The sequence below is a fragment of the Peromyscus leucopus genome, chromosome 14 (genome assembly GCF_004664715.2).
Source record: "Peromyscus leucopus breed LL Stock chromosome 14, UCI_PerLeu_2.1, whole genome shotgun sequence".
Taxonomy (NCBI): Eukaryota; Metazoa; Chordata; class Mammalia; order Rodentia; family Cricetidae; genus Peromyscus; species Peromyscus leucopus.
Genome location: NC_051075.1, coordinates 43196580 through 43476193, shown reverse-complemented (window position 1 = coordinate 43476193; position 279614 = coordinate 43196580). Strand labels below are relative to the sequence as shown.

Sequence of the window (279614 nt, the reverse complement as noted above, 5' to 3'; positions counted from 1 at the left end):
CTAAAGCATTTTCTTTTTCAAAAATTGGTGAATTCTGTTGTTTTTAGAAATGAATGACACTGAAGAATTTTTTTTTTCCGAGACAGGGTTTCTCTGTGTAGCTTTGCTTCTTTCCTGGAACTCAACTATGTAGTCCAGGTTGGCCTGGAACTCACAGAGATCCGCCTGGCTCTGCTTCCCGAGTGCTGGGATTAAAGGCATGTGCCAGCACCACCCAGCCTCGCTGAAGAAAATTTTAAGAGTCACGCTTTTCCTTAAATTTCTGATTCATTATGTTTTTGAGGCAGAGTCTCGTGTAGCCCAGGGTAGCCTTGCACTGCTCCTCTGTCTCTACTTCCCACGTACCGGAACCACAGGCTAGGCCACCACACCCGACTGCTCTACATTACTAAGCTTCCTGAAACTGGACAGATCTTAGGAGGAAACACGTCTTCCTTGGGAAAAACACACAGAGGGAAACTTCGAAGAACAATAAAAGATTTCCAAAAATGCTTAAGGAAGGAAACAATAATCTCATAGCTCCGGGTGAGTTAGTTCATGCTCGTCAGCCCGACTGTGCCTCCTCCAGACACAGAATTCTGTCTCCAGCGGCAACAAGGTGCGAGCGAGGGAGGGAACAGCACCCCTTGTCCTGGCTCTGCGAGCTGACCGTCCGTCCTAGGCAGAGCTTCATGGTTCTGTGGCTTACAGCTCCCAACAGCTGAAAGGACCACAGCTGTCTCTTTGCCATCTCAGTCTTGGTGCGTTCTGCATTTGTTTAGAAATCCTGTCCCTGGTTACAACAAGGGACAGACACGACAGGGAATCTTTTTGTCTCCTCAGGTGCCTCTTCAGTTTTCTTTAAGCAAACGGTTTTAAGTTGTTTCATTTATTTAAAATTTTTTAAAGATTTATTTATATTTATTATGCATACAGTGTTCTGCCTGCGTGTTTGCCTGCAGGTCAGAAAAGGGCACCAGATCTCATTATAGATGGTTGTGAGCCACCATGTGGTTGCTGGGAATTGAACTCAGGACCTTTGGAAGAACAGCCAGTGCTCTTCACCGCTGAGCCATCTCTCCAGCCCTTAAGTTGTTTTATAGCTTTGACATCTTGTCTTATTATTTATTTGTTTATTTTGAGACAGGGTCTCTGAGCCCTGGCTATCTTGGAACTCACTAGGTAGACCAGGCTGGCCTGAACTCACAGAGGTCACTCTGCCTCTGCCTCTCTTCTGTCTCTCCCTCCCGAGTGCTGGGATTAAAGGCGTGTGCCGCCACCACTCAGGCATCATTTGTCTTTTATAAAAATGGGTATTGGTGGTTTGTCTGTGCATCTGTGTGTGCCTAGTGCCTGAGGAGGTCAGAAGAAAGTGAGACCCCCCCTACTGGAGTTACAGGTGGCTGTGAGCTGCTAGGAGGGTGCAGGGGATTAAGTTCTGGTCTCCTGAAAAAGCAGCAAGGGCTCTTAAGTACTGAGTCATCTTTCCAACTAAAATGTATTCATTACTTCTCCAATTTAGCATAGTCCCTAGATGACTGTGATCCCCCTTGCCTGTAATCCCAGCAACCAGGAAGTGGAGTCAGGGGAATCAGGAACTTAAATTCTTGACCACATGACAGGTGGGAAGGCCAACCTGGGCTATAAAAATACCCCATCTCAAAAAGCAAAAAATAGGGCTGTGTACAAGGTCAGTGGGAGACCACCTGCCTAGCATGCATGAGGCCCTGGGGTTCAACCCCAATATTTCAAAAAATGAACCAAAAATAAACAATTCATTATCTTTCCTCAGATGTCATCTCCATGGGGGAAAAAAGATACTTGTTTATCTTTTTCTGCCATTGCTGGGATACAGCATTCAATAGATATTCTGTGGATTGTCTATGGATTGATTATGCAATTCTTAGACAAGCTTCAGTAAGTGTGTGTGTGTGTGTTAATGAGGAACATTTGTAGCATTCTGCATGTTCTCAAAGATTTGATAAAAGTTTAAAATTGCTTTTTAGCATTTTATTTTTTCTTTGTTTTGTTTTTTTGAGACAGGGTTTCTCTGGGTAGCCCTGGCTGTCCTGGAACTCTCTCTGTAGCCCAGACTGGCCTCGAACTCAGAGATTCTTCTGCCTCTGCCTCCTGAGTTCTGGGATTAAAGGCGTGCACCACGAGGCCTGGCTAAAAATAGAGCGTTTACATGTAATATATTTCCCTAAAAATTATTTTCACCTTCTTGAGACGCTGTGCAATTATAGAGTGATGGAGTATTTTAGGGCTATTTGGGATCTTAGAACAGCTTGTAAGACCTCCTTTAGAGTATTAGTAGATAACCATGTGCAATATCCTGTTTGTTTATCCCTAGAGATATGATCTCCTTGTTGCCCAGACTGGCTGGGAACTCACTATTTAGCCCAAGCTGATCTTGAACTCCATTCTGCCTCTGTCTTCCAAGTGCTGGGATCACAGGCAAGGTATGCACATTGCACTGGCCCTGGCTTAGAATATTAATTTTAAAAAGTACTCCATCGCCGGGCGGTGGTGGCTCATGCCTTTAATCCCAGCACTCGGGAGGCAGAGGCAGGCGGATCTCTGTGAGTTCGAGGCCAGGCTGGTCTACAAAGCGAGTTCCAGGAAAGGCGCAAAGCTACACAGAGAAACCCTGTCTCGAGAAAAAAAAAAAAAACTCCATCAAGCCATTTTAACTCTTGGATGAAATTACACTAATTTGAAGGCAATGAAAACTATTGTTTGATAGACATTTAAATATTTATTTTCTGCTTTTTAAAAAAATCTGTAATAAAGGAAAATATACATTTTGAGTATTATTTACCAATTTTTTCATATTAGTTGTGGATTTGGGTGACATACCATGGCTGCTGTAACTGCAATTACTTTAAAGAGGAGCCCCAAGGAGTAAGAGGAAGCTCTGATAGCCACCACCTTCGAAACTCCTAGAAGGTTAGATAGCAGCTCAGCGACACACCCATGAACCTACCCAGAGAGGGTGAGGAATTCCATCAAGGGCTAAGGACCTTTGCAGACCAGCTACAAAGGTCCCGGTTCTGTGAAGAAGGCTCCCTCTGGGATTTGCTGGCATGCCCTGGGAAGGAAGTTCAAGTTTATTTCTTATGCTGCTGCACTTACAAGACCATGGGACTTCCTCCATGCATTGAAATAGAAACCGGCCACACATCTGGCTCATCTGACTCCTGGAGACGTGAAGGTTCTGGTTGGGATGGATGTTTGCTGCCTGAAGCAAAAATACCATGAGTTTTGCCTGTATGTATGAAATGTCCGCAGCACACAAGTGGTTTTCTTTCTTTGAAAAATTACTTGCACTTTATTTATTGGAGTGGGAAGGTGGGCATGTCAAAGGGTAACTTGAGGAAATCAGTTCTCTCTCTTCGACAAGGAGGTCCTGGAGATAGTTGAACTATGGTGTTCTGCCTGTCAGCAAGCACCTCTACGCACTGAAACATCTCACTGGTCCTGTTGTTTTAACATTTCTAAGAAGACTCTTAGCTTCATGAGGTTTTCTATTACTTAGAAAAGACTTGATGGCCACATTGTCATGTGTTGATCTAAGTAACTGACAAAAAGTAACTGTTGAGGACCTGCAAATACAGACATTGCACACAGTGCCACACAGACATCTGGAACTCCACTTCAGGGGGTCTGATGCCAAATTAATGACTCTCTAGGCACTAGGGACTCATGTGGTGCATGTACATAGACATGCAGGCATCATTTACATGTATAAAAAATAAAAACATTTGAAAAGAACGGGGTATGGTGGCGCATGTCTTTAATCACAGCATTCTGGAGACAGAAGGAGGCAAATATCTGAGTTTGAGGCCAGCCTGGTCTACAGAGCAAGTTCCAGGACAGCCAGGGCTACCCAGAGAAACCCTGTCTCAAAAAAAGAAAAGAACATTCAACAATATAATTAAATCATATATAGAAATTGATTGGGGCTGGAGAAGCACATATTGCCCTTCTAGGACCTGGGTTCAGTCCCCAGCACCCACATGGTAGTAACCACCTCGGGCACCAGACATTTTTGTGGTAAAGATATACATGTGTAGGCAAAACACTCAAACAATAAGATAAATCTAAACAATAAAAAGATCCATGATATCTGGGTGATGATGGTGTATGCTTTTAATCCCAGCACTGGGGAGGCAGAAGCAGATGGATCAGCCTGGTCTACAGAATTAGTTCCAGGACAGCCAGAGATACACAGAGAAACCCTGTCTCAAAAAAAAAAACAAATAAACATCCTTAAAATATAATCTGGATGTTCCTGAAACAGTCTTTAGAAAGATTTCCTTTAATATCCAAATAGTGACTTAATATCCCTACCCCTTAAAGAACACCCAAAACCAAAAACCAGCAAACAAAAACAGCCACGGATTAACATCTCAGGTGAGCAAAACTAAAGGGCTTTTGTGTTGTTTTTAACTAAATTGTTCTATTTACCAATAAAGATTCAGGAGTTAGATGTTGGGGTGAAAACCTACTAGATCAGAGAAGCCAAAAAGCAGCCAGCTGATCTTCCTTTTTGCCTGGAGACCCAGGAAGAGAGCTTCTCTCCACACCGCCCCAAATCAAAAAGACCTCAGATCTCTACGTCCCTCCCTTCTCCTTCCTGTCAGCTAGTTGTTGGCTCTGACCCCCACTCAAGGTTGATTTTATTAACACAGTCCAGTCTCAGAGAGCAATCAAATATCCTACAATACTTTTGTTTCCACATCTTTTTATTTAATGCTAATCGGCAACATGGTAACTTCTTGTTATGTAAAGAATTATATAGGGGATGGAGAGATGGCTCAGAGGTTAAGAGTACGGACTGCTCTTCCATAAGACCCAGGTTCAATTCCCAGCACCACATGGCAGCTCACAACTGTCTGTAACTTCAGTTTCAGGTGGTCCAACACCCTCACACAGATATATATGCAGGCAAAACACCAATGCACATAAATAAAAATAATTTCAAAATTATGTGCATTGTTATAATACATGTCTCAAAACTATATAAAAGGGTAAAATCCTAATGACATTTCCATCTTGTATCTGTCAGAGAACTTTTACATACTATTGATGATATTGTATAATGGGTTCGAGGCCAGCCTGGTCTACAGAGGGAGTTCCAGAACAGCCAGGACTACACAGAGAAACCCTGTCTCAGAAAATCAAAACCAAAACATTTATGACAGAGTAAAGTCAGTTTCCATTCCAACCCTTTGTGACGAATCACTTTTGCCATCTCTGCTGGGAAGAAGCAAGGTTTCTCTCCCTCCCTCCTTTCCTCGGGATTGACATTTGACAGGACCACATCATGAGAAAGCTCAGCGTTTCATGTCTGCTTGGGGTTAGGCCAGGCAAGATAAAGATGATGAATAATCAGTTTCTCAAGAGATAAAAGGAGGAACCCTGGGAGGATTCATCTTATCAACTTGACTCTGTTCAGGAGCATCAACGAAACACTCCTCTGGATGTGTCTGAGAATATTTCGAGAAATATTTAACTAACAAAGGAAGACCTGCCCTAAATATGGGTAGAGCCATCCCATGGGTTGAGGTCCTGGGAAGAATGAAAAAGAGACGGTCAGCTGAGCACCACTATTCACTCTTCTGCTTCCTGACTGTGTTCAACAAGACACCTTACACACTTACTGAGGTGCCCCCCCCACGCTCTCACTGAGGTGCCCCCCCACGCTCTCACTGAGGTGCCCCCCCACGCTCTCACTGAGGTGCCCCCCCACGCTCTCCCTGAGGTGCCCCCCCACGTTTTCACTGAGGTACCCCCCCCACGCTCTCCCTGAGGTGCCCCCCCATGCTCTCACTGAGGTGCCCCCCCATGCTCTCACTGAGGTGCCCTGCCCACCATGATGAACCATACCCTCAAGCTGCGAGTTCACTTAAACCCTGTCTTCTTTAAGTTGGTTTTCTTTTTCATGTATTTTGTCCTAGCAATGAAATAAGTAATTCAGGAGACTGGTACCCACAAGTGGGTCTGTGGTCGTGAGGTCCCTCTGACTGTGTAAGCCACAGGCTTTTCAAACGCGTCCACTGACCTGTTAGATAGAAAGGCCCTAGAATGCAGTCAGCAGGGCTTACCAGGGAATTCTGGGAGGAGTCTGGAAGACCAGAGTGCCAAGAGAAATGTGAGAATGGAGTGGACCCAAAACTTTCAGTCTCAAAGCCATCAAGGACTCTATCAAGGACCAGGCTAGATGGCATGTCCACTGGGACAACAGGAAATGTGGCCCAACTCATGAAAATGCAAATTTATTTTTACAGAATCCTTAAAATTCTGAGTATCTGTTGTGTGTGTGTGTGTGTGTGTGTGTGTGTGTGTGTGTGTGTGTGTGTGTGTGTGTTTGGGGTATGTGCATGTGTGCCATGGTGTGCACCTGGAGGTCAGAAGACAATAAGGAAACTGGTTCTCTTCTACCATGTGAGTCCAGAGGATTGAACCCAGATAGTCAGGTTTGCTGGCAAACACTTTATTCATCTCATCAACTATCAAAAATGTATGTTTAGGGCTGGAGAGATGGCTCAGAGGTTAAGAGCACTGACTGCTCTTCCAGAGGTCCTGAGTTCAATTCCCAGCAACCACATGGTGGCTCACAACCATCTGTAATGAGATCTGGCGCCCTCTTCTGGCCTGCAGTCATACATGCTGTATACATAATAAATAAATCTTTTTTTTAAAAAAGTGTACATATAAAAAATGTATGTTTAGGCCGGGCGGTGGTGGCGCACACCTTTAATCCCAGCACTCGGGAGGCAGAGGCAGGCGGATCTCTGTGAGTTCAAGGCCAGCCTGGTCTACCAAGTGAGTTCCAGGAAAGGCGCAAAGCTACACAGAGAAGCCCTGTCTCGAAAAACAAAACAAAACAAAAAATATGTGTTTAATGAATTACATTTCTTCTAAATCAAATTGAACAAACATGGAGCTGGAGAGATGACTCAGTGGCTAGGAGCACTAGCTGCTTTTCAGGAGGACTCAGGTTTGGGTCCCAGTACCCACATGGTGGCTCACAACTCCAGTTCCAGGATGTCTGCTGCCTTCTTCTGATCTCCTGGGGCACCTGGCACACATGTGGTCCACATCCATCCATACAGGCAAAACACTCAACCACGGAAAATAAAAATAAGTGTGAGAGCTGAAGTTACCTGCTAAGTTTTATTTACTGTGCCTTAGAGATCCATTGAGGCAGATAAGGCCCACACACCAGATGAACAGGCTAAACCTCAAGTAAAAAAAAAAAAAAGCTGTGACATTTGCAGTAGCACCTTGACTCAAAGGAGTCTGAAACTGGACCCCCAAGTGACAAATGCCGATGTAAGACCCAGGGCCAAATCAAAAAACACAATAACCATAGAAGCTAAGCCTGTCAAGCAGCCCACACATAGATACCTCAGCCCTTTGTTTAATAAACAAGCTTGCTTGCAACTCCCAGAGTCTGTGTCGTTGACTCCGGGTCTTCTCATCCCCTCCCCCTGGGGTACCCGGGTTGGTAGAGCCAGAACAGCAACAATCCATGAAACAAAATGCCTCTGATCTGCACGCCCCTTGCGCAAGGACAGACAGTTCCTGAAATGCTGGAGGCCATTGTTTATGGGAGGTGACAAGCCACATGTTTTCACACCCCTAAACAAGTTTGTTTGGCTCCTCCGATGGGCTTGATCACATGTGGGCAGGAGGTTCACAGGCAGCAAATACATTGGGATGGACGCTTGCCCATGATCGGACCTGATAGGAAGGACTTAAGCTGCAAACAGTGCCATTTCCCAGGAACGTGGGTACAGGCGTGGCCAGAGCCCATCCACTTAGTATTTAATTAAAGCTTGCTTCAAATTTCGCTTTCAACTGTGGTAGTGGTCTTATTCTGGACTGGTGGGATTAACATAAGTAAATCTAGCTGTGGTGGTTTGAAAGAAAATGACCCCCAAAGGGAGGGGCACTGTTAGGAGGTGTGGCCTAGTTGGAGTGGGTGTGGTCTTGTTGGAGGAAGTGTGTCACTGTCGGGGTGGGCTTTGAAATCTCATGTGCCGAGGGCCGTGGGAGTATACAGCAGGTGACAACTGGTGTTTGACAAGTTGACCCAGATAACTCTCTGATGGGGAGCCCTACCTGGCAAGGCTGTGGGGTCACTGGCTGTGGAAACTGGTTGTATCTCTGGGCACACATTTAGCTGTGGATTTCTGTTTAAGCTGTATAATTCTGATGAACAGAAATATTACCAGAATATTCTTCTTTACTGACACAGGAAAGTAACAGTATTCTCGGTCTCAAAGACAGCCTTTTACACATTTTGCAAAGACCTTAGAACTAGTCCAAAACTGACTAAGCTGCCCCTACAGAATATTGCAAAGACTACTTCCCAGGTGTTGTTTATTGCTAAATCCAGGCCAGGCTGTTTACATCAAGACACAGTCCTTGCAGTAGCTCCCTTTCTGCACGTACCCTGACTGTACCCTGACCGCTCAAGGTTCAGCCAATTGTTTAATGTCTGGGACCCCTCACCAACTTAGAGTTGCCGCTTTGCAGCAAACTCCATAGCATAGGCTTGGGGGCTCCGAATCTGCAGGAGTTAGCCACGTTCGCCCGCTTTCCCTGTGCAGATGGCTGCTGGATCTTTCGCTTCAGTTCTCTCCTGGTGGGTTCCGGCTTTCTCTGAGGCCCCTCAGGCTGCTGCCACACCGTCATCTGAATTGTCATTGTCAACAGATTTGGTGAGTCAATTGGAATTTCTTTTTTATTTTTTTATTTATTTTTTTTTTTGAGACAGGGTTTCTCTGTGTAGCTTTGCGCCTTTCCTGGATCTCGCTCTGTAGCCCAGGCTGGCCTCGAACTCACAGAGATCCGCCTGCCTCTGCCTCCCGAGTGCTGGGATTAAAGGCGTGAGCCAACACTGCCTGGCTGATTGGGATTTCTTAAAGGGAGGAATTAGTTCAAAGAAAGTTTTTTTCCCCACATTAAAAAAAATGGGAACTATTTTTATAATGAAAGGCATTTGGTCTCTGTTTAACTATACATTAAATGTTCTGAAAATGGAACAATTAAATGAGAGGATAATTAATGTGAATGGGATAGATGTAATGTCAATTATAAATATTATTTGTTTGATCATTTTTGTTTGATCATTTAAAAAGTTGGTTAATATTAGTGCCAAGATAAAAGTTTTAGAAGAACCTGTTAAAACAGATCATAGAGATATTCAGACCCAGACAGAAGGTTTTAAAGGAGAACCAACACTAATTAGTAAACTAAAATGATAAAATTGCACCTCTGTCACGCTATTGAGTTTAAGACTCCAGCAAAATCTCATCTGCTCAAGGGCCCTGCAGAGCTGAGGGCCATTGGTCCAGGTCTGAAATAAGTCAATAACAGGAGGGTGGCTTGTTAATTATTAACTCCCAGGTCAAATGCTAAGGGCCTAAAGTATTCTTCCCAGCTTGGAAATTAACCTTTGCTGTCAGATGTCCAGCTTTTCCTGCTCAAAGAGCCCAGGCAATGCAGCGGCCCCTTCCCATTTGAAGTACTGTCTAGTGTGTTCCGGGAATGTCCGTGGGACGTTCACCAGCATCTCTGCCTTTCCCCACACTCCCATTAAATAAATATTTCTCAAACAGGTGTTCAATAGAAACTCTTCTGATAGAGGCTGGCATGTCTTAAAAAGTTTCCATCCAAGCCAGGCAATGGTGGCACACTCCTTAGATCCCAGCACTCAGGAGATGAATCTCTGTGAGTTTGAGGCCAGCCTGGTCTACAGAGTGAGTTCCAGGACAGATAGGACTACACAGAGAAATCCTGTCTTGAAAAACAAAACAACAAAAACAAAAGTCCGTTCTATTTCTGTAGACGGTATTTCTAGACTGAGAATGTCAGTCTTGAGAAGAGTGTTCTGGACGTAGTAAAAAGTACATTTGCAGTTTGAAAAGTCAGTGATGTGTGTACATTGAAAAGAATAGTAGTTATTTTCCCCAAAGAACAAGCTTCTGGAAGCCAAGTGTCATGGCATAGTCTTACAATCACAGCACTTGAGGTGCTTGAGGCAGGAGGCTTGCCATAAGTCTGAGGTAATATGAGTTATAGCCTGAGTTCCAGGCTACCCTGAGGCTAGAGAGCAAGCTCTGTTTCAGTACACAACATCGGAGTAGAGGGAAAACCTCTTTCCCCATTCACCATCAACACTGGTAGGATAGCATTAAACGTCTCATTTTTTTTTTCCATTCTGAATAAAAATGCCTCAGGCTAAAAATGATGTTACTGCCAAAATGTTTGTCTTTTATGTGCTCTGTATGTCTATGTTTACATTAATTTTAAAAGTGTGTGTGTGTGTGTGTGTGTGTGTGTGTGTGTGTGTGTGTGTGTGTGCAGGTATGCATGTGTGCATGTGGAGACCAGGGATCAATGCTGGGTCTTTCTCACCACTCTGCACTTTATTTTTTGAGACAGGGTCTCTCACTGAACCTGGTACTCAACAATTGGCTAGGCTGTCTGGCTATTGAACTTCAGGGATTCACCTGCCTCTGCTGTGGGATGGTCTGTATGTCAAATTACTCTGATTGGTCAATAAATAAGACACTGATTGGCTAGTGGCTAGGCAGGAAGTATAGGCAGGACTAACAGAGAGGAGAAAAGAAAGAACAGGAAGGTGGAAGGAGTCACTGCCAGCCACCGCCAGGACAAGCAGCATGTGAAGATGCTGGTAAGCCACGAGCCACGTGGCAAGGTATAGATTTATGGAAATGGATTAATTTAAGCTATAAGAACAGTTAGCAAGAAGCCTGCCACGGCCATACAGTTTGTAAGCAATATAAGTCTCTGTGTTTACTTGGTTGGGTCTGAGCGGCTGTGGGACTGGCGGGTGACAGAGATTTGTCCTGACTGTGGGCAAAGCAGGAAAACTCTAGCTACATGCCTCTGTCTGAGAGTCCGAGGATTACAGATATGCACTATCACACCTAGTTTTTATGTGGGTGCTAAGGATCCCAACTCAGCCCTGGCTGTCCTGGAACATTGCTATGTAGACCAGGCTGACCTTGAACTCATGGAGATCCACCTGCCTCTGCCTTCCAAGTGCTGGTATTTATATAAAGTAGGGGTGTCAGCACCAGCTGTATAGAATGAGGACATGACTGCTCCAAGGTACAGCTGAGGGGAAGGTCTTTATTGTAGATATGAGGGAGAGAACAGCCAGAGGCATCTGGAAGAGTCCAGAGCAGGGAGAGAAAGTAGTAGACTGAACACAGCCAGTAGACTGAACCAGGCCACGAGAGGAGAGGAGGGGGAGGGTGACAGAGGAGGAGAAGAGAGAGAGAGAGCATGAAGGAGATGAGAGCCAAGAGCGGAGGACCAAGAGAGCGAAGAGGGCGCATGGCCGAAATGACAGGCTTATATAGGAATGAGAAGCTGGGGGAAGGGAAGCCCACCGGCTGGAGAAGTTTAGGGGGCAGGGTGTGAGGAGCCAGGATGCCAGCATGGACTCCATAACAGGTACTTGAAGTACTGAGAGAGCCTGGAGCCCCCCCCCCCCACGTGCTCTTTGGTATGTTAATAAGCGCCACAGTTAACCATTCCTCCTGAGTTCCTGTTGGCCCTGATGGGACCAAAGGCATGCACCAAGGCTCATGTTAGTTTCTAACTGAGTTTTGTTTTAATTATAGGGAAAGTATTGAGCTTTGGGCATTAAAATTATAAATAGCTGCCTTTATGATTTTAATCTAGTCTGTGTATTTTTCCATTTACCAATGAGATGGGCTGTCTATCTTGCCTGGCCCAGGGGCACGTGCTTATAATCCTAGCACTTGGAACGTGGAAACAGAAAGACCACAAATTTTGGAGCCAGCCTGGGCTACATAGCAAGAGCTTATCCACAACAACAACAAAATAAAACAAAGCCAGTTTAGTACACGAGCTTGTTGATGTAACCAACCGTCTTATTAAATAAGAAACACAGAAACAATGTAAAAGAGAAAGCCGAGAGGTCAGAGCTCAGAGCTAAAATCTCACCCTTCCTCCTGCTGTCCCAGCTTCGCAAAAGAGACCTACTTCCTGTCGGTTCATTTTTTTTATAGTATGTTGTTCTGCCTTCTCATTGGTTGCAAACCCAAACACATGACTGCCTCGTCACTGTCTGAATGTACAGCCCCCTAGGTCTTAAAGGCATATGTCTCCAATGCTGGCTATATCCCTGAACACACAGAGATCTATGGGATTAAAGGCGTGTGCCACCACCGCCACACTCTTGCTATGGCTCTAATAGCTCTGACCCCTGGACAACTTTATTTATTAACATACAATCAAAATAATATTTCAGTACAATTAGATTACCACCACACGAGCTCATGTCTGTAATCCCAGCACTCCGGAAGCCTCTGCAGGGCGTTTGCTTACATTTAAACCCACAGTGATTACTAGGCTAGGTAGCAAAGCCTGGTCTCAAAAAAATAAAGGCAAACAGGGCCAGGTGTGATGGTGTATGCCTTTAATCCCAGCACCGGGAAGGCTGAGGAAGACACATCTCTGTGAGTTCTAGGTTAGCCTGGTCCACACAGATTTCCAGGCCAGCCAGAGCTATGTAGTGAGACTCTCTTTGGACAAACACAAAAGGCAAACAAACAACAAAACCTCCACAACACAACAAAACAGTCATGTCTATCAAAGCATTCATCTTTCTGGAATTATCTTTTCTTTTTCTTTTTTCTTTTTTAAGCAGGTAAACTATTTGTTAGCTCATACACAAAATATCATCACAACTGTATACAAACTAAATAAATAAATCTTTAAAAACAAAAACATGTCAAATGCAAAGCTGCTTGAAGATCTGGTTTTATTTTGTTTTAATTAATTCATTCTGTAATTTTTTACGTGCATGTAGGTCAGAGGGCAACTAGCAGGACTTAGCTCTCTCTTTCTACCATGGGGGTAACCAGGGATTGAACTCAAGTCATCAGCCTTGGAAGCAAACGTGTTTTCCTCCTGAGCTAATGTTAACCCTGAGATTCACAAGAGAAAAATCAGCTCCACCATCTTGAGCCAAATTTTAAGCAAGCGTTAATTAAACACTGAGCAGGATGGACTTTTTGGTCAGGACCACTCCCTGGAGTCCCCAGCTGCGTAGAGACAAGACTGCCTTGTTGGGTTGTAGGGGCTGTTCAAGGACAAACCCTTAAAAACAAACAGCCCTGTATTTTCCCATGTGTCTCCGCTGTTATTTTCCAAGAACTACAACTCCCAGCATCCCAGGAAGTTTCTTGGTCCCTGGGCAGGTGGGGCTTACAGATTAGCTTTTGGGTCTTATATATCTCCCTGGTCCTGAAGGTCTGGCTTTATATTTAATTCAATTTTTGATTTCCATGTCCACCACAGATGAAAAACCTGCTTCCGAAAGTCGCAGAAGCTAGGCATAGCAGTACTCCAAGCATTTGGGAAGCAGAGGCAGAAGTCACAAGTTGGAGTTGAGACTGTGTTGTATTTTTTTTTAAGATTTATTTATTGATTTTTTTGTTTTGTTTTGTTTTTTGTTTTTTTGAGACAGGGTTTCTCTGTGTAGCTTTGTGCCTTTTCCTGGAACTCACTTGGTAGCCCAGGCTGGCCTCGAACTCACAGAGATCCACCTGGCTCTGCCTCCCGAGTGCTGGGATTAAAGGCATGTGCCACCACTGCCCGGCTGTATTTTATGTATACACTAGAAAAAAGAATCTGATCTCATTACAGATGGTTGTGAACCACCATGTGGTTGCTGGGAATTGAACTCAGGACCTCTGGAAGAGCAGTCAAGTGCTTTTAACCACTGAGCCATCCCTCCAGCCCCTGTGTTGTATTTTGAGACCCTGGCTTAGACTAAAGTGTTTATTTATTTATAGGGCTGGAAAGATGACTCCATGGTTTAGAGCACTGGCTGCTCTTTCAAAGGACACAGGTTCAATTCCCAGCACCCACATGGAAGCTCACAATCCTCTCTAGCTCCAGTTCCAGGAGACCTAATACTCTTGTCTGACCTTTGAAGGCACCAAGCATCAATGTGATGCACATTCATACATGCAGGCAAAAAGCTCACATAAAAAAATTAATCTAATAATAAAAAAATTCAATATAAGTCTTCATTTGGAAAAATTTCCAGGAGTTTCAACAATTTTGGTTCTAAATGTCAGTGCACTTAAATTTGTAATGGGGACATATCACTTACAGCAATAAAATCAAAGAACTATGGAATTATTTCAGTTGCACTTAGTTTGGATAAGCAATTATCTTCCATTAATTGTTGAAAGATCACCATTACCTCAAAGGAACAGTTCCTATTTTTTTTCTTTTTTCTTTTCTTTCCAACTCCCACCTGGGTATATTTGGTGGTCCTTGTGCCTCCAATTCTATGGCTGATGGTAGTCTTGTAATAGTCAGATGGCAGACGTGATGGCCACCAGGCTGGCCTCAAACTCACAGAGATCCACCTGCATCTGCCTCCCAAGTGCTGGGATTAAAGGTGTGCACCACCACTACCACCACCACCACCACCACCACCACCACCACGCCTCTTGGCTTTTTTGTTTGTTTGTTTGCTTTGGTTTTGGTTTTGGTTATTGTTTTGAGACAGGGTTTCTCTGTGTAGCTTTAGAGACTTTCCTGGAACTCACTCTGTAGCCTAAGCTGGCCTCACACTCACTGAGTGCTGGGATTAAAGGTGTGCACCACCACTGCCCATCTTCTTTTTTTTGTTTTTTGTTTTTTTATTAAGAGCTTTCCTATTCATTTTTCATACCAACCACAGATTCTCCGGTCCTCCCTCCTCCCTCTCCCACAACCTTCCCCCCAGCCCACCCTCCATTCCCACCTCCTCCAAGGCAAGGTCTCCCATGGGGAGTCAGCAGAGCCTGGTATATTCAGCTGAGGCAGGTCCAAGCCCCTCCTCTCTTTACCAAGGCTGATAAAGTGTGCCACCATAGGCACTAGGCTCCAAAAAGCCGGCTCATGCACTAGGGACAGGTCCCGATCCCACTGCCTGGAGGCCCCCTAAACAGTTCAAGCTAAACAACTGTCTTGCCTATCCAGAGGGCCTAGTCCAGTACCATGGACTCAGCTACTGGTCCACAGTTCATGTGTCTCCATTAGTTTGGCTGGTGGTCTCTGTACTTTTTCCAGTCATGATCGCTTGCTCATAGAATTCCTCCTCTCTCTCATCAACTGGACTCCTGGAGCTCTGCCTGGGACCCGGCCGTGGATCTCTGCATCTGCTTCCATCAGTCACTGGATGAGGGCTCTGTGATGACAGGGTATTCAGCCATCCGATCACCAGAATATACCAGCTCAGGCAGTCATCTTTGTGGATTCCTGGGAACCTCCCTAGCACTCTGCTTCTCCCTATTCCTATGGTGTCTTCTTTTATCATGGTTCTCTCCTTGCTCTCCCACTCTGTTCCCATTTCAGCTTGAACCTCCCACTCCCTTAAGCTCCTAAGCCCCTAAGGTTTTTTTTTTGTTGTTTGTTTGTTTCCAAATCCAAATACTATCAATCAATACTGCATACTACTGAGAACCACTTGTTAGGTCTGGAACACTCAGTGCTAACTAAAGTATGAAGCACCTTTTATAAAAGGAAATTGCGTAATGTATCCACATTGGCAGATTCTTAAGCATATTAATACAATATGCCAGTAACCTCTCTGTTTCATGCAAACACTTTAGTATGACTTTAATATCACATTTTAAAAAAATACTGCAAAATAGCCGGCTGAGGGGTGGCTCAGGCCTGCAATCCCAGGCCTTGGGAGGCAAAGGCAGGCAGATCTCTGTGAGGCCAGTCTGGTTCGCATGGTGAGTTATAGGCCATTCCAGGCTACATAGTGAGACCCTGCTTCAACAAAAAACAAAACAACAAAGTACTACAAAATGACTCTGCCAAATTTTTTTTTTTTTTTTTTTTTTTTTTTTTTTTTTTTTTTTGGTTTTGGTTTTGGTTTTTTTGAGACAGGGTTTCTCTGTGTAGCTTTACGCCTTTCCTGGAGCTCACTTGGTAGCCCAGGCTGGCCTCGAACTCACAGAGGTCTGCCTGCCTCTGCCTCCCAAATGCTAGGATTAAAGGTGTGTGCTATTACCACCCAGCTGTATATTCCTTCTTTTCATGGTTTCACCATCACCGTCAAACACATTAAAGCTTTACCATATTTCACCCTCAACCTAATGAAATAATCCACTTGAGAAAAATACAACTGTGTTGATGAAGCTAATTAAGAGTATAAGAATCCTGGGGCAGGAGGCGGAAAGATGTCTCAGTGGTTTTTTTTTTTTTGTTTTGTTTTGTTTTGTTTTGTTTTTCGAGACAGGGTTTTTTTGTGTAGTTTTGGAGCCTTTCCTGGAACTTGCTCTGTAGACCAGGCTGGCCTCAAACTCACAGAGATCCACCTGCCTCTGCCTCCCGGGAGCTGGGATTAAAGGCTTGTGCCACCACCACCCGGCTTGTCTCAGTGTTTTAAGCACTGACTGCTCTTCCAGAGGACCCAGGTTCAATCCCCAGCACCCACATGGCAGCTCACAACCATCTGTAACTCCAGTTCCAGGGGACTCAACACCCTCTTCTGATCTCTGTACTCACCAGGCATACACATGGTGCACACACACATATATATATATATATATATGTATATATATATATATATATATATATATATATATGCAGGCAAAACACTTAAACACATAAAATTTTTAAAAAGAGTATAATAGTCCTTTAATTTTAATTTTGGCTGACAACCAAGACTGTTAATGTCTCAGAGTCTGGGTGTCCAAGCTCAAGGGTACAGTGTTTTTAAAGGCAAAACCCACAAAAATCATAATTACATCAATGTTTCTTGAGCGTCAGAGTAAGCTTGCAACATTTGTTTAGACAGAACCCAGTAGTTATTTCAGATACAATATGACAATTTTGATTTGTATCCTTCTCAGCTCTCTCGGTTTATGTTTAGTTTGTGTAAACATTAATTATTTTTGATTACTACATCTAGACCATGGTCAGGGGCCTGGAAATCTCACATGTGTTGCCAAGGCCTTGGCAGGGTATGGAGGCTGGTGTGTGTGTGTGTGTGTGTGTGTGTGTGTGTTGGGGATGGGGAGCTCTAAGAAGGCACGAATTGGAGTGAGGACAGGACAGTACTGCCTTAGTCTCTTCACTAACTCTGCATTCAGCGGCCTGGATCCATGCTTTCCCCCCTGGGACTCCCCTACCCCTGCCCATCAGTGCCTCACCATACTCTACTTGGATTCTGCAGGAGCTCTTAGGCCACCTGTGCCTGCTTCCTCCCTGACTCCAGCATTTTCTTAACAGTCACCGATGTTTTACAAAGGCGAGAGAGAGAGAGAGAGAGAGAGAGAGAGAGAGAGAGAGAGAGAGAGAGAACTCCCTTAACTCTCCTCCTTCAGCAGACTTTTGGTTATAAAACAAAGCATGAGCCGGGCGGTGGTGGCGCACGCCTTTAATCCCAGCATTTGGGAGGCAGAGCCGGGGAGATCTATGTGAGTTTGAGGCCAGCCTGGGCTACAGAGTGAGATCCAGGACAGGCACCAAAACTGCACAGAGAAACCCTGTCTCAAAAAACAAAAAGAAAAACAAACAAACAGAAAAACAAAGCAGGGGCTGCAGATGTAGCTTAATTGGAAGCCCTGGGTTCAATCCCCAGCCTCGCAAAAAAGCACCTGCAGCTCCAGCTTGAGGGGATCTGAGCCCACTTCTTGTCTTTTGTAGAGACTCCACCCCCCCCCACATACACAAAAACAAAAATGTTTTGTTTTAATTTTTAAAAATTATTTTTCTTTTGTGTGTATTGGTGCTTTGCCTGCATACATAGCTGTGCACCATGTGTGTGCAGTACCCACAAAGGCCAAAAGAGGGCATCATGTTCCTTGGAACAGGAGTTACAAATGGTTGTGAGCCTCCATGTAGGTGATGGGATTGAACTTGGGTCCTCTGTAAGAGTAGCCAGTGCTCTTAACTACTGAGCCATCTTTCCAGCCTTGAAAATAAAATCTGAAGAAGAGGAAGAGAAGAAGGAGGTGGGGGGAGGGGGGAGAAAACCACACATCCAGTTCCTAGGTCTTAAAGACTAGAATTTTAGGTAAGTAACATGGAAGGTTGTGAATCCATTCAGCAGCAGCCAGATAGTTTTCTTTAGGTAAGTAACATGGAAGGTTGTGAATCCATTCAGCAGCAGCCAGATAGTTTTCTGTTGTTTAATTTTGAAAGGCTGGGAATCAGATCAAGGCCTGGCACATTCTGGGTAAGAGCCCCATCACTGAGCTGTAGCCCCAGTGAAAGGCTCTTGCAGGCCCAAGCATGGCAAACTTTGAGGACAGGTTTTTGTAGATGTAACCAACCGTCTTATTAAATAAGAAACACAGAAACAATGTAAAAGAGAAAGCCGAGAGATCAGAGCTCAGAGCTAAAATCTCACCCTTCCACCTGCGGTGTCCCAGCTTCCCGAAAGAGAGATATTTCCTGTGTGTAAGTCGATTTTCCAGTCATTCTGCCTCCTCATTGGTTGTAAACCCAAACACATGACTGCCTCGTCACTGTCTGAATGTACAGCCCCCTAGGTCTTAAAGGCATATGTCTCCAATGCTAGCTGTATCCCTGAACACACAGATATCTATGGGATTAAAGGCGTGTGCCACCACCACCACCACCACCACCACCACCACCACCACCACCACCACCACCACACTCTGTCTATGGCTCCAATAGCTCTGACCCCCGGACAACTTTATTTATTAACATACAATCAAAATCACATTTCAGTACAATTAGAATACCACCACAGGTTTTTGTCCTTTTCTCCCTTTCCCTGCCCTTCTAAAAGCCTCTAGATTACATTACCAAAGCGAGCCCCCAAGGTCTAGTCTATCATTTGGCCACTGAGTCATTGCTGAGACAAAACACCAAGGTTCAATAATCAAAATTCATATTTTGGCTACCACGTTCAGTCAGGATTTACCAGCTCACTCTAACGCAGACTCCCCCTTTTCCCCTTAAAAACCCACTTGTGAAAAAATGCCTGCTGCTGCTTACTGTCTGATTTGGCAGCGCCTCCCACCCCCACCCCTACACACACACACACACACACACACACACACACACACACACACACACGCCCCTCTGGGGGTAATAAATCTCCTCTTTGCTGAGAATTTGGTGTCTGGATGTGTCCTATACTAGCTGGGGGGGGGGCAAACTCCCTTACACCCAATACCCTCCTCCTTTCTTTCTTTTCATAGAAAATGTACTTCACACCCACGATTCAATGGCATTGGTTAAAAAGGAAAATCTCCCTTCTATCCCCAATTGTCCGTCAGCCAGGTTCCCTGTCAGGAAACAGGTAACCACGGCGCCAGCTTCTTATCGCCCCTTCCAGAAACACTCTAGTTATACCAGCTAGCATGTGGCATACGACAAATGCTTTACATTTGTCTTCTTTCGATTACCAGTAGACATTTGCTTATATGCACACAAAGCACACATTCCTAACCATGCTCCCTGTTGTGCATAAAGCATAATTGTCTGATCTTTCCTCTTTCATCATGGCAAATAACGCTACCTGTTCATTTTGCACATTGTTTGAGTTTTTATAAGCACACAATGATAGTGCTTTGTAAGTTATTAGAAACAGTTATTGAACGGAGCGATGGTGGCGCACCACCTTTAATCCCAGCACTCAAGAGGCAGAGGCAGGCGGATCTCTGTGAGTTTGAGGCCAGCCTGGTCTACAGAGTGAGTTCTGGGACGGCCAGGGTTACACAGAGAAACTCTGTCTCAAAAAAAAAAAAAAAAATAGAGTTTCTATTTGTGTTTCCTTTTTACATGTAAAAAGAGGAAGTTAATTTTCACAAATAGTATACAGATTGATGCCTACCTCTATCTTCACTAGTCTGAAGGCCAGATGATTATGCAAGTTGGGGACATCCAGGGACAAGAATGTGAGTCTGAGCCGGGCGTTGGTGGCGCATGCCTTTAATCCCAGCACTTGGGAGGCAGAGCCAGGCGGATCTTTGTGAGTTCGAGGCCAGCCTGGGCTACCAAGTGAGCTCTAGGAAAGGCGCAAAGCTACACAGAGAAACCCTGTCTTGAAAAACCAAAAAAAAAAAAAAAAAAAAAAAAAAAAAGAATGTGAGTCTGGGTGTTTCTCTTTGTCAGGCTATGGGCACACTGCACGGTGGTTAAATAAAAGATTTACCAATTACACTGTCTAACTTTAACCAACCTAAACCAATGTTAGCACCCTGCCTAGACCTCACTTCATGGTCATTGCCCAACTCTTCACAGACTGTGACCCTTGACTTGCCGTCAGCCCATGCCCGTCTTCCTCCACTTGGGTGAACTGACCTTGAAGGTTGGGAGCTACTCAACTGGAAGGTTTATGTCCCACTACTTCTCTACTTCCTTGGCAGCTGATAGGTTGATGACTGAATGACTGTAGATTGCAAAAGGGTTGCCTCGAGGCAAGATAAACTCCCCAGTCCTAACCAGGCCCAGAGCTTCTTCTGGGGTCAAAGTTAGCATAGACCTATGTGGTGGTTTGAATAGGAATGCACTCCATAGGCTCATATATTTAAATGCATGGTCATCAGGGAGTGGCACTACTTGATAGGGATTAGGAGGTGTGGCCTTGTTGGAGGAGGTGTGTCACTGGGGTGGGCTTTGGAGTTTCAGAAACCTAAGCCAGTCCCAGTTGCTCTCTGTCTCTCTTCCTGCTGCCTGCAGATCTGGACATAGAACTCTCTGCTACTGTGTCTGCCTGAACGCCGCCATGGCTCCCTGCCATGAGGATGATGGACTAAAAGTCAGCCCCAATTAAATGCTTTTCTTTATAAGTGTTGACATGGTCATGGTGTCTCTTCACAGCAATAGAACTGTCACGAAGACAGCCTGACTGACCTTGCATTTTTGCCTAGTCTTTGCTCCATTCTATTGTGTTCTCTCTCTCTCTCTCTCTCTCTCTCTCTCTCTCTCTCTCTCTCTCTCTGGTTTCTCTGAGAGGTTTTCTCTGTGTAGCTCTGACTGTCTTAACACTCACTCTGTAGACCAGGTTGGCCTCAAACTCAGAGATCTGCCTGTCTCTGCTTCCTGAGTACTGGGATTAAAGATGTGTACCACCACCACTCAGCTTGTTTCCTCTCTCTTAAAGGTCTCAGCTGGGATCACTCTCAAGAACTCCCATAAGAACCCCTGTGTTGGCCTCTGCTTCCAGGGAACTGGGCTTAAACAATAAACATGAGATGTCAAGGTCGTCATGTATGTACAGAAGATGACTGAGATCACTGACACCGGACAAAGCAGAGAACTCACTCTTTCCCCCATTCTAGTGCATTCTCTTCTTAGCTAGAGTGTGTGACAGATGAGGTAGTTTAGTAAGCTCTAGAAAGAAGACAGCAAAAGGAATTGAAGCCTCAAAGAAGGCTAACTGGAGCTGGTCTTAGTGACTACAGCACTTTGACATACAAGCTAAAGATAATATAAAAAAAATCACATTTTAGCAAAGTGTTGGAGAACTATGCATCAGTATGCATATGCAACTGGGTAACATTTCACTAAATTAAATATTTACAGAGCTGATACTTTCATTTCTTGTTATTCATTATCATGGTTAATAATGAATGGACAAGGAAATCAACTAAATAGAAAACACCTGTAATCCTTAGAGAAGAACTTTGTGGTTTAAAAAGCTGTGCTGATGTAGAATTTTAGCAAAGAGACAAAAAGAACAAGGCATTGTGGGATGCATGCTTGTAATCTCAGCTCTCAAGTTCACTGTCAGTATGTTCTACATAGTCAGTTCTAGTCCAGTCAGGCCTTCAACTCATAGAGATCCACCTGCTGCTGCCTCCTGAGTGCTGGGATTAAAGGTGTGTGCCACTTCACCCTGACTGAAACATAATTGTAAATGCAGCCCATTATATGCAAATTCCTGGCCATAAGAGATGCAGTACTTTAAAACCAAGATTGGGGTTCCATGCTAGCCTGGGCTACATGGTGAGTTTAAGGCTAGCCTGTGCCACAAGGCAAGAGTCTGTCTAGAAGAAAAAAGAAAAGTAATAGTTTACATTCTGTTTGTAGACTGGTTTCTCTTCCTTGTTTTTTAATCTTCAGTTTCCTGCTTCCCAGCAGAGTATTTCTTGTACATAGGAATTAAGCTCAGGGCTGGGTGTGTGTGTGTGCACTTTTGCACGGGAAGAACCTTGTAGGCTGCAGGCAATGGGTTCCACTCCTAGCAACAAATCAAACAAACAAAAAGAGAAGGCCAGCCATGGTGGCACAAGCTCAGAATCCCAGCAGTCAGAAGGCAGAAGAAGCATGATTTTGAGTTCAAAGCTAGCTAGGGCTACCTAGGGAGAGACTGCAGAACCAAACCCAGTCCCGGCCATTTCCTGTTACACGGTGATTTATCTCCAGGACTATATTCAGCAATTCTAAGACTCAGCAAAGCTCTGAAATCCTTCCTTTTCCTTATCTCTGCTGGACAAAGGAGAACATGGGATTTGCTTATCTCTGTCCAGAGCATTTTCCCATGGGCTGAGAGGAAAGGGTATGAGGTAGCGCATTTATACTAGCATTAGGGTGGAACCCAGGATCTTAGCACACGGAAATGCTCTGTCACAGAGCTATCCCCGGCATTATGATTTGCTTTGAAAGAAGTTGTTCTCTTTTCCTTGCAGCTTTTTCATCTAAACAGTAGTCAGTGAGTTTTTCAACGTGGAAGAGCATTTCTTGAAAAAAAAAATCATTACATGCTGTGAGTTTACAGGAGAAATGATTACCAAAGGTAGTACATTTTGTAGCACACATCAGTAATTACCATTTATTAATTTTAAATATTTAGATGTAAGTATGGGGAATTCGAAATCATTAGATAAATGTTCGTGATTGAAACAGACGTCTGTTTAGTGGTTCCTTTATCTTCTCTCACACCTAGGATTGGCTTTCACTTCAGGAGCTGGACGCTGCTTATCTGTAATCACTTGTGATCCTCTGATTACAAATTTATGCAAGTTGTCATCTTGTCTCTTTCGTCATCAGAAGAGTCACTCTTCAGTACACTTTTTAAAATGAGGGCAAACACAGCCTGGCCACGCAGTGTTGAGATTATTGTTATTGCTCCTGTATTAAGCTCTTGGCAATCAGAATCTGATCCAGGTTTATGAAGCTCAGCACATCTCAGGATGCCCTGTGATCTGGCAAACAGATAGGGCTTAGAAAATTGCATTCAATAGCCACTTTACATACTACTCCAGAACATAAAATAAGAGTGAAATAATATGTGACTCCCAAAAGAATCCTGGTAGCCTATGCCTGTAATCCCAGAATTTGGGAGGAAGAGAGGTAGGAGGGTCAGAAACTCGAGGGCAGCCTAGGCTACATCAAGATCCGTTCTCAAATAAAACAAACAAAAATACCAACAACATCAGTAACAACCCCCCCAAAAATACAGCTAAACAAACAAACAAAATCCTCTAAAATAAAAAATAATAATAATAAAAAAAGAGGAGCCGGAGGGATCTGTCACAGTTTAAGGGCACTAGCTGCTCTTCCAGAGGTCAATTCTCAGTACTCCCATGGTGGCTCACAACTGTCTATGGTGGGACCTGATGCCCTCTTCTCATATGCAGATCTACAAGAAGGCAAAGCACCCGTATACATACAATGCATACATAAATTAATCTTTAAGCCAGGCGTGGTGGCCCATGCCTTTAATCCCTGTACTCGGGAGGCAGAGGCAAGTGGATCTCTGAGTTTGAGGCCAGCCTGGACTATAGAGGGAATTATACACCCAGGACTATACAGAGAATAGCCTGTCTTGTAAAAACTAACTAAATAGTGGACAATGAAAAACTAACTAAATAACTAAATAGTGGACAATGAGTAGGGATATCATTGGTAATTTATGCTGGAACAAAATGTATCTGAAATCTTGAAACTATAGGGCTGGAGAGATAGCAGAGGTTAAGAGTACTTGCTATTCTTATAGAGGACTCAGATTTAGTTTCTTAGTGCCCACATGGCAGCCCACGACCATGTATAACTCATTCTAGCCTCCTCAAGGCACCAGGAATGCATGTGATGCACATATGTATATGCAGATACTCACATATACACATAAAACAAAACTAATTTTAAATAAATCTTGATTCATGTGGTGGTTTAAATAGGAATGGCCCCCACAGACTTATGTGTTTCAATGCTAGGTCCATAGGGAGTGGCACTATTAGGAGGTGTGGCCTTGTTGGAGTAGGTGTGGCCTTGTTGGAGGAAGTATGTAGCTGTTCAGGCGGGCTTTGAGGTCTCCTATATACTCAAGCCACTCCCACTGTGATAGTCTCTCCCTGCTGCCTACAGATCAAGATGTAGGAATCTCATCTCCTTTTCCAGCACCATGTCTGCCTGCACAGCACCGTGTCCCTCCATGATGATAGCGGACCAAAACTCTGAAACCGTAAACCGCCCATTGAATGTTTTCCTTTTTAAGAATTGCCTGGGTGGTGCATGCCTTTACTCCCAGCACTTGGGAGGCAGAGGCAGGCGGATCTCTGTGAGTTCGAGGCCAGCCTGGTCTACAGAGTGAGATCCAGGACAGTCTCCAAAACTACACAGAGAAACCCTGTCTCAAAAAACCAAAAAAAAAAAAAAAAAAAAAAAAAAAAAAAAAAAGACTTGCCATGGTCGTGGTGTTTCTTCACAACAATAGACACCCTAGGGCAAGCCAGTTGTGGTGTGTACCTTTAATCTCAGCACTGGGAAGGTAGAGGCAGGCATAGTTCTGTGACTTCTAGGCCAGCAGCAGGGTTAGATAGTGAGACACTATCTTACAAAAAAGAAACAAAACAAAACACCTTCCAAGGAAACAGAGGCGGGGAGGGATTTAAGCATGCACCACCCCGCCCAGCACATTCACCCTTCCTCAATTCCACTTCTCAGTCTTCCCAGGCAGCCCCAGTGCTAACACTGAACTTCTCTGCTTTCTTTGGGGCTAACCCCAGCAGATAAACCCTGCAAACAGGAGCTGGTTTTTGACACCCTACCTGTGAGTCTGAGTCAGCCCTACACTAGGAATAAAGGTTGGAATTCGCTCTTACAACCCTGAATGTCTCCTTTGCACTGGTTATCTTATTTACATAGCTATTTAATATTAATAAAATTCCTATATGAGAGATCCAGTCACCTGACTAGTCATTTGAGGTTTAGAGAGATTACTCCTAATGCCATTCTGATTAAGGGTCCTTATTTAAAAGAAAAAACCTGCCTAGTGTGAGTTAACTTTTACAAATTAGAATAAATTACATTTATTTAGTGTGTGGGTGTATGCACACGCATGCGATGGCACGTATGTGGACAACTTTCAGGAGTTCATTCTCTTTTTGTGCCATGGAGTTCCAGATGCTGAACTCAGGGTTGCCACATTTGGCCCACTGAGCCATCTCACTGACCCTGATTTTTTGTTTCCTTTTCTTCCCGGTACTGGAAATTGAACCGTGTGAACATTGGGTAAGGGTTCCACCACCAAGTCACAATCTCAGCTCCTTACATGTATGATGTAAGTCTCTACCATTTAGAGGTAGAGAGTATATGTAGCAAGGTATACGCGGTGACTCACGCCTTATAATCCCAGCACTCAGGAGGCGGAGATCGGAAGGCTGCCATGAGTATGAGACGAGGTCAGCCTGGGTTATAGAGCAAGATCCTTTCTCAAAAGATAAACACTTGAGATTTGTTTGTAAATGATATGATAGGAAACATGGGAATGTAGGTTGAGATATAAATAAGATAGGCTGTGAATTAAAGTTGTGTTAGGATTTAAAATAAAACTATGGGTTTTGTTTTGTTTTGTTTTTGAGACCTGGTGTCGCTATGTATCTCTGGCTAGTCTGGAACTATGTATGTCAGGCTGGCCTGGAACTCGTTAATGTAGCCCAGGCTGGCACTGAACTATTAGGGATCCTCCTGCCTTTGCCTCTTGGGTGCTAGACTTACAAGAATTAGACATCACATTTGGTTCTAACTCTTCTTTATTCAGACAGGGTCTCAGGTAGCCTAGGCTGACCTCAGGCTCCCTATGTAGTGGAAGATATCTTCTCCCTTCAACTTTTTTTTTTTTTTTTTTTTTTTTTTTTTGCGACAGAGTCTCACTGTGTATCTCTGGTTGGCCTGGAGCTCACATTTAGACAAGGCTGGCCTTGAACTCCCAATAATCCATCTCCTCTGGCCCCTAGTGCTGAGATTAAAGGCCTGTAATACTGTACTGGGAAAAGAGGATGATGTTGAATTCCTGGTTCTTTACTTCTTAAGTGCTGAGGTTAAGTATGCAGTCATGACCAGCTCTGATTCTTTTTCTAAAAATTATATTGTGTATGGGGGTGGTCATGCGTGCACCACAGTATGCAATTGGAAGTCAGCACACAACTTTTGGGAGTAAAGTCTCTCCTTCCATGGTGGGTTCTGGGGATTGAACTCTCCTTATCAGACTTGTGTGCCAAAGTTTTTATCTTCTGAGCCATCTCTCTGGTCCTGGTTGATTCTCTCTTTCTCTCTCTCTGTCAAGATGTGTGTGTGTGTGTGTGTGTGTGTGTGTGTGTGTGTGTGTGTGTGTGTGCGTGCGCGCGCGCGGGAACAACAGATAACAAAGAGGAGCTGGAGGAAGTTGTGAGGTACCTAACGTGAGTGCTGGAAACTGAAGTTCCATTTTCAAGAGCAGGAAGCAATCTCAACTGCTGAGCCATCTTCCCAACCCCGATTCTTAAACAGATCAGGCAGAAGAAACACTAGTATACCAAATGCTTTGTTATTCCTCCCTCCCTCCCTCCCTCTCTCCCTCTTTGGCTTTTTGAGACAAGTTTTCTCTGTTTGCCTTGGCTGTTTTGGAACTCACTCTGTAAACCAGGCTGGCCTCGAACTCACAGAGATCCGCCTGCCTCTGCCTCCCAAGTGCTGGGATTAAAGGCGTGCGCCGCCGCCGCCGCCGCCGCCGCCGCCGCCGCCGCGCCCTCTTTTTTCTCTTAATTCAACTCATTGTATCTATTTTCCTGCTTGTTCATTCTTTAACTTTCCAGTAAAGGAAAAGGAAATGAAACTTAAACCAGCTAATTCAGGTTTTTTGTTTGTTTGTTTGTTTTTAATATTCAAGACAGCCTCACTATGCTGAGTGCTGGCAATTCAGAACAGCTGTATGAAAAGGTTTTCTGGGAAGATGTAGGTGGCGGTCTTGATGGGCACAATTGTCACTTGCAGGATTAGCCTTACCTCTTTGCCATTTGTATAAACGGATGGGGTAAAGTTTGCCTTAAAGCTGATGGAGGTTGAGTACCACCCAACAAAGCAAATACCCAACTTTAATATATTTTATTATTTCATATATGTAAACAATGTATCTTGATCATATACATCTCAACTTCCTCCTTAAAGGTCTCACAGGTATTAATCCTGAAATTCACCAGAGAAAAATCAGTTCCACCATTTTGGCCAAATTAAAGCAAATTTTTATTAAAATAGTAAATACTGACCAAGATGGAATTTGGTCAGGACCACCATCTGGAAACTTTCTTGAGTGGCCTTAAGACACATATTGGCAGGGCATAGATGGACAAAACCCATAGGCCACCATACTTCCCCATGAGGTGAGGCTTTCTTGTTATTTCCCAAGAACTACAACTCCCAGAACCCCAGCATGTTTCCGGGTCCTTGGGAAGGTGGAGTCTACACGTTAACTTTAGGTCTAATACTGGTAGCTCCCAATTCCCGGCTTCTTATCTTGAAAAGAACCTTGTCACCGTGACTAGTGTACAGCAAGCCGGCACCTGACATGCTCCCTCAACCTAAGCTCTAGTTCCAAGGTCAGTCCTATGGACGTTTCCAGGAGCTCCACCCCACAACCCTGAGACAAAATGTGAAACATGGGTCTGTGAAATGAGTTCCAAGACCAGCTCTTCCTTAGGACAACCAGTGCCAGCCTGCCCACCGTCCTCAGTCACTAATCCGGAGTCTGCACGTCACTGGCCAGACAGCTGTGATGTCATTAAATCTCAAACAACTGGGATTTAGGAAAATATTCTTATTTATGCGTACAGGCGTCCGTCGAGGCCAGAAGGGGACATCAACTCCCCTGGGGCTGGGGCTACCTGTGAGTTGCACGACATGGGCACTGAGAAATGAACTTGGGTGGGTGAGCAGTACGTGCTCTGCACTTAGGAGTCATCTCTTCATATACAATTTAGGCTAATTAATATATTTCCTTGTTTTCATATAGTTATTTTAATAATACCACATACAAACATTTTGTGCCTATATATGAAGGTATATATATATACATACATACATATATATATATATATATATATATATATATATTTAATGGCAAAGAGATTGTTTTGTTTTTGAGACAGGATCTCATGTAGCCCAGGCTACCCTCAAATTCATTGTGTTGACCTTAAACTCCTGATGCTCTTGGTTCTACCTCCAGAGAGTTGAAATCATGGGTACCAACACACCCACCTATTTTTTTGCGGGGGAGGGTTCAAAGACAGGGTTTCTCTGTGTAGTTTTGGTGCCTGTCCTGGATCTCGCTCTGTAGTCTAGGCTGGCCTCGAATTCACAGAGATCCGCCCGGTTCTGCCTCCCAAGTGCTGGGATTAAAGTCATGCACCACCACTGCCTGGCACACCCACCTATTTTTATTTTAAACAGCAGTTGTCTTTCATGCCCTAATCCACTGAACTCCAGTTTTTTGTTTCTGTTTTTGTTTTTTTAGTTTATGTGTATGAGAGTGTTTTCGCTGCACTGATAACTGTTACCCTCTGAGATCAGAGAATGTTGGATCCTTTGGAACTGAAGTTATAGACGGTTGTAAGCTGCCATGCAGGCACTGAGAACCTAACCCTCCTCCTCTGGAAGAGCAACAAGTGCTCTTACCTGCCTCGCCATCTCTCCAGCCCCCTCTAGTGCTTTTATAAAAACCACACATTTGACAATTAGCATTAGCCAGGCTTGGAGGCCTACTTACATCATGCCAGCACTTGGGAAGCAAAAGGAAGATTACTACAAATTCCAGGACAGTCTGGTCTATATAGTGGGTTCCGAAACAGCCAGGGCTATTCAATGAGGCCACATCTCAAAAAACAAAAGCAAAATTTTATCATTTACTGTAGTACAGGCACCTTGTATTACATATACATTGAAGTTTATCCTATCATATCATTAATATTTTAGAATTACATTTATTTCGGACCAGAGAGATGACTCAGTGGTTAAGAACCCTTGTTACTCTACCAGAAAATCGGAGTTTGGTTCTCTGCATCCATACTGAGAGGCTTACAACCACTTACAACTTCAGTTTCTGGGGATTTGATTCTCTCTACTGGCCTCTTCAGGCCCACACATGTGGGTACACACTCACACATGTATACATAAATACAAATGCCCTGCTGTGACTTCCCTCAGTGATGGACTGTCCTTTCCTGACTTCCCTTGGTGATGGACTGTTACCTGGAAGTGTAAGATGAAATAAACTCCTTCCTCCCCAAGTTTCTTCTGGTCATGGTCATTATCACAGTAAGAGAAACCTAACTAAGACACATATTCAATAAAAGAATTAAAACTTGTGAAAAAATCTACATAAGGAGTTTTCAGTATTCATAAATTGGTCTTTACAATTGCTAGGCACAAAAACATTCCTAAAAGGGTTCGCAGATATTCATGAGTCATTAAAGGCAGGGAAACTGCCCTAAACTGTATTTTAAAAGGCTAAAATTGGTATTCAAAATTTCATCTTTAATTATACACATATATATGCTCCTTCTGACACTGGTCTCGCTTGACTTTCTATTTTTAAATATTTTACTTTATTTGGTGTTTTATTTCAATTGTTACTTTAAGACACGGTCTCACTCTGTCTCTGCAACAACTGAGACTCAACAGAAGACAAAAGGCTTTTGAAAGAAAAGTCTAGGCCTGGCTCTTCCAGATATCACCAAACCCTTCCACCTATATATGGATGCAGCCCAGGGAATTGCAAAGAGAGGTCCTCACTCCATCCCTGTGGGCCCTTGTATTCAGGCTGAAACTGCTTTTCCTGGTGAAGGAGGCTGATAAACTGACTTTGGGGCAGGAACTGTTCCTCACTCCACATTCAGTTGAGGCCCTGTGAGGCTTTGAATGAAAATGGCCCCATAGGCCCATACATAGGGAGAGGCACTATTAGAAGGTGTAGCCTTGTTGGAGTAGGTGTGGCCTTGTTGGAGGAAGTGTGTCACTGGGTGGGCTTTGACGTTTCGGATGTCAAACCAGGCCCAGTGTCACTCTCTGTTCCTGCTGCCTGAAGATCTGGATGTAGAACTCTTAGCTCCTTCTCCAGCAATGTCTGCCTGCATGCTGCCATGCTTCCCGCCATGATGATGGATTAAACCTCTGAACTGTAAGCCAGCACCAATTAAATGTTTTCCTTTATAAGAGTTGCTGTGATCATGGTGTCTGTTCACAGTAATAAAAACCCTAAGTGCCTATGAGGCACCTCAGAAAGATGGATGTCAGGTACCCAGGTAACCCATTACCAAACATTGCTCCTGGACCAGCTCCCGCATCTGGTTCTGTATAACATCAACCCTTAACTCTAGTCTCTTACCAGAGGATGACCCTGCAGAATCTCTCTCTGCACAACTGCCTTGAAATAATGTGCCTGATTCAATCTGTCAGGCCTGACCTGATCAATGCCCTACTGCAGGAGGCAGACAAGGTTATGCATACTGATGGGAGCAGTTTTATCCAGAATGAAATTAGGTATGCTGGAGCTGTAGTGATAATCCAAGATAAGACTATTTGAGTTCAATCACTTAACTGAAGGACCCACAGCGCAACAAGCTCCTGGCACTAACTCAGGTGCTCCCTGGGGGAAAAACAAGGTCGTCACTATAGGCACTGATAGCCAGTATGCTTTTTGCAAGGTCCACATACATAGGGCCCTGTACTGAGAAAGAGGGCTCCTTACCTCCATCAGTAAGGACATAAAAAGCAAAGAGGAGATCCTAACACTGTTGGAAGCCCTCTGACTATCCCCCCAACATGGCCAGTAGACACCAAAAGGGAAATTCCCCCAAAACACAGGGTAACAGGGTTGTGGACTTGGCCACCCAGGAGGCAGCCTTAGAACCCCTCCAGATTTGGTGATAGCGCCTGAACCTAACCAGCTTCAGTGCTCAGACCATACATGGGAGACTGACTGGGCAAGTGAGAGAGTACCAAACAAGATTGAAAAGGTTTGGTGGATATTGCCAGGCAAGGCCTGTACTTCCAATAGTTCTTGGAAATAGCTGGAAGATAGCCACTCCCCTAAGGGATACCTAAACTCCTGAGCTCCTTAGGCCCAGATACTGCATCCCCTGGCTGGAGTCTTGTCAAGGACACTGCTTCCAGGTCTGTCATCTGTGGACAGGTCAACCCCAAAGGAGAGGGAAGAGTCCCGGGTGGGGTCCAGGTCCAGGAACAAACCCAGAGAGAACTGGGAACTGGAGTTTACTGAAATCGAACCTACTGCTGTTGGGTACAACTACCTCCTGGTGTTTGAAGACATCTTCTTGGGATGAGTAGAGTCCTACCCCAACCAGGATGGAGACTGCCTCAATAATCACCAAGAAGCTTCTCCAGGAGTTAGTCCCTATGCTTAGATTGCCCATATCCCTGGGCAATGGCCTGGCCTTTGTAGCCCAAATATCCCCCAAATCTTGGAAAAGCATTAAACATTAATTAAATAGGCCACAAAGCTCAGGACACGTAAAAAGATTAAAACAATAGAACTTTAAAAAATATGGCCTTGATAATGGCAAAAAAATTGGGCCAACCTTCTACCTTTTGCTCTGAGGGCCAGATGCACCTTAGATCAAGTTCATGAGACAGAAATTACTAACCATCCTCTTCCCAAGTCTTTACAGGCCCTGCAACAGACCCAGAGGGCTGGCTAATAATTAGACAGCTAGAGAGGCTGTGCCCTTCCCCATGTCTGAGCAGGCCCACAAGTTCCAGCCTGGTGACCTTCTATGGGTAAAGAGAATCTGGACCAGAACAGAATTGAAGGCTACCTCACCAATCTACCATATCTAGCTGAAGGAGAGTAATTACAGAAAGTAATGAGAGATGGTTCATCATCAGGTCCTCCAAACGGCTGTCCCAGTGTCCTTTTTTGTCCCTGTGGGAAAGGGCCCAAACCTCCTTAAGACAGGGTCTTGAGTATAAGAATTTAAAAAGACCAGAACCAGGGGGATCTTAGTCTATCCACTGAGACCCAACTTACCTTCCAGGTAGATTTCTGTAAAATATTACATCCAGAGGGGAATGGCTCACTCACTGCTGGGGAGAAGCATGCCCCTGGGGCTGTGGGTCCACCAGTAAAGAGAAGGGGCTCCAATCTATCCAGTACTATGCCTGCCCAGTTGACGGCCCTCCCCAGGCAACTGTGCTTGGTATGATGGCAAAACTGAGTCCTCCTGGGGTTACGCTGCTCCCTTCATCATCTTAAAAAGGAAACCATCACCCCCTGTCTCTGATATAGTCATAAAGAATAGGGCCTGGCAAAAGCCAAAACTTATTATTGGCAAACCAGTAAACCCTAGGAAGTCAGGTTATGAGCCCCTTAAGGTGGCAAGCCCCCAAACTCCAATTTCCCTAGGAATTTATTTGGTAACCTCAAAATTAAAGGTCCAGGAGGCAGCAGACGCCAGTCCCTCAGTGTTTGGGATGTGAGAAGAGTTTATCAGTTTCTTAACCATTCTCAACCGGACAAAGGTCTGGACTCCCCCAGGCCCCACATTACGTTGGAATTGAAACCAATCAAACAATAAACTCTACTTCCAACCCTAGTGGTTGTAAATTCACCCAGGGAGAACTCCAGGGGAGGGTCCTTATTTAATGACACCAAGATACTCCCTAGATAGTTAGTTCCCCCCTGCAGGTTCCTGTAGACATGCACAGCAGGTTGATTGCAGGAATGGCACTTGAATGTATTTCCAGGCCCCAGAGACTACCTGACTTGCTTTCACTAATGGTTTAACCAAGCACATGTTTTCTGAATTGTTTACACTGGAGGAGAACCCACATCTTGGCGTCCTCATGCCTGTTATGCCACAGGTGTTCATCAATAAGGAAAAAGAGAGCAGAGTCCACCTAAATCTAGATTCTAAGCTTCCCCGTGCACAAGGATGTGAGCCCATTTCCCTATTGGGAGGGACAGATGTCATGGGCTCCATTACCGTTGGAACATCGACCCTGTATCAAAATAAATTAAAAACAAAACGACAACGAAGCAATGCGTGGATGAGACAAGACCGGACCATCACGAACTATATAAAACCCACAGTCTGAGCCGGGCGGTGGTGGCGCACGCCTTTAGTCCCAGCACTCGGGAGGCAGAGGCAGGCGGATCTCTGTGAGTTCGAGGCCAGCCTGGTCTACAGAGCGAGTCCCAGGAAAGGCGCAAAACTGCCCAGAGAAACCCTGTCTCGAAAAACCAAAAAAACAACAACAAAAAAACAAAACCCCACAGTCTGGAGCCGAGGCAAAACTACCTCTAGATTTAGTAACTGTTTTATCCCGGACAAAGGGAGCGCTCCTGTCACCTTCAGCGTGACTGAAAGCCCGGTACATTCAAATCGGCCTGTACCGGAGGCTTTGTGATCACGCGGTTACTTCCGGTCTACCAAATCCTGCCTCACCCCCAGGAGAAGTCCCCTAGTCTTGCGTAACAACTTCCCGCTCCAGTCTGAGGAAGCGAAGGAAGTGCTGGAAGCACCAGCCTCATCTTAAAGAAACCGGCAAAGCCACCTGCCCACGAAAAGGCGGAACCCACGCTGTTCTCGTCGTTTATTGGCCACACATCCAGGAAGCAGGGAGGCAGGGACTTCCGTTAACCTGACCTAGGGGGCGGCGTTATGTGGCGCGTCCCCCGTCGGCCGAGCCACGCATGCGCAGGCTTCCTGCCCTCGTCCAATCGGCAGGTAGCAAGCGGAGCCGCTCTGCTCCCGTTGCTTTGGCGCCCGCGGTTGTGGACCGCCTCCTGGCTCTGGACCAATCCGCTTCAGCTTCCTCTATGATTTTAACCAATCAGAGGCGGAGGGCGGAGATCCGGCCGGCCGTGGGCAGAGCGTGGTTTTTCTCCAGCTCCAGTGTGGGGTTTGCTGCCGAGGTACCTTGTGCTGGGCCGGGCGGGGTGACAATCCCGGAGGGGCAGCTCTCTCTCTCTCTCGAGCGGCGACCGCCGTCGTCGTGCGGGATGCGCGTGGAAAGTTCTGGGTGGGGGAGCGCCGAGGGGAGCGGGTGGTGCGGGAGGACGGAGCACGTGCGTGCACGGGAAGCCGGGTGGGTCTCTGAGTGAGTGTCAGGCTGTGTGGCCCACGCCACTGAACGCTTGTTTCCTCTGCGTCAGTTTTCGGTGAAGGGTGGGTAGCCTCGGCTCGCTCGTGCCTGCCCTTCCTCGCAGTCATTCCACATCCACCTCCTCCTGGCTCGGGTCTTTTTCCTTGTCAGAAAGCAGACTTTTTCACTTAGGACGCGAAGCCAAGCAATACACTGTATGCTGGGATGCCAGCTGCTACGCCAAGTGACTTCCGTGTGTCGTGTCACCAAGTCCACACACCTCTGCAGAGCTAGGTGCTGGCCTGGTGTGGTGCACAGCAGTGATCCCAGCACCGACTGGGACGCAAGAGGATCCCCGAGCTGCAGGCCAGCCAAGGCTTCGCTTCCTAGGGAGACTTTGCCACACACACACACACACACACACACACACACACACACACACACACACACCAAAAAACCCCAAGAGGTAGGTGCTGTCAGCGTCCTCATTTTCATTAAAAAAAATTTTTTTTTTAGATATTAACTGTCTCTACTAGGTTAACTCTTAATAACTTAAACTTTCATGAATATAAAATTTAAGGATGGTACAACTAACAAAACACTGCTGTTCGCCCCCCCCCCCAGCTGAGGACCGAACCCAGAGCGCTCTACCACTGAGTTAAACCCCCAGCCCCTGTTTTCTTTCTTACCTTGAAATTATTTAGAAAACCAAAACAATGTACCTGGAAGCCAGTTAATTGATTATTGCTATTCACATAATAAGATGAGCTGGTAGAAAGGCATCGGCTAAGGTCCTGGCTCCTAACTTCACGTGTGTGAACCCCAGCGTCTTCAATTGCACGATTAATATCAATACCAAATTGCTTCTTAGTGTTGTGATAATCCAATGGGGAAAAAAATGGACTTAAAGTATATGTTACTGGTATCATCTCTACCGGTTTCTGCTTGTTTAACGCGTGTGCACAGGATAGAACTGTAACAACCTGCAACCTAGGAACAGTGTAAGTGTGAGATACCTGTGTGGACCACTTACTGGCCTATCGGGTTCAGGACAGTATTTATTACCCAAAAAATAAACTGAGAAGTGTCTGGTTTGTATTTTTACCTTAGATTTTATATAACATAAGGCAAAAATACGTCAGCCCACATTACTTTCTGAGTTTTCTTTTACTTCTCATCAGTGCAGTTTTGGAGTTCTGTCATTTAGTCTTTGTTTAATCTAAGTCATGCCTATGTTTTCTGTGACTTTTTTTTTCTTCGAGTTTCTCTGTGTAGTTTTGGTGCCTGTTCTGGATCTCGCTCTGTAAACCAGGCTGGCCTCGAACTCACAGAAATCCGCCTGCCTCTGCCTCCCGAGTGATGCCCGGCTGGTGTAGCTTTTTGAGACAGGTTTTCTCCGTGTAGCTATGGCAGTCCTGGAACTTGCTTTGTAGCCCAGGTCGCCCTCAAACTCAGAGAACTTGATGTTCTCTCAAATGCTGGAATTATAGGCCTTCACCACCAACCCAAGCTGCAACTTCTATTTATTACAAATGGAACTGAAGGCATTGCTTTTGTTGTTGTTTGAGACAGGGTCTTAAACTGTGTAGTTTTGGCTGGCCTGGAACTTTGTAGACCAGGCTAGCCTGAACTCAGAGCTCCACCTATCTCTGCCTTCCGAGTGCTGAGATTAAAGGCCAGTGCCATCACATAAAGCTTAGACATTGCTTTTTTGCTTTCCCACAATAATGCTAAAGAAAATTTAAAAAATAATTAAATAAGCAAGCAAAATACAAATCCTATATTTTCAGTGGTCTCTTTAAAAACAAAAACAGCCGGGTGGTGGTGGCGCATGCCTTTACTCCCAGCACTTGGGAGGCAGAGGCAAGTGGATCTCTGTGAGTTGGAGGCCAGCCTGGTCTACTGAGTGAGATCCAGGAAAGGCGCAAAGCTACACAGAGAAACCCTGTCTCGGGAAACACACACACACACACACACACACACACACACACACACACACACAAAAAAAAAAAAAAAAAACCCAAAGGGAAAAAACCCTCAGAATCTCATGGTACTCAGTCTAGCCTAGAGCTCACTGTATAGTTGAGGATGACGTTGAATTTAGGATCCTCCTACCTCCCTAACTCTGGAGTGTTGGCATTGCAGGTGTCTACCCTGATAACATATTACATATTACATGGTCCTGCGGATTAAACCCAGGGCTTTGTGCATTGCTAAGCACACTGTACCAACTGAGGCATGGCCTCAGCTGAGGTGATTTCTGTGTAGTTACTGACCTGATAATAAAAAATGAGAATATGTGTATTTCTGAAATGGGACCATTTCATGCTAGTTTAGGTTAATATCTTAGAGTGGATGATATACAAGTCACTACTAAGTTTTCTTTCTTAAGGTATTTTATTAAATTTATGGGGGGGGGGGGAGCGCATGATACTGCAGCTGTGGAAGCCAGAGAACAACTTGGGAATTGGCTCTCTGCTTCTGCCATGTAGGTTCAGGGGATCAAATTTAAGTCGTTAGATGAGTAATCTCTCTGGTACTCTTGGTTTTGGAGACATTCTCACACTATACCTCAGGCTGTCCTGAATTCACTGTTTATCTTAGGCTGGCCTCACATTTAATCCTCCTTCCTCATAAACCTCCATAGCTGACTACTGCTAAACTTTTGCGAGGGCTTATTAGTTTCATAGGGCTGCTGTAACCATTTACCACAAGCTCAGTGACTTCAGACAGCAACTGGGCAGTGGTGGTGCACACTTTTAATCCCAGCATTCAGGAGGCAGAGGCAGGCAGATCTCTGTAAGTTCAAAGCCAGCCTGGTCTACACAGTGAGTTCCAGGACAGCCAGGACTACACAGAGAAACCCTGTCTTGTCTCAAAAACAAACAAACAAACAAAAGACTGCATGAAGGGCTGGAGAGATGGCTCAGTGATTAAGAATGCTTTCTGCATTGGGTATGGTGGTGCATTCCTTTAATCCCAGCACTCTGGAAGGAGAGGCACCGATAGAGGCCAGCCTCATCTACATAGTGAGTTCCAGGACAGCCAAAGCTACAAACAAAGACCCTGTCTCAAAAAACAACACAAACAAACAAAACACAAAACAAAACAACAAACTGAAAAACTTCCTGCTCTTGTAGAGGACCCAGGTTTGGTTCCCAGCACCCACACAGGGCAGTCGCAAGATCTTCCATTTCAGCTCCTGCAAATCTGAAGCTGTTTCTGGCCTCTTCAGGCACTAGCACACAGGCCTGCATAGACATGTGTGCATAGGTCAAAATAAGCAGCACACATGTCTTAGCTTTTAGCTTGGTCTAAAATTGTTTACTGGGCTAATGTCAAGGTATCAAAAGCCTCTTGGACGTTTCAGAGGAAGATGTGTTTTTCTAGCCTTTTCCAGCTCCTAGTGACTGTCTATATCTGTTAGCCTGTGGCTCTTTTGTCCTTTTAAAGACAGTTTCACACTATAGCCCTGGCTGGCCTTGAATGTGTGGTAACTTTCCTGCATTATGCTTACAGGTGTGGAATTATATGTATGGACTATCCTGCCAGGCTCAGTTTTAGTTCCTTCTGACAGTCATCTCTGGTGGCTGTTTTCCATCGTCATCTCCCTCTGTAACCAAGTCTCCACCCGCTCCCTCTTCTGAGGAAACTTGTGAGATGTACGGCTTTCCCAGATAGCCAGAAATTATTCGCTCCATCTCAGGATGCTTAGATATGTGAAGCCCTTTTGTCCTCATGAGGAATGCTGATGGGTTCTAGGAGGTAGGTGGGATTTAAGTTTCTTTGGGAGCCATTAGTGAGCCCTCCACAAAGGCTCCGATGGGTGAAACACTGACGGAACTGAACTTGCAGTAGCGACTTGAAGAGAAAAGGTTTGTCAGGTAACTGGTAAGTTAGACTTCCAAACAGCTGTGAGAGAACCGAACAACTCTTCAGCAGCAAAGGTAACTGAATAATCATTCCTCTGCTATAAAACTAGAATTAATCATTTAGAAAAGTGTCATTGGATTCCAACCTACCTTAAGACTTCATGGGGCTGGAGAGATGGCTTAGCAGTTAAGAGCACTGGCTGCTCTTCCAGAGGACCCAGGTTCAATTCTCAGCAACCACATGGCAGCTCACGCCTGTCTGTAACTCCAGTTCCAGGGGATCCAACACCTTCACACAGATACACATGCAGGCAAAACAACTATGCACATAAAATAAAATAATTTTTTAAAAAGGAATTAATGTGACTTGCCTTCAGTTCATGATGACTCTGATGCCATTTGAATTATTTATTTATGAGATCATAACATTACTGTTGTTGGGAAAGACTGCGATTCATTCCGTGGCTTCTTTCCCAGTTTACTGCAATCATAGTTTTGTGTATCTCCCCTGCTTTAAATAGCGTGATCGTAGGTGATGGGAATTTAGGATAAGGAAACCAGCCACTCAGACAACCAGATTTGGGAGTGGTAGTGCATAGCACAGGGGAGGCAGGATTTTGAGAGTAGGAGGAAAACTGGAAGCCCCAGAGTTCAAGGCCTAGTATCAGCTACACAGTTTGAGGGCAGCCTGAGCACACGAGATCCTGTGTCAAAACAACGACAAAACCCAACCACTTCAGACCTCTGGGTCCTATTTACTCCTTACAATATACAGTAGGCTTTATGGAGAACTGGACTGATGGGGTTCTCTCTGGTCTCTCAGCAAAAAACACAGCAGCTCTGATGACCAGAGTTTCTCCCCATCTTCACAGAAAGACGATATCTCTTGCTAGAATTCATAGTTTTTGAGAGACGTGGGTCTGCTTTGCTAAGTACTAGTACAGATACACTGGAATACGTGTATGAAAAGCCAGCTCCAGAGAGGCATTCGTTACATAGAAACTTCATAAAGATTTGTGTTTGTTTGCTTTGATTAGGAGGGAAAGGACCAGGAGGAGTGCACGTGAGGGAAGTTTCTTGTGGGTCAGGCCTGGAAGTGCCCTCCATAATTTTCCTTCACATTCCATTGGCTAGAAGTCTTGGGCTTGGCTACATCTAACTTACCTGGTTGTCTGCCTAGCTGTTGATCTCTTGTGCAGGCAGTCAGCTAAGACACAGGCTCATCTGGCCAGCTACTTAGAACTTGCCCTCAAAGAGTCCCCAGTTTCCTAATCCTTTAAATTCTCCACTGTGCTGGTCTTTAATGCCAGCAGAGTAGGTAGTTCTGTGGGCACAAGGCCAACCTGATCTCGGCTAGCCAGGGTTCCATAGGGCCCTGTCTCAAAACCAAAACCAAAATGGATAAATTCTCCATTGGTATTTGGATGTCTTTAGACAACACTATTGTGCAGACCTCCACCCCCACCCCCACGCCCCCACCCCCGGGCTGATGTTAGACCCATGTTACTGTTAGATCCACAGCCAAAAGCGGCTCTCCTTTGCTCTGATGAAGTCTGGGCTTACAGACAGAAACCGCCATGCACATTTTTCTGTTTCCTGGCTGAGTAGTGTATGAAGTGAAGACATGACCTCTTCAAGGTAGTAGACTATACACAGGACCAGTAGACTGAATGAGGCCTGGGGAGGGGGAGCAGGGATGCCAGAGAGGGAGAGAATAGAGAGCAAAGAGAACCAAAAGCAGAGGACCAAGAAGGCTAAGGGGAAAGAGAAAGGTGGCCCAAAGGCAGGGTTATATAGGAATCAGAAGCTGGGGTAAGGGTGGGGATAGGGGATGGGGTGAGAAGAGCCTGAGAGGAGCCTGGACGCCAGCATGCACTTTGGTGTGCTGTATACTCAGTTAGCCCTTTGTCCCGGGTTTCTTTTGGACCTGATCAGAGTCTCTTCAATGTTTCCCATTAACTTTATTCAGTGTTATTAACTGTTAATGCGACATAATAAACAGCTAGAAGAGAGAATGTTTTACCACTGAGTTGTATTCTTAACCCTTCCTATTAAACTATTTATTTATTTTTGACATAGTGTCTCATGCAGGCATGCCTCATCAAGGCTGGCTGGATTGTGATTGTGTACCTGTCCCTTGTCTCCTCCGTGCCCCCACCCCCCAAGATCTTCCTGCCTCTGACTCTCAAGTGATAGAACTAAAGGTATGGGCCACCACTGTCCAGTCCTTTTCTCTTTTTTTTGGTTTGGTTTTTCAAGACAGGGTTTCTCTCTCCGTGTAGCCCTAGCTGTCCTAGAACTCATTCTGTAGACCATGCCTGCCTTAAACTCAGAGATCCATAAACTCAGAGATCCACCTGCCTCTACCTCCCAATAAAGGTATGCGCCACCACTGCCCCAGCTTTTCTTTTCTTTCTTTCTTTCCTTCTTTACTAAAGATTTATTTATTTATTATGTATACAGTGTTCTGTCTGCATGTATGCCTGCAGGCCAGAAGAGGGCACTAGATCTCATTACAGGTGATTGTGAGCCACCATGTGGTTGCTGGGAAATTGAACTCAGGACCTTTGGAAGAACAGCCAGTGCTCTTAACCGCTGAGCCATCTCTCCAGCCCCCCAGCTTCTCTTTTCTTTCTCTGACTTTAAACCCACTTCCTAGCCAAGGATGACCTGCTGGGTTTGCAGGCATCCATCACCACGCCAGGTTTCCGTGGTGTTGGTAATGGACCTAAGGCTTTGTACATGCTAGGCAAGCACTCTACAAGCAGCTGTACCCTCAAGCTCCTATTTCCTCTCTCCTTGAAACATGGTCTTACTTTGTAGCCCAGGTTAGCCTTGAACTCACTCTCCTTCTGCCTCAGCCTCCGGAGTGTTGGAATCACAGACATGTGACCAGTCCCTGAAGTGAAGCGAGGAAGTAGTGGGACCATAGGTCAGGAAGGCTCTTCTGAGCAGGTCCGTGTTCATCCAGGAGCCTTTCCTTTTTCCTCTCTGGCTAGAACACTGCGGTCATCCTTGGTGTAGGGATAGTTACGAACCTTGTATTCCTTCAAGTTACGTATCTCAGCAGTTGACATGCTGCCTGTTAAGTGATGCGCAGAACTGAAGAATAGGGGAGGGCTGCTACATATTCTGGATGTTTTCTGAAAGTCACCCTGGGTGTTCCATCTTTCTGTAAGTTTGAAAAAGTTAATTAACAGTTAACATTTTAATTTTTCAGGATTTAAAATGTTAGGCAAAGGGAAGGAGGGAAAAGACACTTGTCTTCAAGGACTATTAAGTGTAAGTGGGTGCATATTGAAATAAATAATGGCTATAATCTCTATTTATTTGATTATTCATTTATTTGACAAACTTTCTGTAGTCCAGGTTGGCTTTTAACTTGTTACCTTCTGCCTCAGCTCTCTTTTTTTTTCAAACATATACACACACAGAGGCACAAACATGCGTGCTCTTGCTCTTTCTCGATTGCTCTCTCTTGCTGCTAACGATTGAATCGAAGGTCTTATGCGTGCTAGATGATCCCACTCCCACATCACTACATCCCCAGCCCTACTGTTTGTCCTTTTAGATGTGCTGGTGATGGATCGCGGGGACTCACACATGCCTGAGGAAGTGATTTTCCACAGGGCTACATCTCCAGCTCCTTGCTGTTTGAAGAAAAAAAAAAATTCTGGCTGGATGTGGTGGTGCATAGTCTCAGGACTCCAGAGGCCAAGGCAAGCTAATCTGTGTGTTCAAGGCCAGCCTGGTCTACATGGTGAGTTCCAGGACAGCCAAGGCAGAACACAGAATTTTCGTGAAACTGCTTGGGTTACTCCTGTATCTTCACTGCCTGGCAACCTTGGTCTGTTTATTTTTAACTGCTCTGTTTATGCTTCAGTTTCCTCAGCTGTGAAACTGAAAAGCAATAAGCACCTCTTAGGATGTTGTGAATATTTGAAGGGCTTAACTATGCTTGACAAACACTGTTAATTGAATAAAATTCCTCCCCCTTGACTGTATTTGACGTTGTTAATTATTAATGTGATAAAAGATAGATGGCTGATCTATTTATTTTTACATTTTATTTTGTGTGTCGGGACAAAGTAAGGGAATTAATTTGCTTCTACCATACAAGTTCTAGGGATCAAAGGTTACCAGGCTTAGTGCCAAGCACTTTTACCTACTGAACTGTTTCTCCTGCCCGCTAATTTTAATTATATCTCAAAACTGACGATGTGTTTGCTTATTTTGTTTTGTTTATTGAGATGGGGTCTTTCTACATAGCCCTGCCTGTCCTGGAACTTTCTATGTAGACCAGGTTGGCCTTGAACTTAGAGGTCTGCTTGGTTCTGTGTAAGCATTGCAGCTTGGATGGAAAGGTATCCTGGCAGTCAGGAGCCAAGAAATACCACCAAGTCTCTGTATGTGTAGCAGCTTCCATCTCTGCTCCAGGGAAAGGTTCTCCAATGCAAGTGTAACAACTCTGTTCTGTTAGGGGAGAGTTTCTCCTGAGAAGTTGTTATAGCTCTGCTCCTCTAGGGGAAAGCTTTCCTAGCGGAAGTGATACAGTTGGAAGTTGTTACAGCTCTGCTCCTCTAGGGGAAAGCTTTCCTAGCGGAAGTGATACAGTTGGAAGTTGTTACAGCTCTGCTCCTCTAGGGGAAAGCTTTCCTAGCGGAAGTGATACAGTTGGAAGTTGTTACAGCTCTGCTCCTCTGGGGAAAGCTTTCCTAGCGGAAGTGATACAGTTGGAAAGTGTTGCAGTTCTGCTCTGGCTCTGCTGAAAGTTGTTACAGTTGAGCTTGGCTCCATGGAAAATATCACATGGCACAAACAAACCTCACTCATGAGATTTGTCAGGAAGGAAGAATCAGGAGGGTGGCTGTTTCTAGGGTGAGAAGCAGCAGCAAAGCGAGCAAGGTACAGAGATTTTATATTGGGGGGGCGGGGCAGTGCTTTCCAAGGTGCCTTGGGATTGGTGGATTTTTGTAACCTGATTCTGGGACAAGATCAGGGATTGGTGGGATTTCAAGCCCTGGTCCTGGACGTGTACTATCTTGTTCAGCTTCCCCTTACCTTTTAAGCTTTACATCACTTAGTTATATGTAATACCCAGATGTGGTAGTGCACACCTGTAATCCAAGAACTTGAGTGAAAGTTTGAGGCAGCCCATATGATCCTGTCTCAAATGACAACATAACCAAAAGAAAAAGTAAAAGTAATGCAATTAAATCTCTACCAATCCACAGAAATAGCTTAATGATTATAGGAATTTATTGTGTGTGTGGGGGTTAACTCACGATACAGGAAATAGGGATTGTAGCAGAATCCTGGGAAGGCGAGGCACACAAAAGAACTGGTAAATAACATAAGTGGGAATTAAAAAAAAAACAAAAACAAAAACAAAAAAAACAGGGTCCAGGGAAGATCTGAGATTTGCTGATAGTCACCTTCCCTTAAAAGTAAGCCATGGTAGTTCTGTACAGATGTTTTCCCTCATGGCCAGCTCCTGTTATCTGTGATACTGCCGATCCAGCTCATATGGAAGGCTCTGGATGGCGCCTCCATTTCCTATTGTGTTGGCTTGTTTTTGTGAGCACGTACTAATTATACTTACTGATACATGGCTTTCATCATGACATTGTCATGAATGTAGCTATGCCATGTTTAACTTCTCCCATTGCCCTCTGTTGTCCCACTCCTGTAGACTCCCTTCCTCACAACGAGTTCCACCTGCATTTTTCAAGACCATGTAAAACCGAATGAGTTCAATGAATTGCTGGCATGAGCCTGGGTGAGGGTTATTTATAGGGGCATGAGGCCCTGTTGATTACACCATGTAAGTAAATGTCTCTTCCTCATCCATGTTGTTACTTCTCGGCTGCTGTCAATCTCTTTATCTTGGTTCTGATTCTCTTAGAACCCTTCTTCTTCTCCTTGGACCTTTAGTCCTGCATTATTCAGACCTAAGGTTGTTAGCATGCATAACGTCAATCTGTTTTCAAGTAAGGAAGAAAGAAAATAAATGTTGAAGCTAATTTTTTTTCATGTTTTTCCCTACCTGTGATGCTTCTAGCCTTAATGTAGCACTGAGTTATTTTTGAAGGTATTCTAAACTTTCTCTTTAAGATTATAAAGTACTTTTGAGTCTTAATTAAGAACTAAGAAAGGAATTTGAGACTAACACAGTCCTCTGAGCCATTCTCAAATAATGCAACTCATGAGTCATTGGGCTATTTTTATCTTAAATGATTAATGTGTAGGTTTGTATTTTACATAAAAATATAATGTTATAAAGTACTGCATTCTGGAAATTTAAGATCATCCTATCTTTTTTGTGAAGTAAAAGTAGCATGTTGAATACTTGCTGAGTTTCTCAAAGTAGCTAGAGAGTAGATTAGTGTTTATTGAATGCTCTCTGCAGATAGAGAACTATGTAATATTGAAATCTGACCAATTCCTTGGCTTCTTCAGTTCTGTCTTTCTGGAGTGTGCTGGCCAGTTTATGTCAACTTGACACAAGCTAGAGTCATTGGAGAGGAAAGATCCTCAACTGAGAAAATGCTCCCATAAGATCAGGCTGTAAGCAAGCCTGTAGGGCATTTTCTTAATCAGTGATTGATGGGGTAGGGTCCAGCACATTGTGGGTCTGGACTGTATAAGAAAGCAGGCTGAGCAAGTCATGAGGAGCAAGCCAGTAAGCAGCACTCCTCCATGGCGTCTGCATCAACTGCTAGGTTCCTGCCCTGTTTGAGTTCCTGTCCTGACTTCCTTTGCTGATGAACAGTGATACAGAAGTGTAAGCTGAATAAGCCCTTTCCTCTCTAAATGTGGTCATGGTGTTTCACCACATCAATAGTAAACCAAACTAAGACATGGAGTTTTATGAGAATGAAGGAGGTTGGCATGAACTGACAGTCTCAAAGCTGTGATTGTGGATGGTTCATCAATATGTTACTTTTTAGTTTATTTCTTATGTAGACCTGCTTTCTTAAAAAAAAAAATAAGTAGGTAGGGGAGTTGATTGTGTCTTCTGAGGCTTTAGGTTAGTTTTGTGTTTAACCTGCCATTGTTACATATATGAGAATAAGTCTTACCTTTGTCTTCTTGTTCTCCACTGAGTATATTTTGTGTCTGTATTTGCCTACTCTCACAGGAAGCAGGGTTGCAAGCCACAGATTGATAGAATGATTGGCACACACCTCTGATCCCTGTGTTTAGGAGGCAGGGGCAGGGGCAGGAGGATTGCTGTGAGTTCAAGACTTGGCAGGAACACAGAGTGCCAGACTAGCCAGGGCTACATAGTGAGACCCCGTCTCATAAAGATAGAAAATGTTTTCTATCCTTATAAAGTTTATACTCTTTAGTAGGCAGAAGCAATGTAAAATACAGATAATTAACACATCAATTTACTTAGCATATTGCTACATGAATACCACAAGATATTGATATTTAGAGGAAGTTGAAATTCATTTTGTATTGGATTAATAAGAATTTTATGTAACCAATAGAAATTGAAGTCAATCTTGAGGCATAGATAGGAGCTAGGTGACTAAAAGGAGCTAGGTGACTAAAAGGATGTGGGCTTATTTATTTATTTATTGTTTTTTTGAGACAAGGTTTCTCTGTCTAACAATCCTGGCTTTCCTGGAACTTGCTTTGTAGACCAGGCTGGCCTCAAATTTACAGGGCTCTGCCTGCCTCTGCCTCCCGAGTGCTGGGATTAAAGGTGTGCACCACCACCGCCTGGCCAGGATGGAAGCAGTTTGTGGAACAGAGTCTCTTCTCTTCAGCAGTCTTTATTGCTTTTATAACCCTAGGGAGGGATGTGCCTTGTGAATCTGGTAAGTTTCAGGGATTTCCTGAGACTTGTGAGTTGAATATTTCCTGAGTCTTAAGTAGTATCTCTCCTGACTTCCAGGCCAGCCTGGCTATAATGTTTTAAAACTCACCCCTTCCAAAATAAAGAGAAAGGTTTATGAACTATGTATATGTTTATTTTCTAGTCAGTGCCATGCTGAATTTCAGCACATTTCATAGCAGAAAATTAGTTTCTAAGAACAAAACAATTTCAGAATTTCTCCACTGGGTTGGGGTGTGGTTATGCACACCCACCATACTAACACTTGTAAGGTGAAGCTGGAGAATTAAGTTCAAGGTCAGACTAGGCTACATAAAATCCTGTCTCAAAAAAAAAGTGTGTGTTTCTTCTGTGTGAAGTAAGAATTCCTTATTTTGTATTTGTAATCTTGCTTTCTATGTCCAGGACCAGTCTCGGTGCTAAATTAAGTGTTTCCTGGCCTCTGTGTTAGGAGCAAGGTTGCTGCAGAGAAGTGATAGGAAGAAAGGCTGATAATGGAAAGGTAAATACTGAAGGGACACCAAGGGCTGTTATCACAGTAGGGCTCATTACCTAGTTTATTCTCATCTTTTCCTTTATCAGAGGTGATTTGATTTTGAGTCTAGATAAGTAAGATTTGAAGTTAAGAGAAACAAATCATAGGAAAGCCCATTTTGGATATATTTGAAAGTTTGGTAGTATGTACAAGAAGGTGTAGGGGTTTGAGCAGACTCTAGAGTAAAGGGATTGGAATTTGAAGAGAGATTCCAGTTGAGGTGAAAGTCCACATGCTCACATGGTGGAAATAATTTATCTTGTCAGGGAGAGAGAAACGTCTGAGAAAAATTCAGTTCCATTTCAGTTGTCAGAGTTGGCTTCAGAACCGCCTGTTACTGTGAAAATGCTGTTTGGAGACTAGAGCTCCGTCCCGAGTCAGCCTGCATTCTCTGCATTCTCTGCTGTAGGACCCGGAGACTAGAGCTCCGTCCCGAGTCAGCCTGCATTCTCTGCTGTAGGATCCACTGCTAGATGGCAGTAGTAACCAGCGCCACAGGCAAGGAAGGCAGGTTTGAAGTGATGGGGCCAGTGTGAGGCAGTGAAGTAGCAATCAGCAGGTCATTTTTTTTTTACTCATTTTTATCCTTCACATCAGATCTATAAAGTAAGTAAAGTGTTCTTTCTCTTAATAAAGGGTGTTTACAGGGTGATTCAAGAATTACACCTCTGTTGCTTCTCTGTTAAGCTTTTACTGTGTTCAGAAGAGAGGAAATGAGTTTAGAACTTACAAGATTCTGATCTTATGATATTGAACAAATGTCTAATGCCTTATTGCATACATATTAGAAAAGACTAGATATATTTAAAGTTTTACCAGTGTTTGTTTTTTTTTAACTTTTCCCAACTCCTATATTTATGACCTAAAGACTGCTCTTCTACAGACACTGTCCCACTGAAATGATCTAAACCTGCCTCCTTGCTCAGCTGTGTATGATAACTGCACCTTCTTGTTCAATCTGTATTTCGTAACCCCACCTCCTTGGTCGGCCATATGCTGTACCCCACCTCCCCCGTTCAACTCTATATAATGACATGTTGAACTTTGGGGGGTGCTGTGGCTTCTCCATCCAGGAGCCCAGACCGTCCGATCACAGCTTTCCTGTTTCTCTGTATGTGTGTCTGTCCTTTCTTCATTCCAGGGTTCCAGGACTCACACTGTGCAAGGATGTGCAGGTTAGTGTTTGCAGGCTTGGCCAACCCAGTCTGAAAACAGAAGGGTGAGGTGCTGTGTGAGCAGGGAGTACAGTTGCACTCTTTGCCCCAAGAAAAGTAATCAACATGCAAACTTAAGTCACATGTAAACAAGGATCTATTTGTTTCCTGAGTCAATCATTTGGGCATTTTTCTGTCCTTAGTCTGAAGTTCCTTGGGCAAGATGGTCCATGAATTGATTGTGATTTTTCTGTCAGTCCAGACTTGTGCCGACACATGTGAGTAGTCACTTAGGGCTGCACAACACTGAATACAGCCCACCGATGGCTCCTACCCACAACATTTACCAGTGTTTTTAAAATATTTATTATTACTATTATCATTATATAATGTTTATTTATTTATTCATTTATTCATTTATTTATTTATTTATTGAGACAAGTTTTCTCTGTGTTGCCCTGGCTGTCCTGGAACTTGCTCTGTAGACCAGGCTGGCCTCGAACTCAGAGATCTACCTGCCTCTGCCTCCCTAGTGCTGGCATTAAAGGCTTGTACCACCACCGCCCAGCTATTTTTATTATTTTTAATTATATGTAGGTGTGTGCTCACATGAGTATAGATGCCCATGGAGGCCAGAGGCATCTGATTCCCTGGAGCTGAAGTTACAGACACTTGTGAGCTATGTTATACGGTTTCTGGGAACCAGACTCAGGTTCTCCAGAAGAGCAGCAAGTGCTCTTAACCACTGAGCCATCTCTCCAGCCCCACCACTTGCGGTTTTGATTTACATTTCAACATACTCTTAGGATATTCTCCTAGCTTGGAGTGTTAAATAGTGAGCCTATCTATAAATGCAAAAGAAGGCATCACTAGCAGTCAGTTTGGAAAGGTCTTAGGATTCTGCCTGGTCTGAAGGACTGTGCTTACTGTGCCTGTTTGCCTTAGATTTGATCATCCCTAGTGTCCAGAAGTCTTGTCTCACCTCATCTTAGTCTCTGGTTAACAGTGGACATCTATCATCAGCATAGACACATGTCTGCTTGGTTACTTAGGTAACATTTTAGAGTAACATTGACACTGAATGCACCTGGAAAGTATCTCATTGTGTTTGCAGGCTATGCTGACTAGTTTTGTGTCAACTTAAACTAGAGTCATCAGGAAGACGGAACCTTAATTGAGAAATGTTCCCACCAGATTGGCCTGTGGTGCATTTCCTTCATCGATGATTGATGTGGAAGGGCCCAGATCTTTGTGTGGTCAGAGGGCATGGGATCCCCTGAGATTGGAGTTACAGCTGGTTTTGAGTCACCCTGTGGGTGCTGGGAATTGAACCCGGGTCCTCTGGAAGAGCAGCCAGTGCTCTCAACTGCTGAACCAGCAGTTGTGTACAATCTTGTTTTATGTGTATGCGTGTACGCTGCATGTGTTAAAGTGTACTGTTTGTGTGCAGTGCCCGCAGGGGCCCCAGAAGAGGGCCCAGGACCCCCTGGAAGCGGAGTTACTGACAGATGTGAGCCACTGTGTGGTGCAGGGAAATGAACCCAGGTCTTCTGTAAGAAAAGGAAGTGCTCTTAGCCATCTCTCCAGCCCTTATACTTTATCATGGACTTTATCATGGTACTGTGTTTCCCAACCATTAGCCTGCATCTCTTTTCTTAAATATGTTTTCTGGTTTATAAGTGTGGGAATTTAGAATTTGATTCTGTAATGTTCTTGCTTGAGACTGTGTCCAATAATGTATTTATTCAGCAGTTTTGGATGTTAGATAAAAATAAAGATAATACTTATTTCTTGTAATCAGTTAAATTTTTTTCTTTCTTGTACAGTTTTATTTCTTATTAGTCAGAAGAGCCTCGTCTGCCATTACACACTGGGAGGTCAGAGGAAGCATGGAGCCTGTTCCCTCCCACGTTTGTGTGGATCCCTGAGATGGAGCTTAGGGTGCTGGGCTGATGTGGCTGGGGCCTTTCTTCTCTGAGCCATCTTATAGCCCCCCACCCCAACCTCTGCCTTTGAGATAGGGTCTCAGTCAGCCTAGGCTGCCCTTGCACTTACTGTGGAGCTGACAATGACCTTGAACTTCTTTTTCCTTTCTCTTTTTTCACTTGGTTACCTTTACTCTGTACTGCCCATCCTGCTTCCTCAAAGTCTAATCGGCGACTCCACCTTCTTATCTCTCTCTGCCCAGAATTCCCCCTGTCTCTATTGACTAACTATTGGCTGTTCAGCTTTTTATTACACCAATCACAGCAATGCATCTTCACAGTGTACAAATATCCCATATCACCAAGTTGGAGAGATGGCTCAGTGGTTAAGAGCACTGACTGCTCTTCCAGAGGATCTGGGTTCAGTTCCCAGCATCCACATGGCAGCCAACAACTGTCTGTAACTCCAAGATCTGACACCCTCATACAGACATACATGTAGACAAAACACCAGTACATGAAAGAAAAATAAATTATAAAAAGGATAATTAAAAAAAAAAAGAAACAGAGACACACCCAGGGATCCCGTAAAAACACCAAACTGGAAGTCATATATATGATAGACTTGATACAGATCCATGGAGGCATGCTGCTCCAGGCTCTGAGTTCATATGAGCTTAGATCATGATGATTTAGAAGGCTTGCTGTGGGATGGTCTGTATGTCAAATTGCTCTGATTAGTCAATAAATAAAACACTGATTGGCCAGTGGCCAGGCAGGAAGTAGGTGGGACAAGGAGAGAGGAGAATTCTGGGAAGCGGAAGGCTGAGGCAAAGAGACACTGCCAGCTGCCACCATGACCAGCAGCATGTGAAGGCGCCGGTAAGCCACCAGCCACGTGGCAAGGTATAGATTTATGGAAATGGATTAATTTAAGCTATAAGAACAGTTAGCAAGAAGCCTGCCACGGCCATACAGTTTGTAAGCAATATAAGTCTCTGTGTTTACTTGGTTGGGTCTGAGCGGCTGTGGGACTGGCGGGTGACAAAGATTTGTCCTAACTGTGGGCAAGGCAGGAAAACTCTAGCTACAAAGGCTTTGTGTTTTCTTGGTGTCATCTCTCCCCTCCGGCTCTTACACTTTTCTCTCTTCTTCCCTGGGGTTCCCTGAGCCCCAAAGGGAGGGATTTGATGGAGACATCCCCCTTTAGGGCTGAGTGTTCCAAGGTCTCGTTCTCTGTGTAATGTCTAACTGTGTCTCCGTCTTTGCTCCCATCTGCCACAGGAGAAAGTTCTCTGATGGTGGCTGAGCAAGGCACTGAGTATATAGGAGGTCATTAGGAATCATTTTACTGCTACTTTTTTTTTTTAAGACCAGTAGTGTTTGCTTTTACCCTAGGTCCCTAGATGATCTAGTCTCAGGTTTTTGGTCGTCCAAACAGTTCCATCTCATGGAGTGGGCCTAGAGTCAAATCAGGTGTGATGGCTGTTCTTGTCAACTTGTATATCTGGAGTGAACTACAATCCAGACATGGAGAACATACCTGTGAGAGATTTTCTGCTTCGTTTGAAGTGGGTGAACTCACTTCTAGTCCAGACCTTTGAGGCAGGAAGACACACCTTTGACCTGGGCCACATGGGCTATAACTCTGGTGCCCATGAGTTCAAGGATATTCCCCACTTTTTCTTCTATCAGGTTTGGTATATCTGGTTTTATGTTGAGGTCTTTGATCCTTTTGGAATTGAGTTTGTGCAAGATGATAAGTATGGATATATTTGGATTCTTCTTTTTTCTTTTTTGAGACAAAGTTTCTCTGTGTAATAGCCCTGGCTGTCTTGGAACTAGCTCTGTAGACCAGGCTGGCCTTGAACTCACGGAGATTCGCCTGCCTCTGCCTCCTGAGTGCGGGAATGAAAGGCATGCACCACCACTGCCCAGCTGGGTTCTTCTATTTGCAGCCATCCAGTTTGACCTACACCATTGTTAAAGATGCTATCTTTTTTCTGGCTTATTTGTCAAGAACCAGGTGTCTATAGGTATGTGAATTTATGTCTGGGTCTTCAGTTGGATTCTCTTGATCAACATGCCTGTTTTTGTGCCAATACCACCACCCCCACCACCACCCCTTTTTTTTTTTTTTTTTTTAGTTTTCAAGACAGGGTTTTTCTGTGTAGTTTTGGAGCCTGTCTTGGAACTCGGTTTGTAGACCAGGCTGGCCTCGAATTCACAGAGATTCTCCTGCCTCTGTCTCCCGAGTGCTGGGATCAAAGGCGTGCACCACCACTGCCCGTCACCATCCTATTTTTATTGGTATCACTCTATAATACAACTTGAAATTGGGCATGGTGATACCTCGTACAATTCTTTTATTATTCAGGATTGTTTTAGCTGTCCTGGTTTTTGTGTTTCTAGATGAATATGAAAGTTGTCCTTTCAAGATCTGTGAAGAACTGTGGTGGAATGTTGATGGGGATTGCATTGTGTCTGTAGATTGCTTTTGGGAGGATTGCCATTTTTACTTGTGCTCCTTGAACATGGGAGGTCTTTCCCTCTTCTGATGTTTTCTTCAACTTCTTTCTTCAGTGTCTTAAAGCTTTTATCATACAAGTCTTTTACTTGGCTAGAGTTACCCCAAGATATTTTATAGTATATGAGGCTAATATAAAAGTGTTTCCCTCCTTTCTTATCTGTTTGTCCCTTGTGTATAGAGGGGCCACTGGGTTTTCTGACTTAATTTTCTTTTTTTTTTTTCAAGATTTATTTATTATGTATACAGCATGTATGACTGCAGGCCAGAAGAGGGCACCAGATCTCACTACAGATGGTTGTGAGCCACCATGTGGTTGCTGGGAATTGAACTCAGGACCTCTGGAAGAACAATCAGTACTCTTAACCTCTGAGCCATCTCTCCAGCCCCGTGAGTTAATTTTCTAGCCAGCTGCTTTGCTATAGGAATTTTTAGGGTCACAATTGTATCATCTGTAAATAAAGATACTTTAACTTCTTCCTCTCTTTAAAATTCTTCCAATTTGTATCCCCTTGATCTCCTTCAGTTGTCTTATTGCTCTAGCTAAAACTTCAATACTGTATTGAATAGGTATGGAAAGAGTGGACAGCCTTGTATGGATCCCCATTTTCATGGTATTGCTTTGAGTTTCTCTCATTTAAGTTGATGTTAAAGCTATAGGCTCACTGTAAACTGCCTTTATTATGTTGATGTATGTCCCTTATATCCCTAATCTCATTAGGACCTTTATCATGAAGGGGTGTTGGGTTTTGTAAAAGGCCTATTCTACATTTTATGAGATGATTATGTGGTGTTTGTCTTTCAGTTTGTTTATATGGTAGCTTACATTTATTGATTTATATGTGTTGACTCATCCCTACATCTCTGGGATGTAGCCTACTTGATCATGGTAGATGATCTTTTTGATGTGTTCTTGGATTAGGTTTGCAAGTATTTTATTGAGAATTTTTGCATCTATGTTCATTAGGGAAATGGGTCTGTAATTCTCTTCCTTTGTTGTTGTTTTCCTTATCTAGTTTGGGTATCAGGATAACTGGGTAGTGTAAAATGAATTTGGTCAATGTTCCTTCTGTTTCTATTTTGTGTAATAGTTTGAGGATCATTGCCATTAACTCTTTTTTAAAAGTTTGGTAGAGTTCTGTGCTGAAACCATCTGGCTCTGAACTTTTTTGGGAGTTGGGAGACTTGATTACTGCTTCTATTTCACTAAGATTATAAGTCTGTTTAAACTGCCTGTCTGATCTTGATTTAACTTTGGTAAGTGGCATGTATTGAAAAAATTATCCATTTCTTTTAGATTATCCAATTAGGTGGAATACAGGTTTTTGAGTATGTCCTTAAGATTCTCTGGATTTCCTTGGTATCTGTTACCTCCCCGACTCCCCCCACCCCCCATCCTGCCCTACCCCTCCCTACCCACCCCCATCCCACCCCTGTGCCCCTTTTTCATTTCTAATTTTGTTTTTTGGATATTCTCTCTCTGCCTTTAGTTAATTTACATAAGGATTTGTCTGTCTTACTGATTTTCCCAAAGAACCAACTCTTTGTTTCATTGATTCCTTGTATTTTTATTTGCTTATTTCTATTTTATTGATTTCAGCCATGAGTTTATTACTTGCTGTCTATTCCTTTTGGGTAATTTCTTCTTTTTTGTTCTAGATCTTTCAAGTGTGTTGTTAAGTTACTAGTATAAGATCTCTCCAATTTTGTTTTGTTTTGCTTTGTTTTTCAAGACAGGGTTTCTCCCTATAGCCCTAGCTTTACTGGATCTCACTCTGTAGACCAGACTGGTCACAGAGATCTGCCTGCCTCTGCCTCCTGAGTGCTGGGATAAAAAGCATGCGCCACCTCCCGGCTCCCAATTTTTTATGTAGGCACTTAGTGCTGTGAACTTGCCTCTTAATACCACCTTCATTGTGTCCCATAAGTTTGGGTATGTTGGGTATTTATTTTCATTCAGTTCTAGAAAGTCTGCAATTTCTTTACTTCTGTCTTGACCCATTTTTCATTCAGTAGATTGGTTCAGTTTCCATGAGTTTACAAACTTTCTGTTGTATTGATATCCGGCTTTAATCCATGGTGGTCATATAGGACGTAGGGTATTACTTCAATTTTCTTGTATCTCTTGAGATTTACTTTGTGTCCAAGTATATGGTCAATTTTGGAGTTCCATAAGGTGCTGAGAAGAGGTATATTCTTTTGTGTTTGGGCAAAATGTTCTGTAGATATCTGTTAGATCCATTTGGTTTATAATGTCAGCTCCAGCATTTCTCTGTTTAGTTTTGTCTGGATGACTTATCTATTGGTGAGAGTGTGATAATGAAGCCTCCCACTATTGGTGTGTGAGAGGCAATACATGATTTAAACTATAGTAGTGTTTCTTTTACAAACTTGGATGCTTTTGTGTTTGGTGCATAGATACTAAGAATTACCATGTCTTCTTGGTGGGTTTTTCCTTTGAGTACATAATATCCTTCCCTGTCTCTTCTGACTAGTTTCAGTATGAAGTCCATTTTATCAGATATTAAAATGGCTACATAAGCTTGTTTCTTAGTTCCATTTGCTTAGAATATCTTTTGCCAACCTTTTACTCTGAGGTGATATCTATCCTTAAGGTATGTTTCTTGGATACAGCAGAAGGATGGATCCTGTTTTCTCATCCATTCTGTTCATCTGTGTCTTTTTTATAGGAAAATTGAGACCACTGATGTTGAGAGATATCAATTGAGAGATAACCGTGATTCCTGTTGTTTTCTTGTTGTGAGGTGTGTGTGTTTCTCCTTGACTTTCTGGTCTTAAAGGATTATTTATTACTTGTGTTTTCTTGGGCATGGTTAACCTCTTTAGGTTGGAGTTTTCCTCCTAGCATGTTCTGTAGGGCTCAATTTGTGGATAGGTACTGCTTAAATTTGGTTTTATCATGAAATGTCCTATTTTTCTCTATCTATTGTGATAGAAAGTTTTGTAAGTAGCCTGGGCTGGCATCTGTGTACTCTTAGAGTTTGTAGAATATCTTTCCAGGCCCTTCTGGTTCTTAATGTCTCCACTAAGAAGTCAGGTGTTACTCTAATAGGTCTGCCTATATATCTTACTTGGTCTTTTCCCCTTGCAGCTTTTAATCATCATCATCTCCTCCTCCTCCTCCTCCTCCTCCTCCTTCGACTTCATCACGTTTAATTGTTTCAATCATTACGTGCTAAGGGGACTTTTTTTTTTTTTTTTTTTTTGGTCCAGTCCATTTGCTGTTTGGTGGTGTGTATGCTTCTTATAACTTGATATGCCTTTTTGTTAGGTTAGGGAAATTTTCTTCTATGATTTTGCTGAAATAGTTTCTGTGCATTTGATCTGCATTTCTTCTCCTTCCTCCATTCCTATTATTCTTAGATTTAGTGTTTTCATAGTATCCCAGATATCCTGGGTGTTTTGTGCCTGGATTTTTTTTAGATTTAACATTTTCTTTGACCGAGGTATCCATTTCTTCTATCATGTCTTCAATGCCTGAGAGTTTTTCTCTCCCATCTTTAGTATTCTGTTAGTAAGGCTTTGCCTCTGATTCCTGTTTGAGTTCCTACATCTTCACTCCCAGATTTCTCTTAGTTTGAGTTTTCTTTATTGACTCTCCTTCCTCTTTCAGGTCTTGGACTGTTTTATTCGTTTCCTTCCTCTGTTCGTGTTTTCACAGATTTCTTTATTCATATTCATCTATCACATTCATTAAGGCTGTTTTGAGGTCTTTTTCATCTTCTTCTTCAGCCATGTTGCAGTGCTCAGGGCCTGCCGTTGCAGGGTTGCTGGGCTCTAGTGGAGGCATATTGTCCTGTCTGTTGTTGATTGCATTCTTACACTAGCATCTAGGTGTCTGGGTTTGGGAACATAGTAATTCTAGGTGCTGATATCTGGTCTTGTCTTTCTTTGCGTGGGTGTTTTGTTCCTTGGTTTCTGTTGTCTTCTCTGGTTCTTAGGAGAATATGATAGCTGTGTGTTGCCTAGTAAGAAATTCTTTTGGGATCCTGATAGGTGTGGCCATTGGAGGTTCCAGGTAAAATGTGGGTTTTTTTTTTTTTTTTTTGAGACAGGGTTTCTCTGTGTAGTTTTGGAGCCTGTCCTGGATCTCTCTCTGTAGACCAGGCTGGCCTTAAACTCACAGAGATCCACCTGCTTCTGCCTCCCCTGAGTGCTGGGATTAAAGGTGTGCGCCACCAACTGCCAGGCAGTAAAATGTGTTTTTAGGTGTGGTGATTTGAATTAAAATGGCTTCCATAGACTCATAGGGAGTGGCATTATTGGAGGTGTAGGCTGTTGGATGAAGAGTGTCACAGGGGGTGGGCTTTGAGGTTTCAGAAGCTCAAACTAGGCCCAGTGTCATTCCCTTTCTGCTGCCTGCTGATCTGGATGTACAACTCTCAGCTACTTCTCTAGCACTATGTCTGCCTACATGCCATCCTGCTTCCTGCTGTGACAATAATGGACTACACCTCTGAACCTGTAAACCAGCTTCAGTTAAATGTTTTCCTATATGAGTTGCTATGGTCATGGCTTCTATTCACAGCAATAAAACCCTACCTACCTAAGACACTAGGTATTGGGAACTTACACTTGTGTAGTCAGGAGTTTTTCTGTGTCCCGCCTGGCCCTGCAGTCCCACAGCTGCTTATAAGATAATCACTCAGAGGCTTATATTAATTACAAACTGTATGTCTAATGGCTTAAGTCTCTTGCTAGCTAGCTCTATCATCTTAAATTAACCTATTTCTATTAACCTATGTTTTGCCACATGGCTGTGGCATTAACAGTCTGCTGGCATGCGGCAGGCTGGCGTCTCACTAGACTCTGCCTTTCTCTTTCCTGTCTCTCTCCTTGGATTTCCCATCTGCCTCTAAGCCGCCTTGCCATAGGCCAAAGCAGCATATTTATTAACCAATGGGAACAACATATATTCACAGCGTACAGAAAGACATCCCCCAGCACACTTGGGAATGGGAATGGGCTGAGGTAGAGGCACTAAGGAAGTCCATAGGAAAGAGGAAATCAGGGTGCTCTACTACTCCCCTGAGAATGGGGGCAGTGAGTGAGGAGAGTCCTTAGCAGGTGGGCCTTACAGAGCTGGTGATGAGACTGTGGGATTCAACTTGGAGGAATGGAGGGAGAGGTGAAGATATGCTTAGTTGGCTGGATTGGTTGATGTTGAACTTCTGAGTGCTGGGATTACAGGCATCCTACGCAATGCTCTATTTTATGTGGTATAAAAACGAGGACATGTGGTCTGCCCTTGGAACCACTTCTCCAACCCTCTCCTTTTCCTCTTTCTTTCTCTCTTTCGTTCTTTCTTCCTTTCTTTTTGTCTTTCTTTCTTACTCTTTTTCTCTTTCTTTCTTTCTGTCTCTCTCTTTCTTTCTTTCTTTTTTTCATTTTCTTCTTTTTAAAGACAGGGTCTCATATAGCCCTGCTAGCCTCAGACTTGATGTATAATCAAGGCTGGTGGCGTGGTTTCAATGAGAATGATCCATATAGGTTCATATATTATAATGCTTGGTTCACAGTTGGAACTGTTTTGGAAGGATTAGGAGGTATGGCCTTGTTGGAGAGGTGTGTCACTTGGGGTGAGCCTTGAGTTTCAAAAGCCCATGCCATTGCCAGTTAGCTTTCTTTCTGCTTAATACATGTGGATCGAGCTCTTACCTACTGCTCTAGTGCCATGCCTTCCTTCCTGCTCCCCACCATGATGACAATGGATTCACCTGTTGCAAGAATTTTAAATTGTCTTATAATAAAAACCTGGAGCCAGATATTGGTGTAAATGCTGAAAGATTAGAGAGACAAAGGAACAAGCCACTAGAGAAACTTCTCACTACTACCAAATCCTTAGGCTGAATGGAAGGCGAGAGCCTATTTCCATGAATCCTCTGACTGAAAGCCTCTGAGTCCTCCGCTGAAAAGCTCTAGTTCCTGTCTCCTCACGCCTTATATACTTTCCTCCGCCCAGCCATTTCACTTCCTTCCTAGTGCTGGGATTAATGGCCTGTGTAGCAAAGGTATGAGATCTCAAGTGCTGGGATTAAAGGCGTGTGACTTCCAAGTAAAGGTGTGTGCCACCACTGCCTGGCTCTGTTTCTCTACTAGACTGACTCAATCTCATGTAGCCCAGGGTGGCTTTGAACTCAGAGATCCAGATGGATCTCTGCTTCTTGAGTTCTAGGATTAAAGGAGTGTGCCACCACTGAGACTACCTGGCCTCTATTTTTAATCTAGTGGCTGGCTCTGTCCTCTGACCCTCAGGCAAGCTTTATTTCACATATAATATCACAATATATCAATACTATATCATCTCACTCACCCTCTGAACCGGAAGCCTCCCGCCCCCATAAACTCTTTCTTCTAAGAATTGTGTTGGTCATGGTGTCTTATGACAGCAGTATAACAACTAAGACCATTATCCTTGAACTCTGCTCCTCCCGCCTTTATGCTAAATGCTGGGATTAGAGGACTGATCTGTCGCATAAGACTTCGTTTCTCTTTAAAAGTACATTCTGGACACAGTGTGTAGAATAGCAGAGCATTTACCCTGGGGAATGAACACTTTTAAGTACTCTGTCAGGCTGTGAAGTCGAATCAGGTTTGGGCTCTGTTGTTGCTATAGTTACCTTAGTCTACTATAGACTTTAGATTCTTCGAGCTTCCGGTTATTTCATCTTGTATGTTACATGGCCATAGTTTTTCTCATTGGCCATGCCCATTCTGAGTTCCAACAGGTACTGCCTGCCTTAGCCAAGTAGGCTTCTCTAGTACTCTTCCTTCTGTGATACAGGCCTTGTTCTTTCCTCATGGAGACTCGTGGAACAGGGAATCATTCTTCTCTGGGATTTCTTTTGGGTGGTGAAGTTATCATTTTTTTTTCATATGAAATTTTTATTTTCACATTTAATGGTTAATTATTCGACTAAAAATTTCTAAAGGGTTGCAGAGATGGCTCAGTGGTTTAGAGCTTATGTTGTTTTTCCAGGGGACTTCATTTCATAGCACCCACATCAGGTGGATCACATCTTCCTGTAATTCCAACTTCAGGGTGTCCAACTCCCTTTTCTGGCCTCTGTGGGCATATGCACTCAAGTGTGGATACCCACTCATGGGCACATACACAAAACTTCTTTGTGGTGATATTGTGTTCCTCAAAATATTGTGCACCCTAATAAACTTATCTGGGGTCAGAGAACAGAACAGCCACTAGATATAGAGGCCAGAAAGTGGTGGCACACACGCCTTTAATCCTATCACTTGGGAGGCAGAGATCCGTCTGGATCTCTGTGAGTTTAAAGCCACACTGGAAACAGCCAGGCATGGTGACTCATGCCTTTAATCCCAGGAAGTGATGGCAGAAAGCAGAAAGGTATATAAGGCATGAGGACCAGGAACTAGAGCTGGTTAAGCTTTTAGGCTTTTGAGCAGCAGTTCAGCTGAGATCTATTTGGATGAGGACTCAGAAGCTTCTAGTCTGAGGAAACAGGATCAGAATTGGCAAGGTGAGGAAGCTGTGGCTTGTTCTGCTTCTCTGATCTTTCAGCGTTCACCCCACTACCTGGCTCTGGGTTTGTTTTTATTAATAAGAACTTTTAAGATTCGTGCTACACTTTTTTTTTTTTTGAGATAAGGTCTGACTATTTAGCTCTGACTGTCCTGGAACTTTGTGTAGACCAGGCTGGCCTTGAACTCACAGAGATCTGCCTGCCTCTGCTTCCCTAGTGCTGGGATTAAAGGTGTGCATGTAAAACTTTTTTTAATCTTTTTTTTTTTTTTTTTTTTTTTTTTTTTGGTTTTTCAAGACAGGGTTTCTCTGTCTGGTCTTGGTGCCTGTCCTGGATCTCACTCTGTAGACCAGGCTGGCCTCGAAATCACATAGATCCGCCTGCTTCTGCCTCCTGAGTGCTGGGATTAAAGGCACGTGCCACCGCCGCCGCCCGACTATCTTTGATGTTTTTAAAAACCTTTTTTTTTTTTTTTTTTTTTTGGTTTTTCAAGACAGTGTTTCTCTGTGTAGCTTTGTGCCTTTTCCTGGAACTCACTTGGTAGCCCAGGCTGGCCTCGAACTCACAGAGATCCGCCTGGCTCTGCCTCCTGAGTGCTGGGATTAAAGGCGTGCGCCACCACTGCCCGGCTATTTGTTATATGTATCATGTAGCTAACTTTTTAAATAACATTAATATGTTAACATCTTTTTGTGATGAAATAGTTCTTAGTTTTCATTCCTTTTTTTCTTGCTCTTCACCTCCAGCCCTTTGTAGTTATTAAAGATGGCATTTGCGCCAGGCAGTGGTGGCATATGCCTTTAATCTCAGCACTCAGGAGGCAGAGCCAGGTGGATTTCTGTGAGTTCAAGGCCAGCCTGGTCTACAGATTGAGATCCAGGACAGGCACCAAAACTACACAGAGAAACCCTGTCTCAAAAAAAAAAAAACAAAAACAAAAACAAAACAAACAAACAAACAAAAAGATGGCATTTGCTTAATTTTTAAAGCATCTTTTGAGAATTAGGAGTAGTAGACATGTAGTACTTCTAACTAACTGTTCTAAATTAAGACAGCTTTTGACTAGGTAGCTTGGTTTCTCTTTGTTTGGTTACCCAGCTGGTTGTTCTGGAAAGGAAAAGTAGTTCATTGGAAGAAGCTGGGCATTTGTCAACTTCCTGTAAAGGGTGACTTTTGCAGGGAAGAATTACTTGAGAAACTGGACATCTTGGGATGTTATTGGGAAATTTTTTGAAATTTAGATTTATTTTATTTTATGTATGTGAGTGTTTGCCTGCTTGCATTTATGTGTATCATGTGAATGCCTAGAGTTTGCAGGAGTGAGAAAGCATGGGATCCTCGAAAGCTAGAATTATGGATGATTTTTGAGCCACTGCAGGTACTGGGAACCGAACCCAGGTCCTCTGCAAGAGCGACAAGTGGTCTTAACCTCTGACATCTCCCCTGCCCCATTGTGTCTGTTTCTTATTTCTTTTCTTTTTGGTTTTTTGAAACAGGGTTCTCTGTGTACCTCTGGCTGTCCTGGAGCTCACTATGTAGACCAGGCTGGCAGAATTCAGGGATCTGCCTGCCTCTGCCTCCTGAGTGTTGGGATTAAAGGTGTGGGCCACCATGCCTGCCTGTGTTTGATTCTTTTAAAGGTTATTTGAATGTTATAGCTGTAACCCAAAAGATAATCTTGCTTGTATGAGAAAGTATTTGTTATTTTCCTAGTTTAGCCTCCTTTCCCTTGGATGAGAAAAATCCTGCACCTTAAAAACTGCTTTTTGCAGGGTATGGTGGTACACGCCTTTAATCCCAGCACTTGGGAGACAGAGCCAGGCGGATCTCTGTGAGTTCGAGGCCAGCCTGGTCTACAGAACGAGATCCAGGACAGGCACCAAAGTTACACAGAGAAACCTGTCTCAGAAAAAAAAAAAAAAAAAAAGGAAAGAAAGAAAGGAAGAAAGAGAAAAGAAAAAAAAACCCAAAAGACCCTGTTTCAAAAACTAAAAAAAAATTAGTATGTTTAATGCATGGGATCCATAGGTTACTATAACCAGTATCTTGAGCATTTTCTTTCTTTTTTTAAAATATATTTTAATGTTTTATTTCTATTTTTTAAATGTGTGGCAGAGGTGTGAGTGTGCGCGTGCGTGCGTGCGTGCGTGCGTGCGTGCGTGCGTGTGCGTGCGTGCGTGTGTGTGTGTGTGTGTGTGTGTGTGTGTGTGTGCTGGGAAATGAACTCAGTTCCTTTGGAAGAGAGTTCAAGCTCTTAACCACTGAGCCATCTCTCCACCCCTAGTGTCTTGAACATTTATGTGAATAAAAATAGCATATTCAGTTTCACTAAGCTAGATTAATTTACAAAGGCATTACGTCTCAGTCATTAATGAATGTGAAATTTAAAACTATATTGGAATTGTAGCAGATGTCAATTTAGCATACTTTCCACTAAATATTCAGCACTTCTTCCCAGTTGAAACCAAATGGTTCCTTGGTAATTGTTTTAAAGCCAGTTCCTTGTTCATTTAAAGCATACACACAGATTTCGCTGAATTGTTGGCATATTTTCCGGGAAGGGTTCTAAAGTTGAGCTAAGGTATGCTTTTTATCCTGAGCTAGGCATCCTACAAGACATACTGCTCATGTGTGTGAGTGGTCATTCCCATTCCGCCTCCCACTGATTCTGAAAGCTCCCACCCTGGTTCCTAAGTTGTACGTGCGTACCTGTGTGTTTAGCCTCAGAGAAGCTGCCATGAGGTGTGTGGGGTATGTATTAAGCTTCTCCGATGTCCGATACAGAGCGACTGTGAGATTTTCCAGGGTTGCCACTGACCTTGGTGCAAGTCCATGCCATTAGGCATTAGAAGCTACTGTTCCCAAATGCTCTGCTAGTGTTTCCTCTTTAAAAAATCAATAAGGTGCATGCTTGTATAGAGGCAGCGTAGGACACCTGATTTTAAAATGCTCACAGCAACAGTGTTGTGTAGGAGTTAAGAGCATGGGCTCAGGAACACAAAGGTTTAAATTCAGAAAACAGCTCTGCCATATATTGACCACGCTTTTCTCATTGGTAGAACGGACATAATCATACTCAGGATTGTTATGTTTAAGCTAGGCATGGTAGTGTTCTCCTAAAACCCTGTAATCTTGGGAACATCAGGAGGATCAAAAAGTCAACATTATTCTTGACTACATAGTTCGTTTGAAGCCAACCTGGGCTACATAAGATCCTGTCTCAAAAAAAGTAGAATTCAGGGCTAGCGTAATGGCTCGTTGGATAAAGCACTTGCTACACAGAGGTATGAGGGCAGTTCAGAGTCCCAGGACCCACATAAAAGCCAGCGGGACATGGCATGGTTCCTGTGATTCCAGCCCTTAGAAAAAGCTGGCTTCCTAGACTAGCAAAGTGCATAATTCTGGGTTCAACTGAGAGCCCTTGCCTCAACGAGTAAGGTAGAGAGTAATTGAGGAAGACTCCTGAACCCGACCTCAGGCTTCTGCACACAACATACACATGCTTGTGTACCTACACGCACATATGCATGCCAGACACACACACATACACTCACACACCTGTACACACTGCAAACCTCCTCCTGGGTACTTGAGGTACATATGTGCTTATGCATGTATCAGATAGGATGCACGAGCATGAACAGAAGTAACTTCATTGTGTGCTGATGGTGTAGTTCTGCTGGTAGCAGTGCATGATCGGCTTGGAGTGGCCCACACCCATGTTTCTCAGCATTAGAGACTTAAAGGCAGGAGCATCAGAATTTCAAGGGCATCCTTGCAAGTTTGAGACCAGCCTAACTGTAGATGTAACTAACCGTCTTATTAAATAAGAAGCACAGAAACAATGTAAAAGAGAAAGCCGAGAGGTCAGAGCTCAGAGCTAAAATCTCACCCTTCTGCCTGCGGTGTCCCAGCTTCCCAAAAGAGACCTATTTCCTGTCTGTTCGTCTATTTATAGTATGTTGTTCTGCCTTCTCATTGGTTGTAAACCCAAACACATGACTGCCTCGTCACTGTCTGTATGTACAGGCCCCCAAGTCTTAAAGGCATATGTCTCCAATGCTGGCTGTATCCCTGAACACACAGAGATCTATGGGATTAAAGGCGTGTGCCACCACCGCCACACTCTGTCTATGGCTCTAATAGCTCTGACCCCCGGACAACTTTATTTATTAACATACAATCAAAATCACATTTCAGTACAATTAGATTACCACCACACCTAACATAAACAATTTTTTTTCATTAAAGTGGGATAGTATGTTATACACTTTTTCTTTTATTTATTATTGTTGTTGTTGTTGGTGGTGGTGGTGGTTTTTCGAGACAAGGTTTCTCTGTGTAGCCCTAACTATCCTGAAACTCGCTCTGTAGAATAGGTTAGCCTTGAACTCACAGAGGTCTGCCTGCCTCTGCCTCCTGTGTGCTGGAATTAAAGATGTGCACCACTTCCCCACTACTGTTACATACTTTTTCTAAGGAACATTATAGTAAAGAGAAATGTATTTAGTTTAAGTTGGATTCAGTAAATCAGAGAGAGGGAGGAAATGAGGATGAATGGACTCTGGTTAGGTGTTAAGAATTTGCTTCCATTGTTTTTTGTTTGTTTGTTTGTTTGTTTTTTTAAAGGGGGGTAGTGGAAGTTTTTTGTCTTTGTTTTTTTTTTTTTTTTTTTTTTTTTTTTAAAGATTTATTTATTTATTATGTATACAGCATGTTTGCCTGCAGGCCAGAAGAGGGCGCCAGATCTCATTACAGATGGTTGTGAGCCACCATGTGGTTGCTGGGAATTGAACTCAGGACCTCTGGAAGAGCAGTCAGTGCTCTTAACCTCTGAGCCATCTCTCCAGCCCTCTTTTTTTTTTTTTTTTTAATGTATTTATTTATTATGTGTACAATGTTCTGCCTGCATGTATTCCTGCAAGCCTGAGGAGGGAACCAGATCTTAGATGGTTGTGAGCCAACAGGTGGTTGCTGGGAATTGAACTCAGGACCTCTGGAAGAGCAGCCAATACTCTCAACCTCTGATCCATCTCTCCAGCCCCCATTGGCTGTTTAAGGCGGGGTCTCATGTGTATCCTGAGCTGATCTGGAACTTGTGATAGCCTTGCTTTAGCTTCTGGAGTGTGGAGGTTCACAGGCGGGGTCTCATGTGTATCCCGAGCTGATCAGGAGCTTGTGATAGCCTTGCTTTAGCTTCTGGAGTGTGGGGGTTCACAGGCAGGGTCTCACTGTGTATCCCGAGCTGATCAGGAACTTGTGATAGCCTTGCTTTAGCTTCTGGAGTGTGGGGGTTCACAGGCATGTGCCAGCACCACCAGTTTGGCTATTTAGTGTTAGGAGGGTTTTAAATTTTATTTTTATTTTGTTTTGAGACATGCTCTCTTGTTACCTAGGCTGGCCTAAAACTCGATATGTGTCTAAGGCTAACCTTAAGTTTTGGATCCTCCTACCTCTACTCTTGAATGCTGGAGAGTCATAGATGTGAGCACCACATCAGGTGTATATGATGTTAGGGATTTAAGGTCTTCGAGGTGGGCAAGCATTACACCAACCAAGCTACATCCTTAAACCCAAGCTTGTAGTTTTTGAAATTTTGAGTTTCACTCTTTAAAAATGGATGTCTGTCTGTATGTGTGGGCAGGCATGTTTATGAGGGTGCATGTGTGTGCATTTTACACTTGAAGGCTAGAGGAAGATAGCTTCAGGTGTCCTCCTCAGAGACACCAACCACCTGCTTTGAGACAGGGTCCTTGATTGGCCTGGAGCTTACTGATTCGGCTAGCCTGGCTGCTTGGCCTGTGAGCCCCAGGGATCTTTCTAGTTTTGCTTTTCCAGCATGGGGATGATAAGCCTGTGCTCCCATGCCTGGCGTTTCTTCAGCCTCACGTCTAAATTACTTTAAATAATGCATAGTATTGAAAGTTGGAATGCAGCCGGGTGGTGGTGGCAGCCCTCACCCTTGAGTTTAGCACTTGGGAGGCAGAGGCAGGCAGATCTCTATGAGTTTGAGACCAGCCTGGTCTACAGAGTGAGTTCCAGGACAGCCAGGGCTATACAGAGAAACCGTCTCTAAATAAATAAACAAACAAACAAACAAATAAATAAATAAATAAAAGTTGTAATGATTATAGTTTGGAGAGCAGGCTTTTTGTTGTTTGGTTTTTTTGTTTTTTGTTTTTTTTATTTTTTTTTTAACCACTGTATATATATAAAGATGTTCAAATGATGAACTGGTAACAATTCAGTGTAGACTTACGCTTTCTCTGGGGCTGTGTTGAGAAGACACAGCCTCCTTTCATCTCTGGCTCTGCCATTTTGTCCTGAAGTCCCCTGTGACCAACCAGCAGGTAGACAAAGAGAAGGTGGAGAAGTCTTCTCTCTTAACCCTTCACCATCTGACCCAGATGTGCCATGCATCTCTCCCATTGGCAGAATCTCAGCTGAGATCCTAGTAAATGCCCCTGTGCCATGTCCCACTCTGCTAAGTCCCCAGTCATTCCTTTCAGTGGACTGCTTCTCATTTCTTACCCTTTGCCTGAGGACCTTAAAGAAACAGCAACCTTTGCAGCCCTGACCGGAGCTGAGCTTGAGTGTTTATGTCTGAGTTTTCTGAGGCTCCCTACCCACTCCTCAGCTCACTTCTTCAGGCCTGAGAATTAGGGAGAGTTGTTGAGATTTTGTTTGGGCATTGGGAAGGAGGATTCTTTTGTGCTGTTCGCTTATTGTGGCAGAGAGGGTTCGAAACTAAAAGAGTTGTTTTGTAAACCTATTGCTTTTGTTGTAACACACTGGCAGGTTTTTATTGAGCTAAAAATACTTCCCTGCATTATTTACATTAAACTCCAACTTGACAGTTTCTGAAAGTATTCGTAAGAAACTGGTAATGTTTACTGCCTCCTGGGAAAAGAAAGAGGCTTGAAGATATAAATATTCCAAAACAATAGATGTGGAGTCTTGAATTTTGAACCATGTTGACAATATCAGATAGTCAAAAGTATGTATGTATTGTTGGAATATTCAGAAAACTTAACAGATGGAATTCTATGTAAAGTTTTAAAAATATATCATTTCAGTAGCTTGTTTTTGTTTTTTGTTTTTTTTTTCTTTAGTACCAGGGAGCTATTATTCCTGAGCATATTTATAAAGAGTTTTCTAAAACTCTTCCCTGTCTTCTTTTCCTCTTTTATTTTAAACAATTAAAAAGAGAAGTAGGAATTGAGAGAATAAAAGACCAGAGTTCCTCCATTCCATATCAGTTAAATTTGACTTTTAAAAACTATGCTCCTGATTTTTTTTCTTTTCTGAATTTCTCTTTTTAAAACTGTCTTACACACGTAAGTCTTGGATTATTATCTCTAAACATTAGTAGTCTCAATACTGGGAAGACTGTGGCAGCCGATCTCAAGTGTGAGGCCAGCCTAGGCTCCATAGCAAGTTCCAGGCCAGTCTAGGCTATACAGCCAGAATCTGTCTCAAAGCCCCCAAATCATCATCAGCATCATAATGTTAATTGATCAATTAGCTAATTAATGAGTATTAATTCAAGTTGCTTCTGTGTATGTTGATAAAAATTCTGAGGCAGCTAGCTTAAATAACGAGGAAATGTTGAGTATTTATGTCTGGTAAAGTTGCTCTTATCATTTGGCTTTGCTTCATGTTGGCGGTATTGTTCCATATGTAGACCTCTTGTAGTCAGGCAAGAACGCTTGTACAGACTGGTTCAGAGGTTTCTGAGCCAGTTAGTCCAAAAAGGAGGGGATTGCTGTTACTGCATTAGGGTAATCAGGGTTGGGCCCTGGAGCTAAAGTCAAGGCCAGAAACTGTATTGATGCTGCATGGAGGGTGGGGAGGAGGAATTTGAGGAGTTATCATTCTGTCCATTCTCAAATAAAATATGTGCAGTTGATTCCTCCATTTCTAATAACTTTGAGTACTATGATTGTGCAGGGTAAAAGGTCCAGAGGAAGTGGGGAAGGCACTCTTTTTACTCTTCTATACTTTATATAGATCCTACTGCAAAACAAGTTTTTAATTAATTTATTTACTGATATAGCATCTTATATAGACCGGATTGGCTTCAGACTTTTTAGGTGGCCAGTGATGATTTTGAACCCTTTCTGAATTTCCTGTCTCCACTTCCCAAGTACTAGGATTTTAGGTGTGACCATACTTACATTTTTAAAAAAAAAAATTTGAAAGAGAAAAACTGGGACTAGGGGTGTAGCTCAGTTGGTGGAGCGCTTGCCTGGCTTTTATGAAACCCTGGGTTTGATCCAGCGCCACATGAAGCTGGGTGTGGTGATGCAGGCCTGGAATCCCAGCGCTGGGACATAGAGGCAGTGAGATCAGAGACTTACGTCATCCAGACTGAGTTGGTGACCTGAGTTGGTGACCGGCCTGGGATGCATGAGACCCTGTCTCAAAAAAATAAAAGCAGAACGCAAGAAAAAAACAAAAATTAAAGGGCTGTTGCTATAGTAACCATTCTTGCCTTGGTTAAAGGACAGTTACTATAGTAACCATTCTTGCCTTGGAACATGTTTTTTTTTCTACCACCCTGCTTCCTTCCTTTCTCCTCTGTCATTATGGAGAATTAAGTCACTGTTTCTTTTAAAAGCCTAATGTGGGGCTGGGAAGATTGCTCAGCAGTTGAAGTACTTGCTGCTCTTCCAGAGGACCTGGGTTCAGTTCCCAGCACCCACATGGTGGCTTACAACCAGATTAAACTCCAGTTCCAGGGAATCTAGTGCCCACTTCTGGTCTCTGAGGGCACTGCACACACGTGTAACACTTAAAATACATGTAGGCAAAACATTCTCAAACATAAAAATAAAATCTTTTAAAAGAATAAAAGCCTAATGTGGACCGAGTAGTGGTGGTGCATGCCTTTAATCCCAGCACTTGGGAGGCAGAGGCACAAGGATCTCTGTGAGTCCGAGGCCATCCTGGTCTACAGAGTGAGTTCTGGGATGGCCAGGGCTACACAGAGAAACCCTGTCTTGAAGATCCAAAAAAAAAGGGGGGGGGGAGCCTACTGCAAATATTCTTTTATGTATATATAAATAATGTGTATTTTAGCAGATAGCAGCTATGAACTTCCCAGGCAGTGAGTTTCATTAAGTGAGGTCTCGTGTAGCTCACATTTACTGTATAGTCAAGGATGTCCTTAACCTCCTGTTCGTCTTGATTTCCTGATTCCACCTCCCAAGTGTTAGGATTACAGGACTGTGCCACCATATCTTGGAGGTGTTGCCAATTTGTTTCACACAGAAGTGATTTGCAGAAGATGCCATATACCACCCTTTGGAGTTGGTAGAGTTTGTTGGTGGTGTTTTAAGTTTTATTATGCAGCTCTGGTTGGCCTAGAACTCAGCCAGTGTGGTGGGCTGGAGAGATGGCTCAGTGGTGAAAAATACCGGCTGCTCTTCCAGAAGTCTTGAGTTCAATTCCCAGCAACCACATGGTGGCTCACAACCTTCTATAATGGGATATGATGCCCTCTTCTGGCCTGCAGATATACATGCATATACAGCACTCTACATAAAATAAATAGATCTAAAAGAAATTATTAGAAGGCAATTTGGCAACATGTCAATTTAGCAGCAGGTTCCCTCTCTTTGGAAGGAGTCTGGTGGAAGATCCACCTCAACTCCCCTCCCCATCTCTTTCCTTAAACCCGCCCCTTCAAAGCCCACCAAACACAGCTCCTCCCCCAGAGACCACTCCCACAGGGTATAGAAGTGGCATCCCGGAAAACAGACACGTGGTTCTTCCATTCTCGCGCCGGAAGTGCTTTACCCATTTAACCTGGGCTTTTCCAATTTGGTCTGATTTGGTTTGTTGCAACAGGGAGAGGCCTTCAGGAGGCCTAGAACATATCACCTCCTAGGACCTAGAACTCCCCAGCCATGGGATTTTTCCCAAGTTTAAAATATTATGAATGAATTCCCTCCTGTAGATCAAGCTTACTTCATTCTGTTCTGACATAAGAATGCTGTGACAAGCATTGCTAGGTTTCTACAGTTTCTTTTACTTTCTAATTTTTAAAATTATTTATTTTACTTTTTATGTGAATGAGTATTATTATTTTGCCCGTATGTCTCTATGTGTACATGTGCATGCCGGGAGTCAGTGGGGGCTAGAGAGAGTGTTGACTTCTCAGAGCTATAGTTACAGACAGTTAGGAGTCACCATGTGGGTGCTGAGAATCAAATGTGGGTTCTATGGCAAAGCAGCTAGTGTGCTTAACCAGTGAGCTATCTCTCCAGCCCTTCTACTGTTTCTTGATCAGAACGAAGTGAATTATGGGTCAAGATGAGCTCGTAATTGCCTGTCTCCATTCCCAGAACACTTAGGCCTGAATTTAAATTGATTTTGGCTGCCTGTTGCATCCTGTAGCTCATGGACAAAGCAACTTCCTTTGGGTGAAGAAAAATTGTGTGTTTTCAAAATTGCCTTTATTTATTTAAGCATATGTCTCTGTGTGTGTCGGTCTGTATGTACACACATGGCACAGAATGTGTGTAGCTATCAGAGGACAGCTTGGGGCGTTTGTTTTATACTTCCATGTGTAGGTCCTGGAAATTGAACTCTGGTCTTCAGTTTGGTGGCAGGAGCCCTGACCGGCTGAGCCATCTCACTGGCCCAGAAGAAATGTTTTTAGCCAATCAGACTGTCACAATGTTCAGTTCAGTACTTTCCCCACTCCCTCACCCCCACCCCCACCCTCACCCCCATCTCTTCTAGTCCTCCTGGGTGTCCTGAAATCCCCTCCCTTAGCATTGCTGTTTTCTTTTTTCCCTTGCTCTCTCTGCCTCCTAGATCTGCTACGTTCTTCACATGAAAGTTGAAACAGTTGCCCATTGACTCTTCCCATGACTTCTTTTTTTTGGGGGGGGCGTCACTGGGGATCAGGCCCAGACCCTTGTGCAAGTCTTCTACCCCTGAGCTGTGTCTAAATCTCAATGATTGGTGCCGCTGAGCGCCTGCCTCCTGCCAAGTTTTATGCAGCGGTGGGGATGGAACCCAGGGCTTTGTGTCTGTAGACAAACACCTTCCCAACTGAGGTGTGTGTGTGTGTGTGTGTGTGTGTGTGTGTGTGTGTGTGTGTGTGAGAGAGAGAGAGAGAGAGAGAGAGAGAGAGAGAGACAGACAGACAGACAGACAGACAGACAGACAGAGGTGGTGTATTAGTATGGGCATGCATATACTGTGGTGTGTGCATGGAGGTAAGAGGACAATTTATAGGAGTTGGTTTTCCTTTTCCCATGAGTTCCAAGAATGAAACTCCTGTTCCTAGGCTTGTTCAACAAATGACTTTACTTGCCAAGCTTTCACACTGACCCATTACTGACCGTTTTTTTTTTTTAATTGATAAAGAAAAAAATAAAGTTTTGTTTATTCTTTTGTTTTTAATAATGTTGAATGAATAGAGCAAATTTCTGAGGGTATGTATGCAAAAATGTGATGGCATTTTTACAAATTCTTATAGGAGTAAAGTTTTAGTTCTGATTTTTCATTTATTTATTCTTTTTTCTTTTTTTTTAAAAAAGATTTATTTATTTATTATGTATACAGTGTTCTGTCTGCATATACACCTGCATGTCAGAAGAGGGCACCAGATCTCATTACAGATGGTTGTGAGCCACCATGTGGGTGCTGGGAATTGAACTCATGACCTCTGGAAGAACAGCCAGTGCTCTTAACCTCTGAGCCATCTCTCCAGCCCTATTTATTTATTTTTAATTGGAGGACTGACACGATGGCTCAGTTGGTAAATGGCTTGCCACCAGGCCTGACAATCTTAAGTTCAGTCCCCAGGACCTCCATGGTGGAAGGAGAGAACAGCTGTCTGTGACTTCGGCAGATGAGCTCCGCTACTGCTCCATACACACGAAGAGATAAATAAATGTAATTCATATACCAAGCAAACACGGAAGATGTTAGCATCTGTTAAATCTGGGTGCTCTGTTTTTTCCTACACCTCTTTGCACATTTAAATTGAATAATACAGGCACCGGCTGGGCTGACACACACAGGAGGCAGAGGTGAGCAGATCTCAGTGAGTTCGAGGCCAGCCTGGTTTACATAGCAAGTTCCAGGACAGCCAGGGCTACATAGAAACAGCCTGTCTCTGGAACCCCAAGGAAGAGGAGGCAGAAGGAGTTATGGGAGCCAGAGGAGATGGAGGACGCCAGGAGAACAACCTGGTGTCTACATCAACTGAGCAGCAGCGCTCCTATGAACTCAGGGAGACTGAAGCAGGAAGCACAGGGCCCGCAAGAGTCCATACCAGGTCGTCTGTGTACATGTTATAGCTTTCACTTTGTATTTTTATGGCACTCAAGTGTGTGTACAAGTAGGTCTCAGATTCTTGTATCTCTTCTTGTGGGTCTTTTCCTTCTGTTGGTTTGCCTTGTCCAGCTTCAGTGGGATGGTTTTTGTTTTATCTCGTTATGTTTTGTTATCTCTTGGAAGCCTGTTCTTTCCTAGCGAGAGACAGAAAGGGAGTGGATCAGGATGGGAGGGGAGGTGGGGAGGAACTGGGAGGAGTAGAGGAAGGGGAAACCGTAACCAGGATATAGTGTATGAGAAAGGAACCTATTTTTTAATAAAAGGGAAAAAATTGGTAATAATAAACGAAAATTAAAAATAGAATAGTGTTAAAAATATTGATAAACTTAACATTACGGAAGCTATATTATTGCAGCTATAAGTGATTTTATCATGAAGCTAAGAATGGTCAGAAGGGTCCACATTATTCTAATGAATATCAGTCAAGCCCAAAAGCATTTGTCTACCATTTCATTTCTCCTACTCCATCTAAGATTGTGTCATTAGTAATTATATTATTATCACTTTAAATCAGTTCATTTTGGAAACAGTATTGAGAACGCAATGGGTATAGTTGTCTCTCGGTAGAGAAGGCAGTGTAGTCAAGGATTCCCTCCAGATGCCAACACCCAGAGGGGGTTTCTGTTCCCCTTCCTTTTGGATGGAAACGTTACATAAGTCATTGTTAAATCGTCATAGCAATAATGACAAGAAGGTCTACAATAATTAGTATAAAGTAAAGTTTCCTAATAAAGAAGTGTCTCGAAAATAAATCAATACATAAAAATAAAATTGACCAATATAGGTGATGTGTTAGGGAGCCATGGGGGCTTCTTTGGAAGGCTGATGGGAAGGATCTCTGGGGGGATGACTTACATCTACTTACATCTACTATGACCTGAATAGAAAGGAGTGACTTATGTGGAAAATGTGGGGAAATATTCCAGCTGAAAAGGTAATGGCTTTGATAGTTCTGAGGTAGGGACAAGTATGACATTCACTAAAGCAACATAAAAAATGCATCTTAAGCATAAAAATGTGAGAGCTACCTGCAGTGATAGCTACCTGTTATCCTAGCCCTTAGGACTCAGAGGCAGGAGGATCATCAAAAGTTTTAGGCCAGCCAGGGCTGTATGGTGAGACCCCCGTCTCCAAAATGAAAAAGAAGATGTCAATTTGTAAACCAGGCTACAATATTCGTTGGTGAAAAATACCATGGGAAGACTTCAGAGAGCTGGATATGGTAGACTATGCCTATAATGCTTGGAAGGCAGAGGCAAGAACAGAAGTTCAAGGCCAGCCTCCACTACATCATAAATTTGAAGTCATCCTAGGCTACATGAGAGCCCTGTCTTGAAAACAGAAAAGAAAAGTAAATGAAAGCAAAAAGTATGCACATTTTCTGGCTTGAAGTTGTTCTACATGCAGCCTACTGTAGGGAAGTCATCCAGATTAGTGGTTAAGAGCATGTTTTCTGAGCCAGACAGTGGTGGCACATGCCTTTAATCCTAGTGCTTGGGAGGCAGAGTCAGGTGATCTCTGTGAGTTTGAGGGCAGACTGGTCTACAGAGTTAGTTCTAGGACAGCCAAGGCTACACAAAGAAACCCTGTCTTGGGGAAAGGAGAAAAAAAAAAAAGCATATTTTCTGAAGCCAGATTGTTTAGGTTCGAATCCCAGTTCTAACATTTAGGAGCTGCTATTCTCTGAAGGCCCTTCAGGATTCTCCACCACAAACATATATTTTATTAGTTTCCCACAGTGCTGCAACAAGTGACTGGACTCTGGGGAGCTTGAAGCAGTACAAGTACGCTGTTTTATAATTTCAAATGTCAGAGGTCTGGGCTAAAATTAGGGTATAGGCGGGGTGCATATCCACTGGGAAGCTCTGGAGAGAAGTGCTTCCTTGCTTTCCCCAGTTTCTTGAGCTTACCTGCATTCCTTGGCATATGTCCCCCTCTTTTAAAAAATTTCTATTTATGTGTATGTATATGTTCATGTATTTGCATATACCATTTATGTGTGTCTGCCAAGGCCAGAATGTGTGGGATCCATTGGAGCTGGAGTTTCAGGTGGTTGTGAGCTGCCCTGAGTGAGCACTGGTAACCAAACTCAGTTCTCTGGAAAAGCAGTGTCTTAGGTAGGGTTCTATTGCCGTGGTAAAACACCATGACCAAAAGCAACTTGGAGAGAACAGGGTTCATTTCATCTTACAGCCTGTAATCCACTGACCAGAGACACGTGCCATGAACCTGGAGGCAGGAGCTGATGCAGAGGCCATGGAGGAGTGCTGCTTCCTGGCTTGCGCCTCATGGCTTCCTCATTCTTACTGTATCCAGAAGCATCTGCCCAGAGGTGGCAGGGCAGTGGATGGGTGGGAGGCTTCCCCATTAATCATTAATGAAGAAAATGCCCTACAGACTTGCCTATCGGCCAATCAGATGGAAACATTTTCTCAAGATTTTTGTTCTTGATAACTAACTTGTGACAAGTTGACAACAAACTATCCGGGATAAGCCGCAAGTCTTCCTAAACTGCTGAGCCATGTCCCCAGTCCCAGCGTGTCCCTTTCTTCGAAAGCCAGCAATATGGCATCTCCCCACTTCCCCAGTGCTTCCCCCACCTGCTTCTGCTTTTAAAGACACTTGTGATTATTCTGGCTTGACTCAGATAATCCAGGATAATCTTCCTATTTTAAGGTCAGTTTTAAATTAGGTTGATTAGCAAGCAGCCTTCATTCCATTCTGCAACCTCAGGTTCCCTTTGTCATGTAAGCTAACCTGTTCTCAGGTCCCGGGATTAAGTCCTGACCATTTCGTGGGGATTGTTTTTTGCCTAGACATCTCTATTTAAATTTAAAGCAGCATGTGGCAGCTGGGGACAGGAGATGATGCCAAGCCTGGCTGATGTGAGCTGGGTCAGTGATTGTGTTTGAACGCAAAGGGACCACTGAGGATAAGTGCCTATGCTTTCTAATTTCCTCATTAGCACAAAACATTATGGTAAATTCTGTAGTAAGAGAGATGGGGTAAAAGTCAACTGTGTTTCGGTTACATCAGGGAAGGGAACGGGTTAAAATATTAGAGAAGATTTATTTCAGTTATTCCATTCCAAAATGTTATAGGACCATTTATTAGTGTTTCAGACAGGCAAGTTGACAGATCTGCAGGAGCTGCCCAGGAGGAGATGGGGGCAGAGGGGGGGGAGAGGGGGAGAGGGGGGGGAGAGAGAGAGAGAGAGAGAGAGAGAGAGAGAGAGAGAGAGAGAGAGAGAGAGAGAGAGAGAGAGAGTGCCATGGCTTTTGGAGCATGGCAAACAGCAGGCAGAAGTGGCTGTGGAGATAGGAACATCGGAGAAAGAGAGAAAAAGCCCAGGGAAGCGTGCCCAGGCACTAGCTAGCATCTGCAAGAAAAGGACCAAGTGCAGAGGTGCCTTTCTGAGGGACTCAGGAAAGCGTGCAGGTCCCAGGACGACATAATGGCAGCTCGGCAGGCATCTGCCCCAAGTGTTCGTGCCTCAGTTGCGCTTTCATCGAAGCTTTGAGTGTAGTTTTGACTTTTCTGTCTTTATTACAGAGCTGTATACCCGCGGATGTTGCTGCTGGCATGGAGAGGATCGAGGAACAATTTGCTAATCTCCATATTGTTCGGCGTTCCTCCGAACCGGAAGAGCCCACTTACCTGCTTGGTATAGACACATCGAAGGCTGTCCACGCGGAACAAAGGAGCTTGGTTGCTGTTCTGTGTTCCAGTGGGTCCATAAGAATATATGATAAAGAGACACTAAATGTACTACGAGAATTTAGTGGTGCTCCCGGACTTCTCAATGGAGTCAGGTTTGGGAATTCCTGTGACAATGTCTATTCCGCAAGTACAGATGGCACTGTGAAATGCTGGGATGCTCGGTTAGCTAGTGAAAAGCCCGTGCAGTTGTTCAAAGGTTACCCTTCCAATATTTTTATCAGTTTTGATGTCAGCTGCAACGATCATGTCATTTGTGCTGGTACAGAAAAAGTTGACGATGACGCATTGTTGGTATTCTGGGATGCAAGGACCACATCTCAGGATTCGTCTACTAGAGACCCCCTTGGTGCCTATTCAGAGACACACAGTGACGATATCACTCAAGTACGGTTCCATCCCAGCAATCCCAACATGGTCGTCTCTGGTTCAACCGATGGCCTGGTAAATGTGTTTGATATCAGCGTTGATAATGAAGAGGATGCCTTGGTTGCGACCTGTAACTCCACTTCATCAGTGAGCTGTATTGGTTGGTCTGGAAGGGATTATAAACAGATTTACTGCATGACACACGATGAAGGATTTTGTTGGTGGGATCTGAACCATTTGGATACAGATGAGCCAATTACATGTTTGAACATCCAGGATGTGAGAGAAATAACCGATGGAAAGGAAGGTCATTTGGACTACCTGATTGGTGGCCTGTATCATGAAAAGATGGACAGGTTGTTTGTTATGGGAGGAACCAACACAGGAAGGATTCACTTAATGAGCTGCACTGTGTCAGGCCTGAGCTGTGTGACCAGCCTTCAGGGGGGACATGCAGCCACTGTTCGCTCTTTCTGTTGGGACGTTTCCGAGGACTCTCTGCTGACGGGAGGAGAAGACGCACAGTTGCTGCTCTGGAAGCCTGGAGCGATGGAGAAGACCTTCACAAAGAAGGACACCTTGAAAATCGCTTCCTCCGTGCAGCAGCGAGTTCGCGTCCACAGCAGCAGCTCTTACAAGAGAAGGAAACAGCAGTAACGTCGCCGTGCTGGGTATTTGCAGGCTCTTCCAGTTTCAGATCATGTTTGCTACCTGTAGCCCATGTTTTTAAAGCTTATCTGTGAAAACCGCAATTAGCAAACAGTCCCGGACAAATATTGAGAATGATTTAGCGTGTGTCCCGACATACTCTATAATGTGTTTAAAGCCTCCGGTTGAGTATAAGAATCTTGCTGGGGAAATTACAAGCCAAGTTTTGAAACCCATGTGTTGAGTTAGTCAATGTTGGGTTTGAAGAAACCTTCCTGAAACGGACTCTTAGATAGGTCGGTGGGGAGACTCTGAAACGGCTGCCTTGGGCTATGTCTTTTAAGCTCAAACCTTTGACATTTGAAATTATCTTCATTGTTCATCCAACATCAGACTGTTGAGTAACTTGAGGAGCTTGTGCTTGCTCACGGCACCTACGCCATCAATCAGAGTATCGACTAAGCATTCTAGTGAGTCCGAACAGAATTTTATTTTTTTAGGAATGAAGGATAGTACTTTCCTAAAATGAGAGAAATATATTTAGTAAATACTTGCATTTGTACTTTAGTACACTCTATTTACACGTGGGTAACTGATACCCAGGTGCTTTGCTGATGAAAAATTATCTCACTAGATTCATATTGAGACTTAGATTAAGACAGAGAAATGAAAATATAATAGCAGGGCTATTCCGTTTCAAATTTCCTTTCAATATATGATTAAACTTTCTTATTTCACTCATAATTTTAAACTTGAAGCTTTGTTTACTGCCAGTGTGTGTGTGTGTGTGTGTGTGCGTGCGTGCGTGCGTGCGTGCGTGCGTGTGTGTGTGTGTGTGTGTGTGTGTGTGTGTGTGGTGTGTATCAGAGGACAACTTAAGAGTCAGTTTTCTCCTTCTGCCATGTGGGTCCCAGGGATCGAACCCAAGTCCTTAGGCTTCACAGCAGGTACCCTTCCCTACTGAGCCGCCTTGGGGCAGGGTAGCATTTACTGCTAATTTTGTCATTCTTCTCTTCAAAAATATTTTTGTGATGTGCCTTAATAAAAGAAGTTAATACTTATTTGGGGGTGGGGTAGGGGTTGAAAATATGTTTCTCTGTGTAGCCCTGTCTGTCCTGGAACTCTCTTTCTGTAGACCAGGCTGACCTTGAACTCAGATATCCCCCTACCTCTGCCTCCCAAGTGTCGGAATTAATGGCATGTGCCAGTCCCACCCAGCAGAAGTCAATACTCATAAAGTTTAGGGATATTGTCTTACACTTAAAGGTAATAATATCTTTTTTCTAGATTTTAGAAATATGGTTCTGAAAAATGTTTTTTTAGAACCTTTTATAATTCTTTTTTAAAGGTTTATTATGTTTTAAAATGTGTACGTGTGCATGACACATGTGTGCAAGTGTCTGTAGAGGCCAGAAGAAGCAAAGTATGACAGTAGCCAGCGTAGACACACTCACCAGCAGGAGTCAAGAGCAGTAACCAGAGTTGCTTCTTCTTGGGTCCTCTTTGTGCTGGGGTCACCTCCCATCTCAGGTGCCACTCAATGTGGGGAAGATCTTCTCTCCTCTTTTCATCCTTCCCTGAAATGACCTCACAGACCTGCCCAGAGGTGTGTCTCAGCTGATTCCAGATCCCGTAAGGTGATAACAGTGATCATCACAGCCTCCGCTGTTCATTCTTTACAGTGAAGAGGGGGTGGCCCCTCTCTGTAGGGTAGCACACTGGAACTTCTCTCTTAAGTATAACTTACTATCTATCCAGCCACCTTAACCAGATCTTCCCCTCCATTTTAAGTATGTAAATTATATCTCACAGTTGTTGGGAAAAAAAAAGATACTAAATATCTTAGTTACTATTCTATTGCTGTGAAGGAACACCATGACCAGGACTACTTATAAAAGAAAACATTTAATTTGGGCTTGGCTTACAGTTTCAGAGAGTGAGTCCATGACCGTCGTGGCAAGCAGAGTGGCAGCAGACAGGCAGGCATGGTGCTGGAGCAGTCGCTGAGAGCTTACATCTTATCCACAAGCCTGAGGCAGAGAGAGAGAGAGAGATACTGGGCCTAGCATGGACTTTTAAAACCTCAAAGCCCATCCCTAGTAACTGTCTCCTCCAACAAGGCCGGACCGTCTAATCCTTCCTAAAAGAGTTTCACCAACTAGGGACCAATTATTCAAATATATGAGCCTATAGGGCCATTTTCATGCAGACCACCACACCAGGGAAGGCAGAATTGATGTATAAATCCTGATAACTGGTGAGATGGAATTTAAGACTACATGATTTCAAAACTAGGTAAACATTGGAAAGGGATCTACAATTAAAATACTAGATAGCCCAGCCCAATGAATTTTTGTATTAAAAGCATGGCCCAGGCTGGGCAGTGGTGGCACACGCCTTTGATTCTGGCACTAGGGAGGCAGAGGCAGGTAGATCTCTGAGTTCAAGGCTAGCCTGGTGTACAGAGTGAGTTCTAGGATAGTCAGAGCTACACAGAGAAACCCTGTCTTGAAAAAACAAAAACAATAACCATGACCCAATATATTTATCTCAAGAATGTCAGGATAACTTACCAGTAGAAAGTCAATGGCAATGATGGACATGAAAGAGAGAATCAAAGTGCTCTTAATTAATACAGAAAAATCCTCATGACCCTTAACATGTTTTCCAATTTCACATTTATTTATTAAAAAGAAATGTAAACATCACATAAGGAACTGAATACTGAATGGGTAAAGTACAAAACCAGAGTGTATGCTCTGTTTCTGTCCTCAAACAGAAATCCAGTCTTTTGCAATACCGTGGATGGAACTGAAGGGCAGCATGTTGAGTGAGATAAGTATTAGAAACGCGTCACATGGGCTTGTGAGGACTCTAAACACATTTGTCTCTGAAGCCTGCCTTCCTTTTCCCCAGACAGGGTCTCAGTATATAACCCTGACTAGCTCAGAACTCACTGTGTCAGTCAGTGGTTCTCAACCTGTGGGTCACAACCCCTCTGGGGGGTGTCAAAAGAACCTTTCACAAAGACACCTAAGACCGTTGGAAAGCACAGATATTTACATTATGATTCATTACTAGCAAAATTACAGTTACGAAGTAGCAATGAAATCATTTTATGGTTGGGGGGTCACCACACCGTGAGGAACTGTATTAAAGGGTCACCTCGTTAGGAAGGTTGAGAACCACGGCACTATGTATGTAAATGAGGCTAGTCTCAAACTTGCCTCTGCCTTCTGATTGTGTGATTACAGGTGTGTGCCATGGCACCTCGTTTCTTTTTCATTTTCTTTTATCTTGTTTGGAGGTACTGAGTTTATTGAATTTGTAAATTAATGTGGTTCTGGGAATATGAATGGTGGCTTTGCCAGTGAATTAGTCAATTGCATAATAAAAAGACAGAACACAGCATTGATGGTGACAGTAGTGGATTCTGTGGAAGATTTGCCAAATGGACAGCAAAAACTGCAGATTCTCTGTTTACTTTTTAGAAGTATTTTTATTATTTTATGTGTACGGGTGTACACATGTATGCCTGTGTACCATGTGCACAGCTGGTACCTAAGGAGGCCAGAAGAGGGGATCACATTCCCCTGGAACTGGAGTCACAGACAGTGGTGAGCCACCATGTGGGGGTGGGAATTGAACCTGGGTCCTCTAGAAGAACAATCGGAGCTCTTAACCACTGAGCCATCTCTCCAGCCCTCCTGCTTGCTTTTCCAGGAGTTGCACTTTGTATTTTCTATTTGTCTGAACTAAAACTTATGTTTAAGAAATTAAACCCAAGCCCGGTGGTGGTGGCGCACACCTTTAATCCCAGCACCTGGGCGGCAGAGGCAGGCAGATCTCTGTTGAATTTGAGGCCAGCCTGGTCTGAGTTCCTGGACAGCCAGGGCTGTTACACAGAGAAAGAATTAACTTTGTAGGAGTGGGGAGGAGAGAAGAGGGTCCTAAGTACTTACCTGGCAGTGCTGCGAGGCTCCCCAGAGTTCTTCAGATAGTCCCAGGAAGCAAGCACCATGTTATTTGCAAGTAAGGGAACTAGATCCAGGAAAGGTCAAATTGATTTTTATTTTAGGGACAGGGTGTCATGTAGCTCAGGCTAGCCCAGAGCTCAATATTTTAGCAAAGGAGGACCTTGAACTCTTGATCCTCTAGCCTCCATTTCCAATGTTGGCTAATTACAATGATAAGTGAATTACAGGCATTCACCACCATTCCCAGTCTTGAGGGTTGCTGGGAATTGAACCCAGGGCTTCAAACATGCTAAATAAACACTGAATCAACTGAGCCAGAGCCCAAAAAAGTTTTTGTATATGTATGTGTATTTATTTATGTGCATGCATGCATGTATGTATGTATGTATAGGAGCTTAAGGTGCATATTGGGTGTCATGAGACAGGGTCTCTCACTGACCCTGGAGCTTACCGATTCAGCTAGACGGGCTGGCCAGCAAGCTCCAGTACACCTGTCTCCACCTCCCTGGTGCTCGGGTTACAGATGTATGCACCATACCCAGCTCTTAACCACTGAGTTATCTCTCCTCTTGATGAAGCCCAACTTACCTGGTTGGCCTTACACAGGCTATGGAAATTCTGCTACTGGGCTACCTTGCTGGCCTCCTTCTTTCTTTTTTAATACTTTTGATGTTAAATTGTGACTATTTTGATGAAGAACATCTGATGATAGCACTTTGATATATTGTAAAATGACTCTGTCATCTTCTATATCCCCAAATCACTTACATAGGATCACCAAGAATAAATACTTCTTACAACTAGTTCCTTAAAATAAAATATATCTGTTGTCTCAAAACCTGTAATATCTTGTTGCCATCTGTCCAATCACTCGTCGGCTAACCACAGCTTACTATGAGAATAAATTACATAGCTAGAAGAGATTTTGAATGTTCTCACCACAAAGAATGATAAATGTTTGAGGTGATGAATATGCTAATTACTCTGGTTTGATCATTAGGCAATGTATACACATATGGCAGGATCACACTGTCCCACATACATATGTATAATTACATGCCAGTTTAAAAAGTTAGAGAGGGGACCAGAAAAATGGCTGAGTGGGTAACGACACACTTGTCATCCCGCATGGTGACCTGAGTTGGACCCCTGGAATCCACGTAATAGAAATAGAGGACCAACTCCCCCAAGTTGCCCACACACATATACACAAAAATAAATAAATAAAGGTAATAAAGTTGGCGAGACGAGGAGATACTTTAATGGGCAAAGTGGTTGCTATGGGGAAATGAGGGTCTGGGTTTGGTTTCACAGCCCCTATGCAAAAGCTGCCTGTGGCTGTATACATCTGCTATCCCGGCACTGGCTAACAGCAGAGTTCTTGTTACCTGTTATCCAGAGGCAAGAGAATTCTTGGGGCTTACTGGCCAGCCAAGCCAAATCTATGACTTCAGGGTTTGGTGAGAGACCCTGCGTATTTGCTACTGTTTCTGTGATACAATACTATGACCACACAATTGGTAGAGAAAGGATGTGGTGATATTTTAACTGTGCTGAAGTGTGATTTTATTGGTATGTTAATAAATAAAGTTTGCCTGGAGGTCAGAGGTCAGTGAGCCATAAACAGAAGTCAGGCAGTGGTAGCCCATGTCCTTAAACCAATCACATGGCAAGCAGAGTCTCTGTGTGGTCAAGGACACGGCCAAGCTGGTGACACACACCTTTAATCCCAGTACCAACCATAGAGACCTGGAGGTCTATATAGACAGGCAGTGATGAGGAAGTCATGTGGCTGGGCTTAGAGCCAATGAGAAGGCAGAACGGGAAGGCAATAAAAGCTCAGTTTAGACAGGAAGAAGCTCTCTCTGGGGAAGCAGTGGCGACAAGGTAGTAAGATACGGCTCTTCACTAGTTCTCTGATCTCTTCGGCTATTACCTCTGTATTTGGCTCTGTGTTTCTTATTTCATAAGACTGTTTAGAAATTGGTCTACAAAAGGAGTTTGTTTGGGCTTACAGTTCCAGAAGGAGAGTTCGTACTGGCTGAAGAGGCATGGCAACAGGTAATCACAACAGGAAATCAAGAGATTACATCATCAGCCACAAACAGAGTAGAGAGAGTGAGCTGGAAGTGGGACAAGGTTATAAACTCCCAAAGTTCCCGTGCCCATAATGTGCGTCCTCCAACAAAGCTGCACCTCCTAAGAGGTTCTGTGGTTCAGATCGTAGATAGTCTTTTAGGAAAAAAAAAAACAAAAAAAAAAAAAACAAAAAACAAAAACAAAAAAAAAAACCAGAGCCAGATATCAGGGTGAAACCTGAAAGATCAGAGAAGCAGAACAGCCAGCCAGTTCTTACCTCTACAAAATCCTCAGCCTAAAGAGAGAGTGAGTTCCTGTTTCATCATGTTTTATATACCTTTCTCTGCCCTGCCATATTACTTCCTGGAATTAAAGGCATGTGTGCTTCCCAAGCAAAGGCATGAGATCTCAAGTGCTGGGATTAAAGGTGTGTGCCACCACTGCCTGGCTGTTTCTCTCCTAGACTAAATGAATCTCATGTAGCCCAGTGTGGCCTTTAACTCACAGAGATCCAGAAGGATCTCTGCCTCCTGGGTGATATGATTAAAGGTGTATGCCATCATTGCCTGACCTCTATGTCTAATCTAGTGGCTGGCTCTGTCCTCTGATCCCTAGGCAAGTTTATTAGGGTACACAATGTATCACCACAGGTTCTGTAACATCCACCAACTGGGGACCAAGAGTTCAAATACTTTACCTTATGGGAGACATTTCTCATTCAGACCACCACTCCCTCTCTCAAAATATAAGGTGGAAAGTGATGAGGAAGGCATCTGATCCCTTGCCTCCAGATAACATGCACACAGATACGCACTTACATTCACACATGCATCACACATGTACCAAGGTAAGTTAGAACACCTGGGGTGAGTTTGTTATGAGATTAATAGAGTCAGAGAGAGAGGTAGTGTGACTGTGCCTAGGGCACAATTACCTTCCAGTGTACCTGATGATGCCTTGATGCAATGTACCATTAAGACCTGGAAGGGCATGGCCAAGAGTTCAAGGCAGATACCTGTCTTGGGGACAGGTAGCTACAAGTTTCTCCTGTTCCTATTTGAGCTAATTCGTACCCTCCTTCCCCACCACTGGGTTTCAAGAAATACCTTTTTTTTTTTTTCATTTTACATTAAAAAAAAAATGCTTCCTTATTGGTCCAGTAGCAACTCCCATGTGACCGACTGTTTGGCTTATCTGGCTGCTACATACATACAGCAGGTGCCAGGAAGAGATTTACTGTACCAAATCATGATGCAGTTGTCTTTTGCTCCCAGATTGTCGCTTCAAGATCATGCTCACAGAGGCTTGTCTTTCTTCCCATCTTGCTGCTCTTGCTTTGCAGCTGAAGAACGGGGAAGAGGAGGAATGGAAAGATGGGCTGTTTCTCACCTGCAGCCAGTAGCACTTTCTACTTCCTGCTGTCTCCAGACTCAACACAGGATCCCTCAAATGCTGAGTCATTGCAGTTTACCCTCAGTAATACACGGGCAATGCACTTGATACTTGTGATCTGATCTCTTGATTTGCTTTCTTGATCTATTTCTCTTCCTTCCTCCTCCTCCTCCTCCTCCTCCTCCTTCTCTCTCTCTCTCTCTCTCTCTCTCTCTCTCTCTCTCTCTCTCTCTCTCTCTCTCTCTCTCTCCCCTATTCTTGTATGACACCTTAAAAATAAGCCAAAAGATAAAATGTCCTGAGCACACCATGAAAAGAACGTGGCCACTCTTTGCATTAGTTTTGTTATCTAAAGGGTGGGGGGAGCTGGGCATGGGGGTGAAGAACACCTTTAATCCCAGTACTCAGGAGGAAGAGGCAGGCAGTTCTCTATGGGTTTAAGTCCAGTGATCTACATAGTGAGTTCCAGAACAGTGAGACCCTGTCTCAAAAAAAAAAAAAAAAAAAAGACAGTGGGGCTGAAGAGACGGCCAGTTGTTAGACTGTTCTTCTAGAGGACCCAAGCTCTGTTTCTAGCATCTACATCATGCAGCTCACAAATGCTCTAACTCCAGCTCCAAGAGATCTGATGCCCTCTTCTAGATTCTGAGGACACCTATACCTACTTGCACAAACACACATATACACAATATATATATATTTTTAATCTTTAAAAATATGGATACAGGTGACACACGCCTTTAATCCTAGCACTTGGGAAGCAGAGGCAGACAGATCTCTGTTTTATCCTGGCTAGTCCCTGATCTTGTCCATGCTTTCTGTCCATATATTTCTGTCTGGGTCTCACTACCGGATATCAGATCACTCTTATTTATTTATTTATTTATTTATTTATTTATTTATTTATTTTTGCGGGGGTTCTTTGAGAGAGGGTTTCACTATGTAGTGTTGGCTGTCCTGGAACTCGCTCTGTAGACCAGACTGTCCTCGAACTCACAGAGATCTGCCTGGCTCTGCCTCCTGAGTGCTGGGATTAAAGGTGAGCATCACCACCGCCCGGCTTTGGATGACTCTTTTATATTTAACAACAGCAATTACAACAAAGCACAGGGTGATGTCACAGGGGAGGCTGTGACAGGAGCATTGTGAGTCTGAGTTCCAGAGCAACCTGGGCCACATGGTGAGACCTTGTCACAAACAAAATCCAACCCCTCCCTCAACCAACAGACAACCCAGAGTGTGGTGATATTTTATCTGTGCACCCCAATTAAGCTTGTCTGAGAGATCAGAAGACAAAGCCAGCCAATATAGTAAACACAGAGGTCAGGCAATGGTAGCACACGCCTTTAATCCTAGCATTCCAGAGGCAGAGATCTATCCAGATCTCTGTGAGTTCAAGGCCACACTGGGAACAGAGCCAGGCGTGGTGGCACATGCCTTTAATCCGAGCAACAACCATAGAGGTCTGGAGGTCTGTACAGACAGACAGGAAGTGACAGAGCTGGCCAGAAAGAGGAAGAGATGTAGCTGGGTGGAGAGAGGAAGTAAGATGGCAGGGACAGAAAGGCATATAGGCATGGGTATACAGCCTCTTTGGAGGCTGAGGAATCGGTAAGGTGAAGTTGGCTGTGGCTTGTCCTATTCCTTTGATCTCTCGGTTTTAACCCCAATATCTGGCTCCGTGTTTTTTGTTTTGTTTGGTTTGGTTTTTTGAAACAGGGTTTCTCTGTATAGTTTTGGTGCCTGTCCTGGATCTCGCTCTGTAGACCAGGCTAGCCTTCATGTTTTTTATTATAAGACTGTTTAGCAATTCATCTTACACCAGAGTTCTCTTTCAATGACCCTAAAAATATTGTGACTTAAAGATTCTGCTCCTGACCTTGGAGCTATTACAGTGTTCCATTTGCCAATACTACAAACTGTCCCTTCTTATGTGAGGGTTCTGGCACGCCTTAGGCTAGGTGCATCCCTGCTCCCTTCTCCCAGTCTGCTCAGTTGATGTGGATGTTGGTGTATGTCCCCCAGAGGCTCATGTGTAGAAGCTTGTTCCTCAATATGGTGATGTAAAGAAGCAGCTGCTCTAGTTTGGGCTGTAGTGTTCTCCCAGAAGCCCATGCACTTAAAGGCCTGGTCCTCGGCTTGATGCTATTGGAAGGTGACAGACTGTACAAGGTGAGGTCTTGTGGGTGTTTTTAAAGCATTGGGGCAGTGCTTGAAAGGGGCTGTGGGATGCTAGTCTCTATCTCTCTTTCCTTCTCAACCACCATGAAGTAAATAGCTTGTTCTACCACCAAATATTCCCCCAAACAGGAGGGCCGCCTTGACCGTGGACTGAAACCTCTGAAACTGTGAGGCAAGATGCCCTTTTTCTCTTTCTCACCAGTTGTTTTAGACATTCATGACACTCATAGAGAGCTAGCACTGTGGTGGAAACTTCAAGAAGTGGACCATAAGTGGGCACAATCTCAGCACTTGGGAGGCTGAGGCAGGGGGATGCTAGTTCAAGGCCAGCCTGGGCTACGTAGTGAATTCCAGGGTAGTTGGGCTGTGGAGTGAGAGCCTGCTTCAGAAGCAGAGAAAAAGGAGTGGAGCTTGGAAGAAGGTCGTTAAACAATGGGGCAACTCTCTAAGGGGTTAATGTGTTCCCTTTGAACTCTGGTTAGTGTTAGGATTCTGCCACTCCTCCAGCTGTATGACAGCACACGCGAAGTTCAGTAGCTAAGCAAGGGGTCTTATGTCATCAATGTGACGCGTGATGACACAATCTGTGCATGCGTGGCATAGCTCCATAAGCCCACATGCACACGTGCAGGGAAATCCTTAAAAAGCCAGTCACAGGGGCTGGAGAGATGGCTCAGAGGTTAAGAGTACCAACTGCTCTTCCAGAGGTCCTGAGTTCAATTCCCAACACCCACATGGTGGCTCACAACCATCTGTAATGAGATCTGGTGCCCTCTTCTGTATACATAATAAATAAATAAATCAAAAAAAAAAGCCGGTCACAGACTCCTCCCTTCTCTTCTGCTCCCCCCCCCATCTCTCTCTCCCTGCACGTGTCTTTCACAGGCCTGGTCACTCTCTTCTGTCTCCCCCCCCCCATGCTAATAAAGCTCTGATACTGGGTTTTGTCATGCCTTGTGACATTTCTCGCACGGTAACAGCGCCTCTTATTATTTAAAACCAACATTTAGTTACCTTGAGAGAGGGTTGATATAAAAGCCTGAGCCTGGCTTCTGACCCTCTTCGGCTTCCTGTGTCTCTGTGAGATCTCGTCTACTCCTGCTCCTGCTTTTGTGATCCTGTCTACCACAGGATCCGATCTAGGGGCCACACTGAAGGTCCTACCCGATGTGGGCCTTTCCGTCTCCTAAACTGAACTCTAAAGTGCCCAGCCTGGGTCATTTTGTGACAGCATCAGGAAATGAACTAATGCAAATACCTCTTGGGTAGGAACTTTGGTAAGTGGTGTTAGGGAAAGGTTTGGTGTCCGACCCTCAGTGTGTGAGGTGAGACCAGCCTTCAGGTAATAGTGAGAAACACACAGTGCAGAAGACGGAAAGGGATGAGGAAATGGTTCATTCTTTTTCAGGCACAGGTAAGGAGACTAGGACACTTGGACTGCATTTTAAAAGAAAAACTAGTTTCCTCGACAGAAAGAGAAGAGAAGGGTAACTGTGGTGGTTTGAAGGGAAATGGCCACCAAAGGGAGTGTGTGGCTTTGTTGGAGTAGGTGTGGCCTTGTTAGAGGAAGTGTGTCTCTGTCGAGGCTGGCTTTGAGGGCTCACATATGCTCAAGCCACGCCCAGGGAGACAGACCACTTCCTGTTGCCTGCAGGATGTAGCACTCTCAGCTCCTTCAGCACCACATCTGCCTGCATGCTGCCCTGTCCCATCGTGATGATGATAATGGACTGAACCTCTGAACTGTAAGCTGCCACCCCGATGGAATGTTTTCCTTTCTAAGAATGGCTGTGGTCATGGTGTCTCTTCACAGCAACAGAAACCCTAACGGAGACAGTGACAGGAAATAAAATCGACAGAAGGGACAACATGTGCAAAGCCCAGAGGCATAAAGTATGTGGTTAATTTTAGTTCTGATCCTTGGACTCAGGCCTTCCTAAGTTTCTCTGCAAATACATTCATAAAGCATGTCTTAGGGTGAGTTACCTCCACGAATGGCTCATCTCATCTCTTGTGTCTTCAGTTTTTAACTGTTTGAATTTTGAGGACAATGCCTTTCTAAGCTGTTTCCTCAATTCCATACTGTTGGGTGATTGCTGAAATTGTTTATATGATTACTCCTGGAAATCGCTCTTAAAAAAAATTTGCCAGCACACAGGAGGCAGAGGCAGGCAGATCTCTGTGAGTTCATGGCCAGCCTGGTCTACAGAGTGGGTTCCAGGACAGCTTCCCAGAGAAACCATGTCTTGAAAAACAAACAAAATTACATTCATTCATTTACATGTGTCCATGCACATGTGAACATGTGCCACAGTGCCTGTGTCGAGGTCAGAGGACAACTTGTGGAAATTGTTTCTCTCCTTCTACCAAGAGTGTCCTAGGGATGAACCTCAGGTTGTCAGGCTTGATGACAAGCCTTTGCTGCCCCTCCCTCCACGGTGCGCTTGGGTGCCTGTTCCCAGGGCCCTACTGACTCATTCTGCAGCCCTGTCTGCTCTGGAGCCCTCCTTCCCTTTGTCTTAGCCCCTAGCCTAGGGCCAATGCTGTCGAAATCCCACCTGAGCCTGTTGGCTGGGTCTCCCTTATTGATTAAATCAGACTATAAGTAGGAGGCTGAATTCTGTGCCTACATTTCTCTAGAAGAGAAGCCTTGCAACTTGGTCCAGGAACTGGATGAAATCCTTATGTGTTTAACCCCAGACTCTTCCTGAGACCCGTGTTAGGGTTCTCTAGAGGAACAGAACTAATAGGGTAAATATATATGAAAAAATTTCCTAAACCAGCTTTAAAACTGTAACAACAGCAGAGTCAAACCTGAGGGCTGAGAAGCGGGGTTACATGGTCCTTAGTGAATGACTCAACAGTAGTTCCCAGGATGGCTATTTCTCTCTGGAGGGATTAGAAGAAGCAACCTAGGAATGGGAAGTAGATGGCTCCTGTGGTGACCAGGACTCTTCCTCAGGCTCAGAAGTAGGAGGTAGTAGTTTGAAGTGATTAACCTGTTCTGTTTTGTTTGAGGTCCCAGGGATCAAACCAAGGGCCTTGAACATGCTGTAGAGGCTTTCCATCTGAGCTAAATTTCCAACTCTCCATGAAGTGCTTATGAGCATGGACATGGGGACTGTAGCTAGAGTTTTCTCCAGTCCTGCCTGGCCCACAGTCAGGACAAATCTCTCTCACCCACCAGTCCTGCAGCCGCTCAGACCCAACCAAGTAAACACACAGACACTTGTATTGCTTACAAACTGTATGGCTGTGGCAGGCTTCTTGTTATCTAGTTCTTCTATCTTAAATTAACCCATTTCTATTAGTCTATACTTTGCCATGTGGCTCGTGGCTTACCGGTACCTTACATCTCGCTTGTCATGGCAGCCGCTGCCAGCGTCTCTCTGCCTCAGCCTTCCACTTCCCAGGATTCTCTTCTCTGCTTGTCCTGCCTATACTTCCTGCCTGGCTACTGGCCAATCAGCATTTTATTTATACAAAGCGATATCCACAGCAGGGAACTGAAGATACAGATCAGTGGTAAATGGTTTGCTTAGCATGTGCAAGGCCCTAGGTTAGACCCCAGGACCGTGGTGAGAGAGTGAGTGAGAGCCTTAGTTAGGTTTCTATTCCTGTGATAAAACACCATAACCATGAGCAACTTGGAGCTGGGAATGATGGTGCACGATTTTTAATCCCAGCCCTTGGGAGGCAGAACCAGGTAAGTTCAAGGCCAGCCTGGTCTATATAGCAAGCTCCAGGACAGCCAGGACTGCAGAGAGACCCTGTCTCAAAAAACAGCAATAACAAAAGGCAACTTGGGAAGGAAAGGGCTTGCATATCCTGAGTCATAGTCGGTTGAGGGAAAGCCAGGCTGGGAACTCCAGGCAGGAACTAAAGCAGAGGCTGTGGAGGAACCCTGTTTTCTGACTCACTTTCCATGACTTCCTCAGCTTGATCTCTTATATAATGCAGGAACGCCTATCCAGGGGATGGCTCACCCACAGCAGGCTGAGCTCCCTCACATCAGACATTAATGTTAATCTGATGGAGGCATTGTCTCAGGTCCCCTCTTCCCAAATGACCCAGCTTGTGTCAGGTTGGCACTAAAACTAAACAGGACAGAAAGAGAGAGTAAGAAAGAGAAAGTGAGAGACAGAGGAGAAAAAGAAAAAATGAATGGAAGGAAGGGAGGGAGGGAGGGAGGAAGAAAAAAGGAAGAGCTGTGGATTTGAATGCCAGATTGCTTGGGACTTCATTTTTTTTTTTAATGTATCATTATTGCGTATGGTCTAAATGGAGGTATCAGCTGGGTGTCGTGGTGCACACTAATCCCAGCACTCTGGAGGCAGAGACAGTGTCAGCTGCCACCAGCACTGCCACCACCATCATCATGACACAGTTTGACAGGTAGTGACTGCCAGAGAAAATCGTGCCCAGGGCTGTTGGACAGCATCCCACCACTGTGCCCACATGATGCTTTCCAGTGTCAACAACCTCTGAGTTCATTATCTGGCATGAGTTCATCTTCAAAACCCCCCAGGCCGCTTCGCTGTATCACCTGTGCCTCATGAGGTACATTAACCTAGTGTATGTGTATGGGTGGTTTGTCTGTGTACCGCATGCTTGCCTGGTGCCGAAGGAAGCCTGAAGAGGGCATCAGATCCTGTGGAACTAAAGTTACAGGTGGTTGTGAGCCACCAGGTAGTTGCTGGGAACTGAGTGAGAAAAAAATTTCACATAAACTACTAAGAAAACTAACTTCGTCTTTTTTCTTTTGGGGGAGAGGTCATGGCAAACCTATTAAAATAATTTCCCTTTTTAAAAAGATAGATTTTTTTTTTACTTACAAGAACACGTGTCTCACTGTGTGTATGACATGAATGTGGGGGTGGCCGAGGAAGCTAGAAGGCGGCATTGGGTGTTCTAGAGTTCCAGACAGTTGTGAGGTGCCTGGTGTGAGTTTCGGGAATAAACTGGGGTCTTCTAGAAGAGCAGCAAGTACTCTTAACTGCTGAGCCATCGCTCCAGCCCTTTGATTCTCTTTGATTTAGTTTTTTCATTTGAATAGAAGTTCATTTACAGGTCACTGTGAGGTGGAGGCCACCCTGAGCTCTCCAGTAAGAATCTCTCATTCATAGACAGACAGACAGGCAGGCAGACAGACAGACAGACAGATAGATAGATAGATAGGTAGACAGACAGACAGACAGACAGAGATATTTACACTGTGAAATCAGGACAACAAACAGTGGGACCTCTTATATATTGCTTTATAGACTACTGAAGTTAGAATAAAAAGACAAGTTTGGGGTTGAGTTTGTAGCTCAGCTGGCAGAGTACAATTTAATTCTTAAAATAAGCGAGAGTTTTCACTGTGGAAATAGCTCTGTCAGTAAAGTGCTTGGCTCACAAGTATGTAGTCCTGAGTTTGAATTTCTAGCATCTATATAAAAAACCAGTTGTGGCATGTGTCTGTAATCTCAGTTCTGGGGCAGGGGATGGGAGTTGGGCAGATCCTGGAGCTCACTTGGCCAGTCTAGCCAAATAGTAAGCCCCTGCTTCAGTGAGAGTCCACATCAAAAACTGGAGTGCAGAGCAACTGAGAGAGACATCCAACATGAACTGCCCTCTGCATGTGTGTGCACACATGTGGATATGTAGACATACCACATAGAGTATAATTTCCCAGAGGATGTTGTTCCAGGGCCTACACCCTTTATAAACCAAATGTGGTTTTTTTTTATTCAGTTTAAATTTAATTTTTCAGATTTATTTTATTTTATATGTTTGCATGTTTTGACTGCATGTATATCTGTACACCATGTCCCTGGTGCCTCAAGAGGCCATCAAGAGGGTATTGGATCCCCTGGAACTGGAGTTACAGATGGTTGTGAGCTGTTATGTGGGCACTAGGAATTAAACTTGGGTCCTTGGCAAGATTAGTCAGTGCTTTTAACGCCTGAGCCATCTTCCCAGCCCCCAAATTTAATTTTTATTGATGCAGTTTAATCCTATTTCCTCCACGTTATGTCTTAAAATTGTTCATCAAGTCCAGAGCTGTAGGGACAATAGAAGACCTAGCTTTCTCTAACCACACTGGGTGTGTGGAATCCTATCTCTCTCCATATCCCCATCCCTCCAGAAGGCTCCAGCTGGCCTGCATGTACCAGCCTGGTTAGGAAGGACTCTTCTACTTGGTGTGATGACGGCTTTGCTTCCATTGCCATCCCCGAGGGTCCACACTGCTAGAGCTGGAGAGAAGGGAAATGCTGTCCAGCCTTTGTAGCCATCTCTCTCGGCTTTTCTTTCCCAGGACATACTCCAATCAACCCGGCAGGACTTTATCATTTAAATTCTCTGTGTTCCCAGGCTTTAATGTTCCTCTTGGTTGGTATGATGACATCACAACCCCAGAGCTTTAGTCTGAATGTGTCTTAGGCATGGTGTCATCATTTTGACAACACTCAGGCCATTGAATACCATCTGTGTTACTTCCTGCTTGCTGGAACAAGAAGAACTACAGCCGTCCAAACTACACTCAGCAACACGGTCTTATGCTCATGCACACAGCTATTTATCGGGTGCCTGTTACATGCTGGCCACCGTATCATTCACTGGGGCACGGGTCCTTCTATCCCGTGGCTAGTGCTCCCGTGACCCTGCTATCAGGAGAAAGGGTTGTTAAATGTGAAGAACAGCTTGTTAACCGAGACTGGGAGGAAATGGAAGCGTCTGCAGCTGCCAACAGTGTAATTGATGCATCTTAAGTAAGAAGTTTAAACATATTTTAATGGTTAGATATGAGCATGACTGCTGTTTTCAATTTAATTAGAGGGAAGGCAACATGCAGCCTGTAAACGTATTGCGAGAGAGTCCATGGGGATGGGGCTATTTGTTTAAAAGTGAACATAATTTCTCCAGAAGCTAAAAATAGAATCACCATATGACTCTAACAATCCCACTTCTGAGCATTTATCCAAAAGATTTGAAAGCAAGATCTTAAGGAGATCGCTTACACACACCCATGTTTATGGTAGGATTATTTCTAAGTGCTAAGAGAAGGGCATGACCTGGTTGTCCAAAGACAGATAAATGGAGAAACCAAATGGGATATATACATATAAACATACATTACTCAGCCTCAAAAAAAAAAAAAAAAAAAAAAAAAAAGAAGAGGAAATTGAGGCACACAGGTAGTCTAGCTACTTGAGAGGCTGAAGCAGAGGAATTGCTTGGATCCTGGAGTTGAGTCTTGGCACTGTAGTGAGATCCTGTATCCAAAACAAAATAGACACACACAGAGAGGCAGTCCTGTCTTCTGGTATAATATGGACAAAACATGAAGCATACTGCATGAAAACAGCTGCTTACACGAAGACGATATTGTCTGGTTCCACTCAGAGTCAACGTCATGGGAACAGAATAGAGCGTTGGTTTTCAGGGTGGGGCTGGGGGCAGGTCCAGGACGTTATACTTAGGTTTGTAAGATGAAGATGATCTGTTTCACAATGTGCTTGACATGGTAATCAATATTAACTTAAAAGTGGTCAAGGGTCCTACACTTAGGAGGTAGAAGCAGGAAGGTCAGAAGTTTAAGACCAACAGCAGCTATGCAGCAAGGTGGAGGTCAGTTTGGGAGCTGTTTAAAAGGAAAAGGTTAGCTGGGCAGGATGGAGCACGCCTTTAATCTCAGCACTCGAGGCCGAGGCAGGCGGATCTCTGTGAGTTCGAGGCCAGCCTGGTCTACAGAGCAAGTTCCAGGACAGCCGAGAAACCCTTGTCTAGAAAAGAAGAAGAAGAAGAAGAAGAAGAAGAAGAAGAAGAAGAAGAAGAAGAAGAAGAAGAGAAGGAGGAGAAGGAGGAGAAGGAGAAGAAGGAGAAGGAGAAGGAGAAGGAGAAGGAGAGAAATGAAAAAGGTTAAGGTGGTCAATTTTATATGCATTTTAAAATCTTTATTTACAATTCTGGGGCCTGAACCCAGGGCTTTGTGCATGCTAGGCAAGTGCTCTATCACTGAGTCATGTTCATAGCTCTGTGTATTTTTTTTCTACTGTGACTAAAAATAAAAATAAAAATGTGAGATTATGTTATAGGGCTGAGGACATGGCTCAACTGGTAGAGTACTTGCCTAGCATCCACAAAGCCCTGGGTTTGACCCCCGGATGGATAAACTGGTCATGGTGGTGCACACCTGTAGTCGCAGGGCTCAAAAGGGGAAGATCGGTAAGGTCATCTTTGGCTACATAGTATAGAGAATAACATCAGCCTTGCATACATTAGACCTGTCTCAAAACAATAAAGATAAACATGGAAGCAGATGTGCTTCTTCTAGAAAGAGTGGTGAGTGGGGTCAAGCTGCCAGTCTGCCACTCAATTTCTAGCTGCATGATCTGCGATTAACCTCTAAGCCTTTTGTCCTTACTGGTAGCATAGAGATCATTCCATCTATTGTGGAGTTGTCCAGAGGTTACGTGAAGAGATGTGTGTAAGTCTGGAGACAATCGAGATTGCGTTCTCCCATTTCCACACTTTGCTGCTGTGTGTCTGGCTGCACTGTGCTCTTTTTTTATTTTATTTTAAATTGTATTCATTTACTCATTAATTAATGTGCATGAATAAGTATTTTGCCTACCTATATGTCTGTGCACTGTGTGCGTGCCTGGTACCTGTGGAGGCCAGAAGTAGGCATTGGACCCCCTGGAGCTGGAATTACAAATGGTTGTGAGACTCCATGTGGGTGCTGGGAATAGAAGCCAGGTGCTCTGTAAGAGTAGTGGGTGTTCTAACCCCTGCGCCATCTCTCCAGCCCCTGCGCCGTCTCTCCAGCCCCTACGCCGTCTCTCCAGCCCCTACGCCGTCTCTCCAGCCCCTGCACTGGGCTCTTAAGCTGTTGAGACAGAAGCACGGGTTCCTTGTTCATATGGCGCCCCGCTTTCTCCACGTGAGGGTACAGATATTGTGAGTGGCAAGCCTCGCGTGGCACTGCTCCTCCTCCTAACTCTTGCCTTTCTGATTCTCTCTACGTCACCACTACTCACCCCTCTTTCCTTGTTTAATTAAACTCAAGCAGACAGAGAATCTGCAAGACGGAAGACAGCCGGGTGAGAGAAGAGAACAGCAATGCAAGACGGAGTGTGCTGGTTGGGTTTTTGTTTTGTTGTTTCAACTCGACACAAACCTTGAGGGAAGAGGAACCTCTGTTGAGAAGCAGCCTCCCTCAGATCGGCCTGTAGATGTGTCTGTGGGGCATCCTCTTGGTTAATGGTGGATATGGTAAGGGCCAGCCCACTGTGGGCAAAGCCATCCCCTAGGCTGCGTAGGGAAGCAGGCTGAGCAAGCCATGGAAAGCAAGCCAGTGAGCAGCATCCCTCCACAGCCTATGCTTCAGCTCCTGTCTCCAGGTTCCTGCTTCGAGTTCCTGCTCTGCCTTCCCTTCTAGACGGACCATACACTGTAAGATGAAATAAACCCTTTTATCTTCAAGTTGCTTTTGGTTATGGTATTTTATCATAGCAATAGAAACCCTAACTAGGGCAGAGCCATAACTCCTGATGAGGACCTTGGAGCAGCTATGACCTTAGCCAGCCTCTGGAAGAAGAAAATGGTTTGAATCATCATCATCATCATCATGATAAAAAGCAGGGAGTGGTGGGGAGGAAGGCTTCAGAGTTTTGGCAGGATGGAACATCATTTATGAACAAACGTTTCTATGGGGGAAAAATCAATAAAGAAAGCTTAGGGTCCAAGGAAGAGGATACTGGCCCATTTTGCATGGTGATCCTGAAGTATGACGTAGGGTGGACATCAACAGGAGGCCGTGGCTATGGAATGTCGTACAGTAAGAAGTTCAGAATATGAGTACATTAGTTTAAATGGACATTTAAACCCAAAATCATCTGTGGGCCTAAGGCAATTACAGTCAAGTCCCAGTGGATGACGGAGATGAACCATAAAATGACACTGAAATTCAGCTAGATGAATCATCAGGTGAGAGTGAAAGATTGAAAAGTGCAATGAAGGACTCACATTGCCAACCAATGGCAGCGTGACACTGGCTATTTATAACATATTTTCGGTCCTTAGCACACAATGTGTTCCAAAATTAGCGTAATGCACATTAGAATTTAATGAAAAAAATTAGAAAATTATGTCTACTTTCCGTGTGAGGAAACTTGTTTTTTCCTTTTCTTTCTTTCTTTTCTTTTTTTTAGAGCAATAGAATTCCCTGTATCAGGGCTGGAGAGGAGGCTCAGTGGTTAAGAACAAGTACTGCTCTTGCAGAGGACCCATGTTCTGTCCCCAGCACCCACATCTGGTGGCTCCCAATGACATGTAACCACAGTTACAGGGGACCTGCCATCCTCTCCTGGCCTCCATGGTCACCTGCATGCAGGTGATACGCAGAAACTCATGCAGGCACATACAGTTACATAAATAAAAATAAATAAATCCTTAAAAAAGAATCTCAGTAGCCGGTCAGTGGCAGCACACGTCATCATAATCCATAATCCTAGCGCTTGGGAGGCAGAGGCAAGTGAATCTCTGTGAGTTCAAGGCCAGCATGGTCTACAGAGTAAGTTCCAGGACAGTCAGGGCTACACAGAGAAATCCTGTCTGGAAAAAACAAACAACAAAAAAAAAAAAAGGAAGAAAGAAAGAAGGAAGGAAGAAAGAAAGAAAGGAAGGAAGGAAGGAAGGAAGGAAGGAAGGAAAGAAAGAAAGAAAGAAAGAAAGAAAGAAAGAAAGAAAGAAAGAAAGAAAGAAAGAGGAAGAAGTATCATCGATGGGATTATGAATTGGTGTCATCACTTAAGAAAGCAACTTGCCTGCTTCTTCTTTAGAAACACACTCTAGGGGAAGTTCCGGACACAAGACATGAGTCCAGGCATGCTGAGAGAGCCGCTGGAAGCTTAGTCTGCAGGAAATACCCATGCCAATGCAGCAAGAGGTAAGTGAACTGCAGAACCTGCTCAAACTGGATACGAAGTAGCTGTACGAGGGAGGACCTAGTGTTGGTGTTAGTATGGTTACATTAAAAGCACACAGTCTTGAGGACTTGAGAGACCATGTAGATGTTGAGCACTTGCTGTTCTTACAGTTTCCAGCACACACATGGCAGCTCACAATGTAACTCCAGTTCCATAGGATCCGATGCCCTAAAACAAAACAGACAAATGCAAACAATATTGACTGAAAACCATACTTCAGAAGTTTATGTAAAAGCTCCACGTTGTGTATTTAGCAAAATTGTGATCCCATGGGAATTAAAAAAGAACCAGATCCAGATTTTGGAATCTGTGGCAAAGGGAATATGATCGAAAGTTACACTGGGAGCGTCATCTACGTTTGCCACACTTCATTTCGAGGGCTGTGTGGTGAGTACATGGCTTTTGTTATTGTGGCTCTCTGTAAGTCTAAGGTGTTTTGTAAAAAAAAAAAAATATGAAAGTAATAACTCTTATAAAAATTAAAACAGTATTTAAATATATAACCTAATTTTGCCACTGACATCTCCAACCTGTGCCCAAAGCTATTCTCCAGTAGTAGTTCCTTGTAAATCCACCCAGAGCCCTTTCTATGTATTTACAGGGATTGCATTTCTTCCTAGCATCTAGATTTATTTTATAACACACACACTAATACAAATAAGAGACCACGTTACCCATTATTCTGAGTTGCCTTTTTCCACTTTATATCATTGACATTTCTCCATATGACAGATAGTGCCCTTATTCTTAATGGCTGCACTACCTCCCACAGTATGGCTGAACTATAATTTAACTATCCTTCAACTAATACATACTTAAATTGTTTCCATTTGTCATTAAAATTCTACAATGAACGTCCCTGGTGAACCTTAAAAGTATTTTTGTATGAAAGATTTCCAAGGGGATGAATTTTAAAGGAAAGACTTTCTGAAAATTTATATTTCAAAATGAAAAAAGTCCCAAAGGAAATATAGTATATTCTTCTGTGTGAAATTAATATATAAAATTCATGTACATAAATCACAACTGCACTAAAAATATAATCAGAAAAATAAGCAAAAAGCACCAATAGTTTGCAGAAAAAGAACTATAAAAGACTAATTAATACATAGAAGTTATCTTGATTATTCTACCTGTGTAATTAAAACAAGTTACAAGTAATTTCAGATTTTTGATCCATAACTTTAGACAGGATGAGAGAGTGGGTTATGAGACTGGTAATATGTCAGAGCCTTATCAATAACTTAAAACATAACTTAGGAGCCGGGCAGTGGTGGCGCATGCCTTTAATCCCAGCACTTGGGAGGCAGAGCCAGGTGGATCTCTGTGAGTTCGAGGCCAGCCTGGGCTATAGAGTGAGTTCCAGGAAAGGCGCAAAGCTACAGAGAGAAACCCTGTCTTGAAAAACAAACAAACAAACAAACAAACAAACAAACCATAACTTAGGCCATAAATTCTACTATAAATTTAATTTGAGGAAATAAAGATGCTGTAGACAACAACTAGGTACACATCAGGGCTGTTGGCTTTTCTTTTCCCCCTACAACACACTTGGGGATACCAGAAAGCCCCCCAACATTCCCTTTGTACAATACAACTCCAGTACCGACTGAATCAAGTGTGGGTGCCTGAAGATTCCAGCCTTAGGTTCTGGCTGTTCTTTTCACTGGAGACATTGCAGAACCTAGAGTTTGATGTGCCACGTTGTGTAATAGAGTCCCGCCAGAGAAGAATGAAGTCCAGTCACACCAAGGGATGCAGGAAAAGGCCGGAGGGCTTGCACAGCCTGCTGCCAATCCTTGCTTGGTCATATCTCTCATAACCTGTCCTCTTCTGCTTACACCGGCTCAAGCGAGTCTTGGCTGTGGTGAGAAATACCAAAGCCCACCAAGTAGCTTCATCTCCCTGAACATGGGATGTGAGGAAAGAAGGTTCATTGGTAGCACTCACGGTCAACTTGGAGGAAGAGGAGGAGAAGGGAGGATTTAATCCTGGGGAACGATTAGTAAACCGGAAATGAATGTTCCATGTGGCCCATTTTACATAGTTCCTAGCACACAGTAGAGTCCTTCGTGCTCACTTCAGCAACACATACATCCTCTGAAATTGAGAGAGAATAACATGGCCCCAAGCAAGGAGGCTGACACTAATATGTGAAGCACTCTAGTTTTCTAAGAAAGGCAAATCCTGAATGTTTTTTTTTCCTCATATGTGAAATCTGGATTTTTTTTTTTATAATTTTTTAAAATTTTATTTTATTTTACAATACCATTCAGTTCTACATATCAGCCACGGGTTCCCCTATTCTCCCCCCTCCCACCCCCTCCCTTTACCCCCAGCCTACTCTCCATTCCCACCTCTTCCAGGACAAGTCCTCCCCCGAGGACTGCGATCAACCTGGTAGACTCAGTCCAGGCAGGTCCAGTCCCTTCCTCCCAGACTGAGCCAAGTGTCCCTGCATAAACTCCAGGTTTCAAACAGCCAACTCATGCAATGAGCACAGGACTTGGTCCCACTGCCTAGTTGCCTCCCAAACTGATCAAGCCAATCAACTGTCTCACCTATTCAGAGGGCCTGATCCAGCTGGGGGCCGCTCAGCCTTTGGTTCATAGTTCATGTGTTTCCATTCATTTGGCTATTTTTTTTTTTCAATAATTGAGTAAAACCGAAATTTATTATAAGCCACAGTTGTCCTAGGGACCTCCATGCTATATGTATAGCCTCTATGGTTGTATGGGTTGTGGTCTGAGTGTTCTTTATTTTATATCTAGAATCCACTTATGAGTGAGTACATACCATGACTGTCTTTCTGGGTTTGGGTCACCTCACTCAGGATGATTTTTTCTAGTTCCATCCATTTGCCTGCAAATGAAATCTGGATTTTAAAAATGATGATGACATAGATATGTGAAAATGACATGGTGAGGGGCTGGAGAGATGGCTCAGCGGTTAAGAGCACTAACTGGTCTTTCAGAGGAGCAGGGTTCAGTGCCCAGCACCCATATAGCAGCTCACAGCTGTCTGTGACTTCAGTTCCAGAGGACCCAACACCCATGGCAAAACACCAAGGCATACAAAAGAAAAAGAAAAGAAAATGGCCTGATGAAATGTAGGCATTGCCCAAGAGCAGGGGCATGAGCCTAAGCATTTGGAACGAATACACGATGGATGACTGAATAAAATAATGAAAATTTAGTGCAGAAAGTTCTCTTGATTAAGTATGTGGGGGGCTTGCTAAAAAATGTCCTGATCATCTCAGGATGGCGGTGACTCCTGAGGGTGACCATTGACCATCGCTTGCCTGTGAAGCCAGTGGGTTTTTAGCTAATTATTACTTTTTTTTCCTTCAGGATCAAGATAACTGGCATTTTATGTTTCCAATGAGTCTCTTCCAATGTTTGGTTTTCTTTTTTAAATTATTTTGTGTGTATGTGTGTGCGTGTGTGCGCGTTTGTGTGCGCGCGCGCGTGCGTGCGTGCGTGCGCGCACTCGCTCATGCACGCACGTACATGGGAGCATGTGTGGCGGTCAGAACCTGCAGAGGTCAGTTCTCCCCTTCCGCTGTGGATCCCGGATCTTGAAATCAGATCTCTGGCCTTTTACTGCAAGCCCTTCAACACTGAGCCATCTCTCCAGCTCCCAGTGCTTGTATTTAGAAATACTTTTTTAAATAAATGCTTTGTTCTTTTTGACAGCGGGTTTGCTAACTGGGTCAGCAACCTTTCAAATCTGAGAACACATACTTTCTTCGCTTAGAAATACCATCAAAAAGAGCGTTTTCAAATACCGTGACTACAGCTTCTCTCTTTCTTTTCCAAGCTCTTTAAACCCTACTTCTCCAGAAAGTCTTCTGTTCATTAGAAGGAGATTGACTGGATCCGTGCTGTGATCTTACCCCACCAGCCAAGAGTCCTTCTCACCGAAGACAGACGGGCACTCTTTGTGTTTTTAGAAATAGGAATAGCAAGAGGAAGTAGCTGCAAGAGCATCATGGTTTCTGGTTTTGTTTGTTTGTTGTTGTTTTTCAGGTTTTTTTTTTTTTTTGAGACAGGGTATTTCTATGTAATCTTGACTGTCCTGGAACTCACTCTGTAGACCAGGCTGGCCTCGAACTCACAGAGATCTGCCTGCCTCTGCCTCCTTAGTGCTGAGATTAGAGGTGTGCACCACCACTGCCCGGTACATCATGGTTTCTATATGTTCTACCCAGCACCATGTACAGAGCAGACTGTGTAGAGTCTTGGGACGGGGAGGCAACAACACGGGAATTCTAGTGTTTCTCTCCTACCCATGCACTAAGTGGATGTGGGGCCTTGGAAATGAAGATTGTTTTCTGTCTCTTGGTTTCTGCATCTGTAGGGCAGGACACCCGTGCTTCCACAGATGGGTTATTTTGAGGATTAGACGACACATTACATACACACTGTAAATTGTCTGCTGAGGTCACTAGCTCATAGTGCTCAAAGAATATGAGGGAGTTCATGTGGATGTTGGTAGGGGGTGGGACCCATCGTTTCTGCTTTCTTTCTGTTACGGTTCTCATACGGGATTTAACCTCTATGTCTTAGTAGTCTTCCTCCATAAGATGAAGAAAACAGTGTTAGCCTTCTCTTCATTTACTTGCGTGTGTCGTCTGCAAATAGCCAGAGGCTACTTGATACAGTGTGAGGAGGTTTGGCCATTGGAAGAGCTGAGTTCCTATTATGATTCTTTCGGTTAATAGCTGTCTGGCATTGGGAATTTTAAATGACATTTAAATTTTAAATGATAAAATGTCAAAGGATGTACCAATGTAGTTCATTGAGTGGCACCTAAGAAGGTACAGTAAAGTAGCTATGTGTGGTCGAAGTTATTATTACTGGGATCATACACAATTATATGTGTGAGCCAGGCATAGTGGCACACACATTTAATTCCAGCACTTGGGACGCAGAGACAGGCAGACCTCTGTGAGTTTAAGGCCAGCCTAGTCTACATATTGATACATAGTGAGACCCTGTCTTGAAAAACAAAAACAAAATTACATGCATTGTTTTTATAGGTTTATTTTATGAAAATACTTTTATTTTATGTGTACGAATTATGTGTATGCATGCGTGTCTGTCACTACTTGTGAGCTTGGTATCCACAGAGGCCAAAAGAAGGCACTGAATCCCCTGGAAACTAGAGAGAGGTGGTTGTGAGTCACCATGTGGGTACCAGGAATCAAACCTGGGTCTTCTGCAAGACCAGCAAGTACTCTTAATTGCTGAGTCAATTCTACAGCCCCAAGTCCATAATTTTTAAGATATCTGCTTTGAGCCTCAACTTGAAAAAATTAATTATGTGAGTAAATTAGGCTTGATAAATTATACTAGAAAAGAATTCCTGGCAGGGTTACTTTAACTGATTCCTTCATGTATAAGATCAGATTTCATCTAAATATTTCACTTATTTCAATGTGTAGAAAACCTACCATTAAGGATTAAAAGTAAAAAGAGGCTATGGTGGTTAACAGCCTCTCTTGTGTCACTAGTCTGAATTTTTTTAAAAAAAGATTTATTTATTATGTATACAATGCTCTGTCTGCATGTATGCCTGTGGACCAGAAGAGGGCGCCAGACCTCATTACAGATGGTTGTGAACTACCATGTGGTTGCTGGGAATTGAACTCAGGACCTCTGGAAGAGCAGTCAGTGCTCTTAACCGCTGAGTCATCTCTCCAACCCTAGTCTTTGGGGAGTAATGAAGAGAAATTTAACTCTAAAGTGACTTAAGTAAACGAGGGAATTTACTGGCCTGCATCCCTGAGACGGGCTTCAGGCATTACTGGATCTAGCAGTTCTAAGGTTGGAGCATGTTTGTAAGCTTCTTCCAAATGCTTGGCTTCTTGCAAGCTAGCTGTAAGGTAGGTCCAACTTAAGTCACTTCTATGGTTTATGATTCCAACAGTTAAAAAGCAAATGTTGAAGAAGGAGTAATTGACCTCTGAGTCATGTACCCATTTCCCCAGAGAGAATGAACAAGGAAGCAGTATGGTCAACAATTCTTCCATGATCACATGAAGTGAGGGAGGGTGTGGTCCTCCTAAGAATACAAAGGTCAGGGAGGGAAGCAGATACCCGTCATAGTAAGGTTGGCTAGACTGTCACTAAAGGTCAGGCTACACCTAGAAACCAGGACCTTGGTTCTTTTTCCAAGACATAGTCTCTCTGTGTAGTTCAGTGTTGTTGTGTGACTGTTTCCTTTCAGTTGAAGGTTCCCTTCTGGAGGGAAGAGAAATGTTTCTCAGCCTCAGAAAGTAAAATACATGGTTAAAGCCTAGAAAGGAAACCAAGCTCACTGGGCTCAGGAAACTCCTGGAAGTTAGGAGACTCACGAGGCCCCTCCCCAAGGTTATAGTTGATAGACAGTTGGTGGAAAGAGCAGAGCTTCCGGTTGTCTGTGCTGTCTGAAGATACTGCAGGTAGCTCCAATGATGCTGTTGTGTGTTGTCTCCCAAGCTGGGGTGGGGTGTGTTGGTGATACAGCTGCTTTTAAGTCAACCAAGTTCTTATGACAACCCCTCACCTGTTACTCTAAGTAACCCCAATAAACTCACTGCTTTGCTAGGCTAGACTTGGGTGGAACACAATTTAAATCTACATTTAATTTAACTTAATATCTTAAAAATGTCCCAGGTTTGTTGAAAATACTACAGGACAGATGGAAACATCTCTACTTCCTGTTTTGAAACTCATCTCAACTGTAGGCTGAGTGACCTGAGGGACTGCCAGAGTCCCCGGGACTACCTCAGTGATCTGATCCAGGGGAGACCTCAGGAACACAATGATCCCTTCTTTCTCTTCTCCTGCAACTGGATAAAGAGACCTTTATCTGCAGGACCTCTCTGGATCTGCTTCATTAGATGGGTGACAGCATGTTGGCTTTTTGCAGAGTTTCTTTCTGTAGATAATGGTGATCCCCTTGCACACACGCTTGATGGTGCAGAAGTTCTTACCCAGGTGCCTGTAGTACTTTTCAGTGGTGACCTGGGTCTCCTTCTTTACAGTCTTTGTGTGAATGTGGCCCATGATGTCAGGTCCCAGAAAAAGAACGGATTAATTTCTTTCTAAAAATGCTTTTATTAGCAGATATTAATTATACATGATGGATTTTATTATGACAACTTAATATATGTACATATTCCTATTCACATTCATCCCCACCCTCACCCTTCTATTCTCCTCCCATTCCTGCTGTACCTCCTTTCTTTCCTCAACTAGACCCTCCCCTAACTTCATGTTTTGCTTTTCTTCTTCTTCTGGCGACCTAGTGAGTTTCATTAGCATTGTTTTCAGGAGCATGGTCACCTTACCAGAGACTATACCACTAAAGAAAGTGCCTCTCTCATCCTCCACCAACCATTAACTGTGTATATATAACTGTGTATATAAGGAGTGTTGGGGCCCCAGGCACCCCTCCTAATCCACGATGGTGCAAACATCTGAAAGAGTGTAAATGGACAAATACAGATACTACATGGTTAACCACTTGACATGGCTTTATGACTCAGTGAAAGGTGTAAATGGGAGACACAAGGGTCCTGATGCTAGCATGACATTATTTGAGATAGGCCCCGATATGTAGTAGAGGATGGTTTTTTAAAATATAATCTTGCTGGGTGGTGGTGGCAGCGCACACTTTTAATCCCAGCACTTGGCGGGCAGAGGCAGGTAGATCTCTGTGAGTTTGAGGCCAGCCTGGGCTACAGAGTGAGTTCCAGGAAAGGTGAAAAGCTACATAGAGAAACCCCGTCTCCAAAAAACCAATATATGTGTGTGTGTGTACACATATATGTACATATATGTGTATACATATATGTATAATCTTTTGATTGTTCCTTTGAGAATTTTGTACATGCACACAATGCACTGCGATCATACTCACTCTCACTGTCTCATGGCTCCTCTAGATCCGCTTTCCACCATCCACCCTTTTACCCCATTTTCATGTCTCCTTTTTAATTTTGCTTATTTATTTTTTGGTTGGTTTTTCAAGACAGGGTTTCTCTGTGTAATAGCCCTAGCTGTCCTGGAACTTGCTCTGTAGACCAGGTTGGCCTCGAACTCACAGAGATCTGCCTGCTTCTGCCTCCTGAGTGCTGGGGTTAATGGCGTGCGCCGCCGCCGCCGCCACCAGCACCCGGCTTGATTTTGTTTATAACGCCGCCGTAAGTATGACTTGTGCTGCTCATATTCTCATGGGTGTGAGGCTGACCAATGAAGTGTGGTTGACCGACCAGGGGCTACATCCTTGAAGAGAATTGACTCTCCCTCCTCATGGGGTCATTTCTTTGGCCTGCCCTGGTACCCCACTTGGGGGTGAATTTGTTTCACCTCTCCCTGGAAAAAGTCACACAGGATCTCAGGCTGGATTCAGACTCACACTCTGTAACACGAGCTGGTCTGTACTTACCATTCCCCCACCTAGAGCCTCGCAACAGCTGGAATTAGGGGCCACCATGCCCAGCCCCCTAGTACAGTTCTACAAGTTACAGTAAGGAAGAGAAATAGGTGAGCTTAGAGCAAAAATAGTTTGAACCTCCTAGAAATGAAGACAGAGACCAATTGATCTTTTTTTAAACTTTCAGAAATATATGGATATTGTAAGACGCAACCCTGCTGTTGCTAATGAATGCTCCCACACACATTCTATCACTTAGCATGGAAGTGCATGTCTTTCCTTTCCCAGCTCTTTATCTTTTTCCTGTCACAGGAGGTATGCCGGAATAAAATTAGGAAGGTCAGTGGGGGGAAACTTAAAAGTTTCCAGATGGGTAAAGAGTCTTAAAAAGGGAAAGGATGATTGCGGTAATCATTAGTTATTGAACAGTTACCATGCCAGGCACTGTAGTAAATACAGAACCTCATTTAAGTCTTAAGACTAAGCCCTGAGTTAAGACTGAGTCTGCTTATATATCTGTGAGGAAACCAAGGCTGGGGCGGAGCTGGATGACCTCTGACCCCAGAGTCTACAGTCTCATTATGCTTATAATTAGGTATAGCTCCGAAATCATTTAATTGTGCAAACTGACAATTTCACAAGTGGATACATTATTTTGTGGTTTACTCTCTGTCAAATAAAGTATACTTGAAGCCTGCTTTTCTTTTGTTTTCTCGTGTGTGTGTGTGTGTGTGTGTGTGTGTGTGTGTGTGTAAACATCGGGTCTTTTCTGGCATTTCCACTTAACGATTAGAGACAAGGTGTCACACTGGATCCTGCACTCACCAGTTGGCTAGACTAGCTGGCCAGTGAGGTCTGAGAATCCACCCATCTGCCCTTCCTGTGCTAGGGTTGTGGACGCACATGACCACAAACAGATTTTCCTTTTCTTTTTTTTTTTAATGTAGGTGTAGAGGATCTGAACTCAGGCCTTATGCTTTCAGGGCAGGCACTTTATGGACTGACTCATGTCCCCAGCTCTTCCCCTCCCCTTCTTCCCCATTAGAGATAAAGCCCCTCTCTCCCTTCCTGGATCCGTCCCAGAACTCAGAATAAGACAATGCAAAGGTCCTCCGGCAGTCACTTCTATCAGTTTAGATTACAGCTCAGGCTGCTAAGTAGAGAACTAGGACACCTAACCATTTAAATCTTAAGCCATAATTAGCCACCCTAGCCACATAGAAAGCTGTAAAAGAGCTACAACCTTTGAAGTACATCTGAAAATGTAACTGCAGTATTAAAATGATGACTCAAGGAAATGGCATTGCCGAGGGTGTTTCCCAGTGGATAAAGGCAGCCCAAAGAAATATGACATCAGTTCCTTAGGCACAGTAGCGATGTCGTCCTAAGAAAGGAGTCGGTACCACAGCTTTCCCAGGCTTCTTGCCTCAGGCCGTAACCAGCTTCATGTACTCCTCTCCCTCCCATCCCCCCAAAATTAGTTTCTCTCTGAAGATGTCTAACAGATAACCAGTTCTATGATGCTGTCCTTCATCTTAGCACTTCTGTAGTTCACTAGTTAGCTACAACTTGATACCCTGTGTCTTCTAATCACATGGTCAAGCTGCCAACAGCTTCCTGATAAGCTCAGCTTTGAGATCTGGATAGTGAATGCTTCTATGTGGTAAAACTGAATTGAATTTTGTCAACTTGATAATGGAGGGACAACATTATCAAATGTTTTTTTCCCTATCTAGAATAGCAGTATCAAAATTCCTTTGTTCATGCGCTCCCATCAGCATATTTTTGGGAGCACATGTTCTAAATACATCTATATTTGTTCATAAAATAGGCACACATTAGCTTCATTATCTTATGAATCAGTCATACCACTTGTACATGGGATATAGTTCACTGTTGGTGGTGGTGAATATAAATGTACATTTAAAATTGTTTTGACACTTTTGCTATTTAAGTTAAAATACAGTTGGACTTACTAGATTTGTCATTTCAGCTCTGAAGGAGGGCTGTCAAAGATTTTATAATGGCAGTCTCAGTTCTAGTATTTGCTTGTTTTGTGCTTTGTGAGACTCTTGCAAGGCCATTTGTCTGCTTTGTGGGTTTAGTTTAATTAGACCTAGATAATATAATCATAGAACCCAGCAAGCACAGGATGTCACAACAGGTAGAAGAGACCCTTTCTGCTATCCTCTGGGGATGCACACTTCCTGCCTTTCCCGGAGGATATCTATGCTGTTCTAGGCCCATGGGTCATTCATTCTGTATATAAAATATTGAGCCTAATGGCTTTTAAATTTAAGCATAGACGCATTCATTATTTTTTCTTCTGCATTGCTAGTGGATTGCCTTGCACTATCCTTGGAGTACACCCCACTTCCCCTGGGATCTCCTTATGAAATTGTTGGTCCAGAGAATAAAACCTCATATAAGCAAGGATGTTTCCACATTAAAAAGACCTGCTCAATTCAGTTGCTCAGCTATTTTATAGAAAATGAAATGACTTTGAAATGAATTGTCTTTATAGACATCCATAATTTGCAAGCAAAATCCTCACTCTACAAAATGTGAAATGTTCTAAGCAACAGCTGTGAGCCTTTCAAACGTGCACTACTTTTTAACGGTTCAACTGTTGCCAAGGGAAATTGAGCTGGCTTCAAAATCTTTCTTCGTTTCAATTTTGCATTTACCAATCAGACATTGAGGAAACAGGCTCTGCTTGGCTAGGATATTAAACATTTCTAAAGACTGAGGTATGGGAGTATAAGTTACTTGAAGGCAGGAACTAGACAGGCATTCTATATAAGTATGCAGCCTACGGTAATGAACTTTTATTAGAGCAAAAATAGACACTCAGCCAGTCAGCAGCTAGTTGTCTGGAGTCAATAGGGGGAGCCTGCTTTCATTTAAGCCATCTTTCCGTGTTTCCCATTTCAGTTCAGGGCAGTAACAGTCTCTTTCATAGCACAGAATTCTATCCAAGTGGATAGAAATTTGCAACAAATGACACAAACAAGAAACACGAATGGATTGTTATCACTTGTGCATATGATATATACATATACATATATATACACACACACACACACACACACACACACACATATGTGTGTGTGTTCCCTAACTGTACAGAACACATGACAAGATACTGAGAGGGAAAGTAGGCTACGGAATGAAGCATTCTAGTTTGAAAGAGAATATATATATATATTATATATATATAATATATATATTATATATATATAAATTGTAGTAATATGTGTATATGAAATAATAAAAATATTAAAAGTACAACAAAAAATGGTAGTGGTTAGTTCGGGTTGATGGATTGTGAGTATTATTATTTCTTCTGTATGTCCCCCTCTCAGTTTTCCAAATTTTGAGCCACTGGTAGTCTGATGCTTGTCGTTAGTTATTAAAGATTTTTTTTTTCTTTTCCACAACGAATGTATGCAGCCTGCATTCAAACTGACTGACAGTCTAAGAATATTCTCTGGAAATGTACCATTTGGCCTAGGGCTCTCCAACGATGCAAAAACCACACATGTTAAGTATTTTAGTACTCGTTCTAGATAGAGGTAAGTCATCTCTATTAAACTCCAGACTCCCAACTGTCAATTAAAATGTCAAGTCGGGGGCTGGGGATTTCGGAGCCCAGAAACAAGCGACTGCGGCTGATCTGAATGCGAGGCTGCAGGCTGGTGACAGCGTTCCCCATCTGCAGGAGCTCCCGGAGCGCTGGCCTCCACCGGGATCCGCAGGAGCATTAGGAGCTGATCAGCAGAACTGACTTTTTTGGGGGGGGGGGGTGTTTAAGAGACCAGGTGAGAGTCCAACCCGTGGCCAGGCCTCCCACCGGTTGAGCGGAGGCCACGGAGGGTATTTCGGCCGCGACGACCCGGAGTGGTACAGGGAAGCGCGGGGGTCCGGGCTGAACCGTGAGGCACCGGGGCTGCCGCACTGTGGCTCTCGGAATCCCCAGTGAAGACGCTTCGCCGTCCGCAAGGGTCGCGCCGTGCGGAAGCTCCAGCTCCGGACGCGCCCGCCGCGCTCCTCTCGGGCCCAGCGGACGCCGCAGTTTCCCCCACTTCAGACGCCCTGGCGGAAGCGGCGGCCGCGCCGCCCGAGCTCGCGGCTGCATCCGGGGCCCCCGGCGCCTCGCCCAATCAAGGGCCTCGTCTCTTCACACCCCTCCCGTTTCCCCGCCCCTCCCCGCGCCGCCAATCCCCGGTCAGATCTCAGCCGAACGTGCTGGCCGGGGAGTGAAGGCGCCCGCGGACCAATGAAGTCTCGCTTCCCGTTTGAAGTCTCCAGTGGGCGGGCGCCGGAGGCGGGCTCTGCCAGCCAGGAGGTTCGGTTGCGCGTGTGCCATGGACTCAGCCGCCCGGTGATATTGACAATAGGAGAGAGAAAGGGGCATTGACGGGGACCCTGCGCGGGTAGCGAACGGCGGCTCTGGCAGCGGCGGCTCCGGCGGCTCCAGCTCCTCCTCCCGACTCCCGTGCTCGCTGCCGCTGCAGATCCAGGCTTCCTCCCTCCTCCCCCCTCCCCGCGTCGCCGCCGCCGCCGCCGCCGCCGCCGGGTCCGGTGCAACGAGCAGAGGCGCCGCCCGCCGGGAATGTGAACGAAGAGCCACCGGCCGAGCCGCAACCGGGTCGGTACCGATTTGATGGGACGGGCCCGCGGGGGAGGCTCGTGAGGCCGCCGCTGCCACTGCCGGAGCGCTGAGGTTTGGGGCCAGCCGAGAGGCCTAGAAGCACCGCCGCCACCGCGGAACCGGAGGGACGTCGCCCCGGACTGCTGTAGCCCGGGGCTCTCCGCCGCTGCCCGGACCTCCCCCTGTGCGTCCCGGGCCGCCGCCCGCCCCCGCCGCGGCCCCTAGCCTGTCGCCCGCCCAGCGCAGCCACAGATCATCTTCGATTCTTCCCCAGGAGCTTCAAGGTAACTTCAGCTCCCGGTCCCGCGGCTTGTCTCCCGGCGAACCTGCCGAGCGGCGGGTTCGGGAAGGCCAGGCCCGGGCGGCCGAGGGGTGCGGCGGGGTGGGGTGCGCGGGAGCAAGCGCCCGGCCCACTTGTCTGATCTACCTGCAGAGGCTTTGGAGGCCACCACCTCTCTTCCACTCTGCCTTCCCTGCCCCTTTCCCTCCGGCTTTTGAGGCGTTTCTCTTCCCCCCCTCCCCTTTTATCCACTGGCGGGGGCGGGGGAGCAGCGAGGAAGATTCTGTGGCCGCGCAGCTTCTCCCGGGCTTGGGGTTTATGTGAACATACCTACAGACAAACAGGCCACTTCCCTGATCTCTTCCTTCCCGTTGGAAAAGCCCCGGTTGCTTGCCTGCTGTTTGGAGAATGCTAAAGCTCCCAGCGCTGTGGTCCAGGTGAAACCTGTTTCCCTGGGCTTCGTAGGGACCCCGCTGTTATCAGTTCTGCAATGCTTTAGAGTTGAGGAGATCCTTGACATTCAGAGCTGAGCGCATACGAGGCAAATGATTAAAAAGAAAGCTACCTATAGATCATCGTTAGAGATAGGGGAAGAGAGAGACCAACTGAGTGATGGAGGAAGGTTTGCAGAAATCTTGTGTTCCCAGGGCTAGAATGAAATCTAAATAGTCACATACAGATCGCAATACACGTCCCTACATTTACAACCTGCCAGTTTGATGTGGAACTTCTTGCTGATGCGATGACTAGGTTTAAAGTCATCTGACATTTTTGACGATATTTATAATCTACATTTCTGTGTTTATCTGTCACATATTTAAGGCTAAATTATAGTTAAAAAAACCCCAAAAACAAAACAAAACGACATAACTTTTTAATGAAAGAACCAAGAAGTCTTCAAAAGTCCAAACTGAACCTCAACATTGTTCACTCCTTTCCCCCAAGCTTACGTTTTTTCAGGTAGTCCAGATGACTGCTTAGCCTTAGAAATGGGGGAGGCAACTATCTTACTCTGTGGAAGTAGAAAAAGCACTTGTCTAAGGTGCTGGTGTGCCAGTCGAGTGACTGCGTTTGAGCACTTCATTGTATGCATTCTGGCTATCCGGCTGCCATTAATCTTGCATGGAGCCTCGGTGCCACCTGGATGATGACATCTGTTTAGTTTGGCGAATGAGGCTGAGCTTAATGCTTGGGACTTTTAGCATCTATCCTTTTGAATAATTTCAAGAGATTAAAAAAAAAATTGCAGAAAGCTGTTCTGTCGATTCCATCGGTTTGATGGAAGTGAACAGTATTTGAACTCAGACCCAGCTTCATCTTGGAAGGCTGTGAAGTTCTGTTTGCAGTTCAACTTGGTGTTAGGTTTTATCATAGTTTTGTTTATTTAACCTGAATAACTTAAGATAGCTTCATTTAAAAAGACTGCTTTGAAATAATTCTCATTATGCCTTTTGTGTGTTCTCGTTCAAGTAATCTAGCCTGTCCTCATTTGCAGTGTGGTAGCTCATAATAGCAATTGCAGCACATTGCACCAAAAGTCCTGTTTAGAAAGTGTCAGTAATTGTACATTTTACCTTGCCATCAGATAGATACCGATGTAGTTTTGTTTGTTTGTTGTTGTTTTGAGACAGAATCTCCTCTCACTGTGTGTCCCAGGATGGTCTCAAGTTTGCAATGTGTAGCCTAGGCTGGCCTTGAACTCATAACCTTTCCTGCCTTAACCTCTTTGACTGTTGGCATTACTGGCTACCACACCTGGCCTCATTTGTGTAGATTCTTGAAGTGCAGAAAGGGTTTTAGCCCATTCATAGTATTAAATATGTTGGGAAAATGTTTCTATGGACGTTTTCCAGCTTCAGGATAGCTCCAAAATCGCTTTAGCGATTTTCAAGATGGGAAGAGCTATGCAATTAAAATGGGCAGACAGTATAGACACTTGAAGTCCAGGCAAGCTTCTTTTTAATGATTCTAATGGAACAGTGATTGGTACACTAGAGCTCTGATTTTATTTAAAGGTTGGTGGTCATGTTACTTTTTATATTTTTTCCCCCTGATAAGACTTTTCTTAATTGATTTTTTTGGTATGTATTCCCATTTTCATGAATATTGTATATGAGAATTTGAGAATGTGTACAACATGAATACTTTCACCTTGGAACCATGTTCATGTCACCTCTTTCTCTTCAGTAGGGATATGTCCTCAGCACCAACTACTCCTCCATCAGTGGATAAAGTAGACGGATTTTCTCGGAAGTCCGTCAGAAAAGCCAGACAGAAGAGGTCGCAAAGCTCCTCACAGTTTAGATCTCAAGGCAAGCCCATTGAGCTCACACCTCTGCCGCTGCTGAAAGGTAAGCCCCGTGAACAGGTGGTACCTCCTTCCTTTCCTATTGACCAGTGTCTGCGTAGTATTTCATATCTGTTAACTTCATGCGTTGTAGCTTGGAGGGTTGAGAGGTTTCAGACCCAGAAGTTCCCGGTATGTGACCAAGTCTACCTGTTTTCCTTTTTAAAGGGCTCATCCAAAGAGACTTATCATCCTATTGGTGAATTTCTCCAGTTGATAAGCTGGAAAGCTAAATGGCAGAAATGTCTGTTTCTTTCTTTTCCCTAAACATTTGTGTGTGTGTGTGTGAATGTGTGTGTGTACTTGCACATTATGTACATGTGGAGGTCAGAGGACAGTTTGTGGGAGTTGGTTCTCTCCTCCAACCGTGTGGGTTTCAGGGATTGAACTCAAGTGGTCCCATTTGGCAGCAAGCAACCTTTATCTCCTGAACTGTCTCATTGGCCCTGTCTGTGTTTTTAAATTCTTGATTTGCTTATTGACATGTATTAATTGCACTGTCTTTGTTGGAAAGTAGACCCCAGTAAAATAGATAGTACTACTAATTTGCATTAAAAGAAGTGGAGTTTGAAAATATGGAATTTTAAAGATCAAGAAAGTAGAGCTTATCACTAATAACATGCATTTGCATTTTCACATAGTACAAATATAAATATTTGGTGATCATACTTGCATGATATTTTAATTTTCACAGTATATTAAGAGCAAGGAATTTCAGTTCTTGGAGACAGGATTTTATGTAGCCAAGGCTGGCCTTGAACTCTTGAAACTGCCTTTGAGCTGCTGATCTTTCTGCCTCTCCTCCCCACGTGCTGGGATAGAGGTGTGTACTACTAGGCCTGTTGTATGTACAGTAGTATATATGAGAGGAAGGTTTTGATCTGAGCTCTGAGGTTTTTTCTTTCTGAATTACACCTTTCATTTTTTTTTTTTTGTTTTAATGTGTGATCACTCTGTCCATTTTAATTTTCATCTGTTTGCTTCATGTTTGTGAATAGGAGTTATTTGAAATGTATCAGATCAATAGCTGGTATATGTAGGAACATTAGAAGCTTTGAAGATGAAATTTTGTCTGAGTATTTAAGGATGAAGAAGAAAGGGATATGACTTTAATAGCTCAGAGGAAATCAGATAACCTGGTTTATTAGTTTATTAATGCACATTCCCTTCCTCCCTCTCCCCCTCCCCTCCCTCCTCTTCTTTTCTGTCCTTTTTTTCCCTGGTTTTTGAGACAGAGTCTTGTTATGTAGTCCTGGCTGGCCTGGAACTTGGTCATGATTTTCTTGTCTCTCCCTTGAGTGCTGGGATTACAGATGTGTGCCATCACACCTGGCCAAAATGCATACTTATTTTTGTAGCAGTGTGTAGGTAGAGTCAGAAGGTATGGTTCTCAAGTTTAGCTGAGGGTATTTCAGGTGTCTGATTTTTCTATGGGAATGCTTACTTTCTCTCTCTCTCTCTCTCTCTCTCTCTCCCTCTCTCTCTCTCTCTCTCTCTGTCTCTTTTGAGACAGGGTTTCTTTGTAGCCCTGGCTGTCCTGGAATGTACTCTGTAGACTAGGCTGGCCTTGAACTCACAGAGATCCCCCTACCTCTGCCTCCCTAGTGCTGGGATCAAAGGTATGTACCTCTATGCCTGTTGGGAACACTTTTTCTTAAAGTGGTGGTAATTCATAAATAAGATCCCAGTGTTTGTACTTGAATCGGTAGAAACTATCTGAATGCTGATTTCTGGAAAGATGATACATGGGGTTAGGGAGGGTGTTAGTGGTAGGACACTTGCATAGCATTCCTGAGACTTTGAGTTTGAGCCACAGCACCGAAGAAAGGAAAAAAGGATGCTCTACCTGCCAAGTAGTGAAGATGAGCTCCAGGAAGTTTTGAGGGCGAGAACACTTTTTTTGGAGACCGGGTCTGACTCTGTAGCTGACCTGAAACTCAGAGAGGTTGTCTACCTCTGCCTCCTGAATATTTGCCTCCATGCCTGGCTAGAAGATTTTTGACTTAAGATATTGTTAGTAAAAATGTGCCTAGATTGTATGATGTTATAAGAAAAACATGAAGGAAAATTCTAGGGAGTAAATAGAAAGGTCAGGAGACATACTAGATTCATCACTCATTTAATCTGACGTAGACATGCATGGGAAAGCTATTGACTTCTCTATCAGGGGAAGAACTTTATTTCCAGCAGCCCAGATTACTTGTTTTATTATGTTCAGAAGAAATTCAATAGCTGAATCACCACATTTATTCCTTAAGACTCATGCAGTCACTTAAATGAACTGAGCATTCATGGAAGAGGTGTAAAGAGGCACGCATGAGAAAAATTTCAACATTTTCTCTCATTCTCCTCCCTCCCCTTTCGAGCGTGCACAGTTAAAATAGATGTAGATGCTTTATTAACTGCTCGGGATTAAAAGTGGGATTAAAAGCCCAGCTCTGAACCATCTTTAAAGCTTCAATTCAGTGGCAGGAAGTGTGTTCCCATTGTTTTGTGTCTATCACAACCATCCACCTCCCATCTTTTCATGTCCTCTTTGCCCTGTTTTCCCGTCAGCCCCCAGCAACTTCTGTTCCCCTTCATGCCTTTGTGAGGGTCACTGTTTTGAGTCATGTAATATTTGCCCTTTTGTGACTCGTTTGTTTCACTTAGTGTGATGTTTGTAAGATTTATCCAGGTTGTAGCATGTCTCAGTATTTTACTCTGAGCAATATTTCAGTATATATGTAGATATAGCACATATTATTTACTATTCATTCTGTCATTTTGGCTGTTGTGAATGATGCAAGCATGAGTGTTCAGGTATCTGTTGAGAGACCCTGCTTTCCTTTCTTTTGGGCACATACCCAGAAATAGAATTGCTGGCTTATATGTTTTAAGTTTTGAGGCCTTGCTATGTAGAAGCTGTCCATTAGCAGTGTGCAGGAGTCCTGATTTCTCCATACCTCACCAGTGCTTATCTCCCCCTACAAGGCTCTGAAGTTGCTTATTGGAGTTATGATGTCCATTTACCTTTTGTTTATGGATGTCAAACATCTCTTTATGAGATTATTGGATAAATACATGATTTTTTTTCCCATGCTGGAGATTGAACCCAGGGTCCTGTACATCCTAGGCAGGTGCTCTGACATTGAGCCACATTTTACTCAGCTCCCTCTTCTAAAATTTTCAAGTTATGCCTGGTAGCATGAAATGTTTCCTAAGAGTAGGTTTTGTACATTTGCGTAGTGTATCAGTAGAGGAGAATCAGATGGCATCTAGATCAGAGACTACTCACTAACCCAGCTGCAGACAGACCGACAGTGATTCTTAAACATGACGTGGGGTCATGGGCTCGCAAGGGTTCCATCCTTGGCTTCTGCGTCTCTGGAGAATAGCAGAGAGACGTAGAGTCAGGTCCAGAATGGAGCAATGTGTGTTCTTGGTTCCATAGTGACAGTGACACTTGTCCTCCTTCCAGTGGGTTGGCTGATTGTTTTTGCCTTCTATTCTCACCAGCTTTTTGGAAGTAATTTACAGTCTAGAAAGAACATACAGGAAGAATTTCCTTTCTAGGATTTAAAAAAAACCAACAACATTATTTTAAGAAAACCCAGAATAAACCCAGATGAACTGTCCATAAATGCTAAAGGATAGATATGGACTTAATTTTCTATAGCATTTCCCTGACTAAGAAGGCTTGTGTGAATACAATATGCACTGTGATCAGATTTTGTGAATTTCTTTTTTGTTTTTAAGATGTAGTTTGATTGTATGTTTTGGTGTTTTGCCTGAATGAATGTGTGCACCACCTGGGAGGCTGACTACTTGGAAAACTGTAACAGAAAATGAAGAGAAAGTTTCTGTTCTGCCTCTTCTGTGGTAGCTGATCTTCTGAAACTTGTGTTCTTGGTGTTATTTCTTTGTAGAAAACAACATGTGGTCTTGTGCACATGTATACAGTGGCCCACCTTTTCCTCAGCTATGTCTAATGAAATGATACGCTGACCTTTACAAATACACATATTTGAATTTTCTCTATTCTTATCTCAAAGTGTTTTTTGGAGTTACCTAAAACTTTTGAACCATAAGGACCCATCTTATTGGTAAGGAAACGTCTGGGGAAGTTTAGTGCCTATGTATGTATGTATGTATGTATGTGTGTGTATGTATGTATTTATCTATCTATCTCTAATAAAGTCAAGATTTGTGTCGATTTGAACCACACCACTAGCAGCACATGCCTGTAACAGCAGCACTTAGGAGGCCGAGGCAGAACTGTGAGTTTAAGGGCCACTGGCCTTCACAGTGGGACCGTCCTTCCAACCAAGTAGAAAACAGTGAAGCCTCCTCCCACAGTCGCTGTGATGCTCTTTGGACCTGCAGCAGTCCAGGGAGCAGGCTCGCCAGTTACCCTGGTTAGGTGAACTCAGAGCTTAGTCAAGTAAGACGCAGAGGTAGTGCCTGCTTCGTGCCTGTTTCCTCTCCCTGTCCTATTCACGTCCTTATTTCCTTATTTCTTCCTCAAGTCTTCTTAGACGATTTCCAAGTTTAGAGCTGAGTGAGATAGTTTTGAAAACCTCTACCTCTCTGAAGATGGGATGATAACGAGACCGGTGTCATTATTTCTGGCTCCACAGTTGTTTTTAGGGTCTTTGGTAGATACTTCAGACATTTTAAAAATTGTGGTGACTGGAGGCACCATTCAGCTGAAACGAATTCTTTGTCTCTTTGTGGTAAAATTCTTCCTAATGAGAGCACTTTGTAAGTTTTGTGGTACTGGGAGTGAACCCAGGGCCTTACCAGGCAAGTGCTGTGTCACTGAGCTGTCTTCCAGCTTCTGAAAATACCCTTTCCCCTTTTCTTTGTGTGTATGGGTGTTTGGCCTGAATTTATGTACCGTGTGTGCAATGTACCGTGTGTGCATTGACCATAGAAGCTGGAAGAGGGCATCAGATCCTCTTGGACTGGAGTTATAGTTGGTTGTGAGCTACTGTGTGGGTGTGGAGAATAAAACCCGGGTCCTCTGGAAGAGCAGTTCTCTTAAGTGCTGAGCCATCTCTCCAGCCCCCTAAAAACACTTTATTTCTGTGCATGAGTACGTACAAGTGTGTGTTTGTCTGTGAGCGTGCGTGCATGGGTTAGGTCACTCTCCACTTTCTATATTGTGGTAGTGTCTTTCACTGGAGCCCAGTGCCCCTGCTTTGGCTGGCCTGGCTAACCAGCTTTCCTCAGGAATCCCCATCTCTTCTTCCTGAGGCCTGGGATTGCAGGTGGGCCACATGCTCGCCTGCCTTCTCTGTGGGTGCTGGAGTTCTGGCCAGTGGCTTATTCACTGAGCCATCTCTCCAGCCCCTAAAACCACTGAAACTTCAGTCCCAAAGATGAAGCTTCGATTTTTTTTTTTTATTTTTAGAGTGACAGTTTATAAGAACTTCAAAATTTCCATTTAGATGTGGTTTTGTGCCTTTCTAATGACTGGATTCTTTTATCTTCTAGCTCTACCTTGTGGAGTGTAGAGTAGGATGTGCAGTATAATTACAGGTTTGCTGAGGTTTGCCTTCGATGTGCTTGTGCAAAGACAGTTTTTCATAGGGCTGGCAGCCACTGTTGGAGTGTGGGCAGTGCGCTTGCGCCATGGGCACAGTGCTGTGCAGGCGAAGGCCGCGCTGGCCCGTGGGGGTTGGAGCTGGTCCACTGGTCGTGTCGTCCTGGACAAGGGACTTCCTTGCGAGCCCCCTCTCCTGGTTTATAATGTGAGGATTGCCGTGCCAGTGAATGCCACCTGTTATCTCTGAGTGGGAGTTTCAGAAAGCAGTGTGTAAGCCATAGGCCAGTGCTAAAATGCTTTCTTTGCGAAAACTTGAAATTGAGTTTCTCATAATGATGAAACAAGAGCATAGTTTTGCAATTTTAAACCTTTTTCAACCCCCAGATTCCATTTGTGAATGTTTTGAAATTTACTGGACCAGCTATCGTGGACGTCTTTGGACTTTTCACCTGTTACCAGCATCTTGCCATATTGTTGAGAGCAAGCCTTTTAAAAAAGATTTTGTTTGATGTGCTCCTGCTAGTGCATGTGTGTGTGAGCATGTGTGTGCTAAGGAGTGTGTCTGGAGGTCAGGACAGTTTGTGGCAGTTGGTGTCCTTCTTCCACCACAGGGTTCCACAGATTGAACTCTGGTCAGATGCCTTTGCCTGCTGAGCTATCCTGCCTGTCCCTCTTATCTGTTTTTAAATGGAAGAATTTCATAATACTTTCAGGTTCTCAAACAGATGTCTGTTATAAAACAAACTGAGAATCATTGATGTTTGTACCATCGGTTGTGATATGTGTTCTTTAGGTAGCTACATTTGTGTGTGTGTGTGTGTGTGTGTCTATGTGTGTGTGTGTGTTTGGGGCTTAAAAATAGCTATGACTTCTGCTTTGAGCTAAAAGAGTATGTATACATTAGACACACTAAAGTTGCTCTGTGTCACTGGAGGGAGCATGGTAGTATTTTTTTTTTTTAGGGAAGGAATGATAAAGATTTTGCTTAAAATCAGGTACCAAACTGTATTGTTTTCAAGTTGAAAAATTCTATCAGTTTATTTGCTTTTAGGTAAGACTATTTTTCTCGTCTTATTTTTTTAGGTTTATATTTAGTTATATGCATGTGTGTCTCTGTGAGTGTGTGTGCACAAGTGTCAGAGACCAGAAGAGGGTGTTAGACTCTCTGGAGCTGGAGTTTGAGACAGTTAGGAGCTACTCAGTGTGAGTACTGGGACCTGAATGTGTGTCCTCTATAAGAGCAAAAAGCACTCTTAACCACTGTCTCTCTGGCTCTGGGAGCACTTAGGGGGGAAATATATATAAATTATTTACTTCTATGGCATAGAGAATTATCATACAGAGAAGTAAAAAATAAGTGTTCATAATAACTTATGGCTTAAAAGTAGAGTATTAGTTTGCATTCGTACTCATCTCTATGGTGTCTGATAAGCACAGGTTGAATATTCCGTCTTTCAGGTTTTGGATTTTGGAATGTTTGTATCTACAGTTATCCCTTGAAGAACACAGTGATTAGAGGTATTGCTTCCTGCCTCCCTGTGCAGCTGAAAAATCTGAGTAAAACATTCCAAGGTTAGTTTTTGGAAAAGTCTAGTTGTAAACTTTCTACTGTAAATTAAAAATGAACTTCTTAGCCAGGCGTGGTGGCACATACCTTTAATCCTAGTACTTTGCAGGCAAAGGTGGGCAGATCTATGAGTTTGAGGCCAGCCTGGTCTGCAGAGAGAGAGTTTCAGGCCATCCTGGTCTACACAGAGAAACCCTGACATGGAAAAGAATCCAAAGGACTGGAGACATTCTAGGATATTCAACACTCATGTACACACGCACGCACGCACAAGTGAAACACTCATACACATAAAATAAATCTAAAAAAAACCCAAAAACTTAAGATCTCAGCGTGGTTAGATAGGAAACAATTTAAAACCTTTGAAAGTGCATTGAGGAAAAACAGATTTCAAAAAAGTTACTATCGAGAAGAAACATGTTTAGATAAAAATAATCAAACCTTATAGTTTAGCAGATAGCTCTTGTCTAATCAGCCTCCACAAGGCAAGCATGGATGCATTAAGCTCTATGCTTTTGTTCATTTCTTGTTACTGGAATTTCATGTTAGTTTTTCTTGCTGGATGACCAGATGGTCGAGATGGTGATCCAACATTTCTTCAGCCTTGCCCTTCTCAGCCTCCCAGGTGGACACGTTCTCAGCTGGTGTACTGTCTCTTTGCCATTGGTAGTTAACGTTGTCCGAGCGTCTGCGTTGGTATTGGAAATGGTGATGTATGGTTGCTGAGGTGCTGCTGACTCGGTCTCATCTTGATCTCCTTGTCTTCTTCATTGTCGCCTCCTCCAGGCTGTCTTTGTCAGGACGCCCCTGCAGAATTGCAGACTGTAGTTCCTGTGCATAGCCCGACACTCTGGTCTGCCGTGTTCTCCTGCAGCCCGATTGTCAGCATCCTCCATCAATCTCTCTGCACAGGAGGGGGGGAGCCTGTGGTAGAGGCCCATGGAGGGGGGGGTGTCTCTGCAGTAGTAAGGTGGGACTCTCCTCTCTTGGGAAGGGCTTGGCCTTTGGGAGAGTTTCCTCATTCTTCACTCCCACTTTCTAGTAGTTCTTCTGGAACCCTCTGCATGCATAGATTCTTTAGTGAGACCTACTGGCTTGAGCTCGAAGTGTACCCGGGCCTGTAAGATTGGCATCGTGGATGTCCTCCTCTCCCTCAGCCACATGAAACTTGTACACCTCTGCTATTTTCTAGAGTTAGTCTTCTAGACTGGAAGTCTGATATACACCTATCAGAAGTCAAAAAGTAAGCCTTACCTTCATTCTGTTGATGAATGCTACATATCCTTTAAAGAACAAACTTTCTGACCCTGCTAGCAGGTGCTACCAGCATGAGGCCCCCAAGTCACAGCTCCCTGTGCTCTTCTCTGTATCGTGCTCCTTGTGAGCTTTGCCGTGAGCTGGGGCTGCGAGCTGCTAGGTTTTGGTCCTGTTGCGGACCGTTGGAGCGCTGGTGCATGGCCGGCCCTGACAAGTGCCTGTGGTAAGGCCGTGCAGGGCTCTCGGTCTGCTCTTGCTGCCGCGGGAACACTTAGGAGTCCTCCAGTTGATTAGCGCTCATGTTTATGTGTTGTATGGTCCTGTACTGTAGTGAAAAGACAGGAGAAGCATAGGAGACGGTAGTTTAACTACGTGTTGTAATTAGCTGGAAAGATGGACTCCTTACTGGAGATGTCACACAGCTATAAGCAGATACTGTCAGCTCTTGAGTTCACAGCAGGAGCAGTAGGGGGTGGGTATGAAATTATAGTAATGTACTATGGACTGGGGCTAATTTTATGTAGTTAGGATTTAATAATGGTCTCTCTCACTCTCTCTCTCTCTCTCTCTCTCTCTCTCTCTCTCTCTCTCTCTCTCTCTCAATTACTGGCTCTTACCATTCCAACTCCAACTCTTTTTTTTTTTTTTTTTTTTTTTTTTAATCCTGGTTGGCCTCGAACTTGTGATGGATCCTCTTCAGCTTCTTCACTGTTGGGATTATGGGCATGCACTACTACATCTGATTTAAATACTGTATCTTTTAAAAAAATTTTTTTTTTTTTTTTGTTTTAGACAGGGTTTCTTTGTGTAGCCTTGGCTGTCCTGGAACTCACTCTGTAGACCAGGCTAGCCTGGAACTCACAGAGATCTGCCTGCCTCTATCTCCTGAGTGATGGGATTAAAGTTGTGCACCACTTAAATCCTTAAATCTTTAAAATATTTAAAGGCTTAAATACTGTATTTTTATGTGCCCTTACGTTTATCTAGTTGTGAGTGACATGATGTACAATCTGTGCTTTCTAAATTTTGATAAATGTTGACATTTTATAAGGTTTAGGTATATATTTTATGGTGGTAGGTGATAAAGTAGATGATGCTGTATTATGTATTTTACGTGCTCATAACATTTTTCCTTAAGTCTTGGTATTCCTAGGCTGAGTTTTTTTTTTATTTTGAAAAAACTTTAAAATTTCTCCCCATACCTTAAAAAGATTTCACATATAAAGTGGACATGTGTAGCTTAAATCTGGATTCTTCAAGGGTTAACTATACGTGAACTATCTTGGAGATGAGACCTAAGTCTAAACATGAATTTCTGTTCTTTCATTAATAACTTATAAACATGGGACATGAGTAATCTCAGATAGTACTTAGCGAGCACATGTGTTTTGACTGCAACCCGAATGTTGAATAAGGTCAGATGGAATTTCCCATTGGTGACATTGTGTTTGTGCTCTCCACTTTGTAGATTGGGTAGCGGTTTGAATTTAGAGTGGTAGGTTATGGTGACTCGGTCTCAGTTCTTCGCTGGAGTCTCACAGGTTTCCATCTAGTTGGGACCTTGTGCACTGTGCACAGTTCTAAGAACTCCCTGAAATCACAGAGTTCCCTTGAGGAGACCTTTATTTTGAATGAAAGGATCTGTTGCTTTTACCACTTCTCCCAGACTCAGCCCTTCAGTTCTTGCCCCTCTCACTAGACACATGCCTTGGTTTAGACTGTAAGTGTTATTGGTTGAGTATTGTGTTAGTTGATGGGCATGTTTATGTGTAAAACATTTTAAGCTATAAAAAGAATTATTGCATGGTTCTTTCTAGGATGTAACCAAGACAGGTCATATACTGAAGTACCCAGTGAATGTGAGCTGGTTCCTTTAGATGTAGAAATTTTTTCCTTGACTGCTTCTCATTCTTCAAGTTTTAGCTCAAATGAGACCTCTTTGAAGTATCTGTCCTTAGACCCCTCCCCTCCACCCCCGCTGTTTTTTGTAGAGACAGGTTCTCCCATAGTTCAGGTTGGCTTCAAGCTTCCTGTGTAGTTTAAGATGACCTTGAATTCCTTATCCACACTCTTAAATGCTGGGGTTGTATGGTTTTTGACGTCTCCTGTAGTTCTGGCTGACCTTGGATTTCTGTTGATCCTGCAGCCTCATCCTGAGTGGTGGGCTGGCTTCTGTGAGCCACCGTGTCCACCCTCCTGTTATTTCTATGATCTGAAAATTGATCTTCGTTAATTTGTTTGTGGTCTGTCTGCTTTCCTGGATAAGATAATTTTTGGTAGAGAAACCCTGTTTCTCGTCTATCAGTGGCTGTTAGAGACTTATACATAGTTGACATTCAGTAAATATTTCTTAGTAATTGTGAACATTTTTATGATGTGTAGATTGATATTTGCCCGATTGTTAAAGTGATGCTTGTTTTTTCTTCCTAAATAGTGAAATAAGAAAACCAAGCTAGTTTTAATAAAGCTAAATTTAATACAAATTTTATTCTTGATACCAATTTATGAACCTATTTGAGACCTTTTAAATATTTAAAAAATATTTATTTTACTTTATGTATATAAGTGTTTTGCCTACATATATGTATGTGCACCATGTGTTTGGTGGCTGTGGAGGTCAGAAGAGGATGTCCCATCCTCTAGAACTGGAGTTAGAGACGATTGCAAGCTGCCATTTGGGTACCTGAGTCCTCTAAAAGAGTTCTTAACTGCTGAGTTATCTCTTCTGCCTTGCAACATTATTATTATTATTATTATTATTATTATTATTATTATTAACATTATTATTATTATTATTTTCTGTTTGTTTCGTGAGACAGGGTTAAAGGTGTGTGCCACTTTGGCCAAACCTTTTTATTTTTAAAAGATCAAATTTGAGTGCTCCCGTAACGCTCTGAGCGTGACTGTGCTGTAGTGATCTAAATGATTCAGGGGGAAGAGAGCAGCAGTGTCTCCTGGAGAAAGGAGGGACATATATCTCATGTGTGGCAGACGCAGAGTGCCTTTTCTGATTCGTCCCTTTGTGCTGCAGAAGAGCAAATGTAAGGAGAGAGAAAGACTTTCTCTCTCTGCTGGTCTCCGGGACCAGCCACAGGCTCGTCAGACCACAGACTTCCTTTACATGGCTTGAGAACAGCATATCTGAGCGCTGTGATGGCCTGCCATAACATTTACATTTTCTATTGATGTCAGTTAATACTAGTGATTAAATTTTGTAGTGCTTGTAAAAGATCAGTAATAGTTTTGTATTTTCAGAAAAGGGCTAGGATGGTTCTTTGGTTTGCAAAGATATCACTTCTATTTTATAGTTAATTTTTTTCTTTCAGAACTATGAAATCTTATTTTCATGTTACAGTAGACCTAAGCATATGTAGTGGGAAAAGAATCTTTGTTGAAAAAATAATAATTTGTGAGCTTTCCTTCAGTCAGTAGGAGCCTCCCTCAGGTAAGAATGTAGGTGTGAGTGTCATATGCACTTGAATTCTGGGTCTACTCCTTGCTGGTATTTGACTTTTCTACCTTGTTTTCCTCTTTGAAATTGGGAGAGTGTTAGGATCTACTTGATAGAGTCAGATTAAATGCCTGGAAGTATTTGGTTCAGTGCTGGGCACACTGTAGGAATTGCAGAATGTTAATGGTTATAATTATTAGAAAAACTGCACAATGGGAAATGTTTGTTAGTGTTTTTCAGTTGACATTTATTCCTTTAATATGTCACATGAATTCTTTCCATTTAAGGAAGGGAAAGTGGAGCATGTTGAGTTGTGAGAATTAGGAGAACAGAATGGAGAACTGGTTCTTATGGAAGAATTTCCACATTGTTATTAACACAACTTCAGATAGACTTCTTGTTTTGGATAAGCACCTAGAGTGGGTTATAGAGTTACCTTCAAGGGGAGTTGCATTAGTGAACAGGTAGAAGGCAAACTTATCATTGGGTGAATGAATTTTAGTAGTTGTCTACCAGGGCAGACTCAGAGTTTAACTTAACCTTGGTAATTGCTTACTTTAATCAGTAACTATAACTTGAGAATATAACTTTGTATTTGGGCTGTCAGGCAGATCCATAGACATGCAAGTATACAGGCACTGGCCTTTAGGAAGGGATGCTTGGAGAATAGAACACCTGGACATTTAACAGCACTTCAGCCTCGCGCCTCCTGTCCCTGGCCCATCTTCCAGCACACTAGGCTGGGGCACAGCTTTGTTTAGACGGAACCTTTGCTTTGAATTTTAAGCCATGGTAGTTTTGTAGCATTTTGCTTTGAGTCGGAAGAAGGCAGGAGGAGTCGAATGAGAAAATATCTTAAAAATTTGCTTTATTGAGCTTTTTGTGGTTAAAACAAGGTTTGATGAGACTTTTCTCAATATAAGCAGTGTCACGTATCCCAAGTGGCTCTTAGTTGGGAAGGGTTTTTTATTGATGTTGTAGAAGGTCCTGGATCCTTTCAAAATTCCAATGGTTTTTGGCTCTCTATGGATGTTTTTCTGGGCAAAGTTTAGAGCTTTTATCAGATTCTCAAAGGGGTTCTCCAAAGGCTAGGAGCTGCTCCTGCGCTCTGTGTGTGTGTGTGTGTGTGTGTGTGTGTGTGTGTGTGCGCACACATAATTTCCCCAATGAGGAAAGTTTGTCATTTAGTCCATCTCTGTACAGGGCTGTCTCATGACTAGAGGTTTCATCTTTTGTCTGTTGTTCCTGAGTTTTAATTTCTTATAACACCAAGCAGAATTATAGAAGGTGTTATTACTATCATTATTATCATCATCATCATTATTAATTGTTTCTAGAAGGTGTTTGAAAGTAGAAAGCACCGAGCGACTATTCTGTGGTTATTTGGAGGTTTTTTTTTTTTTTTAGACAGGGATTCTCTGTGTAGCTTTGGAGCCTATTCTGGAACTCACTTTATAGCCCAGGCTGACCTCGAACTCACAGAGATCCTCCTGCCTCTGCCTCCCAAGTGCTGGGATTAAAGGTGTGCATCACCATGTCTGGTTTCCACTTGGAGATTTTTTGATGAGTATCATTAAAAAAGTTAAGCTGGATGAAAGCAATACAATTGAATGTGCCTGTAAATGGGTAATTTTGCTCCTCGGACTAACTGTGAATCTAGAAGTTGGGCAAGTAAACTCAGATTGTCCTTCCTGGTAAAGAAATAGTGAAGAAGACAAATAAAATGTGCTGCTTCTGCTATGTGCCTGGCAGCGTACCGTGGCTCTCATTTCAGAGCAGAGTGTGTTTGCTGGTAAGCAGGGCCAGCAACTTGCTGCTTTGAGAGAGCGGGAGAGAGACAGGGTTGGAGGCCAGGCTCCTTGGCTCCACTGTCATCTCTATGATAGCCATTAACAGATGAAGCCAGGTGAGCCCTGGGCTGACCTGACATGTCCCTTGTGCTGGGTCGCGATGGCTTACCGAGTGAGCCATCTATACTGACTTTGAGAATCCTGAAAGTTCAGAGGAGATGACAGCGGGCAGGAAGAGCAGAGCGGGCCGAGGTGAGCGACTGGTCAGCAGTAACACCTTAGGGTGACGGGGAGTGGCCCAGGTCAAGAATCTGGGGTTGGAAGGAGGCCAGGTAGGAAGCCCGGGTGAATTACTGTTTCAGAGAAGGCATGACAGTCACAGAGGAAGACTTGGCACACTAGGAGGGTGTGCCCCGCCACTCCCTTTCTTCCTGTGGGGAGGAGTTGGGTTTAAGTCTAGGTGGTAAGTCCTAGTCTTCTGAACTAAGAATTGGAACTTACAATTCAGTTCTGGTAAAACAGGACTCATTCTTTTCAGGGCAAATGTGAGGAGTAAGTAAGTGTGGTAAGTCCCCAGTGTGTACCAGTTGCTTAATGAACATTCCTTCTCTCTTTCTGCTGGCCATTGGTATTTCTTGGAGTTGGCTTGATGGTTCTGGATCTTGTTGGAGAATCTGCAGTGTCAGGGAAGAGATCTGGCAAAAGTTCATTCATTGTGTGCGCATCATGAAAGATCTACTTCACAGTGCTGTCAGGCTTAACTGATCCAGGGTTACTTGTACCTGGAATACTGTTCAAAGGAAAACATGAACCCTTAGAAAGAACATGGGAAAGATTGGGATTGGGCATCCTTTTAGGAAAAGCACTGTCTGTTAAATAAGGAAATACAATCTTTGGTCCTAGGCCCATTGCCCTAGGAGGCATGCCTGGCATATTGTTGAGCTTCTCTCTAGATCCTAAGAGGCAGGACAGTGGTGGGTTCAGGCTCCTGAGAGGTTGTCTGGTAGCTCTGGACAGATTACAGCTGTTGCCTGCCTTACACAGAATAGATGTACAGTACTTTCGAGTGAGTGGTTTGAAGTCAAGAATAGTAAGAACAGAAAAGAAGAATATTGTGAGGGCAACGAAACTAGTTTTAACTAGTTTAAAAGTTTTCCTCATGCTATTGTTTCATGACGTGTGCATCAAAAAGACTGATACTTACCCTGATTTGTGAACAAAGTCAAAAGGGGTTGCAAACAGATTGATACGGGGACTTTGGAGGAGTTTCAGGGGTTCCCTTTCATGCTGTCTTTGTCCATCTGCATGCTTTGCCCCTTCATTCTCAGCTACAACTGATAGAACTAGCTAGTGGTTTGCTTGTTTTTGGTATTTTTTTTTTTAATTTTTGAGATTATAATATACTTATACATTTCTCCCTTCTCTTTCCTCCCTCCAAGTCCTCCCATACACCCCTCCCTGCTGTCCTTCAAGTTCATGGCCTCCTTTTTTCACTAGTTACATTTGCATTCATCTGTGTATATGGATGGGTAGACATAGATGTTCTGAAATATAACCTGCTCAGTCCATATAATGTTACTTGTATGTGTGTGTTCAGGGCTGACCATTTGGCACTGGACAACCCCAGCTCTTCGCTGGGGAGGATCACCTCTCCTATTTCCAGCTTTCCTTAGTTGCCTACAGTTCTTTGTGTAGGGTTGGGACCTCCTGGGTTAGTTAGTGCTTTTAAAAAAAAAAGCATTTTGTTTTTGCTTACTCCAGGGCACAGTGGCACATTCTTATAAGTAATCCTAACACCTGGGAGGTTGAGGCAGAAGGATCAGGAGTTCAAGGCCAGCTTTTGCTGCACAGTGAACTCTAGTTCATCCTAAACTACATAAGACTCTTCAAAAATGAAAACTAAGGGGCTGGAGAGATGGCTCAGGGGTTAAGCTCACTTGCTGTTCTTGGAGAGGATCTAAATTTGGTTCCCAGCACCCACGTTGAATTTCTCACAACCACTTGTAACACCAGCTTTAAGGGATCTGATGTCCTTTTCTGGCCTCTGCAGGAAACCCCAATACATGTAAATAAAAGAAAAAAAAATCTTAAAAACATTGACCTTGATATATCCTGCCAACATGAAAATTTGAAAATCAGAATACTAAATACAGCTGCTCCTGTCCTTTCAATTAATCACCATTTTTTATTATTTACTGTGTGTGTGTGTGGTTTGTGTCACACCGTGTATGTGGAGGTCAGAGGACAGTTTTGTGGAGCTGGCCCTCACCCTCCACTTCGGCATTGGCTTGAACTCGGTTTCTTAGTCTGGCAAGCGCCTTTCCTGCCGCGCTGTCTCATTGGCCCTTCTGTTTGTTTCTTGAGACAGGGTTTACATCCTAACCTGTCTCAGTGCTGGGATGGCGGACCATTGTGTCCTACGGTTTTTAGTGTTCACTTCCCAGCTCTGGGACTGTGCTGTCTACTTCTGTCAGCCTGACACAGACTAGAGTCATCTGGGAAGAGGGAGCCCTGACTGAGAAAAGGCCTCCATCAGTTGGCCTGTAGGCAGGCCTGTGACACGTTTTCTTGACTAATGATTGATGTGTGAGGGCCCAGCCCACTGTGGGCAGGGCCACATCTGGGCAGGCGGTCCTGGGCTGAATAAGAAAGCAGGTTGAGCAAGCCTTGAAGGGCAAACCAGCATGTTCTGCCGCCGCCACTGTGGCCTCTGCTTCAGTTCTTGCCTCCCACTTCCAGCCCTGAGCTGCTGCCCTGACTTCCCTCTGATGAACTGGAACCTGGACGCCAAGTAAACCCTCTCTTCCACAAGTTGCCTTTGGTCATGGTGTGCCATCACAGCAATAGAAAACAAACCAGGATAGGGACCAATCTTTAGGTTGCCAATAACTGTCTATCACTGCGCTTTTTGTGTGGTGCTGTGATGGAACCAGTGTCCTACACATGCTGGGTAAGCACCCTGCGCTGGAGCTTTATTACTGAACTGTCTCTGGCATCATCCTGTTCTCAGAGGCATTAAAAACTCACACTAACAAACCCATACAAATGCACTGCTGTTTGTAATGATGACTACACATCATTTAGAAATAATGTGTAATAGTGTCTTCTGGACACAACACAGCCGTAGTACTTACAGGCTCACTGCAGGTGTTATCTGCAGAAGACTTGCACAAGATTGGGCCTGTCAACATTCCATTAAACATGGGGGAGGGGCACATTTGGGGCCCCACCCCTCCCTGATGGATTATGGGCTGTTATTTAATGGTTGCTGGGAGAGAGGTAGCATTTTTCTTCAGTGGTGAAGCCACTGATAAAGTTGCCTGTGCTCCAGTAAATAATGCCCCACCCATGTTCATTCAAGTAACCAAAATTAAACTCAGCAAGTGGTTCTCACCCCCCCACAAAAGACCTCAAAGTGGGAATGGGCTTGTTAGGAAGAAAAAAGGTGTCTTTACATTTTTTTGTCTTTGTTTGTGCATACATACATATGTGTGTTTGCATGCAGGTGTGTGCTTGCTGTGTATTGATGTGGAGGTCAGAAGACAACCTTGGGTGTTGGCCCTTGCTTTTCATCTTGAGTCAGAATCTTTTGTTCACTGCTGTGTATACTAGGGTCTTGTGAACTTCTGGAGATCTTGGCTCCCCTCCCATCTCACATATGAGCACTGGAATTACAGATCCAAGTGCCTGTGTCTGGTGTTCTGTGTTTTCTTGGGATCTGAACCCAGATCCTCAACCTTTCACAGCTGGGTTTTTTTTTTTGTTTGAGATGGGCATCTCTGTAGCCCTGGCCATCCTGGTGTAGACCACTCTAGTCTCTACTCATAGAGATCTGTCTCCCAAGTACTGAGATCAAAGGTGTGCACCCCATACCTGGCCCACACAGCAGGCTTTGTAACCACTGATCTGTCTTTCCAGCCCAGAAAAAAGGTTTCAATGAGAGAGGGGGACAACAAGACAGGGTAATGGAGATGCAAATGACCAGTTTATTACATACATGAGTTGAATTGTAAAGACTTAAAAAAAGAAAAAAAAATGTGTAGTTTGTTTTAAACTTAGAAAAGAAATAATGTGTAGTTTGTTTTTAAAAATCTTAAAGACACCTTAATTAAAAGCAAAATAAGATGAAATTTTAAAACACAATAGTCGGCCGGGCGTGGTGGTGCACGCCTTTAATCCCAGCACTCGGGAGGCAGAGCCAGGTGGATCTCTGTGAGTTCGAGGCCAGCCTGGTCTACAGAGCGAGATCCAGGAAAGGCGCAAACCTACACAGAGAAACCCTGTCTTGAAAAACCAAAACCAAAACCAAAAACAAACAAACAAAAAAAACCAAAAAAAAAAAAAAAAAAAAAAAACAACCAACCAACCAAATAAACAAACAAAAAAACAAACCAAAAAGCCACAGTAGCCTCAACTTGGGGGGCCGTCTGTATGTTTCCTGTTGTATAGATCCCTGCTGTAGCACTCGCTTGCTGAGGAAATACCGCTCAGAGTTAGTTCTCTAAGACTTTGTATAGAGCTGTGCTGTATTGTAGGTAGATTATGATTGGGTGTTGTTAGAGATAGTTCAAATAAACTGGAGTTTATTTGAAGTTTTCTGGTTTAGTGGAGGATTCTGGCAATGAGAGACTTCCCCCGCGCTTTCTGTGTTGCGTGTGCACACGCATGCCAGGGCTTACATGTGGAAGTCAGGTGACAACTTGTCGGAGCAGATTATCTCTCTCTTCCCACCATGTGTTTCCTGGGGTTTGGGTGGTCAGCCTGGGCAGCGCGTGCCTTTCCCCGCTGAGCCATTTTGCTAGCCCTATAGACTTTTGTCTCAGGAATGCTAGACTATACTTAAACTCTTGAATTAAGTGAAGCTTCCATGACACAAACTTAAAAGGTTTTTCATAATAACATTGCTTGTCATGTTGCCACGAAAGGCATCTGTATGGCCCCACTGACTTGATTCTTCCAAGGACTTTAACGTCTCATTGAAATATTTTAGTGGACTCTGGAATTCACCTCATTTGTTCAAAAATGTTTATTGAGTCCTGTGATGGACCAGGCATTTTCCTGGAAATGTAGTGGTAAGCAAAATAGTGTGGGTCTCTATTCTTCTAAGTAGTCAGCAGTTATCAGTTCATATAGAATTCTGACAGTGATGAGTTTTGTTGGAAAATTCAGGAGCTTCTTGGAGGAAGTAATGTTTATGCTGGGATCCAAAGATGGAGGAGGTAGATTGATGAGATTCTTTTTCTTGGAGACACGGTCTGGTAACTTACTGTGACGTTGAAGCTGGCCTTGAACTCCTGATCCTCTTGCCTCCACTCCCAATTGCTGGATATAGTCATATGTTACCACCCCTGGCTGAGATTTGTCTTCTAAAAAAGGCCCCTAGGACCAGAAATCACATTGGATGAGGTTATTGAAGTTGTCAGGAGCCCAATCATCTAGACTGCGGAGTTTGTTCTTATCCCTAAGGTAGTTGTATGCCCACAAAATACATAACTCACCTGTAGACCCCCCTCGGTAGACAGGAAGAATAGTGTTTTCCCTTCAATTTTGTGTGGTTTTGTGTGATGTGATGTGATGTGTGTGTGTGCATGTGCATGTGGTTGGTTGATGGAATGTTCAATAGCATGATAAAATATTTCTTTGAGATAGCCTTATTGTTAGGGTTGAAATTTATTAACGTTTATTTTCTCTTTCTTTTTTAAAATGGTACAAGGGGTCAAACCTGTTGACTTGTGCATGATTAGGCAATTGCTCTACCTCTGAGCTACATCCTTAGCCTAGAGTTGGGATTTAAAAAGTTGTCATGATAACATGTATTTGTCGTCATTTTTCCCGAGACAGGGTTTCTCTGTGTAGCTTTGCGCCTTTCCTGGAACTCGCTCTGTAGACCAGACTGGCCTCGAACTCACAGAGATCCACCTATTTCTTTGAAAACAAATCAGTTAATGGTTATTTGCTTTTTAAATATTGCAAGTTTCAGTCTGAAAATATAAACAAATCATGTCTTTCTAAAATTAAGTGCAATCTATAGTTTTTAATTTGATGTTGTGTTAATGCTGCCAGATGTTAGCTACCAAGTCATTATACTACCTGCTCTTAGATTCCATGCGGTTGTTTTTGTTTCTGAGAAGGGGTCTTTCGCTGGGCTGCTTTCAGCTTCCTAAGTGCTGAAACCGTAGGCAAGAGCCACCATACTGGCCTCAGTGCTTAGTTCACTGTCTGATGAGCCACTTCTTACAATAATGAGGGACAGACACAGTAATTAATTCATTTTGAAAGTAAAGGTTTTAGAGGATTAGAACTAGACTTATTTTTTTTTTAAAGAACTAGATTACTGTTAGAATGTGTCTTAGTTAGGGTTTCTATTGCTGCAATAAAACACCATGACCAAAAAGCAAGTTGAGGAGGAGGAGGACAGGAACTCAAACAGGGCAGGAACCTGGAGGCAGGAGCTGATGCAGAGGCCATGGAGGCGTGCTGCTTACTGGCTTGCTCCTCATGACTTGCTCAGCCTGCTTTCTCATAGAACCCAGGACCACCAGCCCAAGGATAGCACCACCCACAATGGGCTGGGCCCTCCCACATCAGTCACTAATAAAGAAAACACCTTACAGGCTTGCTTACAGCCCAGTGTTATGGAAGCATTTTCTCAGTTGAGGTTTCCTCTTCTCAGATGTCTCTAGCTGTGTCAAGCTGACATAAAACTGACCAGCACAGAGTCCATAGAAGTTCACTCAGTGAGACCTCAAGCAGCAGCAAACATTTGTGCTCTTAAGATTATTGTGCAGTTTAGAAATAATTGAGGAGGTTTCAGATATGACAGAGTGAAAAAAGTGAACTTAATTCATCTCCTTGTCACTAATTTAAACTCTTCCTATCATAGCTGGGTGTTGTGGCACAGACCTTTAATCCCAGTGCTTGGGAAGTGGAGGCAGACATGTCTCTGAATTCTGGGCTAACCTGGTCTACATAGAGTTGCAGGCCAGCTAAGGATATATAGTGAAACCCTGTCTCATCCCTCTCACAAAGTTTTTGTTTTGTTTTGTTTTCTGTTGTAACAAAAATTGTCCAGACTTTTCTGTATACGTAGTCTGTGTGTGAGTGCTGTCCTGCTGGAATTGGAACTGGATTTTTGACATTTCACTCGAGGTAAAGACACCATCTGAAATCATTTCGGGCTCTGATCTTTGGAAGATCTTAACCAGGTAAATAAAAGGACCACAGCATTGGAGCTTTTGACAGTCAAATCCTGAATGGTTGTAGGTTTCAGAATGATTTTAGTCGTTTTTATGGGTAGTCAGATTGTGTACCTATGATTGCGAATTGATATTAAGCTAATCTCTAAAAGTTTATTTACTTTATATGTCAGACACAGAGCTGACAGGAGTGACATGGTTGCACGTATGCCACGGCGTGCGTATGGACGTGAAAGGACAGCCTTGAAGCAGGGTCTCTCACGTTGCTGCTGATGGGATTCGCTCCTGAGTATCCCAAGCTAGCAGGCCTCTGAGGCCACTCCTCTGCCTCTGCCTTCCATCTCCCTGTAGGAGTGCTGAGATGACAGATGGACTCGACCACATCTGTCCTTTTATGTTGTTTCCAGGGATTGAATTTCGGCTGTCAGATTTTCAGAGCAAGTTTTACCTTACTGAGCTGTCTTCCTGAATTTGGATGGTGTATTTTTTCAGAGTTTTAAATAATGGTTATTCTTGTTCATTTGTGTTAATGTAATGCACTCGCTCCCTCCCACTCACGTTCTCCAAAGTTGTTTATATGCTCTTTTTTTCAGAAGGTAATTTCTCCATGAGAAAGTATTTGATACTCCTTTCTGTCTGTAAATGTGAGGAAATGTGATTTGTCTCTTTCTTGGTAGGCTAGTCGTGAAGTTTTGTCTGACTCATTTGGAGAACGTGAGTAATTAATAACATCCCCCAAAAGTATGGTCAGTTGTGAGGGTTGTTGTGCATTAGTATAGCTCACACTAAAGAATACTTGTAAATGTTATATATAAATACTATACTTACATATAATAAATGCTATAGATAATATTAGCTGTCTGTTTTTTGGTTACCATTTATTTATAGATGCTATTTATTACCTGATCTTATGACTTGGGTCTCAGTTGGATTTTTGTGAATAATATCTTTTTGTGTGCTGTGTTTAGAAATGTGGGTGTTTGTTTTTTACAGTCTATTTAGTCTTATTGACTACATCAAGTAAAATGATAAATCACTATGTAACATTTGCTTAGTGAACTTTACAAAGCAGTTAAAAAGAATTTTTGGGTAACATTTGGAGGCTGTCAAAATTAGTACATTACTGAAGCTAAAGACTAGTCTAGCCAAGCGTGAGCTCGCTGTGTTATGACAGATGTTAAAGCATTGTGTTCACCTGTCTTCTCCAGCTGCTGTGGCAAGTTGGAGTGGGTGGAGACTAGGGAATTGGATGTGTGTCATGACACTGGTTATCATCATTGTGAAATGGCAGGGGGCACTGTTGGTGGTTGCCAATTATAGTTCAGTAGCTAGTGGGTGCTACCTGGACAGACAGGAAATAGCTATTAATCCTAACACTTTATGTTAAGTGGGAACATTGAAGCATCTTTTAAAAAAATCAAAGTTTTTAAGAGTTGTGCAAAAGTATCTTTGCAGCAGGTGGCCTAGAATATGTATTTTATGTGTTAACTTTTTCATCATCTGTGATTTTTTACTTAGAGCTATTTTTATGAGAAATTAGGATTTGAGCACGTGGTAATTTTGATTAGTGTTAAACCTGCATTTAGTCAAAAACACTTAGCTGTTTTTTCTTTCTTCCCTCTGAGAAGTTACGGTTATTACAGTGTCCACTTGTAATGAGAATTATAAAATATAGCCAGGCGGTGGTGGCGCACGCCTTTAATCCCAGCACTCGGGAGGCAGAGCCAGGCAGATCTCTGCGAGTTCGAGGCCAGCCTGGGCTACCAAGTGAGTTCCAGGAAAGGCGCAAAGCTACACAGAGAAACCCTGTCTCGAAAAAACAAAAAAACAAAAAAACAAAACAAAACAAAAAAAACCAAAAAATAAAATATACTTGTCCTTGACCTGCCTTCAGTTCCTGTTTGTCTTGTCCTTTCTCTTTGGACAGATGACCTCAGAGCCTGTTTGCCCATCTGTGAAGGGGTGAGAACATCTGCTTTGCAGGGCTCACGGAAGAAGGGGTGTGTGTGTGTGTGTGTGTGTGTGTGTGTGTGTGTGTGTGTGTGTGTGTGGAGTGCCACCAGCAGTACTAACAGCTGGCAGGTGCTTGGCAACGGACAGCTGTGAAGTTCTGTCCTGAAGGTCAGGGTCCAAGGCCACTCTTGCCAGTGTAGTTCTGGCATCTGGGAAAGTTCCCTGCTCAGTTCTTGTTGAGGAGGAAAGCAGTTCGTTCCTCATGTGTGTGAGTCAGTGCTGATTCTTCCTCCACTACCTCTCGGTACGCCTTCATTTTCTTGTACTGCTTTCCCAGGGCCTGCTCTAGGTGTGCTGTTATCTCGAGTGTCCCTGTAAAGACGGAGTTAGGGTTGCCGTTTGCTCTCGCTAGCCCGAGAGGTGGTGTTTTGGCAGAGCGCATTCTGAAAGTTCCCTGGTTCTCAAAGGTTGCCAAGCACTGTGCAAAGTCCTGGGTGGAAGTTTCCTTTTCTGATTTTGTTTTCCATCTCTTTAGCTGTGTCTGAGGCTGACAATGCCTGGGATGGGGGAGCTGCAGGATGAGTATGTACTGAATGAATGAATGTGGCAATGTGCATATATCAAGATTTGTGGGGTCTTTTTTGGCTAACATTTATTGGATTGTCCTGAGGAGCAGGTACAGTATCCAAGGCTTAAGTAATATTATTGCAACCTTGGCAATAAAACCAACTCCATTTCCTGTCACATGTGTGGCTTAAGCTGGACAGAGATTGGCTGTTCCACAAGAATTGCTGCTAGGACTAACCTGGAACCTTTCGTCTCCTTTCCTGGAAATGTGCTACAGGAGTTTGAGGATGGGACATAGAGCTGGAGAGCATGGGCTTCATGTGGTCTCTTGGGTTGCCATGGGGGCATGAATGAGTGGAAGAGGACCCAGAGAGAGAGAGAGAGAGAGTGGTGTTCTGTCCCCTTCTCTCTTTCCCTTTTTTGAGACAAGGTCTCTCTGTGTAGCTCTGGCTGTCCTGGAACGCATGGGTAGATCAGGCTAGCTTAGAACTCGCAGAGATCTCCCTGCTTCTGTTTTTTGCTAGGATTAAAGGTGAGTGCCATCATGAAGCCTGGCTTCCCTTCTATTCTGGCTCCTTACTTGCCCCATGAAAGATGAGATGCTGAAAGTTTCCATTCTGGTCTTGTCTAGGTTCCCCCCTCCCCCCCTACAACTTTTTTTTTCTTTATTCAGATAGGTAACTAGTCTCTTTACTTTTTGTTTGATATTTGTTCATTTTTTTAGATTTAATTTTTTATGTGTGTTTGTCTGAACGCCTGTATATGCACACATGTGCATCTGGGGTCCCCAGAGGTCAGGAGAAGGTGTTGGACTTCCTGGAATTAGAGTTGCAGATGGTTGTGAGCCAGCAGCATGTGGGTCCTGGGAATTGAACCCAGGTCCTCTGCAAGAGCAGCAAGTGCTTTTAATCCCAGCTCAGAACAATTTAAAAGCTGCTTTTTAGATTTAAGCAGGTGCAGTTAAAAAGGGAAAGTCTGAGTTTGCAGTTATAGGAATCCTCCCCTTTCTCTGTCTCCTGCCTCCTGCTACTCTAGTCGTTACACTTACTCTATACAGGAATCGTTTTAAGTGATCTACGCCTTCATTTTAAGAAGTAGAAGGATTTGATAGGTTTTCTTTTTTTTTTTTTTTTTTTTTTGGTTTGCTTAAATTTCTTTTTCTTTGAGATATGTTTATTTTTCATTTTATGTGTATGGGTGTTTTGTTTTCATGTATGTCTGGTGCAAAATGTGCATGCAGTGCCTGAAGAGAAGTGTCATAAGAGAGTGTCAGATCCCCCTGGAACTGGCGTTATAGACAGTTGTGAGGTGTTGGTGTTGGGAATTGAGCCCAAGTCCGCTGGAAGAACAGTTATTGCTTTTAACCACTTTTAACCACTGAGCCACTCACTCCCTGTTTTTGAGAGCGGTTTTTGCTCCATTCCAGACTAGCTTGGAATTCACCACTCTGTAGGCCAGGTTGGTCTTGAACTTGCCCAATACCGCCTCACCCTTCTGTGTGTAACCACCAAGTATAGGTGTAAGCTGCCACAGCCAGCTGGTTTTCTATATTTCTGGGCAACGGAGACACATTTATTTGGTTATATTTTTTTTTAAAGATTGTACAGCATTTTGGGAGATCATCTTTTACTATAGAATTCATTTTCAAAGTTATTCATTTTTCTCGACATAGTTTCATAAGTCTGTCTATCCTCGTCCTCTGTACCTGGAGGTGATGGGTGTGTGTAAGTGAATGGACCCTCAAGGGCCTGTCTTTGGTGAGTGCATTTTAGAAACAATAGTCAGAATCTGTCTCCAGGAGTTTTCTTTCCTCCTGGACACTCACAGGTCAGATGTGCACCAGTCTCCGAATGGGGAGTACTCATTTAATCATCCAAACAGTTCCCCTTTCAGTTCCTAAAAAGGTAGTTCCCCCCAAGTCATTAAAAAGTTAGCTTTCCTTTTTTGTCTCTTCTTTGTTTTTAGAGAGAGAGAGGGGTCTTTCACAGCTGTTGGCTTCTCTTTGGTGATAGGGCATGAGCGGTTTTTGAAACTAAACCATTCTAAGACCGTTTTAAACTCAGTATAATGCCATTAGATGTTGGAAGATGGGGAGGGATGGCAGCGCTCATGGGGTTGGGATTGTGGCTGTTCTGGTTAGCAGGGGATGTGGTGCTTGGGGCAGAGCAGGCCTGGAAAGAGCCTTGATAAGTGATGAGATGCAGTCTATGTAAATGATTGCCAGACAGCTTTATGTGGAAGGAGGACTCTGCTTGGTTCATAATGACAGCTTGGAAGAGTTAATATAGGCTTTGTTCTGTGTGCTGGAGCGCAAACCCAGTCCTTGCCTAGCCTTCGGTGCTGAGCACCTTTCCAGCCCCCAGACAACAAATTAATAAACACACACACACACACACACACACACACACACACACACACACACACACGAGAGAGAGAGAGAGAGAGAGAGAGAGAGAGAGAGACACGAATGAACACTGGTGGAAGTTGTGGCATCTGACAACTTTGGAAAGAAAGCTGGTCTAGAAGGAGACTGAAGGAAAATGTTAACAGTTCACTTTGGGGAGTGGGAGCAGGAGTTTTCACTTTCTACCTTGACACTACAATAGTAATTAAAATGTAGTGTAGTAATGTACCTTAGGTCTGACTGCTTTCTTTCCAGTAGGGATGCAAATGGTATCCATGAGCACTGATGGGACACTGGTGGTCAATACTAAGTCTTTGTACAGTCACTTTCGTTGTGAGATATAATATAGCATTTCAGTACAGCTAAATGCTTACTCTCTATTGTTGAGGTGTGTGTGTGTGTGTATTTACACCTATTTTTCTGTCCTCCACACAGCTGTATTATTATTATTGTTATTATTATTAATTTTGAGATAGGATCTCACTGGAACTCACTCTGTAGACCAGGCTGACCTTGAACTCCGACTGCTGGGATTACAGACGTGTGCCACCATGCCTGTCTGAGAGGCATTTTTGGTCTTTACTAGGAAGGCAGAGTACTTAGTTCTTTTCAGAAAAGGTGTGTGGCGCGTTGAAAAACCAACTTTTCTGGTGTGAAAATCTTGATTGCCATTGCTTCTTGCGAGTCTTCAGTTAATGACTTGACTTCCTAAAGTCCTCATCTCCACTACACTTGAGGGAGCAGAGCTGTCATTTCTGTGTTCTGCTCTCTCGCCCCTCTCATTGCTACATCAACACCATTCCCATCCCATGCCAGCTTCTGGGCTCCTGCCACTTGGTGTCTGTCTGGTGCCTAGTTGTTTGCATTTAGGTTGGGGCATGTCGAGCTTTTGGGTGGTCTTTGCTGCTTAACACACCCCTCAACACTTGGCTTGAAATGACAGCTCTTCCTTTCCCTCACCATCATGGGCTCGGCAGATGGGGCTGGGCCCAGCTGAGGGGTGTTCTGGTTCCCTCTGGACTTCCTCATGCAGCCTCAGTCAGCTGGCACTTGAGGGACTCGCCCACGTATCTGGTGGGTGGCTGATGGTTGGTCAGCCGTGACTGCAGGCATTCCTGGCTCCGAGAGTCACCTTGTCCGGTTGCTGAGCCAGGTCTTTTCCACTTGGTAGACTATGCAGTGAGGTGGCTGTACACACGGTGAAACACTTTGTAGTTTTTTGTATGCATCATGCTTGGCATTGTCTTTGGGCCAAAGCAAGTTACCAGGGCTGTGGAAAGTCAAGGGTAGAAAAGGACTCCTTTGTGTAGGGAACTCTGTCCTGCAGTGGCATGAATCCAAGCAGGGAACGAAACTGGCCTCTTCTGCATCCATGAAGGAATGCTGCTGGGCTCAGTCCGTGCAGATAACCACAGCTGCTTCGAGTTCACGAGTTCAACAGCCATGTCATGTCCAGAAGACAGTGTGGAGCAGTATTTTAATTTGATAACTTTTCTTCATATTTATCTTTAGATCTGGGCATGTAATCGTTCTCTGCCTCTAGCTGATGTAAGTGCGTGGCTATGCATCTGTTGTGTGTTTTGGAGAGGGTGGCTCGTGGGGCAGATGCTCTTAAGTCAGACTTGCCTTCTTGCACTTATGAAATTCTAACAAGCTCCTAAGTCACTTTTACTCGTCTGTGTGCCAACTTGCCTAGGTCACACTGGCCAAGACTTCTGCTGGCTTTTCGCTAACATAGGCATACAGCGCTGCTTCCAAGTGTAATCTGTCTCAACTGGCTTTCCTATAGATTCCTGCCTGTTAGCTTTCAAGTCTGAATTCAAGTTCTCAGGTCATTACCATTTGTTTGCCAGAGTCTCATTTGGAACAAGAGAGGATGGGAATGAGCAGGAAGAAAGGCATCTTGGTCTTGTGAAATATCTGAATCATAGAATATTAAAATAAAGGCTTTTTTTTTTTTTTTTTTGAGACAGGGTCATGCTGTGTATCCCAGGCTGGCCTTGAACTCACTATGTAGTCAGGCTAGCCTTGAAATCAAAGCAATCCTCTTGCCTCCTTCCCCCAGATGTTGAGATTATAGGCATATCACTATGTCTAGCCACTTTTTTTTTTTTGGTGTATGTATAGTGTATGCGTGTGTACTCACCGGTAGCCAGAGGTTGATGCAGGCTGTCTTCCTTAATTGCTTTTCCATAATTTTTGAAGCAGGATTCGCCACTGAAACTAGAACTCCCTGACTAGCCTGGCTGGCTAGTAGGCCCCTTGGATGTCTCTCTTCTTTAGCTGTGGGGAAATGTATATGAATTTTAAAGTTAAATATTTGATAAAACTAGAACATAATGAGCTACGTAAGCCACAGTTCACATGGGATGATGTAAAGATTGTAGGCAGTGTCTGTGTAAGTCAGTACAAGAGTTGTTTGCCTCAGAATTGGAAGGCTAACCTACGAAGAATCAGAGGAATTTATTCTTCAAACCTTAGATTCAGAAACATTGCTGATTTTTATATTACATTCCTCTAATTTGTATGTGCAAATGTGAAGGTGCGTATTAAATTGTTCTTGATTAGAGCCATGTTCAAGTCTAAAGTGTAACTTTCAGAGAAGAGCTGAAACATGGAGTTTTGCTGCCCTGACTTGCTTCCTTCCATCTTGCCATTCTGCTAGCCCTTTCTGTGGAGGGCTCCTGTCCAGAGGGGAGTTCGTGGGTGCCCACTCTGTTGTGCTCCCCAAGGCTGACTGGGTTTGAAAGCTGAAAAGAAAAGCAGGAGGGGGTTGAAAACACTTGCTGATAAGGACCTCAGGGGCCGGCAGACTTCGAGACTCCTTATTCCTGGGAGAGTACTAAGACCCAGTGCGCTTTGGAGGGCAGACAAGCGAGGTTGTCATCTGGTTTTGCTGTTGTGATTTAGTGCTCTTGGAGAAGTTAGTTAGCCCTTCTTGGTGTCTGGGAGTGGAAAGGGGAGGTTGAGGAGGCTTCTAACAGCTGTAGAGTGGTGAGAATTGAGTGAGGGGCGTTGGGGAGAGGTCTGGACGGAAGAAGGGCGCACGGCAGACACAGGGTCTAGCACCACAGTGGTGGCAGCACACTATATAGGAAGGGCCCAGGCATGACCACAGGCTGGACCAAAGCTCCGAGATCCACATCTGCTGATGGGTTTAGTAGCTTCCACATAGAAGAGCAGCAGGCTGGAGAGACAAGCCTCTGGACTCGGATGTCCAAGGTTAAGCAAGCAGCTTTCAGGACCGAGGCAGGCAGGATGCTGCTGCTGCTGCTGCACAGGGATCACAGGGACAGGGTTGACCATCAGAAATTCATGTGCAGTTCGGGGTTGAAGCTCGTGGGCAGACGCATCCAGCGTGGCTGATGAGCCGGGGTTGGGATCTTGGGACCTATGTGTTGAAGTTCTAGGCCGGGACCTAGCGTCTTTGGCACTTACTGGTTGTAGCCCTGATGCACCTGAGTCTGCAGTGGGTCTCCTTGTCAGTGGCCATATGGCGAGGTCTGGTGGCCTGGTGAAACAGGAAAGGCCGAAGGCCCATCAGAGCTCTTGGACGTGTGAACATCTTGCCATGTGGTCAGCTTCTGTCTGGAAGGTGCCATGGGCTCCGGATAGTCCACAGCTGCTTACACTTGACGCTCTTTCCACAGCTCGCGGTGTTTGGTCGCAGGGTGCATGTGAAGGCAGCTGTGGAGGAGCTGACCCTCACTGGCAGCTTCACTGAGTCTCCTTGCCATAGTCATGTACCCCAGGCTGGGGAGATGGATGGCCTGTGTGCACTTGGTGACATGGTGGAAGCCAGCAGAAGTCGTAAGGACTTGTCATCGTCCTTCTCGAGCGTGGTGAGGTGGGAGAAAGGTGGAGCGAGAAGAAAGGGCTGCCATCCAGGTGCTGTCCGGGAAAAGCTCTCTGGCCAGGTGTCCTTGTCCTGTCAGTACTCTGGGGTTTCTGAAGTTCAGGCCGTTGGTGGTGTGAAGACCCCACTGTCCACAGGCACATAGTAGATGCAGGGTAGCCAGGGTTTAGAGGAGGCAGGTTTTCTTGAGACTTAGGAAAGTGATGACTTCATGTGGGCTTCAGTGGGCAGCAGAGCTCAGTCTTAGGATTAACTCTTTTGAGCCCTAGAACAGAGGTTCTCACCCTTCCTAATGCTGGGACCCTTTAATACAGTTCCTCGGGTTGTGATGACCCCAGCCGTTATTTTCATTGCTACATCATGACTGTCATTTTGCTACTGTTATGATTTTTAATGCAAATACCTGTGCTTTCTGATGGTCTTAGGTGATTCTCATGAAAAGGTTGTTCATCCCCAAAGGGGTTGTGACCCACAGGTTGAGAAACACTTCTTTAGAAACATGGAATACTTGTAGTGCTTGAGAGTGCCAGTGTGAGTGGTGCCAGGCAGAGGCAAGAAGCTTCCCAGCATTCACGAGACTGTAGGTGATAGGCGTGTCGGAGGGTATCTGGAGTGGCATAGCAGGGCTTTGGCGTATCCAGTGACCCCGAATGTTGTGTGGGAAGTGGGCAAAGAGGGAGAAGCATGCACCTGCTGTATCACCTACCTCTGTTGCTGTGGTCAAGCACCATGACCGCTGACGGGAGACTTTGTTTTGGCTTGTGGTTCCAGAGGGAGAGTCGGTAATGGCGGGGAGGCATGGCAGCAGAGTGGAAAGTGGGGCAGGGCTATAAACTCAAGCTCACGCCCAGGGATGCCACTTCTGCAAGTCTCCACCTCTTAAAGCTTCCATAACCTCCCCAAGCAGCACCACCAACGGGGGACCAAGCGTTCAGATACTCGAGGCCGTGGGGGACATTTTCCGTTCTAACCACCACACTTGGTAACAGAGGATGCTAAGGGGAAGAGAAGCCTGGTGTGTGTGAGGGGTGGAGGTGAGAAGGGGAGTAGACAGTGCTTGCAGGCTTGGGCCAGGCGGTCATGGTGGACCCCGAGGACAACCGGGAGCTACTCAAGCTAGGCCTCTGCTCTGTGCTAGAGAGTGGAAACATGGAGTTGTCCACGCTAAGTCCCCACCCAGATGGACGCTTTCCGACTGAGCCCCTCCAGGGCCCCTGTGCACAAGGGAATTGTACACACTACAGTAATCCTGCTGTGTCTTTGAAGACAAAAGTATTTTTATTTAGAAAACCCAGAGACTTTTGACGTTTCTGATTCTTTTGGAGTTCTGATCTGCTCCCTTCCCAGTTTTGGTATATTTGCATATGCATAATGAGATGCTTGAGGGTGGGGCTCGACTCTACACAGGAAACTCACTTCTCTTATACACACACCTAACATGCACAAAAGATGATTTCATAGAATATTTTTGGGTCCTTGCTTTTGATTAGGACAAACCTGCCATAGGATTGAACAGAATCCAGTACTTAATGAACAGGGTCACCTTGGCAGGCAGAGACTTTGACTTGTGTTGTCCAGTGTGGTGGCACATGCTGGCAAGGCTACCATTCAGGAGGCTGAATACATAGTGCTACAGTGAAGCCTGGTCCACAAAAACCCTTAGAGTTTCTCGTAGATTCTCAACCTGTAGCTTCTTTTTATTTTAAGGCCTGGGTGTGTTCAGTAAAGCGGATTGTCCCAGCAGGAGGTGCTTTGGTTTGTCCTCTCCTTCTGAAAGGATAACTGCTAATTGAGGGAGTCATGCCAGGATAGAATGTATGGAGGGGAAGCTGGGGGCGCCTCGCTTCTTTGTAATGCATTTGGGGGGTTCTCAAAGCCTGTGGTAGCCCTGCAGTGCCCTTTGCTTGCTTGTCTGTGCTGCTGAGATGTTTCCTCCCCAGTCTGCAGTGAGTGACAGGAAACAGGAAGTGATCCTGAATGTTGACCAGTCCTGTTCTGCTGTGAGCAGTGTGCTTCCTTCCGGCCACTCCCTCTGCTCCTTTCCCATCCCCTAGCATTCACTGTCTAAAATACTCAAGCTTTTGTGTGCAGTGGTGTGCATGCGCGTGTGTGTGCCTGTGTATGTGTGCCAGTGGACAACTTGTGGGGGGTTGGTTCTCTTCTTTCACGAGGCTTGGTGCAAGCACCTTTACCTGCTGAGCCATCCTGCAGGCCCCCAGCCTCTTTTTTTTTTTTTTTTTTTTTTTTTTTTTTTTTTTTTTTTTTTTACTGTGTTTTATTTTGGCACTCTCGTTTAGTTATAGCTTTAATAGCATACAGTTTTTCCATTTGAAGTATATTGTGCTCTGTTGAGAGTATTCAGGGCTGTACAGCCATCCCAACTACCCAGTTGAAAGCATTTTCATCTCCTAAATTTCTATAGCCTTATTTGCTGTCTCTATCACTGCCACTCCCAAATGTAGCCACCACTGATTTACTCTCTGTAAATTTGCCTGTTTTGCATGTGAAATAAGTTTAATAATGGAAAATGTGATTCTTTATGATTGACTACTTCACTTAGCACCGTAAATTCAAGGTTTCTCCAATTTTCATTCCTTTTTATGGTTGAGTAATATTCCATTGTAGCACATTTTCTTTAGTAACAGTTGATGGACATTTGGTTTGTTTCTACTTTTTGGCTATTATGAGGAATTCTGTTAGGAACATTTATATTCAAGCTTTTTTTGCACATAGTTTCAATTTTGGAGAATAAATAATAGGAATGGAATTCCTGGGTAACTGCTTAACTTTTTGAGGAACTGCTAGGCAGTTTTCCAGAGTGGCTGTACCAGGCGACATTACCACTAGGAACGTAAGATTCCATCTCGACATCTTTGCTAACAGCTTTCTAGCCATTGCGTTGGGATAACTGACACTTGAGGATGCAGAGCATCTTCTCATGTGTTTCTTGGTTACCTGTGTCACCTGGGTATCTTGAAGAAATGTCTGTTCAGATCTTCTGTGTTTGTGAGTTTATTCTGTAAGTTTATTATTGAGGGGTCAGGATTTCTTTTGTTTGGCTACAGGTCCTAATCAGAATAGATTTTTGTACATATTTTCTTCCATTTAGCAGGCCATTTTTTAAATGGCTTTTTATTTTTTTACTTTTTATTTTGCTGACTATATTTTTCTCACTATTTTTGCATTTCTAATGCAGAATGCTGGCTAAGAATATGAATATCTAATATCATGGTTAGTGGGCATTTATTAATTTTTGACAGTTTCATATATTTTTTTTTTTTGGTTTTTCAAGACAGGGTTTCTCTGTGTAGCTTTGCGCCTTTCCTGGAACTCACTTGGTAGCCTAGGCTGGCCTCGAACTCACAGAGATCCACCTGGCTCTGCCTCCCGAGTGCTGGGATTAAAGGCGTGCGCCACCACCGCCCGGCTCATATATTTTTATAAGGAATTTTAGTTGTTTTTGTTAATCCCACTGATCAAGAATAAGACCACCATCATGGTTTAAAGCCAAATTTGAAGCAAGCTTTGATTAAATACTGGCCAGGTGGATGGGCTCTGGCCATTTCCACACCCAGGTTCCTAGGAAATGGCTCAGAATCAAGTATGGCAAGGGCTTAAGAAGGAAAACCCATAATCCATTGCATTTCCCATTAGGTCCAATCAGGAACAAGCATCCTGAGGTGAACCTCCAGCCTGTGAACCTCCCGCCCACACGTGATCAAGCACATCTGGTGCAGATGGGTCAAACAAACTTGTTTAGGGGAGTGGAAACATGTGGCTTGTTGTCTCCCATAAACAATGGCCTCCAGCATTTCAGGAGCTGTCTGTCCTTGGGCAAGGGGCTTGCAGATCAGAGGCATTTTTGTTTCATGGGCCTCTAAGGCACAGTCATTAAAACTTAACATGTAGCTTTGGCTCTCACCTTTTCCCCTCTTCATCCTCCACCCCGTCCTGGAACTCTGCTCAGCAGGTCTCCTCCTACTTTCATGTCTTCGCTTTTTGTTTTTCTGTGTAGTTTTGGCACCTTTCCTGGAACTGCTCTGTAACCAAGCTGGCCTCGAACTCACAGAGATCTGCCTGCCTCTGCCTCCCGAGTGCTGGAATTAAAGGTGTGCGCCACCACCACCTGCCCGGCCTTTTCAGGTCTTCTTAAGTGAGCTTTGTGCCAGAGCATGGGTGGGAGGCTGTAGAGCAAGGGCGACTGTCTTCTCAGTGGCTCCCCCACTGACGAAAGGACACCCCTCCTCCAACTCCTGGTAACCTGTCAATATTCCCAGAGGGAGACGTGGGCCTCTACCATCCATGATGGGATGTTGGTGGGCTCAGTCTTGTGCAGTACTAGTGCAGATGGCCACGGCTGTAGTGAATTCATGAGGGCAATGGCTGTGTCACAGCCAGAAGATGTCTGTGCTGCACGAGCGTGCTGCCCATCTCCCTATCCTCTGGCTTTTTAGTGTCTTCCCATCCCACCTTCCACAGTGTTCCCAGAGCCTTAGAGCAGGCTGAACACTCTGAGCTGCTTCCTCTGGACACCTTTGGTGAGTTGGGGGTTTTTGCGTAATCCATTGCCTGCTGCCCAAGAAGCTTCTTTGATGAAGGCCGGGTGTGGTCCTGATCTCCACTGGTGAGTTTGAGCTGGAGAGATGGTTAGTGTTGAGTCAGCTTGATAGGATCTGGACTCACCTAGGTGTGGTCCCGATCTCCACTGGTGAATCTGAGCTGGAGCCATGGTTAGTGTTGAGTCAGCTTGACAGGATCTTGGCTCAGCCTGGTGGCAAGCCTTGGTAGACGAGATGAGTTGAGGTAGGAAGACCCACTGGCAGGATGGGGGCACCGTTCTCTGGGCCGGAGTCCTGGATTGCATGGAAAGCATTCATTTCTCTGCCTTCTGACTGGGGACTCAGCGTGACCAACCCTTAAGCTCTTGCTGCCATGGCTCCTTCCGCAGTGGACTGTTGTGACATCTAACGGAAAAACCTAAGCTACCTGGGTTTGTCTCAGTTATTCCGGGAGGGAGGGTCCTGTTGACAGGAGTCAAGTCACTGTGTACCCTGCCACACCAGTCCCTCTTTTGTTAAACAAAACAAACTTTTCTCCCCAAACCCAACCGATTATCTCACTTCCTTCTTTACAAACATCCACCCATTTCCTGTCCATAAGGATGAACTTGAAACACTTTTGTTTGACATTCAAAACTTCACCACAAGCACGAGGAGGCCCTCTTGATCCCCTCCTTTCTCTGTCTTCTCTTTCCTCCTCCCTCCCTCCCTCCCTCCCTCCCTCCCTCCCTCCCTCCCTCCCTCCCTCCCTCCCCTCCCTCCCCTCCCTCCCCTCCCTCCTCCTTTCCTTTTAGGGACAGGGTCCTGCTGTGTGGCCCTGCTGGCCTTAAATTGCTGATCCTCCTGCCTCCACCTTCTGTGTGCACCACCATACCCGCTACATTTCTTTTGCATGTCCTCTCGGACTGACTTTGACAGGCCCAATGTCACCAGGGTTGAGACAGTCAGACCTGTAACTTCCTGACTGCATGGCATTATTTCTGTCACCAAGAATGCCTTCCTTACTCATTCGCTCTCTCAGCCCTCTTGAGGTAGTAATTCTCCACGTGGTCTTTCTGAGTCCAGAGAAGTGTGTATTGTGCTGTACAGTGCCTGCTAGGAAGGACATGCTTAGTGAGAGGTGTGTGCACGCTGCTCCTGTGGGTGTGCCAGAGGACAAGTTTCTGGATGAGATTCTTCTGTCGTGAGTTCCAGGGAACGAACTCAGGTCTTTAGAGCAACAAGTCTTTCACTTGCTTAGCCATCTCGCTGGCCCAGCAGTTCCTCCCTCCCTTCCCTTTTCTGCTTTTTCAAGACGGTTTCCCTGGGTAGCTCTGGCTGTCCTGGAATTTGCTCTGTAGACCAGGCTGGCCTCATAACCTGCCTGCCTGCCTCAGCCTCCCAAGTGCTAGGGCTAAAGCCTTGTGTCAACCATGCTCAGTTTTTTTTTCCCCCTCTAGCTTTTTACACAAAGCTTACAAAGTTTCCTGTTTAAAATTCTAAAGGTGTGTGGTTTTTTCCTGTTACGGTATTCCTCATTTTTTTAAAGTTCCCCGTCAGTCTCTGGAGTGTTGGAATTGCATGTGTTTTGTAATTAGTTTGTGCTGGTTTCCCCCTTGCCTGCTTTACCCACAGTTCACGGCTGAGTTTCTGCCTTGTATGGGGCAGTAGTAGCTGAGCGTAGAGGAGTCAGAAATGCTGCCCAGGGCAGTGCATGAATCTCTCTGTGACCGCTGTCCAATTACAGGAGAGGTGTTTGGTCTAGAGCGTCAGCCTCAGTTTCCACGGAGCAACGTGTGCAGCGGCTGTGAGGAGTGAAAGGGTCGGGAAGAGTCCTCAGCTCTATCCGTGGTTGGAGATGGGCTGGCTCCGGGAACACAGCTTCCTTGGGTGAGCGGTTGAGTGTGGGGAAAGGGTGGGAGAGCGGGGGTCGGGGCAAAGCAGTGTTATCTAGCTTTATGTGTGCTTATAATTTATTCATTAGTGTGTGTGTTTTGGTGATAGTTCTGTGTGTAATTCCTTATTTTCAAGCAGTCATTAATTTTAATCACCTTCTAGAGCTGTAAAACTGTTTTTGGCATCGTTAGAAACTTCCTCGGGTTAAATCTGATGAGATGATCTTAGTAATGCGGCAAGATTTCATGGCCTGAGACTTTGACTTCCTTCTGAAGTATTTCTTGATTACTTTAGTTCTTTTTTTAAAACAATTTATTTTTATAAATATATGTATATAAATATATATAAATGTATGTCTGCATGAGGGTGCCAGCTCCCTTCGAACTGGAGTTACAGACAGTTGTGAGCTGCCATGTGGGTGCTGGGAATTGAACCTGGGTCCTCTGGAAAAGCAGCCAGTGCTCTCAACCACTGAGCCAGCTCTCCATCCCCGATTACTCTAGTTCTTAATAATTTCCAGCTCCTGACCTCTGCCATTAGACACATTTGTGTGAAGAGCCTGGTATCAGCTTGTTCATTCAGGTCACCTTGTATTGGGGATTGCTGAATGCTGAAGTATGTATAAATCACTCCAGAGCACCTGAGTACCAGTGACATATTAGAATCAACAATAGTATCTCCCAAGTGCCTTACATGATGAATAAATTGTTCTCAAGAGTTACTTGATTGACTTCTTGGATGGGGAATTTCTAAAAATTATTTCTATTTATGTGCATTGGTGTTTTGCCTGCCTGCCTATCTGTGTGAGGGTGTCAGAAGCCCTGGAACTGGAATTACAGTCTTGAGCTGTCCTGTGGGTGCTGGGAAGTGAACCTGGGTTTTCTGGAAAAGCAGCCAGTGCTCTTAACCTCTGAGCCATTTTTCCAGCCCCCGAGGATGGGGAATTTTTTAAAGTTGGTGTCATGGAAAGCTTTTGACCAGAAAAGCTAAGGAGTATTTAGGGGAATCAGAACTTTGAAGTAGACTCCATACAGTATGTTTGGGTCTTGTGTACAGGAGTTGCTCAGGTAGTGTGCTGGGAATAGTCTACCTGTGGCAGATTCTTTATTTGGAAGAGAAACTTGAAAGTAGCTTGGAGAGTTATTCTCAAAACCCTTCCAAAAGACCTCATTTCTGAGTAATGAACTGAGGTATTCAGATCTAGGGCTCAGAGGCTCTCGAAATGTGATTTCAGGACTGCATGCTTAATCAGAACTTCAAAGAGCTTGTTTTGTTTTGGCCTTGCTTGTCAAAGCAGGCCTTTCTTAGCAAAGCACATTTGGGGTGTTGGGAGGATGCTGCTTGAGTTGGTTGGGTTTTTCCCAAATGGCTGCCTCAGATTCTGCCACTTGGACCTTTTCAAATAAGGGCTTTCAAGGGCCTTATGTAATTCTCATCATTTCATTACACATAAGAGGAGACAAGTTATTTATGATGTTCAGATATGAAATTCATTAAAATATGCAGTACACTGAAGTGCTTTTGGGGCAGGGTAGGAAGCCTTAGCAATGTCTTCCTGCAGTGTTCACATGTGATTTCTGTTTGCTGGTTTTGCCCTTACCATGTTCCCTGAGCCACTTCCTTGCCCTGGAACAGTTGTTGGTGAAGCGCTGTGTGAATAGAAATTCCCCGGGAAGAAGCTGACAGGTTGATCTTCACCTCCACACCCCAGGGGTTCCCAGTTGGTGGCTCTCACCTGGGGATGTGCAGGCCAGATGGCTTGGCTGGGAGCCACAGACCAGACTTGGATTTGGACTTGCCCCAGGGCCTTTTTGAGTCCTTCATGGACCGGGTGGCAGGTCCCGTGTCCCCCCACCCCCTTGCTGCCTCACCCCTGTGTTCTTGATGGTTTCAGTGCCTTTGCTCTGTTCATTTCCCCAAGAGGGAACTTCATCTTCTGTCTGTAGGGCTCAGCTGAGAGGTGGGCTTCCTGAAAGCCTTCCTGCACACATCACTGTTGGTGTGCTGCCGTGACTGTTGCTAGCTTTCCTGTGTGGTTCTTGTAGGTATTTACTGTATAGTTCTTGGTTTATGGTCTCTTCATGCATTAGGCTCTCCTCATGTATTGTCCTTTTTTCCTGCTAATACTCAACACTGACAGATCATACAGCTGAGCCTCTTTTGTGTGTGTGTTTTGAGTGTGAGGTCTCACAATGTTGCTCTGGCTGGTCTTGAACTTGTGAGTTCAAATAATCTGCTTCCCTCAGCCTACTGAGTACCCGGGGGACTACAGGTATGCACTGCTGCTTTACCGTTTATTTTATTTTATTTTTTTTTCCAGACAGGGTTTCTTTGTGTAGCTTTGGAGCCTGTCCTGGAACTCACTCTGTAGCTCAGGCTGGCCTCGAACTCACAGAGATCCTCCTGCCTCTGCCTCCTGAGTGCTGGGATCAAAAGCTGCTGGGCTATCAGTTTTTCAAAAAAATGTTTGAGGTAGGGTTTCTTGTAGTTTATGCTTACTGAATATTAGTAGCATAACCAGGGACAACCTTGAACTTCTGACATCTTGTCTACCTTACAAGTTTAGGGATGACAGGTGTGTGCCTGGCTCATTTGTATTATTTGTTGTTGATTTTTTCTTCTCTTTTCCTTCCTTCCTTCCTTCCTTCCTTCCTTCCTTCCTTCCTTCCTTCCTTCCTTCCTTCCTTCCTTCCTTCCTTCCTTCCTTCCTTCCTTCCTCCCTCCCTCCCTCCCTCCCTCCCTCCCTCCCTCCCTCCCTCCCTCCCTCCCTTCCTTCTTTCTGTTTGTCTTTCTGTCTTCAGTATCTGACTGTGTATCTCAAGCTGTCCTGGAACTTGCTGTGTAATCCAGGCTATTTTTTTTTTTTTTTTTTTTTGAGATAGGGTCTCTTTATCTATGTAGTTCTGGTTGTCCTGGAACTCAGTATGTAGATCAGGCTGGTCTTCCAGGCTGTTCTCCTGCCTTAGTGCCTAAGAACTGGGATTCCAGATGTTTTCTCTCATACCTGACTCTCCTACGAGGAGTGTTGGAAGGGACTAGAGAGATGACTCAGTGATTAAGATTGCCTGCTGTTATCCTGAGGACCATGTTTAGTTCTCAAGTGGCCATAACAGTTTGTAACTCCAGCTTCAAGGATCTGACACCTCCAGCTTCTGCAGACACCTGCATTCCCCTGCACATATCCATAACAGGAACATAATTGAAAAATAAATCTTTAAAATTATGAGTAGTATTTTAAGACCCATTAACCTAAAAATGACATCGATTGAATGCTCTTATGAAATGTATAGTTGTTAAAATTTTAATATAAAAATTTCAGTTAGAACCTTTTTTTGGGGTGGGGGCTTTTTGAGACAGAGTTTCTCTGTGTAGCTCTGACTGTCCTGGAACTTACTTTGTAGACGAGGCCGACCTCCAACTCAGAGTTCCCAAGTGCTGGGATTAAAGGCCACTGTGCTTGGCTGTCCTTTGTTTTTCAAAAAATGTTTTGAGGCAGAGTTTCTTACAGCTTATGCTTACTGAATATTAAGGCGTGTGCCACCACAACCTGGCTGAACCTTACATTTTTTAAAATGAAGTTTTATTTGTATTTTGTGTGTTCACGTGTGCATGCTGTGGTGCTTAGGAGAAAGTGAGAGGACAACTGTGGGTCTCAGTTCCTTCTTTCCATCCACCATGTGGGTCCTGCGGAGCCAGCCCAGGTCTTGGGGCTTCCTGGCAGCAGGTGTCTTTACTTCTTGAACCATTTCCCAGGCCTCCCAGTTGGAACCTTTGAGTTAAGTTTTTCTCAATCTTGCATTCCTAAAGAGAGTACAGAAAAAGTACAAATTAAAACACTGTGGTGTGTTTAAATTTTTTGTGGGGGAGGGGAGTGTTGTCCGTGTTTGTGTGATCTCATGATCTTAAAAGTAATTCTGAGGACAGTTTTCTCCTTTTAGTGCTGGGGTCAAACCCAGGGCTTCACGTATGCTAGGCTAGTGCTTTATCACTGGACAATTTATTCCCTCAGCCTCCAAATTTGTTCCGAGTAGACGGAATGTGGTTGTTGTATTAGTTCCTTTTCTGTTGCAGTGATGAAGCACCACGGGCAGACATTTGGAGAAGGAAGGGTTTGTTTAGACTTAGCTCCACAGGGATAAGAATCCCTCATGGTAGGGAGGCATGGCCGCAGGAGCAGGCACCTGAGATCTTACATCTTCAACTGCAAGCTAGAAGTGGAGGGAATTGGAAGTAAGGCTTGCTAATAAACTCTCAAAGCACAGTTCCAGAGACTGAATCTTCCTGAAACAGTGCCACCACCTGGGGACCAAATGTTCAAATACCTGAGCCTGGGGGGAACATTTTTTACTCAAATCACTACAACTCTAGCCATCTTAGTCGTTATTAGCCTGGTAAAACCAGGTCATTATCATGGGCAATTTATAGTCAAGGCACATTGAGCAGTGGCGGCACATCTAGTCAGTCTTACAGCTCCTGCTCACACTGCGCCTTGATGATCCATGAGATGGGGGTTCCTGGGTATGGAGCAGTACTGCTGTCATCCATGGACGGGGGTTCCTGGGTATGGAGCAGTACTGCTGTCATCCATGGACGGGGGTTCCTGGGTATGGAGCAGTACTGCTGTCATCCATAGACGGGGGTTCCTGGGTATGGAGCAGTACTGCTGTCATCCATGGACGGGGGTTCCTGGGTATGGAGCAGTACTCCTGTCATCCATAGACGGGGACTCCTGGGTATGGAGCAGTACTGCTGTCATCCATAGATGGGGACTCCTGGGTATGGAGCAGTACTGCTGTCATCCATGGGACGGGGGTTCCTGGGTATGGAGCAGTACTGCTAAAGCGTGTATCTATTTTGAGAATTACTGAAGTGTTCAGCTTTTTTTTTTTTTTTTTTTTTTAAACTTTATTTTATGTGCATCTGTGTGAAGGTGTCAGATCCTCAGGAACTGGAGTTACAGTCAGTCATGAACTGCCATATGGATGCTGGGAACCAAACCTGGGTCTTCTGAGAGAGCTGCCAGTGCTCTTAACCGCTGAGCCATCTCCCCAGCCTGGTGTTTGGCTTTTTGTTTGTGTTGTTTTGGAGAAAATTAAAAGAACTGAGCCAGAATATTTCTTCCCTGTAGTTTGAGTAAAATATTCATGTTGAACCCCTGCACTTTGGAGAATGGTTTACATGTGTACATTTCTCAAGTTGCCAAGGTGCCTTCTCATCCTTCCTGGCTTCCAGGCAGACAGGAATCCACACAACTGCTGGCTGTTTCAGCACACAGAACAGAAATTTGCTGCTTTGTACCTGAGTGGGACCTTCAACAAGACCCAGCCCCTTTGAGTCAAGTTAGTCCAGTGATAAGATGGGACTGGATCCCAGCACAAAAACATCACTTTGATGGGTAAAATTTACAGTCCTACCCCATTTCATTTCTTACTCTTCTGTTCCCTGGCAGGGACTTATCTCTATGAATTATCTTCAACTGTATTTCCCATTACTCTAGTGGAGAGCCAACTTCTTGTTGAGTAAATTCATCTCCACTTCTGTGTCCTGAATTTGTCATTGCTCGCTCTGGTCCTGGATATGTTGGGCACCCTCCTGTTATCCTGGTGAATTCTGTTATTGGAACTGTACTTTGACAGTTCCAATAACAGCTTTGGAGCATCCTTTGCTGGTCTCAGGGAGGTGCCCCCTTTCTGTATTCTTTTTTTTTTTTTTTTTTTTTTTTTGGTTTTTCGAGACAGGGTTTCTCTGTGTAGCTTTGCACCTTTCCTGGAGCTCACTTGGTAGCCCAGGCTGGCCTCGAACTCACAGAGATCCTCCTGCCTCTGCCTCCCGAGTGCTGGGATTAAAGGCGTGCGCCACCAACGCCCGGCCTGTATTCTTACACAGCCTCAGTTTTTGTTTCATTTTATTTTATTTTTTAAACAAACAGCCCCTGCCTCCCCAACAGGTTATTATTATGTAGCCCAGGCTGGGTTTATAGTCGTCATTATTCTGTATTGGCTTCTCTGGTGCTGAGATTGTAGGCGTGTGCCATCACACAGGCTACTGGGAGCTGGATGTGGTGGCACTAATCTGTAATCCTAATATTTGAGAGGATGATGTAAAAGGATGATGAGTTTAAGGGTAGCCTGGGCCATATAAAAAATTTGAGGCCAGCCAGGGGTACATAGTGAGACTTTGTTTCAAAACAATAGCAGCAAAAATTTCTTTTGCATCTTGGGCCCCCTCACCCTTCATTTTGTGTGTGTGTGTGTGTGTGTGTGTGTGCATGCATGTATGTATGCATGCATGCATATGCATATGTGGGAAGTTAGAGGTCAACCATGGCTGTCATTTTGCAGGATCAGCTTGAGTTTTTTTTTTTTTTTTTGATTTTTCGAGACAGGGTTTCTCTGTGTAGCTTTGCGCCTTTCCTGGGACTCACTTGGTAGCCCAGGCTGGCCTCGAACTCACAGAGATCCACCTGGCTCTGCCTCCCGAGTGCTGGGATTAAAGGCGTGCGCCACCACTGCCCGGCTCAGCTTGAGTTTTGAGACAGGGTCTGTCATCGGTCTGGAGCTTGTGTAGTTAGGCTAGGTTTGGTGGCCAATGAACTCCAGGACTCTGCTGGCCTCAGGCCTTCCCAGGACTGGGATTGCTAGGATGTACATCATACCTGACATTTTAAGTGGGTTTTGGGGGTTAAACCATGGCTCTCAGACTTGCACAGCAAGCATTTTATTGACTGATCTATCTCCTAAGCCTCATTCTCAAGCTCCCCCCCCCCCCACAGGTGGATGCAAAAGTGAGCCCTTCTCTTAGCTGCAGCGATGATTTTTGCCACTTCAAGCATTGTGGTGTGTTTTCTTTAAGGCCCCCCTGCCTCCTGTGCTGGTAGTGTCTATAGTTGTATCTATTAATGGTCTTGAAAATAATTCTAAATATATTTTATTTCATGACTCTGTTTCTATTATAAAAATATAAAAAGTATATTTTGTAGTGCTGGGGATCAACTCTGGGGCCTTGCACATGGTAGACAAGCACTCTACCAATAAGCTACATCTACTTAATTAGAATATGCTTCACCTAGTGTACAGTTATTTTAGTTTTTCTTGAATGTTCAGAGCATATAACCATCATCATGGTCCAAATTTAGGATGTTTTTGTCACCTGAAAATGAAATTATGGCCTTGACTCAGTGGTAGACATGTGCATAGTTGCATAAGGCCTTGGTGTTGTACAGAAAGGGGGAGGGGAGAGCAAGTGTGCAGCGGAGTTTGCCAGGCACTACGGGTTCCTGGTCTCAGGCAGTTGCTAGTCTGCTTTCTGCACCCTTAGGTTATGTGTTCTGGACATTTCCTATAGAAGCATCACCATCATATGACTTGTAAGCATTCTCCCTGAATCCGTAGGGCTCAGGGACTGGCTTTACGTCTTGGCTTTCCTCTTGCAAATGTCACCTATGCATTTGTCATTTAACTTGTCTCTGCCTCTGATTTTCAAAGTGGGGGTGACAGTAGCTTGTGTGGTGCGTAAATGAGTTAACATGGAGCACATTCAGGCCTGCTCTGGCCCTCATAAGGAATCGGGTTCTTGGCTCCTGTTAGGCTAGGATCTGCCATTTCTAATTGATCCATTTCCCCATCTTCCATGTTGGTGTTTATTCTGTTTGGGTTGTTACCAGTTAACTTGTTACCTTCAAGTACATGGATAACAATTACTCAGACCAGTTCTGCTGTAGTCCTCAATCCTGTCACAGTGACTTAAGTGGGAGAAAAAGCTGCAGCATTTTGGCAGTATAATTATGTGTCCTCATTTGGCACCTTGGTGTATTTATTTGTATGAGAGACGATGTTCTCATCTGATTTAAAGTCAAAGTAAATCTAGGACATTTGGTTTTGAAAGCCATGTTTTTCTTTCATTAAAGTGAGTTTGTTTCCTCAAAAGTTGCTTTTGAGAGTAATTAAAAAAAAAAGGTAAAACATACTTTTCCTTTTAGACTTTTTTTCCAAGATCAAGGATGTCTTATGTTCTTTAAGAAAAATTCATGGTGTCCAAAACATTCCCATCATCACCATTTACAAAATGGCCAGAGTTTCATTTGAGTGATTTGATGGGGGGACTTCAAAGAAACTGTTGAAAATAGCAGTGCATTTTCAAGTTAAAGTTCAACATAAATGCTAATCACATCTAGAACCAAATGTGAGAGGGATTGCAGAACACCAGACAGAAAACTGGAGCCATGGCCTCGGGACCAGAAATCTGGGGTCAGGACTTGTCACCTCTCTCTGCTGAGCTTCCTCTCCAGAGCAAATGTAAATGCATTTACCCTTTCTGGGTCACGGTTTCCGCATCTGTGACTGGAGGCAGTTGGCCTAGAATACCTGTGGAGCTCATCCAGATGGGAGAGAGCGGCTTGGTTCATTTCTCGTGGTGACAAGAAGCAGCAGAGTGGCATATGCCTGGAATCCCAGCTATTTTGGGAGGCTTGAGCGAGCTAGAGTGCGTTTAGGCCAGTTTGTGGAACTTAATGAGACCCTGTTTCAGAAGGGTGGGGGACACAGCCTAGTGGTAGATAGAGCACATGCCTACGATGTACAAGACCCTGAGTGCAGTCCCCAGGTCTAGACAGACAGGAGCGCGCGCGTGCGCGCGCGCGCGCGCACACACACACACACACACACAACACTACCATCCGCTGATGAGTTCTCTGCACCAGTAGGGGAGTCTGTGGAATAGCTGTCTAGATGGATATTTTTGCTGTACCCTTTTCCATTGTTGATTCCACAGTCCTTCAAGTTATGCTACATACTGGTATATTTCTCCATTTTTGCCATCTTGTGTATTCTCTTTTTCAGTTAACTTTATTCTTGATACCTTCAAAATTTTAGCAATTCTGTGTCCTGAGGTTGGTTTTTTTTTTTTTTTTTAATGAGTGGTTCCAGCTTTGTAAAAATTATGTATAAAAGTCAGGTGTGGTGGCACACAGCTGTAATCCTAACACTTGGGAAGTGTAGACAAGTAGGAGGATCAGAGTTCAAGGCCATTCTGTATGTACATATCAATCAGGGTTACATGAGACACAACTCCTCCCCCTCAATTACCTATAAAATAAGTGCCTATATATAAATTATTTAGTGACAAAATAATAGAATTGTAGTCTTATAGGAGAAAAGGATTATGCATGTAGCTAGGTGGTTTTCTATCCCATATTCTGACCTTCTACTCAGTTATGGGCCACAAAAGCTATATGTAGTGTTGTAGGAAGTTTTTATAAGGGTCAGTCATCCATCCAACACATACCTTTAAATTACAGATTAAATAAATGTGAGGTGTTGGATGTGATGTATCAGCATTCTATAAATGTATATAGGGACTCATGATTTAAAAACATTTATATGTTTATAACACTTGGCATTCATAAAATTTATAATTCAGTTATTATTGTGTAAAGATCTAGGGGTCTTCTAAAATCTCTTCAAGGTTCGTATTTGGAAAGTTTAAGAAATACCTTTTCTAAAACCATGGCAAGAAATCAGAGAAATGGTCAAGGGGCACCTGGCCTCATACCTTGTTCACAAGTATGCATGTATATGGTAGTTCTGTTGTAAGCAGCATTGAGAGAACTTGACCGACTTTGGCTTTTTCGCAGAATGCAGCCAGTTGTAAAAGAGTTAAGACAGAACAACAGCCATTGACAATAAGTCCCTGAGTTCTGTATTAGTTACTTTTTTGTTGCTGTGATAAGACACAAAGACCAGGGCAACCTCTAGAGAGAGGGCCTTACAGTTCCAGAGGGATAAGAATCCATCACCACCACGCCGGGGAGCATGGGTACCTGAGAGCGCCCGACCTAAGCCACCACGTGGAACCCTAGACAATGTGCTGGGGATAGAAGGAGGCTTTTGAAGCCTTGATGCGACCGACCCTCAGTGACAACACACATTCTAGTCCTTTCTAAGCAGCCACTAACCAAATAATCAAATTCCAAAGACTTACGGGGAGGTGGGCATCACATTTAAACCACCACAAGTTCCTTCATCCTACTTAAAAATGCTGTTTCAAAGGAAAGATTGGAATTTGGTTTCTGATGATGAGGGTGATGAGTTTTGCTTAACTCAGTTGGCAGAGTCAGTAGTTGACCAAAACTTTACCAGACACCAACTATGTTACCTTTAAGGTAACTGTGAAAGTGACATTTGTTGATGTTTATGACAAAGGAAGTACTGAGCAGTAGAGAAATGAGGTACTAGAGGAAAACACTGAGTGCTTCTGGCCAGATTAGGAGTGTGTCATGTGACAGCTTTCACCGATCTCCTGGTAAACTGAGCACATTTGTTATATTTATATTGCTTCTTCAGTATTCTTTAGTTCCTTTTTTTTTAAACTGTAAAGTTGGCCTGGGTCCTGGGTTTCATAAGGACATTTTCATAGAGACCTGTAAATATATATGAACATGTTCCCCTGGCCCCATATCCCCTTCCCCATCCCATTAGCCTCCATTGTTCTCTAGAAGAGTTTCTGCTTTTATGTCATATGTACCTACGTAAATTTATGTATAATTTCAAGGTTTAAGCCAGTCCCAGAAGGATAATATTATTTGTTTGATTTTGAAACAAAATTTTCTGTAGTTCAGGCTGGTCTTGAACTTTTTTGTTTTTTGAGACAGGGTTTCTCTGTGTAGTTTTGGTACCTGTCCTGGATTTCGCTTCTGTAGTCCAGGCAGGCCTCGAACTCACAGAGATCCGCCTGGCTCTGCCTCCTGAGTGCTGGGATTAGAGGCGTGCGCCACTGCTGCCCAGTTTAGACTTGAATTTCTAATCTCCTGCCTCCACCTCCCAAATGCTGGGGTCATTGGTGTGTGCCCCTAAGTGTAGTTGTTAGTTCCTTTGGGGGCAGTGATGTGCCTACTCCAGAGATAGTGCTCGACTCAAGGAAGAGAACCCTGTGGCGTTTTTGGTGGGGAGCCCAGTTTTGTGAAGTCTCTCGGAGCCAGCTTGGACTCAGGGCTCTAAGCGGATGAGGTGTTCGAAGTTCCTTTTCCTTATCAGTGGAAAAGGAAAGACTTTCACATTTATGCATCTCTATAAAATGCCTTGAAATGGTATCAGATGGGCATTGTATGTTTGTGATGATAGCAGCCTGAATAAAGGTCAAAATGTCATGGAAAAATGGCAAAACAAGCAGGAGGGAATAGTGATGTTTATTTTTAGCAGTTTAGAATGTTCTATTTAGAAGCAGTTAAACTGGCTAGAGTTGGGGCAGGGGAGGGGTGCTGGGCAGTTTAAAGGCCACAGCTATTATGGTGAGTGCCTGACATTTTGTGTTGAAGTGTGTCAGCCTGTGTATTTTAGAACCAGAAAAACCCCTTGGAATATTGCGTTTTTACTGTGTATCTTCTTTGGTTTTTTGAGACAGGGTTTCTCTGTGTAGCTTTGGAGCCTGTCCTGGAACTCGATTTGTAGACCAGGCTGGCCTCGAACTCACAGAGATCCACCTGTCTCTGCCTCCCAAGTACTGGGATTAAAGGCGTGTGCCACCACCGCCTGGCTTTACTGGGTGTCTTGATAAAACAGTTATTTCAAATCTAGACTTGAGATTTAAATTTTGTTAACTGTCAGGTTTGTCAATCTTTTGAACATTTGGCTTTGATTATCCTCTCAAGATTTAAGTAGGAAAAGGAAAGCCATATCAATAAATTTTGGTTCTTTTGGTCAATAAATTGGAAAAAAAAAAGGAATCAGTTAAATCTAAATTTATATGTAAAGATTCTATTGAAGTATAAATTATTTATTGAGCATTTATTAAAAACAAACATTCTGTTAATTTAAATTTCTCTCCCTCCACATACACTGGGGATTGACTCTGGCCAGGGCATGCTGTGCCAGCTCTCCATCATTGAACTGCATTCTTGGCCTCACACTTGCTGTATAGCCAGGCCCAGGGCCTTTACGTATTCTTAACTTATGATGGGTTAAGGTTCAAGAGGGCAGCTAGGAAGGGTTCTTGGTTCTTGGAGGTTGACTTGGTGTATTTAGTTATATCTTAAGTGGCTCACTTTCGAGAGCTCAGCACTGTCATATTGATGGTGGATAGTGATGTTACATTCCTATATATAGCATAGAATAATTCAAAAATGCTTGATGTAACAAAGTGAAAACAGACAAATTTGAACAATGAAGACAGTTTGAAGTTTAAAGTTTGGACCTTGGAAAATACATACGCTGGTCAGAACAACAAAATTTTAAGATTTTTTTCTTTGTCTGCATATATGTATATACATGTTTATATTTTATAAAAATAAGATGGTAGTCTTATACTCACTATAAGTACCTCTAGGGGGATATTCTTTTCCACTTAAAAGTTTGTTTGTTTGTTTGTTTTATATTGGAGGCTATACAGTTTTCCAGTGTGTGAACATACAGTAATTTACTGAAAATTATTGGGTTATTTCTAGTTTGTTTCTGTTGTAAAGAACACTGACAGGAACTGTTTAGTGCATATTTCAGTGTGTGCATAGCTGAAAGAGTTGTAGGATAAAGTCCTAGAAGAGGAATCCAGCCCACAAATGAGTTTGTGTGTGTGTGTGTGTGTGTGTGTGTGTGTGTGTGTGTGTGTGTGTGTAGAGGTAGATGCTGACTAATACCAGGGAGCAGTTTCATTGTTCTACAAGGTGTCTGAATGTATCGGGCCTGATCCCTCCAACCTGTTCAGGTTTGTAGATTGAAGTGGCATCTAATTTTTGTTGTGGAAACATCTCTAAAAAGCAGTTATTACTATTGTGTGCAGTTTGTAGTTGGAAGTTTTCCTGTGTTCTGCTCGGCTAGCGGTCCGGACAAGACTTTTCTGCTTGTGTCCCCCAAGTAAACACACAGAGGCTTATATTAGTTATAACTGCTTGACCATTAGCTCAGGCTTATTACTGACTAGCTCTTACACTTAAATTAACCCATAGTTCTTATCTATGTTTAGCTATGTGGCTTGATACCTTTTCTCAGTTCTGCCTTGTCATCTTGCTTCCTCTGTGTCTGGCTGGTGACTCCTGACTCTGTCTTTCCTCTTCCCAGAATTCCCCTCTTCTGCTCGCCCTGCCTATACTTCCTGCCTGGCTGCTGGCCAGTCAGCATTTTATTTATCAACCAATCAGAGCAACACATTCACAGCATCCAGAACGACATTCCACAGCAGCAGTTCTTTATTACTGTTGTGTGAGTGTATAGTGTATGGATGTAGGCATGTGTGCCACAGGTGCATGTGGGGGTCAAATGAGAACTCTGTGGAATCATTTCTCACTTTCTGCTTTCTAGTGGGTTCTGGGGATTAAAGTTAGGTCACCAGGACTGAGTAACAAGTGCCTTTACCTGAGGCATCTCGATGGCATTTCCCCCCCCTAAATGTATCTGGACTGTAACTTTCTATGTAGAAAAATTGGCCTCAGACTTGCAGCAGTTCTGCTTCTGACTCCTCAGTGCTAGGTAACAGGTGTGCACTAACATGCCTCACAAATGTCACACACACACACACACACACACACACACACACACACACATATACTTTTTCTTTCTTTCTTTTTTTGAGATAAAGTCTTTTGTAATGTAGGCTAGCCTGGAACTTGCTGTGCAGGTAAGTGAGGATGACTATCTCCTAAGTGCTGGGATTGCAGGCATATGCTAACACCTGGTTTATACAGTGTTTATACTGGGGCTGGAACGCCGGGCTTTATGCATGTCAGTCAAGTACTTTTCCAACTGAGATACATCTCTAACCCAAAAACACATTTCGAAAAGATAACCTTTATCTTATGTCTTCTGAGTAATTGACCATCATCATTGGTTAATGAGATTTGAAAGTTTGTAGACAGAATGAGAGACCAAGGCAGGTAGCACCACTTCTACTGCATGTGAAGAACCCCGCACCATTTGGAGCTTGTCTGGCAAGTAACCCAGAGTGCTTTGCTCATGTTCTGTATTATCAGATTTAAAAAAAAAAAAGATTTATTTTATTTATTATGCATATAGTGTTCTGTCTGCATGTACGCCTGCACACCAGAAGAGGGCACCAGATTTCATTATTGATGGTTGTGAGCCACCATGTGGTTGCTGGGAATTGAACTCAGGTCCTCTGGAAGAGCAGCAAGTGCTCTTAACCTCTGAGCCATCTCTCTAGCCACGTATTACCCCGTTTCGTGAGAAAATCTTTATCTTGAGTACATGATGACCTACTTGAGTGCAGCTTGTCTGTCACCTGTCAGGGCAGGCTGCTCTCGATTGGGCTGCTGATGCAGCAGTCTGTTAGCAGGTGATTTTTTTTTTTTCTGTCAGTGGGTTTTGTTTGTTTTGTTTTTTGAGATGATCTTATATGGCTTAGCTGAGCCTAGTTATGTAGATCAGGTTGGCTCCATGTGTTGTCTAGGAGGCTGGCCTCAAACTTTTGGGTTCCTGTGATCCTCCTTGTTGTAGTTTAAAGGCAGCGGGAAGGAAAGTGACACCATACAGCAGAACTCACCTGGGAGATTTATTGGGGGGCAGAGGAGGGGGTGCAGAAGCAGTTTCTGGGGCAAGAGCGGAGGAGAGTGAGTGAAAGAGAGAAAGGCCGTGGCAGGGTGGAGACTTGAGAGAGGCAGCAGAAAGGAGGAGGAGAAGCAAGGGAGAAAAGAAGAGGAAAGAGACAGATGGGGAGTAAGGGGCAAGAGAGCAAGGCCACGGGAGCGAGCTCTGCCCGGGGGCACTTTCAAAGGGTGCACATGTCACATAGCTGATAGTGAGAAGGGACCTGGCAACAGGTGACCTAAGCCCTTTGGCAGCAGAGATCAGCGTTAGAATTCTTTAATGAAAGAAGCAGAGCAAGATCTATAAGACCCCAGTTTTCCCCCCCATTTGAGAGAGTTCACTTAATTTAAAGGGATATACACTGTAACAGGCTTCATAGCTAGCAGGAGCTGAGTAGAGGAACAGGAAGAAAGAGCAGAGGGAGGGCTTGGAGCGAAGATATGAGAAAGCTTGGACATAGGGTACCCCCTTCCATCTAGCCGATCGCTGGCGGAAGTTGCAAAGGTCCTGTAAAATATTGGGATATAGGGTGCCAGTCTGGCAATTTGGATTGATATCTAAGGGCTATTGGGACCAGATTTGATGGCAGAGGCAGATAAGTTAAACCTTTAAGTCAGGTGCTAGGTGTAGAGGTTTGTATGGTGGAAGGTGCAGTTCCCATGAGTGAGATAGAGAAATAAGATCCAAAGGCCTGAAGTTCCTAGGGTCCCAGGAATCCAGGGAGGATCAGATTGAATGAGAACAAGCTGTTCAGTAAGTCCGAGAGATACGTGGTTGCCTGGTACCAGGGCTTGTGGGCGGGGCCAAAAGGCGAGAAACCACGCCTAAGAGAGTAAGCCTCCCTCATGGGAAATGGTCAGGGGTACGTGGTGGCAAAGAGGGTCAACCATATCCTTAAATACTGTGGTTGGGTGTTCCTTCTCTTCCAAGGACACCAGAGGGGTGCCTGACGCTCAATGGTAACTCCCATGGATCTAGGAAAGGATAAGCCAACCTGGAGAAGGGGAATTTACCAATGCTTGCCGGTGTTGGGTGGAGGGCTCAGCGATTGGTTAGTTGGAAAGTGAGCCTGTTGCAGGTAGACTGCGTCCAGGGTTCCAGTGTATCTCAAACTGCCGTGGGCAGGAGGAGCCACCAGGAGAGCCTGCCAGAGTCTCGGCACCAATGTTGTAGCTTAAAGGTGAGGGAAGGCGACCTTGGCGGGTTAGAGCCAAGGGGTACCAGAAAGTCATACCATATAAGAGCTCACATGGGATGTTTATTGGAGGGAGGGGATGGGGTGCAGAGACTGGCCTCTGGGTGAGAGGGTGGGGAGAGGCGGGAGGGGCTTGCCTTTTATAAAGGGATGCAGTGCATGTTCACAGGGAGTAATTGATGAGCTATCCTGTCAGGTCCCTGATAGTAGGTTAGTGCAAATACCTAAGTACTAACACTCCTACCCTGCTGGACTTAGTGCGTTGGCCTATGGGGTGGTAGGGAAGGAGGAGGCAGGAAAGCAGGAATGACCAAGAAAGAACAAGCAACCAGCTGACCTTGCTTTTTGGCCAGATACCCAGCAAGAGACGCATCTCTTAACTCCTCCCCAAACCAAAAAGAAGCACCAAACCCAAGATACCACCCTTTCCTTCCTGTGCATCTTCTTTGTCCAAATTGCTGGCTTCTCTATGGCTAATTCCGGTCAGCTAGTCGCTGGCTCCGCCCCCTGATTCAAAGTAAACTTTATTAACAGGGTTAACTTTATTAATAGTCTCAGGATGTCACTGTGTGCTCAAATACCCTGAAACAGTGCTGTTGGTAGACACTGTATAGGCTTTTACAGTGTGTATGAGTGGGTTACAGGCATGCAACCCAAAATATGAATAGTGGTACATCTACATAATAGATATTTATTTGTGCATGCACATGTTTGTGTGTGTGAGAGACCTAAGAATAGAGAATGTTTGTTTTAGGATGCGTGAGATAACCTACTATTTGTACAAATGTTTCTACTCATGAGCACAGTTGTAAAAATAGTTTCCTAGTAGAAATGCTTTAAGAATCTGGTGAAGAGGGGGAGGGAAGTTGAGTGGGTTTAGGAAGAGAGGTGCTCTAACTGAATGTCACCAGGACAGTTCCTGAATCGGAGATGTGGTCAGTGTGTGCACAGTCCCACAGGCAGTGACAGATTGTTTCTTCCCTGTACAGAATGGAAATACCCGATCCTTTGTTTGTATATAAATAAGGAAGGAGGGAGGAGGGTATTCACATCTTATAGTTGCTAGTATGCTTTTTTAAAACATGAGAGATGGGGTGGGGGGACAGAGAGAGCGCACACATGTATGGGAGTCTTTGTAGAGTTGGTTCTTCCTCTCAGACCATCAGGCTTGTGAAACAGGCATCTTCACTCCATGCCCTTTATGAATCCGAGTGACATCTAGGCTAAACCTGCACAAAAGAAATGTAACTGTAAGCAAGATATGGGTGGCAGACATGTGTAATCCCAGCACTTAGGAAGTGGAGGCAGGAGGATCAGAAGATCAGGTTATCCTTGGGCTACATAATGAGTTGTAGGCCAGTCTACACTACGTGAGATCCTGTCATAAAACTCAAACCAGATCAAACCAGAAGTATTGTCAGAAGTGTGACCTCTGAGGTGAGTGAGGTAAGCACATCTGCCGAGTGTTTTGTGGGCAGCTTTTTTTTTTTTTTTTTTTTTTTTTTTGCTGCTTGGATATATATATATATATATATATATATATATATATATATATATATATATATATATATATATATATATATATATATATATATATATATGTTTACTGTGGCTCTTTGAAATATTAGACTATAAAAAATGAAGGTTATTCCCTCCGTTTCTTTTCCTATTTGGAGAAAATTGTGAAAGAATCCCAATAGTCTGTGCGTGCAAGGGAGCACAGTAAGGAACTGCCAGTGTGACCACGTCATGGTATGGTTAAGGTTTTTATTGTGAGTAAGAGAGAGCAGAGAGAAGCAGCAGCAGGCTGGGCATGCCCAGGGCTGTCTGTGAGAGGAGGGAGACTAGCACACAGTGAAAGAGTAAGAGGCTAGCGAGAGAGCGAGTGGCGATCCAGAGAATAGAGGCTGTAAGGAAGGCCCATAGCTGTGGGGAGGGAAAGGCCAGGGGACTTTTGTGGGGGCTTGGAAATGTATAACACATACTTGTGACTAGGGACTGTGGAAGCCTGGAGGCCGCATGGGTTTGGATATGCAGCTCCAGGTATATGCCAGTGGGGAGCTCCATGTCCCTTCTGCCAGAGGTAAGGGAAATGACTCCCTTTGGTGAATCAGATCCAGTTCCTGAGGAATGCTGGCTTTTATCTTGCCACCAGAAACCCTGTAGTCCAGCTTGATTTCATTTCTGGATATTTGGACATACTGAGACGTAACAGTCTGGGCCTGGATTTACCTGCTGGATCTGATGTTCCTGATGTTTGGAATAAATTCTGAGTACTTCTTTTGTCTTGACTCATAACTATTTGTTTATTGCGCATGCGTGGTTCTGGAAATGGTCATCATTCTTGTAACTGCCTCATTCTTATGCTTTTGAGTATTTGTGGGTGATAGACTCAATATGTGCTTTTTTTTTTTTTTTTTTTTTTTTTTTTGAGACAGGGTTTCTCTGTGCAGCCCTCGTTGTCCTGGAACTCGGTTTGTAGACCAGGCTGGCCTCGAACTCACAGAGATCCACCCGCTTTTCGCTAGGATTAAAGGCATGCACCACTACCGCTGGGCAAAAATAGTAGTGTTAATATCGACAAGTTTTTTATGGAAAAGGAAGTGGCTAGAGGTTCTTGTGCTCTTTATAATCTGTGTAATCCAGAGCATTCTGATATGCTTGACTTCCCTTCATAGAGTCTTCAGTCTGCATCTCCAGGTTTAGTTTTGCTTCAATCCAGTTTTCCGTTTCCAGCTACTGCTAGGCACTTCAAATTTAGCATGCCCTAAATTTCTCTAGGATCTTTTCATTTTAGGGAAAGGCACTGTCGTCTCTTTTGTGGCCTAAGTGCCATCTGTTTGGCCCCTAGCTGAGCCCTCCCTGCATGCCTGGCTCTCCCCACCCCCATCCTGGCTCTTCTTTGTTCTTTTCTTCCTATTGCAGAAGCCCCCAGGAAGTCTTTGCCCCCATGCTGCTCTGTCTGTAGTCACCTGTCACGGAAGCTGGTGGGATGTGCCATTGACTTCCTACCCGTCCCCTTCCCGGCGAGGTGCTCCCCACTGGAGGTTTGGGATCCTCTTGGAAAGCCCTCCTTCCTCTTGTGCTTCAGACCAGCTTCTTTGGCTCTTTGCACAGTTGGCTTGGATTATCACCTCCCTGATAAAGAGTTGAGTGTCTCCTTATTCCCACTGAGCTTTCTCCTCACCCAGTATTTACTGCACTGATGTCATTATTTTGTATTAAATTAACTCTGTTTCAAGTTGTGAGTCTGCTGCCATTTTCCCCGTTATTCTGCCTTTTCTATCTCCACTGCTCATGCCCTTTTGACATTCTGCTCAGTGTTGTTCTTGATGCTTAGCTGTCTAAACTCTCCCTCTCTTTTGTTCATTGCTGTGTTGTTGGTGCTAGGAACACTGTGTAGGAATGAGAGAATATGTACTTGGAAGTTCAGGGCCCAGTTCACATTGAGGAAACTTAAGTGGTGATCCATAATTTTTTTTCTCAGTCTCTCTAGGGTAGGGCCCTTTCTGTGCCCTTGTTAAATATTTAGTAAATATAGTTAAATACTTTTTATGCATCCAGCTCAATTCCCTTTTTTTCTTTCTTTCTTTTCTTTCCTTCCTTCCTTCCTTCCTTCCTTCCTTCCTTCCTTCCTTCCTTCCTTCCTTCCTTTTTCTTCTTTTTTTCTTTTTGAGACAGGGTTTCTCTGTGTAGCTCTGGCTGTCCTGGAATTTGCCCTGTAGACCAAGCTGGCCTCGAACTCGTGTATATATACAGACACATATGGAGATACACATACACTAAATAAATGTAATAAAAAATACAGTGATCCTTTCAAATAGTTTACTTTAAATTATTTTTATTTTATCCTTTTAGATTGATTTTTATTATTTTATGTGTGTGAATGTTTTCCCTGCATGGTGGGTATGTGGGTATGTGAGAGGGCAGTTGTAGTGGGAGTTGGTTTTCTCCTATCCTGTGGGTTCTGCGGATCAAGCTTAGGACCTCAAGCTTGGCAACAAGTGCCCCTTATGCACTGACCTTGCTCTGCTGGACATGGGGGAAGTTGAGGCTCCACCCCCGGCCCACATGTCCCCACCCCTTCAGCCCCTTTTATACGTGTGCCATCAAAGCCGTCAGAGCACCAGCGTTCACCCCGTCCGGAAACAAACAAAATTCATCGTCATTATCACATAGCTCAAACTGATCTAACAGTACTAACTAAACACTTTGATGAAGAGCGATAAAATATTAAGGTTTATGGCAATTGCTTCTATTGAGATATGATTAGGGCTTTGGCTTAAAAAAAAAGAGTTCTTTGTATATGAATGGGTTTTGATTATCGGCAGATGAGGGTTCAGCATCAATGTCTGCTCTTTAATTCTTTATTGTGATAGGCACTGGCAGACCGTACTCATGTAGGTGAAAGACAGGAAGGGGAAGTGTTCGTTATTGCAGTGTCGAGTAGGCCCTGAACTTAGGTGAACAGTCTATTGCCCAAAATTGTTTTTGATGACAGCTGGACCTTGTGGTTGTTAACGTTTCTTGATGCTGGGGAGAAATACTACAAAGGTAGCCTGAGGGAAAGGAAGTTTATTTTATCTCATGGTCCAGACCAGTGGTTCTCAACCTTCCTAATGCTGCGACCCTTGAATACAGTTCCTCATGTTGTGGGGACCCCAACCATAAAATAACTTCATTGCTATTTCAGAACTGAAATTTTGCTACAGTTATGAATTGTAATGTAAATATCTTTGTTTTCCAATGGTCTTAGGTGACCCCCATGAAAGGGTCTTTGGATCCAAAAGGGGTTGAGAACCAGTGGTTTAGAGGTTGGGGAAGGCATGGCAGAGGACGCTTACAGTAAGCAGCTGGTCATATCCTGGTGTCAGAAACAAGAGCTCGGGGCAGGAGTCGGGCTGAGCCGAAGGCCTTAGCGGCTTGTTTGTCAGCGAGGCCATGCTGCACTCCCTAAGCTCCAGAACTTTCTGGAGTAGTGTCACCAGCTGGGAAGTGTGCGCATGCGTGAGAGAGAGGGGCGGGGGCAAGCAGACAGACAGACAGACAAAGACCGAGACTTCAGATTAAACCAGTCCAGACATTCTTTTTGGTATTGTTGAAAGCAGAGAAACTATGAGACTTAGGAACTAATTGGCTTTCTAGTTGTAAGCTATTTGTTTTCTTAGCATTTATACCAGGGTGTCAGCTGACCCAGTCTTTGGTAGACAGGGGAGGATGTGAGCTCTGCTGAGGTTGGGGATCAGTGAGCAATATGTCTTCCTTGGTGTGTGTCTCCGTTGTAAAGTGGAGTAAAGAAGATTTTTGAAAGGTTATCAGAAAAAGGAGGACTCAGCAGCTCTGAGCCAAACAGGATTTCAGGCAGACGGAGTTTAGGAAGGAAATCAGTGCCTTGGAGATGAATCTCCTTCAAGTTAAGTGTGGAACAGTATTGGCAAAGCTTGATAGTTGTTGGAGCTGGCTGTGGGGATGTCAGGGCTTGCTGTGGGATCCTTCTCTGCTTCTTGAGTCTAAATATTTCCATAACAAAGGAACACAAGACACTTGGCCTGTGGAAGGTGCTTCCACCCAAGCCTTCCACTTGGAGCCTTGATTGTTGTCTCTGACAGTATTAACGCCATCTTCATCTTCCAGCACCTTAACAATTATTTTGTTAAATTTGTTAAATAACAATTATTGTATCAAAATCTGACCATTTTTGACCTATTAAGTTGGAAATCCCATACAGTTCGACTTAATCTTGGACTATATGTATTGGTTTTATTCTCTGCCAGTTTCTTTTCACTAGTGTGGATGTAATTTGCTGGCTCAGAGACACTTGCTCAGGCTTTTCTATTCTCTGGGGCTGTCATTTCTAGGCAAGATTTGTCAGAAAGAGTTTAAATGTGCTGTTGGTACCGTGCTGGGTGCTGCCTAGACTGAGTTAAGTAGGCAGCCACTTCTTGGCTTTATTGCACCAGCCTTGGAAGGCAGTGCTGTACTCAGTCTCGCAAAGTGCTGAGTGAACAAATGAGTGTGTTCAGGGGTAGACAGGTGGAGCTGTCACCCTTATAACACCCAGGAGCTTCACTTAAAGAGCCCTGAGTGCAAGTCTGTTAGGAAGCCGGGGAATGATGGACAGGAGACGGGTGTTGTTCTGCTCCCTTCAGTGAGACAGTAAGGACACACAGAGAAGTGAAGGGTTTTACTCTGCTGTAGCGGTGAGTTAGAAGTGGAGGCAGATCCTGTGTGTCCTCAGTGTAGATTCCAGATCTCAAACCAGGTATTGTCAAAGTGTGCTCGGGAAGGACAGGGCACAGCCCTTGCATAGCAAGCCCAAGGCCCTGGATTCACTCTCCAATGCCATAAGGCATCCACTGTGCTTGGGGGCTCCTGGAGGTGCCTGAGATGATATAGAAGTCTGTGAAATCACACTTTTTGTTTTGTCTTTCGAGACAAGGTTTCTCTGTGTAGTTTTGGTCCCTGTCCTGAATCTTGTTCTGTAGACCAGGCTGGGTTCGAACTCACAGAGATCTGTCTAGCTCTGCCTCCTGAGTGCTGGGATTAAAGGCGTGCGCCACCACTGCCTGAAATCACACTTTTTATAACAATACCGACAATGTAGTCTTTTATTTTCTCATGAGTATACTGGGGGGTTTTCCAGAAGCCATTCAATACAGCAGAAAATTAAGCTAGATACTTGAGCTTTCTAAATGAGCATTAAAATCACAAAAGTGTGAATTGATATAACTACTCTTACTAATTTGTTTTGAAAATACAGTTCCTATAAAACTAATATAAACTGTGGATATAGTGCAGTGGTAGTGTTCGCCTCATGGGTGCAAGGCTTCAATTCTCAGCACCACTTTATTTACTTATTTATCAATTTAATTTTGGGGAGACAGTTTTAACTGTGTAGCCCTAGCTGGCCTGTAACTCGAACAGGTCCACCTGCCTCCTGAGTGCTGGGATTAAAGGTGTGATCCATGATACCTAGCCAGCACCATGATGATTTTAAGTGTATGGATGGGTAGCTGTTATAGTTTGGATCTGGAGTCGTTCCCAAAGGCTTTCTGTGTGTGTTTTGTTTTTCTTGTTAGTTATTTAATGTCTGTGTGTTGAAGGTTTGGTTGCCATCCTGTGGCAATGCTGGAAGATGGTGGAGCATTAGGAAGAAGGGTCTGCTGGAAGGGAGGGAGGTCACTGGCTGTGGACACTGGGAGAGGCTAGGAGATGGATCGTGTGCTCTCTGCTCTGCTCTGAGAAGAATAGCTCTCTTCCACCATGCCCTGCCACTGTGTCCACTGCTGCCACAGCCTGAAGCACACGAACCAAGTAGCCACAGACAAGCTTTCTTCTTCTGTTACCTCTGGTAATAAGAGAAAAAAAAAACCTTTTTGTAAAAAAAGCTGAGAACCAAATCCAGGGCTTTGCACTTGCTGGTCATCACTCTACCACTGAGCTAGCTCCCAACCTCTAAAATAATTTTTAAAGTTAAATTTTTTCTTTATTTTATGTGCATATGTGTATATGTATATGGGTGCAAGCATGTGGTAAGTGTGACTGTGGAAGTCAGAGGACACCTTATGGGGATTGATTCTTCTTTTTACCATATGTGTCTTAGAGCTAAAACTAAAGCCATCTGGCCGGCAGCAGACACCTGTATCCACTGTGACATTGCCCTGGCCCTGTCTCAGGTATTTTTTCAGAGTGATGGAGAACTACCCAATATAAAATCCAAGCGATTTTTCGTTTACTTTCTAGATGTGTGTTTCCAGCTCTATCCTTTGTGGGTACCATGATTCTATTTTTCCTAATAATTTTCAATGAGAAATAGTCTAGTAGACATTTGTCTTGGTTTTTAATACACTCTTGTATAACTCATTTAATTAATGTATTTCATCTTTATTGTGAAAAGTCAAATCACACAAAAATGGAAATAGCTCTCCCAGAAAATTTGTGATGGCACTTTTTTGGTTTTTAAAAATTTTTAGTAAAGAATTGATTTTTGCCTTCTACATGTGTGGGAATGCACACATACATGGGTGCGCGCGTGTGTGTGTACACACACACACACACACACACACACACACACTCACACACAACGTGTACAGAAGTGCAAATGTAATCAGTATGAAACTGAAATGAAACAGTTGTACTCATTTCTGCTTCATTTTAAAAACTATGGTGTGGCAACTCACTAAATTGCATTTTAAAAGTGATATAGGACATGCTGTTACAGTACACAGAGCAAAAAGTGCTGTGTAAAAGAAACTTTGGGAACTGGGTTGAGCATTAGTTTTCCCATTGATTACAGTTGCCATCTTTCATTGTTTTTTTTCTTTGCTTGCAATATTTGCCAGTGTCTCTGCTCAGCTCTACGCAAATGCCCAAAGGCTGGTGAAGGCTGCTGACCAAAGGGAGGGTTAATGTTAATTGCCTGCCTGCTGAGTCACTTACAAAGATAGTGTAGGAGTATTGATATCAATGACTGCCACATGCGGAATGCATGCGCGCTTCCCAGTAAGTGCTCTATATTCTCCTTGTTCCTTGCCACAGTTTGCTCTGAAATTGGTGTTCTTTTCCCCTTGGCTGAATACAGTGAAGCTGCCTTTAGTTCCCATGTTGTGGGGACCCCCAACATCAAAATTATTTTCATTGTTACTTCGTAACTGTAACTTTGCTACTGTTATGAATGGTAATGTAAATATCCGTGTTTTGTGATGGTCTCAGTGGCCCCTATGAAAGGGACATTCACACCCCACCCCTGTCCCTATCCCCCAGTTGAGAACTGCTGCTTTAGTCAGGGGAGGGAACCAGGCTCTACAGGTCAGACTCAGATTGCTATACGCGCTTGCTTTCTCCTGAACTGTTAATTCGTTGCTGAATTTCACACTGTGGGCCTCATTTGCCAAGGAGCTGAAGTTGTCGTTTGATGTATATTACCTTAATTGAAAATAGTCTTGGGCCTAATCTTCAGGGCAGGTATATATACATCATTAAAACTATTATTTGGTTTCCCCCGTTTGTCCCTGATCAGTGGTTTCAGCAGATGACCAACTACTAAGTGAAATAATGTATAGTTTTTTTCCCCCCCAGGATGATTATTTTTCCATTTAAGGTGAGAGAACAGTGTGGAGTGGTTTGTTTACGTTTATGCTGAGAGCAGCTGGGATTTACTGCTGTTGGTCCTACATGGATTTGTGGGTTTTCTAATTCCCGATTTATTGATTGATTTAGAAACCAGGTCTCAATGTGTAGCCCTGGTTGACCTGAAACTCCTTATGTAGACCAGGCTGACCTTGAACTCACAGATACCTTTCTGCCTCTTGCTTCCTGAGTGCTGAGATTGACAGGCCCAATGCATTTTACCAAGAGCTTTTCCAGTATGATACTATATTATATAGACAAGAAACCCATAATCTTACAGCCACGCACTTGCAAAAGAACCTCCCTTAAATTGAGTCTGTGCATTTATTTGGCAGTTAAAGTATATAGATAAGGTGTGTGTGTGTGTGTGTGTGTGTGTGTGTGTGTGTGTGTGTGTGTTTTAAATTTTTTAAAAAATTACTTTTGTAGTACTAAGCTTTAATGTAGGCCTCGTGTATAAGAGGCAAGCGCTCTCCTGCTGAGCTATTGCCCATGCCCCCCAGCAATGATTTCCTTATGAAATGCTGCAGATGATGGTCACTTCATGTCTGTGATCTACGTATTTAGTAGTTAATGTGGCCTTCAAAAACGCTATTCCTGGGAAGAGCCCTTTAGATTAAATGAGAGTTGATAGAAGACCTAGTCCTTGTAAATAACCATTTTAAAATGGAGATGTATTGGATATGTGTGTATTTAAAAAAAACAAGACCAGTACTTTTGGTATAAATGATTCATCCTGTTCTTAATTTCAAAGTATTTGTGGACACTGGTCAGATATCATAATGTAACTTCTTATTCAGTTATGTCTGCTTTTAATATGATCTTCCACATGACTTACCAGAGTGTTATGAGTTACTATGTAGGTATCAGTTGTTAGTAGGTTGGAAAGCACTTGAAATTGTAAGGAAACTTTAAGTACCATGACTGCCAGCCACCGTAATGATCTGTGTTTTCATTAAGGTAAACAGTGTAGTAACATAAGAAATAAGCTGCAAAGTGGCTTCACAGTCAGACTGGTATAGTAGGTCATAGGCTGCTTCTGAACTGTCAGCCAGCTAGTGATGACTAGAGGTATCACTTGGCTAAATAGTTGAGTCTGATTTGAGAAGTCTTAGCATTTGAACCAGCTCTAGCAGGGAAACCCATTTATTAATGAATATAATAACTGCATTTGCATAGAAGGCGGTGATCTTTGTGTAACCCATAAAATATGTCTTAAACTAATCCCAGTTACAATTTTGAATAAATCATTCATCCTTGGTGAACTTTACATTTCTCCACTGCAGAGAGATCAGACCCAGCCAGCGTAGTTTACATGGTTATTAGGAGCGTGAAGGGCACAGTACATTTTGAGAATGCTCAGACTGCTGGGTCTTCTCTCGTGCTCCTGTCATGCTCTTACCTCCTCATTCACACCAGGTGTCTTCTGTGCCTGTCCCATTCATGCCCCCCTTAACTCCCGTTACCAGCTGGGCGGGTTACCCATGTGGGTCTTCTTGACCTTAGGCTGTGCTGGTGATGACAGAGATTTGAACACTCAGGTTCACCTCCCTAAAACTTAGGTGGAACTGACTAATGTCTCAGGTGTTCCAGGACAAAATGAAACAAGGAGACACTTAGTACCCTTCTGAAAAAGAATGTGGATGTCTTTGAAGCAAGCCAGCGTAGATGCAAAGGGAATGCTGGAAGGCAGAGAAGACAGACTTAACACAGCATAGTGGGATCCTTTAAACATCCAGAAGTCACAAGCTAGCTGGAGATTCTGGTCACCCTTGCATTTTGTCATTTTGTTTGGTTCAAAGAGGAAATAGTGACTTCATGCCTGCCTCAATCTGAATTGAAGTCTACTAAAAACATTAACTCTTACGAATGTGCCCCCATCCCAGTATATGCTGTGGATTGTAGATTAAAAAACCCTGAAAACTGTTGGTTGTTCACATGACTCTTAATAGAGGTGGAAGAGTGTGTGTGGGTACCTTTCCAGCTGTGTGTTGGCAGGGGAAGAACATTTCTGTGACTCTGTTTCCTATATGCAAAATAATATGACTCACAACAGTGTGGAGCAGAGGTAGAGTTAATAGTCTGAGCTGCTTAGAATGGAGACTGCAGCACAGTAAATGCTTAGTAAGTTTTTACTATTATTATAGACTCATGAAATGACTGGGAAAGAATGACTCATTCAGGATTTTCAGAAGCTGTTCTGAACCAGGAAATAGCTCTTCAGAATAGGAATCTTTTTTTCCCCTCTGTACCTGACCTGTCCTCAGTGACCCTTGTTTATTTTGCTTTCTCATTCAGTAGCAAATGCCTTTGACGCTGTTTGTAATGTTCAAGATTAAAAGACTATGCCGTTTCCAATAAGGACCAGTTTCTGAAACAGCCTGTGTGTCTGACCCCTCTGGATCTACGAGTCCTCTATGCATCAGGCATCTGGTTTCATCAGAAGTTTGAAGCACACATTTTTGTGTGCTTTTTGTATCCTAGTGAGCCTGGTGCCTGGTGTACAGATTTAAGATACAAGACTTTTTAAAATGTTGAAGAGTGTCACTTGAAACAGCCTCCCCTAGCTAGGCGGTGGTGGCGCACACCTTTAATCCCAGCACTCAGGAGGCAGAGGCAGGCGGATCTCTGAGTTCGAGGCCAACCTGGTCTACAGAATAAGTTCCAGGAGAGTCAGGGCTACACAGAGAAACCCAGTTTGAACACCCCCGCCCCCCAAAAAAAGAGCAGTCTCCTCTGAGCTTGTTGCACTTGTGACCACTGTCAAGGGCATTGTCATCTGTGTGCAAGGGCTTTATGCTGGAGTGCTGTAACTGCATGGTGGGGCAAGAAGTGGCCCTGGGTGACGGCGGCGGCTTTGCATGCCCCGACAGCTGGGTGATTTCATATCCTCAGCACTGCTGCCTGTTCTCCATCCAAGTGAGAAGTTTATTTGGAAGTAATCTCAGTGACTCGTATTGATTAAGCTCTACATTATTTTATTTGAATGTGGCTTGAAAAAACTAGACACACCAAAAAAGGGAGGGAAAACTTGTATGTACCAACAAGTTAGAAATTCTTGCTTCTTTATTTTCTTTGTGTGGTGCTGAGGATTTATGTGTACGGGCACGCTGCTGCTAAGCCATACCCTGAGAAACACATTTCAAATTTTCTATATTTGAGTACTGCATGAAGTAGTTTATGTGTTGTATTGTCTTTTGTGAAATTCTTGAGCTGTCATTGAGAATTTCTCTCTTTTAGATTCATTTTGTTTATCAACAGTAATTTAGGAGCTAAAGTTTATTGAGCATTAGATGTGTTCTGAACAGCTTCCATATGTCCTTTTATTCACTGCCATATTTATAAATAGGACGTACAGGATAGGTGCAGTTCCTATGCCCACATTTATACATGAGGGGACAGAGGCACAGAGCCTCAGCTAAGCAGAGCTGGCTTTGGGATCCAGGCAGTTTTAATTGTCACACTGTATTACCTACAGTTGCTCAGCAGGTACATGTGAAGCTGATTGGAATCCAGCTTTTTTAATTTCAGACTGGTTGGACATGAGCCACACAACCACCTGGAAGAATCCAGAATGAGTTTATTCCCCCCCCCTCCCCAGCCCATTCTAATTTATCTGAAATCTTAAACATTTCTGTGACTTTTTTTTCAGAATTACCGTGGGCAGACTTTTGAGATAGTGAACTTAGTTTCCCATTTTAGCTTTATGTTGACTGTGTTTAACCATACGGGCTCAAATTTCCCGCACTTCATTTGGCTCATAAACAGTAATATGTTACCCAAAAGGGAAAGTTGTTTCCAGGGTAACAGAAGAGGAAATGTTTGAACTACTCAGTGACATGTTTAGCTAAGCCCTAGGGTCTGACATTGAACATAGAAATGCTGAATTTAGGAAAACCTGGGTCTTAGAAATCCATCATCAGCATGCCTAGCTCAAGACTCCAGTGCCTCTGTCTGTCCTCAGGAAGCCAGTAGCAAAGAAGGGACTTCCTTGGGTGTATATATCCAAGCCAAAGCTAATATCACATCTGAACTGTTGAATATATTAAAATGTCTTTCTGTTCTGAAAGTGCTTTCCAGGCACTTTCCTGCCCTTTTAAGAATCTCTGTGTTCCTGCTCTCCACAGTTTGATTTTAGAGTTGTACAGTCACGTACTGTTTACATACATATTGAAATACATATATTTAATTTCTCTGTTTGAATAATAGTGTTTTTGTACTACAGGTACTGGGATTTTAAGTGGATATTATTTCTCTTAGCAGATTATTTCAAATTGGAGTTTTGGACTTGCTCAACTAATGTATGGCTTTACATTTGTATTTAATGCATGTTAAGTAATAGCCATCCTATGAAGCACAGGGTTGCTCCATAATCAGGGCCTGTATTACATGCGGTCACTAGGTTTTATTGCTCAGATTATGACTTTAATTATAAATGTAAGCTTTGGTACTTTGGGGATTAGAGGTCATTCATTCCACTCTTAGTGCTATGTCACTTTTAAGAGCTTAAGGTCTAATATTTAAAACTCCCAGCTGATGAGCATTCTGAGCTGGCGTTTAACATTAGATTGATGCTGTGTGTTTTCTTTTGGTATTCTAAATCAGATTTTAAAAGTTGATGGTGTCTCTGAGTAGTTTGGACTATATGTTGTAAATTAACAGCTCAGTCATCCATCTGGCCACCCTTCTGTCTATCTGTCTGTCTGCCTTTACATCCTCTCCCTCCCCATTGTTTCTAATCTCATATTGTAAAAACAGCCACAGGTTCATCTCGTTCTGAAATGCTTCACAATGATGTTAATCCTCAAAACAATGGAAGCTCTTAGGCCATTTTTATCCCTTGTAGAAGTAATCTTCTGAGAAAAGGTCCTCAATCAATGGAAATGGTTGAAAATAATGTGTAATAGAGTAAGTGCTTCCTGCAAACTTGATATCTGGTCTTTTATTTTTTTCTTTACCTTACAGTTGTGACATATGTAAAAATAATCTTTGAAGTTTTTGTTGCTTATACTTTTGGGTGAAAGATTGGGCTTCAGTCACACACATCCAAGAAATGTGATGTGCTCATTCCCATGTGTGTGCTTGTGATCTGTTATCTTAAAGACAGACTATGACTGTGTATGTGTACAAAGAGACAACGTTTGGTGTCTGATAGTACTAGAATACAATGCTAACAAAATTTTAATATTTTTAGAAATAGTTGAGATTTATTTTTAAAGTGTTTTAAAAATAATTTTGAACTTATGTTAAAATATAAGGAATTTCCTATAGGGATAATCATAAAAAGCTATAAAGTAGAAAGTTTGCTCTCTTTAGTGTCTCGTGGGTACTTGATAAGTTTTTGTCAAAGGAATGTTTTTTTTCCCCCAAAAGCACTTCTAGTTTTATAGACGGCCTTCATTTCATCCTCACGCAACCTTGTAAAGTTTATTTTCTCCATTTTACAGAGAAGGAAACCAAGCCCAGTATTACTTAGTAAACAGTCAAGGTGTGACTCTAATTCCGAACTGAGGTCTAGGACAGAACCCTCACATTGTCTCTGAGGCCCAAGGTGATCCGCAGCCATCCACTCCTTGTTCTTCCGTCCTGTCTCCCCCACTTCCCACTGCAGTCGTGTGCTTGGCTTCCCTCTGGTTCCTCTGCCTGCTCCTTCCTCCAGAGGGCCCTGCATTTGCTGTTCCTTTGAGGGGCATGCTTTCTTGCAGACATCTTTGCTGCTCTCCTGTACCTCCTTTGAGCATTCTCCCCCTCCCCCTTCCCCTCCCCCTCTCCCCTCCCCTCTCCCCCTTCCCTCCCTCTCCTCCCTCTCCCTCCCCCTCTCCTTCTCCCTCTCCCTCCCCCCTCTCCCTCCCTCTCCTCCCTCTCCCTCCCCCTCTCCTTCTCCCTCTCCCTCCCCCCCTCCCCCCTCTCATTTTTTCAAGACAGGGTTTCTCTGTGTAACATTCCTGGCTGTCTTGGAACTTGCTTTGTAGACCATGTTGGCCTCGAACTCACAGACGCCTGCCCAAGGCATCACCACTAAGCCTGGCTTCAAGTTTCTCTTTTCAGGTGAATGCTGTGCTCAGAACTGTACCTCCCAGTTCTAGCATATGTAGTCTGCCTTGCCTTGTGCACTATTACCCCCAGAGCATGTTCCATATAATATAATAGATGTATTTATTATTTTTAGTTGTCCCCCTTCCCTGACTCCTCTGGAATGTACTAGTTAGGAATTTTTACAAGATCTCTAGCCCGGATCTTGAAGAGATCTGCCTGGTTCTGCCTCCCAGGTACTGGGATTAAAGGCATGTGCCACCATGCAGGGCTCAGGTTAGGAATTCTGTGTCTGCGATATCCCTCAGCAGGTGTCCGTGACTGTTTGATGAGCGGGTGAATGAATGGGTACAAAGGTCATATCCCTTATGGAGGTGTTGTGCCGCCAGGCCTTCTCCCTGGATTCGGAGATGGAACTTGAGTCTTCACACTTGCATTGCAAGCCATTTCCTTAGCCCATTGTTGAGTCTGTTTTTGATTTTAAAAATTATTCTTTTTATTTTTGGTGTATGTTTTGCATTCGTGTATGAATGTGTACCTTATGCATGCTTGCTACCTGATGAGGCCAGGAAGTGTTAGGTCCCATAGAACTGGAGGTACAATGAGTCACCACGTGGATGCTGGGAATCAAACCTGGGTCCCTTGCAAGTAGCAAGTGCTCATAACTGCTGAGCCATCTCTCCAACCCCACCTCCACTGTTTAGTCTTAAAAGTCATCTAGGTTTTAGTCTTTTGAATGCAGTTTTAGAAAACGAGGCAGTATCTTACCAGAGGTTAATAGGAAGAGACAGTTCGAAGACATTTTTTTCCCATGTAAGCTGGCTTTCTCTACTTTTCCATTCATACATGTTATGTCATTAAAAATTAACATAGGTTTAAAATTTGTGCTTCAGGACTACACATTAAAATAGTTTTTTTCTATTAAATATGTTATTTATATTTTTCCTCTGTTTGTCAATACAGTTTTCTTCTAGAGGGATAAAATTTTAAATTAAAATTGATTTACACAGGGAAATAAAATTCAGTATGTATACTTAAACCTGGCTAGCCAACTCACCCCAGGGATCCCCGTCTCCGCCTCCTCCCGTGTGCTGGGATTCCCAGCAAGGGTTGTGCCTGCCAAGCTTTTGTGTGGGTTCTGGGGATCCCAGCTCCAGTTTTCATGCTTGCACAAGTGCTTTCTCCCTGAGCCCTGCCTTCAGCTCAGCCAGCTCCAGGAATTCCACCTATGCGAAATGCTATTGGTGTCCCCGTCCTTGGAAATCCGCCCTCAGGAAATGAATTAATAATAGAGATACTAACCTTGTAAGTCAGGGGCTTTGGCGGCTCCTGTCCTGTGGTGAGTTGGTAGCAGGAAAGTAATTTATACTTATAATTAGGGGTTGAAGAACTTAACAGTATTTCATTTCTTGGGCCGTCAAGCTTCAGTAATTACCTTGACATTAAAAGGTAAAGCTTATAAAGTGTTGGAAACAGAAATATTCATCAGTAGTGTGTGTGTGTGTGTGTGTGTGTGTGTGTGTGTGTGTGTGTGTGTCTCCCTCAATAGACTTGTGTCTGCATCTACTTCTTTTCTGTTTATTCTGTTGCAAATCTAGTGTCAGAGCAACACGAAGCCTCAAATCAGGATTTTGCTGCCCAGGCTACTCTCGTGTGTGGTTACGGCAGTGACTTTTGCGTTTTGTTTATAAATTAGACCACATGTATTGGCTTTAGGGAAGGAAACTGAAGAGCTCCAGGAAAGAATAATAATAAGCACACCCTGATTATCTAAACTGGGGGCAGGGGAGGGGGTAAATAATATGTTATTATGGAAAATTAAGTTTAGTCATCTGTATTATTCATTTGTTTATGACTAGTTGTATGCTTTTCAGTTTTAAAACATACTGGTATTTGAAGGCAGGTTAATATATTATTGTTTACTTTTAGATTACAACTCTTCTTAAAGAATTCACTAATCATGGTAGTGAACAAATCTTTTTAGTCCTAGTGATGATGACTGTTGTTAGTTCCTACTATTTATCACAGTCATCACCATCACCACTGCTGTTGCTGGTACCACTACCACCACCACCACCATCATCATCATCATCACTGCTGTGGGCCCTGGGATAAGACTGTTTGTTTGTGGGGGTGGGGGCAGGTAGGAACTGAGCTCTTATTAGCATATGACTTGACTGTTCTGGACATCAGTTTCTTCAGCTGAAATAGTGGTAGTGGCTGCTCACAGGACATTCTAGGGGTTAAGAGGGGTGATGCATGTTAGAAACTTAATGCGTGCTTTGTAACAGCAAGTGTTCTTTATTACTGTGCTGGTCCCTCCCTTGTGTCTGGACAATTCAGTATTGGCCCTTTTAGTTTTCCTGTGGCTGATTGATAGCCTTGTGCTCAGGGTTTTGGTAGTGTTATATTTGTGTAAGCCATTCTATGAACTAAGTTTTGAGGCTATATAGAAAGTAGGCACTAGTAATCAACGAAGTGTTGTGAAAAGCTTCCTACTAGATTGGCAAGAGTTCTGAAAGCAGCCAACTCTACATTCAGCTTTTACGACCGAGGCCAAGAAGAAATGCTTTCACTGTTGTAGATGTTTTTCAGGGTCCTTCCCTAGCTTAAGAGACAAAGTTTTCACTGCTGGCTTTAAACAAACAGAAAGAGAAGGGATTTTGGAGGTGGAGGGGATAAAAGGATTTTAAAGCTCTTGCTTTTACCACAGTGGTTTTCAGCCTTGGCTACACACAGTGAAATCATCTGAAATGCTTCTTATGAAATAAAAATGACTAGCAGTTGTAGCTAGAGTTTTCCTGCCTTGCCCACAGTCAGGACAAATCTTTGTCACCCGCCAGTCCCACAGCCGCTCAGACCAAACCAAGTAAACACAGAGACTTATATTGCATACAAACTGTATGGCTGTGGCAGGCTTCTTGCTAACTGTTCTTACAGCTTAAATTAATCCATTTCCATAAATCTATACCTTGCCACGTGGCTGGTGGCTTACCGGCATCTTCACATGCTGCTGGTCATAGCGGCGGCTGGCAGTGTCTCTCCGCGTCAGCCTTCCACTTCCCAGAATTCTCCTCTCTCCTTGTCCCACCTACTTCCTGCCTGGCCACTGGCCAACCAGTGTTTTATTTATTGACCAATCAGAGCAATTTGACATACAGACCGTCCCACAGCACTTCCCCTTTCTTTTTTTTTAAAAGGAAGGTTTTAACTTTTACACATCTCCAAAGTCAGCTTGGTATATTTGGGAATTTGGGCGTAGCTTCTCTTACTACTTCCTGCTGGAGGGGGGCGCTGTATCTTATGGGGACACAAAGAAAATTTTAGGATCATGGAGTAGTCCGTGAGACCGTATCGTCTGAGCCAGTTGCCTTGAAACGATTCTGGATGTTGGATCATCTGGGCCATGGTGTCATCGGAGACCTTTCAGGTGGTCTTGGCTGGTCAAACCTGATGTATCTTAATCTGGAACAAATCCATAGCCTCTGGCTTTCTGTAGAAACAAAAGCAGAGCCTCTTTTCCAAAGCAACATATCCTTAAATCCAAATTTTGAAGTCAAGGTACCTTTAAAATATACATTTTGGCATAACTCAACAGCTTTTGCAATCAAATGCTTTTCTTCAGTTACGAATATCAAAGAGAACATAATCCAGATTCTCTGTGTGGTAGCCATCTTTATGTGGCTTATGTTTTATATTACCTTGAGCCTATTGCTTTAAACTGCAGCCTTTTAAGCCTGAAACAGCGCTGTGGCTGCTGGCTCCACCCACTTCAGCTTCCCAACATGGCGGTGGTACGTTTTCCGCCAGCTCTGGGAGCCATCGTGGGTCTATGCTTTTATCCAAGCAGCGTGTAGCCCAGAAACCTCTTTTTTTGTTTTGTACTAGCAAAGGCTAAATCCACCACGCAGCTTAATGTGCCACTTGCAGAGGCCTCATTCCCGCCATACTGCAGATCGAGCGCACACACCAGGAACCTGCCAGTAACTCAAACCGGCAGCTGCTGCTCATTTGAGAGAGACAATTAGGAAGCTGTTTTTAGCTCCGTTTTAGAATCTTTTCTCAGGTTTTAGGTGGAAACTCTTGCCCCACGTTGGGCGCCAGATGTTGATGTAACCAACCGTCTTATTAAATAAGAAACACAGAAACAATGTAAAAGAGAAAGCCGAGAGGTCAGAGCTCAGAGCTAAAATCTCACCCTTCCTCCTGCTGTCCCAGCTTCGCGAAAGAGACCTACTTCCTGTCTGTTCGTTTTTTTTTATAGTATGTTGTTCTGCCTTCTCATTGGTTGTAAACCCAAACACATGACTGCCTCGTCACTGTCTGAATGTACAGCCCCCTAGGTCTTAAAGGCATATGTCTCCAATGCTGGCTATATCCCTGAACACACAGATATCTATGGGATTAAAGGCGTGTGCCACCACCGCCACACTCTTGCTATGGCTCTAATAGCTCTGACCCCCGGACAACTTTATTTATTAACATACAATCAAAATAATATTTCAGTACAATTAGATTACCACCACAAGCAGTAGAAATGATATGGCACCCACTACCATTTCCATCAACAGCAAGTTTGAATGCACAGTAAATTGGAGGTGAAGAATGTAGTACTTTAGTTACCAATCTGGCTTTAGATTACAGTCTTTGTTATTTTGTACAGTGAAGTATCTTTTTTTTTTTTTCATTTTTTTTGATTTTTCGAGATAGGGTTTCTCTGTGTAGCTTTGGCGCCTTTCTTGGAACTCACTCTGTAGACCAGGCTGGCCTGGAACTCACAGAGATCCACCTGCCTCTGCCTCCCCATGCTGGGATTAAAGGCGTGCACCACCACCGCCCTGCACAGTGAAGTAGCTTGAATGATCATGTTATATTTGGCTCTAGTTCCTAAGGCTGAAGCCTAATTTTATTATTTAATTCATTATAAAAATGGATAGTTGTCTTCTTTTGATGAAATATTGTTGGTTGTTTGTGACTTATTAGATCAAAAGTAATTCTTAAGGAAAGCGTTCATAAGTCTTTCTAGGTTTCCTGAAATAGTTGCTCTACAGAGAAGGTGCTGCCTGGGTCTGTGTTCAGAGGTAACATTGGTGAAAATTATTTGGACAGACCCAAAGGGCAATCAGCTAGGCATTTTACCACATGCTCTAATGCATTTTTTGTATTAGACTTTTAGGGCTAAATAGCCTTAATGCTTTGTAGGAAGCGTCTTCTGAGAACCGAGACATTATTTCTAGGTTTCTCTAAGTATAGGCTCATATGCTTTCCACAAGGAAAAGTCTCACTGATTTTGTTGAGAGTCGTCAAGGGTTGTCAGGAAAACTGATAGTATACATACATGGTCAGGAGATTGCTCATCCTAAAGCAAAGTTCCAAAGTAGGGTGGAGGGGTCAGATACTGCAGACTGTGTCAAGCCTGTTCTGTGCTGGACCTTACTTTTGATTTTATCACCTGTCTGTCCTTCCATCCATCCGTTGATCCAAGACAGAGTCTCATGTATCCAAGGCTAGCCTTGAACTGGTTATGTAACTGAGGATGACCTTGAACTCCTCATTCTTTGCCTCTCTCTAGGCTAGGCTAGGGACAGTGGCTATGGCTGTTAATAACCATGGATATCCTATGGAGCGCTCTACGTGCGTGTAAAGAGAGACATTATCTCTTAATCTGAATTTGCTCTCTTCTTGAACGTTGTGGTCACTTTTCCATTACATGTCATGCCCGTAGGTTTCTAAATTACCTGTGTGTGCACACCGTAGGAGACTGGACATTTTCTCTAGCTTGTTGATGGGATGGCAGCTGATGGGGAGATGGATGCTGTGAGATGGTGATAGAAATATGGAGAAGCATCAACTGCTCAAAAGGGAAGAGGAAGGCAGCGTGTTGTAACTTTGCTACTCACTGCAGTGCCTTTTTCACAAGAACTCTTCAGGAGGTGGGCTTAACGCTGATGGCCTTCTGGATTGCTGGGACCTGGTCTGGTGGCACCTCACCGCACTGCAGTAACTGGACCAGTTTATTCTCCCCTTTAAGCTCTGGCATTGGTCAGGAGAGTCATTGTGCTAATGACCTTCATGCTGTTATACAACTACTTATCAATTTCTTGTTATTTATGGTTATGATTCCACGGAACTCTCTGTGGGGCAGGATAGCTTTTGTAGGCCAAAGGATTCCACTGAAAAATAGTGACAGATCTATTGATTGCCTGCTTGGGATTCTAAGATGACCTTAAATTTTAATAATACATTTATTTCTAAAGGTCTAGTATTTTCCTCCAATTTTAAGCTACTTCAGAAGTGTTTAGATGTTCAGGTGATTTGGATTTGGGAAGTGGGTGGCAACTGTTGCTTACACATCATGGTCAGAATGTCCTGGCTGTGTGCATGCTATCTTCCTTTTGTGATTTAGAAGATTTTCCTCTTTTCAAGTTCAGGGGAGCAGGGTACCTAGTTCTCCCTCCCTCCCTCCCTCCCTCCCTCCCTCCCTCCCTCCCTCCCTCCCTCCCTCCCTTCCTCCTTCTTTCCCTCCTCCCCCTTTCTCCCTTCCTCTTAAATTTATTTATTTTTATTTTATTTGCATTGGTGTTTTGCCTGCATGTACGTCTGTGTGAGGGTGTTGGATCCCTTGGAACTGGAGATACAGATGGTTGTGAGCTGCCATGTGGGTGCTGAGAATTGAACCTGGGTCCTCTGGAAGAGCAGTCAGTGCTCTTAACCACTGAGCCATCTCTCCAGCCCCTCTTCTCCCTTTCAGATAAATGTTTCTTGAAAGAGTATATTTGCTTTTGAAGTGGTCCATAGATATTAAACTTCTGCTTCGTTGAAATCTTGTGGACTACACAGCACTGCTCTGGTCCTTGTTCAGTCCTGTCTTTCACAATCCGTCAGGAGTAGGGAGATGAGGACATGGTGATCAATCGGGGCAGCACAGCTCTGGAGTGCAGTCCCAGAGCTAGTCCATACAGGAAGACCCCTCGCTTGGACCATTCCGTCCACTCTCCACCACCACCAAGAGGAGAGGGATGACACGGGGAAAGAGGAAGGGAGACAGACAGACTTTGTCCACAGTCCCAGGCTCCTGCGAATGCTTGGGCTCCTGTTAGCCTGGCTCAGCCTTCTTGTAGTTAGAAGCACTCCTGGCTCTTCAACCGATTTTGTAGCTCATTCTTGGGTTGTGATGGGAAAAATGTTTCAGCTGTTACTACAAAAATTGTTTAAGGACACCCCCGCATCTTGTGGTTTGTCCTGTCTGCTTAAGTTCTTTAATGAAGGGAGGCCCTTTTAGAAGAATTTAATCTGTGATAAAGGATAAAGAACTGAAAGCAAAGCCTTTGCTCTGCCTGGGAAGCTCTGGAGGCAGCTGGAGGAGGAGCCCCGTGAGCTACTTGATGACTGGGGGCGTGCTGGGAGCACGCTTGTGCTTCTCTCTGCGTGCTTCTGCCGGCCGCTGCCTTTGCGCGCACCCTGTTTCTGGACTGTAGTCTTTAGCCTTTCCGTGTGTCTGAATGCTGCATGGTATAGAGGAGTCCAGGCTCTGGAACCACACAGCCTGGGTTTGAATCATGTCTCCACTGTTTACTAGCTGTGTGATTCCGGGCAAGATATTGAATTTCTCTGTCTTGATTTACTCATGTAGTAAATTGAAAATAACACCCATTCATGTACATTGTTGTAGAGATTAAATGAGAATTAGTGTGTCTAAGTGCTTAGACTTGAACACAAGAGTGTACCTAGCACATCTAATAAATATAAGTAAGTTGTTATTGTCCCATCTAGTGAGTAGATAGTCTGCTTCAGATTTGTCTGCGATGCGTCAGTTCTCATGAATAAATGGATTCCAACTGCTTACCATTAAAAAACTTCTAAATGCCAACTGCCTGAATGTTTTGAATTGTTAAATATGTAAATCTGTTGAGTGACCACAGACATTGTTTTTGCTTGAATGATGGTTTGCTCTTTAAAAAGCTGTCATCTACTGATGCTTTAGACTTCCTATGTACTTGAAAGCATTCTCCATGTGGACAGTCTAATTTGGGGGCTTTGTTAAACCTATGCTATCAAAATTAGGAGTAATTAAAAATCCCCTGAAGATTTTAACCTTTAACTGATGTTCCATTAGTAAGCTTTTTCTCTGTTCCCATTCACCTCGGAGGTGTCAGATAAACTGGCTCATCTGTGGAGTCCTTTTTTAGTAGCACAAAGGCCATGTGGGTGTGGCTAGATCCAAGCACTGTTCCCAACTCCATAACTTATCATGAAATCTCAATAATCATCTCTATTTTTTAAAAATAGAATACCACCTGCTTACCTCTGAATGTATTCTCAGTATTAATGAATTATGCACTTGGATGATGGCAGCAGAGCCTACCCTGATTGTGTCACTTATCTGTTGTGTGACAAACACCATGACCACGGCAACTTAGAGGAAGGCATTTCTAGGGGCTCACAGTTTCCCAGGGTAAGTCAGGAACTATCGCGGCAGGGAGCATGGAAGCAGGCAGGCAGGGTGGGTACTGGAGTGGTGAGTTTACATCCTTATCTGCAAGTAGGAGGCAGAGAGAAGGAGAGAGTCAAGTGGGAATAGTTTTGGCTTTTGAAACCTCAAGGCTCACCCCTAGTGACACACCTCCAACAAGGCCACACCTCCAAACAGTTCCACCAACTAGGGACTAAGCATTCAAATAAGAGTATCTCTGGGCCATTCTCTTCAAACCATCACACTGATCATAATTCTCATTGCCGTTCAAGGGAAGCTACAGTATAGGGGTAGGGGTGGGTAAAGTAGTAGAAAGAAATAGGAGAGGAACTGGACTAGCCAACTGTAGATCACTGTCCTTCCTAGCTGGAGAATTTTAACCCTAAACTTCTGTTTCAGTTTTAGAAATAACACTGAGCCAAATGTCTGAGCTGTGTGTGTGTGTGTGCGCGCACACACATGCATGCCATAGCACGCATGTAGAGGTCTGAAGACAACTTGTAGAGTGGACGTTCTTATTCCGTCATGTGGGTTCCAATGATTAAACTAAGATTGTCAGGTTGTGGAAAAACACCTTTCCGTGACTAACCATTTTGCTGACTCTCTGGGGACATTTTAATAAAAGATGCTAGTGGGTTTTTCTCATTGCTCAAGAAGAACATGGGTCAAAAGATAGAGATTCAAGTGAAATTTGTTCTTATATTACCACTTCTGATGTGCTCTTTTGTGTGTGTGTATCTGCTTGGGTGTGTGCATGCGTGTTTGATGTGGAGGCCAGGGGTCAGCTTTGGGTCTGTTCCTCAGAAGCTGTTCCCTTTGTTTTTTGAGCAGAGTCTCTCACAGGGATCGGGGCTCACCAGCTAGGCCAGGCTGCCTGGCTAGCAAGCCGTGGGGACACGCGTGCTCCTTCCTCCTCAGCTGGGGTTACAGATGTGCAGCAGCATGCCTGGTTCTCCTCTGGCTGTGGGCATTGAACCCGGGTCCTCAGGCTTTGCCAACTGAGCCACCTCCCTGCCTTGGTGCGCTTGTTGGCATTGCTTCGTTTGGTTGGTTTCCCAAGTTTCTTTGACAAAGCAACTTCATGGAGCCCAAACCTAAACAAAACAAAACCAGGACAAGCTGAAAACAAACCCCACTTGTAGCCATTGCTTTAAACCCCAAGGATGTCAGCATGAAATGAATAGACTGATATTTCTGCTTTGCAGTTTTTTGGTGAATGAATTTAAACCGAAAACTCATGGCTTCACTTTATAAGGGCAAGTTTGGCCTTTCTCATTGATTTGAGATATTAAGGATATTGGCATTGGGGTGTTTGGGGCTAAACTTTAACCTCCAAGTGGCTCTCGGGATTTAGTCAGTTGCAGGATAGTAAACACAGTGACTGGTGTGGGGCTCTCAGACGCGGGGTCTCTGGTGTGGTACTTACGGGGGCTCCTGCCTGTGTGTGTGTGTTAACAAGAGCACTGTTGTCTTGTTATTTGGGTTTGCTTTTGAAGTAACTTTGAAGAGAATTCCTGTTGCCTGGAATTGATGACAGACTTACACCATTTCCTCTTTTTTTCTTAGACGTTCCAACCTCAGAGCAGCCTGAACTGTTCCTAAAGAAACTTCAGCAGTGCTGTGTCATTTTTGACTTCATGGACACGCTATCTGATCTTAAAATGAAAGAGTACAAGCGCTCCACTCTTAATGAACTGGTGGACTACATTACAATAAGCAGAGGCTGTCTGACAGAGCAGACTTACCCTGAAGTAGTTAGAATGGTGAGTTCCTTTGTCGCCGCTGACACTTTTAAGCATCTTCCATAGCCACTCATGGGTGTATTGATTGCAGTCAGGTCACCGAGGTCTCCTCCACAAACAAAAGCCAACCTCCCGAGAGCTAAATGCAAGCAGTCAGCACAGCGCTAGGATTTGAAGAGCATGATTTCATGATGATGGAACAAACCCAGACCATCCCACCGGCTGCAGCGTTGGAGACCTCAGAGCGTGGAGCTGAGGGCCAGGGCGCCATGGATCTGCAGAGACACAGGAGAATCAGCCAGTGTTAGATCTGTTTGAAAACATTCAAGCCTGTTGAGTATCTTAACTCCTGCCACCTCTTCATTGTGGCATATTAGAAATGGCATTATACTTAATAAAATTATGATTTAGAGAATCTAGTTAAGGCCTCTCTTGGCTTTATAATGAATCCCTGTCTTTGTAATTTCCTTGAAGTCAGGAGTAATGCCTTTCATGATGTTAGAACAATGGCACTATGTGTGGTCCTTAGGAATTACAGGAAGAAACATTATTTGTATAATGCAAGCAATTATGTTCTTACTGTGTCATTAATTACATTAGCTTTTTAAAAACTGAGCCAAAATGTGACTGTTAGGTTTCTCTGGTGTGGCTGCCTTCCTTAGCATCCTAGAAGACTATGGATGGAGAAGCTGTTGTTTTGGGGGGCTGGGTGGGAGGAATGGAGAAGGCTGGTAACTCAGTTCATGCAAGGCAGCTGCAGAGGTCGAAAAGGGCTTGGGCATCATTGGAAGAAGGCCGCTGGAGGACCAGGCACGTAGGATGCCTGCCTGCTCGGCATTGGGAGGGGATCAACTTCCAGAGATCAGCTTGGGAAAGTGATCGGTATGTGGCAGCCACTTGTAGATCTGAGGGGGAATGGAAAATGTATATCTATCTATATCTATCTATCTATCTATCTATCTATCTATCTATCTATCTATCCATCTTCTATGAGACATTAAATATATATGTATTGGATTTGTTATTAATTTACAGGAGTATGTTATCAATAGTGTTTTGGAAGTTAACTATTATTATTGTTACTTCTGAGTATTGCTTTCCAACAAAGAGCACTTATGCCTCACAGGGACATTTGGTAATGTCCAAAGTCATTTTTGGTAGTCACACTGTATGAGAAGAGAGTAATTCCATCATCTACTGGGTAGAGGCCACACATTTGATGGTAAGCATTTTAAAAGGAGGCAAGAAAGCCCACATGAGAAAGGTTGATCTAGTCTCAGATATCACTAGTTACACTGTTGGGCAACCCTGCTTTTGAGTGTACGTCCTTTCTAAATCTCCCAGCCAAACACTTAGCATCTTTTGCAGAGCGTACTCTCTTGGTGTTAGCTCACCCGTGTGTTCAGAGATGCTCGCTTATAACTTTGTTCTATGACTTTCTGTAGATAGCTCATGAGGATGGAAGCATATACTGATGTATTTGCACAAATACTTGTGTAAACGCACTGATGGTGTGCTGCACACACTTTCTGTACATTCCCTCTCTACTTAATAGTTTGTCAGTACATATAAAGCCACATTGGTTGTAGCTACCCAGCATTTCATTGTATTCTGTAGATGTCCTTGCAAACCAGTCTAGTTTATTCTTTTATAAGAATATCCGTATACTGAATTATTATTATTTTTTTTAAGATTGTGGGCTTTTACTTTTATGTACACAGCAAAATTGAGAGGAAGGTGCAGAGATGTCCCATTTGCCCCAGTTCCCACTCATCTGTGGCCTCTGCTCTCACCATCCCCAATGACACGTTTGTTACAATAAATGAAACTACACTGGCACACTCCAGTCAACCAGAATCTGTGGTTTACTTTAGGGTTCATGCTTGGTGCTGTGCCTTCTTTGGGTTTGGATGAAAGTGTAGTGACATGGATGGACCATTACAGTCCCACACAGTCGCTTCATACTGCCATTGCTCTCTTAAGAGCCAATGACCTTGCCAATGTCTTCATAGTTCTGCTCTTTGGACCTGAAAGGTGCCCTTTTCCGATTGCCTTCTTTCACTAGGAAGCGTGTTTGGGTTTCCTTCATGTATTTTCATTCTTGTTTTGAATTTTTGAGATGGGGTTAAATGTAGTAGCACAGACTGGCCTAGAAATTGCTGTGTAGCCCGGCTGATCTTGAACTCTCAGCGGTCCTGCATCAGTCTCCCTAGTGCTGGGATTACAGGTGTGAACCATCACACCCAGCCAGTTCATTCTGGTCAGTGCTCAGTAACAGCCCTGACAGTGCCACACAGTCTCTTCATTCACCTACTAAGTATCTTGGTTTCATCCACATTTTGGCAGTTACAACTGAAGTGCCTCTGGAAACCTGCATATTTGTGTGGGGCATACATTTTCAAATCCCATGGTAGATAGTGAGACTGGAATTCCTGGGTCTTAGGATCAGTATTTTGTAAGTCACTGTCAAACTAACTTGCAGAGTGGCTGTACTATTTAGTTGCTTACCAGAAACCAGAGCTCTGGGGTTCCATAGCTTTATCAGCATTTGATTTTCCTCCCTCCCAGATCGCCTCTCCATGTACTTTGGGGTCTGGCCCCTAACTCTAACTCTTGTTTCCCCCAAAGGGCTGGCTTACAGTGTGCCACTGTTTTTGATAAGTCCAGTGCCTTCTCAATCCTTCAGGTCCTCTGCTCCTTGACAGTCCACTCTTATGGAATACACTGCCCTTTATTCTTCCACACATGCATCTAATTTTTCCAATTAAGAGGTAAGTATCCTAGAGAAGAACTGTCCTCCATATCTTAGTGGGTTCTGGAATGCCTCTTAGCTGAGCCTAACTGATTTCAGGCTCTGAAATTATGATGAAGATACTCTATGATTCAATTATATTGAGTCATTAAACCTAGTACTTAGCATAATGCAACAATTCTTGCACCTTTGTGCACCAGCTTATCATAAGCCAGCTTTAGTCTCCTAAGAGAGTCCATCATTTCATGCCCTTCATTCCCTTCCCCTTTAAGCCATTTTTATTCTTTAAGACATTCTCGAGCCCTGCAGTAGGCAGCTTTGAGTATGTGCATGCATACTGTTCTAGAATACTTTGTATAGGCTTCTCAGACGTATATTGTCTTTTTGTATATAATTTGTAAACTTTGTTAGCAACTAATTTGCTATGGTACTTTGCAATCTAGGGTATTTATAGATAAGGTCTTATGATAGAATAGAAAGTGAACCCTCCTAAGTTCAAGGGCCATCCTTGGCCATTTTCACATGCTTTATCACCGAGAATTACTTATCTTTGGGGTTCTCAGTTTTCATATGGTGCTGAGAGGTTTACCTGAGTAGACGAGTGTGCTGTGTGCACACTGGCATTCTCAGAACTTCAGTGTGTGTGTACAGGCTAACAGTGTGCTTACTGCTCTGTAAGAAGGCTTGGAACCAAAGGTCATTTTGATGTGGCCCCACCTCCCCACTCCATTTTGCCACCTCTAAGGTCCTGTGTGCAGAAATTCTGGTACTGCTTATCTCATACATCTGTGTCATACATCTCTGGGCGGGAGTGGGGGTGGGGTGGGGGAGAGATGGGACAGGTTGTGAAGATTAGCAATAATGTATGTAAATCTCTTAGACTAGACCCTAACACATGACAGAAGGTTTAGTAAATAGCATTTGTTTTGTTTTTTGAGACAAGGGTTCTCTGTGCAACAGCCCTGGCTGTCCTGGAACTAGCTCTGTAGACCAGGCTGTCCTCCATCTCACAGAGATCCACCTGTGTCTACCCTCCCCCCCCCCCCCCCAGTTCTGAGATTAAAGGCGTGTACCACCACTGCCCAGCTAGTAAATAGCATTGTTATGTTTTGCTATTAGGTACTTGACTTTGCATGGTCCCTGTTTGTAGATTTTACATTCTCTACCAGCTGGATGTATTCTCTTCAATTGCCTCAGTTTCTTTCAAATTCTGTAGCTCAAAGATAATCCTGCCTGGTGTGTATTCACTGTCCCTGCCTGCTCCTCAGTCTTGTTACTGTGAAATGAAACCACTTCACCCGGATGAGGAAGTGGTAGTATTTTTAATGGAATGCTAGCTGGCTTTTGAAATCCAGGATGAGTAATGAGTCAGGATGCCATGGTATGGTGTCAGGCTTAATATCAAAAGCTGATCCAGTCTGTTGGGACCTGTACTTGGAGAGCTGCTTTTCTTATGAGGGACAAATGAAGTAGAAAGTAAGGTATGAGTTTGAGAGCCCACTTTTACCATCCAAATGAAGTCTGGGCACAACCCACAGGCTGTTAGAACGAAAGAAAAACACTTTATGTGTAAATACAGTCAACAACATAGCATACAGTTCAGAAGAGAGTGGCCATGGTGGGAAGAGCCCTGGGGAGAGCATCTGGAAGCTACTGTCCTTATTTCTCATCTGAGCTCGTGATGAGTCTTCCGTAACTCATTTTTCTTCCAAGCTTCGGTTTCTCCCATTGATAATGAGATACCTCAGATCCTTCCAGTTCTGAAACGGATGACTTTTGATCAACACTGTCCAAGTCATTTAGAACGGCTTTCTCAAGGCTTACTAATTAATCCCTTCCCAAAGCAGTTGCTTACTTAGGTAAGTGGTTTGTTTTGTATTTTGTGGTGTCGTCTCTTATGGAAAAAGATATTGGACCTTTAGTTGCTTTAGGCCTTGCTGTATTCTCTTCTACATTGTCTCTAAGGTCAAGCTTTTGTTTTTATGGCATATATATTTTAAACCACATTCTACTTATAATGTCTTTGGTTCTGTCACACGTATCCATTTGAAATATTTCTTCGAATTTTTTGGCCTTCAAATAACCTATTCATTTTTGTTTACCTAAATTTGATCTCTCTCCTTCTCTCTCTCTCCCTCTCTCCCTCTCGCTCTCTCCCTCTCTGTCTTATTTATTTTTTTATTTTTTGAGAGAGGGTTTCTCTGTGTAAGAGCCCTAGTTGTCCTGGAACTCACTCTGTAGACCAGGCTGGCTTCGAACTCACAGAGATCCTCCTGCTTCTGCCTTCTAAGTGCTGGGATTAAAGGTGTGCATCACCACCACCACCACCACCACCACCACCACCACCACCACCCCCACTGAACTCTGCATATTTTATATTCTTTGTATTTGCATATCTTTTCTAAAAATACTTCATTTGAGGGGACTTCAAATGTGAGGTGTAGTCGTGTTTGTAAAAGCATTGGCTTTGTTAATTCTAGGTATTTATTTATTGGAATGACTTAAAGCCATGCTTTACTTAAAAAAAAAGTTAGTGGTGTTGTGTCAAGTCCAGGACATTATATATCCTAGGCAAACATTACGGCACTGATCTGTATTCCCAGCTTTGGTTTGTTTGAGACAGGACCTTGGTGTGTAGTGTAAACTGGTCAAGAACTTACTGTGTAACCTAAGTCAGTCTCAATTTATGATTCCTCTGCTTGAGCTTCTTCCCAAGTGCTGAGATTACGTGCATGTGACACCATATCTGGCTCATCCTCTTACGTTTTGATGACTAAAAAAGATGATTATTTCATGCCAACAGTAGAAAATGTAACGTGAACAAATTAAAAGATGTTATATTAATAGAATTATATATTAGGTAGGGAAGGGAGAAGATTGATTAGAGATAGATAGGGTGGTCATGGCAGACTCTGAAGAATGAGTAAAGCTTTAGTAGGGTATTAAAAGATTTTCCAGGTGACTGAACTACCAAGGAATCCCCAAACCACTTGATATATGGGGGATACAGTGCTGTGTTGCAGTATTAACAGTACACACGAGTGAGCACCGAGAATGGAAAGGTGTAAGTTTGGCAGCTGAAGATGTTAATGAGTGTCACTTTGTGGAGACCCATCAGAAGGCTCGAAGTAGAGGACGGTATGGTGGCATTTATATTTTAATAGAGGTAGAACAGGTAGAGTGTGGTAAGGCAGGACCACTTACCTGGGGAGTGCTGCATCAGTGAAGAAACCCTAAGCCAACAGCACATGATAGGGTAGAGAAGGAAGGAAGGAAGGAAAGGTTAACTCTTGAACCCAGAACTGCAAGCGCAGCCACGTACAGTCTCTGCATGTTTGGGGAGAGGAAGGAGGTGAGATGGCCGTGGCATAAGCCGCTGTGGTGGTTCAGATGGCTGTGGTCACTGTGGCGCTTCTGTCGCGGTCCGGCAGTGGGGAGAGCAGATTTGGGTTGGAAGCTGAGGAGTTGAGTTTTTGCTGTTGCTAGTGCAGCTCCTGTGGGAAGCCTCATGCGAAAAGGTGGCTGTAGAAGCGGTTGTTGTCAGCATGGAGGTGGGCAGGAGGCGGGTACAGGGATGAGACGCCACGCTCTTTGTGCCTTGGTCCAGGTGGGAGCAAGTTGGTTGAGGAGTGGGCAGAACAAGGAAGTTGAGACCGTGGTGACAGACAGTGATTCCTTCTACAGCAGTGGGACCGAGGGTCTGCTGGCTTCATTTGAGTCAAATCTTGTCATTTGTTTCTCTACAGAAACCCACACAACCTTATCACGTGGTCACTGCTGTTATTATTTTCCTATTTTGTCTCTATGACTTAGCTAGTCTTGGCCTCAAGCCTGTGATGTTCCCAGTGTGTGATTAAATCTCTATATACTGCAGATTGAGGCTCTTCGAGTTTCAGAGTTATGTAGCTTTGGTATAAAGTATATTGAACAGTCTTTTCTTCTATTGAGATCTTTCCTTGAGTCCTTCATATTGTTTCTCGGCCACTGCTAGTCCCCCCCCCCTTTCAAATTATATCATGTCACTCGATTATTTAAGTGCTTATTTTTTTTTAAATACTTTCTTTGATTTAACTGGAAATCAAGCTCTGATTAGCCTCTTACTAGACTAATATGGTTTTGTGGAGAATTATTAATTCTCAATTAAGTGTCTCAGAATCTGCCTACACATAATTTAGGATGCTTTGTTAACTTTACTATATATCCTGTTGACTGAAAGATAGAGGATTTCTTGTTATTAATGTAGCATTAGCTTATTAAATGTGGCGTTGGGGATGGTAACAAACAGGGGAATGTGTGAGCTTGTCGCTTGTCATGTCTTGCGTTAGATAGAGCATACAATTATACCCCAGCTGGAGTTTGCTTTGGAAGTAACTAAAAGGAGCTTTCTGAGAAAGGTGTTTGCTAACTGGAGTTACTGGAAAAGTTCAAGATATAGAAATTTACAGATTCTTGGTACATAAGAGAGCTTAAGATTATGATAATACAGGGCATTTTTAGAAAGAGTAGAATTGTCTAGGCAAGGCCAGAAGCAGATGTTAGAATTTGCCATTCTTTGGAGGAACAGAAACTGTCAGGTATTTTGTCTTTTCCTTAAACTGTCACCCTGTGCTACTCTGGTTAATGTTTCTTCAGCAGTCCTGAATGTCTTGAGTTACACACAGATTTATTTCCTGGTGTTGTTGTTGAGCTCTCTTGATATTGTCTGCACTTATGTGCGTGTTCTGTGTATTTTTATGTGGAGGAAAGATTCTCAAATGGTTTACATTTGATTTTGCCATATGTGCATTAACCGTCTACACTAGATGCCTAGGTGAGAGCATGAAACTGCCTGGGCCTGGTGTTTGCTCTAGAAGAGGTCTTTCTTTTGTCCCAGTGCTGGGGGACAGAACTCAGAACCATGTGCATTTTAAACATGCACTTTTCCCACTGAAACTACACCTCCAGCCCCCATGGGAAGGTCTTTGTTCATGTATTCAGTATTGTAAATGTATGTATAACTGTTCAGACTTTCCGTTTTATTTTTTATCATGTATTAATTATAATGGGTTTCATTATAGCATTTTCACACTTCTACCTATCTCAGCCATAATGCACTCCTTCCTTCTGTTACCCTTCCTTGTTTTCCCTTTTTGCTAATCCTTTTCCTCTTCCCAGCTAGCCTGCTTCTACCTTCACAGCCTTTTCCTTTTGGGGAACATGGGATCCGGTGAATTTGAGTAGTTGTTATGGGAGAATGGGCCAGGATGTAGGGGTTTGTTTACAGGTTCCTGAGCATCTCCACCATTGACTATGTCACTGAAGGAAATGTCTTCTTCCCCATCATCTGTTAACTACATAGAAATCCTACTACTACATGGAAGGCTGGGGGTCCAGTGAGCCCCTTCTGCTCCCACAGCAGCACACAGAGTCTTGTGCAGATCTTCAAGAGTGCAACAGTCATGCCATGTTCCGAAGCTAGCATTCCACAGTAGTTCCTGCCCACTTTGTCTAGCTCTTCTGGTCCCTACCCCTTCTTTGATGTTCCTTGAACCTCAGAGGAGGTGATTCAGATGTCCTGTTTATAGCTGGATTCATTCAATAGTCATTTATCCTTTAAAAACATCTAAAAAAGAAGAAGGGGAAAAAGAAGAAATAACTAGGGCTGGAAAGATGGCTCAGTGGTTAAAAGCACTGACTGCTTACACATAGTGTAAGAGCACAGCCTTCTGTACCTCTAGTCCCGGGGATCTGATGCCCTCTTCTGACCTCTGAGGGCACCGCACATACATGGTGCACAGCCGTGTATGCAAGGAGAACACCCACACTTACAGAATAAAGATTGGTGTGTGTCCATGTCTGTGCATCTGTGCGGAAGTTAGTGTATATATAAGTGGATGTGCCTGAGGAGGCCGGAAGAGGGCGTTGGATCCTTTGGAGCTGAAGTTATAGGCGAGTGTGAGTTGTCCGAGAATCAAACTTGGATCTTCGGTAAGAGTAGTTTGAAATCTTACCTGCTGAGCCATCTTTCTAGCCCTAGTTATTTTTTCTCCCCCCCCTTTCTTTTTTAGATGTTTTATGTATTAGTGTTTTACTGCGTATATGTGTTTGTGTACCAAGTTTGTGCCTGGTGCCTGGAGAGGTCAGAAAAGGGTATTGGATCCCCTGGCACTAGAGTTATAGGTGGTTCTGAGCCACGATACAGATACTGGGAACTGAGCCCAGCAAGTACTCTTAACCACTGAGTCATTTCTCTAGCCCCTAGTCATCCTTAATGCTTGACCAGTTATTCGTCTCTGTAGTCACTGCCGATCCCCGCAGAGGGAAGATTCCGTGACCAGAGCTGCTGGCAGCATTGCTCTCAGGGAATAAACCGTTGTTTTGAGGACAGTTGGACAGGTGCATCACACCCATTTTTCAGAACAGTAGTAGTGGCTTCCCTAGTGCTGTGACCTCCCAAGCCATGGCCTTTGACTGGGGTTCATGGCACCAGATGTGGACGCTGTGCTGTAGAGCAGGCCGCAAGTCCGATCAGAAAGTGCTGGGTTACCGTCATAGCCGACACCCACGGTCGCACCAGCGGCTCCTCAGTGGGCTGGACAGTGTCGCCGCACACGGGCTCCCCAGCTGCGCGGCCTTGCTGCCTGGTCTCCCCTAGGAGCCTGCTCAGCACCCTCTAACGTTATGAAGGCTACGCAGCAGGGAGGAAACTTCCAGGCCAAATCTAGTTTGCTTGTTTGTGTTCTAGCAGAGTGGGCATCCGATAGCAATGGCAATTGTCTGGGTTATTTGGGGGCTCCCGGAGGCTCCCTGCCTGAGCAACAGCTTTTAGGGTGGTAGCCCATCCCTGACACTCGGATTTTCATTTCATATCCTTTTGCTTCTGGGAGCAACTTTATCTTAATGTCAGTTTGGGTAGGTTGTTAATAACAGTTACACAATTTAGAATTTTAGTCATTTATTAATTTTTATGTTTATTTGTTTGTACGTTGCCTCTATACTATGCTTTCCCCCTTGACCTTTTCTTTCTTTCCCTCCCTCCCTCCCTCTCTTTCCTTCCTTCCTTTCTTTTTCTTTTCTTTTTTTTTTTTTTTGAGACAGGGTTTCTCTTTGTATCCCTGGCTGTCCTGGAACTCACTTTGTAGACCAGGCTTGGACTTGAACTCAGAGATCCACCTGCCTCTGCCTCCTGAGTACTGGGATTAAATGTGTGCGCCGCCATGCTTGGCCCCCTTGAATTTTTCTAAATCTAAAGATTCTTTGTTTGTTTGTTTCTTTGTTTGTTTCCCTCCCTCCCTCCCTCCCTCCCTCCCTCCCTCCCTCCCTCCCTCTCTCCCTCCCTCCTTCCTAAAGAATATTCTTTATTTTATATATATGGGTGTTTTGTCTGCACACCAGAAGAGGACATTGGATCCCAGGGACCACAATCATGGGTCTTTGTGAGCCACCATGTTAGTGTTGAACTCAGGACTTCTGGAAGAGCAAGCAGCCAGGGCTCTTAACTGAGCTGTCTCTCTAACTTTGAGTCTAAAGAATCTTAAACCCTTCCTTATATTTTTGGTTGTTTCTGGCAAGGCCAACTGTTACGTCGATTGCAGGGATCCATGAGATTTTGAAAATCTTATGGATAGTTAGAATGTCTTGATCATATTCACTTTTCACTCCCTCTTCCAGCTTCTCCCTAAGTCACCTAAAGAAGTTTTCCTGATACAAGTGTGTATTCAAGTCCTTCCTGTCTTAACAATTTATTACCCCTCAATTTTTTTTTTTTTTTTTTTTTTTTTTGGTTTTTTGAGATAGGGTTTCTCTGTGTAGCTTTGGAGCCTGTCCTGGAACTCACTCTGTAGACCAAGCTGGCCTCGAACTCACAGAGATCTGCCTGCCTCTGCTTCCTAAGTGCTGGGATTAAAGGCATGTGCCACTACCGCTTGGCCCTTCAAAAATTCTTAAGGAGTTTGAGAGAGATTTTAACTGTGATTAATTTTCTTTAAAATAAGTAAAAAAAAAAAAAAAAAAAAAAAAAAGAAAGAAAGAAAAAGAAAAAGCTGTAGTTCTTCTGGCCTAACTGCTTAATTTAAATGAAGGTTGTTCAGGGTTTTCAGTATATGTAATGTTCTTTGAGAGGTGTGGCCTGCCAATCACTGATACCCAATAATATCATCCTGCTGTGCTGAGAGTTCTCTTGTGTCCCTGCCCTCTCTTGCAGAACCAGCAGTAGAGGGGTGCGGAGTCATTAGAGTACTGCATTCACGGTGGCAGTGCCCCCTCTTTAATTTAACCTGAAAATGGACACAGAGTTCCCAGGTAGAGCAAATGCTTCTTGAGAATCCACCAGGATGATGGGAAATGGTAGCATGTATACGAGGGTCTTAAATGAAGAGATCTGTAACAGCCCTGGCTCTTGGCATTTTACAGTGTAGTTATTTCTTTGCTGAGAGACAGGAGAGAGATGGAAGAAGGGAGGGAAGGATTGATTCTCCAAGAAGAAAGCTGCTTGCATCACACTAGTGGGTGATTATCAGGGAAAAGCAGAGAAAACAAGTGTCCTCAGCATGGAGTTCTCCAAGACCGTAATGCTCGAGACAAGAATTTGGCAGGAAAACAATGAGCAGGTCATTTCCAGGAGGTATCTGGCTACTGACCAATGTTTAAAGCCAAACCTGATTTGTAAGGAAAACAAGATGAAATGTGCTATCCAGTGACTAGAGAGATTCCCCTGCAGTGTGGAGAGAAGATAACCCTGATCTGTAAGGATGACAAGATGAAATGTGCTATCCAGTGACTAGAGAGATTCCCCTGCAGTGTGGAGAGAAGATCGGGGTTTTTGAGAGTGAGAGTACGATTTCAGTGTTCACCAGAGTTCCAGAAGCGACGGGATGAGAAAGCAGGATGCGTCCTGCCACCGAGAACAGCTAGGAGCACAGGGTTAACACATCCAAGAAAGATGCTTATGAGTAAAAATAGGACTGCCTGTGATTATTTGATAAGCTGGAGAGCAAGTAGACTTTTTAATAAAATGGCTGAACAAGCCGTAGTGGAGAAGATATTTCTGGGCCCTTGGAACTGTAGGTAGCAAAAGATTTTATTAAAGAACAGACATGGTGGAGGCACGTGGATCTCTGAGTTCAAGGCCAGCCTGGTCTACAGAGCTGGTTCCAGGACAGCCAGGGCTACACAGAGAAACGTGTCTTGAAAAACAACAAAGACTAGTTTTGAAGTATTGTGCATTGCCCTCTGTGCAGAAGTTGAGCCCCTTAGGTGGGCAAGGTAGAACTAATGCAGGTTCTTCCTTTTGAGGGCCTTGATGCTTTCTCCAAAAAAGAAAAAAAAGTTTAAAAGTTCTGGTAAGATTAGATAATAGAGGGTGCTGGAAAATGGAGCTTTTTTATTTGTGATGCTCTTAATAACAGTGTTGGGAATAAGGAAATTCATAAGGTAGTGATGTTGAAATGATATGTGAGCCAGCGAGCTGCTTCTTAGTGCCCTAGAACCTTCTCTGGGCTTCCTTCAGAAGAGCTAATATCCACATCCTGTCTGCCCCCTCCTACTGATGAAGCCAGCCTGTTCTGGGCAGTAAGGAGGGCTGTTATCTACAGGCGGAGTCCGTGTGGTCAGAGGGAAGTCAGGTGTGCATTGATGGTCTATAAGCTAGTTCAGGGCATTGTTTGACTAATGAAAGGTCCAGAACAAGAAACAGGTGCACAGGCATAGAGGAAGAGGAGGTGACAGTTTGGTAGTGGTTCTCCCCGCCTCCCTTTGATTGATTTGTTTTTATTCCGTGTATGAGTGTCTTGCCTGCATATATGTCTGTGTACCACATGCATGCAGTGCCCACAGAGGCCATAAATCCTCCAGAACTGGAGTTACCACGTGGGTGCTGGGAGTTAAACCCAGGTCCTCTGGAAGAGCAGCCAATGGTTCTTAACCACTGAGCCATCTCTCCATCCCAGCGTAGTGTTTTCAAGTGGGAACAAGTACCCTTGGCTAGAAATGTACATCAGAAATAGGATGCACTTTGTATGTGCTTTCTTTTAAAATTGCATTTTTTTTGCATAGTATTAGCTGATTTTGAATCTCAGTGTTCAAAGGAGTTGTTCAGCATTTATGATCTTAAAAAAGTCTCATGTTAAAGCCAAAGTATTGTTTTATCAGTTTGTAGGTTTTGGCTCTCAGAAACCACCAGTTCTCCAGGTTGAGCAAGCCTATCTCCTAGCTTGCCGGAGGGGGCTGGAGTGGGGGGAACTGGGGATAGGACTTGTCTGCAGACGCCAGTTGTACAAGGGTCTATGCTGTGTTTATACAGCATGAGCACTGACTGCTGCGGTGTTTACACCTCTAAATTTGGATTCTAAGATTTAATATCAACAGTCTTCACTTTGGGATTCACTGCTACATTTCCAATTTTGGAGAGAATGCAATATAGTCATCTCTGTGTGAAGCTGAATTTCCCTGTGATGGTTTTGTGTAGCAGTGACAGGCTAGATAATTAACTCAACATCCCTGTAACCATTTCATCAGGTAAAAACAAAGTTTAATGTTGAGCTGGAAGCCCATTGTAGTAGAGGGTTTGTGGTTGGACTCGTGGTAGTAGGGGGGTTCGGGGCTAGTTTGTATCTCAAAGAGCTTAGCAAGCTAGGAAGACAGATGTGGGCAGGAGCCGTGGGCAGGAGGACACAGGTACTCTTGAATAGCACGGGAAATAGAAGTCAGTTTTTCCTTTTCCAGTCTCTGTGAAGAAGGCCTTTGCTCTTGTAAGGAGGACGAGACAAGCAGTTAGCTCATGATGGAGGCTAGTTGAGTACTGTGTCCTGATCTTGTCGATGGGTGCAGAGTGAAGGGAAATGGAGAAGAATATGTATGAACATCTTCTTCCTGTGTTTGTTTCTTCATGCTCATCACAGACAATCATTATTTAAATTTGGGTACTCGTCACATTCTTTTTTAACCAATTTCATCTCGGTCTGCACTTTCCCCTTTAAAAATCTCAAATTTAAACATACTTAATGTTTTAGACAGTGGAAGTTTGATGAATTTAAGAATCGTGTATAGCCAGGGACAACTCCACAGGGCCAAAAGAGTCGCAGCCCACTGAAAGAGTAGGAAGGTGGGAGAGCACCCTCCCCGTGTGAGTGGGGGCCGGGAGGCAGTTGGTTCCGAGCAGGCCCAGGTGAGAGGATGGCTGCTGCCCTGGGCTGGAAATGGAGTAACCAAGGATAGCCACAGGCCGCGGGGGAAATGGTGGCAGAAAGCCGAGAACAGTTTACCAGGGGAAGCCTTCTCTACCTTGAATTCCGGTGCTGGCATTTCCCTGAAAGATTTGTGTGCTTTTTCACTTTAATGTAAGGGTGACTCCATTCATTCATTCATGCATTCGTTCATTCATTCATTCGAGTCCTGTGTTCATGTCCAGACCCTGAATGTGCTTATGTGTTCTCCTTTTTTGGTTCATGCTAAGACCCACCACCAGTCCACCCGGGAGGCAGGGGCTGTGTGGCTCTCTCATTTTGCTCGGCTAAGGTTAGAGCAGCTGCCATTTGGATTCTTTCCCAGTAAAAAGGGATTGGTGTATTTGTATAGAGAAATTAAATTATTGAATTAGCAGAAGTTGTTGGAGGATGGAAGAAATATTTTAATAGGAAATTGGTTGCTGAATCTTTGGAAAATAGATTGACCATGTGCGTGTGTTACTTGCTTTACCACTTAAAATCTCACTGACTTGGTGAAAATAAGACACGTGAGAACATAGAGAATGGGCGAGATCACAAAATAAATGGGCAGTTTGGAGGCTGGATAGCAGGCGAAGTTGCTTTCGCTACCTTGACTGATCAGAGAAAGGTGATCTAAAGCAGTGGCAAAGGTGCCCGGAAATGCTCCAAGTCACACCCCTGACCAACAAGGAGGCTGCACAAAAGCATCTCAGAGAAAGGACGCCTGGGGACAAAACCAGGCGCGTTGGAGCAAAGTTTATTTATATAAGACGCCACAGCTAATGGTTCTCCACTCTCTCTAAACCAGGCAGTGAATTGATTTTCTCCCCAAACGGGGCTCCCCCTCCAGAGATGCTAAAACTGGACAGAATTAGTACTGGGGGACTGAGAGAAGTGGGTGTCTTTCAGGAAGTAGGGACTACTCTGACTGAGAAGATCCGTAAGCATCTGTCCCAGCTTCCAGATTACCCTGCTCTCAAATCAGCTTAGATTACTTAGATTGTCCTTCTCTGGAGCATCAGTCAACGCAAGAGAAAAGATCCGCAGGGGAATCCCCAGAGGTATTGGGGGTAATGGTGGAAAGGAATCAGCCCAGTCAGTCTCAGTCCAGACAAATCCACTATCTCCTCAGCGGTCCCATTTAAAGTAAGGTTATAGTGGTACAGAGGGTTAGAGCACAGCTACGATCTGACAGTAACACTACTGTAGTTTTACGTAGTTCCAGCTTTATGTAAACAGTCTCATAGTACATGCATATGTATATACTTTTATACCTTTCTGTATATCTATATATATGTATATGCACACACGCATATATACATGTACACACACACACACACACACATATACACATTGGTGGGTCGTCTTTCTTTCAATATACAAATAGCATGCATCTAAGTTCTAAGAATAGCTGTACATTTTTCAGTTTCTTGAGTGTTTTTCATTTAAGTATATATGTTAAAATTTTTCTTTTTCACTGTTTATGTTCTTGTCCAAATTTGTGTACATGTCTCCCCGACCCATGCTAGAGATCAGATTTCCCACTGTTGAATGAACATTTAGGTTGTTTTCATTTCTGCTATATAAATATTGCCTCTATGAACTTTGATATACTAGGTGACAATAATCACTGCACATAGATTAGGTCATGCCTATATGTCACCTTTTCTTCCTTTCCCATTTGTTTGTTTGTTTGTTATTTAGGTTTTGGTTTTCTGGGACAGGGTTTCTCTCCTGGAACTCTGAAGAGAGGCCGGCTTGGAATTGGCTGCCTCTGGCATTAAAGGCATGCTCCGCTACTGCCCTGCCTCCTTCTTTCTCTTCTAGCATCTCTAGTCCTGTCTTGGGGGCTTCTGTTAGTAATGAGCATGTAACAGGTCAAGGCCAATGGAACAGAAATAGCTGTTGCCTTCACTCAGTTTCTCTCTTCGATCTTTTGTAATGGAATGGTGACATGTTCCCCAGAAACTACCTTTGTACTTAAGTCTGATATGCATTCTGAGTTTCTGTCTTCCTGTTCTTGATATCCCAGGGCAGGTTCTGTTTTCCTTGTAGTTGACAGGGCTCTTATTCTTCTGAAACCCAGAATATAAAGGAACTAAATTTTTTGCAGAAATAATCCATTATATGCTTAATCTAATTGCACTAATACATCATAAGAATTACCAACTAAACATTTCCAGGAGGAACAGTAACAATGAAAACACATTTTTGTTTCTTACATTTTGTATAAATATATATAACATATATACCCAATGTAGTCAGAAATAACTTCAAAAATTATTATTATTTTGAAGATAGGTTCTCATAATAGTCCATGCTGTATTCTATCACATCTAGTAAATAAAGCAGTTGACAACAGAAATATAAGAAAAATTGATTTCTTCCTTGTGAGCTAGGGCAATAGGACATGCCCAGGGTTTGTTTGTGTGTGTATGTATATATGTGTGTATATATATATATACAATCATACTGTCTTTTGAAATGTCTATAATATTAAAATTTTCTGATCAGGTAATTTTTAAAGTTTTTAAAATTGTTATGTTATTCATCAATTGTCTATTGAGTTAAAAAAATCATTTTAAGATGTTCTTTCTGCCTCTTCAGAAGGTTTAGCAGAGTTGTGCTGTGTTCTAGAAAACCTGTAATCCAGATTTGATCTGATGTTGACTGTGCCACAAGATTGGGGTCTTCAGAAGTCTTCTTGTTAGTCCACTTATAGTAGATGTTGTAAAAGGTCTCGCGGTTTTTATGGATGCAAGTCTCTTTGTCACGTAAGCCATACCATGTCTTTAGCCGGTGAAGGTTTCCTCAAAGGCATAGGACTCTGTCCATAAATGTAGTTTTATGCTAAAAATTGGGATGTGAACACATTCACGTTCACAGTGTTTCTGATTTGTGGTACTGAGACGTGTACTTGGGAAACAAGGCATTGATAGACATCATTTGACTTAGGAAGTCCTATTCCATGCAGGTTAATGTGTTGGAATAGTAACTTCTTGAAATTCTTGTCTTGAAAATTAAAAGTACATTAGTAATATTATTTAACATTAATATTATAATATTTAACTGTTTCTGATAATTCTTTGAACAGTATGATAATATGCTTTGGGATTTTTGTCTTTATTTCTAAGATTTATCTATAACCAATTAAAGGGGCAGAATTTAAAAGAGATTTTGTCATTATTATTTGGCCATTAATGATTCTTAAAATTGGTGTTGCTGTAAGTAACTTGACACTTTATATTCTTAACATGCATATATAAATATATATATTATTTTAATGCTAGAAAATTTACTAAAATTTTAGTTCTTAGTTCAATATTACCACAAGTTTTAGTACGTTTGAAAATAGTTGTATGGGTTCAGATAAATCTGATTTAGAGATTTAAGTCATGTCTATATCCATGTTTTTTTTGTTTCTGATATAATTGCTTTTTAAAATGACATCTATGGGAAATGCTGTTGAACTATTATAAAATTTTCTCATTTTCTAGATACATGATTACTTCATTTATTTGGGTTCATTATTGTTGACTAAAGCTTATGAAAATAATGTGTTAGGGTGTAGCTTCAACATTGTATTTATTGGGTTCTCACTTGGATTATGGATGTTTGATTAAATCATTTAGTGATTTTTTAGCATATGATAGCTTATTGGATGAACAAGTAAGTGAGTAAGCTAGGGAAAAACTCGGGGATATTGTTATTGTTAGTTGTATGGAGTCTTACTGTGGCTAATGCCTGGTAAATAATAACACCTCTTAATTGTGTGGATACTCTCTAGATAGCACCATTTGCATGGCTTTTCTGTTTGAAAATTTACTTATTTAGATGTAATCTCAGGAATTCACTTTATGCCTCTCATGACATTATTTTTGCTTTTATAGTTGATCTGCTTGAGTTTGGCATAGGTGTTTGAAATGATAGCCTTGCAGATAAAAGGGGAAAGAATGTTCTTGAAATCAGCCGGTTCATCTGCTGTTATTCTGTAATTGTGGTACTCAGCTATCCAGAAAATACATTATAGAGCACAGAGGTGATGATGTAGGTCAGTTAGTTACACTGTGATACAGGGAGGTCTCCAGATCACAGCACCTCCTAATGTACCAGAACCATAAATACTAATGGTGCTGAGATGTCATTAAAAGAAGTCAAAGTAGTCATTCTTTTCAAAAGATTAACTGTTACTATGCATTGTTCTTTCCTACTGTTCTGTTCTGTCTTCACCTTGGTGAATGCTGAGGGAGTAGTTACTTCTTGCCAGCCACAATATTTATTTTAATGTGCAAGACACAGTAACAAAATATCAACCAAAATCATGTTGTCAAGTTAGAGGTTTCTATGGTGATAAAAGAGTAGGGACAGTGAGGCTATTTGGGCAGGGGCAGTAATTTGAATGACTTTAACAGTAACAGTTGTATTTTGCCAAAATAATGAATGATTTAATCAAAAATTGATTAAAAATATGCTAAGACACTAATTCTTTTGCTCATCAGGCCATAAATGGGAATGTTGTAGTCTTCTCTTTCACATTTGGCCAAGACTTTGAAATTTGCTTTGTTCACAGTGGTCAGCAGTAGCCTGTTTTGGAAGAACCAGCAGAGAGGCAGGCCCTCACAGCACAGTCCTTAGGTCTGAGGCCTCGCCTGCAGAGTTCGCCTCTTCTGCAGAGGCTCTTCCTAGCAATAGTGTAACTTTAGATTTGTCAGATTTAGCAACTACAAATACAGAGATTCTACTTAAATTAGAACTTCAGATAACTTTTTTTTTAAAAAAACAGGACTGTCCCAAATATTACATGGAGTCGACTTTAAAATGTCTTGTTTATATGAGATTTAGATTTAGCTAAATGTCCTGTTTCTGTTTGTGAAGCCTAGTTATTTCATTTATTGGGTGCCAGGCATTGAAAAAGTGGTAAGGAGGAGTCCTTGAGGGCTCAGCTGTGAGCAGAAGAGCAAGCAATAGTAAGGAAGGCAGCATTAGAGTGGAGAGGCTTGGAGAGGCCAAGGATCTGAGCCAGGAATGGGGACTTCAGGAGGGATGCTAGTGTCTGTGGGTGCTTGATGTGGCACTGGTCGGCCAAGAACCCGAGGAGCAGCCAGATGATGGACAGGTGAGATGGAGAAATGAGGCAGTAACAAAAGGGAGAGAATGCAGTAGAGGCAGGGAGGTCAGAGGAAAGGGAAAGGAATAGCTAGGCCCATCCTTGGTCTCCAGGGGTGGCCTTGGGAGCAGGGTAGGGAGGGTATTGGGAGGAACCCGAAGAATTGTGATGTGCTCATACATTACCACTTTGAAGACCTTCCCTTTACCCCATTGTAAAGGGAAGAGTCTGGATAAGAACTGTTAATGGTCTGACTTTACAAGCCCTGAGTTCAGTCCCTAACCTCGGGTTTTCTCCCGTGCAGAGGGCTGTCCAGGTTTTACACTGCTTCCTTCCATTCCTTAGCCTTGCTCCTCTGTCTTTATGGCCACTCTTTGGAGGTCAGGCCAGTGCTTTCAGGCCTTTAGTTGGATTAACAGTATTCAGTGTTGGTTATGTCTTTGGGATGAAAAGGAGTTAGACTTTCTCAGATTTATGTTTTATACTTTTCCTTCAGACTAATGCCAGTAAAATTAAAATAGCTGAGAAAGCCTAGTATACTTTGATTTGCTTATTTTATGTGTGTCTTATCTGCATTTATGCATGTGCATGGCATGCTGCATACCTGATGCTTAAAGAGGCCAGAAGAAGGTGTCAGAACCCACAAAATCAGAGTTATAGATGGTTGTGAGCCACCATGTGGATGCCGGGAATCAAACCCAGGTCCTCTGCAAAGAGCAACAAGTGCTCTGAACCACTTAACATCTTTTTAGCTTCCTAATCTACTTTGAAAGTTTCTGTTGTTCATTTTTGATAATTCACTCCTGAATTAATAAAATAGAAGGCTTACTAATGCCTCTAGTGTCTCATATATTTTAATATAGAGGGTTTGTTTTTTTAAGCTTTGGAAGTACCTAAGTGCATTTTCATCTAGCCACATAAGCTCATGATAGAACTGTTGTGTGGTTGAGCATGGTCCTGGTGATTGCTTGTGGTCGTGATCTACTGTGTACACATGCAGCGACTGTCCGCTGGACTGTAAGCCATAAGTCACTGCCAGTGATTATGAATGCTTTCATGGAAGCAAGTTTACAATCTGGGTAGGGAACTGTCACCTTTATGGGGTGGGGCTATCAAGTGCCCTTGCCCCATATTAGGCCCTGCATATAAACTGTTGCAGATAAATCAAGTAATTTAAAGGTGACGTCTCCTCCCCATCCAGTAATGACTTGACTTCACATTTAGTAGTGCAGAACTCAGCATTACCCTTAAACTCGTCCAGTTCTTAAGTCATTCACTCATGACCTGAGGCTTTGCTTTGTGATTCTCGATGACAATGTTCTTGTTACTCATTTCCATTCTTGGAGCTACAGTGTTGTACAGTCAGCATGAGGTACTCCATACTGTTCTTTGTAATTATAGTCACGCACCTAGATTCTTACTAGGGACCCCCCGCCCCTTCTTTTTTAGTGTTTCCCTATAGCCACAGTATCTATGGCTTCACATGACTCCTGGAATTGATGTCTGTTCTAATTAACTGGACAGAGAGTTTCTCTCCAGTTTTATGTTTTGGAGAACGTTGCAAGTGAAATCTTTACGTAGTCCTTTCAGCCTAGTCTTGGCTTAGTTTCTTAGAGGCCATGGCGTCTTGTTTATGCATGCTGTGTTCCAGGTTGGGCCCAAACCTTGGCCATTCGTTGCCACTCTTTTTCTTTGCTGGAAAGCTCCTTGCTCAGACCCCAGGATTCCTCTGGAGAAGGTGTAGAAGTAGACTAGTAAAGCACTGGAGAAAGGACTCCCCGCCTTGGTGTTCTTCTGATGAAGTAGCAGAAAATGAAACTTTGACCGAACCAGAGGCTTTCAACACTGTACAGTCAGAAATATTCTCCTGAATAACCTGCATTTATTTAAATCACCTGGAAGACTTCAGCTGAGATTTGGTTAAAGTAAAACCCCAATCCATAACTTTATAAATACATCTAACCCCCACCCCCCATGCTTATTGAATCCCTTGTAGGCATTAGGAACACAACTGTATTGCAAGTTTTTTAGTTCTTATGACTGGGCTGAGACAGATCAGAAAACAGATGGCTGCTGTAGCAAGTGGTAGGCCCTAAAGAGAGTTGGCATCTCCCAGGCTACACACAAGTTCTAGTGTCTGCTCAAGTATTCTGTAGAATAGCCATTTCCTCTCTTTCATGACTTACATGTGTTGAGGGAGGGAAAAAGATAGTCAACACCAACGAGAACTAACTGATGAATGGTAAAATTATAAAATGTTCCCCAAAAAGGCATGTTCAGTATGAATGACTTAGTTCAGATGAAAATGTGATTTTGAAAACAATACTCTTGCAGTGATTCAAATTGGATAAAGGACCTTGTGAATTGGAATATGGTTGGCTGACTCTTGAAGAGACATCTAGGTGGCTGGGTATCTGAAAAGTCACCAGTTTTTAAGTCACTAGATTCTTTTTAAATACACTATCACATAATTGCTAGAAGAGAAAATTGCCCATAGCAAAAATATATATTCTAATATTTCCCCCGTCATTTGAGCTAAAGTACAAAATGTTGCCAGCCTACCTTCTAGATCATGGGAGATCTTGGCATCCTAGCTTCTGTTGTACCTGTGCTGGGTCCTGACTGTCGCCTAGGAGCTGAGTTCTTGGGCCTCTGTCCCCAGGGGTTATTGGAGCTGTGATAGTATACACTTCTTGGCTGCCATGTCTGCTCTGGGCACAACTTTTCCAACCTCTGAACAGCATTTGCTGCTACTGCCCTCTTCTTTCTCATTAGTTTCCTCTTTTAGCTCAGAGGACCCCCTCCCCCAACCTCTAGTTGACTCTTCTCCCCCTTGCTTTAACTTTACACTTTTTGGTCTACTTCATTTCTAAATGTTGGGGTGCACAACAACCCTTCCCACAGTGATCCAGTAGTACCACGGCATTAAGTATCCATACACACAAGTTCTCACGTCTCCAGTTCCGATCATCTCGTTCACAAGCCCAGGTTCATATGTCTTGTTGCCTTTAGTGCATCTTTAGCTGGACCTCCGAGTCTTCCTACCAGAACAAGCAAGTGAGACAAAACACCTTTGCTTTCCCCAGTCTTCATTTTGGGAAACTCATCCTTTGTTTGTTTAAAGATTCATTTATTTCATTTTATGTGTAGGGGTGTTGCCTGAATGTATTTATGTGTACATGCCTGGTGCCTGTGAATTTCAGAAGAGGATGTCAGATCCCTAGGAGCTGGAGCTAGAGATGGTTGCGAGCCATCACTTGGGTGCTAGGAATTGAACCTGGATCCTCTAGGAGAGCAATCAGTTCTCTTAACCATTGAGCTATCGTTTCAACCCCCCATCCTTCATTCTTTCCTTTCTGTCACTCGACACATCTTGTTTTCTCTGCCACCCTCTAGTCTGTGCTATCTCTGTCCTTGTCATACAACTTAAACTCTCTGAAGCTACTGGACTGATTTAAAAAAATAAAAAAAATCAAGTCATGTGGTTTCTCTGTATACAATCTATTAATGACTTCTGTTGCACTTCCAATAAAATTCATTCACTTTTTCATAGCTTACTGAGCTGAGTGTTCATAGCTGGGCAGTTGGGGATCTTACAGCTTTAACTGGAATAGAATTTTCATGGAGGAGTGGTCTTTCTTTGTTCACTATTGTTTTCACAGTGCCTAGAACAGTGTATACACATGATAGGCACTAATAAGTGCTCAAATGAAGAAACACACCCACCCACCTTATGGGACTTCTAGAAGCCTTTCTCCCTTCGTTTTCAAATCAGCACATCAACCAGGCATAGTACTGTGATCCCAGTACTCTGGAGGCAGAGGCAGGCAGGTGGATCTCTGAGTTCAAGGCCAGCCAGGGTTGTATTGTGAAACAAACCCACAAAACTAAAAGCCCCTTATTACAGCTGTTTCTACCCCGAGTAGAAGGTCCTGCAAGGCTTGGGGTGGACTGTCATGCCACCCTTCCTCTCGTTCCTTGCTTTAGTCTTCTGGTGAGAGGATGTGTTGGATTACAAGGTTAGCTGAGCCTGGAGGAGGAGAACAGCATGGAAATGAAAAAGGAACCATCAGAATAGCATGACTAGCATTTCAGGAATGAGCGTTCTGTGGCGGGAATCCTGTAATAGATGTAGTGGAAGATACATCGGGTCTTCTTCATCCTTATTCAACAGTTTCCAGCTTACAGCTGTTTGAACAGACAGCATTTAATTTGGATATTGCCTATGGCAAAGGAATGCTGTGTTCCTAGAGGTTTAGATATAGATACAGTGTATCCTGGACTTCCATACTAATTTGTAAACCAATTAGGGCAAGATTAGGAGTGATTTTAAAGGCTCTTAGGAAGATTCTTAAAATTCTTTCCTGATTCCATTTTTTTTTTTTCTGGTCTGTGCAAATACCAGAAATTTCATTATTTGTTCAATGATAAACGTATAAATTTTGAATTGTAAATCGTGAGTGAGGCAGGAAAAGGAAGTGCTTGCAGCCATTAGTAGTTATTTGTGTATTAGTGTAAATGGACTCGCTAGAAACACACTTGACTGGTAAGTAAACCAGCGCCAGCTCTGATGGGGCATGTCCATTCGCAGGGCTGGGGATGCCAGTGAGAGTGCCACATGTCACCCTGGGGCTTTCCAGCTTTGCCTTGAGGTGGTCCCAGCCTGGAGCCCGTGGAAAGAGGTCCCTATTTTCAGTCCTGTGGCATTCCCATGAGCACTGTGTCCCCAGAGCACCTGCCAGAGGTACTTGGAGCTGATTGCTGCTTGTTTATTTTTAGGTATCTTGCAATATATTCAGAACTCTCCCTCCTAGTGACAGCAATGAATTCGACCCAGAAGAAGATGAACCTACCCTCGAGGCATCGTGGCCCCACTTACAGGTACTTTGACTTTTCATTTCTGTTATGAAAGAAAACTCCATTAACTCTTTTGACGAGCATGGGCACTCCTTGAAGGAAGTGACCAAATTAGAAGATACAATGTCGAGTTGAAGAGTGCTTTTTGTCTGCCTTTTCTTTTTCAGTGTTTTGAGACAGGGTTTCTTTGTTGTGTCCCTGGCTGTCCTGGAACTCTCTCTGTAGACGAGGCTGGCCTTGAACTCAGAGATCCCCCTGCCTCTGCCTCCTGAGTGCTGGGGCTTTTGTGTTGCTTGTGCTTGATAATTTGCATGGCAGAAGGAGGGAACAGTGGGTTCAGTGCAGGACTTCTGCATGACCCACTGGGTCCCCGTGTTGCAAGTCTTATTCCTTTATCAGAACCTTTCTGTGGTCCTGCCCAGTGGAATTTCAACCAAGAGCAAAACTGTTTTCATGTTAGTGTTCGCTGGATGTGATTAGGCTGTGGAGTACATACCTCCTTTTTAGCAGTAGGTGCCCAGGGACCTTGTATGCCTTGTCTTTGCGATAACAGTGAGTGGGTTTCCTCCCATTCCTCAAAGGGCAAAGCCAAACTGCAGTTTCCTTTCTAGTGGTGTGAGACAGAAACAACAGAGAAAGCTGGGGTGAAGGTCTGTTTTCTTCTGAGCTGAGATCACTTCCCATGCCGGGTAGTCAGGACCACCAGTGCCTTGCGTAGGCTACTGGCAGGTCCTACTTTGTTTGCTTACACCTTAGCTGACACTTTTCAGCTCCTTATTCCTGTGTCCTTTCTGGAGGCCAACATCCCTCAAAAGAAGAAAACAGAGAAGCTTGACTCTGTTGACCCCTAAAGCCATTTTTCCATTGAGTTGGAATGTCTTCAGAGGCCAGAGATAAATAACAAGGAGGAAGGGGAGGGGTGCAGAGAGGGAGGGGTGGAGAGAAACACGTAGCCTTGTCCGTCTGCAGCCCAGGGGGAGCCACTCAGTGACGTTCTGAGGGGTGAGTGGAATCTAACAGTGTATGCGTTCCCCACTTTAGAGGCTTCGATACAGATTCAACACTTGGCCTGGCCCTTTCTGGAATCTATAGGGATGTTTTTCCTGGTTCCAGGGCAGGCCTGTGTTTTTCAACATATCCTCAGGCTTGACACTGTGTGGCCCTGGTAGAGGTGCCAAGGCTGGGCAAATTACATTAGTTTAGACACTGTTTGATTTCTTAGCTTAGATGTTTCTTTTCTTTAACTGCCTGGTGAATTATCTGTACTGTAAGATTGTAAGCCTTGTATGCTTTTCATATGTATATCCTAGGTGATATTTGAAAATTCGAAAAAGAACAGAACAAAACCCCTTTGAATGGTAGCATTCTTGTGTGTTCCATTCTTTAAGAAGTCTTTAATGGCTTCTTGCATGAGCTTAGTGAGCTTTGGTCAGTTCCCTCCTCATCCTCTCCACCTCCTCTGTCACTGAAACTGCTTTTCGGCAGATCTGCAGCCTGCTTTGATTTTCCTTCTTTTTTCTTTTCAGTTTTTGAAACAGGGTCTTACTCTGTAGCCCAGAGATCTGCCTGGCTCTGCCTCCTGAGTGCTGGAATTGAGGCATGTGCCCCCATGCCTGGATTGATTTTTTTTTTTTTTTTCCTTTTAAACCACTGAGTTGAGTTAGGGTTGCTTGCATGAGCATGGGTCAGGGCTTATTTACTGGGGCAAGGGCAGCTTATTGGTGGCTTCACCACTGGAGGAAATGTCGTGTCTTATTCTTTTTTTTGAGACAGGGTTTCTCTGTGTCACATCCCTGGCTGTCCTGGAACTCACTCTGTAGACCAGGCTGGCCTCAAACTCAGATCCACCTGTTTCTGCTTCTGGAGTACTGGGATTAAAGGTGTATGCCACTGCAACTAGGTGTCCTGTCTTATTCTTAATGCTTGGTACCTGCCAATTTGATTGAAATTTAGTCTGAGAGAAAATATAATTAAAAAAGAAAAGTTAATTTTTCGAGGAATGTCCTCCATCTTGTGGTGCACATCCCAGTGAAGAGCCAGGCCGTTCTTGCCATTTGCAAAGCTTTTTCAGCACTTTCTTAGATATAAGCTTCCCCTAAAATTCAACAAGGACTTACTCAATATTTCACTTCATCTTCCTGAACTTAAAAAAAATTATTAAAATGTCATTATAAAGAACTTACAGATAAAATTGTACTTAGTTATATAAAGTAGAAGGCTAAGTTAATTTCTTAGCTATTGCATTATTAACGTGTGTACCACATCCCAGCTTCACTGACTGACTGTGGGAATGTTAACTGCTGGTTCATATGACGCTACAGTAACAGTGAGGCCTGGCCATGAGACTTTTGCCCTTTGAGATATGGTCAGGAATGTTTACAGAAGGGGCTGGCTGTATGTGTGCTGACTTCTTGTTCAAGCCTGTATCCTTCCAGCCCTGTCTTAGCTCCCAGGGAACTAGTGTGACTAAGACTGAAGCAGGTGCAAAGAGCTGACTTAGAAACAGCAGACATGGTGGCCCAGGAGACAGAGGCTGGGCCGTCAAGGGCTCACGGTCATCCTCAGCTGTAGAATGTGTTCAGGGCCACGGAAGGCCCTGTGAGATCCCATCTCAGAAGACACAGAGGTGAGGCCAGGGCGAGAGCGCCTGCTTGGCTTCACTCTGCTGCTTTGTGGACATCCTGGCGCAGGTTCCAGACTTGTGTCAAGAGCCCTAGGATTTTTGTTTTTGGGTAGCCTTCCTGCACAGATCAGTCACCCTTCCATTCTTTCCACTTCTCAAGTGGATGGCTTTAACTGGCGAGATCATTCAGGGAGTGTTTCAGAATCTCTTCAGCCTGGCAAGATGGCTGAGTGTGAAGGTGCTTGCCACACCTGTCTGGAAAGCCAAGTTTGGTCTCTGGAACTCACGATGGAAGAAGAGAAATGACTCTTGACTTCCTATGTACAACTCCTACACACACATATACATACACACATATAACACACAATAAATAATTTTAAAAAATCTCTTTCTTTTCATATTGATTATTGATGCCATGATCATATATCACTAAATTCAATGTTTTATCTGACTTGTCCTCAGAGTGCTAGGGATGAACCCAGGGTTTTGGCCCATGCTGGCTGGCACTGCCTGTCTACATCCTCTGCCCTTGATTTTTTTTTTTAATGTGGTCTCCCCATGAAGTTTGTACTGGCCTTCTCTCATCGTCTGTCTCTCACAGGCTGTCTCTGGCTGGCCATCCTTCTGCCTCTGCCTCCTGAGTGCTGGAGTTGTATACCACTATACCTGTCTAATAGCCTTTAAATTGTTACAACAACTGATTGTTTTCACTTTTGTGAATTCCATAATTCACAACATGCTTCCTCTTCTGGACCACATTTTAGAAGAGAGCAAAGTGACTGTTGGAGAATAATAGAGAGTAAGGAAATGACATGATTGGTTAGTTTGTAGTTGGCCGGTCTTACTGTCCAGCTAACTCACTGTTCCTGCAGAACTCTGTTTTTCATTTGTGACCCGCACAGAATTACGAAATCGAGAACAGAATATCAATTTCACACCGTGTCTGATCACATATGTCAGGGGTTACTTGTATGCTTGCTGTTTAATTTTTTTCCTAGTATTTCTGTTAGTGTATTTTAAGCTAGTACGACACAGTTCCCATGGTTATTGTTTGTGTATTTTCTGAGATTAGATCTGCCTTCCCAGTAGAGTATAACTTTGCAGGACCTGTTTATAATTAAGGATGGCTTTCCATGCCTTAGAGTGAGACTTGACGCCAGGAATGTTAACTTTTTGCTCATGGACCTTCCTTACGAGACCTCAAATAGACATTGATCCTCCCACCCCCCGTTACTCCCTTTAGAAACTCAAGGGAGACTTTGGATTCTGAGGTGCGGTTTGTGCTTATTTCTAAATGTGTCTGAAGTGTTTCCACAAGTTACTCTAAGCTGCAACTGCTTTCAAGGGACCAGAGTAGAAAAAGCCAGTCGTCAGCCCCGGTGAAAGGCTGATGGCCAAGTGCGGCCTGGGAGAAGGAGCTCTTCCTTTGTGTGGAGTCGGGACAAGGGTGGGTTGAGTAAGTCTGCAGATCTGTATGGAAAATCAGGAGTGGAGAAATGAGTGTGTTGAAAAGAGAACAGTTGTGTGAGGAGGGAAAATTCAAGCCATATTGTGACTACAACACTACCACATCACTGGGAAAGACACCCCCCACCCCCTGAATTTAGAAAGCTTTTAAGAGAAAACCAAATCAAACCCACACCCAGTTTCGTGAGTTGTCAACCCCTCCCTCATTCGACATGAGATGTCTCTATGTCACCCAGGCCACATCTGGAAACCCTAGACCTGCCTCATCTTCCCGCACAGCTGAGATTGCAGGCACATAGCACCACACCACAGAGCTATGAAAACATTAGATGCTCACGGGGAAGTGGGCAGGGAGGCAGGGAGGCAGGGAGGCAGGGGCAGCGCCAACCCGAGTTCCATCCCCAGAACCCGTATGGTGGAAGGAGGGCGCTAATCCTGGAAGTTACCTTCCACTCATGCACACACACTAAATACACAGTAAAACATGCTAACAGGAATACCACATTTAAGTGTTGGAAGCCACCAGACTTCTGTAAGAATATTTAAGTTAGCGATGTCTCTGGACCTTTACAAGTCCTTCAGTTAGTTTTCAGTGGCCTGTAAGGCCAACACTTTTTAATAAAAGTTTTTAACTACATTTATTTATTTGTTTGTAAGAGTGTACACACACCTGAGTATGTGAGTGTGTGTGTGTGTGTGTGTGTGTGTGTGTGTGTGTGTGTGTGTGTGTGTGCATGCATGTAGGGGGATCAGGACAACTTCTTGGAGTTGCTTCTCTCTCTCCTTTTACCATCTGGTTCTGGGAATTGAACTCAGCTCCTTAGGCTTGGCACCAAGCCCCTGTACTCACTAAGCCATTTCCCTGGCCCCTATTACTTCTTTATCACAGTTGGGTGGTATTTGCCCTTGTGCCTGTGTTTATTAGTCATCGTACAGTTTGAACTATTAATAATGAAAACAGTGGTGGTCAGGGTCACACTGTGTAGCTCTGGCTATCCTGAGCTTGTGTAGACTAGGCTGGCCCAGAATTCTCAGAGCTCTGTCTGCTTCTACTTCTTGAGTGCCAGGATTAAAGGTGTGTGCCACCATACTGGGCCAACAGTGATGTTTAAAAGTGCTGTTGACTTAGCACAAATAAAGACAGTGTCGGGCTGTCAAGGACGGAGTTTTATTCCCCGTCTGCACTTGAGATTGAAAGATGCCCATTGCACTTGAGAGTGTTTGAAGAGCATCAGAAGTGACTAATTCTATCCAATTGTGACCCTTAAGCATACACTTAAAATTATTCTGCATGGTGACATGAGAAGTATGCATAGATCATATTACTGCATGCTGCAGTACAGTGGTGGTCCTGCGGAAGCATGCTGTGTGATCGCTTCGACCACAGGCTATCCTAGCTGTTTTTTCAGGAGACACCAGTTGTACTTGACAAAACAACACAATGGTTATTAAGATTTAGACATTTGGCAGGTATTCCTTTAAAACAAGGAAGCCCAATTGATAATAATTCTTTATACTGATAGAATCTGAACACTAGAAGTATAACTTAGAATTTGAACTTTAGAAAGCCAGGATCTGTTATATAGCATATAGCTTTATAATAGATATCTGTTATATACCAAGCTTTCTAGCCTCTCAAAATTTAAAGACTGTTCTTGGGAGAAAAAACAATGTGATTTTTAGAAAAAGATACTGCGGAATAGGATTTGTCAGTATTTGAAAAGTCCACATGAGTCAGTGAGCCAATAATCCCCAATGGGAAAATGACCCATGTTAGGAACACACACAATCAAGGTCCATCCAGATTGTGGGATAGTTGGCTAGTTCATTTAATCATTTCAGATTCTGCATCGCAATCCATTTTTTCTACTTTTTACTTTTTTATGGTGTGTGTGTGCGCATATGTACCGTGCATGTGGAGTTGAGAGGCTAATGTCAGGAATTACTCTCCATTGTTCTTCAACCTTGCCCTTTGAGGCAGTGTCCCTCAGGCACACCCAGAACTCAGTGGTACGCTTGGACTAGCCAGTTGCTACGATGATACCTCGTCTCTGCCTCTGGAGCTGTAGGTGGCTGATACACCCATTCACCTGATGAGTCCTGGGAGCTGAACTCCAGTTCTTCTGTGGGTGGCATGTGCTCTTAACTTCTAAGCTGCACTACAACTCATGTTTCAGAAATGACAGGCTGTTGAGTTTTGATGCTTGCATTAAAGAAGAATGGATATGATTCTGTGAGAAGACTCTAAAATACTCTTTTCCCAACCTTGATTTTTTTTTAAAGTATACTTCAACTAAAGCAATAATTCACAGCTTGAATAATCAAACAGATGTGAATCTATCTTCTGATATACCAGGTATTAAAGAGTTTTACCAAAAACACAAACAGTGCAACGCCTTATTTATTAATCTTATTTTCTCAAGTCAGGGTTTTCCTAAGTAGACAACCTGGCCTTAAACTCAGATCACTCTTGCCCCAGTCTGAGTGCTGGGATTTCAGGCGTGTCTCAGCAGCCCTAGCTAAGTTCTTTTTTTTTATAATAATGTTTTAAAGTAACAGTTGGTTTAAAAATATATATACGTATGTTAAATGTAATGTATTTTATTGTAAAATGAAATGAAGCATATTTTAAAGTTTCTCAGCTTTTCCTTATAAATACATCTAAATTAAATATTCACACATATATGCATATTTATCTCAAAGCTCTTGGGTATGTCTATTAATTTTAAGTGTGGAAGAAAAAAACACAAGTGTTGTTTTAGGCAAATGATGGTGATTATGTTTGTCACTGTACAGAAGGCTTTACCTGTAACATTACGTTTAATCTTATTGTCATCTCCATTGCAAAATGAAAGAAACAGAATTTCAGAAAGTGGGCATGCTTAGGCTTATCCAACTAGTAAGGGTTACAGCTGGGTTCTTAAAAGAGTTTTCGTTCAGTGATGCTGCCGTCTAGTCTGATGTGGCCTTTAGCATAGATCTATTATACCAACAGAGAGTAAACATTGATCCTGCACTGTTTATCCGAACAGTTATTTGAGGTTGCCCCTGCCCATGTGACTGTACTGTTTCCAAACGAGGATATTGAGTTACACAAACATTGCTTAGAAGAGTATAAAATGACATATACTTTCTTAAAGAAAATCTGGCAGTGATTATGCACAATCCAGAATGTTTGGGTGTCTTTTGATCTGACAAGTCCCCTTTTAAAAACATTTACTCATGAAGTAATTGAAGAAGTGTATGTTTTGTATGATACGATTGCAGAGTACTTCACTAGAGAAACACTATAGAAACTACTTAAATATCTGAGCATATGTGATTGCTTAATTATGAACAGTGAAATTCATTATAAATTATTATATTTTGGTTGTGAGCCTAGCCTTTAACGGCTGAGCTATCCCTCCAGCCCTATAAATTATTAGTAATGACCCATTTACTAAAATGATGGTTTGGATACTCTTGACACAAATTATTCATAATGTACTGTTTAAATGATAAAAGTAACTTATCAAGATATGCAAAGATTTATATATAGTACAGATATATGTTTCAGAGGGAGGGGTGTACATAAAATGTTAACAGTGGGCCAAGGTCAAGGTATTCTTAGCCCCAGGGCCGCAGGGGGAAGAAGAGAACTACCTCTGAGCTCCCTACATAGAGAGCAGGTGGAGTGGGAGGACAGACTTTTAACAGTGGGCTTCTCTATCAGTGGTGAGAATATGGAGTTTTATTTGCTTTGGCCATATTTCTTGCTTTAATTTTAAGAGGTAAAAATTATAACACTAAGCCAGGCATGATGGTTCATGTCTTTAATCCCAGCACTCAGGAGGCAAAGGCAGGTGGGTCTCTGTGAGTTCAAGGACAGCTTGGGCTACAAAGTGAGTTCCAGGACTGCTAGGGCTGTTATACAGAGAAACCCTGTCTCGAAAAACCAAACCAACCAACCAAACAAATTATCACACTAACTGTGAGTCAAAAGAAAGGCAGCATGACTCATGGATTGATAGTTAAACCTAATGTCCTAAGCCCCGTCAGCTTTAGTAGCCTGTGTTTGCCATGGATTTTATTTTAAATTTAATGAATTCTAATTTGAAGTTAACTACAATCTTTTTGTTGCAGCTTGTATATGAATTTTTCATACGATTTTTGGAAAGTCAAGAATTCCAACCCAGCATTGCCAAAAAATACATAGATCAGAAATTTGTATTACAGGTAAGCGTTTGTTTTTGTAGTTGTGTGCATAGAGTTTATTTACTAACATGTTTCTCATTTTCTTGGATATTGTTAGAAATAACAGCAATTTTGTTGGTGACTGTTACGTTGTCTCTTAATTAAATATGTTTATATGAGGTAGTTTCTCTTTTTGCCCATTAAAAGTAACAATGCCTTTTAAAAATTATTTGTGGTGGAATTTAATTCCATACTAAACACAAGGAATGTCCATTTCTAAATCTTTCTAAGCTTTCTTATAGTTTAATTATAGAATAATTTCATTTATATGATTGGCTTGTACAAATCTTTATAAAATTACATTTATGCCAAGTGGTGGTGGCGGCGGCGCACGCTTTTAACCCCAGCACTCGGGAGGCAGAGGCAGGCGGATCTCTGTGAGTTTGAGGCCAGCCTGGTCTACAGAGTGAGATCCAGGACAGCTGGGACTGTTAGACAGAGAAACCCTATCTCAAAAAACAAACAAACAAACAAACAAAAACAAAAACGCATTTATGTATTTCGTGTGTATTGTGTGTTTTTATGGTTATATGCACGTCACAACTCTGGTATAGAGATCAAAGGACGGCCCCTCGAGTCATTCCTCTCTTTGCCTTGTGGGGTTTGTGGATTGAACTCAGCTCATCAGTCTTGGCGACAAGTACCTTTACTGCTAAGTCGTCTTCCAGGGCCAGTGTGTGCATCTTTATGTTGCTTTAAAACTTGTTCTTTAGGAAAGCTTTTTTTGAAACACTTCAGGATATACCCATTAACAGTGAGTAATGAGTGGGTACAGAGCACAGGTCATCAAACTGTGAGGATGTATCTGTCACTGGGCAATCACCCAATTTAACACTGGAAAATCGCCTGCAGGGATGAATTTCACCCTGTCCATTTGGGGTGTCTTAAGGAACCCGTTTTTCCTGGTTTCTCATTCTACATCTTTTTTTTTTTTTTTTTTTTTTTTTTGGTTTTTTCAAGACAGGGTTTCTCTGTGTAGCTTTGCGCCTTTCCTGGGACTCACTTGGTAGCCCAGGCTGGCCTCGAACTCACAGAGATCCGCCTGCCTCTGCCTCCCGAGTGCTGGGATTAAAGGCATGCGCCACCACCGCCCGGCACATTCTACATCTTGAAGCTGTCACTGCATCTTCCTTTGTGCTTGAGATTTGGGACACAATGCTGAAACTGAGTTTTTAAGAAACCCCTCCTTGCTCCGATTGCATTTACTCGTCTATTAAAGTGGATACTGGAGCAAAGGGCTGTACGGACTGCCGCTCCTCTGACAGGAAAGAAAATACCTGTCTCCCACCGAGACACTCATCTACGTAGAACTTAAGTGAAAGCATAATTATGGCAGACATCTGGTCTCCCATGCCTTCACAGGAAAAAAGACACTAACTTTCATAGTGAGCTTATGCCCTGCCCTAATTAGGTTAAATTCAGAATTCAGGACTCAATCCACATTGAGCCCCAGCCGTTATTTTGCTCAAGGTATAGCAGGATCATAGACTCCAACCCAACAGAGTTGTAGGAGCAGGCAGTCTGCCGAGAGCAGAGACTTGGTGGTGCTCCTAGCTGCCCTGGCTGCCAGCCCAGAGCTGGGAAGGAGTGTTGGCCTTGGGGGAGGGGTTCTTAAGCACCTGCATCCTCTTTCCCTGGCTATACAGGCAAGGTGTTGAGTTTTGCTGTACATAGAGAGTCCACTGGTACTGCATTGGTGTGTCATGTGGACTGGTCCATCAACTATCCATGAGCATTCTCTGCCATGGACTGAGTTCTTAATTCTATCAACCTTTTCTCACTTGTCAGAGTTTGAATCCTTCAGTAGACTGTAGAAGTACTTTTGTCTTCAAGTGTGAAATACATTTCTGAACACTGTGTCTGGAGCTTGATCAGGCCAGTTCAGCTTGGTGCTCCATTATCTTATCTGATTTCTTAAAGGGGAACTCTCAATAACATTTCTTGAGGTTGGATGATTTTATTAACTTCTGTTGACTTCTGGTCTTCACTGACTTTAATAGGCTCTGCATGTTGCTTGCTGTAAAGCCATGTTTTCTTTTGTTCTTGTGTGTGTGTGTGTGTCTTGCTTTTAAAATCTAATTGTGAAACCTACCATGTATTCTGTGGAGTATCATCAATTTCCAGTCTTAGGAGATCTTTCTCGATGTTTCTTGTTATCTATCACTTTATTCACAGTCTTGTATCTTTATGACATTTGTGAGCTTCCTAAACGCATTGACTTTTGACCTCATTTTAAGTCATTGGTTAGGACTGTTAGAATTGTGATATTTGACAAGACTGGTAGAGGCCTGTTATGGGTTTTTAGAAGTTTTCCTATTTTAGCAGATTCATGAGTCAGTAATTGAAAATTGGTTTTGTTTATAACGGTAGCAGAGAGACCTGCTTAGATGCTTTGTGCATACAGCACTCTCCTCACCCTGGAGTGGTGTAACTTTATCATCTGAAGGTGTGGCAGGCCAGGTATCGTGGCACACACCCCCCTGCAGCCTCAGCTCTTGGGAGGCCCTTCACAGGCTCAAATTCCCTCACGGCCTCTGGTATTTGAACACTTGGCTCCCAGTGGGTGGAGGGGTTGGCGGTTGGGGGTTTTGGGGGTGTGGCTCTGCTGGAGGAAGTAGGTCACTAGGAGCAGGCTTTGAGATTCTATAACCTCACCAGTTTCAAAGTTCTTGCTTGCAGTTTAAGATGTGGTCTCCCAGCTTCCTGCCTCTGCTTGCAAGCCTGCCACTTCCGGCCACACCTCTTCCTGTCATGGTGGACTCTTAGCCCCTGAGCTATGAGCCAGAACAACTCTTTTCTTCCCTAAGTTGCTTTTGGTCATGGTGTTTTATCACAGCGACAGAAAAGTAACTAATACCAGCTATACAAGGAGAGAGACTGTCTCAAGAAAAAAAGCGGGGAGTCAAGGCAGTGAAGTACTGTTCCTCAGCCACGGGCATGTTAGTAAACTGGTTGGACTTATCTGATCCTGGCCTGAGTGCCTGTCAACTCTGGGTGTGGTCAGCTCTTCTAGGTTATTCCCTGGACAAGAAGATGAAGTACAAATAGTGAGCGGGTCTGTGTCTGGTGTGTGTTCAGCCGCTTCATTTTCCTGGCCTTTGCTTCTTCTTCTCCAGTCTGCTGAAGGCACAACTGCCTTCCCGATGCTTTGCTCTCCGTGCCTGCTTCTGAGCTCGCTCGCTGGGTAGTCTGTTCCCAGCTTGGACCGTGCTGGGGTCCACAAGCCTTTGGGGCTGGAGGAGCTCCTTCTGATAATTGCGCCCCCCTCCCAACCACGCCCCTCTTGCCCTGCTGTGTCCAACTGACCCTCAGCTGGCACTGCTTCCCCCTTGTGATTAATATTCGGGTGTTGTCTACACCCTCCTTCTGTCCCTGTTTATGTCGCCCACACCAGACCACACCTAGCCCTTCTGTGTTTGTGTCCCAGGACATGAAAAATCCTTGTACTCTTACTTTTCATAAAACAAAATAACATTTTCTTGTAGGTTTTCTTTGAGCCAACCATTTCTTTTCTGTAGATGCTTTATGATCTCAAAATGTTTTGGTGAGTGCAGCGGGAAATTTACTAAGTTAAAACTTACTCTAGCCACAAGATTTAAATGTGCTTTCTGTTGGAACTAAATGTAATTCTTTTTCTTTTCCTAGCTCTCTTCCCATAAGTGAATACAAAAAAGCAAAATGAGAGCTACTTTACTGTGCTGTAGTGGGCCCTAAGGAAGCCGCACTGTAACATAGTATACGAGCTGAGAATGGGCTCCTCTGTGTGCTCGCTGGCAGCTGACTGCCGGCAAGCCTTCCTGTTTGATCCCGAGCTTTAGTCTACTCATTCACTGTGTGGATTGCAGGACGAGCAGGATAGTAGCAGGCGGACCACGAGACACAACCCGACTGCTGTTGCTTGACTGCTTTGTTCATTTATCAGTGTGGCTACAGTGAGTTCTTACCTTCAGTCTCAGACACATTGTTGGTGCTTCTGAGACTCAGTGTGGTCTGGGTTAAGTCACAGATGGGCGTGCTGTGGAATGACTTGTGTGGACCACTCGCTGCGGAATGACTTGTGTGGGTCACTCGCTGGTTCCGTCTGGGAAGTCTCATCATTATGAAATGCTCATCCTTTCGGACCCTTTTCATCTCACAGTATCTGTTTGATTCTAATAGTAATTTAAAAATCTTCGCCTTCTGAATATTCTTTTAGCGCTATGAAGTTAATCCAAGGCCTCACATTGGCTAAGCGTGTGTTTCACTGCTAAGCAGCATTACCAATTTGAAACAAAATTTTGCATCTATGTGAAACTCACAGTCTAGTTTTACAGAGCAGGCTTGAATGAATTTTGGATTGCAGTGTGTTCCTAGAGGGGAGTAAATTGGCTATCATAAAGATATTTATATAGTCTCTAAGATAGTTTGTGGGGTGGTTTTTTTTTTTGGCCTATTTTGTGACTGAGTCTCTTCATGTTGCCCTGGCTGTCCTGGAACTCATTTTATAGACCAGGCTGGCCTCGAACTCAGAGATCTGCCCGCCTCTGCCTCCCAAGTGCTGGGATTAAAGGCGTGCGCCACCTTGGCTGCTGGCTAGTATATAGTTCTAATTAAAATTCTAGTTCCTTTTTTTAACTTAAAAACTTCATAGTTCTTGGTATACATTTTTGAGAAAGATGTCTACTAATAGAATATTTTAGATAATTAAATAGTTCTCAGAACTGCAAGAAGAAAGGATACTCTATTCAGGTACATTAATTTAAACTTTAGTGTTGGGACAGGAGAAGGAGATGTAACAGAGGCTTGGGTGGAGGGGACTCCTCTGAGTAAGCCAAAGCCCATCAGAAGACATGTGCCAGTGAGTGGTAGACAAATACACATGGCAGCTGTTCATTAGGATGGTCCAGTTCTGAAGAGGGAATAGTATTCATTGTATTCTGGCAAGTGTTGACCCAGCGGTTCCGTAAGACAGAACCAGCTGTGTCTACAGAGACACTGAGTGCTTCATTGTTGACAATTACACCATTAGAAAAAACTTAATGGGTCCTCATCAGGACTTGGTTAGAAAGACTATAGGCATTCACATAGTAGAATATTCATTAGTTAGTAAAAAGACTGTGAGCAGTGACACATGATCTGTTTTGAAATGGTGCATGCATGTTACAGAACTCTAGGTTTTGAGTCTGGGTCTGTTATTTTAAGGGAAAGGCATGTCTGTGTCTTTGTCTTAGTACATTGGTGCGACTCTACAGACCTTCTCTCCTTTATGTGAGAATTGTGCTTCCGGCTCCCCAGTGAATGCTCAAAGCCATGGCCAGCACTGACCCCTGTGTCCAAGTACTGCAATAGAGTGATGGCCACCAGATGCCACCTAGTGACACATCATGGGTAAAGGATGGTTCACTTTTACAGCAGGATGCAGTAGGACACTGAGGCTTTCTTATGCTGCTTAGAATGACTATTTAAAACTTAGACATTATTTATGGAATTTTCTGTTTACTATTTTTGGATCATGGTATGAAATTGAGAGCAGATATGTGGTTGAGGCAGAAATTGCTTTACCTGAGACTGGACAATTTTTAAAGAGCAGAAACTCCTTTCTCACAAATCTAGAGACCGGACAGTTAAAAATCCATGTACTGACATCTGGTGAGGATCTGTCTATGTGTTCTCATGTGGAAGGTAAAGAGTGAGCGAGAGCTGGACACTCCCATAGCCATATTTTTATCATTGTGTGACTCCGTTCATGGGTACTATTGTGATTTGAACACCTCCCAAATGTTTCCACCTCTGTGGTGTTGGGGAGCAAGTTTCCAAAACTTGAGTTTGGTGAACACAATTGACTATAGCATTATGCATTACCAGTTTTGGAAGGAAATATGCCAAATTGTTGGTAAGTGTGCGGAGGGCATGGTTGTCTTCCTACTTTCTGATTTACCTAAACGGTTTTGCATTAAGAAGAATTGTGTATGCCATAACAAACGTCATAAAGAGGTTTCTGCTACAAGTACATTCTCACTTTGCATTTTCCATAAACACTCTGCTTATTTGTGCATTAGCCTTCCTGAGACTATATTTTTGTTGGATTCTGTCATTTTATGACCAGTCTTCATTGTATTTCCTTCCTTTCAGCATCTAGGTATGCCCTTTTAAAATCTGAGGTTGCTTTCTGTGATGTCTCCAGGGCCTTTTCCGTGCCTTGATTCCTCCCGATGAAGATGCAGAGTGGATTGGAGGTTAAGTGTGGGTGCTGATTTGAGTTGAGGCTTACTTGTTGTTTATTTGTTTTAGAATAGAGTCTTACTATGTCTCCCTGGCTGACCTGGAATGTGCTGTGTAGACCATGGCGGCCTCAAACGTGTGACCACCCTCCTGCCTCTGCCTCCTGAGTCCTGGGAATACATGCACACGTCACCAAGCCTAGTTCTACCAGTTTTCATTGTGTGACCTTGGACAAGTTACACAACTGCTCTGTCTGTCTGTTTCCTCATCTGGAAAGTAGATGTCAAATAGCCACAGTAATGTTGTCCGGACGTAATGAGTGAATGCTGTATGATTGCTTAGGACAGCTCCCAAGAAAGTGGTAAACACTGTGCTTATCTGCTACTGATATTTTCAGTTAGGATCAGCTTTGGTTTTGAGAGCCCTTTTACATTGTATTTTCTTTAATGGCTTCAGGTTGTGAAGTTATCCATTAGTAGCCTACATTTGCCTGGCATGTTATAATTATTTGACACTTGACTTTTACTATAAAATTCTTGAGTACCCTATGGCTTAGATGGTTCTTCTTAGTCTGTCTTCTTTTAGATATCACCTGTGGTTCCCTGTTTCTTTACATTCTTTATCAGTTCAACATTGCCAACTGATTTCTTCTGACCAGTGTTGTATTTGAATATGTGTTAGGACCAGGAATGGAAGAGTTGGTTAGCATGCTTAGATGTTTATGGAGAACAGACAAGCAACTCAGAGAGGCAATGTGGACATGATGGCGGAGTGTGCTGACCCCTGCTGCAGTGAGGACGTGATGGTGGGGTGTGCTGACTCCCCTGTGGCAGCCCACAACCACTAGCTTGTGTCATCTAGGCTAGACAGTGAGCCAGGCACATGTCCTGACTCCTTAGGCTTTTAGGAGAAGCTGGAGGTCTTGATTCTGAATGGATTTCCAGACAGAACAACATGTCTTATTGCATTTTGTTCCAGGGTTTTTGGCCTTATTATTCATCCAGGAAAAGTCTGACTGCCCTATTTGAGCAGCATTGTGATTTTTATGAAATGAGGTTTACAGAACCTTTATCATTTTTTTTTAATGTACCCGTCTACATCTTTGTCAAAGATGGCTACTGCGTAGTGTACCATGTGTATGGCAGGGCTGCTTTTAGGTTTATGTAAGCTGCAGGCCTGCCTCAGCTCATGGAACAACATTTGTTCTCAATAAAGATCATTTTCATCTGCTTAAGGGGTCTTGGGAAATGGTTTCTTCCAACTCCTGCTTCCCTTGCCCCCCTTTTAGAAGCAGACTGATTGCCAACCTTGGATTGTTTTATCGGATGAATCACTGTGGCTCTTTAGTAGCATGTTTCTAAAGATTGCCTTCAACTACTCTCTAAATCCGAAACAGTCAGTGGTTGCTAAGAGACACACAAGTCAAATATCCCTATAACGTACCTACTGCCGGAGATGGCTGTTTAGTAATTTGTACTTCACATTTGCAGTTATATTTAGACATAATTAGCATGCAAATTATGCAAATCATTGTTTGGCCTCAAAAGTGACCTTTTGATATTGCATATTTAAAACCTCAAGATAAAACTGGACATAGCCCAAAGCAAGCTATGAACGGCTTTTAACTTCTCCTCAGAAGGAAGTTCCATGAGGCCTTGAATCTCCACTCCAATACAGAGATATTTTCCAAACCAATTCTCTGAATATGTCACAGTGTTTACATTTGTCTCCCAGAGCCTACAGCAAATAAAACTTTAGAAAATTTATTTCTGCCCTGGGGTGTTATCCATCACCAGCTGACAGTGAAACACCCCCATTCCTCCTTATCTTCAGTCCAACATTTAGCTCAGAACCTATAAAAGGGGCCGGTGAGGCTTGTCCTTAGGCTCGATGGCCTGAGTATATTTTTATTTTCAATTGTGTATCTGTGTGTGGGGATGTACATGTGTGTGCAGGTGCCTGAGTAGGCCCAACCCTTTGATTCCTTCTGGGAAGTAGAATTATAGGCAGGTAAGCTGCTCAGTTGTGGGTGCTGGATTTGAACTCTGGTCCTCTGGATGAGCAGTATAGGCTCTTAATTGCTAAGCCACCCCTCCAGCCCTAGCACAACATTTTTTTAGCCCATATTTTAAAGGGCTTTAGGCTTTGCTGCTCTAGCTGCTGCATACAGAACAGCTTCCTGGGCAGACTGCATGTGTTGTCTCGGAGAGTTCAGAGATTGGTTTCTTTTGGATTTTTTTTTTTTTTTTTTTTTTTTTTTTGGAGACAGGGTTTCTCTGCGTAGCTTTGCACCTTTCCTGGAGCTCACTTGGTAGCCCAGGCTGGCTTCGAACTCACAGAGATCCGCCTGGCTCTGCCTCCCGAGTGCTGGGATTAAAGGCGTGCGACACCACCGCCTGGCTCATTTGGAATTCTTGATGCTTTCCCAAAAAGGAGCACTCCCCATCCATCCGGGTTGACCCTGGGTCCGGTGAGCTATGTAGCCATTCCTGTGTATCTCCTCCTAGTGCCTCATTATTCAGAACAGCAGGCTCTGTGTTCAGATTCTGATCAAATTGGTTGTCTTAAAATCTCATCACAAGATTTTCTTCAGTCAAGGGGGAAATGGGCTTCTCTTTTGTGGATAGAATGACTGACAGTAGTAGGAAGTTCAATTTGGGGAACTTCATAATCGCGTGACTGAAACCCATTGAGCCTTGAAGTCAGAGGCGCTCTATGCTGCGGCATGAATCCTTGTGATCACTTGTCCATATTGTGCTTTCTAGTGGTTGCTGGTGGTCACCCCACGTCACATAGCAGCTAGGTTCATGAGGGGAGGGGAGGGGAGGGGAGGGGAAGGGATTGCAGCCACACTGGGCAAGTATCCCTGAGCTGCTCCCCTGCCCTGGTCCCTCGTGGCTCTTGCTGGTGTCTTGTTTTCTCTGTGTACATCACAAGGTCCAGGTGAAGTTTCACAGGGATCCAGCCTTTCATTGGAGCACTTGTCAGTTTGGATGAAGATATAAGGACACTCAGTTTTAGTCATTATCTACTTGAACATTTCCTTCCTTCCTTCCTTCCTTCCTTCCTTCCTTCCTTCCTTCCTTCCTTCCTTCCTTCCTTCCTTCCTTCCTTCCTCCCTCCCTCCCTCCTCCCTCCCTCCCTCCCTCCCTCCCTCCCTCCTTCTCTCTTTTCCCCGAGACAGGCTTTCTCTGTGTAGCTTTGCACCTTTCCTGGATCTCCCTCTGTAGATCAGGCTGGTCTCAAACTCACAGAGATCTGCCTGCCTCTGCCTCCCAGTGCTGGGATTAAAGACGTGCACCACCACCACCCGGCCTGCCTTCCTTCTTTCCTTCTTTCCTTCTTTCCCTCTTTCCCTCCTTCTTCCTTCCTTCTTCCTTCCTTCCTTCCTTCCTTCCTTCCTTCCTTCCTTCCTTCCTTCCTTCCTTCCTTCCTTCCTTCCTTCCTTCCTTCCTTCCTTTCCTTCCTTCCTTTCCTTTCCTTCCCTCTCCTCCCTCCCTCCCTCCCTTCCTCCCTCCCTCCCTCCCTCCCTCCTTCCTTCCCTCCTTTCTTTTCCCTCCCTCCCTCCCTCCCTCCCTCCCTCCCTCCCTCCCTCCCTTCCTTCTTTCTTTCTGTAACGTGTAGAAAACATTTGTTTGGTTTGTGTGCGCATGTGTGGTGCACAGTGGTCAGAGGACAGCTTGCAGGAATCAGTTCCCTCCTTCTACCACAGGGACTCTGGGGATCAGATTCAGGCCTTCAGAATCGGCAGCATCTTGCGAGTACCTAACTCCCGCCTCCCCGCCCTGTCTTTTCCCTGTCTGTGATCCTCTTGAGAGCCTTTACCTCCCAGGTGCCGGAATTAGAATGCCTGCACCATTACACATGAATTTCTTGACTCTTTCTGGTGTTCTCAAAACTGCTACTTTATATGGAGAAGGGCAGGGCAAGCACTTCTTTACTGCACTAATAGGTAGTTACAACTCTACTTTTTACTTGAAGTTTCTCTCTCTCTCTCTCTCTCTCTCTCTCTCTCTCTCTCTCTCTCTCTCTCCTCCCTCCCTCCCTCCCTCCTCCCTCCCTCCCTCCTCCCTCCCCCTCCCCCCTCTCCTCCCTCCCTCCCTCCCTTCTTATAATGTGTGTTAGTGTTTTTGCCTGCATGTATGTCTATGTGAGGGTGTCGGATCCCCTGGAATTAGAGTTACAGACAGTTGTGAGCTGTCATGTGGGTGCTGGAAATTGAACTCTGGGGAAGCAGTCAGTGCTCTTAACTGCTGAGCCATCTCTCCAGCCCCTCTTTTTTTTTTCTTTTTAAAATGGTTTTTAAAGACAGGGTTTCTCTGTGTAGCATTGGTTGTCCTGGAACTTGCTTGAAGTCTTAATGATCATAAAATGTATTGACAGTTTTAAGTAACAAAGTATTGCCTATTTTAATAATTGAAATATTTTTATATAGTTTATAAAGAAAAGTAGCAAACTTCTATTTCTTCCTTCTCCAAATCCATAGTCCCATACCCTAGATATAGTGGTATTCATCGTCTAGCTGTTTGCATGTATTTACCCCCAAATTTCTAATTAGTAGGTTTACATTACTATCTCCTGATTTTTTTTATTTTAGATGTTATCTATTTAATGACTTCCTATTCTAAGCATAGATGTGTGTGTGTGTGTGTGTGTGTGTGTGTGTGTGTGTGTGTGTGTGGCCATGTTTATACCCTAGGCACAGTAACTGCTTTTTTTTTTATTGTGGAGTTTGATTTGTTGTGCTTATTTTAGGGTGAGGTTAACTTTTTTTTTTTTGGTAGACCAGGCTGGCCTCATTCACATAGATCCATCTTCCTCTGCCTCCCGAATGCTGGGTGAGATTAAAGGCATGTTCCACCACTCCCAACTCATGTTTCTTTTTCAAATAGTTTAGTTTATTGAGAATTTGCTTGTGCTTTGATCATATTCACACCTCAGTTCCTCCCAGATCCCTTCCCCATCCACCCAACTTTATGTTCATCTAAAAAAAGAAGAAATTAAAACAATTTGATAATAAAGATTTATTTTTCTATCTCTTTATGTATATGTGTCCATGTATGTGACTATGTTTGTGAGCACCTGCACAGGCCAGTAGAGGCCCTGAGCTCCCTGACCAAACCTGCGTCCTCTAGAAGAGTGCAGGCTCTAACCACTAAGCCATCTCGGAAGCTCCCTGTCCCACCTTTTAACATGAAGACCAACTGGTGCTGTCCACACATCTTGGATGTGTGTCTCCCCCTGACACGTGGTCACTCACCACCTTCAGAGAAAGCTAACTTCCTCGTCCAGCATGGAGCTTTTTGAACCCTAAGCTTAGCACTTGTCGAGGGGTTCACCTAGTTTTTCCCTCTGTGTTGGTCACACAGTGACCTCTGTGACACACACACACACACACACTCACACACTCACACTCACACTCACACACTCTGTTTTCTTTTTCTTCTTCTTTGGAGGCCTGCTTCCTTGAAGTCATGCTCATCCTCTTCTGCTCTGTACTGTTGCTTCCCTAACTGTACCCACAGTGATCATTCCGAGACCCCCCTTTGTCAGTATTGGGGACATGTGTTTGTTCACTTAACTTTCTCTCATTTGCTAGAACTTACCCTCTTGATGTTTCCTAAGAAAGCATGAATGAGTTGTAAATTTTTGGAGATTATATGTCTGAAAAAAATACATATATACAGACATACATTTAACCACTCACATTTTGGCTAGGTATAAACCTGTGTGGTTTTGGTAATCTGTCCTGAGATGTTTAAGGAATTGCTTCCCTGACTTCTGGCTTCCAGGGCTGGTAGTGAGAAAATGAGCCTATGTTGTCCTGTTCAGAGACCTGGAAGCTTTTGCGATCTTTGTCTTTAACTTCAGAAGTTTCTATGCGTCCTGTGCACGACACTTGATGAGATGTATTTCTAGAGGAACACATCCATGCCTTCCCTGCCCCACAGTCCCTTGGGACAATTGCACTAAGTTCTTCTGGATATTCCTTCTTCCTGTTGTCCCGTCTTTCTGGATGGATTGGTTGCCCCCTGTCTCTGCTCCCGGACCCGTTGTTGTCCAGTGCTTTCTGCCCGCCATGTGACCCTGCTCACTTACTCAGAGTTATCGTCCTTCTGCCAACATTTCTATTTTCATCACATTTTGAGTTCCCAAAAGCTCTTTTTGTGATTTTTTCATCTGGTATAGCATTGTTTGTTTGTTTCAGGAACCTAGTATCTCTGAGAATGTTCAACTCTTCTTTTTTTTGCAAGTTTTTCCTATTCCTTGCATTTTTCTTCTGAGTTGTTCCTTTTGGTAGAATGTCTGCTGATTCTTCGTAATAATCATCATTACCTGCTCATCTATCCAGACCCACTTACTGCCTGTACTTGTAGGTTGTGTGCACATGTACAGGTTGGATTTGCAGCTGTGATCCTCGGCAGGTGGTGCTCACAGAAGGGTAATGGAGCAGGACCTTGTCAGCTCACTGAGAACCCCTGGGCATTACTATGCCTCTAGGTCTTTCTTCAGGATCCCGGTGTCCCCCAGAAGAGACCTAGATCTGTTTTATTCCAAATTGGGAGCTTAGAGACAGCACTGGCTAAGGACTCATTAAATAGGCGGGATTTTATTGAACCCTGTTACTTCAGTAATGCTTTGTTTAGCGCTATTTGATATCTGAGACTAGACACTTGCTGGTGTTCTCTGGCCTTAGACCGGAAGTCTTTAGTACTCTACACAGGGGTGCAGAGGGTATGACTCCTTCAGACTTTGAAGCTGCTCTGGTCGGTGCTTCTCATACCCGAGTCATCAAATCTAGCGCATGCCTTCCATTCTTAAGCCCTGAAGTGTCTCTGGTGGGAACTGGCACCTTGTTAGCTTTCCTCCCTGCTGGAGGGATGGAGAACGCTGAGTGAGTGAGCAGGAGGAAACTCAATGGGGCTCGGTACTTTTTGTCCTTTTCCCAAGCTGGGAGACCCACACAAGCCTGCCAAGTCTGATCTGTCCTCCAGGCCCCTCTGCTGTGGGTGGGGGATGGGGTGGGTAGGGGTGGGTGAGGTGGGGGTGGGGTATTTATAGTCTCAGTCTTTGACTGTCACTGCAGTGAGGTTGTAAGAAGAGGGTCGAGCCCTCCATGCCTGACAGGAAGGCCATCACTGTCCTCTCCTTGTTCATTGTAGATTTAACTGTGGATTTATTTGTTTGAAGGTTCGAAGAAGAGCTTTCAGCTAAGTCTTCACAGTTTATCTCTGTTCGTCTCAGGGAAGCCTTTTCTTAAAGCTTGGACTCAGCATGTTGACATGTCTGTCTGTCTTTGCTTTCTAAGCAATTTGGAAACTCCTGATTTTCTCTGACAAGTTGCCTGTGATATTGGAGGTGTCATGATCTATGAATATATTTGGTATACGTGTTGGGTTTTGGAAGTGAGAACTCGTCTTCCTCCCTCCCCTTTTAAAGGTAATGGCCTTCATGCTCCCCATCATAAGGCTGTAGGAGCGTGTTCGGGCTAACAGGAAGCAGCTGCACTTCCAGGCTCATCCTTCTTTGTTGCAGAGGACGATACATTTAACAGGACTCTGCAAAGGCTTTAAGTCAGGGTCCTTACTTAGGTATTTTTTTTTCCGAGAACCTAATGAAATATTTAGTTAAATAATCTTTGTTTAATTATACAGTGTTAAACTCTTCAGATTAGCACTACAGAAGCTCAGTTGATTCAAGTTTTGCTAACATCCCACCCCCGCAAACCTCTTCTTATATTGGTTGCATATTACTCATTAAGCCCTTTTGCACCACTTAAAGTAGAAACTAGATTAAAAAATAGAACTTAAAAAGGTTAATAATTTCCATAAACAAGGACTGGAATGCAATAGATGGTTAGATATCTTGTGTAATTCTGAATATCTCTTACATAAAGAGATAGATAATGAGTGCATACCTTCTCTCTTCTTTCTGGCCTGTTAAGGCCGCATGTTTTTCTTTTGGAAGTAGAATGTTCTCCTGTGCAAGTCAATTGTTAACTCACTGGTTGCCTCCCAGAGTTAGCTGGAAGTTGTTCAGCACTCTGTGTGCCCAGAAGCAAGGACATCCATGGCGTGAGGAAAGGTCTCAGCACATACTTGTTTATTTTATTGCTAAATGGGCAGCGATATGACAGTTATTGCTAACAGTGTTATCTGCCGGTTAGGCTGCTGCCTTCCACACCCCACAGTCCCTTGGGAAAATCACACTGGTTTGGGTGTGCTATAAGTGATCCTGGAAGTTTGGACAAATGATATGGAGCCTTTAAGATATAGAGACTTATAGGAGGACCTTAGGTCATTTGGGGCATACTCTTGGAAGGGATTATAAGATACAAGTCTGTCTTTTCCCCTCTGTTCCTGGTTGGAGTTGTAATATAATCACTTCCTTGTCATCATGTAATTGATGACCCCTTATCGGCGTGGTCAAGGGCAGTCCTGGCTGTGAAGCTATGTATGCCATTTGAACATTCAGCCTTCAAAATTGAGATGGAAAAACCCCCCAAAAACAGAACATTCTTTTTCATAAGTATTTCGTGTTAAGTGCTTTGTTATAGTGACAAAAGCTGATTGATATGAACACTTGTCCCAGTTCTTTGGTGTGTGTATTTGGCAAGGGTGTGGATATCACTTTCCCTAGAAGCCTTCTCTGTCACTGTATTTCTTCCAAATAGAGTAGATAGATCCATTATGCATTTGTACAACATCTTGAACTACTTATGCTCTTTGTTTATTTTTATCCACCGATAGACTAGACTCTGAAAGGAGATTACGTCTGACTTGCACATCACTATATCCCTGGCACCTCCTTGCCCATTTGTTGGCCCTTAATATACACTAATAAATATTTACTCAAAATCCTCCAAGGAGAACAAACAGGACAGATGATAGATAGATAGATGGTAAGCACTGTAAAGCCAAACTTGTGGACTGTCTCACTGTCCATTTTAGAAGACTGTCCTTCAATTTTTGCTTCCTGCCATATTTGAAGGGACTTTAGTTTTAATTAATTTTGCCCAGAACTGTCTTTTGTAAAACAAAAGACATGTCCATTTGATTATTGTCCCCTCAGCCTCACATCTCCATCACTTGGACTCATGTATGAATAAGTATCTATAGTCATGTATGCATAAACACATACACATACAACCTTTTGTGAGGATTTATTTACATGCTGAGTTGGTTTATTGCAATGGTGATGAATGTATTAGAAATAAATAACATTCAGGAGCGCTTCCAAGTTTCATTATCATTTTTACAAAATAGCAGATTATAATTATAATTTATGTAACATAAAGTTACCCATTTGAAGTTTACAATTCAGTAGTCTACATCTGTATGTTTAAATGTATGTATGGGGGTGGATGCATATTCAAGTGTGTGTACACATGTATGTTCATGCATATGGAGGCCAGGGATCAGTCATTTCTTAGGTGCCAGTCACCTGTTTGCTTTGAGACAGTGCCTGTCACTGGCCTGAAGCTCACTACTGGCTGGCCAGCGAGCTCCATGTATCCTTCTGTCTCTCCTCCCAGTGCTGGATTAGAAGCATGTGCCACCTGGTTATTTACATGGCTTCTAGAAGTTGACCTCAGGTCCCTTATCTCCCCAGCCTTCCAATTCAGCAATTTTAAACAGACTTTCAGGACTGTGCAACCATCCCTGCTATAGTTACAGATATTGTATCATCTCCCGAGGAAATCGACTCCTTCTTAGACCTGTTCTGAGTATTTCATGTAAATAGAGCCGTGTGTCTTTGCCCTTTGTGTTTGATTTCTTCATCACAGTGGTTGGCCGTCTCGTCTGTATGGTGACAATATGAGGATTCTCAGCACTTCATTCTCGTTAGGGGCAGTGTTCCTCCTCCCATCTGTTGATGGGCATTGTGTTTTCTACCTTTCTGTTTTCAGTATTGCTTCTGTGAACAAGTGTGTGCAGCTTTTCATACTGTCAGTCGCTTGTCTGCATATGTGCTTTCTATACTATTCATCATTTACTTGGGAGTGAAGTTGTTTAGAAGGATGGACCTGTGAACTACCAGACTGCCTTCCTCTGACTGCATCATTTCACATCCTTGTTGACAGTAGAGGAAGGTTCCCCAGTATCTTCACCAACATTTTTCTTGTCTCTCTCTCCTTTTGAGGCAACATCAGATGAGTTCTGTCTTCCTTTGGTTTGTGTTTGCATGGTTAATGAAATTGAGCCCTTTCCCATGTATTCATTTGCCATGTCTATGCCGTCTTTGGGATATATCTTTTCCAACATGCTTTGTCATTTTTAAGTTGAGTTGTTTTCATTTTCTCAGAATTTTTTTGTTTTTATTAGCATATATTATTTAAACACAAGAGTGGGCTTCATTATGACATGTTCATATGCATATATAATTATATATATATTTCTAGACAGGGTTTCTCTATGTAGCCCTGGGTGTCCTGGAACTCACTCTATAGACCAGGCTGTCCCTGAACTCACAGAGATCTGCCTGCCTCTGCCTCCTGAGTGCTGGAATTAAAGGCGTGCGCCACTGCTGCCCGGCTCATACATTATTATTTTGACACCTCCTGCGCCCCCCCCCCCATCGCCTTCCTTTGTCTCTTTTCCACTTCTGGGTGTCTTGTTCTTCTCAGCTAGCTCCCCTTCTCCCTTTCTTCTTTTGGGGCTATCTCGGTGAGCTTAATTAGGATTGCTTACAGGGTTTGATTACCTTATCAGTAGCTATCCCATTAAAGAAAATATCTTTCCTTCCCCCAGCAACCCTAAACTGCCTGTCCATCCTCAAGAGGGCCCCGTGAGCCTCTCCTCCTTTACCTACTATTATCTTCCCAATGGAATTGTGCTGTTACTGAGATTTAATAGTTCATTATGTATTATAGATACTACTAGCCTTTTCTACACATATTCTCTTATTTCTGTAACTTATCTTTTTACTGTCTTTAAAGCACAGATGTTTTAATTTAGTTTTTTTCTTTTTCTCTTTTGTTGTTTATACATTTCTTTCAGAGGTTAAAAAAACCACTTGATTTGGAATTGTGAAGATGTATTGTTTGTCATGTACTCTTGTCTTTAGGTTGATTACCCGTTTTGAGTCCATTTGAATTTGTAGTATGAGCTAGAAGTCCGACTTACTGTTTCATATGTGTCTGTCTGGTTGTCCCAGCACTTTCAGTTGAAGACTGTTTCTTTTCATACCGGAATGTCTTGGCATCCCATGGAACCAATTGAGCATGAATTTGAAAGTTTGTTTTTGGACTCTTATCTCTATTCTGTTTGTGTATCTATCACATATCAGTAGCATGCCCTTGATTACTGTAGCTTTTTTGTTGAACTTTTGCACGGAGAAATGTGAGTCCTCTGAGTCCTCTTACTACCAAGATTGCTTTGGCTCTTGGAGGTGACTTGTATTTCCATATACATTTTCAAATCAACTGATTTTGTTGTTGTTGGCTGTTTGACACCAGATTTCATGTAGCTGTCTTTAAACTCAACTTCCAGATCCTCTAGCCTCAGCTTCCTAAGTGCTGGGATTGTAGGCATGCTCGCTGTTCCGGTAAACACCCCCCCCCCCATTGGTGTTTGAGCACAGGCTTTGTGCACGATGCTCCCCCACTGAGCTCTATTCCTGTCTCTTCAACTAGTCCAGCGCTGCAGAAACAAGGCCCCGTAGTCCTTACAGGGTTGGGTTGGATATCAGGACTCTGTGGCTGAAATGATAAATGATCCAGAACCTAAAGCATGCTACTCACACATGCAGGCGTAGCACATGTTTACTTCGAGCATGTCCACCCTGAGCACACTTGTGTAACCACTCAGACTAGCAAGAACATTGCCTGGGGTCATTGGGAATTTCAGTGTTTGCTTTGAGTTAGATTACTTTGTCTTCCTGGGCATTTTGGTAGAGCTGAGTGGCTTAATTGGAACATAAGCCCAGGAGTTAGTGACATACAGTGTTCAAGGTTACAGACTTACAGCATTCACTTTCTGGGTTCAAATCCCAGTCCTAACGCTTCTCATTCTGACATCACCAGCAAGTTGATTAAGCTTTCTGTGCCCCAGTTTGCTCCTCTGGAAGGTGAGGATAAAACCACCTCACAGAAGGATTGACCTGTGTAGATTGCTTAGAAAATGGTCTGTTGATCATGTGAGCACTACTTTGGCCATTCCTGTTACGGCTCCTGTAGCATGCATCTCTTCCCTGGGTGTACAGCCTTTGACTCAGTGTAGCTGGCTTCCCAAAGACTGCTGTTGAACTGGGCGTAATGGTTATTTAGTAGCTTTCTGAAGAGGGAAGGGAACAGCGAGATTATAAATGATGGACGATAGAATTTCTAAATCCTTTACTAAACTGTCCTGACAGCTTTTTACCTTCATTTACAACAGCTTCTGGAGCTATTTGACAGTGAAGACCCCCGAGAACGGGACTATTTAAAAACAGTTTTGCACAGGATTTACGGCAAGTTTCTCGGGCTTAGAGCATTTATCCGAAAACAAATTAACAATATTTTTCTAAGGTGAGTGGATGGTGGGCAAGCAAGAGAACACACACAGTGATGGTTTTGCACTGTGGAGTAAACCTCCAGGAGTTGAAGGAGACGTGCTGACATTTTCCCCACTCCCCTCCTCTCCCTCTTCTCTCCTCAGGTTTGTTTATGAAACAGAACACTTCAATGGTGTAGCTGAACTGCTGGAAATATTAGGAAGGTAAGCGTTTGCAGTGAACTGTGGATTTCGGTGAGGCTCATTCTGCAGGTCATGTCCAGGTGGCAGAGGGCAGTGACGACTTGGATTTCTTGCTCCAAGTACCTTGGGTCTCTCTCTTTTGTGCTTAGCCTGTTTCCCCACCTCTGTTCCGTTGTAAGCTTACTCAGGGACTGTGTGTCTAATTGGGTGTCAGGCCAGTGACAGCAAAGCCTCTCATTTGTTACCTGTCCTTTCTTGTATCTGTTGAAACAGATTTATAATCAGTTGGAAAGATTGTGTGCCCAGATGTGGAGTTCTAGGCAGCTGCTGCTCTCAGAGGAGGAGCCAGACAGCTGTTGTGAGGGGTTCTGAGCTCACGGAGCTGGACGGTGATGGCTTAGTCTCCTCCTTAGAGGAGAAAAGGAAGTGTGGTCTCCCTGCTTCCTCTCAGTGACCTCCCAAGGCTGGGCAGAGGCTTCAAGAATGAAGAGAATGGTGTCTGGAGACGGCAGGGGTGTTTGAAGTGCAGGCCAGGGAGCTGGTGCTGTCTGGAGGCAGAAGGCCTGTGTTTGAAGAGGAAGTTAGCAGGGTGCGCGGCTAGACGGAGGAGCAGAGGGAGGGCAGAAGTTCGGGGCACTGTGTGCCTGTTTGTGAAAACACAGTGTCCTCTGCTGGGTGTTCACCATCAAATTCTCTTCTGTTTAAAACTCCTACTTAAGAAATGATCTCTGTTGAAGTAACGAAAAAGTCTTGACTGTCAGTGGTGGGAGGGTTGACTATGTTTTTATGGACAAATATAAACTAAGAGCTTGCCAGCTCATAACAGCAGCTTGTCTGGGTTCAGTGTGTGGGACGGACGGCATTGCTAACCTGTCTCCTCTTTTCCTAGTATTATCAATGGCTTCGCTTTACCACTGAAGGCAGAGCACAAACAGTTCCTGGTCAAAGTGTTGATCCCTCTGCACACCGTCAGGAGCCTGTCACTCTTCCATGCCCAGGTAGAACTTGAAATAAAAGCTTTTGCGGAGACAAAGTCTTCCTTTGTAGCCAAGGCTGGCTGTGAACCTTCAGTCTGCCAGCCTTTTCCTCCTGGGTGCTGGGATCCCAAGGGTGAGCCACCACACCTGGCTTACAGTACATACAGCTTGTTGTTTTTGGTTTGTCAAGGCGGGTTTCTCGGTAGCTTTGGAGACTTTCCTGGACCTCACTCTGTAGCCCAGGCTGGCCTGAAACTCAAGAGATCCGCCTGCCTCTGCCTCCCGAATGCTGGGATTAAAAGCGTGCGCCACCACTGCCTGGCGAGTACAGCTTTTGAAACAAAATGAAGTTTGTAGACTTCATGTTTTGCAGGATATTGTTTTTCCTTTAAAAAAGAAAAAAGAAAAGTGTGTTAAGGATTAAAAATTCTCCCCGAGGAAAATAGTAAAGTATGCATTTATTTTTACTCACACAGTAGAATCATGGAACTATTTTAAAGGTAGGAATGAACTTTGTTCCATCTTATTTCTTTTTTTTCTTTTTCTTTTCTTTTTTTCCAAGACAGGCTTTCTCTGTGTACCATCTTATTTCGTAGCAGACTTTTATGTACACAGGGCTGCCTGCTGCAAAGATTGCCCGGAGTAGAATATGTGTAAATGTAAAGAGTATAAGAATGTAATAGGATGCGGTAACTCGGGGCCTTCCCCAGGGAACTGAATGTTCTTGAATACTGGGTCCTGACTCACGCTGCCCTGGGCTGTCAGTTGCCCTTTGCCCCTCCTCTGCTTTACCAACTTTGAATTTTGCACACACACACACAGTAGACACTTTCACAAGTAAGCAAGTCTACCAGTGTTTTCACATCTTCCTCTTTATAAATCCTTCATTACTTTGAGAATCCGATCTTGAGGGTGTGGTGCCTCGTACCTTGTGATCTTAACACTTAGGAGACTGAGTCAGGAGGATTGCCTTCAGATTGGGGCTGGCATTGGCAATAGTGAGTTGTCTCAGAACCAAACAGATACGTCCATAAAAGGAGCAGTGATGATACTCAGAGCCTGTGTCATCCTCACTGACTCTGTCCTGAACACCGCTCTGCATGGAAGCATGCCACTGGAGGACAGAATTGATCTAGTGATATTTTTAATGTTAGTTTTGTGAGCCTCTGGCTCCCTTCTATTTGGAGTTTGCACTAAAATGTAACACATTTTTCTAAGTAGTGTTCCTTCTTAAATGTGGAACTCTGTATTTTGAAGAAAAAATTAGTCCATATGTTCCAGATTTAGCACATCATCAAACTGCTGGTGTTTTAAGAGGGTAGGTTTCCTGTTCAGGAATCTTTCTGAGCCCTTCTTTTTAGTCTCTGCCATGGGATATAACATTTCATGGTTATATGAAAGCATTCCTGTTGAGACTGGGAGCACTCCCCAGATCCTGGCCTTGGCAGGTCGAACCTTTGGTCTATTTGGGAAACCTTTTTTTTTCAGGTTTCCTTGTAGGCAGTTGCCTGGGAGTTTTAGAAAGTGTTGTCTTCCCCACATAAAGTAAAACCCAGACCTTGAGATGTAAATGGACTGTGAATGTAAAGGAGATCCTCTCAGACTGCACTGAATGAGGTGTTTCAGTGGCTTTCCATTAGCCTCAGAAATCTTAGCACTCTTTTAAGAAAAAAATCCCTCCTGGGCCTTGTTACCCTGTCACTAACTTGGAGATACGGCTTCTAGCTCTAGTTCCTGTCATGCAGGAAACTAGGGCAGGAGAATCGTTTTGACTTAGGAGTTCAAGACCAGCCTGGGTAACATAGCTGGATCCCAATTCTAAAGAAACAAAATTTAAAAGCCTTGTTTTTCATGAGGGTTTAAATGAAGTGATTGTAATGTTAAAACCAGCGTCTGGATGCTGCTGAGGCGTGTTGGTGCTGTGTGCTTCCAGCCTTTGCAGTGTGGATTTAACTCTGTCCTCCTTCCTTCTTGTTCAGCTGGCGTATTGTATAGTACAGTTTCTGGAGAAAGATCCTTCACTCACAGAACCAGTAAGCCATTTCTTTCTTTCCATAACGTGAAAATACTTAAGAAATTTTTTTTATTAAAATCATGTGAAATATTAAATGTCTCTTGTTTTTTTCTCCTTTTCCTTTTTAGGTTATTAGGGGGTTAATGAAATTTTGGCCTAAAACATGCAGTCAAAAAGAGGTAAGTACTTAACATCAGAGAATGCCAGTCACGAAGGAAGTGCTTTGCCGAGTGCTCAGTGGCTAAGCATGCGCGAGCACACGCCTCATCTAAAGCTAGCTTTGTAGTTCTGCGGCAGTCAGTGTTCTCCTTTTGACTGGCGATAACAGCGAGGCTTCTGGCCGTTAAGTAGCACACCTGAGCACCCCGAGTAAGAGCTTGCCAGTAGGCCAGAGCCTGTCTCCTGAACCCTGAGCCCTGGACTCCTGCCGCTGTGACCCCTGGCCACGCCCCACTGTGTGTCCAGTTATTGGCTCCATTGATGCCACTTCATAGTGACTCTGCATAGCATGGAAGCCTGTTCCAGTCCCCAGGGCTTACTGTGTGCAGTCTCATAATACACAGCAGCCCTTAAATTGTCATGCCTGGAGTGAGGTGCCATGCAGTCACCTAAACAGGATGTCCTGCTCTGCATGTGTGTAGGGAGGAGTCAATCCACAAGTAGTAGCTTGAAGGTAGCCTAACTGTCTCCACCCCAGATCTGAAGCCCTCTCCTTCTGGCCTGGAAACAGAGGCCACCTGTTAGCTTTATGTCCCAAGAGAACGGACATGTCATATTTTAAAGGACAAGGCGTATGGAAAGAGCCTCTCCCTCACATCAGCTGTGGTCCTAACCCCACCCTACAGCCTCAGGAGGTTACCCCACTCTACAGTCTCAGGTTACCCCACCCTACAGCCTCAGGAGGTTACCCCACCCTACAGCCTCAGGAGGTTACCCCACCCTACAGTCTCAGGTTACCCCACTCTACAGTCTCAGGTTACCCCACTCTACAGTCTCAGGTTACCCCACTCTACAGTCTCAGGAGGATACCCCATATCTTGACAGCATGGGTAAAGGGAATCCCTGTGTGACTGTATCGCACCTTGAGATAGGAAAGAAGCGTCATTCTTCATATTTTAATTGCCTACTTAGCTTTTCCCAATGTTATTTTTCATGAATAAATAGGTAACTGGTTTTTATTTGTTGTTTTTCCATTCTATTTATACAACTGTCTAAATCTATTTATCTCTCTCCATTGTGTGATCTTCAAGCTTTCTTTTGCATACAGCCCCGAGGCCATGAGATTCACTGTGCTCTAGAGAGAGGGGAGAGGGAGAGGGAGAGTGTGTACATGTGTGGGCATATAACATAGAAAACTGGTCAGTGTGTGCTGATGTGGTTAATGTGGTACTTTAACATGAGTGAGTTTGCTGTTTGTCCCAGACTTGAGAGCACAGCAGAGTGACCGCTGCTTCCTGAGTGACTGTGTGTCCTTCTGTGGTGGTGTGGACTAATACACATGTTCAGGAGCGTCAGCCATTATTTTAAAAAGTGGGATGGGGGGTGTTAAATATCTGGGTTGCTAGCAGCAGGCAGAGTCCCAAAGGCCTGAAGAGGGAGAGGCCAGTTTCCCTGGGGCCCTGGGGCCTCCATGTAGTTAAATTCCCAGTGCTGTCAGTAGTTTACTTTAAGAGAATACCCTGTGCCAAATGATATGTTCTTTGTGTGTATGGGGGAGGGTGGCTTTACACATGGAGGCCAGAGAAGGACTTGCTGTAGATCTTGGAGCTAGGCTGGCAGCCAGCAAACCCTGCAGATCCTCCTGTCTCTGCACCCCATGGCACGGGGGGTTATAGGCATGCTTATGGCCTGCCTGCCTTTTTATGTGGGGACTGGAGATTTGAACTCAGGTTCTCATACTTTCATAGCAAGTACTCTTACCCACTGAGCCATCCTCCCAGGCCAAAATGAAGAGAATAATGTCTGGTTCTTCTTTCTTACCCCCCCCCCTTTTTTTTTGCTTTATGTGTACATTTTTCATAAAATTGATCATGTGGAATTTTTAGTTATGGACCTCATATTTTGTGTTTTGCTTCTATTTATAGGTCATGTTCCTTGGGGAGCTGGAAGAAATCTTGGATGTGATTGAACCGTCACAATTTGTTAAAATCCAAGAACCTTTGTTTAAACAAATTGCCAAGTGTGTTTCTAGCCCCCATTTTCAGGTTAGTAGTAAACAGAACATGAGCCAGAGCGGTGTGTACCATGTGAACCCATTTGGCTAAACTTGGTTTATGTTGAAAAAATAAAACCATCTAGCTCCTTTTTCTCTCTTTTTTTAAAGTATGTGTATATAAGTATGTATACATGAGTGCACTGCCCACAGGGGCCAGAGGTGTCTCAGATCCCCCTGTAGCTGGGGTTATTATAGGTGGATGTGAGGTGCCTAGTGTGGGGGTGGGAACTGAACTTGGGTCCTCTGCAAGAGGCGGTCAGTCCACTCTCTAAGCGTCTCAGCCACCTCTCCAGCTACTTTGTTTTCGTGTGGGATTTTCTCACAGGAGAACAGTACCGTTAACACAGTTACCGGACGGTGAGCACCTGCCCCAACAGGCTCTGTCTCTTAACTTCAGTTCCCATAACACTTTGCAAAAAGTAATGATGAGAACACAGAGCTGAGGGCAGTAAAATGACTTAACTTGAGTAAATTAAAGGAAGTGAGCTGCTAGAGTTTCTCCAGTGTCTGAGAAGGAGTATTTGGTAGTACTTAGGAGGAGAAGAGCAGCTGAATGTCATCCTAGGACGGTCTTTCCCACTGTTTTGATAATAAGGCTCTGCATGCCTTGCTCATGGTTCCAAACTAACAAGGGAGTAGGGTTGAAGTTTTATTTTAAATGTGGCTTCTTGCTAAACAGGCTAAAGCCTATGACCTTCCCATGGCCTACTCTGCCTCCTTGTGGCTGTTGGAGGCGAGCACAGGGAAGGTGCGCCTGGATGTGTGCTTTCAAGGAGGTCCCGGCGGTGGGGGCGGGGGCAGTGCTGTGGAAACCACACAGGAGAGAGGGGGACCAGAGTTGAACACGGTGCTTTATTTTACCTGGTGGCTGTGTCACCGAAAGTCCACCATACAACCTAGCAGACTCAAGTACTTCCCGTCGTTTCAAGATAGTGTTTAACAGCGTAAAAGCACACTTCTAACTTGATGGTGGACTGCCCTGTAAGCTGTCCAGTAGAGGCCTTGGCTGTTACTGTTTTTACTAAAGACATATTAGTATAGTAAGCTAGTGCTTATATCGCACAGAACAAAAGGGGAAAGTAGCTGGAACACCGTTCTGTGGAGTGTCCAGTCTGGATGCAAGTAGAGAAGTTCAGAACAGTGCATAGCACAGTATAGCACAGTATAGCACAGTATAGCACAGTATAGCACAGTATAGTATAGTATAGCACAGTATAGTATAGTATAGTATAGCACAGTATAGTATAGTATAGCACAGTATAGTATAGTATAGCACAGTATAGTATAGTATAGTATAGTATAGTATAGCATAGTATAGCACAGTATAGTATAGTATAGCACAGTATAGTATAGCATAGTATAGCACAGTATAGTATAGCATAGTATAGTACAGTATAGTATAGCACAGTATAGTATAGCATAGTATAGCACAGTACAGTATAGTATAGCACAGTATAGTATAGTATAGCACAGTATAGTATAGTATAGCACAGTATAGTATAGTATAGTATAGCATAGTATAGCACAGTATAGTATAGCATAGTATAGTATAGTATAGCATAGCATAGCATAGCATAGCATAGGAAATGTGTAGTGCTCAGACATGGAGTGTTTAGTTTCCTACTTTCACTAGGCTCTTTGCCGTAGTGGAGGCCAAGGTTCTTTTACAAAGAACATGGTAAGAGAGGCTTCCATGACACTCAAAGCTTAGGCAGAAAGGTAGTTTGTTAGACAGATAGTCGAGCATTACCTCATCCTTGTAAGAAGAAGAGCAGGGGAGGAGTGGGGAACACTGTTTTGTAACAGTGCTCCAGACCAAGCAGTTTAACAGCAGAGATTGAGTTCCTCACCGTCCTGGAGACAGGAGTCTGGGGTCCTGCTTGGTTTCTGGCATGCACACGGCCTGTGCCATGATCTGATGTAGCTCCTGTGCATGTGTGTGCCGATTGTCCATTCTGCTCGGCAGCCGCAGTCAGTTTACATCGACTAGAACCACAGGTGCTCCTTTTCCCAGCAGCTTATCAGCTCTTTAGGGACAGCAGGGGAGAATTAAGAGCTGGCTCTGGGTCCGCCACTTGCTAGTCATGCGACCTTGAGCTTATCTATCACCTGACTCTCAAAGTCCTCATTTATAAAATCGGAATAACGGCACCGACTCCATTAGTTACAAGGTTCAAGAGCAATGTCGTGAGTGGACCCAGCACAGTGGCCGATGTGTGGTAGTGTTCCTCAAAGATTGTTTCTCAGTGCTCAGGGACTCAGCACTGTTTTGAACCTGCTGAGTGGTGTAGCTGGAAAGATTCTAATTTCTCTGTCTGTCCAAAACATGATTTCTTAATTTACATAAATCCAAGAAGCCATTTGAGTTCAGCCCCAAGATGAGTAACTCAGGCTCACAGATCAAATTAAAAAGCATGGCAGCATGGTGGAGAGAGAACAGGAATCCATGACAATAAGCAGACAACATACTCCTCTAGCCAGACACCACCTCAGAAGGCCCCACAGCTTTCCAAGTAGCACCACAAGCTGCAGACAAAGCATGAAAACATAAGCCTGGGGGCTGGAGAGGTGGCTCAGAGGTTAAGAGCACTGGCTGTTCTTCCACAGGACCCAGGTTCAATTCCCAGCAATTACATGGCAGCTCACAACTGTCTGTAACTCCAGTCTTAGGGGATCTGGCACCCTCATACAGATATACGTATGGGTAAAACACTAATGCACATAAAATAAAAATAAATAAATTATTTAAAACAAAACATAAGCCTATGGGGACATTTAAGACTCAAAGTGTAACAAGACCTAAGCCAGATAAGGAGTCCTGAAAGCTGAGCTGGAAGAGAGGGTGTGTATGGAGAGTAAGGATGTGTGGGCACTATACAGGGAAGAGCGAGGAAATGGATGAGAGGTGTAGACTTAAAAGAGAAGGAAAATTAACAGGTAGGGAAAAAACCTTTTCCTCCCCAAACTGATGCACCACCTGGCAGCTTCCTCAGAGATCATACATCTTCACAAAATGTAAAGAGTTATTAATGTTTAATTATACTTTTGATTGAGTGATTTAAAAATAGCCTTCTAAGATACTTTTATTTGGAGATTATAACTTGTCCTCTTCTTTTCTCGAAGGTGGCAGAAAGGGCACTCTATTATTGGAATAATGAATACATCATGAGTTTGATAGAAGAAAACTCGAACGTCATCCTTCCCATCATGTTCTCCAGTCTTTATAGGATTTCCAAAGAGCACTGGAATCCGTACGTGTTCAGTTTCCTCCAGCCTCCCCTCTCTTTTTCTGCCCCTTCCCTTCCTTTTGGTCTTGTCTCCCTTCCTCCTCCTCCTCCTCCTCCTCCTCCTCTCTTCTTTAAGAAAATGTCTCACAGCTCACCATGCACCAGGTGCTGTGCCCATTGCTAAAGGTGCACATAGGACAAGATAAAAATCCCTCCGGAAAATTTGCTGATTGGGGACTGAAAAAGCAAACAGATATTTTCACAAAGTGGTGCTATTTAGTTCAAATACCTATTTACGTGAGGCTTTCTTTCTGGCCTGTCTGAAGGTCGTCAGGTAGATTTGGGGAATGTGCTGGTGCTCCAAAGGATGTGCGTTGGCTGACAGGACTCAAATTAAATTGTTAATTTTTTCAAGGCAGGATCTTACTGTACAGACCATGCTAACCTCAAATTCATGATCCTCCTGCCTCAGTCTTCTGAGTGCTGGGGTATGACTGTGCTTGGCTTCAGCTAGAATGCTAATGGAATTTGGTTGATATGGGTGATAGGGCAAGCCCTTTCAGACAGGGATCCCTGTGCCGTGTAAAAAGGCACCTGGGTCTTCAAGTGTCCATCAAGTTCCGAGGCCTGTGGGCTCCGGAGGGCAAAGTCATGAGGCCTCTGGGTGAGCAGTACTAGAGATGAGGCTAGAAAAGGGAGCAAGGCCCACATGAGCCTTCTCCAAGGGCACCATCAGGAAATACTGAGTGGCTGTAAGGAGATGGTCTGAAGAGATCTACATTTTATAGGACTATCCATTTCCTAACAGTAGCTCGGTTGTTAGATGTTGGAGAGGGACAGAATTTTACAGTTGAGGACAAGTTGAATTTAGCCCTAGGAAAGCCAAAGTATTCTATAATGAGATGCCTTTGCATGTCTATGCAATAAAGTTATGCAGCATTGAAGAATTAGTAAGTGCAATTCAGTCTATCATATCTGTTTTTTAAATTTTTGCATGGAGTTATAAAATAACATTTTCTTTCAATTTTTAACTTGTTCTATATTAATAGAACTTTGAAAAAGAGTGGTTAAGCCCTATTGTACACATTCTCCCGAGGGTCTGGAGAGCAGCTGTGGGCAATGTCAGTTACTGCCCAGTTCCAGTCTTTTCCAGGGCCACCCTGGGAAAAGACCATTCTTGAGCCTTAGCTAAGTTTCCCTTCCTTTGGGCACTGAGCAGAAACTGCAGTGGACACCAGACCTCCCACTAACATGTGACCTCCTTAGTAAGATTGGAGAGTTTGTTGCAAAATGGAAGCAACCTTGTATAGTTTTGAAATGGGAGACACCATTTTTTTTTTTGCCTAGTGTGACTCTTTCAAGCCTGTCACAGAACAATCTTCACAATGACTGTACAAAGAGTGTATTCTGCTTGATAAGAATTAGTCCCGCCTCTTGGCTTCTTAGCTGTGCAGTGCTCCGTAACCAAGGGCATCCAGCACCAGCTTGATGGTTTTCAGCATGAGTATTGGGTCAACAGAAGGGCCAAGCAGGAAGGACAGACTAATGTAACCACATTGGGACAGCATCTTGTAGGGGCTTGGTCTCCTATCTTTGAACATACGTGGTTCAGATACTCATTTCTTCTAGAACAGTTTCTGACTTTAAATTAGGTATGTTATTACTTTAAAAGTAATTTTTTTAACCACTTGTACTTGTTTATAGGATATAATGCTGTGTCTTGTTTTTTTTTTTGTTTTAAGATAGTCTCCTTATGTAGCCCACAGTGGCCTTGAACTCTCAATGCTCTTACCTCTTGCCCCCAAGTGCTATGATTTTGGTTATATACCATTAACCTCTGTAACCTCTTTGTGTGTGTGTGTGTGTACCAGCCAGCCTGAGCTATCTCCCCAACATCTGAAGCAGCTTTATTTTTATACTTGCCTCTTGTTATGCATTGGCCATAAAAAGCATGTCTACTCTGGGTACCAATAATTTGGAAGGGCAGATTTGGGTTTTAATTTTGCCATCCCTCAGGAAGATTGTAAATAATAAAGAATTCAAATGAACTGTAGGTCCAACTGAAAGGGGATAGGAAACCAGGTGTGGTGACACATGCTCATAGTCTCAGCAAGAGGTAGGTGGAGACAGGAGTATCAGGAGTTCAAAGTCATCATCAGGTACATAATGAGGTTTAGGCTAGCTTGTGCTACATGAATGTGGGGAAGGGATTTGTAGGGAGCAATGAGGGTAATAAGGTTGGCAGAGAGTGTAGGAGGGTTATGATGATCAGAATGCACTTTGTAAGAGTATGAACTTGTCAAAGAGAAAAATTCAGGGGAAGTTTTTTATGTATATATAATAGAGGAGGAGCTAACTCGTACCAGAAATGTCCTTTTGCTTTTTGATTCAGCACCCCATTGTGAAAGACTAACCGGTCCTTTCTCTTTCTCTGCCTCACAGGGCTATTGTGGCACTGGTGTACAACGTGTTGAAGGCCTTTATGGAAATGAACAGCACTATGTTTGACGAGCTGACAGCCACATACAAGTCAGATCGTCAGCGGTAACTTCTTAAAGCTCTTTTGTCTGCTGTGCATAAAGCTATTGAGTCCTTTCTGAACTCTTTGCTAAGTTGTCTAGTTGCACATCAGATTATAAACAGCAGTTTATTTATTTACATATTCTATTTCTGCATGCTCAATAGCTGTGTTCTCATTAATGTGCTACCAAGTAAGATGGTTCTCTGATGGTCTGATTTTGGTGAAGCCTGCTGCTTTTCCTCCCTTGTTTCTGTTCTACCACAGGGCTCAGAGCCTGGCACATCCCTGGTCTTTCAGGCCTGCTTCAGGGAATCATTAGATAGTCTTCTAGGCTGACTCCTACTGCAAGCCACCCAAACTAAAATTGGGTTGACATACTTTACTCCAGCACAGAGACCAGGCACTATTTACCCAGAACTTGCTTTCTAGTCTAGAAACCAACAAATTCATTACAACTTATAAGAGTAGTGAAAAGAATATAAACTGTATTTGTCTAGTATTAGAAAACATTGAAGTGCTTAAGACTAGAATGGAGCAAAAAGTCCCATTTTATTTTCATTATATTATATAATAATAATGATAATAGTTATTATTATTTTGAGGCAGGGTTTCTCTGTGTAGCCCTGGCTATCTTAGAATTCACTTTACAGATTAGGGTGGCCCCGAACTCAGAGATCCACCTACCTCTGCCTCCCAAGTGCTAGGAATAAAGGTGTGCACCTCCATGCCCGGTTCAAGTTTTATTTTATTTTTTTTATTTTTTTATTTTTTTTTTTTTTGGTTTTTTCGAGACAGGGTTTCTCTGTGTAGCTTTGCGCCTTTCCTGGAGCTCACTTGGTAGCCCAGGCTGGCCTCGAACTCCCAAAGATCCGCCTGCCTCTGCCTCCCAAGTGCTGGGATTAAAGGCGTGCGCCACCACGCCCGGCTCAAGTTTTATTTTTAATCCAGTATTTTCAACTTTCTAAAAAATGTTTCCTTGGTTAGGATTTCTGTTGCATCATGGCAACTCTATAAAGGAAAGCACCTTGCTTATGTTTCAGAGGTTTAGCCCATTATCATCATGGCAGGAAGCATGGCAGCACACAGGCAGACATGGTGCTGGAGAGGTAGCTGAGAGTTCTACATCTGGGTCCCCAGGCAGCAGTCAGAGAGAGACATAGGGCCTGGTGTGAACATTTGAAACCTCAGAGTCCACCTCCAGTGACACCCTTCCTCCAACAAGGCTACACCTCTTAATAGTGCCGCTCCCTGATGACCAAGCGTTCAAATCTATGAGCCTGTGGGGGCCATTGCTGTTCAGACCCCACAGATGTAATGGAGAGATTGAGAAAAGCACAGGGTTCTTAGTGGTTGGTTCTCTGGCCTGACTGATCATGAGGATGCAAATGTTGGCTCTGTAGGTCCTAAAGGGTGGACCCTAAGGAGCCTGAGTAGGACTGGGAGTATTCATACCTGGGACTTTGCTGAACCTCATAGAAGGGTGCTTTCTGGGTTTTGTTTTTTTTTTTTTTTTTTTTTTTTTTTTTTTTTTTGGCTTCTTTGGTTTGCCGTAGTTAGAATGTATCAGTTGTGTTTTACTGAGGAAAAGGGCAATAGAGTAGGAAGGTTTGGGAACAGAGGACCAAGGACCATGGCAGAGATTGTTCTTAAGTTACAGGGATGTGGTTTATGGGAAACAGTTTAATCACAGAATATGGTTTTAACTACAACATTGTTTTTAGTTACAACATTGAGATAAATGTTAATTCTATTACATTTGAAACCTAAATAACTGTTAATTCACAATATTATCAATTGTTAAAAATTACTCAATTTATAATGACCCTCCTTGCCCTACAGTTAAGTTAAAAACTTTGAAAAGTTATTTTTTAAAAGGGCTAAGGGAGACTGGAAAGATGAATCAGCTGTTAAGAGAATTTACTGATCTTCCATAGGACCCAGGTTCAAGTCCAGCACCCACAACAGCTCCCAAAAGTTGTAACTCTAGTTTCAAAGGATTTGACATGCTCTTTTGGCCTCCTTTAGGATCAGGCATGCACATAGTGCACAGACATACGGGCAGGCAAAAAACACCCATTTCAAAAGGTGAGGGGGAACTAAAGGCACATTAGAATATCATAATGAATCATTAAACAGTGTACACACAGCACTGACCTGTTAGGGCAGCAGAGATCCCTGTAATCTTTATTAGTATTCTAGTTAAACAGGGATTAAATCTGGGTAAAATCTTAATAAGAATATCGAAGAAGCTTCAGTATAATTAAGTTACAGAGTATGCTTGGCTAGCATATATATAAGGCCATGTGCTTGATTCTCAGGACCACTGTACGTGTGTACACACACACACACACACACACACACACACACACACACACACACACACGACCTTATTTCAAATTAATTGACTCATCTTTAATGAATTTCCTCAATGAAGTTGTTTTGTGATCTTTTATTATCTAAGCTAAATAGATGAATCACTTGAAAATAGATGGAATTAACTAAGGGGACTAGGAAAATAGACAGAACTGTGAGGTTAAACTGTTATGCTAGAATGTTAAGGTGGTTAATAGTGAATGGACTTCCTTAATGAAAGTTGTTTTTATTTATTTCTTTGTTTGTTTTTTTAAAAAAACAAGGATGATACTTTGGCAAATGTGCAAAATTAGAAAGTCGTACTGAGCAGATCCAAGTATTGGCTTTGCCACAGAAGTGATAGTAACTGTTAATTAGTAATTGGACATGGATGTTTGGGACTGTGATGGAAGAGCCAAATATGAGGTTTTCCTTGTTGGTGACAGGAAGTTGATGGTTTCAGTTCACAGCAGATTTTTGAAGCATTACAAATCAGAATGGTGGGTGGAGTAAGCTTTTAACACTATTACATATGGGTGCCAACACTAGTGCTATGTAAAATGAAATGGGAGGAGAATTTGACAAGATTCCCAGCATTACAGTGTGCTGAAGTCTTAAAATTCCACCGACAGAGAGAAAAACTAGAAAAATAAGGGTAGCACTAAATGCATCATAGTAATTTAGACTTTTAGGAGCTAGATGTGGTGGTGCACATCTGTAATCCCAGCACTTGGGAGGTGGAAATATGAGGAGCGGGAGTACAGCTTGGGCTACATGCAGTAACAAAAAAAGAGAACTGTCTATTGTTTCTCAGTATATAATTGCACTTCTATGAAAGGCCAGTGAAGGAAAATCCATAGAAGCAGCAGACAGTGGGTGCCGGGGGCTGGAGGAAGAAGTGGGCAGCATGATTTCTTCTTTGGGATGATGAGGATGTCCTAAGCTGAGACTGTAAGTTTTAAAAATAAAACTGTCAGTATGAAAGCAGTGTGGCGTCTCTGTATACGTTCATCTGGAGAAAGAAAGGGCACACAGGACAAAGCACGTTGCATACTGTGCGGGGATGAACCGAGTGAGGAGCTTCAGCAGGACGATGATGATGTCATGATGGCAGCTGCAGTCAGGGCAGTGTGAACTGCCACACGATGAGCTGATTTTCAGTTGATAGAAGTCCCAAACCCTTTCTCTCCTCTCTGCTGCTTCAAACAAAGAAGTCAGAGGCATTAAAACTCCATATGAGCTGTAGAACTTACGTCCATGTACTTAAACCAGCATTCCCCAAGAATATTTGTTTAGACTCATATTACCTGCAGACTGTACTGTCAAACAAACAAGGGATATTGCCCAGCAGCTTGCTTACAACCAAGAGTCTGGAGTCTGGAAGCCAGCAACTCTCTTTCTAGAATCATACCCACTCTAGGGTGTGACCCTCTTCAGCCTCTATCTCCCTCTGTTTTATTCTTTATTAAAATATTTCTTCAGCTTTTTGCCTTTTTGGAGGAGGTATAGGGTCTCACTGTAGCTTAGGCTAGCCTTGAACTCAGGTAATCCTCCTGCCTCAACTGTATGAGTGTGGAACCACATGCTAAAATCTCCTTTGAAACATTTATTTTTATCTGTTATATGTGTGAATGCTTTGCCTGTGTATATGTATGTGCTATACACGTGTGTCTGGTGCCTGGCCAGAAGGGGAGTTTGGAGCCCTTGGAATTGGAGTTACAGACATTTGCGAGCCACCACGTGGGTGCTGGGAACTGAGCCTGGTCCTCTGTAAGAGCAGCCCTTGGCTCGCAGCTGTAGAGCCATCTCTCCAGCACCTTAAATGTTTTTCTGAATAAATTCCAACTTAATTTTTAAAAATAAAAAATAATGCGTAATGAATGGAGACTTTTCTAATCTTGCCCCTTACGCCCTTAAATGCAGTTGTTATAGTTCAAAATTATTACGTAAGTTTGAAGAGTTTATGTTGGAAGACCATTCATTATGCTGCTGAGATCCACACTGTGCAGATTGCAGTCATAGTAAACAAGGTCTGAATTGCCAGAATCTTAACTATAAATGTGATTCACCAGCCCTGCATTGGAATGGAAATGTCACATTACTTGTTCTTGTTTGTTTGTTTTAAGGTTTTTGTTTTGTTTTGTTCTTTAGTTCAAGGAAAATGAAACTTTATTGGTTTGGGATTTTCTTTTTAAAAGTTTATTCTTCTTTTATGTGTATGAGTTTATGTATTATGTGTTTGTGTGCCTTTATATATGTGTGCCATGTACCTACAGGGACTGGACAAAAGAGGATGTCTGATCTCCTGGAACTGGAGTTACAGACAGTTGTGAGCTGCCATGTGGGTGCTGGGAACTGAACCTGGGTCCTCTGGAAGAACAGCCAGTGCTCTTAACCACTGAGTCATCTCTCCAGCTCCTATTTCCTATTTTTAGAGAATTTAATATAACTTTGCAGAGTATTGGTGATTACTAAAATAGTGCATAGCTTACATTATCCTTATTAATTTCTCTGAATAAAGAATATATTGTTGCTAAAGTGGGATATGCAAGGACAAATTCCTGAGTCTGAAGCAGCAGAGCTCCTGTGCTTAGGAACTGTTCGAATTTATGAAATTGTGAATTCACAGTGTTATCTGGCTCTACTCTTCACCAGTTCATTTCAGTAAGCCAGAGGTAATGAAATGAATTATGTTAGTAGATGTGAATTCATGTGATGAATATTTTTAATAAGTGTGAATGTGTTTAATTTGTAATATAGTTTTATATTCTTTGATTATGTACTTCCTACTTGATTGATATTAAAGCATTTGTTTGAAAACAATACTGAAATTTCCAAATGTCTTTGGCAAAATTAAATTGTTGAACCAATTTTGACTTATCTAATTGTGGTAAACTTTGCCAAACAATGCAGTCTGGAGTTCTGGAAATCACTGGTAAATTGGTATTTAACCAAGTTTGAAGGCTCACTTAAAATTTTAATACATCATAATACTCGTATCCACAAAGTTTCATGTAGATCATTGATATATTCTCATATGTTATAATATATAAATATATACTATAAGATATAAATGTTGATCATGTGTTTTCAGAAATGACCTAGTTTCAGTATACACTGTATGGGAAAAACAGACAACAGATGAAGGAGAGAGTGTGTGTTCTTATCTTGTCCATTTCTGCCCGTGTCATTTCCAGCCTCTCTTTTGAGTGTTTATTGGGAACAAACAGGAGGTTGTATTCTAACAAGGCCCTGAGCATTTCAGAGCCCCCGGGCACTTTTGTGTTAAGATAGATGATACTAGAAGCCATCTCCAGTGTTCTCAGTCGTTGCACTGCGTTATAATTTATACTGTATCTACAGATAAAGGGGTGTTGTCAATGGGAATCTTAAGACAGCCCTGCTTTCATTCGTACTACTCGTGTGTCCGTGAGCGTGTCAAAGTAGAACCCGCATGAGGAAGACCCCCAAAGGAAACCCCGAGAAGCTTGCTGCCAGTTGCTTCAGAGCCGCTTGGCCTCTGTGAGGGAAAGGCTGATTCTGTTGGGCGGTCTCACCAACCACTCTCGATTGCTCACGTTGTTTTCTGTTTCTTCCTCCAGTGAGAAAAAGAAAGAAAAGGAGCGTGAAGAATTGTGGAAAAAATTGGAGGATCTGGAGTTAAAGAGAGGTCTTAGGCGTGATGGGATAATTCCAACTTAACAACAATCTGACCACGACATCACTAACCCATGGGGTCACACGCTTATGTAGTAGAAGGATGGAGCAACAGTTTTCTGTATTGTGCAACTTTACAGTAGATTTCACATTTGTCTCATTATTACAACAGCACTGTATATACCTGTCTCTAAGTAAAGGAAAACATAAGGACTTCAATCCAAAGTTTGGACAGTAGATGGACTTCTCAGAACTTTGCAAACATAATCATTGTTCTAACCCTCTTTAAAACAAAACAAAACAAAACAAAACAAAAGGTCTTCAGAGATCTGTTGGTGAAATTGCTATGTTAAAATTCCATTATCAGGAGTTCCTTATTTATCACTAGCAGAGAGTATGATACAATTTTCAAATGTGAACAATCTTAAATTTAGCTTGTCTTTCTGCTAAGCTGTTAAATGTATTTATAGTAAAGGAAGAAAAGATTGTCATTTCTTTATAAGTTTGTACAACACCCTCCTCTGGACAACTTGACTGTAATTTGACATCCTTTCCTTTTGCACATCTTCATGAGTCGAATGTTCACGTGGAATGGGGCAGTGAATTACAGAGGTCCCTGGTGAAATTGATCTGCTGGGTGAACATCTTCCCAGTGCCCAGGTGTTCCTGGTACTCCTTTAGTTTTCAGGTTAGGAGTGAAAAAAAGAAGAGGTGATGATAAGCATAAAAAAGAAGAGGTGATAAGCATAGTAGCGAAGGGAATGTTGGGCTTCGTATCAGATATGGTGAGTCCAAATCAGTGTCTTGAATCCTTTGAAAACAGGCAGCGGGACGCGCAGGCTTCAGCACCTGCAGCATTAGCTGCAGACATCATTGTGCATCCAGACCAGAGACAATTTAGAAATGTCACAGAAACATCCTTTCCGACCCTATGAAGTAAGAAAGACAGAACACTAAGTGATAGAACCATGAAGCTGAGCACCAGGACTGCGCATCCAGTTGGGAACCAGTTGAGCAAACAGCACGGACTGTTTGGAGTTGTTGCCTTACTTTCTAATATGTACTTACAAAGTATTTCAGCAAAAGAGGATGCAGCCTCTGGGAGAAACCAAACAGGTTCCATAGCTCATCACAGCGCCAGCCCTGTTTTTAGCCAGAAAGGATTCAGGATCAACATTATGCATTCTGATATGGATGCATATTCCTAACTACTGTATTTGTTACCAAAAGTGGTTCTACAAATGCTACTGAAAAAAAATCTGGAAATTCCTAATGTCCTGAGTATTAATAATAAAGTTTAAAAAATGCTTTTATATCAAAGGTGCATTGTGACCAAATTGTTTAAGAAAAAACAAAACACAAAACTAGGGCTATACTGTAGATGTATCTTACTGGCTCCCTGCTCTGTATTAAAGGAAGAATCTTACTTGGGTAGGCAAATTGCTGATGTACTGGTGTGCAGTACGTATTGGCCTGATGTGGTTGCATTGCTGTGTACTGACAAATTCGTGTTGTGGGGTTTGTTTCCTGGGAAGCCTTTGCTTGTTAAAGACAGGGCAGCAGTGAGCCGATAACCCCGGACCATCACGTCCAGCAGTGTTCATGGAGTAGAGCCCATTCTGTGTTCATGTGTTGAGTTGTGATCATAGCTAATATGAACACATGAACTGTTGTTGCTCTTAGTAGAAATACTGTATAAATATGGGCTTGTATATTTTCTTCCTTCCCTTTAAATGTAAAGTAGAATATGCAGCTTTGTTGTTTGCAAGAAAAAGGAGAGGAAAAGCCATTGACCTTACTCACTTATGAAGTGTTTCCAGATTGTCAGTCACAGTGTGTATATAAAAGTAAGCTAATCATGAGTATTTTCATCTAGGTACCTTTGTTTTTTGTTTTTTAAATGCCTTTGTTGATCCCCAAAAAGGAACATAGTGGTTTTTTTGTTTGTGGGTTTTTTTTTTTTTTTTTTTTTTTCAAGACAGGGTTTCTCTTTGTAGCTTTGCGCCTTTCCTGGAACTCACTTTGGATACCAGGCTGGCCTTGAACTCACAGAGATCCGCCTGGCTCTGCCTCCCGAGTGCTGGGATTAAAGGTGTGTGCCACCACCACCCAGCTTGTTTTTTCTTTTAGGTGTGTGACCTCCAAGTACAAGATGGTTCAGTGGAATGAATAGGGCTTTTATTAGGGAGGATTCCATGTGGAAAAGTGCTGGGCAGAGGTGCAAGTTCACACATTGATACTAAGAAAGAAACCCGTAGCACATCTCTTTAGCTCTCTCTATTTTAGCCTTTACCTTTCGATTTTCATCACACATATCTTTGATAGTATAAACTTTGCTTGCCGTGACCTGTGCCCCTTGGGATGAAATATGCTCATTTGAGATGAGCGAGGTAAGGACCTCTCTGTCTGCACCACGTCCTTGTCCTCTGAGCCCAGGGTGAACGGCACCCCCCTTCCGTCTGTTTTGTCTGTTGATCATTCCCAACTGAGAAGAATAAAGCTAAGCTTTAGACTATTGGAAGATGTGATTAGAGCTGTCTGTCTGTCTAAACTCACAGGGCAACTTCTGAGAAAAAACACTCCTTTTCCTTCTTCACTGAAAACGACAATGTGGCACCCGTCATGTTGTGTGTGGTGACGAGAAGCTAGCCCAGGTAACCCGATTGTTACCCAGTGTGACATATTTGAGGACATACTTGCTGCGTTTGCAGCAGCCTCCTGTCTGACCCTCCCCGGGCAATCCTGCTGTCGCTCATTGTTAGTTAACCGTGACACACTCAGCTCTCTGTTCTATTTTGTTTGCTTCATAGTTTCCAGAACTATATATAAATATATTTTTTCAATAGCAAATATTGTAGTTAGTGAGTGGTGACCACTCCAGCCTTATCCCTACCATATTGGTTTCAGGGATGGGACGAAGAGTGTCCTTGGAAGAAAAAAAAAATTGAATGGAATTTTAAATTTTGTGACTTAGAAGGATGCGCGAGCTGCAGGCCTGCCACAACTGTGTGGGTGAAGTGACCGTCTCCTCTGGATCAGACATACACTCCTCATTGTGCCCATGTCCCCGGTGGCCCTCCTTCATTGTTTACTTACTGTCCTTTGCAAGTTTGATTATATTTTTGTTCTTCCTGACCTTGACTGTTGTTTTTTTTTTTTTAATAAAATAAAAAATAAATAAATAATCCCCTGAATGTGACTGGATGTGCAGGAGCAGAGCAAGCTCCTCCTCCTTGGGCTCTTTGCCTAGGTGGCAGGGTCATGTGATTCTGTACCTCCTATCTGTGCCCGAGACAGTCCAGGGTGGAGACAGACCTAGGGAGCGCTTGGAATCCCACCTGCTGTGCTGAACACACAGCCCTAGGCTCAGTCACATTATGGAAAGGGAAATAAAGGATACTTAGAGCTTTCAAAGCTGTTGTATGTCTTTGTGGGCGTGAGGGGTAGGGAGCTGGGAGGCTGGGAGGCTGGTAGGCTGGTATCGGCATTATGAAGTATTCCAAAGGTTTTCTTTTTCCTACTTTGTTTTCCCTTTTAACTGGATGCACTGACCCTGGCCCAGGAAATGAAGAGCGTCTCTCCTTTCATGTTATTACAAACAGTACCACAAAGTGACGGTCACTTGTCGCAGGAAGGTGGCAGCAGATGTGATGAGTGACGTTTTATTTGCACATGAATATCTTTATTTTTGTATTCTGGCTCAGCTGCTTCTCTTGAGTGGAGTTAGGGAATGAGCCATAAAGGACTTTTCTACTAAGGATGTCAGCAAGGCATTTTCTAGTCCTCCACCTTTAATTTTGAGAACCCGGAAGGAGGATTGTGCATCTCGAGGAAGAGGAGCAGACCTTGAGCTCAGCGGAATGTTAATCTGCGCTGCTGCTTGTGCACGAGAGCGGCCGGAGTGTCTCCTGGACACGAGCACCCCACAAGACGACGTCTGTGAACATAGGTTTCCTTTTCTCCCCTCCTCTCTCCCCGTCCCTCGCTTCCCCATCCTCCCCTCTCACTAGTTTCTTTCTTTCTCAGCCCATTCCTCTCTCTCTCTCTTTTTTTAAAATCACTTACTGTAAATAAGTTGTAATCTAAACCTCATGTATCTATGGGGAACTTTCAAATATAAATATTACCAATACATGTTCTGGTGGTTGTCTGGTTTTTGATTGGAGTCTGATGAGAATGACGTGGCCATCCCCTTTGAAGATTTCACTTCAGCCTCTCCTGGTTATTTCTCGTTTCACTGTTGTAGCAGGAGAGGGCAGCACACGTTCATTTTCCCTGCCAGGAAGCTGCGGTTCTTGATTGGTTTTGAACTTCGCTGTGAGCAAGTGTGTTGTTCTTATTTTTTTTTTAATGGCATCTATTTGTACATAGATGTTAAAAAAATGAAACATGAATATGAAAAGTTGCATATGAAAATTATAAACTGGTCCAACCAGACAATGGAAACTTCTGATCCACTTCGAAGTTAAAAACACTCCAAAACCGCTTCCAGGCCCTGCTGAACCAACCATACCTCTTCCTTCTCCAACAGCAGGATTCAAGTGATGGCATTGGAATTAAATGTTCATCTTTGCAGATGATTTGCTCTCTCAAAGTGGTAACAGACTCAGCACAGGTACTCCCCAGAGCAGTGTGTGATCCTGCCCTTGATGGTTGTGTGGGAGAGTGTGTACTGTGGGTGTCCCTAATAAATATGCAGTGAAGGCTGCGGGAGCCTGGCTGGGTTTCTTTTTTGTTGACCCTGTGGCCTTTGGAGTTACATGTTTACCTGAATTCTGAGGTTGGGGGTGGGGGTGCTGTCAGGCTGCAGTCTTGAGAAAGTTTATGTCTAGGGGTGTATGACACTGGGGACTGGCCCAGTGGCTGTCACTGTAACAGTATTTCATTTACTCTATCCTCCAGTCTGCAGTGTGGGACAAAACTGGTGGGAAGATCCCGTTGGATCCTCCAGTGTCACTTGGGAATCTCTTAAGGAGGGAAACAAACCCACTGGAGCAGAACTGGCCAAGTTGATGCTGGCCTTGCCCTGGAGCTCAACCTGATGTCCCCTTTCCTCCTCACAGGACTTCCTCATTGGCCTCCACACAGCAGCTGGAAGAGGAAGCTGCCCATCCAGAAACTCAGAGCATCCCTTTCACTATGCCCTGCTGGCCATGCAGTCGCAGAGCCTGCTCAGAAGAGTGGGAAATAACTTGTATGCCTTTTAAAGCTGCCATGGGGTCCTTTCTTTGCAAAGCATCTGCATTCTGTGGGATTTACTCTTATAGATCCTGCCACATCTGGAATCATCTGGAACCAGGGTGTTTCCTATTTAGTTAATCTGAGCTGAAGAAGCCAGAAGTCTAATGGTTCCAGTAGGTTTGTGTTTAGAGGCACAACATTTGTAGCATCTGAAGATGAATTTCTTAGTAGGCAAAACCTGAAAAATGTTGGAGTTCAAAGAGGTTTAAGAGACAGTTTCAATGTAATGTCTAGTTCTTTGTATATGACTGCCTCCTCCCTGTATATACTTGTCAGAATGAAGGCAAATCAATATACAGCTTTGTATAAGCAGTGTGTCCTGAGGGTCTCCAGTAAGGGCAGCAAAGGGAAGTTACGTTTTTATTATTTTATGACTATGATACATGTTCATTACAGAATACACATACAACCCTTGAAAAAGGAAGGGGTTTGGTTTTGTTTTTTTTTTAACATTGGGTCTTACTACATGGCCCTGCCTAGCCTGAAAGTTATGCAGATGAGGCTGGCCCTGAACTCAGAGATCTCTCTGCCTCTGCTTCCTGAATGCTGGGAACAAAGATGTGCCTCACCAACATAGCAAGACAAAAGAAATTGTCTTTGTAATCTAAAGGATCGTCTTTGTCTCTCACTTCCTACCTCAAGCTCCCTTCCCCCCAAAATGCATTCTCTTCAGAGCTTTATAATCTTGGCGCCTCCATTTAGGTCCACAGCTCACTTTGGATTATTTCCTTGTATGTATGTAGGTTGTTAATGTGAATCCAGAGGCATTGTTTTCCGTTGCAAGCTTCTAGTTAGTGTAACAGTGTTATGACAGAGTCTGCCTCAAGAAGGTGCCATGAAAATGTGGCTTTAAATCTTGATTCTCTCTACACCAGTGTTTGGGACATTGGTCTTTATCCTGGAGCCAAATAGTCATGACTCCCATAGCTTTATGATGGTCTCACCAACATCTTTCAATTTTGCATTTATTTTAAAGGGTTTCCATATGATAGACCCTTTGTACTACCACACAAAACAGACATTGTGAGGTTCTTAAAAGCAAGTGAATGTTAGTGGGTTTTGATGGAGAGAATATGGAGTCCATAACTTAGGAAGAATCATTACTTGGATATTCCCAGGTCTTATATTGTGTTACAGTTTGAATGTGTGTCCCCCAGGATGTGTTGGAAATGTAATCTCCAATAGCATTTGGTGGGGTGCCCAGTAGGTGAACAGGCCTGAGGGTCTGATAGGCATGAATGGAATGAAGCTGTCACGGCAGGAATGGACTGATTATGAAAGGGCAAGTCCAGGTTTTTTCTCTCTGGTTCTGTCTCCGACTCTGGTCTTCTACCATGAGCTGATGCAGCAAGAATGTCCTCCCTGAATGCTAGTACCTTCCAGGCTCCAGAACTACGAGAAATTCTCTTTATCAGTTAATGTCCGGTATCCTGTGACAGCACAAAAAGATACAGTCCAGGGATATAGAAGACACTGCAGTACTTCTGTGCCCTCCTCCCTGATGGCTGGGCTGCTCACCATCTCCATGCTCTGCTCCGCGCAGTTCACATAAGCAGAGCAGAATCATGCAAGGTGTAGTTTAGGGTCTGGCTTTTTCACTTGGCATAATATTTAAATTTTCTGATGTGTATGAGTGTTTTGCCTGCAAGTATGTCCATGTACCACATGGGTGCCTGCTGTCTGCAGAGGCCAGAAGGTGTTGAACCTCCTAGAGCTGGCGTTGCAAAGTGTGAGGCGGCACTGTGTAATACAGGTACTGGGAATGAAACCCAGATCCACTGGAAGAGCAATTAGTGCTCATAACCACTGGGCAGCTTTCGTGATACTTGCATAATATTTTGTAGATCATTCAGTAATTCATTAGTTTTCATGATTGAATAATCTTTCATGTGGTGATAGCATGCTTGTTTTTTATCGGTTATGAACATTTAGATTGTGTCTACGTTGGTGCTGTGGTAAATAACACTACTGTGGACATTTGTTTGAGTATCTGTTTTTGGATCTTATTGGTAAGGTCAGATTGTTGTTCAACATTATTTATTGTGTTGGGGGGAATAGGGGCATACATATAGAAGTCAAAGGACAATTTAGGTAAGTAGGTTCTCTCTCCCTGTAGGTCCTTGGGATCGAACTCAGATCATCTGGCTTGGCAGCAAATGCCTTCATTCTCTGAGCCATCTCGCCAGCCCTGCTGTTTAATTTTTTGAAAAACTGTTGAGCTTTTCCACAAAAGCTTCAGTAATTTCTGTTCCTACCGGTAACAACAAGGTTCCACCTTCTCTCCATCTGTGAAACATGTTACTTCTGTATATCTTTATTATAACCTTCATGGACAGGCTGCTCATGGGACATTTGCCTTTTTAAAAAGTTTTTTCAAGTAGATAGCTTCAACTGATCAATTTTTTAGTTTACTGGCTCCTAGCAGCTCTCCTCATTCTTAAGGCCATGTGGTAACTTCCTTCTTTTATAAGCTGTTTTTACTTTTAGAATTTCTGTTTGTTTTGGAGTATCTCTTGGTTGAGATTGCCTATCCATTCATTGCATGTTTTTCTAAACATCACTGCATAATTATAACTGTCATAGAATTCTCATTTTAAAATGTCAACATCTGGTTGGTCTCAGACTCTAATTTTTTTTTCCTTGAGAATTAGTCGCTTATTCCTGGTTCTTCATATCATACAATTTTGGGTTTTTGCCTTGTTATCTTGAATAAACATGATGAGAACTCTGGATTTGTGTAGGTTCCTCTGAAGAATAGTGATTTTTAAACTTTTATTTATTTATTTATTTATTTATTTATTTATTTATTTATTTACTTACTTACTTACTTACTTATTTACTTACTTATTTATTTTTGTCCAAGCAGATAATTAACTTTGAAGAATTGAGACCACTAGTCCTGAGGCAGTGACACCAATCTCAGTTCACATCTTTAACCTGTTCTGGAGTTCAGTGCATGGAGGCGTCATGGCTCAGCCTTAGCTTCTAGCTGGCTAACGCCCAAGGTTTATACCCCTTATTTCTGCTCTTTCTCTTCTGGGCTATGCCTTGGCTTCCAGTGGCTGTGAGTATCCTGACCTCGATTCTGGGTTCCCGCCAGAAGCACAGGTTTTCTGTTGGTGTGTCCCTCCACAGGGTAGTCAGAGCTTTAACCTAGAAACAGAATTTAGAACTCTACCCAATAGCACTCTTTCCCCCTAAGAGTTCACTTCCCTCTAGTGCTTCCCATTTGCCTTCCCAGGTCCTTTTCACCCAGCCTTCTTCTATGTTACCGTCATCTCCCACTGTCCGACATTATTCTTAGACCCAGCGCTGTGGAGTCTGTTCCTGTTTCAGTACTCTTTGCCTTTGATGCCCCTTTTTTCTTCCGGAAGCCAACCTGGACTTCACTTGTTTGCTTAGTTTCTTCAAACCTAGGAGATTTCCACTTTTGAACATTTCTAGTCAGTTGCTTTTTAGAAAGTTTCTTGCATTGGGTGTTTTTGATATTTTTCCCTGACTAGACTGAATTTGTATGATATTTGGAGAATGTTTTCAGGGGTGACCTGCATGGTATCAGGGAGTAACTCCTGCCACCATGGGGTACTAGAGATATTAGACATCCTTTAGTTAAAGTTCTGGCCACAAGACTTGCACTAAAATCACCATGTTTCCTTTTATAGTTACCAAATACTTCAGATGGTGTGTGTGTGCACAAAACACACACACACACACACACACACACACACACACACACACACACACAGAATTGAATTTGAGGCCTTATGTATGCTAAGTAAGCACTCTACCACTGAGCTATAGTTCTAATCCGAGGGAAAATACTTCTCAGATTATGTTAATCTCCTCCTCTTTATTTCTTAGAGGTTGAATCCTGGATCTTCAAGTGTGCTGGGTCAGCATTCTACCACTAGGCTGCATCCCCAGCCTACCCACTTCTCCTTTAATTTTTTTTTTTTTTTTTTTTTTTTTTTTTTTTTTTTGGTTTTTCGAGACAGGGTTTCTCTGTGTAGCTTTGCGCCTTTCCTGGGACTCACTTGGTAGCCCAGGCTGGCCTCGAACTCACAGAGATCCACCTGCCTCTGCCTCCCGAGTGCTGGGATTAAAGGCGTGCACCACCACCGCCCGGCTTCTTTAATTTTTGTTCATAGGTTTTTAGTTGGGAGTTGTAGGGATGATTTTGTGTTTCTCTGATTCCTAATACATCTATTAACTGAAATTTTTCTGTAAAGCAGTGCGGTGGGCAGGCTGCTCCTTAGAACTGACCCCCCTGCCAGCTCCAGCCATAGCAACTGCCAGGCTGCTTTCCTGCCTCTAGGTTTCCCAGTCTCAGGTGTCATGGGAACAGGACCACGTGATCTGTAGACAAACAAGTGGGCTTCCTGACTCAACAAGAAGCATGCAGGTGGACTGTGGTGTGGGTCAGTCTTGGAGCAGAGCTCATCCGTCTTTCCATACAGGCCCCTTGCGTCTCCACACTTCATGTACTATGTATTCACTTGTTAGGATTCCTAGGTTTCTTCCACTCTGAGAGTCTTACTGTTTACAGCTGACATTTGTGGCTAGTTGTCTGTTTAGAAAATCCCTCAAAGTAAGTGTTCTCTCCTGATTAGCTTACAGCTATACCTTCAGTTGAAGGGTGTTTCCAGTTTCTGGATCATTCCATAAGATCTGTGGCAGCTGTACTTCAAGTGTTGAGTGAGTGAGTATATAGCCAGCAAAAGTAAAAGAATAAGTACCAAGAAGCAGAGAAAAAGGAAAGGACAGACAGCAAGGCCTCATCAGAGCAGGTGCTCACAGCATCCAGCAGAGACAGCTGGAGTAGCCTGATGGAGAGAACAAGTCAAGTCCTCAAACCAGGGTCCTAGGGAAGTGGAGGAGCCAGAGGAGTTCCTGTTTGAGCTTTCTTTCAATGAGGGAACTTCTGGCTTCAGATTCCTTCTGCAGGTGTACAATGGGGTAAACATTGCACGACGGTTGGAGTCTGTTGGAAATGATTTACCTTCTAATTATTTGCAAGGATGTCGTGTTTTTAACACCTCTAGCTATAAGCCAGGGCACCAGCCTGACCCAGGATGGGGGTTTTAGAAGAGACAAGCTTCAACAGCACAATATAATTTACAAGTTAGTTAGTTCTTTCTTTCTGAGACAGTCTCATGTATCCCACCTGGCCTTGAACTCACTTTGTAGCTAAGGATCACTTTGAGCTAGCGGTCCTCCTGCCTCTACTTACTAAGGGCTGCGCTTCACCCTTATAGTTTATATAGTGCTGAGGATTGGACCTAGGACTTTAGGCATGCTAGGCAAACACTCCATGAACTGAGCTACATCTCCAACCATAAAACAAATTTGAGATGGAGATTATCTGCTCGGCACTCATCAAGATGAAAAAGAGTCTCGTCAAAATACATTTGAGTGGTGTTCACAGCATGAAAAGTACAGAACAGACATTTTAAGCTTCCTGTGGGCTCGAAACATCCTAGTTGGATGATTAACCTTCAGAGTGACCTTGATTTCCTCAGAAGTAACAGTAAAAAGATGGTGGGACCGTGCTTTTAAATTAGTGGGCTGCTGAGATGGCTCATGGGGAAAGGTGCTTGCCGCTCAAGCTTGGCACCCTAAGTTCAATACCCAGGACCTACACCATGGTGGAAGGGGAGAACCGGCTCCACAGAGTTGTCCTCTGGCCTCCATGTGTACACCATGGCACGTGTGTGCCTGTGCACCCACAATTTTAAACAATTTAAAGATTTAGGCAGGGAATTTTCAACTTAGAATTCTATGTACTTGAAGTTCACTTCTCACGCATTTTACTTAGGCTTAGAGCTGCTTGAGGCCCCACGCTCCAGCCAAACAAAAGGTAAAGCAAGGAAACAGAAGACATGGGATCCAAGAAACAATGATGTCCCCTCGGGAGGAGAATGAGGTAGTGTAGTAGCTGGTCGGCCTAGAGTGGAACCAGTGCAGCCTGGAGCAGAGAGGAAAACTCTGGAAGCCAAGAAAGCAACAAGGAGAGGAATTGGAGAAAAAGACCGGTGTGACATTTGAAAGGGGTTGACGCAATGAAGCTGACAGACGAGGTAAGAGAGACAGAGAGCTGATTAGAGCTTTGTCAGAGGGGAAGTGCAGTCATCGTCCAGCCCCAGACAGGCAGGGGATGCCTACACAGTCACGCCACAAGCTCTGACCACTGTTTAGTAAAAGTGGTGAGAGCTGTTAGTTCAGGGGAACAAGAGAGCTGCATCCTGAGGAGATAATGTCTGTTGAGAGGCTACATCAGGAAGTACCAATGTAAGCCAGACTGGAGATGTGGGAGTAATTGCTATGCACTTAAGTTAAAATTAATTAAAAAGTAGCCAAAAGAGCAGAGAGATCGTGTGTGTGTGTGTGTGTGTGTGTGTGTGTGTGTGTGTGTGTGTGTGTGTGTGTGTGAGTGAAGACACAGGGCCTCTTACTAATCGTGGGCTCACCAGTTAGGCTGGGTGACCATCAAGCCCCAAGAATCCAGCTATCTCTGCCTCCCTAGTGTTGGGATTGCCAGTGCATGTCATCATGCCAAGCACTTTTATGTGGCTTCTGGGGATTGAACACAGGTTTTCATGCTTGTTTGGAGGGCATTTGACTGGCTGAGTCATCTTCCCAGTCCTGCAACTTAGTAGTTTTTTTTTTTTTTCTTCTTCTTTCAGGATTTGGAGTGTCTAAAGGTCTCTATGCCCTTCAATCCACAGTGGCAGTACTTTTCTTGATAACTTTCTCAAAACCTGTACAAGTCTTTCATGGACTTCATATCATTTAATAAAAGCCACACCTTAAGGTGTTTTAGGGATAAATTCTTCTCAATTTTGTCTCCAGTTGATGTGGCCAAGTCCCAAATCCCCTGTTGGTTCCCTCACTTGATTACAAGGCACTGTGGGGCACAGCAATGTCTCCAAAAAGGAGTTAGGTGTATGAAGAGCTGTTTCATGGCAGCTGTCTTTGGGATGAAGGGTGGATGATACTGTTGTCCTGCCCTTGTTATCCTGTTGCCGTGGATACATGGTCCTGAATGTTTATATGCCTTTGGGGCTCAGTGTCTGCCAGGTAATAATAAGTCCTCTGGAAGCCATGGATATAGATTATGGGGCTTCTGGAAAATATTAGCATCTAATTGTCTTAATTGTCTAGTTTCCTTTTCGGGGTGAATAGGACCCAGGGATCCTGGGATAACTTTTAGCTGATGTGAGGATACAGTTGGGTACGAATGGCTTATGGGGGGGGGTGATAGGGTTGGGACATCTGGAGGTGGTTTTGTGCTTCATGATGCTAACACATCTGGAAACTGACTACCCAGCGGGCCCTTGGCCCACTGCCCCCATGCTTCTTGCAGCAGTCTGACCTTTAGTAGAAGGAGTTGTCCCATGATGACTGTCCCCTGTAGTGGCATCTAGGGCACCTAGCCATCCAGACACATGATAAAGACCCTAGGGGCTGGAAAGCCCTTCGAGTAATCCTGCTTCCAACAAGCTGAGTTGTCATTGGAACACCATGGCCTTAGTCCATTCCCGGGAACACATCTCGAGGATGAGCCTGGAGATGCCGGCTCAGTGCTGCACACCCTTTATCCTTGCTCCCTGAGCCTGGGATGTTTCTCCAGAGCAAATATCAAAATGGCAAATCTGTAGACATTTATGTTCCCTAAGGAGCATGCCTATCTAACCGAATACACATCTTGGGAGCTTAATTTAACATGACGTCGTGAACACCAGCAGCATGACCTTTTATCTTGCTGTCCTTCCATCTCAGTTGACTGATCGACTCATTCTCTGCACAGGACACTGCCACTGTATCAGTGATGTAATAATTACTCATTGGTGTGACAGGATACTCAGGAAGAGCAATGGGAGAATGGAGGGAGGGAAGGAGAGAGAGAGAGAGAGAGAGGGAGGGAGGGAGGGAGGAAGGGAGGGAGGGAGGAGCTTACTTACTTTGGCTCACCATTCCAGGATGCAGTTCCTCATGATGGAAGGGTCTAAAGGCAGCTGGTCACATTGCACCTACAGTTGGGAAGCAGAGGGAGAGAGATGCTTGTGCTCACCTCACTCTCTCTTTTTTTTATCCAGTCTAGCACCCCAGCCCATGGGATGTGCCACCCACTTTAAGAGTGGGTCACCCAACCTCAACTAATCAAGATAATCCCCCATGGACAGGTCCAGAGGTATGTCTCCTAGATCCTGTCAAGTTGATAAACATTGCTAATGACCACAAAAACCATTCATCCTCAGAGAAGTTTCAGTTTAGCTTGTATCAATATGTTTTTGAGTTCCAGGCGCTGAGGTGAATATTCTCTCTTTGTGTGTCCGTGCATGTGTATTGTGGAGGTGCCCATGCATTTGTGTGTGCATGCATAGGAAGGCAGGCCACACAATGTTGGGTGGTACCATTTTTTTTTTTTAAAGATGAGGTCTCTTGCTGGTTTGGAACTCACCAAGTACACTAATCTGGCTGGCCAGGAAGACCAGGAATCTGCAGCATTGGGCTACAAGTATGTGTCACCATGCCGGCCTTTTTAACATATAGGTTCTGAGGATTGAGCTCAGGCCTTTGCCCTGGCAAGGCTGATACTTCACTGATGAGCTGTCTCCCCAGTCTCTCTCTCTTCTCATCTATTAGAAAGGCTCTTTCCGTCAGTGATTACAATATTGTAGTTATTGCTGAGAGTGTGTCCAACTTTCTAATCAACTCCTCTGTTTCCTTTTGAAGGTTAATAGGAAACAGGTCTCAGAGACAATGTCTTAGGATAACCATATTCTCAGCTGTGGTAAGAAACAGGCCATCTTGAAGCATCTGGCTAAGTAGGAGATGCCAATTCTTTATTTTCTCTTTAGGGGTAAATTTGGTTTTTGTTAATGTTATGCCAATTTGTCTCTGATCGTCAAGCCTCGTGTGTAGACTGTTGAGAGATCAAGACAGACTGGTTGTCAGAAGCAAACCGTTTCTTTGTCTCTGCTGTCCTCTCCTGTGAGAGCTGGCCTCTTCATTTTCTCAGAGTGAGGTTGATTTGAACAAATTCTCTCCCTTCAAAGGTCCACAAAGACTCAGTGAATATGACCTTTACAGTGTCAAGCATCTTGAGATGAGATCATCCCATTTTCAGATTGACTTAAATGCAATAGGTGTCTCTATAAGAGAAGAGATAAAGACTCAGAGCAGGAGGTGGTGTGGAGGGGAGTGATCCAGTCCCTAAGTCAAATGAGGCTCTCCAGAAACTATCAGACACTGAAAGCGGAGCCTGGATTGGATCCCCACCCAGGCTTCAGAGGGAACCTTGCCTGCTGGCACTCTGAGTTTGAATTTGTAGTTTGGTAATTGTCCAGCAGCTCCAGGAAGCCCAGGAAGAAGCGTGTGGCAGAGACGCGGGCTACCACTGCAGTATTTGGTATCCTTGGAGGTCCCTTCAAGAGAAAAACTGGGATTAGAGGAAACCAAGTAGAGCTGGTGTCATAGGTCGAGGATGGCTATTTCAAGGTCCTTGACACCACAGGAAGCTGAGTGTTTATTTGGCCGGAAGAAGATGTCAGTGCACATGTCCCTCCTGATGGGCCAGTCCAAGCTGTCTCTATGAAAAGCTGACACCTGCTGGGACAAGATTAATTTGTGCTTAGATGATTTTGAGAGAATGTGACCACAGTCATTGCCAGTGGGGAGACAACCAGGGCTGGGGCATTTACCTCCTGTGTGGAGTCATCCGAGCTCTGTGACTTGGAAGTGCCCGTTAGCATCTGCTGTGTACAGAAGCTCCACTTCCCCAGCCAGAAAGAGGGCTGGCAGCTTGAGTCTCAGCTTTCATGAAATGGGAGGTAGGGGTCATGCAGATGGGACTGCCCACTTCCTGGTCCGCCACCGGAAGATGGCTGTGGTTAAGACTTGCTCTTAGGCCAAGCCTGCTTCTCAGAACAGGTGCCCTGGCCACGGCAGCTTTGGCCACTGGGGAAGCACTGCTGATCTATACACTGTAAACATTTTTATTGATTTATTTTTAAATATGTTTTGAATTTAAATAGAATGACACCACTCTCCCCCCTTCCCTTTCTTCCTCCATCCCCTCCTAGGGATCCTTTCCCCAGTCTCAAGTTGATAGCCTCTATTTCTTTGAGTATTACTGGTGTGTGTGTGTGTGTGTGTGTGTGTGTGTGTGTGTGTGTGTGTGTGTGTGTGTGTTTATGGTTTCAGGGCTCACCACTCTGCCCAGGACAACCAATAAGGAGGCTCATCCTTAGGAGAGGTTAATACTCCCTCTCCCAGAAGTCATTAGCTGTTTGAAGTTCTTTGTCTAGGGCTGGGACTCTGAAAATCTTCCTCTCCCACGTTAGCATGTCCATTGGTATTGCCATTGTTCTGGTCATGCTTATGAAGCCGTTTCTAGGAGAGACTTTCCCAGCAGACTTCCTGGTCCTCTGGCACTTACACTCTTTCTGCCCCTTCTTCCACCGTGTTCCCTGAGCCATAGATGCAGAAGCTGTGACACAGATGTACCCGCTGGGGCTGGGCTCCCCAGGATCCATTCATGTCTGCTTTGTGTCCAGTGGCTTTCTATGATTGTCTCCACTTGCTGTGAAGAGCGGCTTCTTAGACAAGGCGTGGTCACTACACTTGCCCAGGAAAGGTGGCTAGAGTGCCAGAAATGCTGATCTGATGCTGTGGCAGAGTCCCTTTTAACCTGGCGTCACCATAACTCTATTAGATGGAGACTGGGAACTCTCAGGGAGTCTGGTTTTCCTACAGATATCACCAGGCCCTCCAGAAGGCCCAGCTGACCTGTGTTCTACCCAGCCCTGAGCTGGCAGCTGTTGGTTCTACCGAGACAGCAACTATTAACACAGAGAAAGCCAGGCTCGTGGCTCCAACTTCGTCTGTGCTTTTAATTTGGCGCATGCTTACTAGGGTCACAAAAGCCTCACACCTGAAGCACCTTCTGGCCCTTGGGAAGAGGGATCACCTCCATTCTGGGAGGTAGGAATCACTTCATCATGCCACAGTGGGGTGTAGCTAGAGTTTTCCTGCCTTGCCCACAGTCAGGACAAATCTCTCTCACCCGCCAGTCCCACAGCCGCTCAGACCCAACCAAGTAAACACAGAGACTTATATTACTTACAAACTGTATGGCCGTGGCAGGCTTCTTGCTAACTGTTCTTATAGCTAAAATTAATCCATTTCCATAAGTCTATACCTTGCCACGTGGCTGGTGGCTTACCTGCGTCTTTGCATGCTGCTGGTCATGGCGGCGGCAGCTGGCAGTGTCTCTCCTGCCTCAGCCTTCTGCTTCCCAGAATTCTCCTCTCTCCTTGTCCCACCTACTTCCTGCCTGGCCACTGGCCAATCAGTGTTTTATTTATTGACCAATCAGAGCAATTTGACATACAGACCATCCCCCAGCAGTGGGGCTTTTTCCAGGAGTGTGAGTGTCAGGGGCGGGTGCGGTGGACTGTTGGGACCTCTACTGGTGTCACCCTGGCTAGGTCAGTCTTGCTTGGCTAATGGCGGCCCATTCAGTTCCCTCCCCCTCCTTGTTTTTCTTAAGCATGACAAAGTAGCTTCTCTTGTTTGTACAACTATGTCATTCTGTAGAAGTTAAAATTGAAAACAAAATTTCATGGAGTTCTAGGATGAAAGATTAGAAGCTAGAGGGGAAAAGGGGGCTGACTGGGGGATGGAATGGGGATATACTCACACTTCCCAGTCAGAGGAGGTGGGAGACTTGGGTGTGAGGCAGCATGGTCACATACTCACTGTGGTTATGATGACTCCTGGGAGCAGAAGGCTGGAGACTGAAGCCACAGGAGGAGATCAACCTGACATAGTTTGAAGTTCACATGCAACAGGTTTATTATTGTTTGAAAATGCACTAATAGGTTAGTGTTGAAAAAACAACGTCCAGATGTTAATTTGTGCTGTAGTAAACACGGATAGATAGAAATCTCCTGGGGTCCTCAATGATTGTTAACAGGATAAAGGAGCCAGAGAACAAAGCTTACGTTCATGAGTGTGATTAATCTTGTGCTGAGTGACTTCATGTGATCATTTCACACTCACTTGATGCTATGTTTATAGGACAGAGAATGATGGAGACAGAGTTTAAATGTCATGCTTTATGGTGGTTTTATTAGCATATATTAATTGTGAATGATAGGTTTCATGATGACATTTTCATGTGAGTATGTAACCGATCATTCTTATCCTCTCTTGTCCCCTTCCACTTATGCTGATCCCCTTCCTCTTTCCAGCCAGTCACCTTCTCCCTTTGTGTCTTTTTTTTGACACCCAAGTTGTTTCATTAGGCTTGCTTACAGGAGCATGGGTGAGGGGTCAAATACCACTTGTGGTAGTTTGAATGTAATGGCCCCCCATAATCTCATAGGGAGTGGCACTATTAGGTGGTGTGGCTTCGTTGGAGTGGGTGTGACCTTGTTAGAGGAAGTGTGTCATTGTGGGGGCGGGCTTTGAAGTTTCCTATGCCAGGATACTGCCCAGTGTGTCAGTCGACTTCCTGTTACCTGCAAGATGTAGCACTCCGAGCTCCAGCACTCTATCTGCCTGCACGCTGCCATGCCCCCTGTTAGGATGATAATGGACTGAACCTTTGAAACTGTAAGCGAGCCACCACAATGGAATGTTTTCTTTATAGAGTTGCTGTGAGCTGGGCCCCACTGCCCACCTTTAATCCTAGCGCTGGGGAGGCAGAGGCAGGCGGATCTCTGTGAGTTCGAGGCCAGCCTGGTCTACAGAGTTTGTTTCAGGACAGCCAGGGCTGCACAGAGAAACCCTGCCTCAAAACACCGAGAAGAAAAAGGTTGCAGTGTTCATGTTACCTCTTCACAGCAATGAAAACCCTAAGACTCCACTCTTGGTAGTGTCTTCTCTTTTTGTTAAATGGGTGATATTGTCAAGCTCCTGGGCTTCTTACCAATATTAGAATTCCCACTGTGTGTGGGAAACTTCGCACAACATGACTTCACTCAACTCTTGATATGTTTGGTTCTTTATCTTCTTGCTGGTGTATAGATATCTTGGATGTGCTGATTCAGTGGAGCCCTCTCTCATAGCTTTGATAGCTCCTACCTATGTGCTGTATGAATTTTTTTAAAGATTTATTTATTTATTATGTTTACAGTGTTCTGTTTGCATGTATCCCTGCAGGCCAGAAGAGGGAGCCAGATCTTATTACAGATGGTTGTGAGCCACCATGTGGGTGCTGGGAATTGAACTCAGGACCTCTGAGCCAGTGCTCTAAACCTCCAAGCCATCTCTCCAGCCCTGCTGTATGAATTTTTAAAATCAGCATACAAAGTAGGGGGTTCATCATAGTGCTGATGCTCCTCCCTCTCCTCCGCTCTGCTAGTCTCCCTCCTTCCCATAATAGCCCCCATCTACTACCCTCTTTCCCCTTGAGACCTCTTCCCCCACCTCATGGTCGTCTTTCTAGTTTTATGACCACTGCCCACCCACCCACATCCACATTTATACATAAAAATTAAATGTGGGATCTGTATAAGAGAGAAAACACTCAGTATTTATGTTTCTGAGTCTGGGTTACTTCGCTTACAATCATGATTTCCTGTTCCACCCATTTTCCTGAAAATGTCCCAGTTTCCTTTTCTTTGAGGCTGAGTAGAATTCCATTGTATCTATAGACCATATTTCCTTCTCGTTTGTGTGTATGAGTGGGGAGGTGTTCATGTTCAGGTATGTAGTGCATGTGTGTGCACGTAGAAACCAGGGGTCAACCTCAGGTGTTGCTCTCAGGAGCCAGGCCCAGAACCAGGACTCCAAGGTGGCTCACCCCTGGCTCTGGGTCTGGGTGGTAGCTGGGTTGGTCTTTGGGGATTCTCTTTTCCCTTCTTCTCCCATGTCCACCTTCCCCTCGTCTCTTCCTGCTTTCATGTCACCTGGGATCTTTTCCCTACCCCACTTTTTCTAACATCCCTTGTTCCTTTTGGTCTTCTATCTGTTTTCATAGCCTGTGTTCATCCCATATCCCTTTATTTACATACATGTGTACATACATATATACAAGCAAGTTAGGGTCTGCATATGAGAGAAAAATGTGATTTTTTTCTATTTCTGAGTCTGACTCATCTCAGTTAATATAATATTTTCTAGATCCATCCATTTGGGGTATTTTTCTTAATGCTCCTTAAGTCTGTAACATAACACATGAGTAACAACTATTGTTTTGATGTGAACACATGATGAAGCCTGCTGTGGAATATTTCTAACAGCTAGACTGACAGTTCTTAGTGACGCTGGCTGTCCTAAAGCTTTCCTGGAACCTCAGTGACATTAAGTGCTGTGTTCCTAGGCAGAGATTACGGAAGTCTTTAGTGCCTTCAGAATCCGTGCTCACAACCTCCTCAGTTCTCCTCTACTGGACAATCAACCCCTAAATCCCATCACTACCTCTTCTCTTTTCTATTCTTTTTAGACCCACCTAAAACCCCTCTGAGCACATCCTGGCTTTGATATCTGGGATTTGGGGGCAGTCTGTGCACTGTTGGGACTGGAAACCCAGTTAACACCATTTGTGTTTGCCTTAGCTACCAGGGAAAGGAGCCCGGAGAAACAACCCATGTGTGTTATTTTGTCTTGTTCAAAAGCCATGGTTAGGAATAATAGAAATCTGAGTCGTTGGTGAGTTGGCCGGATAGCAGAGTATGATGCTCCGCTGAATAAACAGACCTGTCTCTTTGTTGATGCGATTTCTTCACACAGATGCCTTTTAAAAGCTTTGTATTAGAAAATTTAAATCCCCTGCCCCACCCTCGTGCTTCGTGTGTGTGTGTGTGTGTGTGTGTGTGTGTGTGTGTGTGTGTGTGTGTGTGTGGCTTTCCCGTCTACCTTGTTGAGACAGTCTCGCATTTGCCACTGTGACCACAAGGCTAGCTGGCCTTGGAGCTTCCCGGGATTTCCCCATCTCCCTTCCATCTCTATTGCGGCAGTGGGGTTAGAGACATGTCCTTCCATGGCCATCTTTGTGTGGGTTCTGGGGCTCTGAACTCGGGTCTTCACCCTTTAACGGCAAGCACTTTCTCCACCCAGCCACCTCTCAAGCTTTAAAAGGCTTTGTATTTTAATGATATCTAATGGACAACTTATGGACGTGAACTGGTAGAGTATTGTTTAATGGGAACTCCAGATGCGGCTGGAGGGTGTGTCCTTAACTCATGGGTATGTGGGCCTGGGGACATAATAGCTCAGTTGGTGGAGCACTTGCCCAGCGTGGGTGACACCATGGCTTTGATCCGCAGTACTGATTACTCTGCTGTGTCAGGGAAGGGCTGTTAATCCCAGCACTCAGGACGCAGAGGCAGAAGGACCAGAAGTTGAAGATCATTTTCAGTTATGTCAGGAGCTTGGGCTACATGAAATGAAAGCAAAGCCGTGTGCTATCCTTAGGGAAACCATCCCCATATGCAGTCATGGAAGATGTGAGCTAGAGACCTATATAAGAGCCTGTGTGGTGATATTTTATTTGTATGTTAGTAAATAAAGTTTGCCCCGGGGCTGGCGAAATGGCTCAGAGGTTAAGAGCACTGGATGCTTTTCCAGAGGTCCTGAGTTCAATTCCCAGCAACCACATGGTGGTTCACAACTACCTATGAGATCTGGTGCCCTCTTCTGGCCTGCAGGCAACATGCAGGCAGAACACTGTATACATAATAAATAAACTTTTAAAAAAAATAAAATGAAGTTTGTCTGGAGATCAGAGGTTATAGCCAGCCATAAACAAGTCAGGCGGTGGTAACACGTGCCCTTAATCCAATCATATGGCAGGCAGAGTCTCTGTGTGTTCAAGAACACAGCCAAGCGTGGTGACACATGCCTTTAATCCCAGTACCAACCATAGAGACCTGGAGGTCTGTATAGACAGGCAGTGACAAGGAAGTGATGTGGCTGGGCTTAGAGCCAATGAGAAGGCAGAACAACAAGGCAATAAAGGTGCAGGTTAGACAGGAAGAAGCTGGTTCGGTTCTCTTGGGAAGCGATGGCGGTATGGTGAGCTAAGGTTAGTTGGTGGCTATTGCTCTGATCTCTATAGGTTGCACCC

The 279614-nt window shown here is 43.7% G+C and overlaps 2 protein-coding genes across 4 annotated transcripts; both read left to right on the top strand.

Annotated features, from left to right (window-relative positions):
- Positions 1-34083: 34083 nt before the first annotated feature.
- Wdr89 (WD repeat domain 89) lies at positions 34084-77561 on the top strand. The gene is made up of 2 exons (XM_028857975.2): positions 34084-34177; positions 75636-77561. Exon 2 carries the CDS (start codon positions 75666-75668, stop codon positions 76824-76826), a length of 1161 nt encoding a protein of 386 aa, XP_028713808.1. The 5' UTR covers positions 34084-34177; positions 75636-75665; the 3' UTR covers positions 76827-77561.
- Positions 77562-110175: 32614 nt separating this feature from the next.
- Positions 110176-259615, top strand: Ppp2r5e (protein phosphatase 2 regulatory subunit B'epsilon). Of its 3 annotated transcripts, none has more exons than XM_028857987.2 (14): positions 110176-110784; positions 112971-113131; positions 190057-190253; positions 214054-214155; positions 222344-222436; positions 241033-241163; positions 241294-241353; positions 242222-242330; positions 244289-244342; positions 244452-244502; positions 246408-246527; positions 249662-249789; positions 252208-252309; positions 258241-259615. In XM_028857987.2, exons 2-14 carry the CDS (start codon positions 112975-112977, stop codon positions 258338-258340), a joined length of 1404 nt encoding a protein of 467 aa, XP_028713820.1. In that variant the 5' UTR covers positions 110176-110784; positions 112971-112974; the 3' UTR covers positions 258341-259615. The 3 variants fall into 3 exon arrangements, with proteins under 3 accessions (XP_028713820.1, XP_028713812.1, XP_037066516.1); XM_028857979.2 differs by having other exon boundaries at positions 112968-113131; XM_037210621.1 differs by lacking the exons at positions 110176-110784; positions 112971-113131 and adding an exon at positions 160374-160416.
- The last annotated feature ends 19999 nt before the right edge of the window (positions 259616-279614 follow it).

What these genes read in the sequence shown, in the direction of transcription:
- Ppp2r5e (XM_028857987.2), top strand. Translation starts at nt 112,975, where the DNA reads ATGTCCTCAGCACCAACTACTCCTCCATCAGTGGATAAAGTAGACGGA. An exon ending in ATCAGAAATTTGTATTACAG is followed by an intron (nt 222,437 to 241,032) that starts GTAAGCGTTTGT and finishes CATTTACAACAG; the next exon opens with CTTCTGGAGCTATTTGACAG. An exon ending in ATCCTTCACTCACAGAACCA is followed by an intron (nt 244,343 to 244,451) that starts GTAAGCCATTTC and finishes TTTCCTTTTTAG; the next exon opens with GTTATTAGGGGGTTAATGAA.
- Wdr89 (XM_028857975.2), top strand. Translation starts at nt 75,666, where the DNA reads ATGGAGAGGATCGAGGAACAATTTGCTAATCTCCATATTGTTCGGCGT.